At 40.7% G+C, this 283967-nt stretch overlaps 21 protein-coding genes and 1 pseudogene across 36 annotated transcripts; 13 read left to right on the top strand and 9 right to left on the bottom strand.

Moving 5' to 3' along the window:
• The first annotated feature begins 9049 nt into the window (after positions 1-9049).
• Positions 9050-11439, top strand: LOC146382447 (uncharacterized). Its single transcript, XM_084933097.1, has one exon. The coding sequence runs from the start codon at positions 9629-9631 to the stop codon at positions 11117-11119; it is 1491 nt and encodes a 496-aa protein (XP_084789223.1). The 5' UTR covers positions 9050-9628; the 3' UTR covers positions 11120-11439.
• A 2014-nt stretch (positions 11440-13453) lies between these two features.
• Positions 13454-15757, top strand: LOC146382446 (uncharacterized). The gene has a single exon (XM_084933096.1). It carries the CDS (start codon positions 14033-14035, stop codon positions 15554-15556), a length of 1524 nt encoding a protein of 507 aa, XP_084789222.1. The 5' UTR covers positions 13454-14032; the 3' UTR covers positions 15557-15757.
• A 2121-nt stretch (positions 15758-17878) lies between these two features.
• Positions 17879-20869, top strand: LOC146382445 (uncharacterized). Its single transcript, XM_084933095.1, has one exon. The coding sequence runs from the start codon at positions 18479-18481 to the stop codon at positions 19925-19927; it is 1449 nt and encodes a 482-aa protein (XP_084789221.1). The 5' UTR covers positions 17879-18478; the 3' UTR covers positions 19928-20869.
• Positions 20870-22256: 1387 nt separating this feature from the next.
• On the top strand, positions 22257-25630 carry LOC146382444 (uncharacterized). The gene has a single exon (XM_084932505.1). It carries the CDS (start codon positions 22858-22860, stop codon positions 24379-24381), a length of 1524 nt encoding a protein of 507 aa, XP_084788631.1. The 5' UTR covers positions 22257-22857; the 3' UTR covers positions 24382-25630.
• Positions 25631-27011: 1381 nt separating this feature from the next.
• LOC146382443 (uncharacterized) lies at positions 27012-29446 on the top strand. Its single transcript, XM_084933093.1, has one exon. It carries the CDS (start codon positions 27327-27329, stop codon positions 28743-28745), a length of 1419 nt encoding a protein of 472 aa, XP_084789219.1. The 5' UTR covers positions 27012-27326; the 3' UTR covers positions 28746-29446.
• Positions 29447-31130: 1684 nt separating this feature from the next.
• Positions 31131-33377, bottom strand: LOC146382442 (uncharacterized; annotated as a pseudogene).
• Positions 33378-33843: 466 nt separating this feature from the next.
• On the top strand, positions 33844-37896 carry LOC146382441 (uncharacterized). The gene is made up of 3 exons (XM_084936744.1): positions 33844-34065; positions 34486-35196; positions 37831-37896. Exons 1-3 carry the CDS (start codon positions 33844-33846, stop codon positions 37894-37896), a joined length of 999 nt encoding a protein of 332 aa, XP_084792870.1.
• A 1534-nt stretch (positions 37897-39430) lies between these two features.
• Positions 39431-43903, bottom strand: endouc (endonuclease, polyU-specific C). The gene is made up of 8 exons (XM_084933092.1): positions 43792-43903; positions 43609-43665; positions 43411-43510; positions 43217-43328; positions 43005-43126; positions 40249-40361; positions 39954-40104; positions 39431-39876 (listed from the first exon to the last, which is right to left on the bottom strand). Exons 1-8 carry the CDS (start codon positions 43800-43802, stop codon positions 39601-39603), a joined length of 942 nt encoding a protein of 313 aa, XP_084789218.1. The 5' UTR covers positions 43803-43903; the 3' UTR covers positions 39431-39600.
• A 1267-nt stretch (positions 43904-45170) lies between these two features.
• ppfibp1b (PPFIA binding protein 1b) lies at positions 45171-69888 on the bottom strand. Of its 9 annotated transcripts, none has more exons than XM_084933083.1 (28): positions 69679-69888; positions 63883-63964; positions 62095-62300; positions 60792-60881; positions 59760-59873; positions 59289-59420; positions 58474-58566; positions 55862-55954; positions 55077-55194; positions 54934-54978; positions 53477-53538; positions 53289-53373; positions 52874-53013; positions 52340-52437; positions 51450-51510; positions 51044-51218; positions 50586-50618; positions 49886-50027; positions 49676-49807; positions 49329-49479; positions 49089-49200; positions 48880-48968; positions 47628-47750; positions 47396-47521; positions 47121-47309; positions 46374-46538; positions 46200-46265; positions 45171-46116 (listed from the first exon to the last, which is right to left on the bottom strand). In XM_084933083.1, the coding sequence occupies exons 2-28, from the start codon at positions 63944-63946 to the stop codon at positions 46033-46035; spliced, it is 2988 nt and encodes a 995-aa protein (XP_084789209.1). In that variant the 5' UTR covers positions 63947-63964; positions 69679-69888; the 3' UTR covers positions 45171-46032. The 9 variants fall into 9 exon arrangements, with proteins under 9 accessions (XP_084789209.1, XP_084789210.1, XP_084789211.1 ...); XM_084933084.1 differs by having other exon boundaries at positions 51044-51215; XM_084933085.1 differs by having other exon boundaries at positions 51450-51507.
• Positions 69889-70509: 621 nt separating this feature from the next.
• On the bottom strand, positions 70510-75290 carry LOC146382438 (guanylyl cyclase inhibitory protein). Its single transcript, XM_084933082.1, has 4 exons — positions 75061-75290; positions 73757-73889; positions 71650-71992; positions 70510-71122 (listed from the first exon to the last, which is right to left on the bottom strand). The coding sequence occupies exons 1-4, from the start codon at positions 75129-75131 to the stop codon at positions 70980-70982; spliced, it is 690 nt and encodes a 229-aa protein (XP_084789208.1). The 5' UTR covers positions 75132-75290; the 3' UTR covers positions 70510-70979.
• A 1404-nt stretch (positions 75291-76694) lies between these two features.
• Positions 76695-94394, bottom strand: bmal2 (basic helix-loop-helix ARNT like 2). The gene is made up of 17 exons (XM_084933080.1): positions 94066-94394; positions 85942-86071; positions 85794-85847; positions 84918-84959; positions 84593-84750; positions 84197-84276; positions 83694-83786; positions 82302-82419; positions 82081-82230; positions 81729-81972; positions 81200-81306; positions 80014-80164; positions 79836-79906; positions 79618-79729; positions 79399-79489; positions 78806-78905; positions 76695-78683 (listed from the first exon to the last, which is right to left on the bottom strand). Exons 1-17 carry the CDS (start codon positions 94121-94123, stop codon positions 78526-78528), a joined length of 1917 nt encoding a protein of 638 aa, XP_084789206.1. The 5' UTR covers positions 94124-94394; the 3' UTR covers positions 76695-78525.
• A 4837-nt stretch (positions 94395-99231) lies between these two features.
• Positions 99232-110615, top strand: slc17a8 (solute carrier family 17 member 8). Its single transcript, XM_084933079.1, has 12 exons — positions 99232-99752; positions 101568-101823; positions 102213-102331; positions 103782-103896; positions 104879-104966; positions 105625-105711; positions 106755-106897; positions 107123-107272; positions 107371-107503; positions 108302-108412; positions 108841-108968; positions 109326-110615. Exons 1-12 carry the CDS (start codon positions 99655-99657, stop codon positions 109653-109655), a joined length of 1758 nt encoding a protein of 585 aa, XP_084789205.1. The 5' UTR covers positions 99232-99654; the 3' UTR covers positions 109656-110615.
• Positions 110616-112996: 2381 nt separating this feature from the next.
• On the top strand, positions 112997-125205 carry nr1h4 (nuclear receptor subfamily 1, group H, member 4). Its single transcript, XM_084933078.1, has 10 exons — positions 112997-113203; positions 113905-114085; positions 116624-117001; positions 120304-120444; positions 121360-121502; positions 121613-121711; positions 121962-122061; positions 122213-122359; positions 124036-124149; positions 124278-125205. The coding sequence occupies exons 2-10, from the start codon at positions 113989-113991 to the stop codon at positions 124514-124516; spliced, it is 1458 nt and encodes a 485-aa protein (XP_084789204.1). The 5' UTR covers positions 112997-113203; positions 113905-113988; the 3' UTR covers positions 124517-125205.
• Positions 125206-125829: 624 nt separating this feature from the next.
• On the bottom strand, positions 125830-128503 carry c1qtnf13 (C1q and TNF related 13). Its single transcript, XM_084936743.1, has 2 exons — positions 128473-128503; positions 125830-127343 (listed from the first exon to the last, which is right to left on the bottom strand). Exons 1-2 carry the CDS (start codon positions 128501-128503, stop codon positions 126238-126240), a joined length of 1137 nt encoding a protein of 378 aa, XP_084792869.1. The 3' UTR covers positions 125830-126237.
• Positions 128504-131552: 3049 nt separating this feature from the next.
• ube2na (ubiquitin-conjugating enzyme E2Na) lies at positions 131553-138377 on the top strand. The gene is made up of 4 exons (XM_084933077.1): positions 131553-131686; positions 135978-136224; positions 136424-136564; positions 137113-138377. Exons 1-4 carry the CDS (start codon positions 131657-131659, stop codon positions 137157-137159), a joined length of 465 nt encoding a protein of 154 aa, XP_084789203.1. The 5' UTR covers positions 131553-131656; the 3' UTR covers positions 137160-138377.
• Positions 138378-140967: 2590 nt separating this feature from the next.
• nudt4a (nudix (nucleoside diphosphate linked moiety X)-type motif 4a) lies at positions 140968-155936 on the top strand. Its single transcript, XM_084933075.1, has 5 exons — positions 140968-141535; positions 146358-146468; positions 148380-148424; positions 148680-148767; positions 154169-155936. Exons 1-5 carry the CDS (start codon positions 141437-141439, stop codon positions 154393-154395), a joined length of 570 nt encoding a protein of 189 aa, XP_084789201.1. The 5' UTR covers positions 140968-141436; the 3' UTR covers positions 154396-155936.
• A 96-nt stretch (positions 155937-156032) lies between these two features.
• Positions 156033-173815, top strand: eea1 (early endosome antigen 1). 2 transcript variants are annotated; one of them, XM_084933069.1, is made up of 30 exons: positions 156033-156192; positions 159134-159211; positions 159335-159447; positions 159539-159593; positions 159680-159745; positions 159857-159887; positions 159962-160066; positions 160254-160375; positions 161808-161963; positions 162616-162630; positions 162880-162996; positions 164161-164499; positions 164912-165061; positions 165414-165533; positions 165812-166015; positions 166199-166399; positions 166541-166654; positions 166869-167024; positions 167140-167279; positions 167381-167711; positions 167785-167886; positions 167974-168168; positions 168330-168512; positions 168653-168838; positions 168913-169044; positions 169279-169464; positions 169551-169789; positions 170849-170969; positions 171086-171184; positions 171274-173815. In XM_084933069.1, exons 1-30 carry the CDS (start codon positions 156169-156171, stop codon positions 171394-171396), a joined length of 4203 nt encoding a protein of 1400 aa, XP_084789195.1. In that variant the 5' UTR covers positions 156033-156168; the 3' UTR covers positions 171397-173815. The 2 variants fall into 2 exon arrangements, with proteins under 2 accessions (XP_084789195.1, XP_084789196.1); XM_084933070.1 differs by lacking the exon at positions 162616-162630.
• plekhg7 (pleckstrin homology domain containing, family G (with RhoGef domain) member 7) lies at positions 173116-190760 on the bottom strand. 3 transcript variants are annotated; one of them, XM_084933074.1, is made up of 17 exons: positions 190493-190760; positions 189147-189931; positions 188437-188459; positions 186076-186194; positions 184853-184893; positions 184388-184489; positions 182273-182422; positions 181915-182010; positions 181500-181598; positions 180093-180206; positions 179511-179685; positions 178410-178525; positions 176652-176739; positions 176478-176557; positions 176213-176357; positions 175907-176004; positions 173116-175440 (listed from the first exon to the last, which is right to left on the bottom strand). In XM_084933074.1, the coding sequence occupies exons 2-17, from the start codon at positions 189816-189818 to the stop codon at positions 175330-175332; spliced, it is 2229 nt and encodes a 742-aa protein (XP_084789200.1). In that variant the 5' UTR covers positions 189819-189931; positions 190493-190760; the 3' UTR covers positions 173116-175329. The 3 variants fall into 3 exon arrangements, with proteins under 3 accessions (XP_084789200.1, XP_084789199.1, XP_084789198.1); XM_084933073.1 differs by having other exon boundaries at positions 189147-189934; positions 190502-190760; XM_084933072.1 differs by having other exon boundaries at positions 190502-190760.
• Positions 190761-193194: 2434 nt separating this feature from the next.
• On the top strand, positions 193195-254945 carry itpr2 (inositol 1,4,5-trisphosphate receptor, type 2). Of its 3 annotated transcripts, none has more exons than XM_084933066.1 (57): positions 193195-193571; positions 197972-198042; positions 198273-198391; positions 199359-199445; positions 200473-200631; positions 201394-201492; positions 201635-201718; positions 201882-202028; positions 202876-202971; positions 203267-203320; positions 206232-206383; positions 206887-206986; positions 207062-207222; positions 207314-207455; positions 207610-207768; positions 208399-208571; positions 208786-208905; positions 209149-209334; positions 209418-209669; positions 209752-209899; positions 210012-210162; positions 213771-213958; positions 214057-214180; positions 214297-214354; positions 214515-214692; positions 214964-215131; positions 215574-215660; positions 215755-215880; positions 216004-216126; positions 216285-216485; positions 216839-217090; positions 217256-217381; positions 217496-217624; positions 217867-217987; positions 218612-218793; positions 219097-219239; positions 219748-219856; positions 230876-230996; positions 231406-231593; positions 231678-231864; positions 232580-232833; positions 232924-233124; positions 233702-233812; positions 234129-234224; positions 234308-234427; positions 236819-236953; positions 237051-237243; positions 237460-237585; positions 239365-239540; positions 239629-239793; positions 239873-240056; positions 241783-241869; positions 242699-242820; positions 242935-243100; positions 243193-243353; positions 252205-252366; positions 254000-254945. In XM_084933066.1, exons 1-57 carry the CDS (start codon positions 193480-193482, stop codon positions 254078-254080), a joined length of 8103 nt encoding a protein of 2700 aa, XP_084789192.1. In that variant the 5' UTR covers positions 193195-193479; the 3' UTR covers positions 254081-254945. The 3 variants fall into 3 exon arrangements, with proteins under 3 accessions (XP_084789192.1, XP_084789193.1, XP_084789194.1); XM_084933067.1 differs by having other exon boundaries at positions 193196-193571; positions 231678-231858; XM_084933068.1 differs by lacking the exons at positions 193195-193571; positions 197972-198042; positions 198273-198391 and adding an exon at positions 200777-200792.
• Positions 254946-259547: 4602 nt separating this feature from the next.
• sspn (sarcospan (Kras oncogene-associated gene)) lies at positions 259548-265926 on the bottom strand. Its single transcript, XM_084933061.1, has 3 exons — positions 265031-265926; positions 263463-263549; positions 259548-260418 (listed from the first exon to the last, which is right to left on the bottom strand). Exons 1-3 carry the CDS (start codon positions 265256-265258, stop codon positions 260059-260061), a joined length of 675 nt encoding a protein of 224 aa, XP_084789187.1. The 5' UTR covers positions 265259-265926; the 3' UTR covers positions 259548-260058.
• Positions 265927-266378: 452 nt separating this feature from the next.
• Positions 266379-270593, top strand: bhlhe41 (basic helix-loop-helix family, member e41). Of its 2 annotated transcripts, none has more exons than XM_084933060.1 (5): positions 266379-266965; positions 267060-267126; positions 267273-267380; positions 267485-267596; positions 267934-270593. In XM_084933060.1, exons 1-5 carry the CDS (start codon positions 266904-266906, stop codon positions 268875-268877), a joined length of 1293 nt encoding a protein of 430 aa, XP_084789186.1. In that variant the 5' UTR covers positions 266379-266903; the 3' UTR covers positions 268878-270593. The 2 variants fall into 2 exon arrangements, with proteins under 2 accessions (XP_084789186.1, XP_084789185.1); XM_084933059.1 differs by having other exon boundaries at positions 267270-267380.
• A 927-nt stretch (positions 270594-271520) lies between these two features.
• On the bottom strand, positions 271521-283625 carry rassf8a (Ras association domain family member 8a). Of its 2 annotated transcripts, none has more exons than XM_084933057.1 (6): positions 283244-283625; positions 278273-278472; positions 276095-276894; positions 275722-275919; positions 275200-275344; positions 271521-273379 (listed from the first exon to the last, which is right to left on the bottom strand). In XM_084933057.1, exons 2-6 carry the CDS (start codon positions 278373-278375, stop codon positions 273258-273260), a joined length of 1368 nt encoding a protein of 455 aa, XP_084789183.1. In that variant the 5' UTR covers positions 278376-278472; positions 283244-283625; the 3' UTR covers positions 271521-273257. The 2 variants fall into 2 exon arrangements, with proteins under 2 accessions (XP_084789183.1, XP_084789184.1); XM_084933058.1 differs by having other exon boundaries at positions 283429-283625.
• Positions 283626-283967: the final 342 nt, after the last annotated feature.

Genomic DNA, 283967 nt, shown 5'->3' with positions numbered 1-283967 from the left:
TGTTTGTGCAGGACATCTGAAGCTACAGCCAGTGTTTGGCTGGCTTATCGTAGCACAGAGGAGGCCTCTACGTGCTAGTAGTAATCCCCTCAAACCCTCTGCCTGTTGTTTGATACAAGCTGGTTTTTCTAAATAAGCTCCCTGCCTTCATATTTACAGATGTGACAAATTTAAATCACCCCCCAAAAATAAACTGGTGTTCAAAATGACACCTTTTCATACACATGTAGACTGGACGTTAACTTTCTCACTGTTTATTACAGGGAGTGCAGAATTATTAGGCAAATGAGTATTTTGTCCACATCATCCTCTTCATGCATGTTGTCTTACTCCAAGCTGTATAGGCTCGAAAGCCTACTACCAATTAAGCATATTAGGTGATGTGCATCTCTGTAATGAGAAGGGGTGTGGTCTAATGACATCAACACCCTATATCAGGTGTGCATAATTATTAGGCAACGTCCTTTCCTTTGGCAAAATGGGTCAAAAGAAGGACTTGACAGGCTCAGGAAAGTCAAAAATAGTGAGATATCTTGTAGAGGGATGCAGCAGTCTCAAAATTGCAAAGCTTCTGAAGCGTGATCATCGAACAATCAAGCGTTTCATTCAAAATAGTCAACAGGGTCGCAAGAAGCGTGTGGAAAAACCAAGGCGCAAAATAACTGCCCATGAACTGAGAAAAGTCAAGCGTGCAGCTGCCAAGATGCCACTTGCCACCAGTTTGGCCATATTTCAGAGCTGCAACATCACTGGAGTGCCCAAAAGCACAAGGTGTGCAATACTCAGAGACATGGCCAAGGTAAGAAAGGCTGAAAGACGACCACCACTGAACAAGACACACAAGCTGAAACGTCAAGACTGGGCCAAGAAATATCTCAAGACTGATTTTTCTAAGGTTTTATGGACTGATGAAATGAGAGTGAGTCTTGATGGGCCAGATGGATGGGCCCGTGGCTGGATTGGTAAAGGGCAGAGAGCTCCAGTCCGACTCAGACGCCAGCAAGGTGGAGGTGGAGTACTGGTTTGGGCTGGTATCATCAAAGATGAGCTTGTGGGGCCTTTTCGGGTTGAGGATGGAGTCAAGCTCAACTCCCAGTCCTACTGCCAGTTTCTGGAAGACACCTTCTTCAAGCAGTGGTACAGGAAGAAGTCTGCATCCTTCAAGAAAAACATGATTTTCATGCAGGACAATGCTCCATCACACGCGTCCAAGTACTCCACAGCGTGGCTGGCAAGAAAGGGTATAAAAGAAGAAAAACTAATGACATGGCCACCTTGTTCACCTGATCTGAACTCCATTGAGAACCTGTGGTCCATCATCAAATGTGAGATTTACAAGGAGGGAAAACAGTACACCTCTCTGAACAGTGTCTGGGAGGCTGTGGTTGCTGCTGCACGCAACGTTGATGGTGAACAGATCAAAACACTGACAGAATCCATGGATGGCAGGCTTTTGAGTGTCCTTGCAAAGAAAGGTGGCTATATTGGTCGCTGATTTGTTTTTGTTTTGTTTTTGAATGTCAGAAATGTATATTTGTGAATGTGGAGATGTTATATTGGTTTTACTGGTAAAAATAAATAATTGAAATGGGTATATATTTGTTTTTTGTTGAGTTGCCTAATAATTATGCACAGTAATAGTCACCTGCACACACAGATATCCACCTAAAATAGCTAAAACTAAAAACAAACTAAAAACTACTTCCAAAAACATTCAGCTTTGATATTAATGAGTTTTTTGGGTTCATTGAGAACATGGTTGTTGTTCAATAATAAAATTATTCCTCAAAAATACAACTTGCCTAATAATTCTGCACTCCCTGTAAACAGAAATGTTCATCATGCTTAAGTAAATAAAGCTGTGATTCACAAAACTGTTAAAAAAAAACAATAATTTTTGGGAAAGAGGACTTTTCAGTCTGTTGTCAGCCTGTTTCAGTCTAAGTGAAATCCTAATCCTAAAATGTGGATCGTGTTTTGGGTCTGCCACTTGAGGATACACAGAAATAAGCCATGCTGAACAGATTTCCACATCTTTTCATCTCATCACAAATACCTCCAAGATACCTGAAAAGCTTCTGTTTCATTTTATATGGAGAAATAAAAGCTAATATTTAAAAACAGTATTTTGTTTAATTCTAAAAGAATCTGGTGGTTTGGAAGTTTAAAGTTTGAGACGTTAAAGTTACAAGGTTAACCACTGTAAGGAACAAAAAGACACTGTTAGAAACTCTTTCTCCAAACATATCCTTCATTTGATACATTAAATGATGCATGAATTCTACTAATTCTATTCTACTACATCAGTCATGCGTGATAAGCACTGTTGATGATTCACCAGCAGGATCGTTTTACGCTGAAATCATGTTGAAGTCAGGACGGTGTGTGGCCACAAAATAAATGATTCATATCAAATGTGTTAAACCTAAAGTAAGAAGCTCATTTTGGAAATGTGAGGGGGGAGAAAGTGGAGACGTTTGACTCTATGAGTACAGTAATGGAGTATTTTTACTTTGTTACATCATTGATTAACATCATTCAGCCTTTTAATATCATTTATTTAAAAAGACGTTTGTCTGTCTGTGTGCGTGATGCTCTGCGAGGCGTCCTGCATTAGAAACAATGGAAAACTATCCACATCTCTCATTTTCAGCGTCTTGTTTGATTTCTGATGCAGTACGCTCATTTGGCCACACAGCGGCGCTGCTGACTTGTTAAATAGCTCAGCAGAAACATTTCAAATGATTTCATTCAGCATTCGTTTCGTGTCTCACTATGAAAACGCCTCATGCGTGATCTCATCAGAAGCTCAAATGCCATTACAGCAGCCATAAGTGACGCCCATGTCAGGAGCGACAAGTTTCTGGTCACCTTCTGGTGTGCTGTATACAAAAGCCAGCCGGCCCTCATAGATCCAGTTAAAAATTTTATTTTATCTTAAAATATCTGAAAAGCTGGAGCTGCTTTTATTTGAACTCATTTATCACAAAAGAGAAAACACATTAATAGAGGAAAGGGGAGGACGAGTCACAGATATCCTCGGTCCTGCTATGTTTTCTGAAGCGTCTCATTCTGTGGCTTGGAGCCACTGCTGGATGAAACACAAGTCGCCTTTTCAGGAATGGAAGAGAACCTGCTTTAATTTTGCAGCTGTAACTTGGAGTGTTTTACAACAATTTGTAAGCAGCTCCACAGCGACAGTCCGGCTCCCTGGCTGCATAAAAGTCACTTTTTTTTTTTGGCTTTTTTAGGTTGTAATTTGTACTCACACTGCTGCTTGGCTAAAGTAGCAGCTAACAGAAAAGACACACACACACATTTTGTTGCTGTTTCTCCCTCTCATGTTAACTTTGCCAGAAAAAACAGGCTGTGTGGTCAATCAAATTTAACTTTCAGTTGATCTCCAGTGATTAACAAGGCAAAAAAAACTTGAGATAAAATGATCATAATGCAACATTTTGCTTTATTATACTGTTAGTGGTTTGTCTTTCAGTGCACCGCTTCCTAGCTGCACTTCCTGCTGGGCTGTAGAAGGTTTGCTATAGAAACTAATAGTGTCAGTTGAATTATGATTATGGTACAAAAATTCCCTTGTCAGAGGAAACTTTCAATAAATCTGACTTTTGTCCAACAAATTACTATTTTTCATCTGCCTCCATCTCACCCTATCTCTAGCATCCTCCCACATCACACCAACCCTCTGTCCTTCTTCATTCGCAAAACTCCTCTGAGGTTGTCTTCTTTTACTCCTGCCTGGCAGCTCCATCTTCAACATCCTCTGCACATGTACAAACAAGCTCAACTTTGCCTCTCTAACTTTGTCTCCAAACCGCTCAACCTGAGCTGTCTATTTACTTGTACTTGCAACCTCCAGCTCCTTGTTGTCAGTGCTTTACAAAATCTGTTAGTTAACAGTTTGCCATCTCAATATTGATCGAAAAAATTGTGCAGCCCTGATTAGGAAGCATCCCATTAATCTGTCATGAAACCACTGACTTCCCTTGTGTGCCGTAAACCATGAAGTTTGCATGTTTGGTGAGAAACATTGCCTCCATATTGGTTTTTGTTCCTTGTTGTTATTTAATAATGTGAACGAATAAAATGAAGAAAATAGTATGGCATAAAGGTATTGAACTGAAGAAGCTTCTCGGATGAGAGGTGAAACGTCTTCAAGTAACTTAAAGAAGTCCAGACGCTTTTCTTTGCAAGCTCCTTTGACTACGATGACCTGGATGACTGAGAACCTTCACAGACATAAAGGTATTTGTTCCTATAAATAAGTGTGTAGTGTTGAAAGGAAAAAAATCACAAAATAACAGCCTTCAATAAATTCAGCACAGCATAGTGCAAGACAGAGTTATGTGTACCCTTCACACACACACACACACACACACACACACACACACACACACACACACACACACACACACAAAGAGGTTATTCATACTTTCATAAGGTGAGAGGAAGAGTACACGCTGGACAGGTCATCAGTCTGTCCGCTGTGAGGCGGCACAAAATCTGAATGCTGCTGAGTTTAGACGTGTGAACTGCTGTGGCTCTAAATGACAGAACACTCATTAAACTTATGAGATGTGTTCTGCACAAGAGTCCTGGTTCAGTGGTGAGGTACACCCACCTCTGACCTCTGTACTGGTGATATATATCACGCCACTACAGTGTAACCTACTATAATAATGCTGTTGACACGTGGTCACTCTACAGGACATGCTCACATAGTTAACAAATATGCATGCTCCTGCTCAGAGGTAAACCAGGGCAGCTACATTCCTGGGCAGAGTGAGACCATTAACCTTTTTCCAAAGAACTAAATTTAATCTAGGCCGTTAACTTTTAATTTTAGCATGTTGGTGAATTTTAAAGCACAGAGGCTTTCATTTCTGAGAAAACATTTTCTGCTGTTTGACAGCAGCTGTTTGAAAGCTCAGTACGCTCCCTTGTGTTCAGGGCATAGACCCCTGCCTTTCCCTAGATTTACATTTCACCTTACTTTTGCACAGCCTACTTTATCTACTCAATGAATATAGTGTCTACCCTTCTCTTATCCCCCTTTACACTGAAACAATACATGAGAAACATTTCACTGAGACTCTGGATGGGACCTGATATTAAATTGTATCAAGTATGTGTTGGTTTATAAGCTAAGTTGCATGAAAAATAAAAATTAAAACCACCTGAAGCTGCATCGCTGTATCACTTTAGTAAAAGTTCATGCAAAACCATAGAGAGAGGCTGTGCCCTGAAATGAGGCGCCATCTGGTGGTTAAAAGTGGGTCTCAGGCTCAGAAAGTCCCCTGCAAGATTCTGGATGGAGGCTGGACCTTTAGACAGACAGGCTGTTTGTGAGTCCTCTGCTGCAGTCCAGGCTGAAACAGTGGACACTTTCATTTGGCGTCATGTCTGCGAGGTTTGTATTTTTATTTACTGACTGAAAATTAGTTTGTTTACTCCAACGCTTCACTGGCTGATGAGCTGAACAGGTTTTATGCTCGCTTCCACGCTGCAGCAATTAAAACAATTAAAACAACAAACAGCTGCACGTGCTCGGAGTGCACCAGTGAATGCTCTGTGATTCATCATCACAGAGCATGCCGTGAGGAACACCTTCAGGAGGGTGAACACCAGGAAGGCAGCAGGACCAGATGCAATCCCTAACCGGGTCCTGAGAGCCTGCGCTGACCAGCTAGCACCGGTGTTCACTGAGATCTTCAACCTTTCCCTGGCCCAAGCAGTGGTTCCCATGTGCTTCAAACACTCCATCATTGTCCCGGTTCCAAAGAAACAACAGCCCGCTTGCCACAATGACTACCGTCCAGTAGCACTGACTGACCCAATCAGTGAGGGTGGGAAAACAAGTCTCCATCTCACTCAGCACTGGAGTGCCTCAGGGATGTATTTTAAGCCCCCTGCTGTACTCACTGTACACTTATGACTGTGTAGCCACATCAGACACCACCTCCATTGTCAAGTTTGCTGACGAAACTGTTGTTGTGGGCCTGATCTCCGACAGCATCGAAACGGCCTACCTGGAGGAGATTAGGAACCTGGAGACCTGGTGCCAGGAGAATAACCTCCTCCTAAACGTCAGCAAGACTAAGGAGCTGATCGTGGACTTCACTACAAAGCAGCCGAGGAATTACAAGCCCCTCATCATCAGTGGCACGCCAGTGGAGAGAGTGGACAGTTTCCGATACCTGGGTGTCCACATCACTCAGGACCTGTCATGGTCCTGTCACATCAACACCCTGGTTAAGAAAGCCCGTCAACATCTCTTCTTCCTCAGAAGATTTAGAGACTTCCATCTGTCACTGAAGGTGCTCAAGAACTTTTACTCCTGCACCATCGAGAGCGTCCTGAAGGGAAACATCTGCACCTGGTTTGGGAACAGCACCAAGCAGGACAGACGAGATCTGCAAAGAGTGGTGCGCTCGGCCGAACGCATCATTCAATCAGAGCTCCCTGACCTGCTGTCCATCTACACCAAGCGGTGCAAGGCCAAAGCTAGGAAGATTATGATGGACCTCTCCCATCCCAACAATGGACTCTTCTCACTGTTGAGGTCTGGGAAGCGCTTCTGCTTCCTTAAGGCCAAAACAGAGAGAATGAGGAGGAGCTTCTTCCCCCACGCTATTCGGGCCCTGAACCAGGTGTTGGGCTGGACTCTCCCACACACATCACATCACTATAAGACTGGACTCTCACACACATCACATCACCACACGCACTCTGGATTTTCTTGATGCACACTTCCTATAATTTATAATCTCTTTCTGCTATTTGCACATTTTTACTGTAAATTTCTAAGTTAAATCTGTAAATTTTGTAATAACCTGTAAATTGTAAATACTGTAAAACCACAGTCATTTAATGGTCGGGCATTGCGCAGCTACAAGCATTTCACCTCATGTCATACTGTGTATGGTTGTGTGTGTGTGTGTGACAAATAAAATTTGAATTTGAATTTGATGCACGGGCAGCTGAATACAGGTCAGAACATTGCTGCTTTTCCCATGTATAGAAACTGTTTTCACATCGGTTATATGCAGGTTGTTCTGTGGATTTCTGCTCCTTGCAGTGTTCCTCAGTGGACTGAATGGATCAAGGTACAGTGGTATAAACCAAACTCTGCTGATGTTTCCTCCATTTGCGTGTGCATGCGTCAGATGTTTGCATAGCCTCTGTCTGACACTTTCTATAACAGACCAGCTGTAAAGCAGGAGCTGTCAGCTATTCTCAATGAGCTGTGGAGTTTATGTGTAAATCACATGACACCTGGGATAGAATCCACACAATCTCTGTTCAGGTGACAAATCTTTTCTAGTTTATTTAGCGCCTGCTGTGTCTTGTGCTTGTACAAAGACGTGTTCTGTGTTTGAACTGCCTAGGGTAGAGCAAGCTTTGTAAGTCAGGGCAGTGCAGGATCACGCCTTGCAGCCGCTCTTCTCCAATGTTAATGAGAGCAAACTGAGAAATGTAACCACTTTCTTTAGTTTGTACTTTCAAACACTCTGAGCTTAAACATTCAGATCGTGTTTGCAGTCATCTTTGTAATAAATAGGATTTGTGGGCTCGCAGGTTACATGACAATCCTGGACAACTATGAGCGGTCTACATTAGCAATAATTAACAGTATCAATGAATTTTATGCATCTTTGTTGTTGTGCAGTGACAGAAAAACAAAAAAACTCCCTCTCAGCTTGTTCGTGGCCAAAATAACCACCTCCTGTTTACGTACACAAAATGCTATCAAATTAGTATATATTAAATCATTTTCCTACTTTCATTGACTTGATTTTTTAAATTAGCAACGGTGCTAGTTATGAAAACCAATATATAATTCAAATTCAGAAATTATACCCTTTGAATACCAGTCAGATTACATATTATTACTACATTTTGGTGGGGGAAATAGCAATAAAGTTCACATTTTTTCATGATGAAACATGTTAGGCTTGTCTAAGTACAAACCTTGCTGGAACAATTGAGGCAACCTACTGAAACTAGCAAAAGCAAGATGCAAGGCACCAGAGCTCTTTGTGTGATCTCGTGCACGAGGGAGATGACCGGACCAAGCGCTGTTCCTGCCACTTCCCCAGTCACTCTCGGTCAGCTCCCCTGTAGCACTGCCTTTTATTGTGGTTACATGAATATGCATAGTTTCATTAACATTTGGCATCTTAAACAAGCATATGTGTGAACAAATTTTGGAGAAAAGAGCCAGCAGCTAGTTTTCCTTCAACAACTCGAGGTGCTAACATCCTCTCTAGGTTATCCAAGCTGTATTTGTGCCTATTGTAGTCCAGGATTGCTTCTTGCTTCCAGGCTTCCTCTATTGCCCATCACTGACTGCTGGTTCCCTGTGTGTTGTGCTCAAATGAAGCACATTCCTCCGTTGCTTTGGCATGTGGGAAATTGCCATAGTAGTGCTCCTGAACCTGAGGAGCTTGTTTCTCCAGTCTCAGAACCATCTACTGATGTGGTCCCGACACAGGAGAATCTTGGTCCTCAACCTGAAGAGCTTGATTCTCCTGTCTCAGAACCGCTAGTACTCATCATCAGCGGTGATGCAGTCAGCCTCTCTGACCAGATCATATAGACCAGGGGTAGGCAACGCCAGGCCTCAAGTGCCGGTGTCCTGCAGGTTTTAGATGTGTCCTTGAACCAACACAGCTGATTCAAATGGCTAAATTACCTCCTCAACATGTCTTGAAGTTCTCCAGGGGGCTGGTAATGAACTAATCATTTGATTCAGGTGTGTTGACCCAGGGTGAGCTGTCTGCACCTGTAAACTCCAGGACACGTTTACAAATAATTTTCGTTGTTATTTGCGCTGCAGCTGCAGGTTAGGGTGGAGTTACTGTGTGTGTGTTTACAAGTAGTTTTAAACCTTGTGATCCACAAAACAGCATAACAGCAAAAGAAGAATTGACTGCGTTACAGTCAGTGCGGGAGCGGCGGCTTTGCTCGTGCGCGATTCATTTGCAGTTTGGACGCACGTGAACATCTCCTGCCCTGATAGCGGCTGGAGGAGGACTATCCTCCGCCTGTGAGCGCTTTGGCACGAGCGAGGTGCCCACGGCAGCACCCGCTGCTTGTTGAGAGTAAGAGCAACAAGCGCTTTCACGTCAAAAGTCGTCATAAATAAGCCTCCAATAACACCAGAAAAAGTCGCCAGATTTGTCGCTAGTCGCTTTTTAGAAAAAAAAAAACGACGGTAAGGGGGGTTTGAAAACTCCCTAAATACAGCGACAAAATCGCTAAGTTGGCAACACTGTTTTCAGGGTATTTAAAAAAATTCAAAACAAAACAAAACCGTGCATCACAATGGGTATTCTCTGAGCATGCGCAGAATTACGCACAGCTGTCATGTGACCCTTTGATCGAACAAAGGATCAAAGGCTCAAAGAGCGCTGACGTCAAATTCGAAGCCACGAAAGTCCTTAAATACCCCCTCTTCACCTTTGCAAGCACAGTTTTACTTGGAACGTTTTCAGAAACAGCGAGTTGTGTTTAGCAAACCAGAAACCTTTCAGAAAGGGACTATTTTTAAACTTAAACAATTAAGCAAACATTTTTTCTTGTCGACACTTTGCATTAAGAGTTTAAAGAAATGTCAAACGAAGCATTTAATAATTCACAGTCTGACGGAGAGATTCGAGAGGAATCACAAAGACTGTATGGGTTGATGGAGAGAGAAATACCTGACCCTATGGAGCTTCAAATGAAAATTCAACAACTCCAGTTGGAGTTGAGCACCCTAAAGCGCAAAAAGAATTATTATAAAGATCATTTCCATCAGTCAAGAGATAAGCTTAAACACATGAAGGCTCAGGCTGAAAAAAATCAGACACAGGTGGCATCTCTGGAGGCTAAACTCCAGGAACAGGAAAAGAACGTTCAGACAATGCACCATGACTTTTTGGAAAAGACGGAATCTCTCATTGAGCAGAACAGCAGCATTGCTGCGGAGTTGTCTCAGATAGAAAGTGAGAGAAACGAGCAAAAAAAAGAGAACGCAGATCTCAAGGACTCTTTAGAGAGACTTGAGCAGCAAGTGGGAGAAGCTCACCATAAAACAATGAAAAAAGAAGAGATAATAGAAAAACAATATAGGGAAATATTTCACAAGACAGAACTCACAGTTGAGCTGAAAAGAGAAATTTGTACTCTTCAGCGCCGGGTGAGACAGACACTGGATGAAAAGCAGTGGCAGGTGGAATCTCTGGAGGCTAAAATGCAGGAGCAGGTTAGCACCATTCAGAGGATGTGCCGTGACTTTCACGAAAAAGAAGAATATCTCCTTAAGGAGAACAGCAGCATTGCTGCTGAGATAAACAAATTAAAAACAGCGAACACAAATCTCAAGAAACGTTTACAAAATCTTGAGTATCAAGAAAAGACAACAGAAAGTCTGACACTGAAAATATTTTGGCTGGAAGAAAAAGTCAAAAAGCAAAATTTCAAGATTGTTCATAACGAAGATCTCATAGATGAACTTTATGAACATCTTAAAATGAAAACAGAAATAATTAATAATCTTAAGGATGAGCTGAGAAGGGAGGAGGAAGAAGAAATATTAGCTGCTGTTCACAACATCACTGGTGAACCTCTGCAGCTGGAGAATCTTGCTCCTGAACCCGAGGAGCTTGTTTCTCCTGTCTCAGAACCATCTCCTGATGTGGTCCCGACACAGGAGAATCTTGCTCCTGAACCTGAGGAGCTTTTTTTTCCTGCCTTGGAACCACCTTCTGATGTGGTCCCGACACAGGAGAATCTTGCTCCTGAACCTGAGGAGCTTTTTTTTCCTGCCTTGGAACCACCTTCTGATGTGGTCCCGACACAGGACAATCTTGGTCCTCAACCCGAAGAGCTTGATTTTCCTGTCTCAGAACCATCTCCTGACGTGGTTCCGACTAGTGGTTCATGGCGTCATGGTGCTAAACGCCTACTTAAAATAGGTTTAGGTGTTGCCGCAGTAGGCCTTATTATACCTGCAGCTTACTGGGGCTTTTCAATGCTTGACAGTTATTGCCTATTTAACTCTGTCTATGGCCTCCTTGAGCCATATTGCTACCTTGGTGATGGATTAGTTCCCTTTTAAAGACTAGTAATGATGGACTGCTTTTCATCCACAGTCCAGAAAACCATACGTTGTTCATGTTAGCTAAATGCTGCTCATGTTGTCTAACTTGTGCTCTCATTTTTCTTTTCTTTTGCCTCTCACCCCCCAACCAGTCGTGACAGATGGCTGCCCCTTCCTGAGCCTGGTTCTGTCAAAGGTTTCTTCCTGTTTAAAGGGAGTTTTTCCTTTCCACTGTGCCTAGTGCTTGCTCACAGGGGATCATTTGATTGTTGGGGTTTAATTTGTTAAAAAAAAACATAACAAATTAGGTGAGGGGTTCACATAATAGAGAGCACAACAAAAACTACAAATTTTTTTTTAAATTTGTAGTTTTTGTTGTGCTCTCTATTATTTTAAAAAAATTTGTTAGTTGCAAATCAAAATAAAGACAACAGTTTCTGAAAAACATCTCTTACGGCTCTGTTTATTTGCTTAAATGAACACTTGTATTTTTTGTCATAGAAGAATATACATTGGCCTAAGTATTTAATAATTTTAAATTTAGCCCTGCGCTGCATGAGATAAACTGAGATGAGATAAACTGTAGCACAGACGGCTGTCGGCCTGGCGAGGGAAAGTTCCTCTTCAACCTCCAAACTGAACCCAGTTTGTTACTCGCAGCATCGCAAAATTAGACACAGCAATTTCTTAGAGTCTGGTTTAAGTCCTGAAATGACATCTCCTCACCTGTCACGGTTCTGGGTCAGTTTGACCCAGTATTTTGAGTTGTTATGTTTTGGTGTGTTTTTGCATTATGGATTGTTTTCTTATTCTCTTGTGGTGCTTTTGTTGGTTATGATGATGATGGATCTATGTTTTAGTTATTCTTGTTTAGGGATTAGTTCTTAGGTTTTGTGTTCTCATGTTTTTTGCTGGTTTAGTTCAGTGTCTAGTCTGTCTCTCTCTGTCCAGTCCGTGTCTTAGTTTAGTGTGTATTGTTTCCTGTTTTATTTTGAAGGATTGTGTCTTATGTCAGTGTGTCCAGCTTCGATCCCCTGACTCGTTAGCCCCAATCTCTCCCAGCTGTGTCTCCCTCCTGTTTTCCATTCCCTGATTACTTCCCTGTGTATATTAGCCCTGTGTTTGCCCTTGTTCAGTGCTGCATCGTACCATCGGATTATGCCTGTGTGTTTTATACTGTGTTCAGTATTTTCGTTTTCACTGTCCTTGTTCTGTTCATGTTTTAATTTCTCCAGCAATAAAGCTGAGGTTTTGAGTTACAATTCTGTGTTCGAGTCCTGCATTTGGATCCTCATCTCCGCCTGCTCGCAGACAAAGCCCTGACGTTTCCAGCATAGAAGCATTCACAGTCATTACACTGTATGTACACTATATATGAAAAAAAGAAGAAAAACAGAAAGCCAAATAAGAAATACTTCTAAGCAGTAGAAGGTTGTTGACAGTAGCAAGCTACAGGTCTCTCAGTATCTTTCAGTATTGCTCTCCCTGAGAACCCTGTGCACAGCTAGGTTTAAGGTATTCTCAGGTATTAGAATTTAACACATTTAAGTATACTGACATAAGTAAGTTGGTGGACGTTTCAGGTGACCTCCTGCAGCTTGCTGGAATTCTTGTCTGGATTGCCTAAGCAAACACTTGCTTAGTTGGCAACAAGATATCAAGTTAGTGGGGCACCTGAGACACACTTTGTCTAATTAATTGCAGTGTTTTGCCATTCTCAGTGAGAGATGAGAGGCCTTATAAGATGGTTTTGATAACAATGTCCCGGGGGTACAAGCTGCAGTTTCGTCATCGATCTCACCCTTTTCAGAGAAAGTGACTGCAGGTTTTAGATGTGTCCTTGAACCAACACAGCTGATTCAAATGGCTAAATTACCTCCTCAACATGTCTTGAAGTTCTCCAGGGGGCTGGTAATGAACTAATCATTTGATTCAGGTGTGTTGACCCAGGGTGAGATCTAAAACCTGCAGGACACCGGCCCTCGAGGCCTGGCGTTGCCTACCCCTGATATAGACAGTGCTTGAAGCAGTTATTACCTTCTTGCCATATTGGCAGAATAAATGACCTGGAAGCTGTTGCGCTGTCTGCACCTGTAAACTCCAGGACACGTTTACAAATAATTTTCGTTGTTATTTGCGCTGCAGCTGCAGGTTAGGGTGGAGTTACTGTGTGTGTGTGTGTGTGTGTGTTTACAAGTAGTTTTAAACCTTGTGATCCACAAAATAGCATAACAGCAAAAGAAGAATTGACTGCGTTACAGTCAGTGCGGGAGCGGCGGCTTTGCTCGTGCGCGATTCATTTGCAGTTTGGACGCACGTGAACATCTCCTGCCCTGATAGCGGCTGGAGGAGGACTATCCTCCGCCTGTGAGCGCTTTGGCACGAGCGAGGTGCCCACGGCAGCACCCGCTGCTTGTTGAGAGTAAGAGCAACAAGCGCTTTCACGTCAAAAGTCGTCATAAATAAGCCTCCAATAACACCAGAAAAAGTCGCCAGATTTGTCGCTAGTCGCTTTTTAGAAAAAAAAAACGACGGTAAGGGGGGTTTGAAAACTCCCTAAATATAGCGACAAAATCGCTAAGTTGGCAACACTGTTTTCAGGGTATTTAAAAAAATTCAAAACAAAACAAAACCGTGCATCACAATGGGTATTCTCTGAGCATGCGCAGAATTACGCACAGCTGTCATGTGACCCTTTGATCGAACAAAGGATCAAAGGCTCAAAGAGCGCTGACGTCAAATTCGAAGCCACGAAAGTCCTTAAATACCCCCTCTTCACCTTTGCAAGCACAGTTTTACTTGGAACGTTTTCAGAAACAGCGAGTTGTGTTTAGCAAACCAGAAACCTTTCAGAAAGGGACTATTTTTAAACTTAAACAATTAAGCAAACTTTTTTTTCTTGTCGACACTTTGCATTAAGAGTTTAAAGAAATGTCAAACGAAGCATTTAATAATTCACAGTCTGACGGAGAGATTCGAGAGGAATCACAAAGACTGTATGGGTTGATGGAGAGAGAAATACCTGACCCTATGGAGCTTCAAATGAAAATTCAACAACTCCAGTTGGAGTTGAGCACCCTAAAGTGCAAAAAGAATTATTATAAAGATCATTTCCATCAGTCAAGAGATAAGCTTAAACACATGAAGGCTCAGGCTGAAAAAAATCAGACACAGGTGGCATCTCTGGAGGCTAAACTCCAGGAACAGGAAAAGAACGTTCAGACAATGCACCATGACTTTTTGGAAAAGACGGAATCTCTCATTGAGCAGAACAGCAGCATTGCTGCGGAGTTGTCTCAGATAGAAAGTGAGAGAAACGAGCAAAAAAAAGAGAACGCAGATCTCAAGGACTCTTTAGAGAGACTTGAGCAGCAAGTGGGAGAAGCTCACCATAAAACAATGAAAAAAGAAGAGATAATAGAAAAACAATATAGGGAAATATTTCGTAAGACAGAACTCACAGTTGAGCTGAAAAGAGAAATTTGTACTCTTCAGCGCCAGGTGAGACAGACACTGGATGAAAAGCAGTCGCAGGTGGAATCTCTGGAGGCTAAAATGCAGGAGCAGGTTTCTCTGGAGGCTAAAATGCAGGAGCAGGTTAGCACCATTCAGAGGATGTGCCGTGACTTTCACGAAAAAGAAGAATATCTCCTTAAGGAGAACAGCAGCATTGCTGCTGAGATAAACAAATTAAAAACAGCGAACACAAATCTCAAGAAACGTTTACAAAATCTTGAGTATCAAGAAAAGACAACAGAAAGTCTGACACTGAAAATATTTTGGCTGGAAGAAAAAGTCAAAAAGCAAAATTTCAAGATTGTTCATAATGAAGATCTCATAGATGAACTTTATGAACATCTTAAAATGAAAAGAGAAATAATTAATAATCTTAAGGATGAGCTGAGAAGGGAGGAGGAAGAAGAAATATTAGCTGCTGTTCACAACATCACTGGTGAACCTCTGCAGCTGGAGAATCTTGCTCCTGAACCCGAGGAGCTTGTTTCTCCTGTCTCGGAACCATCTCCTGATGTGGTGCCGACACAGGAGAATCTTGCTCCTGAACCCGAGGAGCTTGTTTCTCCTGTCTCGGAACCATCTCCTGATGTGGTGCCGACACAGGAGAATCTTGCTCCTGAACCCGAGGAGCTTGTTTCTCCTGTCTCGGAACCATCTCCTGATGTGGTGCCGACACAGGACAATCTTGCTCCTGAACCCGAAGAGCTTGATTCTCCTGTCTCAGAACCATCTCCTGACGTGGTTCCGACTAGTAGAGGTTCATGGCGTCATGGTGCCAAACACCTACTTAAAATAGGTTTAGGTGTTGCCGCAGTAGGCCTTATTATACCTGCAGCTTACTGGGGCTTTTCAAAGCTTGACAGTTATTGCCTATTTAACTCTGTCTCTGGCCTCCTTGAGCCATATTGCTACCTTGATGATCGATTAGTCCCTTTTTAAAGACTAGTAATGATGGACTGCTTTTCATTCACAGTCCAGAAAACCATACGTTGTTCATGTTAGACAACATGAGCAACATTTAGCTAACTTGTGCTCTCATTTTTCTTTTCTTTTGCCTCTCACCCCCCAACCAGTCGTGACAGATGGCTGCCCCTTCCTGAGCCTGGTTCTGTCAAAGGTTTCTTCCTGTTTAAAGGGAGTTTTTCCTTTCCACTGTGCCTAGTGCTTGCTCACAGGGGATCATTTGATTGTTGGGGTTTAAGTTGTTAAAAAAAAAACATAACAAATTAGGTGAGGGGTTCACATAATAGAGAGCACAACAAAAACTACAAATTTAAAAAAAAAATTGTAGTTTTTGTTGTGCTCTCTATTATTTTAAAAAAATTTGTTAGTTGCAAATCAAAATAAAGACAACAGTTTCTGAAAAACATCTCTTACGGCTCTGTTTATTTGCTTAAATGAACACTTGTATTTTTTGTCATAGAAGAATATACATTGGCCTAAGTATTTAATAATTTTAAATTTAGCCCTGCGCTGCATGAGATAAACTGAGATGAGATAAACTGTGGCACAGACGGCTGTCGGCCTGGCGAGGGAAAGTTCCTCTTCAACCTCCAAACTGAACCCAGTTTGTTACTCGCAGCATCGCAAAATTAGACACAGCAATTTCTTAGAGTCTGGTTTAAGTCCTGAAATGACATCTCCTCACCTGTCACGGTTCTGGGTCAGTTTGACCCAGTATTTTGAGTTGTTATGTTTTGGTGTGTTTTGGCATTATGGATTGTTTTCTTATTCTCTTGTGGTGCTTTTGTTAGTTATGATGATGATGATGGTGATTATTAATCTATGTTTTAGTTATTCTTGTTTAGGGATTAGTTCTTAGGTTTTGTGTTCTCATGTTTTTTGCTGGTTTAGTTCAGTGTCTAGTCTGTCTCTCTCTGTCCAGTCCGTGTCTTAGTTTAGTGTGTATTGTTTCCTGTTTTATTTTGAAGGATTGTGTCTTATGTCAGTGTGTCCAGCTTCGATCCCCTGACTCGTTAGCCCCAATCTCTCCCAGCTGTGTCTCCCTCCTGTTTTCCATTCCCTGATTACTTCCCTGTGTATATTAGCCCTGTGTTTGCCCTTGCTCAGTGCTGCATCGTGCCATCGGATTATGCCTGTGTGTTTTATACTGTGTTCAGTATTTTCGTTTTCACTATCCTTGTTCTGTTCATGTTTTAATTTCTCCAGCAATAAAGCTGAGGTTTTGAGTTACAATTCTGTGTTCGAGTCCTGCATTTGGATCCTCATCTCCGCCTGCTCGCAGACAAAGCCCTGACGTTTCCAGCATAGAAGCATTCACAGTCATTACACTGTATGTACACTATATATGAAAAAAAGAAGAAAAACAGAAAGCCAAATAAGAAATACTTCTAAGCAGTAGAAGGTTGTTGACAGTAGCAAGCTACAGGTCTCTCAGTATCTTTCAGTATTGCTCTCCCTGAGAACCCTGTGCACAGCTAGGTTTAAGGTATTCTCAGGTATTAGAATTTAACACATTTAAGTATACTGACATAAGTAAGTTGGTGGACGTTTCAGGTGACCTCCTGCAGCTTGCTGGAATTCTTGTCTGGATTGCCTAAGCAAACACTTGCTTAGTTGGCAACAAGATATCAAGTTAGTGGGGCACCTGAGACACACTTTGTCTAATTAATTGCAGTGTTTTGCCATTCTCAGTGAGAGATGAGAGGCCTTATAAGATGGTTTTGATAACAATGTCCCGGGGGTACAAGCTGCAGTTTCGTCATCGATCTCACCCTTTTCAGAGAAAGTGACTGCAGGTTTTAGATGTGTCCTTGAACCAACACAGCTGATTCAAATGGCTAAATTACCTCCTCAACATGTCTTGAAGTTCTCCAGGGGGCTGGTAATGAACTAATCATTTGATTCAGGTGTGTTGACCCAGGGTGAGATCTAAAACCTGCAGGACACCGGCCCTCGAGGCCTGGCGTTGCCTACCCCTAATATAGACAGTGCTTGAAGCAGTTATTACCTTCTTGCCATATTGGCAGAATAAATGACCTGGAAGCTGTTGCGCTGTCTGCACCTGTAAACTCCAGGACACGTTTACAAATAATTTTCGTTGTTATTTGCGCTGCAGCTGCAGGTTAGGGTGGAGTTACTGTGTGTGTGTGTGTGTGTTTACAAGTAGTTTTAAACCTTGTGATCCACAAAACAGCATAACAGTAAAAGAAGAATTGACTGCGTTACAGTCAGTGCGGGAGCGGCGGCTTTGCTCGTGCGCGATTCATTTGCAGTTTGGACGCACGTGAACATCTCCTGCCCTGATAGCGGCTGGAGGAGGACTATCCTCCGCCTGTGAGCGCTTTGGCACGAGCGAGGTGCCCACGGCAGCACCCGCTGCTTGTTGAGAGTAAGAGCAACAAGCGCTTTCACGTCAAAAGTCGTCATAAATAAGCCTCCAATAACACCAGAAAAAGTCGCCAGATTTGTCGCTAGTCGCTTTTTAGAAAAAAAAAACGACGGTAAGGGGGGTTTGAAAACTCCCTAAATATAGCGACAAAATCGCTAAGTTGGCAACACTGTTTTCAGGGTATTTAAAAAAATTCAAAACAAAACAAAACCGTGCATCACAATGGGTATTCTCTGAGCATGCGCAGAATTACGCACAGCTGTCATGTGACCCTTTGATCGAACAAAGGATCAAAGGCTCAAAGAGCGCTGACGTCAAATTCGAAGCCACGAAAGTCCTTAAATACCCCCTCTTCACCTTTGCAAGCACAGTTTTACTTGGAACGTTTTCAGAAACAGCGAGTTGTGTTTAGCAAACCAGAAACCTTTCAGAAAGGGACTATTTTTAAACTTAAACAATTAAGCAAACTTTTTTTTCTTGTCGACACTTTGCATTAAGAGTTTAAAGAAATGTCAAACGAAGCATTTAATAATTCACAGTCTGACGGAGAGATTCGAGAGGAATCACAAAGACTGTATGGGTTGATGGAGAGAGAAATACCTGACCCTATGGAGCTTCAAATGAAAATTCAACAACTCCAGTTGGAGTTGAGCACCCTAAAGTGCAAAAAGAATTATTATAAAGATCATTTCCATCAGTCAAGAGATAAGCTTAAACACATGAAGGCTCAGGCTGAAAAAAATCAGACACAGGTGGCATCTCTGGAGGCTAAACTCCAGGAACAGGAAAAGAACGTTCAGACAATGCACCATGACTTTTTGGAAAAGACGGAATCTCTCATTGAGCAGAACAGCAGCATTGCTGCGGAGTTGTCTCAGATAGAAAGTGAGAGAAACGAGCAAAAAAAAGAGAACGCAGATCTCAAGGACTCTTTAGAGAGACTTGAGCAGCAAGTGGGAGAAGCTCACCATAAAACAATGAAAAAAGAAGAGATAATAGAAAAACAATATAGGGAAATATTTCGTAAGACAGAACTCACAGTTGAGCTGAAAAGAGAAATTTGTACTCTTCAGCGCCAGGTGAGACAGACACTGGATGAAAAGCAGTCGCAGGTGGAATCTCTGGAGGCTAAAATGCAGGAGCAGGTTTCTCTGGAGGCTAAAATGCAGGAGCAGGTTAGCACCATTCAGAGGATGTGCCGTGACTTTCACGAAAAAGAAGAATATCTCCTTAAGGAGAACAGCAGCATTGCTGCTGAGATAAACAAATTAAAAACAGCGAACACAAATCTCAAGAAACGTTTACAAAATCTTGAGTATCAAGAAAAGACAACAGAAAGTCTGACACTGAAAATATTTTGGCTGGAAGAAAAAGTCAAAAAGCAAAATTTCAAGATTGTTCATAATGAAGATCTCATAGATGAACTTTATGAACATCTTAAAATGAAAAGAGAAATAATTAATAATCTTAAGGATGAGCTGAGAAGGGAGGAGGAAGAAGAAATATTAGCTGCTGTTCACAACATCACTGGTGAACCTCTGCAGCTGGAGAATCTTGCTCCTGAACCCGAGGAGCTTGTTTCTCCTGTCTCGGAACCATCTCCTGATGTGGTGCCGACACAGGAGAATCTTGCTCCTGAACCCGAGGAGCTTGTTTCTCCTGTCTCGGAACCATCTCCTGATGTGGTGCCGACACAGGACAATCTTGCTCCTGAACCCGAAGAGCTTGATTCTCCTGTCTCAGAACCATCTCCTGACGTGGTTCCGACTAGTAGAGGTTCATGGCGTCATGGTGCCAAACACCTACTTAAAATAGGTTTAGGTGTTGCCGCAGTAGGCCTTATTATACCTGCAGCTTACTGGGGCTTTTCAAAGCTTGACAGTTATTGCCTATTTAACTCTGTCTCTGGCCTCCTTGAGCCATATTGCTACCTTGATGATCGATTAGTCCCTTTTTAAAGACTAGTAATGATGGACTGCTTTTCATTCACAGTCCAGAAAACCATACGTTGTTCATGTTAGACAACATGAGCAACATTTAGCTAACTTGTGCTCTCATTTTTCTTTTCTTTTGCCTCTCACCCCCCAACCAGTCGTGACAGATGGCTGCCCCTTCCTGAGCCTGGTTCTGTCAAAGGTTTCTTCCTGTTTAAAGGGAGTTTTTCCTTTCCACTGTGCCTAGTGCTTGCTCACAGGGGATCATTTGATTGTTGGGGTTTAATTTGTTAAAAAAAAACATAACAAATTAGGTGAGGGGTTCACATAATAGAGAGCACAACAAAAACTACAAATTTAAAAAAAAAATTGTAGTTTTTGTTGTGCTCTCTATTATTTTAAAAAAATTTGTTAGTTGCAAATCAAAATAAAGACAACAGTTTCTGAAAAACATCTCTTACGGCTCTGTTTATTTGCTTAAATGAACACTTGTATTTTTTGTCATAGAAGAATATACATTGGCCTAAGTATTTAATAATTTTAAATTTAGCCCTGCGCTGCATGAGATAAACTGAGATGAGATAAACTGTGGCACAGACGGCTGTCGGCCTGGCGAGGGAAAGTTCCTCTTCAACCTCCAAACTGAACCCAGTTTGTTACTCGCAGCATCGCAAAATTAGACACAGCAATTTCTTAGAGTCTGGTTTAAGTCCTGAAATGACATCTCCTCACCTGTCACGGTTCTGGGTCAGTTTGACCCAGTATTTTGAGTTGTTATGTTTTGGTGTGTTTTGGCATTATGGATTGTTTTCTTATTCTCTTGTGGTGCTTTTGTTAGTTATGATGATGATGATGATGATGGTGATTATTAATCTATGTTTTAGTTATTCTTGTTTAGGGATTAGTTCTTAGGTTTTGTGTTCTCATGTTTCTTGCTGGTTTAGTTCAGTGTCTAGTCTGTCTCTCTCTGTCCAGTCTGTGTCTTAGTTTAGTGTGTATTGTTTCCTGTTTTATTTTGAAGGATTGTGTCTTATGTCAGTGTGTCCAGCTTCGATCCCCTGACTCGTTAGCCCCAATCTCTCCCAGCTGTGTCTCCCTCCTGTTTTCCATTCCCTGATTACTTCCCTGTGTATATTAGCCCTGTGTTTGCCCTTGCTCAGTGCTGCATCGTGCCATCGGATTATGCCTGTGTGTTTTATACTGTGTTCAGTATTTTCGTTTTCACTATCCTTGTTCTGTTCATGTTTTAATTTCTCCAGCAATAAAGCTGAGGTTTTGAGTTACAATTCTGTGTTCGAGTCCTGCATTTGGATCCTCATCTCCGCCTGCTCGCAGACAAAGCCCTGACGTTTCCAGCATAGAAGCATTCACAGTCATTACACTGTATGTACACTATATATGAAAAAAAGAAGAAAAACAGAAAGCCAAATAAGAAATACTTCTAAGCAGTAGAAGGTTGTTGACAGTAGCAAGCTACAGGTCTCTCAGTATCTTTCAGTATTGCTCTCCCTGAGAACCCTGTGCACAGCTAGGTTTAAGGTATTCTCAGGTATTAGAATTTAACACATTTAAGTATACTGACATAAGTAAGTTGGTGGACGTTTCAGGTGACCTCCTGCAGCTTGCTGGAATTCTTGTCTGGATTGCCTAAGCAAACACTTGCTTAGTTGGCAACAAGATATCAAGTTAGAGGGGCACCTGAGACACACTTTGTCTAATTAATTGCAGTGTTTTGCCATTCTCAGTGAGAGATGAGAGGCCTTATAAGATGGTTTTGATAACAATGTCCTGGGGGTACAAGCTGCAGTTTCGTCATCGATCTCACCCTTTTCAGAGAAAGTGACTGCAGGTTTTAGATGTGTCCTTGAACCAACACAGCTGATTCAAATGGCTAAATTACCTCCTCAACATGTCTTGAAGTTCTCCAGGGGGCTGGTAATGAACTAATCATTTGATTCAGGTGTGTTGACCCAGGGTGAGATCTAAAACCTGCAGGACACCGGCCCTCGAGGCCTGGCGTTGCCTACCCCTGATATAGACAGTGCTTGAAGCAGTTATTACCTTCTTGCCATATTGGCAGAATAAATGACCTGGAAGCTGTTGCACTGTCTGCACCTGTAAACTCCAGGACACGTTTACAAATAATTTTCGTTGTTATTTGCGCTGCAGCTGCAGGTTAGGGTGGAGTTACTGTGTGTGTGTGTGTGTGTGTTTACAAGTAGTTTTAAACCTTGTGATCCACAAAACAGCATAACAGTAAAAGAAGAATTGACTGCGTTACAGTCAGTGCGGGAGCGGCGGCTTTGCTCGTGCGCGATTCATTTGCAGTTTGGACGCACGTGAACATCTCCTGCCCTGATAGCGGCTGGAGGAGGACTATCCTCCGCCTGTGAGCGCTTTGGCACGAGCGAGGTGCCCACGGCAGCACCCGCTGCTTGTTGAGAGTAAGAGCAACAAGCGCTTTCACGTCAAAAGTCGTCATAAATAAGCCTCCAATAACACCAGAAAAAGTCGCCAGATTTGTCGCTAGTCGCTTTTTAGAAAAAAAAAACGACGGTAAGGGGGGTTTGAAAACTCCCTAAATACAGCGACAAAATCGCTAAGTTGGCAACACTGTTTTCAGGGTATTTAAAAAAATTCAAAACAAAACAAAACCGTGCATCACAATGGGTATTCTCTGAGCATGCGCAGAATTACGCACAGCTGTCATGTGACCCTTTGATCGAACAAAGGATCAAAGGCTCAAAGAGCGCTGACGTCAAATTCGAAGCCACGAAAGTCCTTAAATACCCCCTCTTCACCTTTGCAAGCACAGTTTTACTTGGAACGTTTTCAGAAACAGCGAGTTGTGTTTAGCAAACCAGAAACCTTTCAGAAAGGGACTATTTTTTAAACTCAAACAATTAAGCAAACATTTTTTTCTTGTCGACACTTTGCATTAAGAGTTTAAAGAAATGTCAAACGAAGCATTTAATAATTCACAGTCTGACGGAGAGATTCGAGAGGAATCACAAAGACTGTATGGGTTGATGGAGAGAGAAATACCTGACCCTATGGAGCTTCAAATGAAAATTCAACAACTCCAGTTGGAGTTGAGCACCCTAAAGTGCAAAAAGAATTATTATAAAGATCATTTCCATCAGTCAAGAGATAAGCTTAAACACATGAAGGCTCAGGCTGAAAAAAATCAGACACAGGTGGCATCTCTGGAGGCTAAACTCCAGGAACAGGAAAAGAACGTTCAGACAATGCACCATGACTTTTTGGAAAAGACGGAATCTCTCATTGAGCAGAACAGCAGCATTGCTGCGGAGTTGTCTCAGATAGAAAGTGAGAGAAACGAGCAAAAAAAAGAGAACGCAGATCTCAAGGACTCTTTAGAGAGACTTGAGCAGCAAGTGGGAGAAGCTCACCATAAAACAATGAAAAAAGAAGAGATAATAGAAAAACAATATAGGGAAATATTTCGTAAGACAGAACTCACAGTTGAGCTGAAAAGAGAAATTTGTACTCTTCAGCGCCAGGTGAGACAGACACTGGATGAAAAGCAGTCGCAGGTGGAATCTCTGGAGGCTAAAATGCAGGAGCAGGTTTCTCTGGAGGCTAAAATGCAGGAGCAGGTTAGCACCATTCAGAGGATGTGCCGTGACTTTCACCAGAAAGAAGAATATCTCCTTAAGGAGAACAGCAGCATTGCTGCTGAGATAAACAAATTAAAAACAGCGAACACAAATCTCAAGAAACGTTTACAAAATCTTGAGTATCAAGAAAAGACAACAGAAAGTCTGACACTGAAAATATTTTGGCTGGAAGAAAAAGTCAAAAAGCAAAATTTCAAGATTGTTCATAATGAAGATCTCATAGATGAACTTTATGAACATCTTAAAATGAAAAGAGAAATAATTAATAATCTTAAGGATGAGCTGAGAAGGGAGGAGGAAGAAGAAATATTAGCTGCTGTTCACAACATCACTGGTGAACCTCTGCAGCTGGAGAATCTTGCTCCTGAACCCGAGGAGCTTGTTTCTCCTGTCTCGGAACCATCTCCTGATGTGGTGCCGAGACAGGAGAATCTTGCTCCTGAACCCGAGGAGCTTGTTTCTCCTGTCTCAGAACCATCTCCTGATGTGGTGCCGACACAGGAGAATCTTGCTCCTGAACCCGAGGAGCTTGTTTCTCCAGTCTCGGAACCACCTCCTGATTTGGTCCCGACACAGGACAATCTTGCTCCTGAACCCGAAGAGCTTGATTCTCCTGTCTCAGAACCATCTCCTGACGTGGTTCCGACTAGTAGAGGTTCATGGCGTCATGGTGCCAAACACCTACTTAAAATAGGTTTAGGTGTTGCCGCAGTAGGCCTTATTATACCTGCAGCTTACTGGGGCTTTTCAAAGCTTGACAGTTATTGCCTATTTAACTCTGTCTCTGGCCTCCTTGAGCCATATTGCTACCTTGATGATCGATTAGTCCCTTTTTAAAGACTAGTAATGATGGACTGCTTTTCATTCACAGTCCAGAAAACCATACGTTGTTCATGTTAGACAACATGAGCAACATTTAGCTAACTTGTGCTCTCATTTTTCTTTTCTTTTGCCTCTCACCCCCCAACCAGTCGTGACAGATGGCTGCCCCTTCCTGAGCCTGGTTCTGTCAAAGGTTTCTTCCTGTTTAAAGGGAGTTTTTCCTTTCCACTGTGCCTAGTGCTTGCTCACAGGGGATCATTTGATTGTTGGGGTTTAAGTTGTTAAAAAAAAACATAACAAATTAGGTGAGGGGTTCACATAATAGAGAGCACAACAAAAACTACAAATTTAAAAAAAAAATTGTAGTTTTTGTTGTGCTCTCTATTATTTTAAAAAAATTTGTTAGTTGCAAATCAAAATAAAGACAACAGTTTCTGAAAAACATCTCTTACGGCTCTGTTTATTTGCTTAAATGAACACTTGTATTTTTTGTCATAGAAGAATATACATTGGCCTAAGTATTTAATAATTTTAAATTTAGCCCTGCGCTGCATGAGATAAACTGAGATGAGATAAACTGTGGCACAGACGGCTGTCGGCCTGGCGAGGGAAAGTTCCTCTTCAACCTCCAAACTGAACCCAGTTTGTTACTCGCAGCATCGCAAAATTAGACACAGCAATTTCTTAGAGTCTGGTTTAAGTCCTGAAATGACATCTCCTCACCTGTCACGGTTCTGGGTCAGTTTGACCCAGTATTTTGAGTTGTTATGTTTTGGTGTGTTTTGGCATTATGGATTGTTTTCTTATTCTCTTGTGGTGCTTTTGTTAGTTATGATGATGATGATGATGATGGTGATTATTAATCTATGTTTTAGTTATTCTTGTTTAGGGATTAGTTCTTAGGTTTTGTGTTCTCATGTTTCTTGCTGGTTTAGTTCAGTGTCTAGTCTGTCTCTCTCTGTCCAGTCCGTGTCTTAGTTTAGTGTGTATTGTTTCCTGTTTTATTTTGAAGGATTGTGTCTTATGTCAGTGTGTCCAGCTTCGATCCCCTGACTCGTTAGCCCCAATCTCTCCCAGCTGTGTCTCCCTCCTGTTTTCCATTCCCTGATTACTTCCCTGTGTATATTAGCCCTGTGTTTGCCCTTGCTCAGTGCTGCATCGTGCCATCGGATTATGCCTGTGTGTTTTATACTGTGTTCAGTATTTTCGTTTTCACTATCCTTGTTCTGTTCATGTTTTAATTTCTCCAGCAATAAAGCTGAGGTTTTGAGTTATAATTCTGTGTTCGAGTCCTGCATTTGGATCCTCATCTCCGCCTGCTCGCAGACAAAGCCCTGACGTTTCCAGCATAGAAGCATTCACAGTCATTACACTGTATGTACACTATATATGAAAAAAAGAAGAAAAACAGAAAGCCAAATAAGAAATACTTCTAAGCAGTAGAAGGTTGTTGACAGTAGCAAGCTACAGGTCTCTCAGTATCTTTCAGTATTGCTCTCCCTGAGAACCCTGTGCACAGCTAGGTTTAAGGTATTCTCAGGTATTAGAATTTAACACATTTAAGTATACTGACATAAGTAAGTTGGTGGACGTTTCAGGTGACCTCCTGCAGCTTGCTGGAATTCTTGTCTGGATTGCCTAAGCAAACACTTGCTTAGTTGGCAACAAGATATCAAGTTAGTGGGGCACCTGAGACACACTTTGTCTAATTAATTGCAGTGTTTTGCCATTCTCAGTGAGAGATGAGAGGCCTTATAAGATGGTTTTGATAACAATGTCCTGGGGGTACAAGCTGCAGTTTCGTCATCGATCTCACCCTTTTCAGAGAAAGTGACTGCAGGTTTTAGATGTGTCCTTGAACCAACACAGCTGATTCAAATGGCTAAATTACCTCCTCAACATGTCTTGAAGTTCTCCAGGGGGCTGGTAATGAACTAATCATTTGATTCAGGTGTGTTGACCCAGGGTGAGATCTAAAACCTGCAGGACACCGGCCCTCGAGGCCTGGCGTTGCCTACCCCTGATATAGACAGTGCTTGAAGCAGTTATTACCTTCTTGCCATATTGGCAGAATAAATGACCTGGAAGCTGTTGCACTGTCTGCACCTGTAAACTCCAGGACACGTTTACAAATAATTTTCGTTGTTATTTGCGCTGCAGCTGCAGGTTAGGGTGGAGTTACTGTGTGTGTGTGTGTGTGTGTGTGTGTGTGTGTGTTTACAAGTAGTTTTAAACCTTGTGATCCACAAAACAGCATAACAGCAAAAGAAGAATTGACTGCGTTACAGTCAGTGCGGGAGCGGCGGCTTTGCTCGTGCGCGATTCATTTGCAGTTTGGACGCACGTGAACATCTCCTGCCCTGATAGCGGCTGGAGGAGGACTATCCTCCGCCTGTGAGCGCTTTGGCACGAGCGAGGTGCCCACGGCAGCACCCGCTGCTTGTTGAGAGTAAGAGCAACAAGCGCTTTCACGTCAAAAGTCGTCATAAATAAGCCTCCAATAACACCAGAAAAAGTCGCCAGATTTGTCGCTAGTCGCTTTTTAGAAAAAAAAAACGACGGTAAGGGGGGTTTGAAAACTCCCTAAATACAGCGACAAAATCGCTAAGTTGGCAACACTGTTTTCAGGGTATTTAAAAAAAATTCAAAACAAAACAAAACCGTGCATCACAATGGGTATTCTCTGAGCATGCGCAGAATTACGCACAGCTGTCATGTGACCCTTTGATCGAACAAAGGATCAAAGGCTCAAAGAGCGCTGACGTCAAATTCGAAGCCACGAAAGTCCTTAAATACCCCCTCTTCACCTTTGCAAGCACAGTTTTACTTGGAACGTTTTCAGAAACAGCGAGTTGTGTTTAGCAAACCAGAAACCTTTCAGAAAGGGACTATTTTTTAAACTCAAACAATTAAGCAAACATTTTTTTCTTGTCGACACTTTGCATTAAGAGTTTAAAGAAATGTCAAACGAAGCATTTAATAATTCACAGTCTGACGGAGAGATTCGAGAGGAATCACAAAGACTGTATGGGTTGATGGAGAGAGAAATACCTGACCCTATGGAGCTTCAAATGAAAATTCAACAACTCCAGTTGGAGTTGAGCACCCTAAAGTGCAAAAAGAATTATTATAAAGATCATTTCCATCAGTCAAGAGATAAGCTTAAACACATGAAGGCTCAGGCTGAAAAAAATCAGACACAGGTGGCATCTCTGGAGGCTAAACTCCAGGAACAGGAAAAGAACGTTCAGACAATGCACCATGACTTTTTGGAAAAGACGGAATCTCTCATTGAGCAGAACAGCAGCATTGCTGCGGAGTTGTCTCAGATAGAAAGTGAGAGAAACGAGCAAAAAAAAGAGAACGTAGATCTCAAGGACTCTTTAGAGAGACTTGAGCAGCAAGTGGGAGAAGCTCACCATAAAACAATGAAAAAAGAAGAGATAATAGAAAAACAATATAGGGAAATATTTCGTAAGACAGAACTCACAGTTGAGCTGAAAAGAGAAATTTGTACTCTTCAGCGCCAGGTGAGACAGACACTGGATGAAAAGCAGTCGCAGGTGGAATCTCTGGAGGCTAAAATGCAGGAGCAGGTTAGCACCATTCAGAGGATGTGCCGTGACTTTCACCAGAAAGAAGAATATCTCCTTAAGGAGAACAGCAGCATTGCTGCTGAGATAAACAAATTAAAAACAGCGAACACAAATCTCAAGAAACGTTTACAAAATCTTGAGTATCAAGAAAAGACAACAGAAAGTCTGACACTGAAAATATTTTGGCTGGAAGAAAAAGTCAAAAAGCAAAATTTCAAGATTGTTCATAATGAAGATCTCATAGATGAACTTTATGAACATCTTAAAATGAAAAGAGAAATAATTAATAATCTTAAGGATGAGCTGAGAAGGGAGGAGGAAGAAGAAATATTAGCTGCTGTTCACAACATCACTGGTGAACCTCTGCAGCTGGAGAATCTTGCTCCTGAACCCGAGGAGCTTGTTTCTCCTGTCTCGGAACCATCTCCTGATGTGGTGCCGACACAGGAGAATCTTGCTCCTGAACCCGAGGAGCTTGTTTCTCCAGTCTCGGAACCACCTCCTGATTTGGTCCCGACACAGGACAATCTTGCTCCTGAACCCAAAGAGCTTGATTCTCCTGTCTCAGAACCATCTCCTGACGTGGTTCCGACTAGTAGAGGTTCATGGCGTCATGGTGCCAAACACCTACTTAAAATAGGTTTAGGTGTTGCCGCAGTAGGCCTTATTATACCTGCAGCTTACTGGGGCTTTTCAAAGCTTGACAGTTATTGCCTATTTAACTCTGTCTCTGGCCTCCTTGAGCCATATTGCTACCTTGATGATCGATTAGTCCCTTTTTAAAGACTAGTAATGATGGACTGCTTTTCATTCACAGTCCAGAAAACCATACGTTGTTCATGTTAGACAACATGAGCAACATTTAGCTAACTTGTGCTCTCATTTTTCTTTTCTTTTGCCTCTCACCCCCCAACCAGTCGTGACAGATGGCTGCCCCTTCCTGAGCCTGGTTCTGTCAAAGGTTTCTTCCTGTTTAAAGGGAGTTTTTCCTTTCCACTGTGCCTAGTGCTTGCTCACAGGGGATCATTTGATTGTTGGGGTTTAAGTTGTTAAAAAAAAACATAACAAATTAGGTGAGGGGTTCACATAATAGAGAGCACAACAAAAACTACAAATTTAAAAAAAAAAATTGTAGTTTTTGTTGTGCTCTCTATTATTTTAAAAAAATTTGTTAGTTGCAAATCAAAATAAAGACAACAGTTTCTGAAAAACATCTCTTACGGCTCTGTTTATTTGCTTAAATGAACACTTGTATTTTTTGTCATAGAAGAATATACATTGGCCTAAGTATTTAATAATTTTAAATTTAGCCCTGCGCTGCATGAGATAAACTGAGATGAGATAAACTGTGGCACAGACGGCTGTCGGCCTGGCGAGGGAAAGTTCCTCTTCAACCTCCAAACTGAACCCAGTTTGTTACTCGCAGCATCGCAAAATTAGACACAGCAATTTCTTAGAGTCTGGTTTAAGTCCTGAAATGACATCTCCTCACCTGTCATGGTTCTGGGTCAGTTTGACCCAGTATTTTGAGTTGTTATGTTTTGGTGTGTTTTGGCATTATGGATTGTTTTCTTATTCTCTTGTGGTGCTTTTGTTAGTTATGATGATGATGATGATGATGATGATGATGGTGATTATTAATCTATGTTTTAGTTATTCTTGTTTAGGGATTAGTTCTTAGGTTTTGTGTTCTCATGTTTCTTGCTGGTTTAGTTCAGTGTCTAGTCTGTCTCTCTCTGTCCAGTCCGTGTCTTAGTTTAGTGTGTATTGTTTCCTGTTTTATTTTGAAGGATTGTGTCTTATGTCAGTGTGTCCAGCTTCGATCCCCTGACTCGTTAGCCCCAATCTCTCCCAGCTGTGTCTCCCTCCTGTTTTCCATTCCCTGATTACTTCCCTGTGTATATTAGCCCTGTGTTTGCCCTTGCTCAGTGCTGCATCGTGCCATCGGATTATGCCTGTGTGTTTTATACTGTGTTCAGTATTTTCGTTTTCACTATCCTTGTTCTGTTCATATTTTAATTTCTCCAGCAATAAAGCTGAGGTTTTGAGTTACAATTCTGTGTTCGAGTCCTGCATTTGGATCCTCATCTCCGCCTGCTCGCGCACAAAGCCCTGTATTTAAAATCCAACTCTTACCTGAACTCTCCTGCCTTTCTGTCTCTCTCGCTGCCTTGTAACGCACCATCCCCCTTTTGACATTAGATAATGGTAAATCAAATCTGCACTGCAGAGAGGTTGGCATGACAGGAAGTCGAGATGATAACGATAGACCAGCCTTCAAACTAAGACGCGTGATGTATAAAAGTCTTTCTACTGAGTAAAGGACAGTTTGATTTCCACATCTTTTCCCCTCATCACAAATGCCTCCAAGATAACTGAAACGCTTCTATTTGATTTTATATGGAGAAATAAAAGCTAATATTTAAAAACAGTATTTTGTTTAATGTTAAAAGAATCTGGTGGTTTGGAAGTTTAAAGTTTGAGACGTTAAAGTTACACGGTTAACTACTGTAAGGAACAAAAAGACACTGTTAGAAACTCTTTCTCCAAACATATCCTTCATTTGATACATTAAATGATGCATGAATTCTACTAATTCTAGTCTACTACATCAGTCATGCGTGATAAGCACTGTTGATGATTCACCAGCAGGATCGTTTTACGCTGAAATCATGTTGAAGTCAGGACGGTGTGTGGCCACAAAAGAAATGATTCATATCAAATGTGTTAAACCTAAAGTAAGAAGCTCATTTTGGAAATGTGAGGGGGGAGAAAGTGGAGACGTTTGACTTCAGATGTTTGGTGTAAAACCAAAGCTCTCAGGAGAATTCTCGAATACTGTAACTCTACATGAGTACAGTAATGGAGTATTTTTTACTTTGTTGCATCATTGATTAACATAATTCAACGTTTTAACATAATTTATTTAAAAAGAATTTTGTCTGTGTGCGTGATGCTCTGCGAAGCGTCCTGCATTAGAAACAATGGAAAACTATCCACATCTCTCATTTTCAGCGTCTCGTTTGATTTAATATGCAGTACGCCCATTGGACCACACAGCGGCGCTGCTGACTTGTTAAATAGCTCAGCAGAAACATTTCAAATTTTATTCAGCATTCGTTTCGTGTCTTATTATGAAAACGCCTCATGCGTGATCTCATCAGAAGCTCAAATGCTATTACGGCAGCCATAAGTGACGCCCATATCAGGAGCGACCAGTTTCTGGTCAGGCTCTGGTGTGCTGGATTCAAAAGCCAGCCAGCCCTCATAGAACCCTGTGTTAAAAAGTTCAGTTTCTCAGCATCAAGCTAAAGTAAGGGTTTTGTTCTGAATCAACATTAACGTTTAAGAGATGGATGGACTAAAGAATATGGACCATGGAAGAAAATTGAGAACAGTTAAAAAATTTATTTTATCTTAAAATATCTGAATAACTGGAGCTGCTTTTATTTGAACTCATTTATCAAAAAAGAGGAAACACATTAACAGAGGAAAAGTCATTTTCAAAGCATTTTAAACAATAAAAAGTCCTTGTGAAATCTGAGGTAACATACAACTAAACCATCAGAAAATTAAATTGATGACTGCTCACTGTACGGCTGAATGTATCAAATGCTTCAATGATAAATAAAAAAAAAAGACAGAATTTATGAACTCAAGGATAATCATACATATAACAATTACAGCTGTAACCATTAGTACACACATCAAGTTCAAATGATGTCCATTTCAAAGTAATTGCTGGAAAGGACATTGTCGAACCTGGTACAAAATTCAGGATAAGAACTGTAAGTAAATGGCACTTCAAGGGTAGCGCCACAGGTATGAGCAACAGGCCTTCTGTTGAGCCCAGTTTCAGCATTAAAGCACACACAAATTTTGTCAACACAGATCACAGAAGATCCTGTGCAGAAGTGCAGGATTTTTTCAGCTTTGTTTCATCAGTGTTTTTGACATAACGCTGAAGATGGTTAAAGGTTGTCTGTTCTCCCTGAGACAGTATCAATTTTGTTGTTTCAAATAGCTGCACTACTCTTTTGCCTGTGGCCTTCTTTGTCTCATACAGAGACAACACACTTTCCTTGTCTGACAGTTTCAGCTGCAGACGTGCCATGGGTGTGGAGAAGCAATCCATTATATACTTTGGCTCTTGGAGAATGGCCTTATGAGCCATTGTTTCAATGGCAGGATGCATGTTGTTCTTAGGTGATGGGAAGTGGGAACCCATCCTTGTAAAAAAGGTGACGCAGGTCCTCTTCATCATTTTCATCCAATGTGCCTTTCAGAGCTTTCTCAACAGCTGATCTCTCAACAGGAGGGAGATAGTTGAGAAATGATGTACGGTAATCAGAATGTCTACATCAACTGATGCCTTTGACAGCCTCACAGGAAAGACACCATGATCTAGTAAGCCTTTCACCCATATCTGCCCAACTGCTTGCCTTTTAGCCTCACAAAAGTCTGGCCTCAGCCTTGGAACTCGTTCAGTTTCACCTTCACACTGTTCCAAAAATTGCTCCCAAAATGCAGTGTAAACCTCCCTTGACACCCCAGCATCATCAACAGCATTTTCATTTACAAAGTTCAACTTTAAAGTCACATTCATTATGCTACTGTCCATAAATACAGCCAAAAGATCATCAACAACCTTTATCCTGTGAATTGATACACGTAGGGGGCTCTGTGGATCTCCTGAATTTGATGGGGAAAGTTGGTTGCTTGAATCTAAAGGCAAACCTTGTGCAATGATATTCAGTCCATGGTCCTGGGTACAAGAAAAAACATGCACTTTCCATAAGAAATGTAAATGAATTATACAGATTCTAAAATATCAATGTTCTGAATATGTCTGAAATTTATTTGTGCAAGTACTGCAATAATTGACAGCAGACACATTAACCCTTCAAGTTTATGAGCCTCTTCTTCAATCTTTTACCTTCGCCTATTAAAAATCATGAATGTTCTTAAAAAGTCTACAAAATATGTCAATAGATTTTAAGACATTGAAAAAAGATACGCCTCTTTATTTTCAGCCTACATGTCTCACTTACAAGAGTAAAAGGATGTATTACAGTGGCGTCCACGTTACCATGGTAACGGCACAGCCAGATAACATTATGAAATTTCAAAACATATGTGCACTTAACCAGTTATGTTAATTAACCTGAACATATTTACAAGAGTTAACATTAAAGGCTTGCATATACAACAAGTGTTTTTCAACAAGTTACTCGCCTTCTCAACCCCGGTGTTTTATGCTGTCTTGTTCTTTGACTTACGGAATTTTATACGTACTTTGTCTTGGTGCATGTGTATGATGTCCTCTTGTGGGACCTCTCTTGACCGCAGGAAATGTTCTAAATCCTCCTCCATTTCTGCTCCGTACCGTACCGCACCCTTCAACAGAACCGCCATCAAAAAGTAGCGGGATCTTTTGCGGACGCTCGCAAAACTTTTGTGAGATCCCGTGTTACTTTTGCGAGCGCTCGCAAAAGTTCATCTCATTTTTTTCTCCCATGTCCCTTGCGGGGCTCCGTACTGTCCCAATCAGCCAGAGTTTCGGGTAAAACTCTGGCTGATTGGGACCCACACCCAGTTTCACACCTTGGCTCAGGCGATTAGAGGATCATCAGGGGGTCCTTTTGTCCCTCTGTGGGGGGATACTCCCACTAGGTTTATATCTGAGACTCTCCACCATTTGACCTTAGAACTGAAGAAGCTTCTCGGATGAGAGGTGAAACGTCTTCAAGTAACTTAAAGAAGTCCAGACGCTTTTCTTTGCAAGCTCCTTTGACAACCTTTCAGAAAGGAAATATTTTAAAGTTAAATAATTAAGCACACGTATTTTTCTTTCGACACGTTGCATTAAGCTTTTAAAGAAATGTCACGAGAAATAGTCAATAATTCACAGTCTGACAGAGCGATTCCAGCGGAATCACACGAACTATATGGGTTAGTGGAGAGAGAAATATCGGAGCCTAGGGACCTTCAAATGAAAATACAAGAACTCCAGTTGGAGTTAAGCACCCTAAAGCGCAAAAAGAATTATTACAAAAAAAATTACTATCGCTTTAAAAATGAGCGTGAACAAATTAGTACAGATGTGCATGACAGGAATATCCGTTTTAGGGAAGGCATGGTTGAGCTTGAAGAAGTGACTCAACAGTCAGATGACATCGAAGCTCTAATTGTTGCAGAGAATAAAAATTTGCAAGCAGAGGTTAGAACCTTTCGGATGATGCTTCATGAATTTCAGGAAAAGGAAGCATCTCTGCTTGAGCAGAACAGCAGCATTGCTGCTCAGCTGTCACTGATTGAAAGTGAGAGAAACGAACAAAAAAAAGAGAATGCAAAACTCAAGAAAACTTTAGAGACTCTTGAGTACCAAGTGGAAAAAGCTCATGTTGAAACAACAACAAAAAATGAGATAATAGAAAAACAGAATGGGGAAATAGTGCAAAACCAGAAACTGATAGTTGAGCAGATACAAGAAATATGCGATCTCCAATGTCAGGTGAGACAGGCTCAGGTCGAAAAACAGTCACAGGTGGAATCTCTGGAGGCCAAATTGCAGGAACAGGTTAAAACCATTCAGACGATGCACTATGATTTTCTGAGAATGGAAGAATCTCTCCTTGAGCAGAACAGCAGCATTGTTGCTGAGTTGTCTCAGATAGAAAGTGAGAGAAATGAACAAAAGAAAGAGAACGCAGATCTCAAGGAAGCGTTAGAGAGACTTGAGCACCAAGTGGGAGAAGCTCACCATAAAATAACAAAAAAAGAAGAGATAATAGAAAAACAGAATAGAGAAATAGATCACAAGACAGAACTCACAGTTGAGCTGAAAAAGGAAATATGTATTCTTCAGTGTAGGGTGAGACAGGCTCTGGATGAAAAACAGTCACAGGTGGAATCTCTGGAGGCCAAATTGCAGGAACAGGTTAACACCATTCAGACGATGCACCGTGACTTTCTGGGAATGGAAGAATCTCTCCTTGAGCAGAACAGCCGCATTGCTGCTCAGTTGTCTCAGATTGAAAGTGAGAGAAATGAACAAAAGAAAGAGAACGCAGATCTCAAGGAAGCATTAGAGAGACTTGAGCACCAAGTGGGAGAAGCTCACCATAAAATAACAAAAAAAGAAGAGATAATAGAAAAACAGAATAGAGAAATAGATCAAAAGACAGAACAGATAGTTGAGCTGAAAAAAGAAATATGTATTCTTCAGCGTCGGGTGAGAAAGGCTCAGGACGAAAAACAGTCACAGGTGGAATCTCTGGAGGCTCTGCAGCTGGAGAATCTTGCTCCTGAACCTGAGGAGCTTTTTTTTCCTGCCTTGGAACCACCTCCTGATGTGGTCCCGACACAGGAGAATCTTGGTCTTCAACCTGAAGAGCTTGATTCTCCTGTCTCAGAACCATCTCCTGACGTGGTTCCGACTAGTGGTTCATGGCGTCATGGTGCTAAACGCCTACTTAAAATAGGTTTAGGTGTTGCCGCAGTAGGCCTTATTATACCTGCAGCTTACTGGGGCTTTTCAATGCTTGACAGTTATTGCCTATTTAACTCTGTCTATGGCCTCCTTGAGCCATATTGCTACCTTGGTGATGGATTAGTTCCCTTTTAAAGACTAGTAATGATGGACTGCTTTTCATCCACAGTCCAGAAAACCATACGTTGTTCATGTTAGACAACATGAGCAACATTTAGCTAACTTGTGCTCTCATTTTTCTTTTCTTTTGCCTCTCACCCCCCAACCAGTCGTGACAGATGGCTGCCCCTTCCTGAGCCTGGTTCTGTCAAAGGTTTCTTCCTGTTTAAAGGGAGTTTTTCCTTTCCACTGTGCCTAGTGCTTGCTCACAGGGGATCATTTGATTGTTGGGGTTTAATTTGTTAAAAAACATAACAAATTAGGTGAGGGGTTCACATAATAGAGAGCACAACAAAAACTACAAATTTTAAAAAAATTTGTTAGTTGCAAATCAAAATAAAGACAACAATTTCTGAAAAACATCTCTTACGGCTCTGTTTATTTGCTTAAATGAACACTTGTATTTTTTGTCATTGAAGAATATACATTGTCTAAAGTATTTGATCATTTTAAAATTAACACTGCGCTGCGTGAGATAAACTGTGGCACGGACGGCTGTCGGCCCGGTGAGGGAAAGTTCCTCTTCAACCTCCAAACAGAACCCAGTTTGTTAATCGCAGCATCGCAAAATTAGACACAGCAATTCCTTAGAGCATAGGTGTCAAACTCTGGGCCAAATTTGGCCCGCAGCCTAATTACATTTGGCCCGCGAAGCCATACCAAATTACTATTAGAGCTGGCCTACTGGTATTATACAGCTAATTTATATATTGTTTATTATTAAGCTTTGCTTGTTCCATATTCAGTTTTCCAGCAAAACTTATTTGAGTCCATAAGAAAAGATTCATTCTTATATCTGGAGGAAGATTGTTTTTTTCAATAAATATTAATGTTAGCCCGCGACTTTGTTCCAGTTTTGAATTTTGGCCCACTGTGTATTTGAGTTTGACACCCCTGCCTTAGAGTCTGGTTTAAGTCCTGAAATGTAATCTCCTTACCAGCATAGGAGCATCCCACCAAGCATTCACAGTCATTACACTGTATGTACACTATATGTGGAAAAAAAGAAGAAAAACAGAAAGCTAAATAAGAAATGCTGCTACGCAGTAGAAGGTTGTTGACAGTAGCAAGCTACAGGTCTCTCAGTATTGCTCTCCCTGAGAACCCTGTGCAGTCCACAGCTAGGTTTAAGGTATTCCCAGGTATTAGAATTCTACATATTTAAGTATAGTGACATAGGTAAGTTGATTAGGGTGACCAACCGTCCTCTTTTCCCCAGACATGTCCACTTTTCACGTTCCGTCCGGAGTGTCTGGGGGGATTTTCGAGAATGTTAAAAATGTCCGGGTTTTCCTATCCGGTCTTTAAGTCTGACGTCATTGCCCATGTCTGGGCCCAAACTCCGCTGCAAGTCCCTAAGTCAAATGATCACTGCAGCATTATTGAGAGTTAAAAACTGTCTAAATTCTCTCATCTGTAATAAAATGATCAGTGTGGCTGCTCTACCAGGTGTAACAATTAAGTTTAACATCCAGACATCCATGAAAACACAATTTATGATATTTAACGGAGTTAGAAGTTAGCAGGGCGTTAGCTCGCTAGCGCCCATCTAAATATAATATACCATGTTCTGACTGAGCAATTTATGAAACAAATTAAAACGTACAGCTCTGCTATCACTTCCAACATAAATGAAGACAGAAAACTAAACAGCAGCGACGTTTGTAGGGCTACTGAGGTTGGGCTAGCTGGTATATAATGATGTGCTACGTTATCGCTAGCGCGACAAAGCTATGTTAACATAACATAAACAGTAAAGCTGGAGGAGGAACACTAACGAATGGAAACCTTTTTTTCCACTCGATAAAGGTTAATGTGAGGGTTCCCAATGATTAGGGGCAAATGCAATCCCATGGCAGGATGCTGTAAATGGACCAAACAGGAGAACCACTGAGATAATCCATCCACAATACGAGGTTAGTCATTAATATACTGCTGCATGGGCTGGGCTGTAGTTACATCTTAAGGGTTTAAAAACTGAGCTTTAAAATGATTAGTAGTAATAAAAACTGAGAGAAGCCAACAGTGATCACTGACTGTTTTAGAGGCTTGTTGAGATTAAATAGAACAAGATAGAAAGCATTAAAACATGATAAAAACACATCAGCTTTATTAAATGCAGACCACTTTGGGCCCAGAAACAGGATTCATCACGTCATCACTCAAAGACTGGATAGTCCGACAGCAATTGCATTTATCTGCATCCCCTCATTTCAGTACACAGAAAAGGCAACAGCCGATGTACTAGACCACCTTGTGGCCTTGGGAATGTTGATCAGTTGAGAGAAGAGCTTCTTACATCCAGCGTAGCAGGCCAAGTACAACCCTCCAAAGCCAAAGGTTGTAATTTGTCACTATATAAATAATACAGAATTGAAAATTTCATCACAGCAGTTCATTAAAGAAAACAGGAGAGCGATAGAGAGAGAGAGTAAATATGAAGTTAGGTGAAATAAGATCTGGATCAGGCAGCTGGTTCAGAAATAACTCCAATAAGGAAGAAAGAAAACATTGTAAAGGCGTGCAGGCTGTTCGCTCACAGAGAGTTGCAGAGTGAAGGGGAACGTGCTGTGTCCCAGTTTGTCATTTCTGACATATTGTTTTTTCTAGTGTTCAATTTGGAGACCGTGCATAAACATGCACCCAGTGCGAATAGTTTTCCATGATTTATGAATAAAATAGAAACAAATAGACTTGCTGTTTATTTGTTTGTTTTCCCTTTTTAACTGGAAAAATGGAAGTTGTTACCTTCCTGAAGGTAACAGAACACACTAGCCCTTACACACTTTTATAAATTTTAATGCTTCTTGATTAAAATGTGTTTCAAGTATGGGAGAAACTAATGGGTATACAGTAACAGTGTGCTGAACTCACTGTCATCTTTAACCCTAGAACACTGTCGCTATAAAGAGTAACACCATCACTAACATCAAAAAATGGCATTTTTGAGTGGGTGAAAATGATCAATTGACTAAAATATTTTCTTCACCCTATGAATTCCCCTGGTAATCACCACTTTGTGATATTTATCCATAAGCACTGCCCTAAATAAGGATAACATGCAAATTCTAGGACCACTCTTACTTACCCATTCCTTACATGCTGTCAGTACACGCAGGGTAATAATGGCATGGACACACTTCCTGTCCAAGCCTGCGGGGCAGTCAGCACACCTCACTAAGGGAATACTACTTTCTTCTACTGCTGGTCCTGCCTTACCTGCAAGAGTGACAAGGGTAGGGATGTCGAGCATGCTACAGATCAGGACTGTGAGTTGACGTGTCAGATTTGAAGAGGGGAGCCTCTGCTCTGCCAATGGTTTGATAAGTGCCGGTGCCAAAGCCTGCATATAATGCCTCCTCTGCATTTGGTTGTCACCTCTCTTCACTGCATTCTTATTGTGAATGCTCCACGAGTTCACACCAACAATGATCATGCCATAGAAGACGCAAAGGGGCCATTTCTTGGTTTTTCTTCCACAGCCATGTGAGTGCACATCTGGTCAAAAGTATCAACACCACCTTTGCTTGGTTTTAAAATCCAATCATTTCAGGTTTTCAGTGGGTCCTATGCTTGGTTGTATGTGCATGGATGACAGGAGCAGGACAACCTTCTTTTTTGAAGCCTCATCAGGGAGGAAGGACACATGATTTTCTTTACTTTTCATCACTTGCGGGATCTCGCTTTTGTTCGCTTTTACTGTCCCCACAAGGGTCATGCCACAGTTCTATGTTCTGTATATATTACATTGAATAAATGTAAATGCCTAGAAAGACTTGTTTTCTAAAAAAAAAAAAACCTGTGCAAAATAAAAATGTTGAACTCCAAAATAACATTTTATTTAAAGCTACTGAGGTCACAGTGATCTTGAAATACATGTAAATGTCCTTTGCAGTACATTAGGCAGGTCAGTTCCTTATCAATGAGGCCACGTATTGCTGAACAAAGATTAGTTTTCATCAGAAGTGAATAAAATGATGGATCACATCAGTGTGCGTGCTGCCTGACATGTCTGCCGTTGCTGCTGAGCAGTTTGGGGTACGCCGTCCCGAGTGAGCGCCCGTGTCTGATCACCACCAGCTCCATCTGACACTGGTCAATGTTGACCACAACTGTGGTGCTTCTCTCCGTGTTCATGAGGAAGACGATGGTGAAGACGGCCATCTCAAACTCGGGGCTGGTGCCGATGAAGGCACTGCCAACGGGCTTCACCACGCCGTGCCAGCTGAACTGGAGGTTGAGAACGTGGTCATCTTGATCAGGCTGTGACAAAAGCATGAATGTTTATGTTACCAGCGAAGGAAATGAATCTCTTCTGTCTGGTGAACTGTTATTCTTACCAAATCATGCTCCCTGGCTTTATATCCTTTGTAGTCCAAGTGTTGGTTTTTCTCTTGCAGGTAGAACTGGACCCAGTTGTGAAAACCAATGATTTCTGTTCCTGATTTTGTCTCGCCAACAAACACATGTTCAAATCCACTGGAGTCCAGGCTGGTGATGATCAATTTAAGAACAGAAACACACATACTTCTTACCAAAGAAATGCATATTAAATTATAGTGTAGCAGAATCTCATGGATGAATTTAACAACTGGACACAGTTAAAGCGGGATGGTTGGCAGGAGGAGATCTCACCCTGTGTTTCTCTGCCTGTGGTAGAGGTGGAACCAGATCAAGTTGAGCTGTTTCTTGAAAAGCCTCAAGTCAGAGCTGGATTGACCTTTTCTCACCAGGTACTGATGAGCCCGCTGTGGAGAAACATCATTGATGATATTTATGAATCCAAACTTGACTTGCCATAATAATAATAATAATAATATTGTGATAATAACATGAACAGATGTATTTATGTCATTATTTTGAGCTTTTACACCTAAAATAATTATAAAAACGTAAAAGGTGTTAAAACCCTGATGCTATCTTGGAAATAAAGCACTTTTGTTCATGTAATTACAACATTTAACTCTTTAAAAAAACAAATCATACCTCTAGATGTTATGTCAACACTATATTTAATCTACTTTATAAGAGTGTCTTTTGGATGAATATGTCTTTAATTGTTAAATTAACTTATTAAATATTTAATTTAACTAAGCCCTAAAGATGGAGTCATGAGACTTTTTGTCCAAATGTAACCTGCAGTCATCTGGTTCATCCAGTGGTGCAAGTTTCATGTGTTTAAGAACAGGGTGCAGGGAGGGTGGAGTTGAGTGTCAGGGTGATTTGTGACAGCAGCAAGAGAGAAAGGGAAGGTTTACAAGATGGCAGCGAGACCTGCTGTGATGTGTGATTTGGAGATGGTGGCACTGCCACCATGGATGGAGAAGATTACAAATGAGTACATCAGGGGGACAACTCAGGTTGAGCAGGTTGAGATGATTTGGACATGTCCAGAGGAGGAATACTGGATATGTTGGAAAAACTGATGCTGAAGATTTAAAGAAGAAGAAGGCAGAAAAAGTTCACTGATGTAGTGAAGGAGGACATGCAGAGGGTTGGTGTGACAGAAGAAGATTTTAGAGATTGGGTGAGATGGAAGCGGCCCTTAAAGTGAGCAAGATTCGATTCAAATACATTTTTATAGCACTAAATCACAACACCAGTCACCTGAAGAGGTTGAATATTGTAAGGTAAAGACCCTGTCTTGGTTGACATGCCTCTACCATGTTGCGTGGAGGTCAGGGACAGTACCCCTGGATTGGCAGACCGGAGTAGTGGTTCCCATCTTTAAGAAATTGGCTAAGAGGGTGTGTTCCAACTATAGGGGAATCACCCTCGCATAGACCTTCCCAGGAAGGAGGTCTATGCGAGGGTGCTGGAAAGGAGAGGCCGTCCATTAGTTGAACCACGGATACAGGAGGAACAATGCGGTTTTTGTCCTGGTTGTGGAACACTGGATCAACTCTTTATCCTCTCGAGGACACTCGAGGGTGCATGGGAGTTGGCCCAACCAGTCTGCATGTGTTTTGTGGACTTGGAGCAGGCATTCGACCGTGTCCCTCGGGGTGTCCTTTTGGGGTGCTCTGGGAGTATGGGGTGTCTGGCCCATTTTACGGGCCATTCAATCCTTATACAACCGTTAGAAGAGCTTGGTCCGCATACCCAGCAATAAGTCGGACTCGCTCCTGGTGGGTGATGGGCTCCGCCAGGGCTGCCCTTTGTCACCAATTCTGTTAATAATTTCTATGGACAGAATTTCTAGGCGTAGTAAAGTGGTGGAAGGATTTCACTTGGGTGGTCTCAGAATCTCATCGCTGCTCAGAGTAGAGCCACTGCTCCTTCACATTGAAAGTAGCCAGTTTAGGTGGTTCGGGCATCTGACAAGGATGCCTGGGCGCCTCCTGGGTGAGGCGTTCCGGGCATGTCCCACTGGGAGGAGGCCCCATGGCAGACCCAGGACACGCTGGAGAGATTATATCTCTCAGCTGGCCTGGGAACACCTTGATGTTCCCCCGAACAAGCCGGAGGAGGTGGCTGGGAAGAGGGAGGTCTGCTTGGACTTGACTCTGCTTGGGCTGCTGCCCCCATGACCCAGCCCTGGATAAGCGAAAGAAGATGGATGGCTGGAAAGACCCTACAGCACAATACCACTGTAAGCAATCACTTGGCTACAGTTGGAAGGGCAAAAAGCCCTTTAAGTGGGAAGAAACCTCCCAAGGAACCAGGCTCTGGGAGGGGAAGCCACAACTGGCTGGGGATGATAATAAACTTTGTGCACCTCACCTATCTGTGTTCTGTTCTGCGATGATTCTGTGAATCATATTGTCTTTAGCTGTGTTATTAAAGATTCTTTTTTTTGATTTCTCATTTAAACTTTGTGAAAAGAAATCCTTTAATATCTGATATCCTCCTCCATTTTCTTTCTGGCTTCTTCATGGTTGCAAACCTGAGTGTGCCCAGAGTCAGAGGAGAGGAGGAGATGCTGTGCTATTTCTGAAGAGAAAAGACCCGGCGCTGTTGGAGGGGTTATTGTGAGGAATTTGTCTCATGTGTCCCCGCTGAGATCACTGAAAAGCGTGGGGTTTCTTCCACCTACAAAAAGTACATCATGTCCACATTCCTGCAGTGATCCCCTTCTGGGAGACCGCTGAGGCCAGAGCGACATTCCACAGCTGCACACAGATGTTATTTTGCCTCTGTAATGTCTTGAAGTAATGTGTGCAGAGCAGCAGTGCAACAGGAAGAACATAAAACTCCCTCTAGAGTTCAGCTGCAGCCTCAAAACCATGAACTGTAGGAAACAATAGAAAGTTGTGCAATACCAAAAACAATTCTCTTGTTGCTGTGAGGAGACATTCAGACTGAAACTACCAGGTTTCTCCAACAGAATGGAGTAACTGAAGTGCTCAAATGTAAACTTTCTGCTCGACAGAGCTTGTTGTGACGCATACCTTCATGACTTTTGTCTCTAAGACGGCGTCCAAGAAGAGATCCATCTCTGTGAGCTCCTCTATGGTGACTTGTTCCGTCACGCCAGTAGACCGCTCATAGTTGTCCAGCAGTGTCATAAAGCCTGCGAGCCCAGAAATCCCATTTATTACAGTGATGACTGCAAACACGATCTGAATGTTTAAGCTCAGAGTGCTCACAACTACACACTTACTAGAGAAAGTGGTTATATTTCTCAGTTTGCTCTCATTAACGTTGGAGAAGAGCGGCTGCGAGGCGTGATCCTGCACCGTGTGGCTGCCCTGACTTACAAAGCTTGCTCTACCCTAGGCAATTCAAACACAGAACACGTCTTTGTACAAACACAAGACATAGCAGGCGCTAAATAAACTAGAAAAGATTTGTCACCTGAACAGAGATCGTGTAGTCTATCCCAGGTGTCATGCGATTCACATCCAAACTCCACAGCTCATTGAAAATAGTGGAGAGCTCCTGCTTTACAGCTGGTCTGTTATAGAAAGTGTCAGACAGAGGCTATGCAAACATCTGGCAGATGCACACGCAAATAGAGGAAACATCAGCAGAGTTTGCTTTATACCACTGTACCTTGATCCATTCAGTCCACTGAGGAACACTGCAAGGAGCAGAAATCCACAGAACAACCTGCACATAACAGATGTGAAAACATTTTTTATACATGGGAAAAGCAGCAAAGTTCTGACCTGTATTCAGCTGCCTGTGCAACAACGTAAACAAACGAATCTTCAGTCAGTAAATAAAAATACAAACCTCGCAGACATGACGCCAAATGAAAGTGTCCACTGTTTCAGCCTGGACTGCAGCAGAGGACTCACACACAGCCTGTCTGTCTAAAGGTCCAGCCTCCACCCAGAATCTTGCAGGGGCCTTTCTGAGCCTGAGACCCACTTTTAACCACCAGATGGCGCCTCGTTTCAGGGCACAGCCTCTCTCTATTGTTTTGCATGAACTTTTACTAAAGAAGTGATACAGCGATGCAGCTTCAGGTGGTTTTAATTTTTTTTTTTTATGCAACTTAGCTTATAAACCATCACACACATGATGCAATTTCACAAAAGTCCTATCCAGAGTCTCAGTGAAAGTTTTTTCATGTATTGTTTCAGTGTAAAGGGGGATAAGAGAAGGGTAGACTCATTATTCAATGAGTAGGTAAAGTAGGCTGTGCAAATCTAAGGTGAAATGTAAATCTGGGGAAAGGCAGTGGTCTGTGACTTGAACACAAGGGGGGTGTACTGAGCTGTCAAACAGCAGAAAATGTTTTCTCAGAAATGAAAGCCTCTGTGCTTTAAAATTCACCAAGATGCTAACATTAAAAGTTAACGGCCTAGAATAAATTTAGCTTTATGGAAAAATATAGCTGCCCTGGTTTACCTCTGAGCAGGAGCACACATATTTGTTAACTATGTGAGCATGTCCTGTAGAGTGACCACATGTCAACAACATTATTATAGTAGGTTACATTGTAGTGGTGTGATGTATATCACCAGTACAGAGGTTTCAGCAGGGGCCGGTGGGTGCATTTCACCACTGAACACAGACTTTTGTGCAGAACTGTAGAAAGGCTTTACTGTGCATGTATGAACGTGTGGAGACATGACAAGAAGAAATGAGAGGAGAGCCAGACAGACTAGACAAAAGAAATAAATCTGAGAAAGACTGAAAAAAAGAAGCAGAAATAAAAGAGACTTCGAGCTCTTAATTACACACAGAAAACGCATCTCATAAGTTTAGTGAGTGTTCTGTCATTTAGCGCCACAGCAGTTCACACATCTAAACTCAGCAGCATTCAGATTTTGTGCCACCTCACAGCGGTAAACAATTAATGTCAGGCCTGGATGCTGTAAAGGGTAAACTCCAGAACCGAGTGCTAAAGGGTAACAACCATTCTCCGTCTCTTTGTGACAATAAAATTGAGGCTCTATAAATAAAAGTCTTTGTGGAGGATTTAATTGTTGAACAAAACACCGAAATCCTGATTACAGAGCAGTTGTGTAGAGCAGGTTTTGTCATCTCCAATTATCTGTCAACATTACCAACCAACATTAGAGAGTTCTTGCGTCCCCGACGCTTGAAAAAAATCTGACATTGTGACAGGTGTAGATTTAATTTCTTCAAAGAAAACAAACGTATTTAAATTACTTTCTTGATTTATTAATTGCATAAGTGTACAAAAAAGACATCTTTTCAGGGAAGGTGGAGAGCTGCAGAGGGCATTATCGCTTTGAGAAAACCAGACGTTTCCTTGCAGCACAACATTTCCCCAGAATTAACTGCAGGTTTCCATTAAAAATCCTTTTTTGGTAAAAACAATGATGAGTTCTTATATGACTGTGTTGAAGTTTCAAAACATGCAGCGAGATTCTTGCTTTATACTGTATATGCACATTTGTAAATGTATAAGTGACAGAATAATATTTAAAGACTGTTCTCATTTCTTTAGCAGGGTTCAGTTGTGTAGAAAACATAGCAGCTGTTTGAGGGTTTTTTCTTTATAACTTCAAAATGGAAACAGTCTTAACACATCACTTCTAGTCCAACTCTTTCTTCTAGCATTGCCACAGTCAAAAGGCAATTTAAAAGTCATATATTAAATCTATATAGGCATTTTCTAGATGTTTTTTTTATTTATTTTTGCTGGTTTTCACTTCAGTTAAAACAGGAAGGTACCCGAATAGAACACAGTAATAATATCTCCAGAAACCAGCTGGCAGGCAAACAGTGGTGTTATCCTACATGTTCCCTCTGACATCAGTCGGGAGTAATGAAGACTAAGTTCAGGAGTGAAAGTGGCCTCTGGACCGAAGGCTTCAACATTTAAAAATCAACTAGAAAGACACGACACTAATACTTTTGGCTCTTCTTTGAATGTAACACTAAAAATGAGGAAAATGTGGGAGTATTCTTGTTTTTTTGTTGAGACGTGTGTGTGCAAGTGGAGAGGGTTGGCACAGAGTTTCATTCACAGCAGGATCAGGTCTGATGCTGACAGCCTCACGCGTTGGAGTCGTCGTCGGTTACGCTGGGGTTTGGAGAATTGGAGATCTCTTTGAAGAGTTCGTCGTCTTTCAGCATGCTCTGGTAAACGAGAGAAAAGCATTAAGTTTACTACCAGAAGCCGTGGAAACAATAATCAGTGAGTAATTGTTCCTGGTTCTCACCGTCAGATTCTGAATGCCCTCAGAGAAAGCACCAATCTGTCTCACGGTTCCCTCAGAGTCCTCCATCTGTGAACAGAAAGCAATAGAGCACAAATTTAATATGACTTTTTTTTTTTTTTTTTTTTTTTTTTTAAATTAAGCAAACCATTAATGAATGCTGAAGAATATGCTCACCTGCTCTAGCCGGTCGAGGTCATCTTCATAGATCTGGAGCTCGAAGCCTTTTTGGAAGCTCCGACCCTTTGGCATCTCCACGTCCATCGGACACACATACTCCTCGTTCTCTTCCTGCTTTTTCTTCCTCAGACTGCCAAAATTACCGAATGATAGTTTCTTTGGCTGGTGTGAACCGGAGAGAGAGGACAGGTAAGTACTACATACATTCGCACAGGAACGCACACATACCAACCTCTGATTTAGAAAAAACACAAAAAGGTCATCATATTTGATCAGTGAGTTTTTGAGACCTCTGCATCATCAGTGTCATTTTTCCTCCTGGAATAAATTGCACAATAAAATTTTAAGTAATATGTTGCACAAAAATGCCAGATGGAGCAAAAAGGATACGAACTAAAACTCATATGCAAACTGATATAAACTGATATCACAAGATTTAAACAAAACAAACAAACAAAAACTTAAAATGTTGAATTTTCTGGCAATGATTTTATGGTTACAGGGTTGATGCCAGTTTTAGTGACTTAAAATTCCTTTAAATTAATGTGTAGGCACATTTAATTTCCATGAGAAACTAAACTTTAATATCACTTTGTCAAATCAAATCTCTCCACTTGTTACCCATTTAAAGAGAATACGTAGGAAAAAGCATTTCCAACATATTTTCCATGTAAGTACTCTGAGAAGTAATTGTAGTACTTGTAGTAAGAGAGGACGGTCTGTCTGTGGGAACTCGTGCTTTACCTTGACCTTAGTGGTGGCAGTAAGCAAAGTGTAGTCTGGGTTTTCGAGACACTCCTGTTTGAGCTGCTGGGCCTCTGAACCAATGAGCAGGTTGAAATGTGTGGCAAGGTGGCGCCGCAGCAGAGTCTTGTTGGGGGGGATGTTCAGCAGCAAAGCCATCGTCTCCACATTGAACCGTGGCTCCAGAACCTGAGCGGGAATTTGGTGTATTAGGAGCGGACACAACCCAGGACAGCGTCTGCTCTTCCAGGGAAATTAACAACTAACTCTCTCACCATCAGGCCCCCATGGACACCGCTGCCTCTCAGGTTGGGAGCATATTCAGCGAGATCCACAGACCTCAGCCACTCCATCACCCTGTGGTTGGTCCACTGGGAAATCTCTGCCGGTGAAATGTTGTTCTACAGACACAAAGTACAAACCACAAGCACAGTGTGTTCACACATAGCTAGGAGTATGTAAAGTCAGTGGGCCGAGCAGCAGAACAGGCTGTTAAAGCGAACGCACCTCGTCTGACGGCCGGCGACGGAGGCAGTTAGGCTCATAGTTGTTGAGTCGGAGGACTTGAATAGCTCTCTTGATGCTGAGGTGATGCAGAACGCTGCCCACCTTCAGGGAAAGCAGGTCATCCTGTTGGACAAAAAAAGATATCAGTGATTTGCTCTAAGATTGACTAAACTGTGATTGTTATCCTTAAAAACACAAGACATCAGAGCTTAAAGAGGATCAGAGAGCCAGTGCTGAAATACAAATACCTGAGGGTGAATCTGGGATTAGAGAGGAAACTTTATTTTTATCATGCCAGGTCACTTCTGACTGATACATCAGAGCTAACTCATGCTGCACATCTTACCTGTTCCTGTGAAACATTGTTTGAAATAACGGATCAGAGCTTTCTAAGAGCAGAGCATACCAACCAATCAGTTCTCTGGGAGAATAATTAAAATAGATGCCATGAAGTTCAGTTAACACACTGTAAAGGGGGTCTTACTGCCTTTCCCAGAGCACTGAGGCGCTATTTGCTGTAAATGTTCTTTACTTAAGGCCAAGGTTATGGAAGCTCCTCAAACTTCTGAGAAAATAACTGAAAATTGAGAAACTAACTTGAAATTTGAAGGTGTTAACTTGAATTTTTGACTTACCAATGGCAAAGATTACGCTTTTTTCAACACCAGGATTAAAGAGTGAGACTAAAAATGTGCCATAAGAAGAGGGTACATTTAAGAATGAGTATTAAAGCTTACTTACCTTGAGGGAGTACCATGAGGGCCAAGTGAGAAAATGCACAAAGCAAACATTTTTACTTTGCGTCTGCACTGTTCTTTTCAGAAGTTGACTACATTTTGTATTGACATTTTTCCTTTTCAAGCTTTTAATTATTTGGCTGTTAAATGTTGTGAAACGAGCTGTTGTTTGTGAACGTAAGGAGGGTTTAGTCCGCTGTGAGGCAAAACAGAAGAGTTGGAAGAGAAATTCTCTTGGTCTTTTTTTCCATAACGTGATGTGAAAAGAAATGTCTGTTGCTATTGACCTCTCCATCCACTGGTGTAAGTGCTCAGAGTCTATGTAAAATAAATTAGACTTCTTTAATCCTCCTAATAAAAACATATTCCTGGTTTATTAAACTTGCTTTGTAGTGAGGCTTCCATCACCACTGGAGCTCTGTGCAGTAACACTAACATGAGGTGACACTAGAGTCATCAGCCCAGCTTATCCACAGGGTCTGTGAGGGGAGTGAATGTCTCCTATCGGCACTCACCACAGTCATGTAGTGCAGCATGCGACCGTCCACTCTTCCCTCATCAAACTGGGTCTTATACTGAGGTAGGCCGATGTCATCCAGCCATCCTGAGAAGAGGCAGAGAGAATTACATGAATTATTAACTCGAGTAGAACATCAAGTAAAACATCACAAACATAAAAAACAGACCAGCTGACTCATATCTTCGACTAGCAGCTGGTACTTACTTGTCACCCAGTTGTAGTCCAGCTTTCCCTTATTGTCCTCCTCTTCTGAGCCGAGGGCCTGAAGAGCCAGCTGGAGCTTCTTTCTGTGCAGCGGGTGTTTGATGCCCAGCTCCTAAACATCCACAAGTTTGGATTAAACACACAACATTCCCCAGTTACTACACAGGAAGTTCAGGGCAGGAATACTTTGCTTTTCTTCCAGTGTTGGTAAACTTATTAAATTCTTCTGCTTCATCGCACCCTCTCCAGGTCCAGCTGCGAGGCCTGTAGCAGCGTCTGTCCAGAGGAGATCCACACGCGAGCCATGTTTACATAAAGACCAAGACCCTGCTCCTGCAGCCAGTCGCACACCTGATCCTTCGGCCAGCGTGCAAAGGGAGCGTCTACGTCACTAAACAAGAAAAGAGAAGAGTCAACAATGAAATAGGCATGCAGACACGCCCCTGTGGACGTAGATCACTTGTAGTACATGCACTTGTTACATCTTTATTATTCAAACAAACAGTACATTTCACTGTACAACACAGATTCAAAACAAGGAAACCACATTGTGACTTTCATTATTCATGCTGAATGCACTGACTCACTTGTTGACTCTTTGAAGGTCACGAGACCAACCCAGTCTGGGTCCTGCTGTGGCACGCACTCCTCCTCGCTTGAACTCACCCTCTGGTAGATTGTCATCCAAGTTAAATGTGGTAGACTGGCTCCTTTTTAACCTGAACAATAAGACATTAAAGTTAAATACTTAAAAAAAGAACCGTCAGAGGGAGGATGTTTACAGGTTTTCTACTCACTTCCCAAAGAGCTTTTTTATTCCTTTGGATTTTTTTCTGCTTTCTGGAGTAGTGGGGAGCGTGTGTGTGCTGTCGCTGTTATTCGACCTCTGTGGCAGCCCTGCCAGATCGAGATGGTCCGTACCCTGTCGTTCTGTTTCAGCTGTGCAAACAAATGACAGCAGATCAGCATCAGCATCATGAGGATAAGGCAGACAGAGCTGCTGCACAGGGTCAGTGCAAAGAGCCAGAATACACTGAGACAGGCACATGACGACTCCTGAGAGGTCACTGTGAGCAAAGCGATACGCTCTCTAGAATGGCATGCATGCAGACACTGTTCACTGCCTGAGAAAAGGATTGTTACTTTGTTTTAGATTTAGCTGGAAGGTCTTAGAGAGCCATTTAAATTATTTTATCGAATAATCTGGATCTCAGCACAGCTTTGTGCTCGGGGAAAGCTTTAAGAGAAACAAAGGAGTGTAGGCAAAAACATGCAGGAACATGGCAAAATCTACGTACACTACAGCACACTCAACATACACAGGTACAGAAGTTTGTGCAACAAAGAACAGAGACAAAGTACTGCAGCTATTAAACTAAAAGAAGATGTCAGCGAAGTGAATGGATGAGATCAGAAATTGCAGACAGAAATATTCAGCAGTTTGCTTTCTCTGGACAACTAGTGCAACTCTACCGTGACTTGTGATCTATACTGTACCTAGCATAGGCGCACTCGCACTCCTGCTGCGGTCTTCATGTGTTACAAAGAGCACAACACACAGGACAGGGTCCAACAGAAAAGAACAAGAGGCCAGAAATTATGAGTGAAATAATAACGGGATTGGGGAGATGGGATGCAGATATACAAGTGTACAACACACACACACACACACACACACACACACACACACACACACACACACACACACACAATATAAAAAGCACATAGACAGGACGAAGGACAAACACCAGCCCAGAAACACAGTTCCATAATTAAACTGGGACCACAGCCTGTGGGCTGTAAATTATGGTCTTGGTCCATAGTGTACTCCATGGGTGTGTCTTGGAGGGGGAGAAAAAAAATGTGAAGAAACTCTCACCATGTAGTGGGTTAAAAGCTGAACAAAGCCCATTTCCACTAACTCCATGATCTCAAATCATGCCGTTTGCACTCACCAAGGCTTGGGCTACTGGTCGTCTTCTTGCCTCCGCGGATCTTGAAGAAACCTTTTCCAAAAGACGACCGAGCCTTTCTCGAGCCAAAGGGATCGTCCTCTACGGTGGCAGGTAAGGTGGCTGAAGGATTTATGGGTGGCTTTTCACTGATGCTACCGATCTCCTCACTTGTCTTCTGAGAGTACAAAAACATTGCTTGTATACAGATTCTGTACTTCCATATACTAAATGCCAGAAAAACTAAAATGAAAGACAATTCAAATGTGAAAGAAACAAACGGGCAAGGCTGGAAAAAGCAGTGTGAGGTAAATTAGTGGGGGGAGAAAAGAAAAAAAAAAAAAAAAAAAAAATCACAATAGACAAAAATCAGTCTTCAGTTTTTAGCCAACGTCATTTCTGCCCATACCTGCTCAGTTTTGCGCCCATCCCGATGATCCTGAGTCACAGTCTTTGTGTTCTCTTGACTGCTGAAAGCACAACGCAAATCACTTTAAACATTATACTTTACTTAGCAGTGCGAGTCTACGGCACATTATTAACCACACGTAGATACTTCCCGACACACCATCTGCAGGAAATGGACAAAACATGTGTCAGGACTACAGCAGCATCTGTCAAGTGAATGGTTTAGTCGATCCTAATATGTTACGTCTTTATACTTCTGTACTAACAAGCATGCAAACATGCATTCACAATAAAATAAAATAAATAATACTAAGGAGATGACCAATGCTTAACAATAATCACACTCCTTTCTCCTTCCTTGAATGCACAATAACATGTCTTATACTCATTAAGTGCTCCATTGTGTTCACTTTGCAGTGGAATGTGACAGGAAATTAGATGAGAACAAGCACTCAGTGACATGTCAAACACGTGGTGCAACGCCACATGGACTGCCCCGGATAATTTAAATATATACGTGCATTAAACAGCATGCTTCACTGCTCTTACCACAATTTACAGTGTAAATTTACACTTTATTTATAGCGTAAATTGCAGTGACAGCTTCCAATACTCTGAGATTTTAATGTGAAAATATGTAATTCCTGGCAAGTTACAGCATTGTAATATAAATACAAGACACATGCAGGCAGAATGAGCACCATTTCACTGTGTTTGTCAGTGAAGAATATGAAAGAGATTCCACTAGGATTGGTGGTTTGCCATGTTTGGATTTGCTGTTTGTTTGGTTCTTTGGCGCCTAGTGTTCTCCGGTTATTTGTTTTTTAATTTGTAAATTAAAAATATTGTTAAAAGAAAAACAAAGTCATGTATAACACATAAAATCTTTACCTTTCTGCATCTGCCGGTTCAGATTCTGACATTCTCTCTGGATCAGACGGGCTGGGTGAAGGCGAGGGCTCTTCACTTAGTCCACTGGGGCTTTCCATCTGAGTCGGGGTCAGAAAGACAAAAGAAGATTTAAATGCAATAAAACTGTGACTTAAAAATTCTACAGAGTCCCTGAGAACAGTCTAAATCTGCATACAGAGATCTGACAAAAGATGTTATTCAACTAATTGGTTGTCCAGCTCTTCAACACTCATTTCCAAAGGAGTGAAATTAATGTGAAGTTTTTGTGAGAGTGAGTGTTTTACTGAGCACTTTAGAGTTTAATGATATGTGAAGTCGCTCCAGGGGAGGAAAAAGAGTAAAAGTAAAATTAAAAATATCTCATGTTCTCTGCTATTTAAATAGTGATACCATGGGTGCCAGTTTAGCTTAGTGGGTGAACAGGCAACCGCATGCCACATGACTGAGACGCACCGACCAAGTTTGAGACCGACCCGTGGCCCTTTGCTGCATCTCCTCTCCCTCTCCACAAACCTCATCTGGGCTTTTCCCTCTCAGTTGTTCAGCATCCGTGCCTTCTTGTTTTTCTGACTCCACAGACGGAGGGCTAGCTGGGACTGTGGCGCATCCATCACCAGAACTCTCAATGTGCTCATTATCATTTGTCTTTGTTTCTGTAATGGACCAAAATATAATATCAAATTATTTAACACATGATCCTGTTTACAAGATGTAGGAAGTAGCTCAAAAGTTTTCACACACAAAACTATACAAACAACAAGGGGAAAAGGCAAGCAACCCAGGGATAGATGAAGGGTCTGTGTGGCAGCTAAAGCTTAAAATTCATTATTTTAGCACATCATTAATGTCAGTTTTTAAATGCTGTGAATCAAATATTATGTAAATTTGTCTAAATACTTAAATTTTAGATTGTAAGTCTGAGTCTAACCTTTCTTTCCCTGCACGGACATCACCATGTCTTGAACTTTCTTGTACCGCAGCAGTGACTGTTTCAGTTCTTCAATTTTACGATCCTGCAAAGGAAAAGGAAAAAATGAGGTCAGTTTTTTCCCCCCCTGGAGCAGCTTTGGGTAGCTGGGATGTGATACAAGGTGAATCCTAGCTGGTCAGATGTACCTTTTCTTCATTTGCTGCCATCAAAGACTCCACTGCCTTCTTCATCCTCTGGACTTCCACATCTAGAGAGGAGAGAAAAAGATTACGGAAAGAGTTCCTGGTGTGAAGTCTACGGGTGTTAAAATGTGAGGATATGTAAAATTTAACATACAGGATGCAACATTACAGGCTGTCAGTCCAGCAACATCACGGCCACACTGCTTTTTAGAAACCAAACGTACACACAGTGTTGGTGTGAGCGGGTGTTTTACATGTTAACCTTTGCTCAAACATTTCCACTTTTCAACACACTGACACACACTCTGTTAGCGGTCCCTTTCAGTACTTGTGTATTTTGGCATACCTCAGCCTTTTCTACCAGTTTCCCTTCTTTCTTCACAGCCACCCTTTCACCTAGAACATTTCTGATACTTCAGAAAACAGATGGATGAACAGAACTTTTTTTGTCCTCCACTTGTTCAGTTTCCTCATTTTTCTTTTAAAGTTCACACTGCAAATTATGCTTATATCTCTCAAACTCTTATTGTTGGCAGTGAAACAAAAGGCCAAAACTTTGAAATAAATCTACTCAAGGATGACTACAAAGAAAATCCTTCTTCTGGAGTGAACCTGATAGAAAAGCTGCAGAATGACCTCAAGAAACTCATTCATACTGAAACATTTTGAGAATCTGGCTGAGCAGAAGCAGTCCTAAGGATAAACTGTCAAAAAACCCCATGCCTGTTAAACATTACACTGGTCTGGTCTACAGCTACAAATGTTTATTCAAGGTTACTTCTACCCAAGAAAAGTTTGACTAGTTATTAAACTCGGGGGCCTCGCTTATTTTTCCTCACCTGCACTGTAAATGTTTAAAAGGTATGCTCAAGACATGAAGGAAGCTTGTGTTTTTGCTTTAGTCAATAGGATTCTTAAAATGGACACTTGTAATTTGTACTTCAATATAGAGAATCATGGAGAGTGCGTGTGCTGTGCATGAAAAATGAAACTGTTCTATACAGATGAATGTAGAGTATAGTATATATAACTGATGGGAAAGTGGACATTTATTAAGACAGCTGTACATGAAAGATACTGAAAAGCACAACAGCAGGACAGGTTAGCAGGGTGCGCACACACGCACACACAGGTTGCTGGTGAAGAGAGGTAGGTGATTAACGTTGGAAGACATGAGTCAGAAGGTGGAGTAAGCAGTCTGAATGGTCACAACAAACAGTTCATTCTTCATTCCTGCTAAAAACACAAGGCAAACTGTTCTTGTTGCTGTTGTAGCCGGGCATTAAAAACTCAGTGACAAGATTCGTGCCAAAGTTGAGATGTGGCGCGCTGTGGTCGGGTACTAGCACTGGAACTGGTTATAATGGACAAGCAGAGTTCAGATGGCTCATGCTCGTTCATGCAAATAGGGGTGGAGGTGAGTGCAATAATAAAATCACAGACATAAAAACCCCCCTTACGTTTTTCTTTCAGCCTCTTTCTAAGAGTTTCATCTGGATGAGAGACTAAACAGGACAAGAAATTATAAAGTAAAAACTTGCTCCAAATAAACATCAGGAATGCTGATCTTCAGCGAGGCGTGTGATCTGTCTGGTTTCCCCACCTCTGTCTGTGGGCTCTGCACCGTTCAAGCCGATGGCCTTGAAGCCCGTCTCGTCCTGCAGTCTCCTCATCTCTCCGTCTTTGCCCTCCAGCTGCCGCCTCAGTATGGCTAGCTCCTCCTGTTCACCAACGGACAACAGTGAGAAGATTTTACCACCTCCCCCACTCCCAGTCCAAACAAACCACAATACAGGGGTTCACAGAGGATGACATGGCACACAGGCTGCAGGAGGGTAACGAGTATGAGGAGGGTGATAAGCACTGATCTCTGGAAGTGTTTGGATATTATTAAATATGCAAGCCATTTCCAAAAAGAAAACACCAACATGTTTAAATGACCAAAGCAGGAGTCAAGCACAGAGACATATCTTGTACATGTTATAATAGAGTGGATTAAAAAAAAAAGAAAAAGGAAATGAGTGGGACAATTGTAGAGAGGGACAGGAAAGAAGAACTCTGCCAACTCTCAACAAAAGCCCAGAATTAAAGCATACTTGTGGTTTAAAAATTAGCATTTGCTAAAATTGGTGCCTAGTAAATGCAGACTTAAGGAAGTGGTGTTTCTGATTGCACTTGACTTAACCATGCATTATAGCAAAATGCAGTGATGCGTGGTTAAGTAAATTATTTGCAAAAATACATACATTTTTGAGCGTGAAAACAGAATCTAACCAGATTTAATTGTTTTATGCCTCAAAAATTAAAAAGAAGAAGAGGTGCCAAAGGGAAAGGTCAAAAAACCATAATCATACAGCAAGCACAACAGTCATCCTTGGAAAAGCCGACCTTCATCGCCTGGAGTTTGTGCTCTTTCCTCTGTTTCTCATACTGCATCTGGCCCATTTTGATTTTCAGGCTAGAAAGCTTGGCCATTAGTGACTAGCAGTAAAGAGACAAGCCACGGAAAGAAGAAGAAAACAGAAATGGGAAGGAGAGAAGATAAAAAGAGATCAAGAAATGCTGAATATCTAAATTTCCAGGAAAATGACCACTAAAGCAGATTAAAAGTAGGCACCGCAACAAACAACAAAACCCCCAAACAACACGCAGTTACTACATGCAGTTCAAGAAGCATAAGATAGAAAACATCCAAAGCAATCATCTGGAAAATTCTAGTAAGCAGAGTCACTCCTTCATCTTTTCTAACTTCAGCATATAAAAGGGTGGTGGCAGTCTGATAGTCAGCTGGCCTTCACCTAGTTTAGTTTTTTGTGTTCTTGGTTAACTTCTCTTTTCAAACTGTAAAACAAACAATTTTCTTGTCTGTGTTGTAACAATTAAGGGTCCATTTGATATTTGAACTCGTTTCATTTTGCAACCAAAACCTAAATTCACAGCATTCAAACAGCCACGAGAATCTCTGAATGAGAAGGAAAAAAATCCTAAAAAACATGAAGAAATCTCAGATGTTGTTAATGGAATTGGATTAAGAGGCAAAAGGGTGACAAACTCTTTGTGACCAGGAGGGAGGAAAAAAAACATGGTGGTTAGTAACCCCCCAGCCTCTGACTGACCACCTTCAAAGCAATTGCATCAGTTACCTGGCAGAAGGCAATTTGACTCAAAATAACTGCAGTCCTTCTCAGACAATTTGGTAAAGGTTTGTCAATATGTCATCTAATTCATAACACCCCATTACACTGCAATCAGACTCACTGTTCCAGTGAGTGCAAATCATCTACGATGAGCCTTTTTGCAATAGAGGACTCAAGTCAGTGGTTGCATTGTGGTTATATCCCACATAAAAAGGAAGGCTGCTGAGCACCAGTGTCATTTTGAAGAAGCTGAATCACCATCCTGCAGCAGTGTGGCACCATTTGTGGAGGAACTTTGAAATTTCTGTTTCAAATTTATGATGTTCTGGCTGGACCCTGAATATAAATACATTTTTTGATGTAAAATTCCGTGTACGTAGACAGCAACAGATTGGCCACATATGTCAACAGATTTGCAATTTTTGCAGATTACTCACAAACACATTGCAAGTACAAAACAATTCCAAAAAGTCAGAACTCCAATGGACTTTCTGTCCATAGGAGGTGTAGAAGTGGCAGAAGCTTTTCGCTTCAGTGGTCTCAGAATCTCCTCTCTGCTTTTCAAAGATGATGTGATTAAGCTGGCTTTATCAGATGATGGCCTCCAGCTCACACTAGAGCAGTTTGGAGCAGAATGTGAAGCAGTGGGAATGAGAATCAGCACTTCCAAATCTGAGGCCATTGTCCTCAGGCGGAAAAGGGTGGAATGCCCACTCCGGGTCAGGGATGAATTCCTGCCCCAAATGGAGGAGTTTAAGTATCTCGGGGTCTTGTTCACGAGGAAGGAGAGAATTGAGTGGGAGATCGACAGATAGATTGGTGCTCTGGGTGCAGTGACGCGGATGCTGTGCAGGTCCATTGTGGTGAAGAGAGAGCTGAGCGTGAATGTAAAGCTCTCAATTTACCTATGGTCACGAGCTTTGGGTAGTGACTGAAAGAACGAGATCGCAGATACAAGGGGCATAAAAATTAGCTTTTACTGAGTGGCTGGCCTCTTCTTAGAGATAAGGTGAGGAGTTCAGCCATCCGGGAGACACTTAGATTAGAGCCGCTGCTCCTCCATGTTGAAAGGAGCCAGTTGAGGTGGCTTGGGCATCTGACTAGGATCTCTCCTGGGCGCCTCCTGGGTGAGACATCCGCCACCTGGAGGAGGTCCCAGGGCAGATGCAGGACATGCTGGAGACATATCTCTCAGCTGGCCTGGGAACACCTTGGTATTTCCCTGAAAAGGCTGGAGGAGTTAGCCAGGGAGAGGGAGGTCTGGGCTTCTCTGCTTAGGCTGCTGCTCCAATAGTGTAACAGAGCCCCGGATAAATGAAAGAAAACATATAGATGGATGAATAGATTGCATTCAGTTTCCCCCCTCCCCTTCAGATTTTACACAGCATCTGAACTTTTTAGGAATTAGGGTTGTAAATGCCAACTCAACCCCATTTCAATTTAAAACCGACACTGTATTATCACCATTTTGATCCATCAAAGCCACTCTGCAAATGCCAACTAACTGTGACTGATCACAGTCCTCGTCCACATCTGCAAAGGAACCATTTCCAAGGCAACAAGATCCCAAGCTCATTGCATAGTTGCAAAAATTCTGGCTGTGCTGTGGCCTCAAACCACTGTTTTCCCTACTGTGACTACAGCATAATACTATACAAATAGCAGCTGAAATGGTTGCATGAATAACTTTATCCAGGTAACAAGAGATGTACAGATATTACATTTTTTTAAAGGGCATAAAAGAACATTTCAGCTGTTAAGTATTGACTTTAAACAGAATGGTGGATTTTAGCTGTTTAAAAAAGGGTAAAACTAGTCTTTAAGATACATAAACAGCCAGTAAAGTGCTCTGGGATGACTCACCTTAGTGGATTTAAGTTTCTTTTCATACTGTAGTTTTTCAGTCTCCAGTTCAGTCAGTCTGTACCGCAGCTCATTAATTTCAAGAATCAAATCCTGACAAAAGAAAAAAAGAACAGGTCACACCTTAAATACTGAAGGATAATTTTTGTCCTCTAGATAAAATTTTAACTCTAAGATTCCAAAATGAAATTTAAGTGAATAATTTTAACATCTCATTAACTGCTCCCATCTTGCAAATGTGACTTGTATCAGCAAAAAGTTCTATAAAGTGACTACAAATGCATTTGAAAGCAGCAAATCAGTGCTTCCAGGCAGCAGCAGTGATAAAATGAGGGGAAGCTGCTTGTAGAAAAGAAGTGATTTATGTGCTGTGAGGCGGAACACGGACAGCAGCTTTTTGTTCCAGCGGGGTGGAAGAGATGGCCGCGCTGCTACAACAAGACCATGACGTGTTTGAAAGCTTTCCAGACATTCTGCTCAGTCTATCTGGGAAGCAGAGATCTTCCCATCTCTAGTAAACAAATGACTGACAACATCTTTATAAAAATCTTGTCTAATAAAGTAACAAAAAAAAATCCAATTAATATTACAATAATGTGGGTATACCGTCAATGGCTAGTTTAGCAAATACTAACAACAAGAAATAAAAATGACTTTGAGACTGATAATAAGACGGAATCCTCTCTCCCCGAGGTTTAAGACAAAATAAATGAGTGTTTCATTATTGTTGAGCCTGTGTGTGTCTGTGTGTGTGTGTCTGTGTGCGTTAAGTGAGATAGAAAAGAAACATTCAGAAACAAAGAAGATTAGTTCACCTCACTGTCCCTAAATCCATCATCAAAGTCAAGCCTCTCTTTTTTCATACTGTTGAGTTTCAGCTTAAGGTTGGACACTTCAGACATAAGCTCAAGCTTCTGAGTCTCCAGAGCAGTTCTACACAGAAGCTCCTGTAACAGCAAACAAACAATCTGTGTAAACAACACTGGTAGTACAGGCATTATTGTGTAGAAGTGGAGACACAAAAAGTCATCTGCAAAACCTCAATGATTAACAGTTTTAACAAGACGCCCCCGTTACACCCACTTATAAACTTAGCACAGCAGTGCACACAGTAGATGTTTACTTGACAGGAGGGCGTGAACTCAGCTCTTCCAGTTGAGAGTCAGCACCACCCAAACACATCTGCACCATATGTCCATTTGCAACTTTCACTACTGGGGGGCTTTGGTTTGGGAATAGCCTTCCCGTCCTCAGAGTGTAAGACAAACACACAAACACACACAGACCTGTTGCAGCATCTCCTCTGTTGCGTTGAGCTTCTCCCTGTGCTCATCCAAACACAAGTCCAGATCCCGAATCTTCTCCCCCTGAGCCTCAACCTGGTCTGTCAGTACACTCACCTGCATGAACACAAGGTAACACATTTTAGAAAGGACAGCAAAGCCTGATATTAAACAAACCAAGGGCCAAGTTATTATAGAACATGATGAGCCAAAGTTATCCGTTCCACTCTTTGTACTATTATAGAGTTTTAAGAGTTTTAAGTCAGAAGAGAAATCTCTCTTAGTGCGCCAGGGGTGGCGGCAGCTGTAGAATCATGCAATCAACATATACAGATACCCTGCTCCTAAAAACAGTGAGGGAGAGAACTAAACAAATCTGATCACAGTTCAAGTGCAATAAATCTTTTGCATGTGGGGCAGAAACACAAGCAAGCTTTGAAACCTCCAGTTAGGTTTTACAATGTTTCAGTTCCTTTCCAGATCCTGGAGAGTCCACCTGTAGCTGGATAAATTATACAAACACTGACTAATAATTACATTAGTAACCATTTGCCACCCCAGGGAAATTCATTAAAAATCAACAAACAAAAATGAATTCAATAATAAAACATTATGTGAACTATTATTCAGAAATTCGCAGTTTCTTGAAGTTTTCAGAGCTGCAGCAGATTTATTGAGTTTATTAAGGACGTCAAGCTGTGCTCCATTTTCACCTTTTAACTCTGTGTTGGTTTAAGTACTAGGAGTATTTTCTTAAGTAAAACAATATTTATCAGTAAGCGTTTTTTGTGTGTCAAACCCCTGACCTAATTTTTACAGCTTCAAGCATTCTTTCAATGCTTGATGTTGCTAGGTTACAAAAATGGTTTTCTCCCCCGCCATTGTTTACAGTGTTGATAACACAAGTCCTGCCCCTTCTTGTTTTTGACTGGTCGATGAGAGGGAGAAGTAACATTGATGAGCTTCACAGGAGTTTTACAGAAAATAGACAGTGGAGGAGATGGTAAAATTATGGAATTACTGCTAGGCAGGTACCTGAAGCACAAGAGACTCCTTATCACTCTCTAGTCGTGAAAGCCTCTCCTGGTAGTGGTCACCTCCACCCAATGAAATGTGTCCGTTAGACTGGGGAGAGAAAAATAAATTATTAGAAGAACTCTACTGAGCCATTTGCAAGGGTATGATAATGTATTCCTCCGCTTTTTTTTTTTTTTTTTTTTTTCTTAATTTTTCTTTATTTTTTTTTCTTATTTTTTTTGACAACTTTATTTATAATTTTCCAATATGACAAAAGTACAGAAAAATATAACTCGAATTGCGATTACAAACACTGCCATTGTGAAACTGGTTACGCCACGCAGTGGCAAACCAGTTGGATGCAGGAAAATGTGTAATCTATGGGCACATACAAAAAAAAGTACTATCACGTGAACAAGGCAAAAACAAACAAACAAACAAACAAACAAACAAACGAACAGAAAAAAAACCAAAAATAGAATAAAATAAATACATAAATAAAAGGGGGGGCTGCATTGTGCGGTATTCCTCCGCTTTAAAGACAAAACCTCAAGTCTTTAATGTCTACTAATGTTCTCAGCTGAAATTCTTCACATCAAAGTGCCTGAGCAGCTACACCACTTCACCCTGCACAAATAAAACCTTACATGGTTGAAATGGAGAGCTCACATTCAGACTGCTGTACACAGAGTGGGTTACAGCATTACACAAAAACTCTCACTGGCCTGCAGCCAGTCACTGCTCTGATTCCCAAGAAGTCTGTGCGTTTCTTGCTGCACATCAACTGTGACACCAACACAGCTAATCCATCTTGGATTCCATGGGAACCCAGCAGAACAGGACAATTGTTCTGCGTTTTCGCTTAGCAAACAAGCCATTTGTGGACTTGGATACAAGACTGTTTGCCCACACTGTTCTGTATTAATACAGCTTTAATTTGGCACATGCAACAATCAGAATCAAACCAGCTGTGCTACAGTTTGTTTGAAGGACTTCATGCCCAGCCATCACAGGAGAAATTCCTTCCATGATTTTTTTTTTTATTATTAGTCCTTTATTTATCCAGGTAAAAAAAAAAAATCTCATTGAGATTAAAAAATCTCATTTCCAAGAGAGATCTGGCAAGATTACACAACTTGCACCGATTTCAAAAACAGAAAACACGAGCACTACAACGGTTTACCCTGAGGCTACACTTTTCTGGATGGCAGAAGAGCAAAAAGTGGTCTGTTTGCTTTAATTTCTAAAGACCTGCTAATAAACTTTATTTCTTTCCATGAATCCAACTGATATTTCTAACATCCACAAGTAAGGGTCTTACCATGTGACCGTGGAGCCACTCAACAAGGCTGTCAGCTGTGGAGTCGGGGATCTGGCATCGTAGACTCTCCCTTTCCTCCGAGTCCATCAACTCTAGGACACTTCTTAGGTCTTCCAAAAGGTGAAGCGCTCGCAAACTACCCATAAAAGGTGACGTAGGCGACTGGCAGTCAAACAAACCATTGGAGTAGTCTATAGCTTTGGAACCTGAGACAAAAGAATCACAACAGGAATAAATATGAGGATAAAATTAGTCCAGAGACAGACTGCAGTGTCATCTTATGCTGCATGTGATGTTTGTTGACAAGCTTTAGTGAGTAAAAGTTCTCATCTGCTAGATTACAGAGGACATCAATCATTTTGTGGCTCAGGCACTAACAGTAATTGAAGAACACAATATAATTTTCCAAAATATTGGGATGCTGTGTAAAATGTAATCCCATTATTTAAAGCCAACACTGAATACACAATTTATAAAAATGCTGAAACTGAATAACTGTCAAAGTGTATGTTTAAAAAAAAAGTGTATTTCATAAAGGTTGGAACAGGCATGTTTACCACTGTGTTGCATTACCTCTTTTTCTAGCAACATTTTAAGCCTTCTGATGAGGACACAAAAGGCTGGCAAAGTCACAAATGTTCCATCCTTACAACAGGTTGGGCTCTCTCTGCCAGATTTTCTGGACCCTCCTTATAGACCTTTGCTACTTTAATTAAAGTAGAATCTGGTTTGGCATAATCTTGCTAACATAATCAAAGATCTTAAAGACATTGTCTGGATGGCAGAATACATTACAATTAAGCTGCAGCATCAATAGCACCTTTACAGATTTGCATGTTACCCATGCCACAAGCACTAATACACCCCATCACATCAATACTGATTGATCAGACTAAAGAAATTTTTTTTCCTCTCTACTTTTCACCAGTTCATGTCAAATGATGTCATGCCAAGTCATTTGTGTTAAATTAGTGATAACATGAATGACTTCCTGAGATTTGTTTTTATTCAGAATTTAGACAGTGACACCACCTTTTGGAAATACAGTTGTGCACACTATAGGTATCACATTTCTAAAAAATTATAACACCGCACTATAGAAAAAAAACAAAAAAACAGAAGGTCAAATATATATATATATATATATATATATATATATATATATATATATATATATATATATATATATATATATATATATATATATATATATATATACATATACACACACACACATACACACAAATACCAGCATTGTAACATTACTCTGAACAGGTGAACAGACATCTGGGCATAGACCCACTGCGGGGGGGGGGAGGGATATGGAGAGAAATGTAATGCATATAGGTGACTGGATGAGATTTATATAGGTAAAAAAAAAAAAAAAAAAAAAAAAAGGAGGACCCCCTCCCCCCCCAAAAAAGTTTAATGATGCTATTAGATTGACCTTTTTCACTTGGATTCTTTTATTGTTAAAGACTGACAAATACATGGGGTGGGGCATTAACTTTTCCCAGCTTTTAAAAGGGGTAGAAAAAGTTTAAGAACCACTGGTTTAGAGTTACACAGACTCAAAGTGCAAAGAATAAAGGCTAGATAGAGCACAAGATATCACATGACAGCTTGAATGTCAGCTGTGCAACAAGCCATAACAAGACACCAGATAAGGGTTTATCAATGTTGACTCAACCTGGAAGACCTGCAGAGACTTTGTTGCTTTAGGCTTTCACAAGTACTAAAAGTCATGGTAAAATATTGCGCTGATGCTTTTTAATGGGAGAGGTTTACCTGCTATAATTCCATCCATCTGCTCAAGAGCAGCAGCCAACATGTCGCTGGCATCAGACATCATCTTCAGTCACTGACAAACCTATAAAGACCAATAAAACCAGTTTAAAGGGTTAGCCCCAAAACACAGTAAATGTTTTAAAACTATTTTTTAAACTACAGTTCAGTTCACATTTCAACTTACAGGTTACAGATTTTTTATTTTTTCCAAACATGCCTGCTCATGAACATAAAAGAAACTGTTATTGTTATGTATTTCCAGTTCACTGTTGAACAGGATGATTTTTTAATGTTACAGCTTTGACCAGGCATACATTTTTAAAAACTTGTTTAAGCCACAAAAAACAAAATGAAACAAAATAAAATTTCCTGATTAGCAGAGGCAAATCAAAATTGTGAGATACCCAGTTGGGATAATGATTACAAATTTTGACTTATGGATGGCAGCAAAGTGGCAGAAACCTAGCACACCGTGGTGCTGGAAGATAAAAATTGTGTTTTGCTAAGAATTTTGATCTGATGTTATGCATATTTTGATATGCCAGTTGTTTCTGTCACAGCTAACCACATTCATTTTTCACAACTTAAAAAAAAAAAGAAAAACAACTGCAGCCAAATCACTTTTACACATGTGTTGTGTTATGAGGAGGCGGCTAAATCTGATAACACACTGCCTGCTTGGATCAAGGCCTTCTCTGCTTTTTTTAAGAAGTAATTTTGTGTATCATTAAACATTAATTCAGCTGCAATACTGTTGGGTTTCTTTGAGCCATGAGTTTCGAGTCTTTAACAGCTGGTAAAACAACATAATTCTGAGTAGGGTTTGACTGTATAAAAATAAGTCAGTTTTTGCATGGTTATATGATAGCAAGGCATCTCTGGCAGCTTAAAAAACAAAACAAAAAACAAACAAAATCAGGTGCTTTGTTGAGTTCCTTTAACTTCCTGTTGTTTAACTCTGTGCTGAAGAGTTCTCATGTATATTTTCTAAAACTAATGAATGCCACACATAATATTAAATTAAACCAATATCTAAAACACTGGTGTTCCGAATGTCCTATCAAGAGGACAGTGGGAACTTTGTTTGGATTGAAATAAAGATGCATTTTCGTGTCCCAGTCTTGGAGATTTGCCCAAATAACACAGCAGTCCCTTTCTCTTCTGATGTTCGAAAGACCCTGCTGTATATTTGTACATGTTTAAGCATGCAAATAGAGATGTTCATGTGCACACAAACATCCACTGACACCTCTTCCTTTATTCAGCTACCTTCAATCCTGGGAGTGCCCAGCACTGGGACGTTCCACCAGTTTCAGACTTTATGGAAACCACCCACAGACTGAGCACTGTTATTTAAGCATTTCTGTGGTCACAGTTTCCATTATGTGTAAAAGAAGCATGTACTAAAACACAAGACTCGACACAACACACAGCAGACTGAGAGGAGATGAGCACCCAGCATGCCACTGGTCCACAGTAAAGTGCTGGGTGGTTTCCAACAGTAAAATCCTGAATGTGTGTAAAAATGCTTCTCTCAGTAACAACAGTAGCTGCTTACTACACATTTTGCAAAAGACCTGACATTTAGAAAAGGCAGGGCAGAATTCAAGCATTTTACAATGTTTCCATGGAAGGACGAGGGCTGGTATACAAATATTTCTGCACATATATCCATAAATATTTCATGCCTGTGTGTGTAGACACCCCGAAAAAACAATTGCAACCCCTTTAGGAACCCTGCAAGGGATGACCTTTGAATGGTTGTCAGCTAAAATCTAAACTAAACTGACTAATTGATTAATTATACAAATCATGCTAGTTTATATAAGAATTTGGTTTGCTAATAAGCAGCACAAATTCAAAAGTCAATATAATTTAGAAGCTAGAACTAAGAAACAGTTGCCATAATATCAGCTACAGTAGTGTGCAGGGGTACTAATGTACATTTTTTACGTTTTTATTTTAATTACACTCTCTTGTTAACACAATTATAACATCAGAGCCATCTTTGGATCCTTGGTTAACATCCTTGCAAGCTTTGTTTTGGCTGCTGTTCACAGTATACAGCTCAGTGCATGGTTAAGCTGCTCAATTAACACTTTGACAAAGTTGGATTTAACTCACTTTGCTTTTGCAGGCAGAAAAGCAGTTTAGAAATTAGTAAATTAGAACAGCTTTTCAATATTTTAGTCATTAAAAACAGAAAAGTAAAATCTCAGATGTTAAGAGTCTGCTGATAATGTGAATGGTGTTAGCATCATGATGTGAAACCGGAAACAATGGGACAGCATCTGCCCATATCTACTGCCAGTGCTGAGTGCTCCCTTAACAGTTTCTGACGTTTGAATCCTCATCTCAGGGATATGATAACCAACAAAGGACTGAGTGGACTGATGAACATCTATCATTCAGCTGATGCCAGTTTACAAAGAGTTCTGCAAAGAGCCAATAAAAATTACCTGCAAACTGGTGGTAAAAAAATGAATTAAAAAATTAAAAAAATAAAGTTATTGTCTAATCTGACTGTTTGTGTACTGCAGCAGCTTGGTTCGCTCTTTGAGCTTGTTTTTATGAAGTTCTCTGGGCTAAAGCAAATATAGATGAAATTATTTTATGATACGGAAATGTTTACCTGGCTGCTGGTCTGCTGTTTGATTCCAGGCTCGTTACAGTTTTATGGGCATGTGTGCTATTGGTGAGGTTTGTGCAACTTGAGAAAAGAAAAAGGACATCCTGCCAGCACTGCTTGAAATGCATAAACTACAAACAGATTGAGGGAAGGCTTTTATTGTGGCGATATCTCAGCATTTCACAGCAGCCAGCACAGAGTTTGGATCATGATGAGACAAAACTGGAATCCAGACCTGCAGGGCATCCCCTTCAAAAGCCTGAGTCAGCTTTTCTATCACAGCAGAAAAGCAAATATGGGTTACCACATGGCCTTTAGCAAACATACTTCAAACAGCAGCTCAAGACCAGACATGCTGCTCTGAAACCTGCTAATAAGTGCAAACAGCCTTCTGAGCACTTCCACAGCTTCATCCTGGATGTAGGATGGACACAGCAAAAAGAATTCCTAATTACAGGGACATGCACGCTTTCCTCAAGTCCCAGGAAGCCTCCATGTTGCTTTAGTTATGTGTAAACATAAGATGGTTGTCTAGAAAGCAGCCAAGGTAACAGTCTGTGCCGTTTTTTTTTTTTTTTTAAAGGTCTGGGACAAGTGATTGTTTTGAATTACAAAATAAGTGTTCATTAAATGTCCTAATTTTCCACATTTGAAAGAGACAGGTACATATTATATATGACAAACAGCACTTTTACTTTATGATGCATGTAAAGCATCTGTCCAAGACTGCCATCAAAGGAGACATCTCAAAATTCCCAATGAGCAAGCATCGCTCTCAAACAGAGTCCCTCTGTCTGCCTGTCTATAAGCACCACTTACACCAGCCATAAGACAAAACAGAGAGCTCTATTGTTCATCATAGTGGTTTGTTTTGACTGAGCTGCATAAGCACACAAAGGCTGGGAGGGGAAAAAACGGCATTGCAATGCTACAGTTGACACCTGCCTGCATATTCTTTTCAGACTAAAAAGAGCCTCAAAAGTAAACTGAAAGAACATGCAAAAGCAGCTTTGCCCCTTGGTGAAATCAGCCATGTAATTCACAGAAACATGCAGAGAACAATGAATACAGGAGGGAGAGTGGACCACTATAATTGCTTTTCAAATCCTGCAGCTCAGGTCCCTTTAGGCAACATAACCCTACTTCACTGGGTGCTCCCCTAAGAGCTCCGGTACTCGTGGTATAGAAAGAAAATAAAGAATATCTTAATTCCTGAGTTACACGTGACCAGCGAACTATGCTTCAGCACATGCAGCAGCAGCACACAACAAAACAGAAGCCTCTGGCTCATTTTCTTTCACAGATAGTTGCATGTGCCTGTAAAAACTGATAGCAGTCTGTACTGAGATGAATAGCTGTCATGTTAGAAAAGACTAGAAAAGACAAACCAGGCCAAAATCACACCACAGTTTGTTTTACTTAGTCTGTTTTTATCCAAGTTACGTGGCAATTTCCGTGGACATGACAGCGTAGGCCCACATAATAACACTTTATATGTTTTGACTCATGCAGGCCTGGACTCATTCTTCACCTTTACACAGTTTTTCTATGACAAAAGCCAAACTCCTTTTCTACCACAGACAGAAAACAGTATATTTAGCACAAAATAAGGAATCAACTCACTGCTTTTAATTTAGAAATCAGAAGAGTACCTAAGATATTTATCATACACAAGAGGCAAAAAAAAAAAAATGCCCAATGTTTTTCCTGAATAAAAGTGGGCTTTTATTGAGGTTGCTTTACTTAGCCATAGGCAGTAAACTCCTGTGCCTGCAGGGATTTGGTGTATGTGTGGACACATTTAGAGTATTCATCAGCTACCTGCAGGAATAACCTGCAGCTATTTTCAACATGGCTGAATAACTGGATGCCTATCTTTACTTTTATACCTCCCGGCAAGAGGTTTGAAAAGTGGACAGGGAATTTTCCTCCATCTTTAGACTGGCTGGAAATAAAATCATGAAAAACCTTAATGGTATTCAAGCAATTAGTGATGTAGCAATGTAAACACAGCTTCCAAAAGGTGGAAATGTAGTTTTTAAGATAAAGTGTTTCATGTGAGAAGGGCTTCCAAGAGCTTTTCCTGCCTGCATGTATGTGCACAGTCGTGGCAGAAGTTCATTTGTGTTGGATGGAATCACACATTCTTTTCATATTACTCACAAATGCACAACTTGTGTCTTAACTTGACTAAGAAGTCCTTCATCTTCATGCACATGCAATGAAATGCAACACTGAATAATATACATGCCATACAGAAGATTGGTTATGCTGCTGCGAACAACAGTAGGCTTGTTTTTTGGGGAATTTTCCTTAATATAAACTCCTTGCATTTCCTTTTTTGGCTGCAATGCGGTGAAGACAGGAAGATGCTGAAAAGTGACCCCTGGGAGTGTGTGAATAACAAAGAGCGAAGACCTAAACTGCTTTCAATTAGCATTAAAAAGGAATTAAGTTAGTAAATCAATGAATTCAAGGAAAAGCACCCAAAATTACTGTTGGCAACATCTGGTTTCCAGACAAGTGTGCTGCTTTCAAGAGCTTTTTTTAAGAAACAAAAAAGGCCAAACTATAACACAACTGATTAAGTTTCACGTCTCTTAGAGGAACTCCAGAAAGTGTACTTCACATTCGGGGGCAGTTCACGATCACTACTAAAGCTAAATCCCACTAATTCAGCACCTAGGGCAAGGCAAATGAAGCCAAATGAATGTTACTTTAGAAACAGATAAAAACACAGAGGGGGAAAGAGGGTAAGAGCAGCCTCAGGCGATGGAAAACAATGGCACAGTGCAGAGATTAGATATGTGGCAGGTCATAAACAGACTTCTTCCAGTTAGCTTCTGTTACATATTTAACGTAAAGCTGAAACATTAACGTTTTGTCTACAGTCGGGTATTTAGGACACTTTGCGTCATTCGTTTCTTACAGTGTTAACGAGTCAGATTTCACTAATACGAGTCAGATTCCACTAACCAGACAAAACCTAACAGCTCAGGGACCTGCTGGTTATAAAAAGTTAGAAAAGTGACCATAAAACGGTAGCTTTGTGAGACGTGCGCGCGCATCTGCGCGAGCCTCAACGGCGGCAGCTTGTTCGGACTAAACGGTAACTTTAGCAGACTACAACAATAAATCACAGCTGTAGCCTCAAGAAGGACGCGTACCCAAACTCTTCTCGAAGAATTTCAGCGCTTCCGTAGTTTCGTCTTCTCGTTTTTTCTGAGAAAAATCCACAAAAGTTGTGTTCTGAACTTCTCCGTGCCCACCAGTACGACCCTGCCGTCCGTGCACATCACTACGCCATGATGTCGAAGTGACAGGGTCGCTGGAAAACTTTGCATGTCATGGCTGAAAAATCCCACCCCTGCTACAGGCTTGGATTGGCCTGGAATTTAAATGGGAGTCCTGGTGCGTTCACTGTAACGTGCCTAACATAGGAGCTGTGAGTTTTCTGCGGGAGATTCAGTCATCTCCGGTACGGGAAATGATTCAGAGAAACCAGAAACTTTTTGAAAAAAAACAAAACAAACATTTTTATTGTCATCTTGATGTAGGAATAGTCATAACCAACAGCGGCTTTCACACACAGCGGTCCGTCGAGCTAAGTAACGTAAAAGTGAAATTTCCCATGTTTTCCTGGATCGGGGAAGAGACGTATTCCTTAAATTCTTGGAAGCCTTACTTTTGTGGCTAGTGAGCTTTAAAGAAATACAGGCGACACCAAGTGGTGTAAAAGCGTCAGTGACGAAATAAATAAATAAATAAATAAATAAATACATACATACATAAATAAAATAGAATAAAATAAAATAATAATAGCATGATTCTCCGAGCGTAAATTTTAAGAAATAGATGTGTAAAAATTACATTTTTTAAAAATCACATTGGTCATTGACTGTCCTGTAATTTCAAAAATACATGTTTAAAAATGATGTTTTTTTTTCCACAGAAAATGTTTAAACACTATATATCTACTGTAATAAATAAATAAATAATGTAGTAGCCTTTTCTTTAATTTTATTAGTCTATTACCCAATTACTTTGATGTAGCATGAATACCCATTGATGAGGCCTCATTAGTGGAGATGTCATTCTTATGTTATTAGGGTCCATTACTTTGTGCAAGTTAATCTGGCCACAAGTGCAGAATTTAATAATAACAGTTCTTTTTTTTTCTTTTTTCACTCACATGTGTCATGTGTACATTATGGATTTACATATGTAAATTCATACTTTTTCTAAAATCTGGTATGTTTGAGGAACATTAATAACCCAGAACAGAGCAATACATAAAAACACAAACACAGCATTTCATTTTGTGGAAGCTTGATAAAATAAGCTCCAAATGTTACAGCACTCTAAAGCAGCTACGACAAAGTTATCCAATAGATGAAGATAGAATTTAATTCCTTGAATTTTTAGCCCAAACACAGGCTGGTCCAGTGTGCCTAAATAGTGAACCACTTCAAATTAACCGTGGGTTTTCCAAAGCGGTGTCCCTCTTCAGCGGCCTCCCCACCTTCACGGTGCTCGGGTCACATTCCAGCATCTCTCTGATCCAATTGTCATCCAGTGCTCCCTCTATGAACTCTTCCAGACTGATGATTGCTGCAAGGACGGGCACCGATTAGACAAACACCACTGGACTGACTGTTAATAATCTGTCTGTGAGGGTTGATACTAGTGAATGGAAAGTTTTGGGGCTAAATTTCAGGAACCACCGTCAGTAAAATATGCCTCTGTATATTATCCAGAGTATTGGTTGTCTTTAATTATATCAAAATGGAAAAGAGCAAATCATATCTTTTAGATTAACATTTTTGCCTCTTACTTATTTTGTGGGTTGAGCAACCCATTTGCATTTTGTTATTTTTAATCAGCATCAAACATGCTACAGTTTTGTCTTCAATTAGATGCCTTATTAGGCTTCAAGGATGTTTTTATTGTTTAAAGTTGTTACTAAAGATACTTTTAAAAACAAACCACATTTTAGTGGTGGATTTATTTTTTTTTTTTTAAATTGGATTATTTACCTTTTCTATAGAAACATATATAATCAACTTTGATACACATAGAAATAACATTGCAGTATGATTACATGCAAAAAGGAGGGAAAAGTCGCCACCTTTCCTCACCGTTATTGTCTTTATCTAATCTCACAAATATCCTGCTGGTGCATTCTTCAGCTGTAAGTGGGTTCGGTTTGGTTAAACCAGCAGCCACGTTCATCTTATAAACAGCCTGTCCGAACAAAGAAATGCACATCAGTCGAACTGCAACATCTGGCACATCTTCTGTTTTATAGACCACGACACAGAGCCTGCACACCTGCATAATCTCCAGCATTTCCTCCTTTGTGATGGCTCCGTCTCGGTCTTTGTCATAGAGCTTGAATGACCAGCGCAGTTTCTCAACAGCTGAACCTTCAATAAGCATGCTGATGGCCATGACATACTCTCTGAAGTCAACCACCCCATCCTGAAAAAAAAAAAAAAAGCACCACACAGTTAATGTTTTGTTTCAGTTTTGTGATGCATGACTATGAAAGCATGTCCTTTCTTTTAGTTGTCTTCAATATGCCTGGAGAACTATTTCTGAAGGACATTCAAAGATTTTTGGATGTTTGCTGGCTTTTGTTCAGTTCTGTCAAGATGATCTCACAGATACGCCTTTAATTCACTGGCAGTGTGTTTGAGATCACCATCATGCTGAGAAACGAAGCTGTTGCTAATTAGTTTCTTTCCAGATGGTATTGTATGATGGATCAAAATTTGATTGTACTTTTTGCACTCTTAATTTAATCAATTTTGACAAGATCCCCACCACCACTGGCCGCCCCCTACAGAGCCTCCATTGCGTTTTAGAAAATGGCTCTACACACTCACTGTTGTAACAATCCCCTGACATGACCCCTACATTCTGACAATCATTTAAACATTTCACATTTGGATTCATCTCGCTACCAGACCTGTTTTAGCTGATTTTCAGTCCAGATCTTGTGTAATTTTCATTCCTCAGCCTTTTCTTCCCGTTTCCATTCTATATGAATGGTTTCTTCACAGACACCCTTCCACCGAGACCATTTCTCTTTAACCTCCAAAGACCTGAACTCTTCCACGGCATGTGTTTTTATTTTCTCTTTGATATTTGGGCTGATTGGGACCTGACGAATGTAAAAACAAAGAATTACCAGATTTGTTTATTTTTTTTACCTAATTTTTGTTTCTAAGAAAAATGAGAGCCACATATGAGGATATTCGTTTCGATAGAACAGTAGCAGTATAATGTCCTCGTAAGTGGATATCAGGCCCTTGTAGAGTAAAATTGAGTATTTATGTCTAAATAACCCAAAATGTGATGTCCACATTTGTGGACACCAGGCCCTAGGAGGTTAAGCTTCAGCATGATAATCTGATAGATGGATCAACTGAAGGCCCAGATGCATCTCTGAGCAAAACTACCACTAATTTATGCCTGTCAAAATATCTAATTTTTGGCACTTTTCATAGATTAAATGACAATAAACGCTTTGAATCTTGAATCTCTTTGAATCTAAAGATATTGGAACAAATTAAGTACTCTTGAGACTGGCTCCCAGGCTTCCTACAGATACAATTTTAAACAGGCTATTCGCTAAACTTATGTGAAGACAACACTGGTTCATCCCTTGAATTAGGTGCCCTTTTATTGCCTGAATGATTCAGTGTTAAGTGAAAAAAATAATTCCTCTAAAATATTTCAGGCACAAAGAGTGGAAAAAAAGTGTGTTTTTCTATGAATACTTTTTTGGAAGACCTGGATAATTATTACTCAGGTTTACTTTAACCTCCTAGGACCTGACGTCCACATATGTGGATATCACATTTTGGGTTGTTTTAGACCAGAATACTACATTTTGCTCTACAAGGGCCTGATATCCACTTACAAGGACATTATACTGCCACTGTTCTATTGAAATTTAAAGCCAATGTCCTCATACGTGGATCTGATTTTTCTTAGAAACAAAAATTAGGTTAAAAATAAATAAATAAATAAATCACGTAATTCACTGTTTTTACATTCATCAGGTCCCAATCAGCCCAAATAGCAAAGAGAAATTAAAAATGCATGCCATGAAAGAGTTAAGGTCTTAGGAGGTTAAAACTTTGCAATTCTGGATTTCATATAAAGAAGTGAGTGGTGACTCAATACTTTTTCAAGACTCCTGTACTCTATAGACCTACTCTATAGAGTCATGCTTACCCCATTGCTGTCGAGTGTGCGGAAAATCTGTTCTGCATACTCTGCTGACTCACTGCCCACAGTTGCATCACAGAAATGCCTTTGAAACTCGTGAAGAGCGATTAGCCCACTTGGACACTCGATAACAAACTTTCTGCCACAGATAAAAACAACAGTTTGTGTTTTAATACACGAAAGGAGTTGGGAAACAAGGGTAGTTTGAGAGAGGGGTCTGATTTGAGAGAAAATGTGTCTTAAATTGAGAATCAGTGGAATTAAGGTCAACCCATCCCCAACCTGTGTGGATTACATGTGTTTGAAAGCTTATTTACAGAGTGCGGCACAAGTGCCAAGATAATTAGGCCAAATGACATCATGGCAGAGTGAAGCTGATCAGTCCACAGGAGATAATACTTTACTTTGTTGCTGATGCTGTTAGTTTTGCAGATTTGCCTGCAAAAACAACAAATTCTAATCTGGCTAAATACACTGGCAATTCCTACAATGCTAAAATCAATAAGAGTAAAAATAAATGTATTGATCCCAAATTCAAGTACACTCTCGCGCTGACGGATGCTTATTTTAAATATGCTCAAACATTATTTAACAATGAAATTAGCATATGTGCAAGTAATTACAATGAGCGCCAGATTGCTCTAAAAACTACATTTCAGATTTTTGTAATACTCTTGTCTCTGGATGATGTCAGTGAGAGCAGATTTCCTAATGTGGTCAAAAGCTCCCATTCAGCTGCTGTTTATACCTGTTGTTTGGAGGGGCAGCCAATCAAAGCAAAGTTGGCTCAGGAGGCAAAACTGCTTGTTTCAGTCAGAGAATGAATTGAAGTCCAGGATAATAGATGTGCAAGGATTGTTTTGAACAAAAAATCTCTTTAAGTTGTTCTATAAATTTCATTCATTTTCACCCCTGTGTTGAGCAGCTGGATAAAACATGGACAGGTCGCCCAGTCTAACTCAGGGCAACGCAGAGGCAATCACTCAGCTTATATTTACGCCCATGGTCAATCTGGTTTCAGGACTTCACCTAACAAGGACATCTTGGGACTGTGAGAGAAAGCTGGATTACCTAAAAAGAACCCACGCAGGAACAGGGAAACCATGCAACCTCCACACAGAAAGGCTCCACCCAGCTGGCAGGTTCAAACAAAGAACCAACTTGCTTTGAGTCTTCAGTACTAACCACTGCACCACCATGCCATGTCTGTTCCGTTCTGGGCATGAACGTAATAATCAATTTAAGGCTAAAGAAAATCTGCATCCATTTTCAACTTCCTGTAAAAATTTAAGACAAATTCAAAAGCTTACCTGAACCATTCATACAGCTCTGTAACATATGACTTGCTTCTTCCACAAGTCCGGACAGCGGCTTGGCCCATACTGTAAAGACAAAGCAGCTCCACACTCACCACTGACTTGACTTTGCAGAAATCCCAGCTTACGCTATGCTTTCTTAGTTGCTCCAAGCACTGCCTTATCACATCTGACAAATTACTCTGAGCTAATCTCCTCACATGAGGGGGGTGTTGGGGACAAAGAGAACAATGTAATTAATCAAGACAGTGCACATCACCAAGGGCCATGCAACTGCAGACTGAAGGGTGTTTCTATCAGAGCCAAGAAATCATTTAAAAATAAATAATCAACCAAAGTTCCAGCTGAAGTTTCAGTAAACTAATATTTATTCACAACCTGGGAAGACGGCCCAGACATGTTGATAATAGCAGCAATAATCCACCAGACAACATCGTCTGGAGCCCGAATATCGAACATGACTAAACTTGTGGCAGAAACCAGTATGGACTGCGGCAGTAGCAAACTGGCAAATAGCCTGGAAAATATAACCCCAAGAGTTCAGGTCCTGCCTCTGGTGGAGCAACTGGCGCTCAAGTCTCGACTTTCCGTTTCAAATAATGCAATTGTTTTTAAAAATTAAATCTGTAAAACCAAAGCAACATGCAGCTACACACAGACACGGACATGAAATAAAACATTCCCTAACTTACAAAAACTATTTTATTCTGAACAGACAGAAGCAAAACATACACCTCTTTAAAAAGGTTCATCACTAATAAACCACATAAGCTGATGTGAGCCGATTTCTTAGTTTTCTGGGAAAGTGGCGGTCACAAGAATGCAATGACATCTACAATACACAGGATGAAAAAAAAATACTGACTTTTTGCCTTTCAAAAGGACCAGTCTGCATCTATGGCACAGCTTCATAGCTCTACATGTTCGGTTACAAAGAGAGCACTGATGCAACTACGTGCAGCTCCAGTTTTATCTCTGATGTGCACAGCATGCCACGTTTCATCAAGTTTATTCAGTGATACGTTTCAGCCCTCCTTTTAAAGTCTGCAGAGGCGCCACGTCGGAGACTGTTTCCAAAAAGCAGTGGAGGTTCATTTTGTGTCCAAAGGCACTTCAGACCGGACACAAGTAAGGAGGGGTCCTCTTGAGAGTTCAGCTGCTCCATCAACCGGCTCCTTAAAAATTCAAGCATTAGATATAACAGACAATTTTTTTGCATGATCCACAACAAGCTTTTCCAGCCTCGAAATACGAGTTCTTGTTGAAAAATCTTGACGTGGCCTTCAAGAAATGAAGGGGAAAAAAGTATTCCCAAGAAGCAAACAGGAACTTTTTTTTAAGACTGCACCGTTTCATTATAACGATTATGTGAAGATAACACAGACTTGCAGCCTTTTTGACCCCAAAAGCTCAGTGGACAACACTGGTATATGTGGACAACTGGTGCACACACACACACACACACACACACACACACACACACACACACACACACACACACACAGGGTATAAAAATCCATGTGCCACAAACCAAATGATTTTGCTGGATTTCAGTAGTTCATGTTTTAATTTAAAAAAAATCTCCTTAAAGTTAAAGATTTCAGTTAAAAGAATATGTAATCACTAAATGTTTAGACATAGAGGATTTATTTTTAAGTAACTTATAACAGGGGATGTATATACTCAAGTTGTTAAATTTCTTATAAAAACAAAGAACAAAAAACAAAACAAAACAAAAAAAAAAAACAGCCAAATGCAATAACTTTATTATAATGGACCTATAAAGTAAATTTCTACATTATCTGGTCTCACCAGGATCTCAAGCCGACACCCTTTAATTTAGCATACGACAACACTTTGGTAACTCCATAACTAAGAGCCACTCATGGCCACGCTCAGCAGTGGATCACTAACAAATAGATCATCAAATCATGGCTATCAGAGGTTTTATTACTTTAGTAAAAAGCTAGAATGTGCAACTGAAAGCATGGCCAATCCTAAACTCTACATGAGGTAAATGGCAATGGGATCCATACTGCTCCGTGGACCATTCAAGTTCTCACAAATGTCACACCACAGCTCTGCAAATGTTCTACACTCAGGAGTCATGCACGTGGCTATTACACAAGAGGAAATAAAGGGGAGGGGGAAAAAAGTTTGGAATGACACTTCTGCATAGCACAATCCCTTAACAAACATATCCATTTCAACCCTGTGTGCCACATAACAAGCACATAAACATGTTCTCAGACTGTCAGTGCATAAAAAGAAGAAACGGTAGAAGGTATGGCTTACCTGCACGACTATAGAGACAACAATAAGAACAAAGATTCAGAGGTGAACAAGTACTGATACTACTTGTACAGTATGCAGGGAAGTCTGTAAAATCTTAAAAGTGGATAACTCCCTGACTCGCATCAGTCTCAAACACGTACTGAGAAAGTGTCACAGATGTGAAATGGGTTCGCTCTTCAGCCATCGCTACCAACCCTTAATATCAGCACTTCTAAAGCGCCGTTCTGATTTGCATGAAGTTGTACTGTAGTGCTCATAAATGACTAGCCATCAAAACTGGCAGCTCATCAACTAAAATTTTTTGAAGGTGGAACTAGTAAATTCTGATTCTTTTTATGCAACCTATCCCTTTAAGACACATGTGGCCTGAAGACATGGTGTTTGCAATCATATCGACCCCACATATATACAGCGACATATGTTAGCATACAAGAGAAGAGGTTACTACACCGTTTGTGAGAAAAATGTTCAGATACTGACAAGAGAAAATCTCAGAGTGCCACGTCTTTAGGTGACTCTCAAAGAGAGTAGAGGTTATGGAAGTGTGGTCTGCCGCGGTAAGCTTTAAACCCACGGTTTTGGATCCTGAGGGAAGGGTTGCAAAGCTTGGCCAGTTTTTTAGGGTGTCCTCTTGCATTTTAGTCAAGCATACAGTACCTAATGAAATTACAACTTTAAAAAAAAAGAAAAAAGAAATCAATTCAGTGCAATTGTTTTTTGCATCACCACTCCCAACCTTTGTTTAAATGTAGGTGGAGAGAAATAGAAGCAAGGATCCAGAGCCATCATGATGTACATCATATCACTCTTCTGTGCGTTCACGGCTTCTTCAACCTTTCTGAGGCTGACGGCAGATTTAAGAAAGCAGGGAGGAGAGGAACAGCGTTTCAAGGTGAGTGGGCGGGCAGCTGCAACGTTTAAGAGGCACATCCTCTTTCTGAAGAGGGAAAGCAGGTGTCCCTTAATGTCGCCGATTCTGCTCCTGTTTGAGCAGCCACCCAAATACTAGACAGCTTACGTGGAGAAGAGTAACTAATATATTAAATTTTAACAAAACAAAAACAGAATGCTGCTCCTTTGAGTAAGCATCAAGCAGTTTCTGCCATCATCAAAATGAGGATCCGGGTGTTTTCCAGCGTGCAGTTTCACACTGTAATGCAGATTCTATAAGGACCAGTGCATCTCTTCAAAGTCCACAGCTTCTCCCAAGTTTGTGTCCGTCTCCAAAAGGCTCCAGATCACTGCCATAGCTGCTTCATCACTGCTGAGGCTATTCAGGCCTGGTCCAACCACGCTCTCCAAATCCAACTGGGAATTTTCTCCTGGGGTAAGGTGGAGTGAAAACAAAAAGGAAAAGTGACCAGGTTGCAATAGGGAAGAAATAAATACAGCAAGTGACTCAGTTTATTATAACAAAGTTTATAGACAGGATGAGTGGAAGTACCCATAAGAGTCTCTCCTCCTGAGAATGCAGCTCCTTGAGGCTCACTCTCCGAGCTGGACTTTCCTGGTATTTCCATGTCTGATGTTTCTCCATTTGGGACCTGAAGACCAAAAGGGAGCACACTATAACCCTCACATCACATCTTAGACATAGTTCAGCTTCTAAAAATGTTTTATGTGAGCCAGAATAGAATAGAATAATCCTTTAATTGTCCCACAAGGGGAAATCTGGGTGTAACGGCAGCAAGAAAGACACATATACAAACCAACAGTACACAAGACACAGAACTGAAACATACACAATTTTTACATATTTACATCAAGGACAATGGTTACCAAAAACAGAGTACTGCACCATTATTAAATTAAATAAAATTAAATACAGATAAGAGGCAAACCCTGAATATAGTGTGAATCGGTTGATAAAATAGTGCAAGTTACAGCGCTGATGTAAACCTCTATGTTTGTTGGGAGCAGTTTTGATTGTACAGTCTTACAGCTGCAGGGAGGAAGGACCTGTGGAAATGCTCCTTCATACATCAAGGATGCATGAAGTTGATTGGATTGATTGGATAAACAGCCGGCATGACTCACGCTGTTGCTGATTTGATTGTGAATTTGTGGGGACTTGTCCTGTGGCAGACTGAAGGGACTGACGTTACCACTGGAAGGTGATGAGTTCGTCCTAAAGGAAACCCACACAGAACAACTTAAAACAGCAGTATCCTTCATCTACAATAACACCAAGTAACCAGAGCATAGATGCCGATGCTGGACTTGTGTGTTTTTCAAGTAATTATATCCAGTACATACCTGTTGAAATCCAGCAGCTCATTGGCAATCTGGGTTCCTATGCTTCCGGCATATATCATAGTCCCAGGTGTGCTGGAAATGCCAGGTATAATAGGAGGGGACTTTTTACAGTCTGACAGGGAAAAATAAGACAGAGCAGAAGAGTTAAATAAGTGAAAGGGGGGGGAAAAGGCCCCCTACAACCAAATAATGTGTTGATAGAATAATTTTATAAAGACCTTCAGAAGCCTTGGGATTGCTCGACTGTTCAGATTTATTTCCTGACCGACCTGCTCGACTGGGATCATATCTGGTCATAGGATGAGCAAAGAGAAAAATTCAAACTAACACACATATATACAGACGCACTCACAGATACATAAGCAAATGTACAAATCCACTGAACCATATACTCACGAGATGACTGTGTTAGTTGACACTATATATTCTAGTTCTTTGGTCCACGGATTTACAAAACTAAACCACTGACTTTGCAGAGTGACAAAAGAGCCGTATTTTGTTTTGAATTTGTAGCAGTTTGTCTCTATTTTTTCTTTACTCCGCAGCACTGTGGAAGAAAAACAGCAAGAGGACAAGTCAGAGAAACACTAGAAAACAGAATCTTTAGATAACGCTGTAACCTAAAAGTACATCAGTGATCACAAAATACAGACATTTAACACTAGAACCGCCAACAGGGACATATTGATCCCCTTGCTTTTAAAATCATATAACTTAAACCAGTGGTGTCCAAAATCAGGCCTCAAGGGCCAGTGTCCTGCAGGTTTTAGATGTGTCCTTGATCCATCACAGCTCATTTTAAATGGCTAAATTACCTCTTCAACATGTCTTGAACTTCTCCAGAGGCCCGGTAATGAACAAATCATCTGATTCAGGTGTGTAGACCCAGGGTGAGATCTAAAACCTGCAGGGCACCGGCCCTCGAGGCCTAAAGTTGGTCAAGCCTGACTAAAACCATCAGCTCATTTCATGGCCTTTTGTAAAATGGATTTATATATAGTTACATAAAGGATTGATGCTTTCTGCATCAATGCAATGTAATACTGGGGTACAACAGGTCGGAGTGAACACATGGACAACAGAGTAAAAACTAGAGTAGAAATTCAGAGCAGAGCTGCCATGTCAAATAGGTTTCATGCTTGAGGAGATGAAGCGCTGCAGCCTGAGGTGGAGCAGTGTGGATGGTGTGCTAAACTGTCAGTTTTACTTTTACAGTAATTAATTTAATATAATGTGTTTGACTCCCCACCCCTCCCCCCATAACCATGAATTGGATAAGTGGAGGAGAATGGATGAATGGAGATATACTACTTAGTATTTGTTTGTTAATTAATTGTAATAATTTTGATTTAAAATCATTTCTAAATTAAAAAAACTTAAAAATTTACTGCAGTTTCTGCAGGATGGAGTTAAAAATAAAACAAACAAACAAAACACCCACATTCCTGGCAGTTCTGTGTTAATTAGGTATTTATCTGACCTATATTAAACCTAAGAATGAAACCATTTGTTAAACATGGAAATGGCTTTAAACATATCCAAAATAGAGAAAAAAAACCCCATACATAAATAAAAACTGCACCTTTTCGATGTCTGTCTGCTAAATGGGGTAAGTCATCTTGATGGAAGTATTCGTAGCACGATGTCCCGAGCAATTCTTGGGGAAGATAACCTAGAATGGTCGTCGCTCTGTCAAAGAAAATTGAAATATAATTAAGAGAGATCCAGATATCCTATTACATTAACTAAGATTTCCTTTAAAATGGAAAAATTCATACAACACAATCATTTCAGACAGAGCAAGAACAGAAACATTTTTAATCTGTTAACTGAATGTTTTACCTACCACTTTTGTTATGTTGCTATAGATACACAAGCTAGTTGTTGATGAGCACTATTATTTATGACATGAACTACAAACGAGGAAAAAAAACCAAAAACCAATAAGCTAACCAATTAGCTTTATAACAAATGCTAACCAGTTGTACATTAATAATGTGCGCTGGACTCTCTGGGACTTTTAAACATTAGGCCAGATTGAAAATCAATAGTTATTTTAAAAGTAAAAATCACCACAACTGCCACACTTTGACAATAAACCCCAGTTTTACCTTTGATCAACAAAGGTGAACTTGCCATCCATGGCATAGCGCGTGATGAACTCTGTGGGTTTAACTCGGACTTCTCCATTAACCTGGGGAGATGAGTGGTTGTGGACGCGTCCCACCGCCACTAGACAGCTGAAGTGGGAGCTTTCCTGCTTGTCCACTTCACCCTCCCCTTCTGCTCCCAGCTGACTGGTCGGCCAGCTGCGCATGTAGCCTGTACAGTGGACTGTGCAGTACTTCTGCGACTCTAAAAGCAGATGCAGACACAAATCAAAAGCAGAACACAATTAACATACTCATTAAAAAGCTTTTTTTGAATTTAGACCTAATAAAACCTGCTGTGTAACATCTCCACCTTTCTTTTTGGAGACATTTCCCTGGGATTCCTTCTCTTCCACTTTGATAGAAATTTTGTTATACTTCATGCGACAGAAGAATGAACGACGAGCACCCGAACACAACCGTGCTGCACCGATTGGAAGGTCAGCCTGAACCTGCAGACCGGCTAAAGACACAAGAGAAACGTTAACCGTAATCTCTTACACACAAAAACAGAGACAAGAATATTTGCTTTACTTTTAGCATCTATTAGCCGTTCACGAGGATATAATTCAGAAGCGGACAGCTGCTCCTTCACTTTTCCCATGTCCTTTGGGTGTATGTAATCAAACAGGCTCTGCCCAATCAGCTCCGCCTAGAGGAAAACAAACAGCTCATCAAACTGACCTAAGCAAGGCTCCTATGGCGTATATATATATAAAAAAAAAAAGTCAAAGCCACTCTAAGACCTAAGGCAATTACTCCTTATGATGAAACCCCCTCCCAAAAAACCCCAAAACACTGATGATTAACTGTGACCCTTGGAGCACACCAGACACTGTGTGGAGCACAGATGGCTTAAATGACAGCTTAGGACTATAGTGTTATTTTGATCATTATTTTATAGTCTATCAACAAGCACACGAATACACTCAAAAGCCACTTTGTTAAGTACAACTGTTCAATTGGTCATTAAAAACTCATCACCTAATCAATCAGCAGCAACTTGATGCATTTAGGAATGGTCAAGAAAGCACGCTGAAGTTCAAACTGAGCATCACAATGGAAGAAAGGGTGATTTAAGAAACTGAATGTTGGAAGGTTGTTGGTGCCAGATGGGCTCACCAGAAACTGCCATTTCTATGGTTTACAAAGCTATGGTCCGAAAGAGAGAAAATATCCAGTGCTCTGAGGAGTGTATTTCTCCTGCAACATTTAGATGGTAGGATTAGAAACTGGCATAAACAACGTGAAAACATGGATCCATCCTGCGTTGTGTCAACAGTTGAGGCTGCAGCTGGTGGTGTAATGGTGTGAGGGACATTTTCTTGGATACATGAGAAAACACTGTGTCACAAATCTCAAATCATGACAATAATTTCACTCAGTGGCCTCAACAATCACCAGATCTCAATCCAATAAGAGCACCACTGGGATGTGGTCGAACGGGGGATTAGCATCATGGATATGCAGCCAGTAAAGCTGCAAAAACTGTGTGCTTATGTTGTATCAATATGGATCAAAACCTCTGAGGAATGTTTCCAGCACCTTGTTGAATCAGTGCCATATAGAATTAAGTCAGTTGTAAATGCACAAAGAGATCCATCTGAGGTACTAGCATGGTGTACCCAATGAAGTGGCTGGTGAGTGTATGGCATCTTTCCAGTAATCACTTGTCCTGCAACAGACTATTGTGCACTAACTATTAGGACCAACATAACGATAGATTTAGATGACATTTCCATTTCTATTGAGTACTACAATACATAACAAATGCTGTGCACTCAAACATCTCACTACAGAGTCACCTGATGGTTGTGGATTCAAATCTATTTACATTAGTTACAAGATAACAAAAGCCATCTGGTGTGTCCCAGGTTTTCATAACAAAAGACACTGCAGAAACAGTAACAAATGTAAAAGTTTTACCCGGCTATAATTTAATATCTTCGTGACAGACTCTGAGACAAAAACTATTTTCCCACGATCACAGCCCACTACAAACAGGAACCCATCTGCAGCCTGCACGATAAGGAAACAAAGGGGAGAAAAGGGGAGCCAAAGTGATGAAATGTTCTAGAAAAAAATAGCAAGAGTTTGTTATTAAAAAAATTTTTTTTTACAGTAGTAATGTAGTTTATTGGCAACATTTTAACTACTTTGTTACACTGTTGTGTGTCTGCAAAGACAAAAACTTCAAGCCATGTTCAGACTTTTCTTTATAATAAAATTACATGAATAAAAAAACAAACAAAAAGATGAGAAGCTTGGCATTGTTATTTGAAAAAATAACAAAATAATAATCTGCAGCATATGTGGACTCTACAGAGTGTTGTTCTGCTTTTTAAGGAAAGGTTAAAACATCCCCAAAGGGACTTGCAGGTTACACTTCATATCAGAGAAACCGTTAGATTTGTCACTTCTGCATTTACCTTGAGAACAAGGTGTTTGAGCTCCTCATCAGGAAGGAATGACGGTTTATAGTTGGCTTCAGAAAAAGAACTTGCTGAACCTGAAAATATACAGATATTACACAAAGTTACACAAATAAAAAATAATGATAATTAAAAAGAATACTGGCGACTGCCAGTGCTGCTCAGCTTCCTAGTCGATGCACCTATGGTATGAATTTGAAAATCCTTGACAACATCCTTCTTCAGTTATTGTGTTGACAATCCCCCATCAGCCTTTCACAGCTCAGGGATATAAGTAACACTCCAGCACAATGCCAATAATCTAAATAACTGGCAGTTACCACCAGTAACAACAGAGTCAGAGTAGATTAATTGAACAAATTAAAAAAAAACAAAAAAACATTGAGTTGGTACCTTTGAGAGACTTGAGGTGCTGTACTGCCATTCGAAGCACAGTGAGTTTGTCCAGCTTACGAGACATGGGGTTACAGGTGGGGATCATGGCTGAGAGCTTGTCAATCAGATTGTTCATTTTGTCCCGTCTCCTCTTCTCAATTTGGCTATGTGGCTCCCTGCAGACACATGAATTCAGAAATAATGCCACAAAAATAGAAACAACTTTTCTGCTTTGCCTTTACAGACTTGCAGTATATTGCAAAACTTAACCAATTGGCATTTTAAGATTCCCATGATCTTGTAACATTTCTGGTAAAGTTTTATCAGTTAAGTCATACTCTACCTGAAGCATTTAACTTTGACATGTTGGTCCTCTCCATCTGACCTGCAAGTAAAACAAATCTGAAATGGTTTAATGCTGATTAAAAGCATACAAAAAAGGTATAAAGAGGTGTTAGCACCTGAAGAAAATCCTTTAGGACTTCAGAAAATTTCTTCTCAACAAATTCCATGAAAAGCAATACACCAGCAAGTAACATACTAAGGCCTCAGTTACACAGGCTTAGAAACCAGCCAGTGACCCCCAGGCAACCTCTGATCACTAGCAGATTGCTGCAGAGTATTTCCTAACCAGGTGGCGAGTGGCTGCTTGAGTCTGTTGGTCAGTGAAGAGTGAAAACAGTTGCAAAGAAGATGGCAACTACTTTGTTAACTGCAAATGCTCACTACCCAACCACCCATCTGTACTGAAACTTTGAAGGCAAACTATCTCCATTTCCAGTTTGGATTTTCACACTTTCAGTACTGTATTGAGTAGTGAGTAGTCAGCAAGTGTTTGCAGACAAGTCAGCGTCTTCCATGCAAAGTCCTGGTGACTGCAGCAATTTGCAAGCGATCAAAGCAATCACAAGGAGGTCCTTGGTACAGAATGGTATACCTCTTTGAGACCAATTTCTTCTAGCGACAGCCAACCACTTGCCATCCAGCTGGGGAATACACACTTTCCCCAAAGCGACCTGTGGTTACCAGAGGTCACTGACCAGGGCTCATCAACACAATTTCATAGCGACTGCCAACAAATGCTCACAACTAGTTGGGGAATGCTAATTTTCTAGGCTTGAAACTGAGGTTTAAATACTACCGTCTCTAAAAAGTAGGTCTAAAGCTTCATGTAGCATTCCTCTGCATCATATTGTGTCATTTATCAGTTAAACTGTACCTGTTTTGGTCATCTTCCATATCTACATCAGGGACTGAAACACATTTTGAATCCCTAGGAAGAAAAACAGCGGTGCCTGTATTAACAACAAATATTAGTGTGGGTCTTAAGATTTAGATTTTCCTGAAGCAAGCACTCCCATACGTACTGGTTGTCCACGCTGCCCTTGCGCTTTCGGGTTAACTCCACGCTCAGGGACATACCAGCAGCTGAGGGTGGGGTCATCAGGCTGGGCAGAGACACAGAAGTACTTTGTTCTTCCTCAACCAGCACATCATCTGAAATGCAACACACGGAGAAGTGTACCTGGTCATAAAACATGAGGAATTGATATAATTTTCAAATACAATATAAGAGACCATGCACTACTGCAACAGATTGCTCCACCTGTTTATGCTGAGCTAATATATAATAAAGATGCCAAATATATGCATATGCAATGGCGCTGGCACGGCTGGCAGCCTTAACTCAATTTCCCTCGGGATGAATAAAGTATGATCAATCAATCAATCAATACTACCTTCTGGCTTTAAAAACAATTTTAAATACTTGATACAGAAGTTACACATACAGATACATTGTGTGATTTAACAGGGACATAATAACTGGTTCTCAAACTGTCAGGTGGGCCCAGTGCTATGGAAGTGGGTTAGTGGACAACCAGGGGCAAAATATAAAGGCAGTTTAAAAGAATGTGTGAATGAATGATACTTTACATTACTATTGAATACAATGCAAATAACAATTCTATGTCATGTCGCAACTGAAGGATGCACTTAGCCAGGTGCCCCCACAACAATGGACAACACCACAGAAAAAGGGTTGTTCAAGTGTAGCTGCTCTAACTTGACTTGTGGTAATCTTTGTTATCTCGAACATAAGAAGTTGCATTTTTATTGGAGAGGATTTATTTTTAGAGCCACTTTTATTAAGCCAAAAGCTCGTGTTTCAGACTATGCAAAACACTCAATTGCAGCCATGTTCCCTCCTACTGATGGCTTTAAATGATGCCAGTAAAAGCAGATATTCAAAAAAATAAAAGAGCCAGACCCACCCACCTGCTGTTCAAAAGTTACATTTACAAGAGGCAGAGAATCAGCAGAAGGTTGTCTTTAAAGTAGAATAATGGAGCTAAAAAAACTAGCTTCAGATGGTCACTGAATCAAATGTCTGAGAATAATTTTGAACTGTGAATCACGCAAAGCTATTCTAGTGAAGTGCAGGAATACAAATACGGAGCTGGAAATTAGCACAAGCACCTTGAACATTAGCTCAAAATAACAAAAATGAAGCTTTAAAAAAAAAAAAAAAGCGCCTCACAGTTTTCAAATTACTGGATCCTATTGGTAAGGTCATCTCCCTAAAGGTGAAGTGGGTTTCCAATAATATTTGCCAGTGAACCTTCAGATGTTAATGAATCCAGCTCATTATGTTCCTACATCTCAAAGACTTGGCCATTAACCAGCCTTCAGAGAGAAAACAGCATGCTGTTAATGCCTGATCATAGCTCCCACAGGGATGTATTTGAACTGAGGCCAGTGTGTGCTAACAGAGACTTATAATGCACAAACTGCTTTAGTAGAGCTGTTCAGACACCACTAACTAATAGCTCTACACCTCTACACTGTATAATCTATTGTGGTATAACATGAGCTGCCATGACTGATGTACACATGACCTCAGAGGCACTCAAGTTTGTACGCGTGTGAGAAATTGATACAATGGCAAGAAATAACCAAAATGTGGCTGATATCCATGGCACCTAGTTTTACCAGTTTCACACTGTCTGTGACCCAAAGAGTTGTTAACAGATTGACTGAAGCTTAACTTTTAATCCCGCTCTCCTCATCAGATTTTGTTGGATTACAGAGAAGGCGAGTACTTGAATGGACATCAGGCCATACAAACATCCCCCTGTCAACTCCCACAATCCCTCTCTTAAGGTCACGTGCCCATTAATTTGCTCATTCACTCAACACCTGAATGAGCATCTGCTGCACCCAACTCACCCCACACCCTGTGCTCACACAATGGCAACAACATGAGAAATGACTTGTTTCTCATTAACTTTAAGTTATACTTTCAACAATGTTGCAACAGCTGCCACTGAACATTAAATGGTGAGTGTTTTCATTTATAGAACAACAACAAAAACACAGAAATGGGAACAGATGTGCAAGAGTGGAACATAAAGGCAAACAGTCTGATCAAAATAGGTCCACCCTGCTCACACATACACCCCGGGCCTGCCCAGTAAGTTTGCATTCTTCAGTCATTACCAGCTCAACAGCTTAAATGATAAGGCCCAACTTCTGGTCAAACATTTATAAGGCACGCAGTTAACTGCATGATGACTGTGCAAAGGAAAGCATAGATATACATGTTACATAGAGAAGAAACTTATAAAACAATGAAGTGATATTTATTTCAATATAGGATTATTGGATTTTGCTTTATTTGCCCAGCAGATAAAGTTTAGTTAGTAAACTGTGGCATTTTGAGCTACTCCCAATAACAGCACAGAAACTGTGAATCATAACAGAGTAACAACTTGAGATGTGTCCCTGTTTGTATCATTTATACAGACTAGAGATGGCACAATACCACTTTTTTATGTCCGATACCGATATCATAAATTTGGATATCTGCCGATACCGACATGAATCCGATATAGTGTGTTTTTTAAATAATAAAACTGTTTTTTTAATATCTTGCTGCATTTTGTATAAGTTCATACTCAAGTTTAACTAAACAACAACACTAAAGCTATTCTGTTATACCTGTATGTAAAAAATACACTGCACCCAAAATATGTCATAGTTCAGCAACACTGATCAACCTAATAAACTTAAACCTACTCCATCCTCCCTATTCTGGTATTTTAAAGAGTACTTAGCAGAAATATTAAGCAACCTAACTAATAGGGTTGCAAACTCCCAGCAAAAAAACAATAGGGAACCCCCCACCCTCCACCTCATGATTCTTAATTGATGTAATCAACTTTAATTTGATGCAGTGTGAAAAAATGCACAGAAATAAATTATTTTTCAAGAATAATTAAATAGAGTCAACATCTTTCTTCAACAGAATTGCAGACTGCACAGATGGTACCTTCCCAAAGGAAAAAGTACTATAGCTTACTAGGGTATATTAGACTTAACAGTTACTATATACAGTAATGGACTTCTATACATTTTACATCAGATTAAAACTTTGGGTGTAAGATTCAGATAATTATTTATTAAAAGCTAGACATTTTAAATGAGAATAAGAAAGCTGATCATTAATCAGTTTCATGACTGAAGTAGCAAGAGGAGAGGGAGGGAGAAGAGGCAGTCGCTCCATATATCGGTTGTTAAGCTTAACGCTGGAATGCTTTACAAACATTCAGAGATGAACTTACACATTTGCTTTACTTCTCTCTGGGATAACTTCCTCGGAGATGAAATGCCAGTTTGGTAGCGAGGCTACAAATACACACAGCCGCTCTATCACGTGAGCACACTGCTCCGAGGTGCTACGGTTATGGGCCGAGTTACGCCGTGTCGCAAGTTTTGTGAGGTGCTTTTTTGATATTTAATGGATCGGATTACATTTTTTATTTCTCTCCGATATCTGATCCAGTAATTTACGTCAGTATCGGACCGATACCGATACGTAATATCGGATCGGTCCATCTCTAATACAGATCCTAGCGACCTTGTAGGATTAAATAAAAGCACCAGTCACACAGACCTAGAGAGTGGCTGTCAGAAGCCTCCAGGGACCACTTCCCTACCAACCACTAACTCAGTCACATCCAACATGGTGGCCAACTCTTGATGCAGAAGCTGATCTCCAATATTTGATTATTTTTAATATAAAATATTGTATGGAATTTAACATTTTCTTTTACATGTTGGTTTGATGGGTTGTCCCAAAAGACAGGAGCAGACGTAATGGCATTGTTAAAAGCTGCACCAAGATTGGTGAGTCCAGACCTGATTTTAATTCTGAAGAAACACATGGTTAAGAAAGTAAATGGTATGAGCATGTTTTCTTCAGCCAATTTATTTTACTGTTCTCAGGTCAGCGCTATATTGCACTTAATAAAAAATAAATTGCTACTCATATTCCTTCATGCCTTCTTTTATTAAGATGCTAAATGTAGACTAGTAAACGTTCTTATTTACACTTGCTTATATGCAATGCTGTGATAAAAGTATTTTCCCTATTCTTAATTTTTGTTTTTGCATATATGCCACAAACAAATTTAATGCTACATAAAAATACCCAGAGTCAAAATGCAGTTTTTAAATGATGATTTTACTTATTAAAATGGAAAAAGAGTTATCCAAACTTACCTCGCCCTGTGTAAATTGCTCCCTAAACCAAAAAACTGGTTGTGCCACCTTTGGCAGCAATAACTGCATTCAAGCAACTGTGATGACTGACAATGAGACATTTGACAATCAGGAATTTTGGGCCATTCTTTCTTGCAGAACCGTTTTAATTCAGCCAGATTGCTCATGCTAGGAAAATCCTCCACACTGTTTAAAGACATGCCAAAGCATGACACGGCTACTCCAAAACCTTCACTTTGCTTGTTTGAGCGATTAAGAGGCGGACTGGCAGGTTTGTTTTTGTTCACTGTCTCGCCCAGCCCCTTTTTTATTGTTGAATTGTGAACGCTGACCTTAACTGAGATGAGTGAGTTATGCAGTTCTTTAGGTGCTACTCTGGATGAGTTGTCGATTTGCTCTTGGGAGTAATTTTCGTAGGCCAGCCACTTCTGGAACGGTTCACCAATGTTCCAAATTACAAAATGAATAAACTGTTGTTGGACTCCCAAAGTCTTGCAAAACTGCTTGATGTCAGTAACTTTGCTTCTCAGACATTTCTTTAGATTCCGGCATGATTTGTTGCTTTTGAGATCTTTTAGCCTACTTCACTTTGTTAGACAGGTTCTGTTCAAGGTTCTGTTCTGTTTTTTGACCTTTCTACTATGTTGAATATTAAAAATGCAATCAGCCTAAGAAATCAGGAAGTAGGCACACACTTTTTCACAGCACTTTATAAGTCCTAATGTTTCATGTTGAATGTTAGACTGGCTATAGTTGAGGCGGTAGACCAGGTCTACTAATCGGAAGGCTAGTAGCTAGATCCCTGCATAACAAAGTATCCTTGGGCAAGATACTGAACTGCAAGTGGCTCTCCAGTGCATTCACCAGAGTGTGTAGAAATGTTTCACTTATAAAGAAAAAGCATAGAAATAAAGTGCTTGTATGAAAGATTGTGAATTGGTGAATGAGTCCTGTTGTGTAAAGTGCTTTGAGTGCTCAAGCTGAGTAAAAAGTGCTATATAAGAACTAGTCGATTTACATTTATAAGATTACTTTGAAGGTGTTCTTCTAATTAGACTGCCAAACAGAATTACAATTGCATGGCAGGATACTGTAAACGGACAAAGCTTCAATCAGGAGAACAACTGAGATAACACAAGTCTGCAACCAAAAAACTGCATACGATTTTTTTGATTGTGTCTTATAGATTTTTACTCACTGAAACCAAGAAAAATATTTTAAAAACTCCATCTTGTCAGGTTTTCTTGCAAAACTCACATTTTTAGTTGAATTAAGCATACAATTTCCCTTTTTAAACTGAAATCTGGTATTCTATACTTGAGTGAAAAAAACACGTTTTCAACCCCCCCTCCCCCCCCCCCAAAACAAACAAACAAACAAACAAACAAAAAACTGTACGTGATGGAGGGAAATGGAGATCATTTTTGCAGACCTGTGTAATCCATCCACAATACAAGGTTAGTCATTAATATACTGCTGCATGGGCTGGGCAGTAGTTACATCATAAGGTTTTAAAAACTGAGCTTTAAAACGTGCTTATAGTGGCAATAAAAACCAAGGGAGGTCGGCAATGATCACTGACTTTTTTTTTTTTTTTTTTTTGGGGACGACACCTTGTTCAGATTAAATATAGCAAGGTACAAAGCATTAAAACATGTTTAAAACACAACAGCCTTAATAAATGCAGATTATTAAGGTTCTATGACATCCCATTCCATTCAATGCTCAACTGAACTGTTAAATGTAAAAATATATACAATTGTGGGATTTGTATACGCACTATAGATTATGGCACTCACGGTGACCTAGGTAATGTTGATCTAAAGCTTTATCAACATTGGTCCACTTGTCCAGAAGAAGATGATAGGTAACATACATACATACACACACACACACAAGCTACAATCATTCTAGTATGATAATGAGTGTCAAATATTTGCAAACGGCACATGTAAATAAATGTAACTGCTGCGTTTCAGGCCACCTTTTGCAAAGTATTTACAGTAAAAAAACAAAAACAAAAAACACATTGGCTCAATATTATTTTGTATATGTATTACTACAACCTGAACACCAGCACAGTTTACATCCTAAAAGCTGTCTCGAATTGAGCAGTGTGAACAAAAATTGAACCTAGGCCAGTAGCAACAAGTTCAGTTTGAGCTCACTCACTCTTGCTGGATAAGGGCCCCATGGGCAGTTTTCAATTCGATATTATGCCTTTACTGGACAGTTAACTGTTTATATTGCGCATGTGATGGATTCAAAATGGCAGTAGCTATGTGGCAAGCAGTACTCAGTTACTGGGAGCTTTCAATACAGCAGAGCAGAGGAGGATATCTTCTCTTTTATTACATGCGCGCACACACACACACACACACACACACACTTTCTTCCACTATATAATCAATAGCTTTAGTTTCAGAGTATGAATCTTTGAATATGAGACCCTCACTTAATGGAAAATGAATTTGAAAGAATGTTATTTATAGTAAAAAGGTGTCCAATTCCTAAATCAACTCGAGCAACTTTCTTTTATGGTTCCAGCTGCTTTATTAACTACTCATTTCCTATTCCTATTCCTTACTTTACCATAACATTAAATATTGTGTGTTTAAGTGTATTCGTTAATGCAAGATTTTTATCCCAATGAAGCATATTTGAGGGAATATAACAATAAGCAATAGCTGAAGTTGATCATGCTATTTGACCTTGATTACGCTCACATGACATGTTGCACATACATATATATACACACATGTATGTGTGTACATACATATATATACACGTATGTACCGAATTTCCCGGAGGAACCCACCCGAGGGATTAATAAAGTTTCATCTAATCTATATATATATGTATATATATATATATATATATATATATATATATATATATATATATATATATGTAAGTACATATATAGTACATATATATATATATATATATGTACATATATATATATGTACTTACATATACATACATATATATATATATATGTATGTACATACATGTGTATATATATATATGTACACACACACATATACATATATATATATATATATATATATATGACTTCAGTTCTTATTATAGGAATTTATAAACTACCATTTACGAACTCTGAATTTGAGCAAAGATATTCTTTACAAATGTTGGCTTTGACTCACCAAATTACACTATATACAGTTATGTTTATTTATATGGGCACTGGTCTTTAGTTTGTACTAAAATCAACTAACTAAAGGGTTCCGAGTATATTTTACACTGTGTAAAGAGACCGCGGAGCTTTAAAATGAACTTACAGAAATGTCTGCTTCATCCAAGCTAATGTAAGACAAATGGCCGAGCTGAGTCAACGGATAGAGGCACCGACCTTAGTTGGGCCTAAATAGCAGCAAGCACTGACGCTGATTAAACACTACTTTCATCAGAAAACAGAACATAAGCGTCAGAAATATCCGCAAGAACGATCTGTCCTTGGCTATGACAGCACCTCCTCTAACAGACTCATCTTAGCCGAGTGTGTAGCCCCGGCCTCGCCTCGGTGCCGCTGCTAAGCTAACATTTACGTGGTTTAATCTTTCGAGGTAGCATTAACAGGCATAAAACACACAATTTACATATAAAAACCCTTATCCTTAACTGATAAACACGCAAGGCGGATATTTAGCGCAATTCGCAGAGTGGTATCGCTTAACAGCGTCGTGTTGTCTTACATAAATGGCATAGCGTTAGAGGGAGAGCTTGGTCTACTGATCTACTGACCTAGTTTTTGGAATAGCGCAAAGTTACAGTCAACGAGTAACAAAAGAACTGCCGGAAAAACATCGCTTCTCTTTTCTATTCGTCCTAAATGTCAGTGCCGCGGAGACATTTGAATTTCACCCCTATTATTCAAAGTGATAATAGCTTTAACATGTTTGAATTACCTGCCGGTTCGCCTACCGCTCTGTCACCGCCGGTAGCCGTTGCATTCCTGGCCGACATGGCTGGAGCCGGAGCCGGTACGCTGGGGCCCGGGACTCCAATGCATGGATGAAGCAGTCGACTCCTACCAGATAGTGTTTGTTAGTGAAGACGCTGCGAGAGGGGGGCACAAAACTAGCAAAAATATTCTAAAACCCGCTTGTTTATCGCTAATGAAGATTTAAAAGCAGAGGGAGGGCATCGAAACGTGCACAAAGGTACTAGAGCGAAGTGCAATTAGGACATAGCAGGGAAACACGGAAGACAGAGCACAGTCTCCTCCTACCGGTTCACAACCAGAATCACCGCTGTAGCTTCACCGACCTCCCGTCAAAATGGCTGATTGGTTATCCCAATAACCATATAATAATAAAATAATAATAAAAATAATAATTAAAAGCACTTATTTATCCTGACAAATCCTGGGACAGTTAATTAGTTAAAATTCCAAGTTTAAGAGAGGGGGTTCGGAAGAGAAATCTTAATAGCAAATGAGCATAAAGAAAAGCTTATTAATAAAGTGTCTGATCGAGCCCCCAAAAGAGATCAAAAGTCTCAAAGCAGCCGTGCATGCCTGTCAGAGTGACACAGAAAAACAAAAGGAAAAGGTTTTTGAGACAATACTCGAGGATCCTAGCAATATCAAAATCTCAAACTTTTCTCAAAGTTGGTTTTAAAGTATGTTTAGTTACCTAATTTAATGAGATAATGAGATTTCGCCATTACCCCGATAGTTCCTCTTATTAATAATACTTTTTAATATTTATTATTACAATAATTATTAATATTGCATTCAAAGTGCTTTAAACAACATGCCACATTTACCCATTCACACAAGCACTTTCTTCTATGCTTTAAGTGCTTTCTATCTTTCTATCTAGGCATTCACACTCATATTGGTGCATCGGAGATCAATGTGGGGTTAGTATCTTGCACAAGGATACCTGGCATGCAGACTGGGATAGCCAGGGACCAACCTTCTGATTAGTGAGTGACCTGCTCTACCTCCTGCACTACATCCACCACATCCTTTCCTCTGTCTTTACATTAGTTCAGAAAACAATTAACAAATAAAATAAAATATAACATACTTGGATCAATTGATCAATACTCTTGTTATTTATTGGACCCATTCTGGCTGTAAACATAGACATAAGACTTTATTACTCCCACATCAGGGAAATTCATTTGTTACATCAGCACATGGGACAGGAAAAGAAAGTGAATTAGAGATAAACATTGGGAAAAAATAGTGTATAAATCGTCCAAAATACTATACTGTGTACAAATGATTACTATATACAGTAAGACACACATAGATTTTTTTTTTTATGTGTCCATAAATTGCAGTGGGAGCGATGATGCATAAACCAGTGGTTTTACAGAAAGGCAAGCAGAGACAGTTTCCGCACCCCCAATTAAATATACAAAAAACATTTTCCTCCACAATTTACATTAATATAGATTGGAGCAGATTATGAAATACCAGAGAATTTCGCTTCAATCGTTATCAGAAACAGCCAGCTATTATGTCAGTTATGTCTGTAACTTAGGTTCCCTGAAGAAAAGAAACAAGGTACAACACGTATAGCATGGTATATTACACCCTATGTGTCTTGGCTGAAGACCCTTGGTGCTATATGCCAGTGAGTAAGCTTCTATAATCCAGTGAGACAGCAGGTGTTTAGACAAAGGTCTACCTCTGGTTGGATTAGCAAAGCAATCAAAGAACTGTTCACACGATGCCCGGGGCTGCATTGTGGTTGATTTTGGAGAAGAACAGGAGATAAACAGTCACTGCTCATTTTGGTATCAATCCGATACCAAATAAATACAGGGCCAGTATTGCTGATACCAAGTATAGCATAGCAGATAGCAATACTTCTTCGCTAGGGGCTTGGGAGAGCCAATTCAGCCACTTGCAGCCTCCACACCAGCTTCTGAGACCAAGCCAGTGGGTCCAGTTTCCCCTGAAACTGAGGGACATCCATTCTCTGAGCCTGCTGTGAGACCTCTGCAGCCCCAGCTAGTCACATCTCAGCCACAGGTCTGCGCACCATCAGGACCTGCTTAGCACGAGCTGGAGGTTGTCGCTCCTGCATGTCCTGCACAGCCACTGCATAGATACAGTTGGGTGTCATCTACTTAGCAGTGAAAATGTATGCTATACCTTCTAATGATACTGTCTAAGGGAAGCAAACAGAATTGGTCCTAGCACAGAACCCTATGGAACTGCATAATGAGACTTAATGTTTGAGGAGGACTCTCCATTTACATAAACATGTCTGGCGTGTAAGTCTACAACTCTGCTTCCGGGTAGTCTGGATATCTGGGGGTGCTCGCCCGCTGCTGTTGCGGCAACGTGGACATGCTGGAGGACATTAGTCCAGTTCCTGGGCCTGCAGCGCCTCCTTTATCTCTGGTCATGATTTTAAGAAATGACTGCTGCGTCATCTAAAGTGGGATGGATGCTGTGTCTCTTAACAAGACCAGGTTTCCTCCAGAAAGTTTCCCAATTATCTATAAAGCCCACATCATTTTATTGGACACCACTCAGACAGCAATTTAAGGAGAATATGCGGCTAAACATGTCACTCCTGGTCAGTTTGGGGAGGGGACCAGAGAAAACTACAGAGTCTGACATTGTTTTTGGCAAAGTTACACACCGATTTAATTAATTTTAGTGACCTCTGGGTATCATTGCTGCCAATGTGAATTATTATTTTACAGAAATTATGTTTATCCTTGGCCAGCAGTTTTACATTTCCCTCTATGTCACCTGCACTGGCCTCTGAAGACATTTCAATATGGTTGCTGGTGTCTCTAGCGTCACATTTGTCAAAACATTTAAAATCCATAAAAACAAGATTGAGGTAGAAGCTTACTTATTATTCTTTGAAATGATGATGACATGGCAAAAGATTTCCAAGCATATTGACAGGTGATCCAGGTGTGGAGGAGTCATCAGTAAATGAGATGTCACATCTAGACTCAGGTGTTTCTCTCACTTAACTGTAAACCATCCTGAACCACATCCTGTCCATTGGCCTTATGTTGGTTCATGGCAAAAAACAATTCACAACTGAAATAAAATTTGAGATTAAAGACTTGGATTAGATAGTGGTGAAGTAATACAATTATGACACTCCATTGTCAATCTTCTTGTTCTTCTTGTTACTTATTGGCACTGTGCTGGCTGTAGACATAAACTTTATTACTCCCTCAGTGGGAATTCACTTGTTGGAGCAGCACAAGGGACAGGGAGAAAAGTCAATTAGAGATATATTTGAAATTAAAAAACAAAAAAACAATACAAATAGTTTACTTCCAAAACACTATACTTGGTCATTCAGTGATGACCCTCCTGTTCTCCACATTGTTACCCTGAGATACAAATCCAACAATGGCTGTATCATCGAACTTTAGGTGGACTTATACATACATGGTCCAGTGTAAAGAGCGTAAAGAGGAAGGAAGAGAGCACCATCACCCAAGGACCTCCCGTGCTACATACCACCACTTCAGACACACAATTCTGAAGCCTCACTTACTGTGGTCTCTTGATGATGTATAGTCAATTGCTCATGCAGTAACATCAACATCAACTCCTGCTCCTTCCAGCTTGTCCCTCAGCAGTGCCAGCTGAATTTTGCTGAAGAAATTGAAAAAGTCAAAAAATACCACCTTTACAGTGCTTCCAGGATTCTGGAATCTGTACAGGAGGTAAATGAATGCATCATCCTTCCTAATTTCAGGACAGTAAGTGAACTGCAGGAGGTCCAGCTGCATGCCTGCAAGAGGTCAGATGTGACAGAGGATGCTGATTTTAAATAACTTCCTTCACAAATGGAATTTAATCATCAGCCACTGACTAGTAGTTTGTTTCTGACAAGTAATGGACTTGTCAGATTTACAACTTTGGACTAAAATCAGTTGCAAGCTTCCAGGAATCTGCGATGTTTTTCAGTGTTGCAGGGACAGGACTAAAAAGGTTTATTTTCCTTATATGTGAACATAAGCATATTGGGATGTAAATTCAGCAATCCCTGAAGAAAATTACGTATAACATTGATCTCACATTCAACTCATCGGTGTAAACATATACGTTACTTTTGTCTCACGTCAGTTCCCCATTCTGGCCACTAGGTGGCAGGAATTACTTGTTTAGAAATGAAGAGAAGCCTTCATATTCAGAAATTTCTTTCTTACTTCCAAGATGAATCTACAGTATCCAGTTTAATCTGAGAGTTTAGATATTTTTACAGATATTATGTTTGGAATATTCTGTTGTAGTCACCCCATCTATTATGCATATCTTGTTTCTTTATTATTATTATTTCTTTAGATCGAGTTGTAACAAAAAAATGTAGTGAGACTAATAAAGATTATTATATCATCAATCAACCTAAAATTGCATCATAAAATGTTAATAAAAACATAAAAAATCTGAAACTAGGAGCTGCGACATTTCTAGTAAAAGGAACATTATTTGTTGAAAGAATTTCACTGGGGGCTGAGCTCTTACTCTGTGTATGCAGTAAATAAATGGCATGAGTGCCAGAATTACCCTGTTCAGTCACTTTTCAAGAGTTATGACAGACTCTCTGGGTTCAGGCCAACACCCACCAGTCTGCTGTTTAAATTTTAAAATCTCAATGTATTTGTTTTTAAAATGCTGCATATTTAATGACGGGCAAAGAAGAAAATTCACTCTCACACTCACACAGTAAGTATTTCACAGAAATGCCCATTAGTGTCCAATGGGTTAGAAATATGGTACTGTTGCTGGCACCAGCATTGTTGCAGCAGTTCTTATTTCCTTTCCTTTCCTTTCCTACTAAATTTAGGCACAAAACCGGCAGAGAACAGGATATAAAACCCGATCCTCGATGGCTCTGTCTTAGGTTTCAGCTGCTCCCACTTTACACCACACACGTCCAGTTACTCCTGTCTCTCCTCAGTGCAACATGTCAAGCTCATTCATATTTAATAGTTTGTCCACTGGCCTACTATCAGATGAACCCAAGTAGCTTCAAGGGGTGGCGCAGGGAGGTGATGTTGAAGATGATGATGTGTAAAAGCGAGGGGCTGGGTTTTGAAAACCAGTTGCACCTGCCCCTCCTCATCAGGAATGGATAGGTTATGAGATGGAGAGGAGATCTAAGCAGCTCATTTAGTTCAGCTGCAGACAAAAAGGAGACCACAATGCCTAGAAACTAAAAACTGGATTCTACCCTTTCATTTGCTTCCTGCCTCTCTAGTCAGTCCTGGATGGATCTCTCAGAGATGAAACAAGTTCCAGATGCTCTGACCAAACAGTGCTTTGGTAACTGATGAGTACTTTAGTATCCCATACCAAAACTCCTTCTTACCTCTGAGGGACTCCTGGTACCACTGAAAGGTGGAGCCAATCCTCAGTGCCACAAACTCAAGGAATGAGGAACAGCTTTTAGTGGATTTTTGTGTCCCTGCTCAGAACAAAGGGTACCTCTTGAGGTATCAAGACTCTATTTTGGGATAAAAGGTGAGGAGAAAACCCCCGGAGAACAACAATGCCTTTTGGTTTAGCAGGGTTGAAGGAGCAGGTGTTTAAACCAGGGAAGGAAGAGGTGAAGAACACAGTGGGAGACTCTCTGGGAAAACTGCAAAGGTGAGTGGAGTTTGAATGGCGAGTGGTGGGAAGAAGGCATGAAGTGTCTGTGCATGCTTTATAAGCTGAAATCTGCACTGCATGCATAAAGAAACCGTGGAGACTTTGTGAAAATGCTCAAATAAGAAGAATAAAGCATCTGCAGTAAAAGGGATGCAACACTGTGAGCGAGCACATTAAGCCCGGCATGTTCTCCCGAGATTCTGACGATAAATAAATATTTTATTCTTTTGCTTCTCAAGCGATGTTGATGATGTAATCACAGATTTTATTTTAAGATATTAATGCATATTTCATATCTGATACATATTTCACAGAGGACTCTGTGTGTCTGTGTATGATGAAGGAATCTTCATGAATAAGGAAGATTAAAGGCATTTTAGGAAAATTTAAATACATTTCCTTTAAAGTCTTTTTTTTTTCTTGTGTCAAAGTGACAGATATTATGAACTTGTGGAAAAGGGAAATTCTTCACTTTTTAAAAAAAAGATTCTAAATTTCTAGACAATACACACAACAATACACAGAATTATCTAAGTCTGTGACAATGAGATAAACATCTGAATTAGTTTCAGTAATGTCTTAATTAAAAAAAAACAAGCAAAAAACCACAAAAGATATACATGACAGGCTCCACACAATTTAAAAAAGTGGAAGTCCATATATGGCAGTAACGTTTGGTTAACGACGCCATTTGGAGAGTAATATTAAACATATTAATCCATATTATAAAACAGATAATAAGAATTAGTTTTAGTTGGTCATATAATTGAGCTCCACCCAAAACCACCTGCAACACCAAAATTCAGTTTTGAAATAAATGCATGGTTACAATAATGTGCTCATATAATATTTATAAGTAGAATGAGTCAGGGGGACATTTTTTGAGTACTTTCATGTTTTCCTGACAATGACTTCCTTTTGCTTTTGCAACATTTTCATTTCAGGACTTCAAATGCAATTTTGCAGTGTCGCAAACAACACATCTAATTCATTATATTTCAATATGGCAAAACTTAGAACACTTTAAAAAATGTTATTCCTTGAAATATTCCTCAGTGACTGTACACACCAGCTGTCATCACTGTAGCTCCTCAATCACAAACACAGACAGCAGATTGTATCTATTTCAATTTATTAATAAATAATAGTCATTTATTATCAATGGTCTCAACGGACTTCTCTAAATCTCTAAATACCCAAATGGCATATTCCTTATATTCAGTTACTCAGCAGTCTCTATTAGTGCATGTTGTAGTTCTGTTAGGTCTAAATTAATATTGTCATTGTTATTTGTGATAAATTTATATAATCCTTTAAGATTTTTGTTTAATGTATCTTAGAGCATTGCGCGAGTGGTGAAATAGGCCTATAGTTTGTGAGTACATGTAGATCTCCAGCCTCATACATTCGTACAATCTTGGTTGTTTCTCGCTGGAGGAGAACTGCACTAAATAATAAATCTTCTGCAGGCAGATGAGAGGAGGGGGCGCTGAAACGGTGGATCCTGGGTGGTGGAACAAGCAGAGGGGATGCATTTGAAAAAAGCAGTTTGCTGGCTTTCTTCTCCTTTTTCCTCTGCAGGATGTGGCTTTGTTACTGATCTACTTTTGTCATCACATGAGTTACCGAGAAAGTCCACACACAAAGCCGCATTCTGTGTAATCTCGTCTCAAACAAATTAAACTTTAAAAGATTCCCATCGTGTCGAGTCCACGAGACACTAAAATTATAAGAAGACTGTGGAGATAAAGAAATATATTTTTGAAGACGATATTTTGAACACACAACTTCTGACTGATTTTTGCTCTGCAGGAAAATAGATGGCAGTAATGTGGAAGAAGAGGGGAATATTGAGCTGACAGAGGATGGGAGACCGGTGGCATCAACGCCACGCCCCGCGCCGCTGCTGGACTGCAGCTGTGGCGGCCTGCCTAAGCGTTATATCATCGCCATCCTCAGCGGCCTGGGCTTCTGCATCTCCTTCGGCATTCGATGCAATCTTGGTGTGGCCATCGTGGAGATGGTTAACAACAACACCGTCTATATAAATGGGACCCCGGTGCTTCAGGTAGAAGATCTCCGTATCTCTTCATTCCACCCCTAACAACATTGACAAAACTGCTGTTTACCAATTTGAATCATGCCTTTATGGGCTTGTCTGTGATATTGCCAGTGTCTCGAGACACTGCAAGATCACAGACAAGCCCTAATTAGGGTTAGGGTTAGATCTTGCTTCAGATCTGAAGCAATAATAATTGAAAAAACTCCAAAGCACCAAACTGAAACATATCAACACGTCTGAAAATTGATCAAGACCGCAGAAAAACCCTTTATCTCTTGAATGGAGTACGGGTGCATTATTGTTCACCACTGAATTTTAAGAAAATTATAGTGATGCGTCTTTCATAAAAAGATTAATTTATAAAACCTCCCTGTTGCATTTTCCCCTCTTTGCAGAAAGCTCAGTTTAACTGGGACCCAGAGACGGTGGGGCTGATCCACGGCTCCTTCTTCTGGGGCTACATCGTCACTCAAATCCCCGGTGGTTTCATCTCCAACAAGCTGTCTGCCAACAGGTCGAATACACTTCATGACTAGCCTCTGGTTTCACAGTAACATTGCAGTCCCTGCTTCACATCATTACTCGATTTTACACTTTTGGTCATTTTAGAGAACGAGCAGTTTCATTATACTACTTTGGAGCACTTGTGAATTAAAGAGTACCAAAAATAACTTTGGGTTGTTGACCACAGTGCATTATGGGGAAAAACTATGCTGTTAATAATGAAGATGAACTTGCTGCAGCCCTAATTATTTATGTTAAAGGTATTTATTATACCTTTATTGTGTATAGAAGAAATCATTTTGAATGAAAAACTACTTAGACTGCTCTAAATGCTCCTTTTCAGGTTGTTTTTTCTATTGTTTGGCACTGTGATGTCAGGGACAGAGGATGTGCCTAATACAGTCCTCTCAGGTGCACTGCTGTTTATGAAGGACAGCCAATCAGAAGAAATGTGGCTTTAAGTGACGAGTAAGCAAAATAAAACAGCTTATTTAATAGACTGGATGCACTTAGGAACTGCCCCAGGCCGATAAAGTAAATACGTATTATTGTAAACAATCACAAATCATACAAAATTATGCTAGAAGAGTCCAAGAATAAAAATATAGAATTCCAAGTGAGCATAACAGGTCCCCTTTAAGACAGGATCACAAAGAAAAAATCCAGTATTTTTATTCAGGATCCTCCTCAGTCCGTGTGGTTAAAGGGTTAACGCTGTACGGTGTGGTGAGTGGTGTTGATGGAGCAGATAGCAGTCCTGTAATAAAAGCTTCACAGGAAAAGAGGACACGCCACTGACAGAGTTAATAATGAAAGATCCTGCCTCTGATTTCTTTCTGAAACACCAGCTGCTGGAATATTACAAGTGTCACTTACACACTGTTTTGGAAACAGAGAAGGGGGGGCAAAGGAGAAAAGAGAGGGGGAGCTATAAGCGGCACTGTGGCGATAAAGCAGAAACTTGTGGATTGAATGGGATGTCTTTATCTGAGGCAGTGAAAGACAGAGGTGCGAGATATGTCTCATTATAAGGCCGACTGAGATGCTTTGACCGCCAGTTAGTGTGGAGACATACTGCCTGCCAATATCAGGCATCTGCAGCAGCTTTGCAAACACTGGGTTGCAAGTCTTTGTTTTGTTTTTATGCTTCACAGACCTTGTGGACCTTAATTGGATCCACGGTTTTCTCTTATATATTAAAAACAGACTGTGTGAAAATACAGGGTTAAAGTTTGGAAACTTGTCTGTGAAATGTATTTCTCATTTTAAACTGATTTTCCAAGCAACCTGGCTCATTCTCTGCTTCACATCTTTATTCTAAACTTATCCAAAGCCTTGCTGGTTGTATCGAAAAAGTACAATTCCTGGAAAGTGTGTTTGATTATTATGAAGATTAAGTTATCCAGATTTACTCCTTTTCACCAATAGTACAAAATGATGACATTCCAGTTTTTCTGCAGGGTGTTCGGAGCTGCCATTTTCCTGACATCACTGCTCAATATGTTCATCCCATCCGCAGCCAGAGCGCACTACGGCTGCGTCATGTTTGTTCGCATCCTTCAGGGCTTAGTGGAGGTAAGAAGAGGGGGGGACCAAATGTGAGGGAAAACAATGAGTAGTCTGACAAAAATAGTTTGACATTTGTAAAAATCTGAATATTTGTTTTGTCGCAGCTTGCCTGTTTCGGTATGGAGAAAACAAAATGTACCAGATGTTTATGTGAGGTGCAAACTCTTTGCGTTTTTACTCGTCAGCATTGAGGCTGAACTATCTCGCGTTGCTGGCACTAGAAGTAGGCATGTTTAAATTGGGGTGGGGTGGAAGGCCAAGTCATAAGCAACCACTAGCAAGATAGGGTAGCATTGGTCTAGCCATAGGCTCTAATGGGTATATCACATAGATATATTGTGCTCAGTAAAATTACATTAAATGCTGGCTATGTTAGCAAAATGTACTCCAGATGTTAAATTACAGCATTTTAATGTACTGTGACTCAGTTAGAAATGCTCCAACTGGCACCAACACAAAAATAGAATTGAGAGGTCCAGTTAAACGACTAAATGACAACTGTGAGCTTTACATATGTGAGTGTGTGGGTAGAGTTTTCTACCTTGGGTTTATTTTCAACTGTGGAGCTTTCTGTTCTATACAGAAGAAGATTTGAGCCAATGGGGTAAAAAAAAGAAAAATAACTTAGGACTTTTTTTTGCGAAAAACATCAGAAATCTGACTTTTATCATAGTTATCGGACAAAAGTAAGAATTCTGAGAAAAAAATAACCCCAAAATATTACTTCAACGACCCTAATACTCTTGGTTTTTGCACTAACCCAAGTTAAAATCTATCATCTGTCATCTTTAGAGGAATTACACTAAGCATTTAACCAGTTTCTGGCTTTTTATTTACCGTACATATTTAAAGAAGATTATCAATGAAATGATCAAACTCACTGCAAGAAAACAGAGAATGTTACCCAAAATGTCAAACTATTGCTCTGAAGCATTTCCACCTTATCAGTCTTTGATCTTTCCCAACTCCCACGCCATGTCCCTGCTAGGGTGTTACCTACCCAGCATGTCATGGGATGTGGTCCAAATGGGCGCCTCCTCTTGAACGAAGTCGACTGGCAACAACTTCATTCTGTGGTGGGTGATGCCTGTGATTCTTCTTGTGAAAATTGTCTGCGGATTCTATTTGTGCTACACGTGTCACACAATCGGCCAGCAAATGGACGTGAGAGAGCTCATTTTTTTTGTTTCGCAGATCCGGTCCCCTTGTTGTGTCTGCTGAAATTAAATCACCATGTTGCACTTTAAATTGGTACCATGACAACCCATGCATCAAAACACTCTTGACATTGTCTGCAAATGAGCACAGCTCATCTGCGTAATCTGAAGGAGCTTCTCCCTCTATTCACCTAAATGAAGTGTCACCTTGCTCACTGTCCAAAAGCACTCTCACGCTCCCGGCTCTATTCAAAACAACAGCGTTCATGAATCTGTCAGATAATAGAAAATGCACTAAAACACCCTCTCTGTAATGGCAGTGTTAATGACTGATTTTGACAGCATTTATTCAATGAAACTAATGTGTTTCTTTGATGTTTTTGTTGACACATCTTCACTGTGCAGGGTAGTTTTGTTGTGTTAGAGTCATTGCAGCAACATAACGATTTAGGTTAGGCCTTGTTTAAGATTGTGTAAGGGAAAAAATGTGCAAGAAGCAACATCAAACATCATATTTGAATATCACAGCTGGAATGATAATACACTGGCAATGACATCTGACATCCATTGTTCCCAGGATCCTATGCAGGAGCAGTGATCGCCATGCCTTTAGCCGGAGTGCTCGTTCAGTACGTCGGCTGGTCTTCGGTCTTCTATGTTTATGGTAAGGCTGATGTTTGATCAATGTAAGAGTAAGTAAAAAATAAGAAATGCTTCAGAAATGCTTGAAGAAAAAGAAAGTACCTCCTCTGTCAGTTTTAAGGTTTAAGGTTTTTACACATAAAAAACCCCATCATGTAGCACTACAGAAACAGTGTGTGAAAAACAAAAAACTAATCAGTGGGTAAGTAGCTGCCAGCGCTCGATTAACTGATGCTTTGGCACTGTGCTGGTCTGGAGCATTCAGGTGTGTGTTTTCACACAACGCCAAGGAGGAAAGCAATCAGCAGTGATCTGAGAGAACTGCTCACCTTTCTAAAAGTTGTAAAAATCAGACTTTGGAGCTGCCAGATTGTTACTTTATATCAAACAGAATCTAAAATCTAAAAATCTATTAATTAATGTTAATGTATGAACATGATTCACTGCAAACTCAAATGAAAATTAGAAAGTCTTCATTATTAAATGGTTACCAATATTCATAGGTAGATTATTAGAGCAGATGAAAGGTGTGACAATAGTAATATGCTGTTAGTTAGACATTATTAGGTCTATATGAATTAAATGAATGGCTGGATAGACTGTAAATGAAATGTTGAAAGCACAACTTAATGTCACGAAAAGTGGCTTTAATCATCCTCGACTGTCACGCTGTTCTCTGGCGTTTTTATGCTTTGCACAATAAGCCTTATCTGCTCTGCTTTTGAGTTTGATTGGAATGATTAGCACTCACATTAAATTCACACTTTGGCAAACGTGTTTTAATAAAAGAGCTACTCTGGTTCTGATGTGATACCATCTCATGATTTATTGATGTAAATTAACATTTTCCTGTCTGGGCTGTATGTCTCACACTTGTTTCATTTTTTAATAATGAGAAATTCATGTGGTCCAAATGAGGTCTGGACTTGGAGTAATTAATCTGTCCTGCCCTCAAGCTACTCTTTCATACTTTACAAAGTCTTTGACTGCCAAGATAAGCTTCTCTAAGGGTACATGTGTACGAATGCGTGAATTCACCTGTTGCCACTGTTGTTTTGTGAAAAGGTGTTTTTGGGATATTATGGTACACGCTGTGGCTCCTGCTAGCTTATGGAAGTCCTGCTGACCATCCTACAATCACAGACGAAGAGAGGACGTACATAGAGTCCACCATCGGTGAAACAATGCACAAACTGAGTGTAACCGAGGTGTGTCTACTGCATCTATACTGACACACACATCCACACACAACAGAATGGCTGAACCCTATTAATTAAAGCTGAAACTCTGAATTTTGATCACATCTTGTTTGATTTAAAATCCAACGTGGTGGTGCACAGAGGAGAAACTACAAAAGCTGTATCAGTGTCCAAAAATTTAGTGAGCTAACCGTCCATAATCAGTACACACTGACTCCTCTTCTCCGGTTATAGAAATTCAAAACTCCGTGGCGTCGCTTTTTCACCTCCATGCCTGTCTATGCGATCATTGTGGCCAACTTCTGCCGGAGCTGGACCTTCTACCTGCTTCTCATCAGCCAGCCAGCGTATTTTGAGGAAGTATTTGGATTCCCCATCAGCAAGGTTGGCCTCACAATAACAGCCACAGTTACAGAAAATGTCCACAAAGACCCATTCAATATTTCTTAGGTTCAAAATATTCTAACCTTAATTACGTACAGGTGGGGATCCTGTCTGCTGTCCCCCACATGGTGATGACAATTGTTGTTCCTATTGGAGGACAGCTGGCTGACTTCTTACGCAGCAACAAAATCATGTCTACCACTAACGTGAGGAAACTCATGAACTGTGGAGGTACATCAGTGTAAACACATCGTTTTTCTGTTAATCCCAACGATCTGACTTTGGCATTTTGTACTAAACACAAAAATAACATAGAAGAAAGTCATTTTCTGTAATGATTTACTGTTTGGTCATTCCTACATTTTTGAACCTTGTAAAGCCTGAAATATTTTTTTGAAAATGCCAGAAAATTCACTTTAAAAAAAAAGAAAAAGAAAAAAAGTGAATTTAAACAAATATTTAAACATATTTGTTTAAAAAAGTAATTTTCATACATGACTTTTAATTTGCACCATATTTGCTGGCATTTAAAAACAAAACAAAACATTGCTTAAAAATGTATTATTGTTTAGGTTTTTTTCAGGGGCAAAAAAGCCAACACGTATAAAACACGTATGGTGGTCTTGTTAAGCACTGTGAATAATATTAATATAAAATAATTATATTACAAATAAAACATTGTGCACGCTAGATCCAGGACTGATCCAACTTTTAAAATTGTTAGCCTATAACACTGCAACAATGTGAGTAAATTACTGGAAAAAAAATAGTATGAAAAAGCATTTAATTACTAGTTCCTTTCATTTTGATTTAAGAAAGCAACTAACATACCCTTTAGACCACCGTATGCCGAACATGTTTCTATATTTTCCAGTATATCTACTTGAATGGTGTCACTGGCATTCCCTCTAGCATTCCCATTTTTTCCATTAGGTCGGTAGGTTGGGAAGCTGGGGATACATTTCTTACAAAGACCTGGTGTTGTCTAGTACATAATGTGATTAATTAATAAAGAACTTTTTCTCACAGGGTTCGGTATGGAGGCTACGCTACTGTTGGTGGTCGGGTTTTCTCACACTCGAGGTGTCGCCATCTCCTTCCTTGTGTTGGCTGTAGGCTTTAGTGGATTTGCCATCTCAGGTATTTGACGTTCAGTGTTTTGCTTTTAATTTAAGACTTTGAGCTTGACTGCATAAATGATAAAGGATGTTGCAGATCTTTATTTGTCTTGTGTTTTATATTGCTTTTTCTAGATTCTGAAAGACCTTTCAAAAAGTTATTACATCTTTACCAGCCACAGCAGGAAAGCTGGTATTGTTTTTACCTTGTGATCATATCTGTTAACAGATATGGTCAATTTAATAGCAGTAAAACAAAACAAGCATGCACGATAAAGTTGGAAAACCTTAGAGATTTATGGCTGGGGTCAAAATAAAGCTTTAAAGATTTGTGTTTTTTGACCAATAATGTGAGTCTGAAGGAGGTTTAGGCACACAAAGTATTCAAATGCCGTAAAAATGAAAATTTGTGTTATAAGTATGTTTACACTGTGTGCACTGTCTTGTCAGGTTTCAATGTCAATCATCTGGATATTGCTCCTCGCTACGCCAGCATCCTGATGGGTATTTCCAATGGGGTGGGAACGCTGTCTGGAATGGTGTGCCCGCTAATTGTTGGCGCTATGACTAAACACAAGGTATTTTTCCCTCCTATAACAATATAGTTTTTGTTTTTCTTTGTCTCCTATTCTAAAATATATACACAGAACATTACAAGACGCACTGACATGTTTCTTCCCATTTCGTATATAAATGATATGAGGAATGAGTGTTTTGTGGCTCATTGAATTGCTGTATGTAATCTTGCACCTATCAAAGGATACTGTTAAAAATTTATGGCAATGTTAAATTTATTATACACATTGCAACTGTAGGACTTTCAGTGCCATGAGTAAGGGAGCTGATTTACAGCATTACCTCAGTGGTACATCAGTGAAATATCAGTAATTCTTCCTCTGACAGAAAATTCATTGACTCTCTTCATCTCCCTACAGACTCGTCTGGAGTGGCAGAATGTCTTTGTTATTGCAGCCATGGTGCATTACTCAGGGGTCATCTTTTACGCTATCTTCGCTTCAGGAGAGCAGCAGGAATGGGCCAACCCTGAGAGCACAAGTGAGGATAAATGTGGCATTATTGATGAGGACGAGCTGGCTGAGGAGTCAGAGCTCACTTGCGAGAACATGGTGGCTCCCAAAAAGACTTACGGAACAACAGACAATTCGTCCGGTCGAAAACAGGGCTGGAAAAAGAAGAGAGGAGTTACCATGCAAGAGGAGGAGGAGCATTATGAGAACGGGGACTACCAGGAGCGGTACCAGTGAGACAGCACGAGGGACAAAGGACTTAAATTTTACAAAACTGATCTGTGTCAGAAGCAGCATCATCATATGTACCTCAAGACACCATCCTCTTTTTTTCATCCTTGGTCAGCACATCCATTCAACTGTAATATATGAAGATTCATTTAAAAAGAAATTTGCAAACTGCTAAACTAAAACTTTTTAAAATCTCAAACCAGCTGATACAAAATGAACCATCAATAAATATCTGCTGATAAAGTGACTCTGTCATGACATGTATTATAAAGTAATAAGCTTAGTAAACCATAGAAACCACAGATCAAAACCAATGGCTCAACTAGTGCTGTGTTAAAGGAACATTAAATACACATATCAGCTTCTACCCCTCCTGCACCCTGTCCCGATCCTTTCCTTGCAAATCCATCTGTGCAAACCATGACTCAGCTTATGTAGCTTACTTTGATATGTGAAGGGTTTTGTGTCAGCTATGCAATGTGAAAAGAGGCGCACTGCCAGAATGTATCGATGGGTTTGACAGAAGATCATAGTTAATGTACCGAGTCTCACTGTTTTTGTTGCTTGTATGTATTTGCTGTTGCTGAATGACTGCACCCTCTCACCGCTTTACTCGCTCTCTTTGTCTGAACCAGTCTTAGTTCACCATCTGTTTGTGATGCACTAATATATCAGCTTCATTATTTATGGAGCTCTGAGCTCATAATGGGACAAAATAGGTGGTGAGTTCAGTTTCGTGACATTGTTCTTCTGATGTTTTGGCTTTTTGTTTCTAACAATGTGCAGTAAGAATTCACTTTAATCCTAAAACTATATGGAAAATTTGCACTTGCTGTTCATCATTATTACTCCTAAAAGAAAAAAAAACAAACCCTGTTTTGTATAGTAAATGATTATCTTATTGTTTGAGAGAATACACGTCATTCACACACAAACAGACCTGACATGCAATAAACTACATTTCTATTCAGTGTTGAGATTACTGTATATGCAAAAATAGCATGAATTTCTTTAACATTTCATGATACTTGCATACATTCATGCTAAACATAAAAATGTTGAACAACCTAGCCAACATACTGGTAATGATTAGCCAAGCTAGCTAAATGTTGACAGTACATTGTATATATAAAAAGAAATGGGCATAGCTAATATGAGATTACCCATTGGCTTGTAGACAACTTTTCAAACCTTTAGCTTGGCTGTGACAAAACAAGAAGTATGTGTTTACACAAAAGGGTGGAGAGATAAGTTAACAGTTAATGCTACTTAGCTGTAGTGGTACCTGCTAATTACTACAAGCTAACCTTTCCTACACGCTGGAAGCTGGCAGTCATTCCAGATTCCCTAGGTAACTCTCTAATTTATTTACTATGAGGTGAATTTAATTCAGTTAAATTTAGTCCAATTTATATAGTGTCAACTCACAACAACAGACATTCCAAGGTGCTAAATATAGTAGGTAAATCAACAATATTCATCATTATGATAAGATAGTTATAAGAATGAAGGCAGTTTCAATTGCTTGCCTGGAAATGCCAGCAGTTTTTCTACCCTTAGTCACTTGATGTCATGGAAACTCTTCCCCTTTCTCAGATAATTGCATTAAAACACAATAACACTGCAAACACAGACAAGGAATCAAATTTAGCTACTTGAATTTGCTGAAGTTTAGTTTCAGATTAAATTAAAACAAAACAAACATACTATCAGTATGTTTGTTTTTAATAAATCTAGGCATTTTAACATTGTTTGTTTGTTTGTTTTTTCTTTTTTTTTTAAAAAAAACCTAAAACACTTTAAAAATGTAATGAATCACAAATTAACCAGAGAGGGACTTGAAACTAACTTGAAATTTTAATCACAACACAACTGGTAGTGGCACTCGAGGGAAAGTGATGTAATCACCAAAGTCAACAGACTACTTGGAAGTGCTGATAGTAGATAATACCCAAACATATTTTTGCCTCTTTTAACTTCATGTTAACTCTATATCATTAGGTTTAGTTCAATTTGTGTCTACCCAGCTCCTTGACTAATTATTCTTTAATTATTATCATTAGCAAAGTGTGCTGTCTCTGTATTTTGATTCTCATTTTTTGACAGAATATGGTGCTCGCTTATGTCAGCTTGCTCAAATGAGACATTTTTGAGTATCCCTAAGATGGGTCTGCGTTCCATCTCACTGTAAACATCCTTTGTCTTATCTCTCCGCCTGCTTTATTTACACCCCCAAACATAATTGCTGGACAGGATGTTCATTGCCAGCATGTTAGCCTCTCTTGTACGAGCTATTCCCTCTTTTATAACACTTAATTAATGCTATGTGTGATTTGCCTTCAAAAAGTCCAATGATTATTACCTTTCACATGGTGATAAGACATTTCAAGGACTGTGGACTTTGTTGCTGGTCAGCTGTACAGGGATCCAAAGCGCTGGTGAATATGCGGCCTGTTATGTCACGTATGACACCAAGGTGTGCCTCTGTTACATTAGGAAATGACAAAGCCTAATATCTGTTGGAGATTGGCATATTATAAACTCTAATCATTTTAAAGTAACATTGCCCATACTTATAAGAGCTCTGAATATTACAGACATATGCAACTTATGTTTAGTGGAGTTATTTCCATCCATTTACAGTCATAGCTGCTGGCTCATTCTTCACATGCTCTTAAACACAGAGCAGATAGTCCACAAACAGTCAGCAGCCAATGGCAAAGGTTCTGTTTATTTCAAAGAGACTGTCTGTTGACTCAGAAGGGCCTCTTTGGATGGAGCAACAACCCATCAATGATTAAACTTGTTTTGGGGAAAACTAAGAATTATAAAGAGAAGAAAATTTTCCAGTGTGCATGCTCGTCTTAGAATGTACACAGACAATAGGGCAGGTACCCTGGGGTCTGCGGAGTGCCAAAACAAACAAATCTGGTGTAGACTGGTACTGCATACTCCAATGACATGATAAAATGGGTAGAATCAGTTCAAGGACAGATAGGAGCTATTGCCACACATTTGCTTTCAGAAGCTTTCCATTATACCTCAATTTTTTTTGCACTCATGAAAATATTGTAAAGGAAAACAAACATATCCCTCAAAATCCACAGCTCTCCCCAGCTTTCATTATTACAAGTAAACTGTTAGATGATATTAACAGACATGGCTTATACTCGGCCGGCTCCCACTCATACCAGTTTTTGTGTCATGCTAATGACTGGATATGGCTCCGTGTGTGATGTTTGTGTATGTGGGTGGGAATTCATGCGGTAGCCTGTTGTCTTATTCAGATAAAGAGGGATTTGGCTTGGATAGGGAGGAGGGTTAATTAATAACCACCATCCATTTCTCCCTGACCCCAACTTAGTCACACATGGTCTCACTGATGTCCAGGCACCAGCAGCTTAATGTTCATTAGAAAGTATTGATGGAGTTGTAGCTCACAGCGTGGATATTCCCCCCTCCCAAACAAAAAAAAAAAAAGAAAAAGAAAAGAAAAAGTCACAGGAAGGAAAAATTCAGCAAGAAGGAACTCAACCTCAGCTGCCAAAGAGAAGGTAAGAATTGTGAGATTGAGAACGAACATATTTCTAATTTACTGGTGACTTATTATTAAGGCTGTGGTGTGGCATTGTTTGAAGATTTGGTTGAAGTGTGGGCAGTGGGTTTCTGAATTCTTGTGGGTAGCTTTAGACTCAAGGGAAATTACACCTAGTTAATTAAAAATGTGGCTGCTGAGGTCTATAAAAGTCATGTCTCACATGGGAACATATTTTGTCCCTAGCAGCAGAAAGGCCTCTGACACATTTGAGAACTGGTATTAAGATATTGTATGCGATGCTTTCAATCTCCTCAGCTGTCCAGATTTTAATATAAGATTTAATAAGCAGTGCTGTTTGCTAACAGGTGAGGCCTCCATATGATATGTTCAGTGAAATCAAATTAACAGAGACAATGATCTTGTCATACTAATGACACAGTCTTACATGAATCTGTAACGGGACAGGCAATAACAGAAAGAAAGAACAGACCTCTTTCCATGACTTGGTCTTCCTGTGGCAGTCTGCTCATCTGACCTTCATCCTCCACCTCTCTGTAGGGAAGTACCGAACATCTCTTCCCAGCGTGGGAGAGACCTGTCAGGTGCAATGATGTGGAGACTCCCAAGATGATTTTTAATTCCAGTGGGGCACAGACGTCTAAGGGACTTGCGTTGCTTCATCGCGGTTGACAAATCACTTTTTCATGCTTGTTACAGAGCTCCCCAAATTCAAAGCGTGTGACTGCTTTCCAGCCCGGTCCAACCTGTGTTTTCTGAGGCAGTGACAGACAACGCTCCTGAATGAATGAGTGGATGGGCCCCGACATCAATTTGGTGGGACCACTGCAGCTCCCACCCAACGATGAATTCTCCATCTTAGAGAGTTCCCACTTTTATGGTAAGTTTACAGAAAGACAAAATCAAAACTGAGCAAGTGACAACATTCGCATACTAATTTCTTTGCAATTATAATCAGTACAAGCATGGGGAAATCATCTCTGCATTTAACTTGTACTAGTGTTTAGAACAATAAAACAAGAAACCATATATAAAAGATGGCTGTAGCCACCCTGGCATCACCCATGCATGGGTCTGTGAACTATTTTGAAGCTTGAAATTGTTGCAGGTTTGATTTTAGGAGCTACAAGTGATCAAGTTTGTATGAGAGGAGGGCAGTGCTGAATTCCAGTTCTAACAGTAGAAAGGTTAATTGGCAGGCTACATTGACAGACTCATTGAGTGCAGTTTAAAGACGGGGATCCCTGCTAATTAGTGCTAAGTAACAAGAGAAATAGTAGGATATCACTCAAGCTAAGTTGTAGTAAAGACAACGTTGGAGTAAATACACATTAATAGATGAGTCATGCATGCACCATAAAAACCCAGTCTTAGCCTTAACCTTCGCCCTACTCTTTAGCACATTTTTAGAACAGAAGTTTCTGTACAGGTTTTTACGTACAGATGAAGGAGCCATGAGCGCAGACAGTACAAACACAACCATGAATATCAGTGAACTGATTTAACCAAAGTGAAGCTCTCAGCCACTAGTCAGGGTTTCAGCAAGAACTGAATATTAGACCTTTTGCAAAGATATAATTTATTGATTATTTATTACTAATTCACAGTGACCTGTAAACAAACAGATACATTTAATAGTTTGAGGCTACTTTGTGACATTTTTCTGTCACAATAGTCAGTTATCTGCCAGTGACTAAGGATCTGTAACAACTCTGAGTGAGTGGCAACAGAACGCCAATCTTCCACTAACAAGCTGAACAAAATTATTTTTTAAGGTAAAAAGTACACTCTGCACACCTGCTATCATCACCTACTTTAGAAATCAGATCTTAATTTTGAATGAAAATATCAACTAACAATAGGTGACTCTCATCCAGCACCTGTAAAGCATTTATGGATGCTCAAATTCCTCCGAACAATTGCATGAGCCGGATCTGACCTGTCCACAAATTCAAGCTCACTGAACAGTAGCAGTCAGCTTGTACCTGTGTCCACATCTGGAAATGACTTCTGATATCAGCTGGCTACTTGCAGTGTGAAGAAATGTGACTACGTGGTTAATAAGTAGCTGTGACAACCTTTGCTCTTTCTGGGATTACTCAAGCAAGTGCCAAGTTGCTACAGTAGGTACTGTACTCAGATCTTTTGGGAAAAGCACGCCGATCGAAAGGAAGAAATTGAAGATGACTGTTTTGGTTAATAAAAGGAAAGATAGACTTGAACAACAGAGCACAGCTGGACAGTGTGGATCAGAGAGCAAAGTTTCAAAATAATCTGTGTGTTTGGGCTCACAGAAATGGCCATGGTCCAGACTAAGTCTTCAAGAGGTCAGTGTTACATTATACTATACTGATATTCTGTTAGTATTAGGTGGTCTGATGGCTTTAAAAGCAAAATTGAACATTTCACAGTCACTTTAGTCAAGAGATGATTGCATTGTGTTGTCTTGTCAATAGTCATCCCTGATAAGTTGTATATGAAGGTTATAAAACTCATCAGTATGTAATAATGAACCAAAAGTACAATCCTGTTAACATTCTTCGACTGGATATCACTTGCAAATGTGTAATTTTGTTCGTTGTGCTGTTAAATCTAATTCTAAAGGCCACAATGTCCTCTGTGTAAGCAGGTTGTTAATCATTTATGGGTTTATAGTATATGTTATAAGAAAGTAGTTAAACCTTCAACTTTGTTTAACCGTCACGGTTTACAATTCTTGGAAGCAGAGTTTTGATTTTTGGATTTCTATACGACGGTTTATTTGATATTCTTTTCTTGGATTTTAGCTTGTAGCTTTATCTTGATGTATATACTTTTGTATTTTGAGCCTTCAGTTCTTCATCCGCTCCCTAACTTATTTAGTTACGTTGTTGCCTCAGTATTTTCTGTTTACTCTCCCGTGCCAGTTCCTCTGTGTCAAATTTATTTATGCGTCTGTGTTTCTCTCCTTAGGTGTTGTTCCTCCTTCCTGTTTTATTTTTTTTATTTTTTTTACAATAGTTGCCTCTTGTATCATGTGTCTGCTTCTACTTCCCTCTCCTGGCTGATTATCTCAGTCTGTTCACGTCCCCTGATTGTCCTCCGTGTCTGTGTTTATCTTTTGTCATGTAATCTGTTGGTCGTCCCGGTGTTACTGTCATGTAAGAGTCTACTAATTCTCTATGGTTGGAATTTTTCTTTTACCATTGTGGTGATTGTATGTTTTGGATTTACCTTGCCTTTAGTAAAGCTAGTTTAAAGGCAAGAGTCAACCGTTGCAAAACTTTTCTTTTAATATTTTAACACTTTGACACTTTAGCTTTTAAAGGAACTTTATTATTCAAGTCACTTGTTCATATTAAAACTGCAACAACTGTACTGCGTCTCTGATTACATTTGACTAAGATGAAGCCACATATCATTTCTCTTCTTCTCTTAGATATCCTCACAGATCAAGGCAGCCCTCTCCTGCAGGATCCCGACATCTTACCCTTCACCAGCTATCCCAGCATGCAGTATCAATTCATGGAGCCAACAGTGTCTTCCACTCCATACTATTCCACTCAGAACTACTACCCACAGTATAATGGAGACGAATGGTACTCACACACAGGGATATATGAACTGAGGAAAGGACCCCTCGAGGGCAGCTATGAGGCGGAGATGGAGGAGGGCTCCTCTGTTGTGCCGGCTGTGTGCAAGAGAAGCCGGCACCTGTCACAAGCTGGAAGGGTTAAAGGGGAGGAACTGTGTGTTGTATGTGGAGACAAGGCCTCTGGATACCACTATAATGCTCTCACTTGTGAGGGATGTAAAGGTGAGACGTAGAACAGGAAACAGCAGTGTAATCCTTAACTGTAACTGTTACTCTAAATAGCCTGTCTTCTTTACAGTGTAATGATAAGAGCAGTTGGTGGAGCTGAAAGACACTAGCAATTTAGGGATTTTCTAAATGTGGTGACTTATCAAGGATGACATGGGTGGGCCTCATGGGAAATGAAAAACTTTGATCGAATAAAAATAGGGTTGAATACAGTGGAGAATAAAGCAATAAAATCCTTTACTTTAGTGAAAGCACAGATATCCTAAAAAATAATACGTAACCAGGGTGACATCATCCGTTGGTAAATGGTAAAAATGGTAAATGGCCTGTATTTGTATAGCGCTTTACTAGTCCCTAAGGACCCCAAAGCGCTTTACACATCCAGTCATCCACACACACATTCACACACTGGTGATGGCAAGCTACATTGTAGCCACAGCCACCCTGGGGCGCACTGACAGAGGCGTTGGTCCGCGATGTCCTGTTACAAAGGCCCAAGCAGAGCAATTTCAATGTCATGGCCTCGGTGACTCAAACCGGATGTCATGAGTAAGGGGTGGGAACTGATGGAATCTGCATACTCATATGGGAGCGACCTGGTAATGAAAAGGTTGGCTTATTCTAAAGCATATTGTGGTTGATTAATCTTCTATTGAAATTGAGACCATAAACTAATGATAAAATTACCAGCTTTTCAATACAGTCATATTTCTTATTGTACCTGGAGGAGTTGCCCCTGCTAGCCATTAGAAAGAAGTAAATGTACTTCTGCAGTGGCTTCACAATGCTTTAGTGCAGGGGTGTCAAACATAAGAACAGCAACACGAACAAGAATATCTCCACTTTAGAAAAATCTTTTACAATGTTTTCATCTAAGACTGACTGTGTGTCTAGTGTGCAACTGCATAATAACGAGCTGAATGACATTTGCCCCAAATTCCAACATCACGTTATTGTGTTTAGCTGTTGACTTTAAGGGGTCTAACCATGATGACGATGTGTTTAAATCTACAGTTCAAACAAATGGAGAAGAGAAAACCTGTGCTTTTACAATCTTGTTAATTCCAGACGTCTTCAACAGTTTGAAATGCCTGTGTAAGCGGCTCCAATGCTGGACATGATACCTTACTCAGTTCCTGTAAAAACTGTTTTTTTAATCTGTTATCCTTTACAGCTGCTGTACACTGAGAACAAAATACCATTTATTTCGTATTTAATAACCCTTACTTAATAACCCCAGGAGGTTAACTATGCAATCATACACTGAAGGGTTTGAAGCTGATTTTAAGGTAACAAAAAACAATAAAATTAGGCAATCTTACAGTAAGAGCAAGGACTTTACAACTCTTTTTGTCCCTTTTACAAATCATTAACTTGGGGATGAACTGCTGAAGGCCACCACTCTGCTGTCACCATGTCTTTATGACGCTGTTGATTTGGTGTGGATCCTGCCAAACAACAGGGTGAAACGATATAAGTGTAATTCCACACTGTGAAGTGGGACAATGCCAGGAGTGTGGCTGCTGACCTGTCCTGCCATTTGACTGAGAATAGGCTCAGGTCTACCTGGTACTGCCACCAGATTGGGTTCCTTCTCAGCTTTCGGCTGTACAATGCACGAGCAACCTGAGCTCAGTTACTCTACTGCATGCCATTGTGCTTAATGATGTCAGAATGTCTGCTAACTGTTCCACGGTTATTCTGAGCGTGTGTGTGAGTGTGTGTGAGTGCATGTCAGTACTCCAGGTATAACTTATTAGTGTGGTGTTTGGATTAAACCCAGTTGGGTTCAATATACAACTAAATTAGAACAGTTAGTGAAGCAGTAACTCGAGTTTTTTCCGAGTATAGTAACACTATCATTTATAGAAAGCTGGAATCTGGAGCTGATCCTTTATTTACTTTCTAAGTACCAATACCACAAAAAAACAAAACAAAAGTATTCAGCATAAGCAAAAGTAATGACACACATATTATGGCACTGATAACTTCATATCTTATATTAGCAGAAATTAGCTTTTTTTGCCACTATAAGAATATATGTGTCACTCAAATATTAAAGAAAAAACTCAAATATTGCAGTGCAGAAATTCTTGAGTTGTATTTAACAGGGTTATTTTTCCACATATAAAATGTGCCACTTATTATCTGTAATGAGTTCTTTTTTTTAAATAACATAACTTATGTCACGACCTGATACAGAAGCTGTAACATAACTTTTATTTTTTTCATTTTTGCCAGTCAGAGTAACAAACGCCACAGTATTCGTCTCTCCATTCACTTCAGTTCATCTCAGTTCAGTTGCGTTCTACTTGTATAGCGCCAAATCACTACAACAACAAAGTGCTTTAAATTGCAATACAGAGAAAACTCTGACAATCAGAAGACCTCCTCTGAGCAAGAGCTTGGTGACAGTGGGAAGGAAAATTTTCCTTTTAACAGTAAGAAACTTCCGGGAGAACCAAGCTCAGCGAGGGACAGCCATCTGACAAGACTGGTTGGGGATAAGGGGAGGGAGACAGGACAAAAGGTGCACTGTGGAAGAGAGCCAGTGATTAATAACTCACACAACTTATCGATGCAGATTATGGAAGCTTTGTTTCTGCCAGTGGGAAAAAAAATGCCGGTCAGAACTAAGTTGAACTTTTGGGTTAATCAAGATTTTGAGTTAGGTATGTCAAAATTCTGAACAAACTCTAAGTTATGAGATAATTACCTGAAATTTTCAGTCATGGATGATTTTTTCCCCAGTAATTTAAACGAGCTTCCAAGATTTTTAATAGCCTCTCCTTTCTTTCTGTCAGTTGCTAAATGTTCACAGTCTAAATGACACTGTAAAGGATTAAGATAACACAAAAGGAATGATCATTGTTTAATCAGCTCTTTTTTGGGCTTATGTAGTATAAAGGTAGATTCTGAACATTCAGTTCAAATGATATAGTGCAAATTTACAACATCCATCACCTTAAGGAGCTTTATATTACAATGATGATAACGATATAAAAAAAAAACAAAAAACCAACAATTACATGACTCCCTATGAGCAAGCACTTGGTGACAGTGGGAAGGAAAAACTTCCTTTTTAACAGGAAAAAAAAAGCTCTCCAGCACAACCAGGCTTAGAGAGGTGTATTGATCCACTACGACCTTTCAGGGTGAGGTTGGGGGTTTAGGAACGTTGTGTCAAATTCCCTAAAAATCCAGTAATTAACTGGCAAACACTCATGTGCGCATTAAAGATCATAACATATCGGCGTCCCTTGTTGTTAATACATTTTTATTTTTACCACGTTCAGGTTTCTTCAGACGGAGCATCACAAAAAACGCTGTGTACAAATGCAAGAGTGGCGGAAACTGTGAGATGGACATGTACATGCGCCGGAAATGCCAGGAGTGCCGGCTGAGAAAGTGCAAGGAGATGGGCATGCTGGCAGAATGTGAGTATCGCTGCATTCGAGGATGCCGAAACAGGGATTTTTTTTTTTTTTTAAAGAGCGTTAACGTGTTCCCACAGTAACATCTACTTATTATGATTAAGAGAGACTGCTAAATATAAGTGTACATTTTCCATTCTGACATGGGCTGTTGGATTTTAATGGGGGATTACGTGTCAGTATATATCACACAGTACAAACATCTGTTTATCTATTTAAGCTGCATTTAAAAAAATAAGAACATGACACATTTGCTAAAGTGATTTTTGCCTTAAGTTGATGTTTCTCAGTTGTCTCTATAGTTTCAAATGCTGAGCTTACCTCAAACTGAACGCAAAATCTGTAAATAGGAGCACCCACTTTTCTGAAACTGTGTATTGGAGGATTATTGGGGTCTATTATAGAGCTGTCAGCTGAAAAGAGAAGAATGAGAGGCTGGACTCCTGTTGCTCATAAATAGTACAGAGAAGATGTGATGAATAATGCAGGGTGAAAGGCATTCACGACTCTCTCTATCTGCTGCCTCAACAAGAGACTAGTGAGTTAGATTTTTGATCAAAATGTGAGAAGACAGATGGTAACTGAGAACGCTTCTCTTCTCAGCACTATCTTAAGTGTAAACTTATTATGCAATTGATCAGAGAAATCTAAAGTAGAGGCAGTTGCAGTGTTTTGGGGAAGGAATAAGGTAGAAAAGGAATCACGTTTAGTAGAGAGCAGTTCACATATATGCATTATGATGTGATGTTAAAATAGTAAACAGCAAGAGTTGCAGTAATCTGCCTGCTTGTTGCACATAGATTGTAATTAGTTTGACCAAAGCCATCATAGATGAAAATAAACATTCAGCACTGCCGCTGCATTAAAAACCTGCAAGGTATTTAACACGCAAAGTGAATCCTTCGTCGCTACTGACAGGCCTGCTGACAGAGATCCAGTGTAAATCTAAAAGGCTGCGGAAGAACACCAAGGCCTCCCCAGGACAGTCGACTGGGGATGAGACGGAGGGGCCAGAGAATGTCGAAAACAAGCAGGTCACCTCCACCACCAGACTGTCAAAGGTAACCTGAACATCTGCAGATGTCCTCAGAGCTCGCTGATGCTCTCAAACAGGCACAGAAGACGTCACCGCTTAATGATGGGCTGTTTTTGATTTTCTCTTTAAATCCAGGAAAAGGTTGAACTCACCAAAGAGCAGCAGGCACTCATGAAACTCATCGTGGATGCTTACGACAAACATCAGATTCCTCAAGATTTTGCTAAAAAGCTGGTACGAAACAGAAATATTGATATTAAATAACCAGGCGAACACTGCTGATGAAAACTGGCTGCGGGGAATGCAGCTAAGAAAATAAAACCTGTATGCACAGACATCAGACAAGCAGCACCAGCTTGTTGGGTGGAATAATGTTTGCATGACTACATGCCGCCGAGACTGTTTTATTAGTTTGCTTTGTGGAGTTTTTGCTGTTTGCTCCCTCTTCCCTCTGATCTGTTTTTCCCGCTGTTTTTTCCTCAAGCTACAAGAACATTACAGCGCAGATGAAAACTTTCTCCTACTGACAGAAGTGGCAACAAGTCAAGTTCAAGTTTTGGTGGAGTTTACAAAAAGTATTCCAGGTAATTCTTTTTTCTTTTTACCAATCCTGTGGAGCACACTGCAGTGTTATCTTAAGGTCATGGACAGAGGCATGACAGATGCTGGGAGAGTACGTAAAGTAAAAACACAGTATCTTGCCTGTTGTAATGACAAGTGTTATGTCTGTCATAGGGTTTCTGTCTCTGGATCACGAAGATCAGATTGCTCTGCTGAAGGGTTCAGCTGTGGAAGCCACATATCTGCGCTCAGCTCAGGTTTTCAGCAAAAAGATGCCCACTGGATACGCGCAACTTTTAGAGGAGAGGATACAGAAGAGTGGTGAGTCTACAGCAGCACCTATAAATGTGTCGGTGCTGATATTCAGCAGTTATAGCAGATGCAGGTTTTTATGTGTGCAGCTCTTGCTTCATGACCTTCAGCAGTCTTGGTCTTCTGCAGCCAAGCAGCTAAGTCTTTCAGGTCCTTGATTAATATTTGATCTGTGTCGGTTACGTGTGCTGACCTGTTGATCTCTGGCTGGGTATAGATTACGCATGAGCACACACCTTCACTGGCTATTGTTTCACTCCGTTCGGCGCTACATGTGCATCCATGCTTGCAGATTAAAGGAGAGTGGCTTTTCTGGGATTAATTTATTACAGCGCATGAGTTTCTTCTGCTGTTTTAATCCAAACCTATAGATTTTTGCTCACGTCCCCCGTGTTGTCTCCTTTAAAAGAAAAAATCATTTATATTAATGTGGGGTGTCATTATGTCAACCAGGTTGGACAGTTAGACAGACAGCAGCGGTGATGGCAGGCGTGTGTGCGCGTCACTGGGTCCCTCAGTGCTGCTGTGGTGTGAATAGTGCCTATAAGAGATATTCACAGTAAAGGCCAGTCTGGGAGAATAAGTGGTCAAAGCTGTCTGAGGAGGCCATTGTTTCTTATCAAAACATCAGAAGTGCTATTGTCCACTTCTGTCCCTCTGAGCCCCGCTGGCATTTCTGAAAGCTCGATAATGTGCCCGAGCAGACAGGCACCCTCTGCTAGCTGAAGAGCTTTAATATCAGGAAGTGCTGCCAACGTGCAAGAGCATACTAAACAAAAACTTTTAAATAATATAGAGAGTAGTTATATGTTATAGTAAATATGTATATGAAATATGTTTATTATTTAATCGCTGCTTATGGAGCCTATCCCAGCTACCATAGGGCAAGAGGCGGGGCACACTGTGGACAGGTCACCAATCTGACGCAGGGCTAGGATAAGGATAAGATCTATGATTAACTGCAAATAATTGTGTCGTAATTTCTGATGGCTTCACATACTTCATACTTCACACTCATAAAAACTCTTTCTTCGCTCTCTCCTTTGCCTCGCTTCTCTCACACCTTCATCCACCTCCTCCCCACTCTTCTCACCACAATGCAGCAGAGCACATCGACCTCAGACCCTGTATATGTGTTTTTGATTTAACTTTGAGAGACTCCAGTCTTTGATCATATTAGCTGTAAAAGCTTAAACTGAATGTATTTTACATGAAAAACTTTACAGCATCTTTTAAATAAATAAAATGAATAGTATAATACAACATTATAGATTATCCTGGTCAAAGTACAGGCTGTTACATAAAACAGGCTGTCTCTGTGCATCTTAAAACTATAAAACCTCGCCAGCTTTCAGCAGCATCGACAATCCTTTATTATCCATCAAGTTAGTGCACAGAGTAACATTGTCTGCGTAGAGCTGCAGATCAAAGACTTTTTATTATTAATTTGGGAAGGTCAGTTTACTGTGTTTAGAGCACTTCCAGTCAGCGTAAACATGTTTATTGGCTCTTCCACAACATGAACAACAACAACAGAAATTGAATTACTCTACTTTAAGTAATTAAACCAAAGCTTAAGAGATGGCTTCTTACTTTGAGGACTTGTTTATTTACTATTCACTGACTTTATATATAAAACTTTCTATTTTATTAGAAAAAAAATATGTTGCTTTCTTTTTCTGCAGGTATATCACAAGACTTCATTACACCCATGTTCAACTTTTACAAAAGCATCAGTGAACTCCACATGGCACAGGAGGAACAGGCTCTCCTTACTGCCGTAACCATCCTGACACCAGGTGAGCCTCCCAAAAATAGCGTTAACGGCATTGATTTGGATGTATTTTGTTGTTTCCTAAAGTAATATTTGATTCAAATTTTGATTTCTTTGAAGATGATAATCACTATCCACTCTATTCCTCTCCAGATCGGCCTTATGTCAAAGATCAGCAGGCTGTTGAGAGACTTCAGGAGCCCATGCTGGATGTGCTGAGGAAGCTGTGCGCCCTGCAGCATCCGCAGGAGCCGCAGTACTTCGCTCGTCTCCTGGGCCGTCTGACAGAGCTGAGAACACTCAACCACTTCCACGCGGAGATGCTCACATCCTGGAGAACGAACGACCACAAATTTACCCCGCTGCTCTGTGAGATCTGGGATGTGCAGTGACGGGCCAGGACGAGAGAAGAAGGCGGTAACACAGGGGTGATAATGTGGACATTAACTTACACGACAACATCATAGCTCAAACTTACAGTCCTTTCCCAGCCTCTGTTGTGAAGCCGTGACATTGGCATTAGTCATGTAGTGATTGGTTTAGAGTGCTGCTTGTGCCTTTCTCATGGATTACTCTATTATTTTTAACCATTCACAGACAAAGAGGCTCCTGTTCAAATATTGTGATTTGGCCAACCTTTTTTTTTTTACTGTGTATATCATGCAAAACATTGATTAGTCAAACAAGTACAAACACTGGAAAGCCACGGTGGTGCTCCTAAGAAGTGGAAGGCTTAGATTAAGTGTGATAATGGGTGAATCCTACGATCTGCCTGAATAAATATTTTCAAGAAAAAAAGGGTTTACCTGGAAATAGTTTTCATAATAGATAGTCACAACATCTGGGATGCAGTTATTCAATAAAGAGTAAGCAAAACCAAAAAAACCAAAAAAAACATTGTCACCTTTTCTGCTTGATCATATTTGTATAATCTTTCATTTTTACATCTTCCAGAAACATTGACTTTTTATTCCTTATTTATGCCTGTAGGTAGCCATCTGGCCAAACAAAGGCGTCTCAATTAGAGGGCCGTGACTGAGGGATTTTTTTTTTTTTTTTGCATGTTTTAACCAATTTTCTAATAGCCAATAAAGATTATTTAAGATAAATGTTTGGCTCTTTTTCTCTTTCTGGTGGTAATGGCGCTGTGAATCAGAAGCTTTAAGAGCTTAAGTAGAAATGGCAACATTTAGGGATTCATGTTTGGAAAGAAATTTATCAGATGTTGAGTCCCGTGTTATAATATGTTATAAAAATCCTTAATTAAATGGTAAATGGCCTGTATTTGTATAGGGCTTAATCCCTAAGGACCCAAAAGCACTATACACTACATTCAGTCATCCACACACTGGTAATGACAAGCTACATTGTAGCCACAGCTGCCCTGGGGCACAATGACAGAGGCGAGGCTGCCGGACACTGGTGCCACCGGGCCCTCTGACCACCACCACAAGTGTCTTGGTGAAGGACACGACGACCGAAACTGTCGGAGCCGGGACTCGAACCGGCAACCTTCCGATTACAAGACGAACTGCCAACTCTTGAGCCAATATCGCCCCGTGTCTAATCTTTAGGTTTATTTTCATCCACAAACCAGCATTTGTTTGATTTAGAAGAAAAAAAGAACATATGTAAAACTCATTTAAGGAAATTTATTTATCATTTTCCCAAAATGCACACAAATCATTTAATCAGATCTTTCTACAAATAAAAGTTAAATAACTTTAACATGGTGCAACTCTAAGTCTACATTTTGTAGTACATAAATTTGAATAAACTTTACATCATTTACAACGTTTTTTTTGTCATGCAATGTTCACTTTTTTAAAATGAAAATTCTCAGATAGTTGTATCTGTGCACCTAAACCCAAACTGTATCACAGATTTTCTAAGAGAACATTGCACTTAGCTGTATCATAGCACCATCTGGTGGCAACAAATGTTACCTTTTGGAATAACACTGTTTAATAAAAACAAACAAAATGTTACAAAAAGAAAGAGAGAGAGGAATCTGTTAAACTATGCTGACCACAGTTTAAAAATTCTACCTGACTCATTGACGTGGAGATAAACTGCAGGCTGGGAAGAAATAACAGCTACAACCTTAAGACATTTATAGGTGACCTCTGTCCTCCTGGCTGGTGGCAGGTGTTTCTGTATCTGGATAAACCAGGAAGCCTGAGAACGTGGTGTACCTGCCCTGGTTGCTGTAAACAGCAAAGCGCTCATCCTGTTGACTGTACAGCCACACGCTGTCGCCCCTGCTTAGAGACAGCAACAAACTCTGACTCTGCATTTCCCTTCTCTTTGATGTGTCATCATCAAACACCATCGCCTGCACCTCGCCCTTCCCAGTCATCAGCTTCACTGAAACAGCCCTACGAGGGTGTTTCCCCACAGTGAAGGCGAAGAAGTACACCCCTGGGAAGTGGCAGGTGAAGCGGCCAGAGGTTTTGTTGAAATGGCCCCCTATGTTGACATATTCTACATCAAAGGTGATTGGTGGCTTTTCTTGTGTCCAGCTGCTGTGACCCATGAGGGTTGATGTCCGTGCTACTGAGAAGGCAGACCGTGGCTGCTCTCTCTGGCCTCTGACCTGAGGTGGACAGTTTGGGTAGGGTAGAGCAGGTGTAGACAAGTGGTTGCTGATGTAGCTGGTTGCCATGGCATCAGGATACACCAGGTAACCTGAGAAGGTGATGTAAGGCCCAGCGTTGCTGTACAAAGCATACTGGGGGCTAGGCTGCAAGCGCAACCACACTATGTCCATTTTCTTCAAACCGATCATAAGACTTTGGCTCTGAACTTTTCTCCCTTTCTTGCGGAAGTCGTCATAAGCTATAGCCTGCACCTCCTCTCCGTTCTTCACCAGGATGACAGAAAGCATTTTTTTGGGAAATTTCCCCACAGAGAAGGAGAAATAGTATGCCCCGGGGATGCGACAGCGGAAGTGGCCAGTGTCTGGATTGAAATCCCCTCCAATGTTGACCACGAGCCTGTTGAAGGTCACTGCCTTCTGCTTGCCTCCCACCACGCTACTGGTTTGCGTGGCAGAGAAAGCAGAGAGGAGACCTGTTGGCGCGGGAGGAGCATAAAGGGGAGAAGCTGCTCCAAAGCAGTTGATGAGGAGGAACAAACATAGCACGTAGCAGTGTGTGCTCCACTGATCTGAAAACAAGACAGAAATACCTGTGAAATTACATAATGAGATATCAGTCACTCAAAGCACAGGTACGTATATACCTGTGGTGTATATATTGTTTCTGTTGGAGGGAACCAACGATTTTCACCTTTAAGATATCATGCTAACTAAGTTATAGCTTCATATTGCATATTATTATAAATTTTGGTTACATTTTAAATCCAAATCACTTTCTTTAAGTCTTTTAAGGGCTCTATGAGTGCTTCTCTAAGATACCTAGACTAAAAATCAGTGTTTACCTGAACTGCTCACAGCACATATCTATATCCATCAGGTAAAGCTTTAAAGGTCACTTAAAACCAAAAGGCTGGCAGCAAAGTGAAGTACACTTCATTTAGGCCTGGGAAGTATGGCTGCTCTCTGTTAACATAAATCTTTCTACTTGAATTAAGCCCTCGGTGTGAGCAGCAGCCCCTGTAATATGGCTGGTATTGTCTGTTCTCTCTGTGCACTGACGGAAGGGCTGCATTAGGTGCTGGTTCATCTGTTCCTCTGTGTGTTGAACAATGGAAAATTTCAAATGGCTGTGGAGGTGAAGCAGAACAAAATGCTAAACGATATGAGAGCAAAACAATTTAGGAAACATCATTTTATAAGTGCACAGGTTGACATAAATCAGCTATTATTATTACCATATTATCATGAATATAAAAAAAATGTTTTTTACAAGCATAACTTATTAAATTTTACCGTCACACACATTTGTGAGCACAAACCTACACAGACAGAAATTTATGATCCTAAAATTTCAAATCCTTCACAAAATGTAATACTGTGTACGTACATGCATAAAAAATACATTTTAAATACTACAAGGTCAGATCTGTCTGATGATAGTTAAATATGTAACTCTGAGCACGAGCTGTCTTAACCAAATCCATAAACTCTTGCTATCTAGTTGAAATTAACCTTTTCAAAACCTAATTTTAACCTTTTAAAACAATCTTGCATTTGTTGCATTCTTTAAAGTAAGTACTTACATTTATATAGCAGTAACACAGAGTGTAAATACACACAAAATACATAAACTAAGTCACAGAAATACATTTATGACAAACGGCATAATAAAAAAAAAACCCTCACACTCATTCAAACACAGTGCTTGCATTAAAACATAATCTATCCGTAAGAGACATAAAAACGCACCTGTGGCGCTACAATGGAGCAGAAACCGCATGGTGAAAGTTGTTGCACTGCTAATGTCCACATTATAGGCCTGACACCCAAAGGGGAAAAGCTTTTGTCCATTCGGATATGAGAGGAGGAGGAGGAGCTCCAAACCCCCTCCAATATATTCTTCCTATTCATCCATGAGACAAAAAATATCCCAAAATTCAACAGGACTCTGCAGGTTTATTGGACCTTGGAGATGTTCAGTCTAAGAAATGCGCTGAGTTGTCTAACACTGGGAAAGATAACATCAGGCACTGTGGTAACCTCTGAACAACTTCTGCTTCAGGAACAAGCACAGCTGGGAAGCACATGTAGAAAAAAAGGTGTTGCCAAATGACAAAAAAACGGCCATGTTGATGTTAATAGCAACTATTCTACTACAGCTTCTGCAGTGCAAAAAATACTGATGCTGCCAGTGCTACCCCTCAGCCTCCTAGTAGATGCACATGGTATACATTTGAAAATCCAGGTGACTTCCTTCTTGAGACACACACACTAATCTGCTTCTGTCCCCTCCCATATGAACACGCATGCTGACTTTTGAACTGTGGTGCTGATAACAAGGCAGTTGGTCACCGCTCACTTTATTACATGATGATTATTATTTATGAGTTTAATAAAGTAATTTTTATTTCTCATTTTTATTAGCCCGAACTGATTTCTGGGTCAAAGTAAGATGTCAACCGTCCAAAGACATGCAGCTTGTGGGGATAGGTTAATTGGATAATCCAAATTGCCACTAGGTGTGAATGTGCGAGTGAATGTGAGTGCGAATGGTTGTCTGTCCCTGTGTGTTGGCCCTGCGACAGACTGGCGACCTGTCCAGGGTGTACCCCGCCTCTCGCTCTATGACAGCTGGGATAGGCTCCAGCGCCCCCTGCGACCCTGAAAAGGATAAGCAGAAGTGAATGAATTTATGAATTTATGATATACTTTTATATATATTAACAGCTTTAATCTCTACTCCTCTTATGAAATGAAGTTGATGCTATACTATTGCACTGTATGTTAGGTGTACAAAGTAGAAAACATATGCATACAAGCGCAGTGATACTGGGTTAAATGCCATGATAACAGGGTTCTTGCTGATCGGAGCTGGCTTGGCCCTGGCTTATCGAAGAATTAAGGAAGCGGAACCGGCTGTTCAAACCCCCACAAGGCTGCCCGCTGGGATTGAAATGATGGGACGAGGCGTGAGTTTTTAAAAATGGGCTTATTGAGTGCAGCACGGATAAGATCTTGGAGAACGCACGGCTGCCGTGAATACTCAGAACAAGACCTCTGAGTGAAAAACTGGATTACATCTGGAGGGGCTAACTCGAATAACACCTTTGAGCGCAAATTGGATCACATCTTGGGAAGTGCACTGTGATCGTGAGTTCTCAGAACCTGCTCTTTGAGCAAAAAGAATGACAACATCACGGAACGTAAGTTTGGATAACATCATAGAAAGCTCACGGCTCTCCAACGGGAGATTGAGAGACCAGTGTTGGACTGTTAGAACAGCTTTGAAATTCATATGAGTTGTTCGCACTAAAGTAAAAACCACCATCACTTCATGTGGAGACCCCTTCGGCGCCAGCTGCGGTCTCAAGGCTGGAGCTGAACAAAACACCCTGATAACGACTGTGTTTAGACTGTTCCCCCCATTCCATGCAAGGCCACCTGGGTTGGCTGGAAGACTGTTTACTTAGCCTGGCGGAGCGAAGGACACTGTCTCAGCTGAACTCTGGACACACACACACACACATACACTGATATGCACACACTGATCCCCCCTCCCTTTCCAAACAGCTTCGATGCTTGTGCCCTACCGGGGAAGATGGCAGTCGACTGGACCAGCGCAGACATGCTGCAGGACCGGATGCGCTGTCTACACCGGCTCTCTCTTACCCTTTACCCGCCCCTGTTGCTTGTCTTGTGTTTCTATGGTGTATTGATAGTCATGTGCTTTTTGTGCTGAGGTGTTTTTTCTGTTATCAAACTGTTCTCCCACTAGGAGCTCAGTCTGAGTGGAGTTTTTTTTCTCCTCCTCTTACCTCATGTTATGTATTTTCGTTGTTTTTTTCCTATCAGCCTACCTTTCTGACATGTCTCCCCAATGTGATGTTTGTGTAAAGTTGGTCAGAAGGTTCCTTTGTAAGTGCGCATGCGCCATTAGCGTGCTGCCTGCTGTAACCCTAATTTCCTTCGGGATTAATAAAGTATTCTGATTCTGATAAATGTTGGTGCAACATTTACTGGATGAAACTGGATAAATATCTGAACACTCTTCTTGGCAGAATTGGTAGAGTTCATTTAAATTGGTTGGTTTTCTTGAATGGACACAGCTTTTAAATGCAGCCCACAAATTTTTAAGTAGGATTAAGTTTGGGGATTTGGGATGGCCATTTGAGAAGTTTAATGTTAGTATGCGTTATCCATTCCAAAACCGCTTTTGATGTGGATTTCAGATCACTGTCAAGAATCACTGAAGAATTTGAAGTTAATCCCCCCTTTTTATTATTACATCTATTTTGTGCAATGTAACAGAACTAATGACAGCGGAACAGCCTTAGGAAATGGTGCTACCACCACTATGCTAGATAGTTAGTACAGTCTCCTTCAGCTTAAAGGCATTACCTTGTGTCATTGTGGCCAAATAGCTAATTGTTTATTTTGTCTGAACAAAACTTTTCTCTGGAAGCCATTTGGCTTGTCCATATGAGCCGCTGCAGATATTGGTCAAGCTCAATTTTGGATGCATATATATATATCACTATAAATATCACTCATGTCACATAAATCTCATAAATCTGTTTTTTCTTAGTTGAATTTTTTTTAACTTGCCTGTAACTGTTCGCTTCTTCTTCTTTTTTTCATGTTATGCTATTAAAAATTAAACGTACAGGCCAGTCCATGTTACCCATATTTATCGTTTTCCATTAGGGCTTACCTTAAGAAGACGTTACCTTTACTTGGAATAATATTTTTTAACCATTCGAGAAACATGTTTGCATCGTGAGTGTGTTAGACAAGCAGCTGCTGTGTAAGTCACGTTCACGTCCCTCCATTCACTATCACCGTGACGCAGAGAACCCGGAAGACGTGTGTTTGCTGTCAATGCCAACGACAGAAAGAAGGCACTGAGAGCTAAAAAGCCCGCATTTAAGACAAGATGGCAGGACTGCCCCGCAGGATCATTAAGGTAAAAAGAAAAAAAAATCACGCCTCAAACAACAGCATGCCTTTTGTAGTAACGGCAAAAATGCCACAATCACAGCCACAAACTCCTAAACGCTCTGGTGGTGCGCCCGGCGAGCAGTTTTGTGTGCTAACATTAGCATCTCGCTGGCTAACGGGTTGTTTGTTAAAGTAACTTCCGCTTCGTTTCTGCACCCACATACGCCGAGACACGGCGGGTTAAAAATACACCACCGTGCTGTAACGATGGCGGATAAAAGTCCTTACCTTTTCTAAATATACTTGTCTAAATATATTTTTCTGGTGTTCTCAAGTTGCTTGTAGTGCTGTCAGAAAGGCTGGCTAGCTAAAAATGCTAACGCCGGCTAGTTGTTTAGCATTGCTTGTATTTTAATAAAGCCCGACACTGCAAGCCTCGTGCCTTTACTGTATACTGCAATGACTTAAAATCACACACCCGTTTTATTTTTTTCGTTATTTATTTTTATTTTTGGCAACCATTGGGAGTTAAAGGTTAGTAAGGTAATTAAAACGTGTTTTAAAAACTGCACAAAAAATTGGATGAATGAAATCGCTCCCACTGTGGGTTACTTCAACAAGGCCGATGTCTTTCTGTTAATGATAACATTATGACTTGCTAATTTACTTAACGAGCTTAATGATTTGTAAAACTGTTGTTAAGTTGACATATTTAAGGCCTTTAGAGTTTCCTTTTCTGTACGCAAGCCCAAATCAAAAATCCACACCTGCGTTACACTCAACCTGACGATTTTTCTTTTGGGCGAGGGGGGGTCCATGTTTTTAGAGCGAGTGTGACTGCTTGTTGTATTTGTTATGTTACGTTTAGGGTCACAGTTCAATGATTAAAATACATTTTCACTCGTTTGCCTTCTTAGCAGGGTAATGTGTTATTTTCCCATTTTCTGTGTTTTCCTGAGTGTGCATTTTCTCAACCAAGCTTTCCAAATGTAGTTGATTCCTCACTTTTGTTTCCTTCTAGATCTGTCGTTGCAGACACAAGCTTTTTATTAGCACACACATCAATAAAAAGGGGACCTTTTGTGGTTGACTATCCATGTTCGTTACCTTATTATACAGAAATGTGTGCAAAAATAATTGAGTGAATGTTAAAACAAATACAGTACAACTGATTTGGTGGGTTCCAGCTTTTATCTATGCAGGAAAAACCTTTGTTTAAAAACATGTGTAGTGTCCAGGTGTGTGAGGAAGCAGGCCACAGCCCAGACTTGGTGGGAAAAGGTGGAAGGGCTGGGAACAGTACTTGATGGGACGAGCCCTGAGAGCGTGTGACTGGGACTGGGAGCCCCTCTACTGTCTGTGTTTTCACTGCATGGTTTTGTCTGTGGGTTATCTGAAACATTTCAGGAATCTCACTCCCAGTTGCATGGAGGAAACGAGTGTCAAAAACGAGTGTGGTGGTTGTTGGAACATTTATTCAATTATATTTTGAATACTGTAAAGTTTGTTTTGTTGGAGTCAGTTGTGCATTTCAAACAGCAAAAGAAGAGACTATCATTTTTAAAACTGAGAAAATAACGAAACAGTTTTGTTCAACTTATTCAACAGTAAATACTTGAGTCCTGTGAAAAACAAGTTCATCCTTACTGCTTCATTGGGAATCAAGAACGAAGATAGCAGCCAGGTGCTGCTAATCAAATGCACATGATTAATTGATTGGCAGGTTTTGCCACTTTGGGGCATTTAGGCACAATCTCCCAGAAGTGGGCATCCCAGCAAATTTCCCTCAAGCTCGGATTGTGCAATGCTCAAAGAAACTGCAAAAAACCCCAAGAGCTAAATCTCCAACTCTGCAGGCCGCTGTTGGAATTTTAAAGTTCTTTAAAACACAGTTAGAAAGAGATTGAACTAGTATGTGTTGTTTGAAAGTGTTTCCAGGAGAAAGTCTCCTCCTAAAAAGAACAAGGCAGCGCCACTTAGGTTTGCAAAGTTGCATGTAAGCCAAACCTTTAAAGATAAATCATGATAACTCAAGGAAATATGTATTTATTATATCATGATATCTCAAGGAAATTGAGATGTATTTTGTGCTGAGCTTGCTAACCAGCTGCTTAAAAACGTGCCTTTGTATTATGCAATCAGATCGCAAATTTGCATTTGCGCTTCCTGTCATATTGAGTGCTTCAGGAGTGTTTGGTTGTGTCATTTAAGTAGGGGTCACACATCACCAGCTGCTGGTATCTTATCTTTTGTAGCCTGTTTACACCTTCTGTAAGAACAGTTTTCTTGCACATTTTGCAGAGTACTTTGTTAGGAGCTGTTAAATCCCCCCCCCCTTTTTTTTTTTTTGACTAAGACTTGTGGGTTGGGGAGTCCTTTGGACAGAGGAGACCTAAGTGAACACAACATATCAGCACAAACACCTCATGCCAAATGTCAAGCACAGTGGTGGTAGGGTGATGATTTTGCCTTGTTTTGAAGCCACAGGACTTGGGTACCTTGCTGTCATTGAGTGGACCATGCACTCCTCTGTATATCAATGTATTCTAGAGTCAAATATGAGGCCATCTGTCCAAAAGTAAAAGCTTGGTGAAAATTAGGTCATGCAACAGGACAATGATCACAGCAGCAAATCTACAGCAGAATGTTTGAGGAAAAAAACATAAAGTCAAAGTCCAGACCTTAGCCTGACTGAAATGCTGTGGTGGGATTTTAAGAGAGCTGTGGATAAGTGAAAGTCTGGAAACCCCAATGAACTGAAGCAATGTATTAAAGAAGAGTGGGCCAGAATTCCTCTAAAATAATGTGAGAGACTGATGAATGAAGTCATACAGAAAAGAACGTTAAATTACTTTAAGTAATAGCTAAAGGGTCCCCCTCCAAAAAGTTGATTCTGTTCACCTGGACGTAGTGTTTTGTGGGAGAAACGTTTCATCACTCATCCAAGTGACTTCTTCTGTCTCAGCTGACTGCAGGTTTCGCCAATCTTATAAACAGTACATTTGCATAATGACTGAAACCAGCCCACTGAAGGAACAATGGGCTGGGAGGTCAGTTCCTTAATCTTAATTATGCAAATTCTCATGATCATTGATCAACAACCACTGACCACTGATCAAATTCCACTGATGAATGGCCATGTGCCAACCAAGGAAAACCCATTGTAAACTGCGTTTCATTGTCACAAGTTTTGTTTTCACTTGGTGAAGCAGAAAATGCGTGAATGTTTTGATACTTATTTCTAACCTGTGGCCAAGTTTGTTTTACACTGCTGTAAATAGAACACAGATTAGAAATTTGAGCAGGACTTGATTGGTCAGTTTTATATGGAAGAAAAATGAAATAATGTGCCAGACAACATCTTTTATGTAAGTATGCATAGACTAAAGCAGTCTGACCTAACACAGAAAGTTGAACACCACTGCTGTGATAGTCATTATCTCTGATGGAGATTTAGGCTCTCTGATGTTTAAGGACCCTGATTGCGATCACCATGAAACGCTTTAACTCAAGTGCATAAAACACACAGCGCCCATTGTTGCACTGTTTCTCACACGTCTGGGTTTTTTGTGAAGATCTTTGGAAAGATTTCATGCTTTAAGGATATCTGTTGCCTTCAACCTTCTTTTGGATGTGTTTAGAAACTGCAGGGCTGCGTATGGTGCAACTCTGCACCCACAGTGGATAACAGGAGAGGACAGGGGGATTTATTTCTCACTGCAACAATTAAACACATCCTGATTTATGATCTATGAATATCAGCAAAACTTTTTAAAAATTACTATTCTTTTGCTAATTAGATGCATTTATTGGTGTAGCTCTACGAGATATCACCTGAAACGCCGTTAATGACCCAGAATCAATATATCAGCTGATATGAAAAGATAAATTATTAGTGTCACTTATTCTTAAGAATATTGAAATATATATTACTATTATCGACTTCCAGTGATGTATTTTATAAACTACTTTGCACCTGTATATGAAGACTGCACATTGCCTTTATTCAGCTACAAATGCTGCAGACTGTAGAAGCATAATAAATGGACTTACAGTCACTCTACTGGCCAGACCATGTAAGGAATGTGTAACGTCTTATTTTATGTTATATTTAGGTTTTTAAAAAATTTCCTGTTGGCACAAATCTGGAACCATATTATCTGAAACCATCATACCTGTGATTGCCCAGTATTATCAGATGTCTCTAATACAACATTCAAAAGCAGTTCCCCAAAACGACCTGATTTATGGACTTGGTATTCTAATTTATCTAATTCCTTCTCCTTCCTTTGTTTCCGCTTTCTTTATTTTTCCAGGAAACTCAGCGCTTGCTTGCAGAGCCTGTCCCAGGCATCAAGGCAGAGCCAGATGAAGCCAATGCCCGCTACTTTCACGTGGTCATCGCTGGACCTCAGGACTCACCTTTCGAAGGAGGCACATTTAGACTTGAACTCTTTTTACCAGAGGAATATCCCATGGCAGCTCCTAAAGTACGTTTCATGACCAAAATTTATCATCCAAACGTTGACAAGTTGGGAAGAATATGTCTTGACATTTTGAAAGGTAAGCCAGTATTGTAGCTTAAAAATCTATGAGAATATTAATCATGTCTTTCACCATCATATCAGAGACAAAGAATATATTGTCTCTTATTAAAAGTCTCTTCCTAAACAGGATCATTGGTCACTTTTCATGTGTTTTGCCTGTATGCATTTTTATTTGACTACACTTGTCTTTATTTATTTATTTATTTTTTTAATAGATAAATGGTCACCAGCTCTGCAGATTCGTACAGTGCTGCTCTCAATCCAGGCTTTACTAAGTGCACCCAACCCTGACGATCCTCTAGCAAATGATGTTGCAGAGAAGTGGAAGACCAGTGAAGCTGAAGCCATAGAAACCGGTGAGAGCCATGATCTGGCGTGGTGTAAAGACGAGATTTACCACATTATTCATGATGTTGTTAGCCAGTTTGATGCTCCTACGTTGTTATGATAATCTTGGTCCACAATCAACATTGCAGTTATGAAGAAGTTAGCAAATGCTTTTAAAAACTATCACAGGCAAACCACCATGACTAACCAAATTTAGGTAACAGCAATACTGATTTGATAAAGTTATTATAGTCTCGAAATTATTAAAGAGAACACTTGAAATGCTTACCATTCGTTATCAAAGAGAGTTTTATATAAGCTGTGACCTTTTTTTTCTTTCCCCCTCCCCACATTGCAATGTTATGACATCACAACAATGTAATTGGGCAGTTGTGATGTTGATCCTTGACTAAAATTATGGCATGATGATGATAATGCAGGAGCATTACCCATAGTCGTGCTACTTCATCTCTGTATATAAACAAGTCACTTATATCACACACAATTAATATGGAATATTTTTCTTTTAAGTTATGGTTTCCTTTAAAATTGATGTATTTTTTATTTTACTTTGCAGCCAAGACATGGACCAGGCTTTATGCTGGAAACAAAAACGAAGTGTAAAGCAGCCTCTTGGAGACAGAAGTGGAAGCAAATTGTATGAACACAACTCATGTGCTGCCAAGACCACCTCCTGCTTTATTTGCATTTAAAGGACACCATCTTTTAGTGTATATACATGTCAGATTTTCTTATATATGTATACACACTAAAAGTACACACACAAAATATATATATACTGCTGACATTTGGTGATTTAAATGCACACTAGAAATTACGAGCTGTCTTTGTCCTGACTCACTACTATTCAAATGCATGGGCAGAGGTTTTAGATCTACTCATCTAGCTTTCTTTGTCCACTGAGGGGAAAAGGTGTCTTGCATCACACGTTTTTTTTTTTCAGGGGGGAGGGGGCACAATTTTGGAGCAGGGGAATAAGCTGAGTTAGAGACTGGCTTAGATGTGGATAACATGATATGCTTTTTATGTTTCTTTTAACTTTGTTTTATCGTGTTGCTGTTCATTAAAAGCAGCTAACTCTACTAGCCCACTGTTTTTGTAGGCGCTCGCCTGGAGAAGGTTTAGTCCTGTGTAGGTTTGCCCAGTAGGACGCATAAACAATCATCGCTGTGCTGCTTCTTCGAGTCAATCTGGATTTGTTAAATATAAACTGAGATGACTGAGAACCAAACTGAGCCTGCCACTGTCACATTAACTTTTCCAGCCACTCTCAGTGTGGAATTGGATGTACAGTACTTTTGTGGATGGCATGAGAGTGTGTGTGGTGGGTTCAGTGGACATTGTGGACCTTTCTTTAGTTTTAGCACATACAGTATGTGTTGTTACCATATCTTGTCTTTTACATGTGAATCTTTTCTTGCTGTTAGCATACTAACTACTCTTGCTTTTCGGCCCCTTACGTCATCAGTTTAATTCTGCGAAACTCTGTGGTTTACCTGCTCTCACTGGCATTTATTTCAAAAAGCAGTGCGGTTACATTTGAACAGTCAGTTGATGAAAGCGGGAACTGGGGTGTTGTGATTGGTGTGTGAGAAGAGATGCTGCATTGTGGAGGAGATCACACTCCCAAAAGTACAATGAAAGCTTTGACTCTTGACTGTTGTGACTGGGCTTTGGCTGTAAAGTCTGTATTCATTTCACTTTGTGTAAATTCATTCTTTGTTAATCTGAAGGTGAAATGTTTTCCTGCTCTCAGAATGATATGAAACAGTCCAACTACAAACTTTTATGTTCTGTAAATAAATTCTGTTGATTAATAAATACCTGACTGTGATTCTTAATAGGACATGTGGTACATTGTGTACAAGTTGGTTTGTAATTTGTACACACACAGTTACAGACAGTTCACCGTTCAAGGGGGACGGGGGTGGAGTCTAACCCTATATATCTATCATAAGGCGAAAAGCCATTACAGGGCAAACAGGGAGAGACAGATTATAGACCCAACTTCCTCTTTACATTTTAGGAAAATGGGAAAACAATGCAGTGATTTATAGAAATGTGCAAACACAAATGGAGGCAGGCATACCAGCAATGTGCTGACTAACACAAAGACAGTAACTGCTTTATATATCTGCAAAATGCAGCCTTTCATTATCTTTAGCGGCATGTTGCGTACTGCTTAGGTCAACAAAAACAATCCAGGGTGTTTTTGTACTTTTCTTCTTCCAATCTGTAATAAAAGGACTGGAACCATAATAACACTTTGGGATGTTAAGTATTTATACGACGAAAAAAGTAACTGGAATCCAAGTGAAATGAAAAACTGCAAACTTAAGAGCGAGTTTTATCAGCCACGACTTTTTTGTTTTTTTTGAGCTGGTATTAGATATTTGTCACTAGAATGGCATTCATACTTACCAGATAATACTTAGTATTGGAACTGCTTTCAATGCATGACGGCAATCTTTTTTTCAGTACTCTACAGTACTGGGCAAATGTCTTGGGCCTTCTCTCATTTCTTTTTAGTTTGCTAGGAAAGTGGGAAATTTATTGAATAATGCAAACGTACATGTAAATACAGTACATAAGGCAAAAACTGAGTTTGTACAATTCTAAAAAGCTCGACTGAACATTTGATCTGACCACCTTTATTCTTCAACACAGCCTGAACTCTCTCAGGAACCTTTCTTGAATTTTCTTTAAGTAGTCTTCAGGAATAGTTCTCCAGGCTTCTTAAAGGACACGCAGAGCTTTTCTTTGGATGCTGGCTGTTTTTTGTTCTTGTCTCTGTTAAGATGATTCCACACAGTAATGTTGAAGTCTGGCAAACCAAACCATGACTGAAGATGTTCAATGTAGGTTGTTTTTTGTCATGTATGCTTTTAATGTATTGGCAGTATGTTTTGGACCATTGTCATGGCAAAAATGAAGCTGCTGACAACCATGGCAGATCTTTCCAGATGGTATTGCATGGATAAAAATCTGCATTCACGATTCCATCATTTTGACAAGATCCTGAACACCACTAAACTGAAATGGAGCCCCAAACCATGACAGAACCTCTGTCGTGTTTTGCAGAAAGCTGTAAGCACTGTTGTACCTCTCTCATCACCACCTCTGAAGACAGTTTGAACCCAAAATTTCACATTAGGATTCATCCCTCCGTCAAACCTGTTGCCACTGATTTACGGTCCTGTGTAATTTGGGATGCCTCAGCCTTTTCTCCCTCTTTCTCTTCCTTAAAGATTTGTTGACAGCCACCTTTCCACTAAGACTATTTCAGTGAACATTAATGGATCAACGAAAAGTCAAATTGGATCTGTCCAGTTCTATTTCAGGTCTTTGCTGGATTTTTTTTCTAAATCTTAAAATGCTTGAATAATGATCGCTTAGTGTTATGTGGCTCAAGAAACAAAAACATTCTTCTGAAAGTGGCCAGGTACAAGAACTGGACTGAAAAGGAGTTACATAGCAGCCAATGTCCATACAAAATCAGAAAAAATTATATTGCACAAAAAGACCTTAAAATGCATTATTATTGATTTTTAAAACCATGCAGAAACCCTGCTACTCAAGTTCACTACAAGAAGATCTTAATATTAACATTTATTTGCTAGTTTAGTCCACACAAAATCAAATTCATGACGTTCTTATAGCTGTGACTGGCATTATTCAGAATTCCAGTCAGGGTTAAAAGCAGTAATTTCAAACTACAGAAAATCATGGTGCCTAAAATCTTCAGTGATTGCCACTTGCCACATGGATGTAGCTTGGATCTCTGTCTTGCGAGTTGTTTCCTCTGACCTGGAAAACTTCAGCTGGCACACTGTACTCCTGATATTTTAATACCTTTGTTTGCAAAACATGGTTCAGTTCTTGACTTTTCACAAACCCTTTTAATCCTTGTGTGAGTCAGTGCAACTTTGGATGTATGTTAGGCTCATTCATAATAATCAAGACTATTTGTTTAGCTTAAGCGCTTTCAAACAGAAACGGCTGCCAGTTATCATTGGTTCTGATTTGGACAGTCACTAATAATACAAACACACCAACCTTTTTTTTTTCTCTTTTTTTTTTAAACACATTGCTTCCACAAGTGAATACAGGTAAATAAGGACTGCCTACTTCCACTAGAGGGCACCCCAAGCTTTGAAAGTTTTACGCAAGCCTGCATTTTTTAGTTTTGTTCGTTTAAAGGGAAAATTTGACTATCTCAAGAATCAAGACGCAACAGGTAAGCGTTTTACTCACGTGCTCGTGCAATAAATAAATAAATCACAATGAATAAAATCATCTGTGTGCCATTTCGCCTTTAAAAAATAATTTACCTTTTCTGTGTTATTTGTGACATGAAATGTTTAGATCTGTTCTGTTTTCTGCATTAAAAATAAGTCAGTGCACTTATTATCGTGGGCATTAACACGCTCTTCAAGTCCATCCTGGCTGGATTTGGAGAGTTTTAACAGCAACTCCATCTCGCAGCTCAGTCACCTTTTCTCTTCCATAAAGGAGACTCGTTTCTGTTCAGCCTGTGCGTCGCAGTGATAAACACGGATGTAAGGTGGGGACTGACGGGCTTGTTGCTGCGCAGCTCTCAGGTCAGCTGGTCGCAGCTCAGCCACCACAGCGTGATGTGAGCCAGTCTGCGTGTTGACAGCGGTACTAAAGCAGCAGAGCAGGTACAGCACAACACCAGATGCAGCCTGACGCGCGCTCGGAGCGCAGGAATGAATGGACCAGCTGCCTGGTTTGTCTGGAAGTGTCTGAAGAAGCCAAGCTGCAATATTATTGGATATTACTGAAAGCACTTTAATCAGCGACTGGTTGAAGCCCGATTTCCCAACACTTCCCTGCCTCCGGAAAAAAAAGGCCTCTATATGATGAAGTTTAAGCCCAACCAGACCAGGACGTACGACGTCGAAGGGTTCAAGAGGAGAGCGGCGTGTCTGTGTTTCAAAAACGAAACAGAGGACGAGGTAAGCTGTGAAGTTAAACCATTTGTAGGAGGAGAGGGCTTTTATTAACACGCTCTATTTTTGACACAGTCCCAAATTAACCGCTGTGCCTGACAGTACAGCAGCCTGCTTTATCGCGCGTCTGGCTGACTTTCAGTGTGTGGGGAGCGCGTTCACGTGGCTCGTCTTTAATTGAGGTGCTGGGCAGAGGTGAAGGTTGGAGAGGGGGCAAATATTTGACCTGTTACAGGGTGTGTGGCTGCAGCTGGCACTCAACAGGAGATCATCGTTTTTCACGTTCTTGCCAAGAAGGACATCCAGATTACTCATAAAATCATCCCGTTATCTCTAACGCAGAGCAGTCTCTGCATATATTTCACAGCTATGGGCCTATAAACACCTCCTGTCATAAATAAAGTAGTGCAGAGTTTGTTTTCCAACACATCAGCTGATGCGGTTTTACTAAATCTACTTTTGCTGAGATACCTGCTACTCCTGAGGCCAGTTGGTTCTACTTTTTGATTCAAATGATGATGCAACCATAAAGCAAATGTTCTCAGCCATTTTACTCACGTGAAAGAAATGTTTGTCTTTAAATTAGAGAGCTGAATATGAGGTTTTAGCTTGTTACATGTAATCAGTCGCCTATCATTTTGTCATTCGTGGAAATGTCTAAGTATACAGCACATGTATGTAGGTTCTGATGTATGTCATATAACAAGCACAGACATTGACTGAAACACAAATTATTATTCAGAGATGCGCCAGTTTGGATAAGAAACTTTTAAGTTTGATAATATTACCGTTGTTTTGTGCTGGGTCTAAATGTGTCTGCCTAGTGACGCAGACTAACTCTGGGCCACATGTGATAGGATGAGTAGGGGGCTGAGTGGCTGTTACAGTGTGCTAAACTCCAAGTGACCCATGAGTTGCAATTTATAGAAACAAGGTACAGCCACTTGCTATTCCCTGACAGATTTCCTTTCCTGCTCCTTGTGCCTGGGCCCCTACTAGGGGCGCCTCCAGAATTTTTTCATAGGGGTAGCCGTATGGAGGTCACCAAAAATATTGGGGTGGCACACTACAGAATTTCCAGTTTTATTTTGCCATTTTCAAATATAGGTTACTTGAAAAATATGGCTGGCAAAGAGAGAAAGAAAAGAATTATATGCCTAGTTAGTTTCCTGCTTTTATAGTTGAGATCACTGAAAATGGGTACATATAAAAACCAAACAAGAGTTGGAAATCCATAATAATCTGTTTTAAGTGACTGACTTAAAGCCCCAACCATCGCTTTAGTGAAACAGCAGAGCTGAGCAGAAGCAGCTTATCACTTATCAGAATGGAGTTGACTTTTAAATTGAAATTTGTATATACATTTTTATTGGATAGAGGTACAGTGGAGAGAAAAGGGGAGATGCACCAGTTATCTGTCCGGGGACATCCCCCCACCCCCACTCAGTGGCACCTGATGTATGGTTTCACAACATATTGATACGTTATATATTTATTCATTTATTTATTTTTAAATGTCCACAGCTATGTAACCACACATTTCTGTGGAAAAGTCTTGATCCGTAACTGATTTCCTTATATTATATTCCACAAAGCCTGCCTTGTCTTGAGAAAAAGTTCTCCAGGCTTTCTGAAGGTCTGTCAAAGTTTTTATTTTGACCTGTTGCATCTGGTATTGATTATTGTAATTGTATCCACACAGACTTCCCTCTAGAGTTCAGCTGGTCCAAAATACTGCTCCTCTTGTCATTACCTGAACCCTTTCCACAGAACATATCACTCCTGTCTTTCAACAGTTTCACTGGTTTCCCTTTAAATCACATTCATTTTAAGTTTCTGCTTCCTACTTGAAAAGGTGCTTATAGATAAAATTTATTCTTCTTATTATTTGCTGATAAATTGTTATTTTTAGACACCAATGTAAGTATTTTACAAGCAGTAAATCCTTAATTAAGGCATTTACTGAGACAAAGGTTACACATCGTTCAGCCCGTAGAGTTTGGCTGGACTGGGATCAGACTGTAAAGATGTCGGGGTTCTGCCCACTCCAAACGCTTCCTCACTTTCCCCCGATCGTGTTTGGTGCCTGTCGGGGTCATTAACCTCCTCTCCTAAGCTCTTTGTTTTGATACAGAGAGGTAACTGCTGATCTGGTGGTTTTTGGAAAGCCTGTTGTCTGTGTGCGAGTAGCTGTGTCTGTACAAGTGCCTACGTGCTTCACATGCCGTTTGTGTGAAATTGCGCATGCATGTGTACGTTGTGTGGATTCGTGTCACTGAGGCAACTTGCGGTGTTTCTACAGTCCCCTGGACCCTGCGTGGATTAGTTTAAGATGAGATGTGTCACTTGGAATACAAAACCAGCTAAAATAATTGGCCTTCCTCTTTGTGGCTTAATGTGAGTAGCCATAGAAAGCAGAAGCCATGATGTGGAGTAAACACATACATTTGATTTTAACTAAGATTTTGGCAATGCCATGGCTAAATAAATTAGCTCACTGAGCAGAGTAAATGCGTAGAGAGATGTGTCTACTGTGGAAGAGTATGAACTCGGACATTGAAGTGACGTTTACCTTAATAACTTAGTATTTTATTCACTCATAGATATGGACAGAGTTGCACTGTTAAAAATAAATCACATGGTTTCTAGAGAGTTTGTAAATAAAGGAGCAGAGTGAGAAAGTGTTACACTCATATACACTGGGTATATATCACCCATATATATTGGGTGATAAATGACATTAAGCATTTATTACCCAAAGAGATCAGCTTTGATGGTATGAAGATGTTATCATTAGGCGCTTCAGAAAGTTGCTTCCATTTTGGAGCGTGAGCAGAAAGATCTTACCGGTGGGGAAACCTCTGCTGTGACAGCTGTGTTTAATGCGGAAAGGGTTCATTCGACTGGCATTTTTAACACACGTGAGTGTTAGCCTGACTGGAGAGTGAGTTGGTTGCCCAGTGTTAAGGTTTCAGAAGGCAGTCCTACATGAACTCAATGTGGGTCAGTGATGCCGGATTGGGTTTAAGGTCAAGTAACTTCGTCATCAAAACACCAAACTGCATTGGCTGGACGGCAGTTAAAAATAGTGTGCAGCTTTAGGATATTTCTTTGGGTTAGAACGTTGATTTGTCCCTGTCCCCAAGAAACCTAGGATCACTGGACTAAATGACTACAGACCCGTGGCTCTGACATCTGTGGTCATGAAGTCATTTGAGCGCCTGGTTCTCTCCTATCTCAAGACCCTCACGGCCCCCCTCCTGGACCCCCTGCAGTTTGCATACAGAGCCAACAGGTCTGTAGATGACGCCATCAACATGGCCCTACACTTCATCCTGCAGCATCTGGACTCCCCAGGAACCTACGCCAGGATCCTGTTTGTGGACTTCAGCTCTGCCTTCAACACCATCCTTCCAGACCATCTCCAAGGCAAGCTTTCCCAGATGAATGTGCCTGATCCCATCTGCCGGTGGATCACTGACTTCCTGACGGACAGGAAGCAGCATGTGAGGCTAGGAAAGAATGTCTTGGACTCCCGGACCATCAGCACCGGCTCCCCTCAGGGCTGTGTTCTTTCTCCTCTGCTCTTCTCCCTGTATACCAACTGCTGCACCTCCACCCACCAGTCTGTCAAGCTAATCAAGTTTGCAGATGACACCACCGTTATTGGACTCATCTCGGACGGGGATGAGTCTGCCTACAGGAGGGAGGTTGAACGTCTGGTGTCCTGGTGCAGCCACAACAACCTGGTGCTGAATGCCCAGAAGACAGTGGAGATTATTGTGGACTTCAGGAAGCACACAGCTCCACTTCCCCCCCATCATCCTGACTGACACCCCCATCACCTCTGTGGACTCATTCCGCTTCCTGGGTACCACCATCACCCAGGACCTGAAGTGGGAGCCCACCATCACCTCCGTCATTAAGAAAGCCCAGCAGAGGATGTACTTCCTGAGGCAGCTGAAGAAATTCAACCTGCCAACACGGACGATGATGCAATTCTACACTGCAATCATCGAGTCCATCCTCACCTCCTCCATCACCGTGTGGTACGCTGGAGCCACTATCAGGGACAAACAGAGACTGCAGCGTGTTGTGCGCTCTGCTGAGAAGGTGATTGGCTGCAGACTCCCATCTCTGCAGGACCTGTACACCTCCAGGACACTGGGGCGTGCAGCTCGGATCACAGCTGACCCTTCTCACCCTGGACACAGTCTGTTTGACCTGCTCCCCTCAGGCAGGAGGCTCCGGTCCATTCGCACCAGAACCTCTCGCCATAAGAACAGTTTCTTCCCCTCTGCTGTTGGACACATGAACAATAACCGTATGACTGTTCCCACCACTAACACATGACCCTACGCTGTGTTCACTGCATCATTCCATGTTTGGCACTGATCACCACCTGCACTCATGTATATATCATGTATATATCTATCTACTTAGCACTTTTAATTCTTATTCTTATTTTTATTTTCATGTCTATTTAAGCGTAATTTATGACAGTATGTTTGCACTGAAGCACCGCAGCAATTTCCTAATGTTGTAAACCTGCTCAACATTTGGCAATAAAACCCTTTCTGATTCTGATTCTGATTGTACTTCTTCAAACGCAGTGGGATTAAATATAACATTTGATGTTGGTACTACTCAAAACGCTAAAGCTGGCCGTACTGTAAATAGACTCCAGATTATGAATTATCTTTCATTAAAAGCACTGACAACAAAAACAGGCCGATACATGAATCATTACATTAGTTGTTCTCATTCGTCTTTTTGCACCCCAACCTCAGTAGCAGAGGCCTGACGGAGGGCTCTCTCTCCTTGGCAGGTGCTGTTGGTGAGCAGCAGTCGCCATCCAGACCAGTGGATCGTGCCAGGAGGGGGAATGGAGCCTGATGAGGAGCCCTGTGGAGCTGCTGTCAGGGAGGTGTATGAAGAGGTGAATTGATTGTTCATTAATTAAACCCATAAAGACGTTTCTATTGTTTGCATGCATTGTTGGTTAAAGCCTAGGATCTATACAGTACTGCGCAAAGTGATGAACGACACCCCATTTCTTTATATTTTGCAATGAAAATAGGAAATAGGTGCAGTGAGTTATTGAAACGTACGTGGGAATATGTGTTTTTGTTGAAGGACATTTAAAGCTCATCTTGGATGTTGACTGCCGTTTATACCGTTCTCTGTCAAGATGATCTTACACTGCTTTAATAATGTTGAAGTCCGGGCTCTGAGGGGGCAAATCCATGACTGATGGTATTTCATTGTTTGTTTTCATATCCAGGTATGATTTTACTGCACTGGCAGTGTGTTTGGGTTCATTTTCATGTCATGTATTACATGGTGAATCTACCATGTTAAACAGATTGCCACTAACTGCTGTAGATACATTTTTTAGGTGTAAACCTGTCCAGTTTTCTCTATTTATTAGTGTAAAAAGGCTGTTTTGTATTTTTCAAGCTGTGCTATCATTTTTCATAAACTAAAGAAATGCGTACAAATGATTTTGTTTTTGCGAAAGGACACGAAGTGGCTAAAGATACAATTAAAAATGCGATCTTTGATAAGTTGCCTGCTATTTGCCTTTTCTATGCTTGAATTATTCACAGGTTTGCCTTAACAAACCAAAAACTTTCATATGAAAATTATGAGGTACAAGAAGCTGACTTAAAATGAGTGAAAAAGCAACTAATGTCCAAACAAACAAACAAAAAATCCTTTGAATAAAGCCTGCAGAACTATTGGTCAAAACCACTTTTTAGTACTTGGGAATCAAAATGTAAAGAAATGAGAGGTGGCTCCAGACTTTTGCATAATCACCTCTCACGGAGACAGTGTTATTTTTCATGCAGAGCACAATATAAAAAGCAGCATTCCGAAGTTTCCTTGAGATTAGTAACCATTTTATTGGAAGTGACACAAAGTTACCATAGTGTTAAAAAATAATAAGGATAGGGAATTTTATCAGTTGTCAGCTGATAATGTTTATTGGTTTTCCAAGGAATTATCTCATTATTTAAGTGGAAGATAAAAAAAAAAATCATGACATTTCATGACTTTGAATACTGGGGGCCTAATTTCCATCTCAGTATCATATATTCTGATTGCAATGTATGCATCATGGGCTCAAAGGACAGACACATTAAACTGAAAGTGAAATCAGTAAATCTTTGTCAGAAGTGTCATCGCTGTTCACAGTACAAGTCGCTCATGTTGTTCTACCAGCCAAAAATCCAGAACAGAAGTAGAAATATGTGGCAAGGATGCATGGATAGCCAGCTTATCATGCTGTGGTTTAAGAAAGGAGGCTGCTGGTGGCTGGCCAGATTGTTCACAGCAAAGTGAGCTGTGAGCTTCTGACATGGATAGCAGTGTGCTGACAGCTTTGAAGTATGGCAGTGACATTTAGGAAGGGGTTCCAGTTGCCCACATCCTGCGCCTCACGGAGCTGACGCAGATCAGGATAAAGGCGATTCAAAGCGGATTGAGCCTCATTTGTTAATTTTTATTTGTGCATAAATTTGTAAAGCCTTGTAGGCCGTTGTGTGCATTTTAGTGTGCTTTTTTTTTAAAAGAAGTCTGGAAGACATTACAGCAATGACCGGGATGTCTGTTATGGTTTGATACTGTAAATGATAGCTGTGTCCTAACTGTGTACTATACTTGAGCTAAGCCCCCTGTCTCGTGTTTCTGACATTTAGACTATGTTTATGTCTACCTGGGATCATATATGACGCGAATCCAAGTGATCTCGCTGCACAGTGTGTTGAAAGGACAGTTTCATCTGAATATTTTAGATTATGACTTGTGGACAATCACTTTTAATAATGACTCTGATTTATGTGTGCAGGCTGGTGTAAAGGGAAAGCTCGGCAGACTACTTGGGATATTCGAGGTATGTTATGAAAAATTGTAATTTGTAATCATGTCGCGATACATAGTGCTGTATAAAATCATCCTACTGCCGCACCTAGCGTTTTTGTATGTCTGTGGTCAGACAATCAACTTGTTTAGTTCATGGAGTTTCTATAAAAGAAATGGTACGGCTAATCACAGTTTTTGCCTTTTTTAATGAAGGCTTTGCACGCACTGCGTTGGTGGTTTGTCAGAAAAACATAAATTCATTTTCTCTTCATGTAAACCTTTGCAGCACAATCAAGACAGAAAGCACAGGACTTATGTCTACACCCTCGTGGTGACGGAGATGCTGGAAGACTGGGAAGACTCTGTGAACATTGGTATGCCTCTGTGTCCCTCTTTGTCTTATTATAGTATCTTATTCTAGCAGCCAAGGGTCACAAAACTAAGTTACAAAGGGAAAAGAGTGAAAAATATTCCTGTGGTAACAAGATTTTTGAGGGTTTTTATGTGTTTTCCTTTTTACGGGCATCCCTCATATGCATGTTTTTTGAGATCCTGTGATTTATTAAAAAAAAACCTAAAACAAAAGCAAGCAAAAGGTTTTAGCAACTTTTTGCATTACAAGTTCTGTTTCAGGGTTGAGTTTCGGGGCTTTCAGTCTCTTAGTTCAAGATCTTGGCTTAGGATCATACATTGGCAAGTTTTTTTTTTTTTTTTTTTACTGGAATCACTTGCTCACATTAAACATGCCTCAACTAAGTGCTTGGGTTACAAATTTTGATTCGCATAAATGTGAAAGGGATTATAAACTCATATATAGCATTAGTCTTCAGATAATCTACTGCCTTTGAAGGTGGCACACATAAGATGACTCCATAAGCAGAATGAAGAGGAACAAAACACAACGAGGAATGTGTAACAGCTCCACTGATTCATTTGATCTAAATCAGGGATGGCAAACTCATTTTACACCGAGGGCCACATACAGCTTTGATCTTGAATGGGGCGGAAGACTGAAACCCCCACTTCCAATCCACTTAAGGAAGTTTAACTACACATTAAATCCCTCAGATGTCTTAATACTAAAAAAGAAGTGCAATTTCAAAAGTTTGTCATTTAGAAAGAACTGAGATGAAGAAATGTTTCTGTTACTGTGGACCCATTGTAAAAAAAAACCCAAAACAAAACAGAAATTTCTATTGTAGATAAAAACAGGAACTTTTCGATTAATTATCTTTTACTTTGGTGGCATGAATGAATGGCATGGGAGCAGGTCTTTTTCAGGAGGAAATAAAGTAAAACAGATAATAGTCCACAGTTTAAGCCATCCTTCACATTTTCCAAAACCATCAAGTGGGCTGGATTGAAATCCTTACCCGGCCGATTCTGGCTCCCGGGCATTAGGTTTGACACCCCTGATCTAAAATTCTTAACAGAACAATTGGACAATTGAACATGTCTGCCCATGTGTCTGTTTTATGGAAAACATGAATAACAGATTCATGAACTGAGTAGCAGTTTCCCAGATTATGTCTTTCACAATGGCTGTATTGTCTTTTTGCCTCTTCCTCCATCCTGTGTTGGCTGACTGTCAAAATAAAATGACATGCAACTGTGCTCATAACTTTCCGCAGGGCAGTTCAACACTTCATTTAGCTGTAGATTTTATTTTTATTTTTTCACAAATTCAGCCTAAATTGTAAATAAACTGGTTTAAATTGATTTATATTAGCATACCTGTTCAACTGCTCATGAATGCTCATCTAATCAACCAATCAGATGGCAGCAACCAAGTGCATTTAGGCACGTGGGCATGGTCAGGATGACCTGCTGAAGTTCAAACCGAGCATCAGAATAGGGAGCTAACGTGATTTTTTTCTTTCTTTTTCTTTTTTTTTTTTTAAGTGATTTGAATGTATCGTGGTTGTTGGTGTCAGGTGGATCTGAGTATTTCAGAAGCTGCTGATCTGCTGGGATTGTTCCACACAGCCGTCTCTAGACTTTACAGCTAAAAAGTGGCACTCAGCCAGTCAGCTAAGAACAGAAAAGGCTACAATTCACTCAGGTTCACCAAAAGTAGACAACATGAGATTGGAAAAACATCTGGTCTGATGAGTCTTAATTTCTGCGGGTAGCAGGGTCAAAATTTGACATGAATGCCATGAAAGCACTGATCCATTCTACCTTGTGTCAGCAGTTCAGGCTGCTGCTGGTGGTGTAAATGTGTGGGAGATATTTCCTCATCACGTTTACCCCTTGATACCAACTGAGCGTCGTTTGAATCAATGCCACAAAGGGTTTAGGCAGTTCTGAAGACAAAGGGGGTCCAGCCTGGTACTAGCCTGGTGTGACTGATAAAGTTGCTGGTGGAGGTATGTTGTGATTACATGTAGGTCAGACATTACGTATGCTCGAATGGAGATCTCTAATATAGCAAGCGGTTTGTTACACGTCGCCAAAATCTATGTTGACTTTAAGTTAACATAGAATGTTTTTCTAAACTGTAGCGCATATAAGGTGGATGTACATGCTTAGATATGTTTTCATGGATGTTTTCACTGTCTGATATTTTAAATGGAATACTTTTCCCGGGATTGAGTAACTTGTAAACTATTTCTAACTGGACTGGAAAATGTGGTTGTGGCCGTTTACTCCCTTCACCCACAGAAGTAAGAGTTCAGCCTGTTCATAAGGGGGAGGAGTGTTTGCTGTGCCCAGCTGTTTTCCAGTTATCATCACTCACCACAGCAGCCCCCCTTAATTGTCCTCTTTTGCCCTACACGAGGGTTGCGACTGAACAGAAAGGGTTTACTACTACAGGTTGAATTGACTCCCTCGCCTCCTTAAATGCTGGTAGTGGTGGCACTCTTCAGGGTGCCAACATGAAGTGAAGGCATCCTCCTCATTATCACACCAGGCTCCAGTTATCACAGAGCATGGCAAATCCCTTTAGCAAAGTGCTGGAATTGAATGGGAGGAGATGAGTTTGAATAAAGTATAAATAACTTCCAGCTGTCGCTTTGCTGGACAGATCATTTTTATGGAAGATACTTTTTTTAGGGTTTAGGGCTGTCTGAAGTATGCCCATGTCCACACCGACACCCACTGGTGCCATGACATGCACAGTTTATTTTTGTGTGTGGTGAATAAAATGATCCTTTAGTCATCCTTTCATTCAGCAGTCTCACTCAGCACTTATTCAGGCTCTCTGTGACAAATTATACAATGTTTGCTTAATGGTGGCATGCCCTTTGGAGCATTTTAAATACAATTAACACACAGTGTGGTTTGCTTTGTGGATATTAGTATCCAAAATTTGTTCAAGAAGTCTTTGCTAAGTTTAAAAATAGTATTATATTTCTATGTTTGCACCTATGGACTGGGTCCAGTCTGAGTCTCCTCCATTTTCAATCTCGTGCATTTTGAGCACTACCTGACCCTAATCATCTAAACACTGAGTCTTTGCAGTACGCACACTCCTTTCCTTAATCTTTGCCACAGCTAGTTCCTGCTAACTCTGCCTTGTTTGTATTTTGGATACTTTGCCCTTTCCTGTTTTCTGCCTTGTGCCTTTTTTGGATTTGTTTGTTACGCTTATTTCCTGTGTACGACCCATAGTGCTCAAATCAAGAGCTTCATTATGGGCCTTTTATCTTTTTTTTCTTTCTGATTTGCACCTCATCTTCTCCACTGTGCAAGTTATTTTCACTGTATTGCCCTAAGAAATGTTTTAGTTGCTTAAATGCATTTGAAGGACACGGAAGAGAGGAGGTTTGTCTGAGGAGCAATTATCTAGGATTCACCGGTGTATCATTGTGTATCTTTCTCTGAAGAGTTTTTACCTGCTACCAGTTAAACTTCTGGGGTATTGATCTGGTCAGTTAAGTAAATGGATTCTTCAAAGCGCTCTATACAACATGCCACATTCACCCATACATTCTCACAAGCACTTTCTCTATACTTAGTGCTTTCTAACTACATTCACACACATTCATACTCTGATGGATGCATCGGAGAGCAACTTGAGGTTAGTATCTTGCCCAAGGATACTTGGCATGCAGACTTGGAGGAGCCAGGGATCGAACCACCAACCTTCCGATCAGTAGGTGCTCTACCTCCTGAGCTACAGCCACTCTGCTGCTTTGGTGTTATTGAAATTAATAACTAGAGGTAAACTAGAGGGGCAACAATGAGACAACTAACAAAACAGGAATGATCCACATTGTTTCCCTCCATTGGCTAGGGTCAGTGTCACTACCGGCAGCATGCGGTGATGCCTGGAGTCGGACTCTACAGAGATTTCCCATGTAGTCCAAATCTCCTAGAGGGAGATCCCATCAGCAGGACCAGTATCTGTTCCTTTATGAACAGGATGGAGCTTTACCTGACTTCCAGCAGGTGACTGGTGTGAATACCTTTGACCAAACAATCAGAAACAGACTTCAACATTGTCTAGTAGACCCTGCGCTCACTGCCTGCCATTGTGGAGCCCAACTGGCATTTACCAGAATTGGCTGGTCCACCAGTGAGCATGTGTGACAGATTTTAAGAGGTCTGCAGAAGCTGTGGAGAGCGTTATGCTGCCTGTAACATTGTTTAACATGATTGATTTAGTGGTGGGTTAGTGAAAGTGTGGAGAGGCTTATCCATGGAGGGACACACAGAGCTCTATGGGGTAGGCAACGGCACCCTGACCATTAGATATCGGGATTATATTCATTGTCAGACCCAATGCTGGTGCAGCGGGTCAGGGTTCCTCATGGTGCAATAGTAAGAGTATGCAGGCAGTTCCTGGTGGACGAAGGAACTGATACATGTTACTGGGCCCCATGCTTTTCTGACCTAAATCCACTCGAACACTTCTGGGACATTATGTTTCGGTCCATCCGATGCTGCCAGGTTGCATCTCAGACTGTGCAGGAGCTCAGTGATGTGCTGGTCCAACTTGTGAGAAGATCCCCCAGGACACCATCTGTTGTGCACACATTGTCAGGCATGCATACAAGCATGTGGGGGCCATACAAATTATGGAGTTCTATTTTGAGTTGCTGCAGTGACATTTCGGGAAAATAGAATAGCATGCTGTAGAATCTTTTCACTTTGATGTGGGGGTGTCTTGAATTGAGCCCTCTGTACGTTGATAATTTTCATTTCCATCAAACGATATGGCATGCTTTCGTTCCTAACACATTACCCAGTCCATATCAGTATAGATGTGCGGCATGATTTTTTTTTCTCTGATGTGTTTTCAGAGTGTTCTTTAATATTTTTTAAAAGTATATAGCTCACCAAGATCATAACATGATATCAACTGCCTTAAAATGACAGTTGTGAAACAAAGATGTGTAATTTTGCTAACAGCCTGTTGCCTCATCTCTCTCCTCATCTTTCTTCCTCTCCTCCTGTGATCACATTTCTGGTGGGAGGGACCAAGATGCAAGGAGATGAGGAAAGGAATCGAGGATGTGCCAACTGAGAAATGAGCAGAAGGGATGGACGAGCTTATGGTTTCCTGTGACCTAATATCTGAAATGTTGCAATCATATGCTGAGAAATGTTTTGTTTCTTGTTCCTTGTTTAGATTACCTTAATCAAGACCTTATTGTGATCTTTTAAGAATATTTATCAATATCATATTAGCAGTTATGCATCTATCAGGATGGACGTGTTACGGACTTAAAACAATTTCCCACACATTGTATTGAAGTGTCATTAAGCACAACACTGATTGTGTGAGCCACATGCAAACAATTCAACTTTACTTGAATCTCTTCACAGGAAGGAAGAGGAAGTGGTTCAAGGTCGATGAAGCCATAAGGGTGCTGCAGAGCCACAAGCCTGTCCATGCAGAGTACCTACACAGACTTAAGGGCACCTGTAATCCCACCTGCACTCCCATGTGTGGCCCAGCTAACGGCAATGGCCTGAGCTCCCACATGACAGATGATGACGCACCCCACTATGTTGTTTGCTCCACACACTGCTCAGACCTAGTCAGCAGATAGGAGCCATAATGGCAGAGAGCAGGTCTTCTGAGAGGAAATGAATTTTCAGCTGAACTTCTTGAGACTGATTTGAAGTGACACTGAAAATGTTTTTCAAATGTATTTAAGACTTTTTTTTAATGTATTATTTTTTTTAAATTCCTGTAAAGCATTTCCTTTTCAACTTTAGGCAGACTGCAGTGCACTGATTATGCAATATAAAGGCCTGTTTAGTCTTAGATGTTGTATATTTGACTGGCGGCACACACTGTGTGCTGGTGATTTCCTGGAGGCGGTATGGGGAAGTGTTGGCTCCTGGAGGAAGCCTTATTCCCACAGTGACTCAGTGCCAAACAATGTGCAAGATGTTTGAAAAAGAGTAGCTGCAAGTCTATGGATGGACTTTACAAACTGCTACCTTGGGAAGTTTGTGAGGAATTCTGCTAAAAGAGATGAGGTAAAGTCTGCAGCAAGTGTGGACAGCATTGTTATTACTTCCTCAGTGCACACAGTATCATCTCTAAGCACTAGTGACACTGAACAAGCCTTAAATCATGTGTGTATATATTTGAATGCTGTCAATGTGAGTGAAAACTGAGTAAATTAGAGAAAAACTTCTATATAGTGAACTGAATCAAACATGAAATGGCACATATCCTCAGAAAAACTATAATCTAGTGCATTATAGCAAATGTTTTATATAGTGTATCTGCAGAGATGCCTTAGAAGAGTCTAACAAATGCTGCACAAAGTCTCCCATTAAGTGCCTTCATAAACACAAAGTAAATGAACAGAACAAATCAAGCCTTATACATGCTGTCAAAACAACCCAGTTTTTGGAAGCTGGGCTCCATAGGACATTAAGAAAAATGTGGGTTTGTTTTTACGACAGAGGGTGCACAGTGACTGAATTTATGTTCCGCTGGGAAACATGGACCGAAAAGTATGACAGGAATTATGGTCGCCTGATTCTATTTGATGCTTTGCTTTAAACTTTAATCCAGTTTCTTCACAAGTTAATATTATTGTTTTTATTTATTGCTTTTTAATTGTCCACATTTAGGCTTTTGCTTCAGAACATAATCATATATTTATATATATATTTTAAAAGTAAGTTTTCATCTTTTTTCTCCCTGTGATTAGTTTGGGCTTAGTGTTTGGACTATACCATTAATACCAGGCTGTAGACTACTCCCCCTGGTGGCAATGGTACAGTCCAACCACAAGCACAAAGCATAGAAATGGAAAATTAAGTATGCAAAGAAGGAAAAAAACTGAAGCAAACCCCAAACGAGAGTCGTTTATTTTTGGAGAAATAAACTGTGGATCGTGGAAATCCGTTTCTTTATGTGATTATTTTTGATGGTGCTTACTTCAAAGCGTTGTATTGTGCGTGGAAGTCCTTTAACACCTAGGGGAAAAAAAGCTCAAATATGGTCATAATTTAACTTCCTAGGCTACCATTGGCAGGAAAGCCCATCTAACATCTTTCCTCATTGTCCATGTGTGACTGGGATATTCTATTGTTGCAAAATATTTAAATAAACACCGTTTAAAGATAATTACTATTGTGACAGATTTTTATTGAGTGCTCCAGAGCATGACAGCTCTTGTATGTAATCCTGAATATCACCAGGTTGTGTATCCTCCTGGTGCTGAGCCATCCTCTCCATGACCCGCCCATCCGTCGCTGCTGTTCCCTGAGTCCGGTCAGGTGTTCGCCGTTCACAGACGTAAACTTGGCATTTTGAAAACTGTCAGGATTTCTTGACGGGACAAAACACAATCGAGGCTATGCTCAGACGGATACTGCAAATGGTAAGCTATCCGGGGGACAAAGCAATCATCGGGATCGATTTTTGTTTAGGCAACTGGAGACGTTTTCCTCAGAAGACACAGGCCTGTCTATGTCTGGTTTCGTGGTGGAGACGAATGTTTTGATACAAAACGTATCGCTGATGGGCGGGCTTACGTTTAAGAGAGTGAGAACTGGTAGGCTGAAAAAGTTCCTGCAGGTCGGAGTGAATACATCGAGCGCTCCTTGCGTTGGGCTGACACAGCTAACCATTAAATGCTAACTTGGATAAAACGAGCATGCTAAAGTGGACAGGAATGAAACTAGTCTGTGGATTATAATATATTAAAATTTTATACCTCTCAAGGGTTATTCCATTATGGGAGAGCTTTAAAAGCTGATATATTTAGTCATTGACACAGTTTCTATTCGTACTTTCCGTTAGCTAGCTGTGTTACAGGAGTAGGTAGGTTAATTCATCGTCTTCTCGTCACATGCTAACAGTGACGTTAGCTACCTACTAGTGTTGGGAAGTGTTGTCATCTGGCTCACCACAACGTAGAAACACGTGTTTTAACCAAGTAAACACCCAAACTGTTAATGCTGGCAGGGTTAATTAAACTGGCTGCTTGTCTTTAAAGTTAATTGTGAGAGTAAAGAGCAGAGGTCAGCTACTTGGCTAGCTTCTTAGAAGACTACATTTACCACAAGGCATCGCTCCTCGCGTTAGTTTGTATACATTAGTTAGATCACGATTTAATAAGAAAAATCTTTACCCATTCCGTCTTTATTTAGGTCGGTCCATTTCAAAGCACTTAGTACTGTGTTGTTCTGTGTTTTTACACATTATCTGTAGCCTTGTAATTATTAACAGCGAAGCTGCAAGGACGGGAAATTGTGAAGGCAGAAGAGGTTAAACATACCTGGAGATCGTGAACGGAGAGGTGGAGATAAGTGTCAGGGCTGATTTGGGACAGAAGCATGGCAGGAAGACTGAAAAGTCCTATTATAAGATGGTAATAAGAGACAGTGGGACTGACAAAAAGGCCAGGTTGAGTGGTTTGGAGACAAAGTTAGAGAGGAAAGGCTGATATAGTTTGGATATGTTGAGTACATGCAGAGGGTTGGTGCAACAGAGGGGGATAGTATGGATAGGGTAAGATGAAGGTAGATGATCCCCCATGGCAAGTCCTAAAGGGAGCAGCCAAAATAAGAAGTAGCAGCTTTGTAACCGTCACCACCTTGTGGCTATTATTATGGGTTAATAGGACTAAAGGGAGACATACTCTGTTTAGAGAAGACAGTTCACATCACACCCCTTTTTATATAAGAGAAGTTGCTTTTGAGCCACCTTATTTACAGAGTGATTAGACACTCAGGTAATTTTATAGGTTCAAATACTTATCAGGCTACAAGATACTGATTGCAGTTCATTTTATAACTTTGCCATGTCACAGTTGCATAACCACCCTTGACCTTAAAGAGATTTCAACAGGTTTTAACAGCAGTTTAAAAGATGACAAATATTGTATTTCCAGTCCATTTCAAAACAATGTACAATAATAATCCCACTGGTAATGCAGTTGCTATTAGGCCTGTAGTATAATACAGTTTTGTATATTTTTTAATGTATGTATATTTATTTTTGAGGCTAGTAATATTACATAATACACACACACACACACACACACACACACACACTATTTGTTGAACTAGGGTCAAAGGTTGCTCCGTAATGCAACCCAACCCTTAAGTGTTTTCTCAGCCTTTAAACAAACTTAGGTCAGTCTTTGCTGAATGCCCAACTTGCACAAACACTAATTTTGACCTCTTTCATTCATGTAACCCGCACCAATAAATCCTTTTTGTGAATGGAAAACCTGCGGAACACCTAGCTAATGTGTTTGTTTTTCAGGCCAGTGGGCTAAAGCCTTGCACATTTCATGAAGTCACAGAAAATTTGTAAACACATATGTCAAATAGTTATTGATATGCAATAACACAGGAAAGGCAGATAGTCTAGGTAAATCATTGCTGCTTTTAAAACCAAATCTGTGACTGAAGCATAGCCACACCAGCACCACAGCGTCATACATGTGAAATGCTGGAAGCACTGATAGGGACTGTACAAGGAAAATCAGTCTTGGGGAAATTTTAAAAATATTTCCTAGCCAGATTACAAAGTGTGCTCCTGACATGACACTTAGCATTGAGATCAAATAGTTCCTGCTTGGTTAGTGGATGTTGTTTCTCACAGTCGAGGTCCTTTCTTTTCGTAACTCCAGGCAGCTTTCATGTGTCTCTTGCTAGAAAGGCTTCTGCCTTGCCTCTTTATCATGAAGCCCAGGTGCCCGATAGCTTAGCTTGGCCTTAGCAGTTAGGGCTAGAATGACTCTTGGCGTTCTAAAAATCTTCCCTTGAAGAAGTGTCGAAGCTCCAGATCTGTGCCTTAACACAATCCTAGATCCAGGCTCTGTAGGGTGTTTTAGTTCCACGTGGTCAGGTTATGCACTGGTAAGCACTGTTACACAGTAAGAAAATTCAGGGTTTGAATCTCCTGGTTGGCTGGGACCTTTCTATGTGGAGTTTGCATGTTCCTCCTACACTCAAAAGACATGAATGTTAGCTTGGCTGTGGAAGTGATGAAGATAATTCGCTTAGAAGTGCGTAGAAGAACTTACTGAATGAATGTATGGGTAAATGTGACTTTAGGATCTTTAATATGTCAGACTTTACATAGACAGATATGTGCCTTTGCCAGAGATTATTAACTACTATAAATATTACAGATGAAGAGAAACACGAGTCATCTCAGTTATATTTTAAATCTTAAAACAAATGGTGTTGTTAATGCTTATAACAGTGTGATTTCAATAGATCACAATGTTATAAGTTATGGACTTTTAATTTTGTCGCGTTGAGGTATTGAGCTTCAACATAAAAGTCTTATTTTCTGTTCACCAGACTCCCGGGAAGGGAGGGTCCCAGAATGCAGAGTCAGAGCAGCCCAGCACCGACCTTAACCACGATCAGACATCTGAGGTAATGTGGATGCACTTTGCTTTTAACTGAGAACTTCTACTTTTGTTTTGTTTTTTTAGTTTTTGCTGTTTTATGTTTTTTTAACTGAAGCAGTTTTCAATGATGGCATGCTTCTGTGTGCAGGGCTTCATCTGTCCTCAGTGCATGAAGTCTCACAACTCTGCAGAGGAGCTGTTCAAGCACTATGAGCTGTTCCATGATACCGGAGACCTCCCTGCTCACGTGGCCCCCACTAGGTGAGATTAGCGTTTCTGATCAAAGCATAGAGACTGACCTCAGTACGTTTGTGGCAGTGTTTAATTTAGTGTTTGTTTTTTTCTCTTTTAGGGAAGACCTCACAATGCTGCGGCAGGAGGTCCAGGACCTGCACGCTTCTCTCAAGGTATAGCTGCATTTAAACTGTACCTGTTAACGAGCGGTGTAAATGATTCTGCAAACTTGATTTATGAGTGTGTTTTTCATGGTTAGGAGGAAAGATGGTTCTCTGGTGAGCTAAAAAAGGAGTTAGACAAAGTCCAAGGACACCTGAAGCAGGTAAATGCTTCAAGATTTTTAAAAAAAAAACATGTTTTAATGAAGAGGTGACTTTGTGAATGTAAAACAGGATGCTAATGCAGTGTTTCTCTCATTCGCTCACATCCGCAGAACGATGGGCAGATGAGCGCAGATGATTCAGGTAGGGGACCCTTAAAGTGCACGTGTAACTACACAGCAGATCATCAGTCGCTAATATGTCATGCTGTTTTTCAGTACTTGAAAGGAAGCTGAATGAAGCTGAGACAGAGAAGTTCAACATCAAACAGATGAAAGACCTGTTTGAGCAGAAGGCTGCCCAGCTGGCCACAGAGATAGTAGGTTAGTGTTCGGCCGGACAACTGGGAGGCCTGTGTCTGTGGGTCTGCATCATCATTTATTTATTTTTCTTTTACAAATCCATTTGTCCTTATTCAGAATTTTTTCGTTTTTCAACCCAGCCTCAAGGAATGAGTATTTTCCGGGATAAATCTGATTACATTTTTTTTTCCATCACTGAATCCAACAGATTTGAAGTCCCGTTACGATGAGGAGAAAAGCCTCAGGGAGGCTGCTGACCAGAGATTAGCCAAGTTGAACGAACAACTGCAGGAAGCGAAGGAGGAGAACGAGCGACTCCAAACAGAGCTGGTACAACAACACGCTCCAAGTATCTTTTGTTATTTATTCTGTTCTCTCGAGTAAATGTTTTCTTTAGAGTTTGACCTCCACGGTGATTTCAGTTTGACTCTGAGCTGTGTTCCTGAAGGATCAACACAGGCCCTATCCACACATTTTTTCAAAGACATGTTGAGAAAAAAAAGGTTTTATCACCCAAAAAAGTGAACTGGCCTCAGCAATGGAGTCTTGTGGTTCAAACGTACAATTATGCTCATATTCCTGTGCCGTCTGGCCTGAACGGGTGTTAACTGTTCCAACTGGTTTATGGAAGCTTCACCCAAAAATGCAGCTAGGTCCTTTTTTTGTGTCTCTACATCATTTCGGTGGATTTTAAATCAAACTATCAAGATGTGATATAAGTGAGACTTACAGCTTTAATTTAAAGGGCTTAATGAAAAATTTGCATTACCTGTTTAGAAATGACGGCCATTTTTATTCATATTCCCCCATTTTCATAAGATCAAAACAATTGGAAAATTGATTGATAACCAGCTTCATGGTTCTCTGATTATTCCACGACAAACTAAGCAAGTAAAGAGTCTCGAGTTGATTTCAGGCATTGATCTTAGCTTTGATAGCTTTTCATTCGAACTCTCAATATCAGGTCCATAGAGATTTTGGCGCAAGTGAGGGAGGCTATAATTAGGTTTAAAAACCCAGATAAAAACATTAGAGCGAGAGTAAAACTTTTAAAAGTGACCAAATCAACAATCTGGTACATTCTTAAGAAGAAAAGAAGAAACACACTAGCCAGCTCAAAGTGCCTGAAAGACCACAGAAGATAGCTAAAGCTGATGATCGCAAATTCATTCTTAGTTTAAAAAAACAAAAACTTGGCAACATCTAACCAAGTCAAAACATTCTCCAGGAGGTAGGAGTATCATTGTCACAGTCTACAATCAAGTGATGCCTTCATGAGTGTAAACGCAGAATGTTTACAACAAGGTGCAAACCACTGGTTACGCTCAGGACCAGGAAGACCGGAGTAGACTGCTCTTAAAAAAATCCAAACAAATCTTCGGCCTGATGAAAACTGAATGATGGGAAGAGAAAAGTTTGGAGATGGGCGATACAGGTCACGATGTGAAGTAAACATTTGCTCTCAAACATGGTGGGCACAGTGGTATGGCATGTGCATGTATGGCTGCACTTCAGTCACATATTGACAATTTAAAATCAGCTATCCACTAATGGAACTAACAGTAAATTTAATCCTAAAACCACTGAACTGTAGACTCTTGGATTTACTGAAGTCAGAACATCGTACTGGTGCTGTTCAAAAGCATTTTAAAGTGTGCACGCCTGGTCAATTTCATATAGCTTTTGTCTCTTGCTGGACTTGTTGTGACCCAGTCCTTTTTTCTTTTTTTAAAACATAGTGTTTTTTTTCTCTGCCCCCTAGCTGCAGCGACCGGGCGTTGAGGATGTCGAGGTTCTGCAGAAGGAGCTGGTCCAGGTGCAAACGCTGATGGACAACATGACCCGTGAGAGGGAGGAAGAGTCAGAGCGCCTCAAAAACCATTATGAGCAACTGCAGGCTAATTACACTACCTCAGAGGTTAGAAAGCCGAAACACCTGTTGTGTTTGACACTCTCGACTGTCACAATCACATAAAAACGATTGTTGTCATTGTCTGTGTAAATATTTGAAAAAGTTTAATTTGACTTACTTTTCACAGTTCACCAAAGACAAGAAACTGTTTTGTAATAAGTTATGAAAAAGTTCAGATGTTCTTTGGGCTTTGTGCCTAATTCAGCCTTTAATTAATGCATGGTGAATAATTCAGCCCTATTTCCTGCATTTTTCTCCCAGAAGGAGACGACTATTTTTAGAGCTCTATCAGGCAGCCGCGGGCCCTGAACCTCTCCTTCTGCAAATGATCTTAAAGACCTACTCATATTTTTTACACACTGAAAAAAGCAGATTTTGAGAATATTTAGAGGTCTGGGTTTTAATTATATAATAGCTGTCAGATATAGTTGACGAGGAGCGCTGTTAGGAATTTGCCAGCTGTCTCCAACTCGCTGTCGTTTTAGTATATTAAACACATGTTTGTGTGAAATATTCAGATTTTTATTCTCTCAGCTCAGCAGCTCTGTGCTGCTGCTTGCTGTTGTTTCGTGACTCACTTTTGTCCCTCTGTCTTTTTCCCTTTCTTCCTTCTGCTTCTCACACACTGCACCCCTCCGCAACACTCACAATACTCAAGATTCGTAAACTGGAGGTAAACAAGTTGGCCCCCACATTTAGTTTCATTTCTTTGGAGCTTTGTTTCATTTTTGTCTGAGGTTTCTTTACTTTTATTAGTCTGTGAATTTATTTTATTTACTTATTAGCTTTTGTGGAAGTGAAGCCTGTTCATTACTAGTCTGTGTTTTATTTTATGCCAGTCCTTTACAGTGCTGCTTCTGTTTCTTCAATATACATTTGTTTTTGAGAAAGAGTCTAATGTGTCTTTTTTACTGGACTGCAGATGACCATATCCCAACTGAAGGCAGAGCTGGAGAAGGGTCCTCAGGAAGCAGCCGTCTACACGCAACAGATCCATGAGTTGCAGAGCAATTTGAATAACTTGCAGCAGCAAAGTCAGGTAACACACACTCACCACACCAGAACCAAACAGCTACAGCTGTTGTAGCTATTCTGGTGCAGGTGCAAACGTGTCTACCTTTACATCTGTTGCACTGCAAGAATGTGTAGGATTTACTTTTTCCCACAGTAACATTACTCAGTCTCAGCAGCTGCTGTAAACCTTCCTCTGTTGCTCAGCGTCAGGTCTCATCACAATACCCTGCTGTCACCAACTGTCTTTGACAACCCAGATATGTTGGCAAAACTTACACGCGGCACTATAATTAAACCAGCGCTGCACTGCAGGCTCTATCACTAGGGGTGAAATGCAGTCACAGGTAACAGCACTGTTGCAACGGGAACTGGGGAAACGTAGCCAGAGATTAAATTCTCAACAGCAGTCCTCCAGCCTTCTGGTAAGAAGGGGATTAGAGAAGTGGATCTCCAGCACGTTGCCACTGCCCTGTGCTTCTCCTAACAACAGGACACCCGAGACCTGATACAGATATTTATCTCATGAGAATAAAAAGGGGCAAAAAAAAGGTTGAGCAGATGGTGAGAGACAGGAGGAGGTGAGCGAGAGGAGAAAAGCAAAAACACGGAGAAGGAAGGAAATGCATAAATGCAGAGTGGGGGTCAAAAATCTAACGAGGGTTCTTGGATGTCTGTGAAATCCAGATCCCCTGTCACTCTTCCTAGTTAGCGGCATGCTTCACTATTAACAACATTATTTTCTTTGTCGCCCTGTTGCCAAGTTTGCAGCCGGAGCAAGTGCTGTGCAGCTCTGTGTTGTAAACCATCCTCTAGAAATGGCATACCTCACTTTATTCTTGACTCTTGACAGGCCACTGTTCTTTTCCATTGCTCGTATCACATGAGGTTGTGCGGGGCGGGGTGTGTTCATGACGTGGTGCAACTCCTATCACGCTAACGGTTTTAATTTAGAAAAGACAAATGGTTCATGTTCCGCTGTGACTTAATTAGCGGCTGTAACATTATCAGTCTTTTTCAATAAGACCCTGCTCACTGCCAAGAAGTAACACAAGGCAGTCATTTTTGCTTGCTATTGTTTTGTCATTCACAAGTTTTGTTCAATTTATGGAAAAACTTCACCACCATAAAGGCCAAATATCTTGGCATAGATCGCATAACTGATTGAGGTTGTCTTCTGTTATACTTGCAGAGCCTGTCTGAAAAGCTTGCACGCAAGGAGAAGGAGTATCAAGATCTGGAGGAGCATCTAGGGGCCGAGAAAGCTTCCAAGAAGGAAGTCCAAGAAAGCCTGAGGGAAAGGGAATTAGAAGTGCAAGAGCTGCAGGCTCGGGCCACAGGGGCTGAGGCGTCCCTGCACAAAGCCCAGATGGAGGTCTCAGAGAGGGCTGAGGAGGTGGCAAAGTTGAAGAGTGAGATTACAGAGCTAGAGGTGAAGCATGCAGAGTTAAAGGTTGAGAGGAAACAGCTGGAACAGCAGCGGGAAGAAAAGGAAAGCCAAGGTGCTCAGCAGCAGACTGAGATCAGTCAGGTGAGTCAGGCAGGCAAAGAAGTCACAAATGCTTCTGTTGTTAGAAAGAGTTGGAGAACAAAACATCAGAGGCTCTTGAAAATGTGCTTTTGCATATATTGTCTAAAACGTCTCTTCAAAACATGAAGTGCTTTTAGATGAACGTTGTTGCAAATTAGTATAAAAAATACACTGAATATAATTTACTACTTACATTTTAGTTACACACATAATATCGTGTCAAATATTTTGGCTGGGAGGGTGAAAAAAACAGACTTAAACCATAATATTGGTTTAAAGTGCAGCAAAAAACATGAATAAAAAAACGAACACAGTAGAGTTGATTTTCCACATCTAAATATCTGGTATTTCTTGCTCTTGGACTTTGTCATCCTTTGTTATCTACTTTACTGTCGTCTCTGCGCTTTTCTAGCTGCATGCCAAACTGTTGGAGGCAGAGAGGCAGCTGGGTGAGGTGCAAGGTCGATTGAAAGAACAGAGGCAGCTGTCGGGGGAGAAACTCAAGGACCGCGAGCAACAAGCAGCCGACCTGCAGCTCAAACTCTCCCGTGCAGAGGAACAGGTGGGCATCTGCTGGAGCTTTAATGATTCTTGCAGGGAAATTGGGAATTGGAAAGAGCGAACATCAGAATATCTGTAGATAGATTTTTGTGCACTGAAAAATAGTCAAATATACTTTGTTTATTTGACTAAAATTCAGGAAGGAATCAGTGATGGACAGGACAAAATACCCCCCTAAAAACAAAAGAAAAAAGCCCACACACAAATCTTGATGAAAGAGTTAGAAAGGTGGTGTATAATCTAGAGGATTGGTTAACAAATGGTTAACAAATTTACCTGATGTTAGGTGTATAGGCAAAAAACAGTGTGAAAGCAATAAAATTAGTAATGATGCTCATTTGTTTTTGCCTCAGTTGAAGGAGAGTGCCAGTAAGAGCACAGACCTGCAGCACCAGCTGGAGAAAGCCAAGCAGCAGCACCAGGAGCTGCAGGCACTGCAGCAAAACACCAACGGCAAACTCCGCGAGGCGCAGGTAAGGCTCCTCTGTAAACTCTCACCTCAGACATTTATTATATCGTCAGTAAGCACAAAGCATAAAAAGACAGCTGTGTTTAAGATTTATTAATTTGAGTATTTAACTGAAATCACATTTAATTTCATCATGATGGAATAAGATTTTATTTACAGAAAGATTCGGCTCAAGTCAACATTTTTCCATGTGTATCACATCACAACCCCAATGAGATAAAGGATTTACAGTTTTAAAAAAATGAACAAAATACCAAAAGTCTTGTTTGTCTTGTCATTTAGAATGACCTGGAGCAGGTGTTGCGTCAAATCGGAGATAAAGACCAGAAGATACAGAACCTGGAAGCTCTGCTTCAGAAGAGTAAAGACACAGTGAGCCAGCTGGAAGCTGAGAGAGAGGACCTGTGTGCCAAAATCCAGGCCGGGGAAGGAGAGACAGCTGTCCTTAACCAGCTTAAAGAGAAAAACCATGCACTACAAGAACAAGTGGGCACACACACACACACACACACACACACACACACACACACACTCTTCTAGATTGCCTCACCTCATGTCCGTTACTGTTGTATAGAAGGAAAAAAAACATAGCATCATATAGAAAGACCAGCATTGAGCTCTTAGTCATTCCCCGAGTTTATAACTTTTTTTCATGTGTGGGATTTAAAGGTAACACAGTTGACAGACAAGCTCAAGAACCAATCAGAGAGCAACAAGCAAGCACAAGATAATCTACACAAGCAGGTCCAGGAGCAGAAGACTCTGCTCCGCTCGGCCCAGGACCGAGCTCATACCCTGGAGACTTCAGTCACTGAACTCACCACCCAGCTCACGGAGAGCAAGGAGAAAGTGGCCCAGTTGGATACTCAGGTAAGCCTCTGATAAACGTGTCTGACTGTAATGTGTTGATATTGATATAGGTGTGTTGCACACGTGCAGCTTAACTGATCCAAGCACACTATGTTGTGTCTTTAGTTTAAATAGTGAGAATAACAGATTGTTTTTCTGCAGCTGAAGGCAAAGACAGAGCTGTTGCTCTCTGCAGAGGCAGCTAAGGCTGCACAGAAAGCAAACCTTGAGAACAGCCTGGAGTCTGCCCAACATGCACTACAGGACAAGCAGCAGGTTAGCTTCCTCTCTGTAGAACTGGTGTTAAAATTTGGCTAAAGCGCCCCACTGCTTCCTTTGTAATGTGTCATACTTCTTTCCTTTGAAGACCGAAACAGTGAAACACAGTTTTCACAGTTTCATTTGACTTTGTGCTTTTTTTTCGTCTGTTCCACCTCTGCTCACCTTTTTATGGCTGCTGTCCTTCACTCTGCCTTGCTGTCCCTTTTAGGAGCTGAATAAGGTTCAGAAGAACCTGGAGGATCATGGCCAAAGGCTCAAAGAGAGACAAGAGCAGTGCACACAACTAGAAAGCAGTCTGAAGGAATGCAAAGACAAGCTACTGGCCTCAGAGCAGCGGATAGAGCAGCTGGAGGGACTCGGCAAGGTCTGCGTTGAGTTCTCGGTTTAAGAGATTTATTTTTGATCTGAATGATGTAACACCTAGAAAGTACATCCATGTATTTCTTTTATAAGTTAACGTGGTTTTTTTATTCTAATAGAAATTGGAGTCACAGGTAGGGGAGATGCAGGCTGCACGGGATCAGGCGCAGCAGGAACTGCAGCAGCTGCAGAAGGAAAGTTCGGAAGTTAAAAAGAAAGCCAAGGAGCTACAACGCTCGCTGGAGACTGAGAAAGCAGGGTGAGAGATTGTGCTTTTTAGTTTTCAGAGTAACTGTATTTTACTGATTTTTCTGTGTTTCTGTGTTTTATTGAATAACCTCATGTCTTTCCTCTACCAAGTGCTACAAGTCTGCAGGAGGAATTAAAGAAAAAGGCAGGTACCTTGAGTGATGTCCAACAGAAGCTAGCACAATCCGAGCAGGGGATTGCTACTTTGAAGGCAAACCTGGAAAAGGTGACCCAGGAGGGAAAGTCTCAGCATGCAGAGCTGGATAAAAAAGCTCAGAGTCTGGCAGCAGAGTTACAAAAGGCCCAAGAGGAAAAAAAGGCTCAACAAAAGGAGCTTGCAGCTACTCAGGAGAGTCTCGGAAAGGCTAACAAGGCACTGAAAGAGAGTCAGAGTCAACTGGACACTGAGAGGAAGAACCATAAATCAGCTATAGCGGAGAAGGTAGGTTTGGTTAATCTGCAGCCTGTGAGAAATTCTAGGAAACAATTACTCACATGAATCCATCTCTCCCCAGGATAAGTCTAATGAAAAAGCAAGACAGGAGCTTCTGAAAAATAATGAGTCCATCACAAAGGCAATGAAGGAATCCAAAGAACAGCTGGAGCAGATGAGAGAGGTAAGCGTCTAAAAAGAAAATGCAATATCAAATGTTATAGACTTTAAAATCCAACACATAAACATCTGTTGTTTCTGAAACTGTCAGTCAGAGAAACAGCTGAAAGTGCAGCTGACCTCATTAGAACAGCAGCACACAAAGACTCAGGAGACACTGAGGGAAAAGGAGAACGAGCTGGAAAAACTGCGGACGCAACTGAAGATGACCCAGGGATCTTTGGAAGAAGAGATTAAGAAACTGAATGGCCAAGTGACAGAGCTAAAGGAAGCTGGTGTCAGGAAAGTAAGTACTGTCTTTAAACTAAGAAAAGAGACAAGCGTTGTACATCTCCTCATTAACATTGTGGTCAGTGTTTCTATACTGAAACAAGTCATTCTCAATGAGTAGAGCTTTGTAACAGTGGACAATCCATCACAGTCTGTTACTTTAACTGTTATCTCCAGGGACAAGAAGAAAATAAGCTGAGGGCACAGGTGTCAGGGCTCGGCCAGGAGCTGACCTCCGAGAAGAGCCGGACAGCAGAGCTGCAGAAGGCCTTGGAGCAAAGCAAGGAGAACATCAGTAAGCTTCAATCTAACGTGTACGGAAAAGACTCTGAGGTTTCTGCCCTCCGTCAGGATCTCAAGGTACATTAATGCAAGCGAGACGAGGCTGTTATAGTGCAGCTTCAGGTGATTCTCAGTCTCAGATTGAAATGTATTAAATTATACTTACGGATTTTGCAGTGAGTGATTCTAAGTGACTTTCAAACTTCTTCTGTGTGCAGGCGTCAGAGCAGAAACTGAGCATGGCTCAGGAGGAGCTGGCTGCTAATCAAACCCATCAGTCAGGCTTAGAGTCCCAGATCCAGGACTTGAAATCAGCCCGTAGCTCGCTGGAGCAGGAGCTTGCCAAACGGGACGAGAAGCTCCAACAGAAGGAGCAAACCCTGAAGGAGTTGCAGAAGCAAAAGGTCTGGGAAACTATTAACACCTAAATGTTCACAGTTATCAATTCATTTAATCTAAACCGTGCCAACTGATTCAGGGTCAAGTTAAGGAGGAGCTGGACAAGGAGAAGAGCAATGTGGAGGAGCTGAACAAAGCAAAGAGTGTCCTGCAGAAGAACAACATAAGGCTGACTTCAGAGTTAAAGACACTAACAGAGAAGAGCGAGAAGGTCAGTCACGCTGCTTAACAAGCAGCAGTGTTTGTCTTAAGATTTAAGATATTAGATATTGATATATCTCATACTGATATTTCTCATGTTGGTGTGTCAGGGATGCAGCAAGGCTGCATTCTAGCCAGCAATTTGACATCATAGCTGTGAAGAGATCACAGATGAGTTATTGCTTCTTTTGTCACAGAAACTTGACCAATTTGTCTATCGATGCCCATAACTGTGTCTTCTCAGGAGCTCGGTGAATTGCAGGAAGCCAAACAGCTGTTGATCCAGCAGAAACTTGAGCTGCAGGCTCAGGTGGAGGCTGCACAAGGTGCTCTCAAGCAGGAGCAGAAGGAGCACCAGACCACCAAGGATGGCAGGAGTGAGAGGGAGGAGCAGCTCCTAGCCCAAATCAGGGACGCTCAGGATCAGCTGGTAGGCTCCCAAATCCCAAGAAATACAGTATTAGGCGCTTCCCTTCTTATTCCTTTCTCTGACACGGTCAATTCTTCCATCAAAAGGCAGCAGAGAAGAAGAGATGGCAAGAGCAGGTGAAACGTGGGGAGGAGGCAGAAGCTAAGATGGGTTTGCAGGTGACAGCCCTGAATGAAAACGTGGCCACGTTGAAGAGGGAATGGCAGGGCAGCCAGCGGAGAGTCGGCGAACTCGAGAAACAGACGGATGAGCTGAGAGGAGAAATCGCTGTGCTGGAGGCCACCGTGCAGAACAACCAGGACGAGCGACGGGCTCTTTTGGAAAGGTGAATTGATATTACTTCTCTTTGACCTTTGACACTTTGCTTAGCAGAGATGCTATAAACCCTGAAAAGGTATGAAATATCCTTGAACGCCTTGAAAATTCACTGCTTTTAGAACTATTCACAGTATTTTATTGGTCATATATTCAGTTCCAAGAAAAAAGAAATAATACTGTATATGTTACCATCCTCAGTGCTTTATAAACTCTTTGTCCACAAGTTTAAATTGGCTCAATGTTTTTTACAGCAAATCAAAAATAAGTGGGAAATTCTCTAAAAGGAAAAAAATAATGAACAAAATAAATATCAGCCAGCAGGTGCAGGTCGAAATATATCCACTTTCTATAATGTTTTTTTTTTTTTTAATAAACCGAGAGCTTGTCTTTGTTAAATTGCTTACAGATCAGTTTCAGGGTGAAAATGCAGTTATAACAACAGAAAGATTGTTGAGCTGGACTGAATAAAACTCCACACTATGAAAAGCTGATACGCCTCATTTCCAAGTAAAACTCAGTAGCTGTCAGGAGCCAAACAACCAAGGATGTACAGGCACAGGCACACTTTCTAAAATGCAGGTTTTATTATGCCCCCAAAAAGATGCAGATAATATCCAAGAAACATAACCATGAAAATAGGCTATTTTAAGAAATAAGTGTAAATTAAAAAAACAATCCTTCTCATGGCGTCACAGCAGATGGTTAATTCGATTTGGTTGGCCTCTGCACTTAAACCATTTCCACTCCCAAGCCACCCACAGGCTGGAGCAGCAGACAGGTAGCAGATCAGCTGCGTGGCTGTGGATGTGACCATCACGAGCTTCACTGATGCCTTACAAATGAAAACATGTAATTGGGCCCATCAGGAACTGAATGCTAAACTTAGTTTATAGTAGAAACCTTTAAATGATGTTTAAAAGCGTTTTATATTCATGTGATGATGTAGTTATAAAAAACTGTCACACCTCCTAACAAATGAAATCATCTTACCCATTTAGGAAATGCATTTTGAAGCTTAAACCATTAAATAAGATGACGTCGCTGGGGCTCTACGGTTGTGTTTCAGGTGCGTGAAGGGTGAAGGTGAGATCGAGAAGCTCCAGGCCAAAGTGGTGGAGCTAAGGAGGAAACTGGATGACACGACGGCTGCCATGCAGGAGCTCGGCAGAGAGAACCAGTCGCTTCAGGTCAGCGCCAAAACTCAGAAATTCTAAAATAATGAGATGATGAAAAAGGAGGCTCTTTATCATAGCGATAAAGTTAGACGTTGTCTGATTGTGCCAGCTTCTGTTGATCCCTTTAGATCAAGCAGTCACAGAGTCTGACCAGAAAGTGGGCTGAGGATCACGAAGTGCAGAACTGCATGGCCTGTGGGAAAGGCTTCACCGTCACAGTCAGGAAGGTGGGTATGATTTTTGTTTTTAACCCATAAGAGAGCACGTTTGAGTCGTTCCTTACCCTGAGCCTCTCTTCTTCTCTCTGAATGTCCAGCACCACTGCAGACATTGTGGAAACATCTTCTGTGCCGAGTGTTCGTCAAGGAACGCCCTCACTCCATCCTCTAAAAAGCCAGTACGCGTGTGTGAGACGTGCTTCGAGGAGCTCCAAGGCTGATTTTCTTTTGTTTTCCCCCCTCTCATTTCTTTAACCCTACTTACCCGCCCACTCCTACCTCCCCCCATCCCTCCCCTACCCTTCCCTTCATCCCTACCCTACCCTTTCTATTCCAATGGGCAGAAGAAGGCATGTCTTTGTCATTTTTAATGTGCACTATAAAGGACAGACGCTGTGCAAAGACTCCCACCTGAATGTGACCTCTGACTCTGGTGTGGAGGGAAACGAGGAAAGGATTTTCGCTGAGGAAACACCGGAGCCGTGCGATGGGTTGGGGTAGGACTGGTTGGGATTGTCTGTATCTGTTTTTGTGCCTTTGCTACTCCTGTGGACTGCCAGAGAGCGGAGACAGTGAAAATCAAAACACCTACCATTTCTTTTAAGTTCGTATCCCACTAGTAGTTATAAGGCATACGTTGTGAAATGTTTGGCATCATATTTGTTAAGACACTGCAAAAGTGAGTATTGTAAAAGTGATGTTGTAATCTGCCCTGCAAAGGTAAATGCAGTTAACTAGTATTTGCTTTTTATCGCTACAAAGCTCTGCAGCAGGCCCATCACAAAGATATGTGAGTTCTAATTTTTGTTGCAAGAAAACTCTTAAAAACTTAAGCGATCTTGCATTTTTTTATACGTCACCTCTCAAAGTGTAAAAACAGACACGCACACACTTAGTTGCTGGCAAAACGAGGCTGTGAAACCCTGTCGGGTTCAGGATTTCAGCAATCTATAAAAAAAGTTGTCTGCAACACTGTGCAGTGGAAATGATTAAACATCCTTCTAGGGATTTTTAATCTTAAAAAACAGAAAAACCCTCCGTCAAAAGACTCGTGCACCAGCGTGTTTCTGTACAGACCTTCGGATCAGTTACTGCGTGTTTCCTTTGTGCGGCAGAGCGTTTGTGAGTCCGTTGGATTTAATGTATTCATGACCAAAGAATGTGTGCAGCAGGAATACAACCGAGGTCTAAGCCCTGACTTTGTTTCATTTATCAGTATTTTTCGACGTGTCGTCATTTTTAAGTCACGGGGTTGCATATTTTTATCTTGAAAACGGCATATGTGGCAATCTGAGAGGCTTTTTTTTTTATGTGAAGTCGTGTTTTTGTTTTGTTGTGTCCTGTGCCACATTACTCTTAACGTGTTATTTTCTTCAAATCGTGGTGCTTTCTGCAGACTTACAGGTGCCTGCATGTTAATTTTTTTTGTTCCTTGCTGCTTGTCTCCACTCAGCAGCACTGACCTACTGGCTGGAGTTGTGTGTTTTTGTATGCGTGTTCTGCTTTCAAGCAATAACTGTGGAGGCGTGTGTGTGTGAAGTTGCTGTAACAGAGTGTGTATTTTAGTGTTAGGCCTGCTGTGTATGCTGAAATGCACTGTATGAATGTCGGCTGCTCAGAATCTCAGCTTCTCTCTGGCATGTTGCTCTTGGGGGCTTCGGTGCTGCTTTCAGGAGCAGCGATTGCTGACGGCTCTCTGTCCAACGTGTCTGCTGCTGAGAACAATGTCAAAGTTGATTCCTGCTTTGTTTAATTTATAATTGTTGATCGCTCCTGGTAAGATCTCTTGTGCAGTTGTCAGTAGACTGGAGAAGGTCACGATGTAACAAGCAGCTTGCTTCAGACTTACTACGTTAGCTCTTATGCTTGTATGCTCATTACAAAAGAATGTCTGTCTCAGTTGCCATCTTTCAAAAACACCAGTCTTTTTGCTTCAGTGGTTTTGTTATGTCTACCTCAGATTGGCCCAGGAAAAGCACTATTTCTAAATGATAGACATCACAAATGTTGTATCTCTGCCTGCATTCGATGAGGGATTTTGTGACTGATCTATTATAGTGTACAGACCCGAAACTCTACAGAGATGATTTGCACCTTATCGTATTCTGGGCTTGTCCGTATGAGAGCTCAGCTACAAACGTAGGACCACCGACTTTATACAGGCTTCGGCATTTCTAGCACCGCTGTACTCAACTGCTCATTAATACTAAGGCTGTCATCTTTGTAAATGTTTGTAATGAAAGAGAAAAATAAAATCTATATAACACTCGTGGGTGTAGAAACATGATAACGGTGAAACTGTGTGTGGATTCATCGGTGTCTTACTCATTTTTACCAAACGGCACCACAGACGTGAAGACACTGAATTGTGGCTTGCTTTGTGTTGCTCTCACTTATCATGCATGATGACTTTACTGGCCTGTGGCTCACATGTTTCTCCATTGTTTAGTCATCATATTTGGCGGTTGTGAAAGTGTGTTTTCACGCAAACATCCTGCACGTCACCGCTCGCCTTGAGCAGCGTCGACGTGACTTTGGCTCACTGAAGCTGGATGAGGGAAGTGATTTATGTTCACATGCACCAGATGATTTTTCTAATTGTCATGGCAAACGTAAAATAAAACCTGCAGTATGTTTGTATCTTACCGTGTCATGTTTTTGTCGCTTTGCAGGAATGATTCTCGAAGCCTCTAAAAGCGCTGAAGTTTGAGAAATGCACACAGTACCAACAAACAGCAAATGACTGAAAGAGCAAATCACATCTGAACCCGATGTTCATTCAGTGAACATTTCCCACTACACTGATTAATCAAGTAGTTTTTTAAATGAATTCTGGATGTTCTTCCATGCTGTCTCAAATATCGAATCCATGCAGTGATAAAATACAGAAAGTCTGAAACCACCCCTCATTTCTTTATATTTTGCTAATATAATTAATATTCTTCCTCTTCCAGACTTTCTGAAGGTCTTTCAAAGTTTTCCTTTGGATACAGGTTGCTTTTTCACTAATTTTCAGTCCTGTCCTTGAAACTGACAATTCAATTTTTTTTTTTGTTAAGCAACTTAAGAGTGTGCTATGAATCATTCAACCATAAAAAGGGCTGAACCAGTGTAGTATCTACAGCTAGCAGACTACTTGGAACTTGGCATATCTTGGATGCTGTGCAGTATGTCCTTAAAAAGATGAGTGGATGACAAAAGAAGAACAGATGGAAAATCCAGCAAATACTGGATCTGGCACTGGTCTCAGGTGAAGTGTGGCTGTCAAGAAGCCATTATTAAGGAAGGCAAACAGATAGAAAATGAGTGGTAACGGGTCTTGAATCCAAATTTTCTTTTAGTTTATACGTATTGATGACAATTTGAAAGGAGGTCAGGAGAGAGGAGCGGCAGTGAAGGTCCACAGCCATCTGTAAACCACGGTGTAGGCTGCATTTCAGCCAGTGGTGTCTGAGATCTTGTCAGAATTAATTGTAAATGTATTATAAATGCAGGAAAATACCATCACCACCATCTGCTATGCAATAACACCTGGAAAGCATCTAATTGGCAACGGCTTCATTTTTCAGCATGACAATGATACATACTGTCAGTGCAGTAAAACCATACCTGGATATAAAAACAAACCTGGACCTCAACATTACTAAAGCAGTGTGGGATCGTCTGCACAGAAAATGAAACAAAAGTGAGAAACATCAAAAGAAGAGCCTTGAATGTCTTTCAAGAAGCCTGGAGAACTGTTCCTGAAGGTCTGTAAGAAGTTACAAAAAGCGTGCCTAAGAGATCAAGCTGCAGTGGTCATACTAAACTTTCAAGCTCTTTAGAATGCACCTATATCCTATTTTTAAAATATTAAATAATTAGGGGTGGCTGAAGACTTTTGCACAGTACTGTATGAAGCACTACATCAGAAGTGATCAATAGCTCACAGACAAGTTATAAACTGCATGAAATGATGTGTGGAACGCTAAACCCAACGTTTTACTACATGATGAGATGTTTATTTTACACTACTGTAGCAGCTGCCTTCACAGGCAAACCGTTTACAAAATCATCCTAGTGCTAGTGCAGTCATTTACAAGACATCAGGGGGCAGTGAAGTGCACATTAACAGTAGAAACTTTTTCACATGGCTTCTAGTTCTGCTTGATGGGTCATATCTGTGAAGACTCCAGCCACAGCGAGGAGCTCTTTACTCGTGCCTGCTGAGAGTCCTGCTTCAGCAGCGCCGCCACTGCGCCCTCTATCTTTGACATCCATACTCTCTGGTGGGGAAAAATGTTTAGAAAGAGAAATATCAGATTTACCAGTTTGAATAACTGATAATATTATAAATTGTATAGCTTATTATTTCTTTGTTGCTGTAAGCTGTCCTAAACAGCTTCACACAAGTAAGATTAAACAATACAGCAATTTATTTTTATTTTCCTATACATTGTTCATCGAAACCAAAATAACAGAAACCTTTAAAAAGATTAAATGCATAGCTATGAATTTTTACTACAAATAAATCTGAACAGACATGCATGAAAACTGAATTTAGAAATCATTTAAAATATTTTAGCTTCACTTTCAGGGCTCTGTAGAGTTCACATCTTGCACTGATGTTTTGCACAAGGCAGAAATGTTTGGATAAACTTATGACACATTGTTCTTCTGAACATAATGTGATCTGTGTCCTGCATGCTCTCTTTGGAAACATTACAGGTATTCACAGTTGAATTGATCTACCTTGACAGCCTCTGACGCAGCTTGCAGGATGAATGCACCAATACACTGTTGGTAGCGGTTCTGGTGCATTACTATGAAAGAATGAGGCAACCCCGATGCTGTCAAGAAAGTACAAATGCTTTCATTTAATAACACCAATGCACCACATGGCATGCAAACATAAACAGAGAGACGTGACCCAGAAGGATATTTTGATTCTGTTGACTGCTTTGCTACGATGTGCTACAAACACTATTGTTGTGTTCTATTAAAAATGGGTTTAGAGCTAGAAAACTTAATTAGTTGAATCTTAAAAATTTTACTTACAGGAGGCATTAAGTTGATCGATGTTTCTAAGTTGGAGTCGATCCAGAGAGATTGGCTGGTCGAGAACCGTGAAGGTGCATCCCTCCTTCAGCATCTGATCCAGCTCCAGGTTTTTCAGAGGATTCTGCTCTGGACCTACGGACCTCTGCACAGGATGTCAGGACATTTATATGAAGTTATGAGGGATATGTAGTTAAGGCATCCTTGCACTAAACATCTATCACTAGCCTAGGTTAGAGTGAGCAAAGGTTAAAGAGTGACCCACCTTCTTGTTTCTCTTCATCTTTGTAATCAGCAAGAATTCATCAAAGAGGAACATATAGACGTCTATGAGCTTTGCGTTCTCTGGGAATTAACCACAGAAAGATGACGTAAAGTTTTTAGTCGATTCGAAGCAGGAAGCGTGTGAAATGTGTTGGATTTATGCCAGCGGACACACCTGTGAGGACGAGTTTCCCTTCATGCAGCAGACTCCTGTGAGAAATCAGATTATCCAGTGTGACAGCCTTCAGAAGATGTTTCAGATTCTGAAAGAAAGCAGTGAGTCACTTTAGAAAACATTTTCACCTTTTAGCGCTTTTCAGACACATTGGTCTTTCCATTAATCTGACAGCAACTCAGCATGTTGGCTTCTGAATGAGCGCCCTGGCCCTCTACTAGTAACATGTACATATCACTTTAAGCATAGCACGTCTTAACTGCATACTATTGGATTAATAAATAGGTATGCGCATGATAGCGAAAGAGCAAGTCACTCGTGTCTAATTTAAGATGCATCTTTGGTATTTCAAATCCAGATGAGCTGCCTGTGTGAGGTAGCTGCTGCAAACAGGTAGCACACAAAAACAAACACGTTCACATAAACAGATGACAATGGCGGAAAGAACTAAATGTTCAAAAATGTGGTCACATTTAACTACGGTTACATGCTGGCACTACCAGTACCACGGGTGCAAATAAGTATTGTCAGCACTGATGATAGTTAAATGGTCACAATACTTATATGCAACAAGTCATTTACATGTATGACTTACACATCACAGCTCTCTACCACTGCTATCTGTGTTCACTTCAGTTCAGGTTTGTTTATATAGGACCATATCACAATAGTCCTCCTCAAGGCAATTTATACTTTACTATATAACTTGCAATGTAAAAGCAAAGACTACAACAATTATACAGTCCCCCTATGAGCAGGCACTTAGGAAAAGTTTTTTAAACAAGAAGAAACCTCCGGATCAGAACAAGGCTCACTGAGGGGCAGCTATCAAGGAACTGGTTCATGGTGAGGAGAAAGAGAAGAGAAAAAACTGACAGGACAAAACACAAATTTCGGAAGAGAACGCGTGTCACAGTGTATGACAGGAAATCTCCCAGAAGCCTGTAGCAGCAAAACTAAAAGGTGTTTCAGGGTCACCTGATCGAGCAGCAACTATAAGTTTTATTGAAAAGGAATGTTTTAATCAGTTTAGAAGGTATCTGTCTTCCAAATACAAACTGGGAGGTGGTTTCACAATAGAAGCTCTTTCCCCATACAACTGTTGGGTGGACTGGTCCCATTAAAACAAAAGGGAAAAAAATAAGTGCATTTACACACATGCAAGTTTCTCTCCTCTGGTGTCTGAGTCTTTCTGTTTCCCAGCGTGCTCTGCACCTGGATGACAGACTTATTACCTTAGTATAAGTGCTATGAAATCAAGCTATTCATTAACTGTCTTCTTTTCACTGCTCTCACTTACACCAAGTGTTTGCTACTCTTTCTATTTCGCTCTGTATGCAAAGCCCATTCCCTTGCCACATGTACAGCAGAGAGGAGAGAAAGTGAAGATAAAATAACTACAGATGAAGAGAATTCAAACAGAAGTGTTAATCCACCTACAATGACAGGGAAGAAAGACTCTCTTGGAAAAAAGAAGAAGAAGAAGAATAGTGCTGCTGTCATCCTCCCATTCAAATTGAAGCTAATATTTAAAGATGTGAAACTGAACTATTAGCAAATGACACTGTAAAACTCTAAATACTGCTATTCATTGCTTTCAGATCTGATTTTCTGATAATTTGATCAGTTTATCTGATGATCATCAGGCATTGGAGGATAAAGTGTTGGCACATCTGTGTGACACTTTGCTCTTTCAACACAGTTCCTGAAGACACAAACACACCCAAATAGCAATATATACACAAACACAGGACAGACCTCAGGGATGAAAGCACGCTTGTCCCTCTCCCATACAGGCAGCCAAACCAGGGCATCTCTCAACTGTTTCACTTTCTGGTAGTTATCCAGCCATTTGACCTTTCCTTCTAAATCACCTGTAAACAGAGAGGACAGGAGACTGAATGTCATTAAGGACAAAAACGGGTCCTCAGACTCAAATTGATCACCGACAACTTCATTCGTGTCTGACACGTCACACAAAACTCCTGCTACATTTCCTGTGCCTTTTATTTTACGTAACATATACCTATGTAAAATATGCATTTTATAATGTACCAAAGTGCATAATGATTACATTCATTTACAATGCTATACAGTGATGCCATACATGGGCGTGACCATATCGTGAGAGATTTCAGCTGTCTCTGCTTTTACAGTAAATATCCCCCACACCCACAGAGGACTTTGGTCTACACATCCTAGCTGTGATTACAATACTCATTGTCACCAACGCTTTACACAATCATAACCTTTTAAAAGGTGTGGTAAAACACAACTTTTAATGGTTATGGGACAGGGTTTAATTAAAGATTTCTGAACCCCGAGCTGTTTCGTTTGGTACGGTTATTTGTTCAACACGGCAACATGACATTGAGTTGAACGGCTGTAGAACATTTCCCACAGCCTGTCCTTCCAGTTATATAATAAACCGCCAAAACAGGTCTGCAAGCAGAGGCTTGCAGTGAAAAATAAATGGTCAAGGCCTCCTGGCTGATATCCAAAGCATGCAACCTGTGTGCTGACAGGCACTGATACTAGCTGACCTGTTTATGTTGACAGACTTACGTCCACTTAAAAAGCCCTTTTATCTAGATATGTTTGTAAACCACCAGGAGGCAAACACGTCTAGAGGCGTGCTGAAGAAACACGTGAGTCATGATCAGCTGATTAACATTACTCAGACGCCTGACTCAAAACATTCATTTTGCAAGGTGACAAGACCTGTGCAGAGCGCTTTAATTTAGCAGGACTGAAACAGTAAAAGCTTATTTAGCCAAGCAGAGTCTCCTAATGAGGTCAGCCGAAATCAAAAGGAGAGCATTTTGATAACAGAAGGGAATTTTCGAATTCAGTGCTCACATATCGATTTGTCCACTTGTTCTGCTATAAGTTCCAGCCCTCGGGTTTCGTCCTCCTTCTGACATCTCTTTGCGATATTCCGCAACAGCAGCGGGTATCGAGTTAGCCTCTGCAGCGGTGCCACCAGCAGGTCACGCAGGTGAAGCCGTCGGCACTGCTTGCTCCTCTCACACCACTGAGGAGAAAAAAGGAGGGACAAAGAATGGGTACAGTGACAGAACGAGTGAGGTCAAATGTTTGAAAGGACTTGACTTTGTAGGGAAGGAGGGAGAGGATGGGCAGTGAAATGCCTGTGAGAAGAAATTATATGTAAGACCAAACACAATGACAGTTCCAGCAAACACGCCAGCATGATGACAGGGAAAGTTACACAAGGTACAAACGGTGACATTCCTCCCATTGGCAGGCTGCTGTGACACTGAACTGATTGTTTGCTATTTGGGCACCAATGCTCCTGTGAGTCCTCTCTCACATTGGCACACAACACCTGCTGCATTGTCATGGTACACAGCGTCCTTCCCACTGTGCTGACTGGCACGCTCACATACACACAGACACACACCAGTAAGACCTCTCCTGTACCTTCACGTAAGTCCCAAAGTCCTCTCTGGGCTTCAGACTGTCCAGATACAGAAGAGCCGTGGAGTAGTTGAGGCAATACGTCTGCAGGCAGTGGCATATGCTCTCCTGGAAAGCCTGCCAGCAGACAGTAGTGTTAGACAAACACTGGGATACAGGCTGCTGGGTCGCATCAGCTGTTAAGCTGCAGATAAACATATCGTAAAAAAGCACAAAGAGGATGCCGCATGCACACATGCACGCACAAAAATGTCCAGTGTGTGTTTGTAATGGCATACATGCGTCTAAGATTGTCCTGTGATGTTTCTGTTAAACTTTTAATAATTTTATGTAATTGTAACTAGAGTTAGGTAACCTTTTCCCTTCTCAGCGAGCTTTGAAGATGCCATATTTTCAACACGCTCTTGTCATGAGAGAAAGGAAGATGGAACAGATAATAACAAAGCACATACTTAGATTTCAAAGTACAGTTTAAATGCAAGCGTGCTAAATTTGGTCAGTGAGAGCATGGTGATGGCCGTCCTCTTTTCTAAAGAAAGTAAATTCAGCTGTGTATTTGTGTTCTCATAAAAACATCTGCATTAAGGGGACACTTTCCTGGGCAATAGTTATCACACTTGATTATTGGACTATAAGACTGTGTGGAATGTGTTTTGTCCATGTGGGGAGCTAGAAATCTAGTCAAGCTTGAAGGTGTCGATTTTAGAGCAGGAGCTTCTCTCAGTCCATGGTGATGTAAAACGCTTGTGCAGTTACCAGTTCATAGCAGGCTGGAGCCTTGGTGGTTCCTAAGTTGTTCTTGAACATCCTAAACAAATTCCTCTCATGTGGCTATGCTTAAAGGCCAGGTATGTGCCAACAAACCAAGCAATGTAAATGAACTTCCAAATTCCACCCTGACGAGCGATTAAATATCTGTATGTGCATTTTTAATCCTGTGTGGATTAGAGAAAATCCAAAATAAAGTCCAACTTGTGTACCCAGTTCTTGTTTTTTGAAGTCATTAAAAATATATGCTATACAATCAGCCTACCCTGGAAAATGAACAGTCCAAAGAAATCATAAAAAATTACCAAAAAATGATCAGTGTACTTAAATGTTTGACCTCAACTGTACGAGAATATTACATTTTGGCTTTTCTGCACATTATATCAAGTCCAGCTGATCCTTAATAGCTAGAAGAAAATAAGAATGCTTCCCAAATAAGAGCTTAAGGTTAATAAATTCAAACTATGCAGCTATTTTTCAAGTCTTTGAAAAAAAAAAGCTGTTTATGAAAATACTTAAAGGATTATATAATAATTAATCCAGATGAGCATATCATTCATACTTTTTCTATCTATTTTGATTGTCTTATCAGCGAACTAGTGAACACTGCTGTCACAGAGTCCAAATGTGAATCAAACTTGCCTTCCCCAGCAGATCCAGCAGGGTGGGACTGCCACCCTCAGTAATCTCCAACATGTTCTTGATAACGCGGAGGAGGCTGTTTAGGAAACCTGAGCTCACCTGGAGCAGAAAACAGTGTCAAATGTCACCACAGGGCCATGTGACATTTTTATAATATCACCGAGGTATTATGTTAAGATAATTGTTAACAAAGGTTTTTTACACCACATTATTTTTTTGCTGACCTTTAAATAAGCTTTAAATAAAAAGCTAGCATTTTAAAATAATACAGCTGTAACGACTCATCATTAGCTCTTTCATAGTAACCTTATGTTGATGTGACACCAAACCATGTTGTTTTAAGGATATGAAAGCAACTGTTGTTAAAAATTATTTACACAAACTCCTCATGCAAATGATTTGCATCATTTCTCACCAGGCAAAGCTCATTGAGATTCGCAAACAGCCTCCATGAGTCGATATCAGTCAGGCAGTTGGTCACCTGCAGGTTTGTGAGCGTAGCCGAAAACACCTGAGAGGCACAAAGAAAGCAGAAAGAGAATAGGTTCAAGGTCTCTCTCATGCCAGCATTAAATTTCAAATCCACTGGTGGAAAGACGGGAAAATCCAAAGAGACTTTTACACGAACTCCAAAGGCGGGAATTCAGTGAGAAGAATACAAAGAAGCAGGTGTTCAGTTGCATTTGGGTTTGGTCTATTTATTTGTGATCCTGTGTGTGTTTTTGTGATTGTGTGTATGTGTGCATTGTGAGGCTCTGTAGGGAAAGAGTCACCTCTTTGAGAACCATGAGTTGATCCATGAAGTAAACACACTCGCTGGTGAAGAGCTCCCAGATGGTCTCTTGTCTCTTGAAGCCCTGAGGGTCAGAGGAAGCACTGACCTGGGAAGACTGGTCTTGCAGGAACTCAGCCAGAGAGTAGTCCTGCTCACAGATACACAAAAAGACAAGAAGCTACAGGGAGTGCAGAATTATTAGGCAAGTTGTATTTTTGAGGAATAATTTTATTATTGAACAACAACCATGTTCTCAATGAACCCAAAAAACTCATTAATATCAAAGCTGAATGTTTTTGGAAGTAGTTTTTAGTTTGTTTTTAGTTTTAGCTATTTTAGGGGGATATCTGTGTGTGCAGGTGACTATTACTGTGCATAATTATTAGGCAACTTAACAAAAAACAAATATATACCCATTTCAATTATTTATTTTTACCAGTGAAACCAATATAACATCTCCACATTCACAAATATACATTTCTGACATTCAAAAACAAAACAAAAACAAATCAGCGACCAATATAGCCACCTTTCTTTGCAAGGACACTCAAAAGCCTGCCATCCATGGATTCTGTCAGTGTTTTGATCTGTTCACCATCAACATTGCGTGCAGCAGCAACCACAGCCTCCCAGACACTGTTCAGAGAGGTGTACTGTTTTCCCTCCTTGTAAATCTCACATTTGATGATGGACCACAGGTTCTCAATGGGGTTCAGATCAGGTGAACAAGGAGGCCATGTCATTAGTTTTTCTTCTTTTATACCCTTTCTTGCCAGCCACGCTGTGGAGTACTTGGACGCGTGTGATGGAGCATTGTCCTGCATGAAAATCATGTTTTTCTTGAAGGATGCAGACTTCTTCCTGTACCACTGCTTGAAGAAGGTGTCTTCCAGAAACTGGCAGTAGGACTGGGAGTTGAGCTTGACTCCATCCTCAACCCGAAAAGGCCCCACAAGCTCATCTTTGATGATACCAGCCCAAACCAGTACTCCACCTCCACCTTGCTGGCATCTGAGTCGGACTGGAGCTCTCTGCCCTTTACCAATCCAGCCACGGGCCCATCCATCTGGCCCATCAAGACTCACTCTCATTTCATCAGTCCATAAAACCTTAGAAAAATCAGTCTTGAGATATTTCTTGGCCCAGTCTTGACATTTCAGCTTGTGTGTCTTGTTCAGTGGTGGTCGTCTTTCAGCCTTTCTTACCTTGGCCATGTCTCTGAGTATTGCACACCTTGTGCTTTTGGGCACTCCAGTGATGTTGCAGCTCTGAAATATGGCCAAACTGGTGGCAAGTGGCATCTTGGCAGCTGCACGCTTGACTTTTCTCAGTTCATGGGCAGTTATTTTGCGCCTTGGTTTTTCCACACGCTTCTTGCGACCCTGTTGACTATTTTGAATGAAACGCTTGATTGTTCGATGATCATGCTTCAGAAGCTTTGCAATTTTGAGACTGCTGCATCCCTCTGCAAGATATCTCACTATTTTTGACTTTTCTGAGCCTGTCAAGTCCTTCTTTTGACCCATTTTGCCAAAGGAAAGGAAGTTGCCTAATAATTATGCACACCTGATATAGGGTGTTGATGTCATTAGACCACACCCCTTCTCATTACAGAGATGCACATCACCTAATATGCTTAATTGGTAGTAGGCTTTCAAGCCTATACAGCTTGGAGTAAGACAACATGCATGAAGAGGATGATGTGGACAAAATACTCATTTGCCTAATAATTCTGCACTCCCTGTATAACTCAAAGTAAAGGCTGCATCCTCCACAGAAATCTCAGCAAACATGTTTATTTTATGGCTGTAAATTTCCATCTGCCACTATTATAGATTCAGGAGTACATCAGTGTTTGTTTGTGTACATATACAGGTTGACTTGTGTAGTCACTGCCTAGAAATTCTGGTTCTTACACAGTCTGTGTCATTCAAACATTGTAGGAGCTTCCATGTAACTGTCATCTTCTTATTTCTGAGTCATCTGGCAAACACTGAGTTGTATTTGACTTGGGAATCTGGATGGCTAAGCCTGGATCACAAAGTCAGTGAACGTACAGAACCAACACGATGATTTACAAAACAAACAGCAGCTAATAGCGCTCATTTCTTGCCTTATATCTCTGAAGCTCCGAGTTTCTCCAGTCTTGAATCTGCGCAGTTGAGAGATATTTCTCAATATCTGACACCGTGCATGTCTGCGGCTTGCCTTTACTCTGAAAGGAAAAAAAAATTAGGCAACACATTAGGCAGATTTTTAGGGCTGTGCACTAGCCAAGAAAAAAGGGTGTGTGCCTAATTGTTGTTAATATCTGTTCACATAACAACCCAGCAGTTTCAAAACTAAATTAACAAGTTTGGCTCAAGTTCTGCATTTCAAGTGTTGACCAATTACAAAAAGCTGTGTGGGCCAAAAGGGATAAGAGGAAACACACTAATCTGCTTTGGGAAGTGGGTCAGAGAACAATGTCCAAACCAACTGCTCACTCCTAAAACAAAGTACATCAAAACAAATTACAAGCATGCCACTGGCACCAGTCACACACATCGATGACTAGCAGAAATACAAATGCACTTACCGTACTACGCCTCGAAAAAGGCCACTTTGACTTCTTGGTATCTGTAAAAGTTGTGACAGTGAAAAGAAGCGTGAGCATTTTAAGTTATACGCACATGACAGTGCCAATCACAGCTTACTGAAAATGTCAAAAAAATCTTTTGTTTTTTGTAAAGTGACCACCACAAGTTCTGTCCTTTTGCTTTTTTAAATTCTAGAAATACAAATAATGCTCCCTTTATGACACAACAACACTAGACTGATGTCTACTCATAACTCTATATAGCACTTTCTACAGATTATCTCTAGTCTGTCTGTTTTATAGGTGTGTAGATAAAGTTATAAACCGCACTTTTAGTAAAGATGTAATAATAAAATAAGATGTAACTTACAATAATCTTGGCTTTGAATAAATTTAACGCTATAAAACCATTACCTTCATTATAAAAAGTAATTATAGTCATTAATGAACTTAGTTTGAGGTTTGAAATTCAGCTAAAAAAGCAAACTTTTATTAAAGTACTAAATTAAACATTTAGTCAAAGTAGCTTTCAAGTATTTCAGTAATCAATAATGGTGGGGGAAAAACATTTTGCAGTATTTTTGTAGTATTTTTACTTGCATCTAAACAGGAATACCAAATAAATATAATTTAGTCATAAATTTAAATAGTCTGAGAATACTATAAACAGGAAGGCTCATCTCATGCACCATCATCTGACATAACGTTAGCCGAGCAAACTTAATTGATATCAAAGTGATTAGCAGATTGACTCGGCATTAGGGTAACATTTATGGGAGGTTTTATTGATGGTGTTGGTATGGTTAGCAACCTCATTTTGCAGCCAAAAAACATAAGTGAAGTGAGATAACTTTATCTTTGTGTTACTGGATAAAACAGGTACGGATGTAATTAGCAGATACTCAGGATATCGCATGCCTAAAAATTGCGATGATATTGTATGGCGCCGTGCCTGGTGAGTCCCACGTCTAAAAATAAAAATTTCATGGAAATTCATAAAGTAAACCGGAAAAAAAAATCTAACTGTTGTGCACACATTTGAGTCGATCACCATAACAACAAGAAAGGACACGATACAACCAAGCAGGAAGCAGGAAGTTCATTTTGCTGTGAAGCATTACAACAATAGACATATTGACTCAATAACAGACACACACTAGTTCATGAGCAAGCATCACCTAAACAGAGGGGAGACTGCAATCTGCTGGGACTGACAGAGGTACCTGCGAAGTTTGAGTCATTTAGTAAGTCAGCTGCTCCATTGGACACGAAAAGATCTCCTGGAGAAACATCCAAGCCGGGCAAACTCACGACGACGGAGCTCCGTCTCCTCTGATAAAGCCTGAGGACACAAAAGCGGATAGGTGGACAATTTAAGATGGAAAAAAATCCAAATACGCAAACAAAGAAAACACAAAACAACCAAAAAAAAACCAAAACTAGTTCTTCATACTAAGAAGAAAAGCTCATCAGACATCAGAAATATACAGTTCAATGATTATTACTCCATTGTAAGTGTATTATATTCTAAAAGAATGGAAATCATACAAGCAACAGGAAATTACAGAATTCCTATTTGTGGTTTTACATTGTTGGGATACCACTGAAATACCATCCGCATTGTGCAGCAACCCGGCGATTAACATAGGATAAGTGTTATGTGTCTGATTATCCGTGGATAGATGCTTGTTAATGGATCGCCCTATTTGTGTGGAAGGAGGCAAGCTGTCAGTGTGTGCCAGTTATAATCCGCTTGGTCTGCTTTTCATAGTTAGTAACTGAGGCATGGCTGTGGCTGGAAAAACACAGGCCTGCCTCTCAGCCTCAGGCAGGGCTTAAACGGCCACTGTTCTCAAGTGTTTTGACTTATCCTCTGCTGCTGCTGCACTTCTGGGATTACTGCTGAAAGCAAAAATGGACGTTCACATGTTAAAATTAAAAATGAAAAGCCCAGTGATAAATCTTCATAAGCAATGGAAGCTGACCCTGGAATATGCAGGCTAAATATCCAGAAAGGGCACGGCCATGGAAATGTTTTCATTTGTTGTAAAAGCCCAAAAGGAAGAACTTGATTGGTGACAGCATGACATTAAACCGTCCCAATGCTAAATAGACAACTGCAGTCGTTAAACATGACTGCATACACCCATAAAAAAGGACGCAAAGTAGCCAGACGAGCTGGTTCTGCTAAAGCTAAGGCTCACTTTGAACACGCTGACACTGATCGACAAGCAGTCAGTGACCCACGTCAACACTCTGCGGTTTGGCTTTTAAATATTTTAGTGCCTTTGACTTCAAAAAGGAGAATTTAAGCAGGAATCAGTAGTGATGAAAGTAACAGATTAAGGGCAGATAACAGCAACACACAATGTGGCTAAAAACCATAAGGAAGTGTGACTGACAGATGAGGGCTAATGCCCCTGTTTAGATTGACAATACAATACAGTGGAGCAGAAGTAAAAGCAAGGGGAAGAAAATGCAGGAACAATTTATGTAAAACTTCTTCATTAGATTGAAGGAGGAAGTGTTCTTCCCCTCACGGCGCAACACATCCCTTCACACAGGACCTGCATTCTTGCTGCTGTGGCTGCACAGTTGCAAAAGTACCCTACGAGACTAATTCGAGTGCACATGTAGGCCACATGGCTGCAGGGCCAACTCGTACACTTGGAGGATAGGTCAGTCTACAACTGAGCGGGGGTAACCTGGTACGTTTTTCCTCTAGGACACTTTTGTTCAACTGTGAAAGCACCAACTGTTCTTCGCTCTCACTGGATGGGCCGTTTTCTTCCTGGTAAACTGATACGACACCCACGTCCAGATCAATGTAAAGATGCTGAACAGAGAGACAGATAACAGTCGGCAGTAGCACCTGAGCAATGTAGGGGACATGTGGCACGAAAGGTACGATTACCTCTTCATACCAGGCCAGTGTCGCCTTGCAGTTCATTCCACAGCATCCTCACAATGACATCCTGTTGGTTTGTGGCAGCTCAGAAAGCTTTCTCTTTGTCCGCCTCTCTGCTACAGAGAGCACTTGTAAAAATGGCCGCTTTGTTCATGCATAACAAGAGAAATAATGATGCTCCCAAACAAGACTGTCCCAACCAAGGCTCGCAAAGGCCCGGTCACTGTAAGAGGCACAGTGCCAGGGTGTAATTACAGGGACAATAGCTGCCTAATTATCCGGTGAGGGGAAGAGCCTGGACGCCTATTAGGAGGGGTGTGGGCGGCAGTAAGGGAAAACAGCCTTAATGAGCCCATACATAACCATAGGACTCTCAAAACTTAACCCACCAAGCTTATGAAGCATTAACAAAGACACGAGTGACAATGAGTGCACAACAGGGATCCTCAAAGCAAAGGTCCAATCATCCTCGCTTGCTCTCAGGCACCAAGAGAGCACACAACTCAGAGGCACTCTGATGTGTTGTAGCTCGGATTTTGGGTTGTTTTTGTGAGCGGGTGAAACAGAAGGACAAAAATAAAAAAAGAAACCATATGTGACAGCTGTATCCGTTCCAGGAAGAGTTTTACGACAGGGTAACACAGACAACATGCAAAACAGTCCAAGGTACACTTACCTATCATGGCAGGGTTCCTTCTCCTGTAAGAAAAAAGAACTTTGTTAGTGACCTCATCTTTCCAAATCAGCAGTTACACTACACGCCACATCGGCACTGTCTCGCTCCACAGTCAGGACCAAGCAGAGGGTTCACAGACCTCCTGCCGCTAACAACACCACTATATCACTTTCAAAGACATTCAAATTTGAATCAGTATTTTAAGTGGTCGCTTGCATTCAAAAGCCTCTGATATTGGAGGAGAATGCCGGTGCTCTATTGAGGATCGGCTCGCTTGAATACCGTGAGCTGATGAATAGATCTCCCCATTATCTTTTTCCATCGCTCACTGACCCCTCCATTATTAGGTGACTGCTGACTGCGGTGAATAGGGGCCCGAGGAGAGCACTTCCCAGGGCTCTCCAGGCAGTGGGCTTGGTCAGAGCTGTCAGTGCATGTAACTGCTGATTCATTTGCTGTCAAAAGCTTGCATTGTGAGTGACCACTGCGGGAGGCAAGGCCGATTGAGGGAATGAAGGTTTTCCTCAAGGAAGGAATGTGCAACCATTTAATTTTTAGACTTTGCCAAAAAAGAAAAAAAATCTGCATTAGATTACAGGAAATTTATGTGTGGTGATGGGGAAGAGGTTGGTGTGAAGGTTATGAAAAATCGTCTTTTTCCTGAGTAAATATGCAAACACTAAATTTACAAATACGTGGTAAAAGCTCACCTGAACTTCATCCTCAGGAAATCCATTGTCTTTAATAAGAAAAGGATGAGCACTGTGACATTCTTGTTCCACAGAAGTGATACTGTTGTCAAAAGTCTTTGATCTATGCGATCTGCTTCGCTGTTGGCCTGAGGATGACACTGGCTGATGATCGGCCTCCCCGTCAGAGAGTGGGCTCACTGCAAGAGGTGAATCTACTCGGTGTCCTGGTGACAGGGGACTTATGGGGGATCCCGTGCTTGCAGATGATTGCTCTTCCTGAGTGCTCCCCATCCTGTGAGGCTCTCTAAAATCTATCTGAGGACGTCGGGTGCTCCTCATCCTCCTCAAGGTGGGAGATGTGGAGATACGTCCAGGAGCCTGGCGGTCAAACTGAAAGAAAGGTGGAGCCGAGTTGTCTGGGTTTACCAAAGACAAATGTCTCATTTTGGAGTGTGTCCGTTTGAGATCTATGTGCATTATGACTGGGTTACTGGTCTGGCTCTCTTTGTGCTCAAAAGATGGCGAGTCCGTTTGCGTCTCAGCATCTGCCACACCTGTTGTGACAACTTCATTTTCAGCCCATTCAATGTAGCTCCAGTCCAGCTTCTTTTCATTGTCCGTGTCCTTATCCTGCAGAATAACGTGCTTTAGAGAAGACATTGTAACCTCAAAGGCATTGTAGGGCTGCATAGATCAGGAAATGTGTAATCTTATAGTCTGATTTTTTTTTTCTCCTTCCACTCGAGCTCAGATGATAATCCTGCATTCCAGTCACTGTTCACATCGCTTTACTTCTCCTGATTCTGCTGGGAAAAGATGAGAGTTAGTCATCAGAAAAAAGCAAATGAAACCAGGCACAAGCCTATATCCAAAAAATGAGTTTTAAAAGGTCAGCTGGCACTAAAGAAGCCCTGAAAATACATCGTGTGTTTATATAGTTTACGATACAGATGGAGTAGCTCACATATCCAACAGCAGAGTCACAGCACAGTGTGGCAGTAGAGGTCTTGGCAATGTGGCGCTAAAGAGGCCATGCACCTTGCACTACCTCTACTGACTCAGGTTACCATCTGCTCCTGCTTTTGCATATTGATGTAGCCTTTCTCCTTTTTACTATTCCGTTGTCCTAATGTACTACAACACTGCCTTTCACTGTTTACTCAAAGCCGAAAGAGCAGTTAACTCGGCACATCCACGAGCGGACAAAGGTTAAGGGAATAAAGACAAAAAAAAGTATCGATTTAACCACATCAACGATTTATCTTATAAATATATATATAATATATATATATAATATATAATAAACGCGTTAACGTGAAGAGTGAGACCACACATGCGCCGAAAGAGGGAAAAAATTAACAAGCCTGGTTTACTTTCATCCTCCGGTGCCTCGCGACCACTCGGACCGACAGCTCGCGGTGAAGGCTGACCGAGGAGAGTCCTGCTGGATGTCTGGATACAAGGCCGAATATTAAGTTATTTCTTATTTGTTCCTCCAGAGTGGAGCTCCTACTGCTGGTCCGTGTAGAGAGAAGTGAAGGAAGGAGTGGAGCGTTTCATTGTTCAGCGCTGTGAAAGGTGCGACTGCTCTGCTCTGCTCTCTCTCTCTCTCTCTCTCTCTCCAGCCCAGTGTGTCACACACAAGTTACACGAAGCCACCCGGTCAGTGTTTGCCTCACTAGTACACCTCATGTTAAATTATTGCCACCTACCTCTGTAACATGCGCAGTTCATTCCGATGCCTCAACTTTTTGGTAAGTGTAAGGATATAGACCACAACTGTGGATGTATTATTGTGAGCAAGCATCAGAAATTAATATCATATTAATTTCCATTAGAGACACTAGTTTTAGGTCTATGTATATTTAAAATAGTGTAATATTTAAAATATAATTTAGTTTGTTTTTTATGATGCTACATTTTTAAAACCACTGCTTTTGATAAAAACAAGTCCAGGATTTTTTTTCCCCAGTCGGTGGAATAAAAATTTGTCAGCATAAAGTGCTGCTCCCAATTATGTTTATTCAGTTTAGGGGTTAGGGTTAGCCTGTCACTGTCTGTGTGCCAGCATCAAATTACGAAGAGCCTAACATTATGCAACCCACTCATTTCTTCTAGTTTCAGAAATAATCTTCATATTTTTTTTGTGTTATTACTATTATTATTTTAGTTATTAGTTAGCTTTGTATTGCACTGAAACACCATGAGGAACCAGTTATCGAAACCAGTATGAAACAGCAGTCGGTGGTGTTTATATTTAACACAGAGAAAGTGGAACAGTTGAATCACCTGTTGGTTCAATGAAGTGAACACTACGGGGCGATGCAGGGCGAATCATCTGAGCTGCATGAGTGACGTTTCCGGAGGAACTCTTTAAGATTGGGTCTTGCGCGCCCCCTGGTGTAAAAGAATGGGTAGTACATGAAAGCGCCACAACTTTTCTTCCTCGTGAGCTCCTGCCACTCTTCCACTGCAGCTGATTTCCTGCTGCTGATTTAACTTTCCCAATAAAATGGGCAATTGATTAAATTTAATTTAACACTATGGTCATAATAATTTTAGTCATTGTAAGAAGTTACTCTCAATAAAATAAAAGCACGGATTATTTCTAACTCTAACTCTAGGACAGCTGGATGGATCGAGTGTAATGTATCCTTTTTGAGTTGTGAATGACATAATTGTGTATGTTATTACGTTATTAGTACTGATACATAACCATGTTTTAACAGCACCATGGTGGTTTAGTTCAGTGGTTCTTAACCAAATGTAAATAGTTATGGCATAAGAAAGGGAGAACAAAAAGGAACAACAAGCACAAGTTTATATGATTTTTAAAAATATATATTTGTCTTTTTTGGTTAAATATTTTGTAATTTTACATTTTTATCCTCAAAGTTTGGAGGAGAAACATCTAATCAATGGAACTGATAACAAGTAAAAAGACACAAGCCAGAAAGTGTTTTTTAAAATTTGGGAACAACTGCTTTAAAAGTGTACTTTACCCCATAATTACATGCCTATATCTTCTCTCATCTACAGTGCAGTTGATCCATCTAAATCAGTTTAGTGACAGTTGGGTTGTTTTAGAGAGAACAGCTGCAGAAATGTCTGAAATCTTCTGAATGTGATCTTTTAGATGGCTCTGACCTTGTGAAGCTCGCAGTCACAATGAAGAAACAAATGAGCAAGTTTCATACCAGGTTTTCAAAATATCTGCAGACCTTTTTTTCCTTTCTTCTGTTTTAGTGAACATAAAAGCTCAATTAGGATAAATTACTATTTTTTTTTTTTTTTTTTTTTACCATCTGTCACTCTGGAGGGTTTTTCTGCTGACTGATACCAGTGTAGCTCGATAGAAAAAAAAAATAGCTCACAGTAGCATTTTTTGGAGTAGCTGGGTCGTAATTTTTACTCCCCCACTCTTTTTATAAATGCAGTTTTTGCTGCTTTTACCACCAAAAGTTATACGCAACAATTTTGTTGTACGTGTACAATGACAATAAAGGACATTGTCGTTTGGCTTTTATAAGCTAATTTGAAAAAAAAAGTGTAAAAACAAGAAGCTGCTGAAGATGCGAGTCTTTATGAGTGAAGGAGCAGATACTTCAACACAAATGAGTCAAACTGTGAAGTTTTGTGAAATCACACAAAAATTTTATAGGTTACAAAAGAGTGCAGTACCATGTTTGTCCATTACAGTGCTGAGCAGTCAGAAGTTTGCCAATATGAATATGACCAATATGAATATTTACACGGAAATGAATAGTTTTGATCAAGATAACAGAGATGACGGGTAGATCCGACAGTCTTATAGTTTGTGATTTATAATGTGGGATCTTTGTCCAGCTGCACAAACATACTAATGGCTTGTGCCCAGTTTATAATTTTAATATATTTGAATTACTTTCCCCCGTGTCTGCTATGATACATGTTTACAGGTGTCTTTCCGCACACTTATGCAAGTGCATTTCCTTGTAAAACGCCATTTAATGACTTGTGTTTTCAGTGCGCCTGCTCTGAGCAAAAACCAAAAAACTTGTCATTGAACGGAATTTGCTCACAGCCGTGACAGCGGCAGTCTCCTCCCCCTGAAGAGTGGATGTGAAGACTGCGGGTCTCTCTGACATACAGGAAGAAGTTGATTAAGTGCAAAAACACAGCGCTTTTCTCAAACTAGCCTGCTTGTTTTTCCTCTTGCGCTTTCACCTTACTCGATCGACTTTGCCGAGTGGCAGATCTGGAAGAATGACGGCGAATCTGATGGCTGATGCCAAACTGGAGGCGCTGTAACGTGTGGATTTGTTCATAAATGGAAAAGCAAGAACGAGTGTGAAACATATCTTCGGTGAAAATGCCAGAGCACAGATCCAGTTTTCTTCACATTGGAGACATTGTGTCTCTGTACGCGGAAGGCTCGGTGAATGGCTTCATCAGTACTTTGGGGTACGTTCCTCCTTTCTATCTCACTTTCTAATCACCCAAGAGTCCATGGCTTAACCCTCCCGTATGCACGCTTAAAAACTGCTTTCACTTTACATCTGGCATGAACTTCTTCAAATGTATGTTTTATGCAAATCCAACAAGTGAAAACCTAAAGTGCGACCTGCGGTCAAGGCCCATCGGCGCGTAAACCGCTCCTTCTCAGGAAATTCTTCACGTTTACGCAAATCTAACAGGAATGCAAACCAGCGTGTTGCCCAGGTACGCTTCGCGAGAGGCTGCGAGCGGATTCTTGTGTGGTCACCAACATATGGTTCAGGGGCCCAGAGAGAGGCACGAGGAGGTGTCAGGGTGACCAGATTGAGGGAAGAGTAGTTGTTCATTCATTTGACGTTAAGATAAGAAATGTCCAGTGACCCTGAATGCCACTCCTCCTGTTAAATAGACCACGTCTAACAAAATAAATTGACACCGAGTGAAGCTCTAGGCTACCTCTTATTTGGATGATGTTCAAATATTTATAGTGTTCACTTAAATAAAGGACTAGACTCTTCCTGTTTAGGTGAAGGAATAAGTGTGCTCTATATGTTGCACATGCTTTGAAGTCATCTCTTTGCAGTCCATATACAGACTGAAAACGAATCTGGTGGATTGCAAGATAAACATGAGAGGCTGCAAGGTGAATGTGGGGGCTAAAAAGAAGAAAAACGTTCTAAAGTCATATTGGATATTTAAAACCTTTTCACTGATCCCCGTTTGCTCTTGTCATTTATTGTTAATTCAGTGAAATGATCTGTGAAGTTTGTGGAGGTGCTCATATATGGTGTTTACTGTGTCATTTTAATGATATTCAGGAATTATTTTTTTTAAATGAGGAAACCATTGGTTTTGACTCCTTCCTATGTTGTAGCACTTGCACTCAGTAGATTACTTATCAGTTTTACTTGGTGAAAATAAAACAGCTTTTCTTTGCAAAGCAGTGCAGAAAAAGAAGAAGCTGCACACACAGTTTATTTGGTTGTCGCCCCTCATGAGCTGAGAGCTTCAATGCAAGGTGAAATGCCTCGATGGTTCCGGGTTACACTCTGGCCTCTGAGCTTGCTGAACGAGTGTGGAAACACTGATTGGCCCTGAGGAATTGCTCTGCCCCACCCATGTTCTCTCCTTTTCCCCCACTCTTGTCCTCTCTCCTTTGTCCTGCTTTAAGTCGTTCCTGCCAACAGGTACCTCACATCAGATGCTCAGATAATCCGTAGAGTTTTGGAGCAAATAGAAGCCGAACTGTGTGTAACCCTTGAATGCAATGCTGTTTCCTGACTTATCATCTGCTGGTGTGAACTAAGCTGCGATATTTTACTTTTAAATGAAAAGCTCCCATAACTGTTAAGGCGTGTGGTAATGCAAATCAAAGCGACGGCACCCTACATGGTACACAGAGGCTGTAAATTTCAAAAAAGCAAAAGTGCACAGCAGCAATTGTTCATGCCTGCTATTGTTGCAAAGGGAAAATAATTAAATTCTTATCAGCCTTTCAATAGCTCACGTAGTTTGACTGGTGCCCTGAGAATTTTATCAAGGACGCTGCTGTGCCAGAGCTCACTCAGGCCCAGAGAGAAGCAGCAAGTAAAGCAAAGAGTTTCAAGATCCTCCCAGAGCTGCAACCCCTGTCAATGCAATTAAACCTGATCTACCCAACCGTGTCCATGTTTGCATAAAATAACATCAAATCTGTTAGTTCCACACCTATCATTGCAAACTCTCAAAAGCTGGCTAACCTCCAAGTGACATCACTAACCTGACCTTTTAAGTCTTGCAGTTTAACTGGCAGATTTCCCATATTTTAATGTGTCGTAACAATCAGTCAAGTTTGTTGCAACTAACAGTAGAAACTGATGCATAGATGCAACGCAAAAAAACCCAAACATTTTCACATTCATACCTTTTTACCAAAAGTGAATTCATTGGAAGAGTCTGTTTAATCAGTATGTGTGTGACTCATTTAGATTACCGTGGTATCAGCAAGTTGAAACATGCATTCGTGTTGAAATTGTTCACATGCATCCACTTTTCTTGCAGATGAGTCATTGTTCTGTTGCCCATCGCTGTTCTTTAAAACATTTAACAGCAGTTACATAGACTTGCTGCTTTGCATTACATGCTCTCTATTTCTTTTTTTTGTCTGTGTTATTTTCTCAGTCGACTAAACACAGGCAATAGCTATAATTAGCTCCCCTGTGTCCAGCCTGCTAGATTTATTTTTGGTTCATGTTTAACTTGGTTACAGAGTGTCAGGCACTGTCAGAGTCTTTCTGTTTGTACTAACGCCCAGCTCTCTGCGGCCCTCCTTATTTATGAGCTTTCCCAGAGAGCCCTTCTCTTTAGCCAGTTAGGCTTGTGATAATTCTTCCTGTTGGGCTCTATTGTTTCTCATTTAGATTTAACTTTGATACAGTGTTGAAGGAAGCAATACACAGCCTGTAGATTGACTAATTGACTACCGTGACTTAAAAAGGGAAATGGCTCAGCTCTCTTAAGCAGAGCTGCCAGCTTTGTATGAATTGGAGGAATTGTGCATTGCATTATGTTTCTCCCCACCGGACGGAATGAATGGATGCACTTGTGCAACTCAAAATGTGGTGCAGAGGAGATAAATGGAATGGGATGATTATGGAGTCTTTAGAAATTCATTAGCTGGTGTCATTGCCTGCAGAAAAAATGGTAGCATTTCTCTTCAGGGAAAGTGAAAGCTGTATGCATGCTACAAATACTGCAAGAAAACCATCTTTGGTAGTGTGATAATTTCCCTTACAGGCTTACTTTACATGAATTCTTCTTGCCTCAAAAGGGCCTTTTTCTCCACATGTCTCAGTTTTGCTTCTGCAGAATGTTCTGGTGCCTTTGCCCAGCAAGAAATGGAATTTCACTTTATAGTTTTAAGGCACTATAAATAAAAACAAACAATGGGCAGGATACGGCTTTAGATAAAGTAACTAGTTCAATAGTTTGGTAAGATCAGATATCAGAGTCTTCTTCCTTAGTCTCTTAGATGGCGCGGCCACGTCCAGACACCTTCCTGACTGCTTGAACCTTGAACCTTCCTTATGTACACAACAAGAGGCAAAGAAATTCACAGCTGGAACTTAAAGTTGCATTTTAGTCATAAAAGAAAAACCTGTAACTCCACAATCACTGAAATGTTATAAGCCTTCATTATTTAATGATGCTCTTTTTCTGTCGCTGCTTGCTTTTTTCCCACCGATTCCATAATGGGCTCTTAGCCATTAAGGTTTTTACAAGCACCTTCAGTCTCAGCTCTCTCTGTGCTGGCTGCTAACAAAGGTTGCCCAAATTTCACAGTTTAAAGACGATGTGTGCAGAAGGACACTTTTAATAAAAGGGATCACTGCTTTTGCCTGCCAAAGATCTGCTTCTGGACCAATTTAAACCAGTTTAGGACACCATAGTACATAATGAATACACTTCATGGCATCAGATAGCTTTAAATGGCTGTTGATGAATGTGCATTCTTATAATTGTTCTTTCCTTAATACTTTTTTTTCCAACCTGAACTGGGTTCTGTTTCCTTAGTTATCAGCCATCATCAACTTCATAGCTTTAACTCTGTGCTCGTCAGATGTGTCAGAAAGGCGAGTTTTGCTGACCTGCTGTGTCCCTTAACCCTTTCAGTGAAACATGTCTAGTGTGTGGCAAATAAAAGGCGAGGATATGGGGGAACAAGACAGTTAACTGGATGACACCTATTGAAAGCCCCCTCATCCACTCTGAACAGAAACCACACGGTTTCCGCAGGTGGAGGTGGCTCAGTGTGCACTTTATGAGCTACAAAAGACTTCACAGGGAGGCCTGATCTTCCGTGACCAATTCAATGTGCAGTCTCACAGCTTTATTTTAAATTATCCTGACACTATTTATTTTACAGTTTTAATCGGACCCATGTAAAAGTCATAGAAACGTTGACGTCAGTTTATTCTAGTTCTTTTATCTCAGCACAACACCACATTACCTATGTTGGTCAGGAAAGCAGAGATCAAAGCACTGCCAACGTGGATGAACCCCACCCAGAAACACATCCAGATACTGGGACTGCCTTGGATTAAATGGATGTGATGAAGAAGAGAGACAGTAAAGCTTTTCTTCCCATGGAGTGCTATAAACTGTCTCTTCAAATCATGGTATTATTTGTAGTTTGAGATTCTGCCTTATGTATTTGTATGTGAGTGTGATATACCATAAGGCGACAGTTCATGCTGTGCAAATCTCTATTTGCAAGGATGTGTGAGTGGTTTACTGCTTAATAAAACGCTCCCAAAGGAGTTTAAGTCTGTAATAACACACCTACAGTAATCATGTTGATGCAATTTCATGTTTGTCCTTCTCCACAGGCTTGTCGATGATAGGTGTGTTGTCCAGCCTGAAGCTGGAGACCTGAACAACCCACCCAAAAAGTTCAGAGGTGTGTAGGATTTTACTGGTCACACTGGTTTCTGGTCATACACACACACATGCGCACACACACACGTGAACTTGGACTTTTCTGAGACTGCATTATGGGTTACAAATAAGCTTTGATGTGTTGAAATGACTTCAAGGCTTCAAGCTCTACATGTAGAGGCTTGACTGTCATTTTATCTGGCTCAGGTGAGTCCTGTGAGCCTCACTGCTTTTTTTTTTTCTCTTCTGCAGATTGCCTCTTCAAGGTATGTCCCATGAACAGATACTCAGCCCAGAAACAGTTCTGGAAGGCAAAACAAGGGAAACAAGGAAACAACAACACACAAGGAGAACTCTTTAAAAAGTTACAGGTATGAGGATTTTTAACTTTATGAGCATTTCAAAGCCTTAAAAGTTCTACAGAACTTTTTAACTTGTATGCAGTTGTTTTCTTTCTGTTTGTAATGGGGCTATTAGCAGAGAACAGACAGAAGAAACATGGCCACAGATGTAATGATATGATTACAAAACCTGACCAGAGTGTGACCTAGGATGTCCTTGTACCAAGTGCACTTATAAACCCCGTTATTCTTGAACATGGAGTTTGCTGTGGACAGACTGTTTATAGCAGAAAACACTAATTGGGTTTATAGTGGACAGGCCGCCCCTCCCAGTCACAGCCCTCTAGGTCACACTGTTGTTGCCCATGTAAGCAATGAAGTCCCTCAGCAGGGGTACCTTCAAGAACTCAAACCAGGGACGCCGAGAAGACCGGGTACTCTGAACCGTCGTTGGGCACATGAGCTCAAATGACAATCAGGAAGCAATTATGCATGAATTTATGCCTAATTACAGTTTAAATCAGGGATGCACCAATCCAGTTTTTCCATCTAGTACAGATATCTGGACTCCGAGTGTTAAATTATTAAGCTTTATTTGTCAACGTGAGGATAAGACGCAATGTGTTTTGAGTAAGCCAACATCATTATTGAGTTTAACATCACTTTACTAATTTAACTGTAAAATACAATTTTTCTTTAGACCTCAGCGTGAGAGCCTCTACTGTGTTTTGCTGTCAGTTGAACTATTTTCTTTCCGTTGCTCTCTGATTCACCGCGGGGGTCTCCTCTGCTTGACCAGTGACACACGAAGCAGAGCAGAGAGGTTAAGAGAGCATACTTCAGTTTATTATGACCATCCAGCATATTTTTAAAAAATGGTAGCGTAGGGTTGGTCGTTGATCTTGTGTGGACAACCTTTCCGTTTGTAAACAAAATGTGGAATGAGGAAGGATGTGTATGTAATACCTTTTTAACAGTCGTCTGCTTCGTTACGCAGCATGCAGCAGAACTGGAGCAGAAGCAGAACGATTCAGAGAACAAGAAACTTCTTGGAGAAGTTGTCAAGTACAGCAGTGTTATCCAGGTAGAGATAATCTCTTAAACTATGGTGTTACACTCTGTTGTGTGCTGAGCCTACCTTTTGTTTTATTTGTGTTGTGTTACTGTCATCTAACCCCTGACACCTCAGGCAGGTTTCTAAAAAACAATGCTGGTATTTGATTTCACTCATTGCTGAACTCTTGCCTGCGTGGTTGGATTGGGAAACCACACATTTAACTGCTGTTGTGAAAGGTACCGGCCATTGTTCCCTTACCTAGTTAACTCGCCTTATGGATAACCAATTTGTCTGTATTGACTCAAAGCACAGGCTAATTTAGAACCTCGTTTGTTCAGTGAATTCAGGAAATGTCTCCAAATGAAGTCAAATTAAATAACATAGTGGAGTAGCTCGTGTGTTCTACAAATGAGCGGATGGCTCATTCAGTCCAGTCCTTGTACCTGAGCATTTTCAGAGGAATGTTTTTGCTTATTGTTAACACACAGAGACCTATGAAGGCACCTTGTTACTTGCAGGCTCTCAAAAACACATCATTTGTCCACTTTTCTTTAGTTGAATCTAATATCAGCGTGGTGTGCAGGGTGGAGGACAAAAAGACGTGATGGCAGACCTAAAGCAGCACTGTTCTCTGAAGCATCATCAGAAATTGCACCTGCAGTATACACATTTTGCCAGATGATTATTCAGATTATAACTTAGATTTGTTGAGCAAAAATGTTAAATATTTCATGGTTTTATCATTTTATCGTTTTTTTTTTTTTCTTCTGAATCATATGAATAATTTTTACATACATTTTTTATGTTGTGTTTATGTTGTTTTAGTCACCTGCTGGTTGAACATAAGAAGCATTTTCTCTGTGTAACTATGATGCAAACCTTGAGACCATTTCACTGCATATCCCTGCCTACGTTTACTTGGGAACATTTTCAAAGCAGGACTTTTTTCTTCACACTCATTTCCCCCCCCCCTAACAATGATAGATAAATGGTCTGAATACATCCTCCTCCACTGCTCTGCCAGTGTCTAAACTGCCCAATTTTTCTGTCTCAGCTCCTGCACATAAAGAGTAATAAGTACCTGACGGTGAATAAGCGACTCCCTGCTTTGCTTGAGAAGAATGCCATGCGGGTTTCTTTGGACCCGGCTGGAAATGAGGGCTCCTGGTTCTATATTCAGCCCTTCTGGAAGCTCCGCAGCGAAGGAGACAATGTAGGTTTCTCTCTCCTTGGCATCAGCTCGTTGTAGACATGAAGTACTGTACAAAAACTTGACATTCCCTCTGTCTAGACTGTCAGTTCGTTGTTTGTCCTGTTCAAGTAACATTTCTGATTTTGTCCTTCTCCTTTGGCTTTAGCATCCTATGGTTAAAGGTATTGCTTCTGATTGTGCATGATGTGTGTACGTGTGTTAGGTCTGACACAAAATACTGTGGAAAAGCATGGATGCAACACCATTTCGAATGCATGTAGACTGTCAGGTGGAGATTAAAAATCTAGTCAGCTGGTTTGCTTTTTATCTACTGTTTGCCACTGCTGAAATATTGTCGAATACTCCAGAACAGCACAGGCCACCTGTTTCTGATACCACAGTGTGCTTGTGTGTGGATGCTTAAGAGGAGAAACAGTTGACCGTGTAGAGTCTGTTACAGCTTTCTATTTTATGGACTAGAAAGCATGTGTTAAGTAAGCAAAAGGAAGTGCACTTTTAAGTCCTCATGTCTTTTGAATGCTGCATTCACATCCTCTGGCCATGGTATAAATAAATCTGTTTGCTGTGAATGGCTCGACCACTCTCTCAAGTGAAGCCCAGCCTGTTTTGCTGCTGCACCCTTGACCAGAAAAAAAAATGGGGATGTTTGAAAAACCCTTTGCATGGATGCATTCTTACTTTCCTGTTAAGCTCTTGGAAAACTGCAAGAAATTGACCAAACAGGGTCTCTTTTTGTAATTTGACTGTTCTATTGGTTTCAAGGTGGTGGTTGGAGACAAAGTGGTGCTGATGCCAGTGAACGCCGGACAGCCGCTTCACGCCAGTAACATTGAGCTTTTGGATAACCTTGGCTGCAAAGAGGTGAGACTAGTGCACTTGGATTGTTTTTCATCAGCACCGGGGTATTAAAAGGAGGATGTCACATTATTACTATATCATCATAGTGATTTCGGCAGATGACTCTTATTTATCCGATTGTCTTCTACTTGTGTGCATGCCATAGGTCAATGCTGTTAACTGCAACACCAGCTGGAAAGTCACCTTGTTCATGAAGTTTAGTGACTACAGGGACGATGTCCTAAAAGGAGTATGCTTCTTTTTTTTCCTCCCCCCGTCTCCTCCCCTCTTTCTTTATATTCTTGTTAGCCATTATTTTTAATGGAACCACATTCATTATTTGTGTCTTAAAATGTGTAACATGCAGTTTTCTTTATGTAGCACTCATGTTTTTGTTTGCTGTCCTCTGTCAGGGAGACGTTGTGAGGTTGTTTCATGCTGAGCAGGAGAAGTTTCTAACCTGTGATAAGTACAAGGATCATCAGTACGTTTTTCTCAGGACCACACTGCGGCAGTCTGCCACCTCTGCTACCAGCTCCAAGGCTCTGTGGGAGATTGAGGTAAAGCATAGAACAGACTGAAGATGTGACCGTAGTATGTTTGGTGAATTCAGCCCCGGGGTAACTTGGCGGTCAGGGCGCAGTTTTTGGATAAAATGTGAATCTCCTTCTAAGTATCTGCCAGGCACGGCTTTAACAGAGTAAAATCCTGACTTGTAAACTGTGCTCAGCACAATTTGGATAAGCAGATATTAAAATTGCCATGAAAAAAGATCATTTAATCATGACTTTATGACATTATTTCCCCTTTATGTAAGATATGTGCTCGTCTTTAGTTCTGTATAAACCCGTCTGTTGTGCTGCATGTTCCTCTTTATCAGCTTGCAGTTAGTTGAAGTTCCTGTTGTCCCTCTGTTTGTGCCAGGATGTACTTCTCTTACTGTATCAGTGTCTGACATGTTGTTGCAACAGTCTGTGGAAAACAGAATATTCTTGTGTTCTTGCCAGTGTGTAAGAGATGACGCTGACTCTGACTCATTCTGATACTGCGGTGCAAAATGATGTTGGCGTACCAAAAGCTTTAAAATCAAGGCATTTATGCCAGTGTGACTTTTAGTTCATAATCTTCCAGGTCATGTAACTGCACGGTGTTACATTCAGTGAATTAATCTCAATGCTTTTACACCAGCTGTCTTTTTTTTTTTCTTTTTTAAATGTGCAGATATATGTCTAAATATATGTGCAGTACTCTAATTCACATACAAGCTGTGAGCAAGATAATTAAAGCTCCTCTCAACTGCTGGACACTGAAATACATTCTTTGGAGTGATACTGTTGAAAACATGCTAATCTCTGATTAAAAAAAAACAAAAAAACTAAAGCTTCTTATTTTGTGTCCTTATGTCAGGTTGTGCACTATGACCCCTGTCGGAGCGGAGCTGGACAGTGGAACAGTCTCTTCCGCTTCAAACACCTGGCGACTGGAAATTACCTGGCAGCTGAGGTTTTTTTTTTTTTTTTTTTTGGTTACCTGCTTTTAAAAATCAGCTGACATTAATAATCATATGGTGTTTATTGTTCAAGCTGACTGCACCTGCTTTTCAGTTTTGAGTGAGCACAGCTGAAGAGGATTTTAGATGATGTGCTGTAGGTGGCAGTGTTCCCATTGTTATGCCCACTATCACCCGTGCGTTGCTGTTAGAAAACAATAGATTGTTTTAGGTGTTGATGATGATAATGACTCTGTCATCAGAGCTTTCTAGATCTGAGGCCACTGACGGGTCATCTTCTCTCTGCAGGTAAACCCTGAATTCATACCCAAAACTGTGGAGACCAAAGGAGATATGAATCAGGTAAACAAGCTGATTTACATGTATTATCACACCCCCTTGACATCAGACTGTGGGTTACTTTGAGTTTGCTTATATATTCTTAATACTAAGGCACTGTCAGTATTAATGAATTTTAGAGCACGTTTAATTCTTGTTCTTTTTTCTAAATTCAACTGAAATAAGACGAGTTAATTAACACGAGAGAAACTTCAAACTGTGTTTTTAAGGTAAATGCATTGTAACTTCAAACTTCTCTGTCTCCCCATTATTTGGTTATGCAATCCCACCAGTTCCTTTCTCTCTTTCTCTCTCGCACACACACAAACTCTGCCAAACTCCAAATCTATATCTAGACATTTCTTTCAGCTCTTAGCGAGCTTGCACATTTGTATTCTGGCAATGCAAGGAGCATGCACACCAACTCTCTCAGTCTCGCACACTTTCTCATGCACATGCTGAATTTCAGACACACAGGGGGCTCCTTACATAACGTCTGGGTGTGTGGGGGTGCCCTGCGAGAGGGGATGGAGGGGAGGCAGACGTGCTGTCTGCTCTGCTCCACTCGGCTCTGCTAAGCTGGTGGGGTGAGTCACTAGCAGAGCGGAGGGGGAGGTGGAGGAGGGGAGGAGGAGAGTGGGAGGATGGAGAAGCTGAGGCATGGAGGCAGCTCCGGGGAGCTTCCCATTGACATGCAGAGAACAGTGGGAGAAATTAACCCTCACCATTATCTGCAGTATCTGCGCTCTTTAGGAGCCTAAGTACTGCAGTGTCTGACACAACACATGGAGAAGTCCTGGCTCTTTGTGTTTTCGGTGTAATTTGTACTCAATTAATCAACATTAGGTCGTATTTAGGTGTATGCAGGGAAAACACAACAACTTGACACTAGGTATGTCAGTGCAGAGCCAATACTTTCCATATTTACAATTTTATTTCAGCGTGGCTGAATATTTACTGTGCAGCCGGATGTACTGGATCTTTTTTCCATTGGGTATGAGAGTACAATTTGAATTATTGCCTTGGGATGTTGCTAGATTTGCTAGATTGCACATGAGGAGAACAACAAAAAGTTTTTTACTGCCTTCAGTGCTAAACTGTTTATCAGATCAATCAAAAGTGTTTACATGGGTGGAAAAATTGTAGAGTCAACAAAACGCTTGAATCAAACATTCTGTTTAATCTTGTAATCCGAAGTTTTTTGAGTGCAGCTACAGAAAAAACAAGTTTTTTTTAATTGAAATAATCTGAATTACTGTCATTGATTTGTTTTTTCTCATCGCTATTTTCACAAAACCAGACTACCTTTTTGCACTCGCACTTTAGGTTTTCGTTTAGTTTAAGTTCCCAGTGAACTATGTTTGCAGAGGACGTGAGCTGCAGTCGGAATAGGAAGCAGGTGGAGGTATGCCCTGGAGAGAAGAGGAATGAAACACATGGGTGCGAATGAGATGGGGGAAGATAAGGGAATGATAAAGATTTGAGGAGTGGAAGTAGTGAAGGTGGATTAGTTTAAATTCCTGGAATTACAGTGAACACGAGAGGGGAAGAAGAGGGTGCGGAGGAGGGTGAAAAGGTGGAAATAAGTGTACAGGGAGATTTGTGACAGAAGGATAGCAGCAAGAGTGAAAGGGAAGGTTTACAACATATAGTGAGACCTGCTATGATGTATGACTTAGAGATGTGACACTAACAAAGAGACAGGAGGCTGAGCATGAGGTAGTAGACTTAAAAATGCTAAGATTTTTTCTCTGGTGATGAACAGGAGTAAGAGGATTAGAAATTAGTATTTTGGAGGAACGGGTCTGGTTACAGAGGTGACGCTGAGATGAATATGGAGCTGCCAGGCAAGAGGAAAAGAGGAGGTTCATGGATGTAGTGAAGGAGGACATGCAGAGGGTTGGTGTAACAGAGGAGGATGCTAGAGATGTTGTGATATGGAGGCAAATGATCCACTGTGGCGACCCCTAAAAAAGGAGCAACTGAAAGAAGTGGTAGTAAAAGATAATGACTTTGAATGGTAGTGAAGTGTAGAAAAAATAGGAAAATGAAGGAAAGCAAGATAAAAATAACATCGTGATTTGATGCATGCTCAATCATCCAGGTATGTAAATCTCCAAAAGTTGATTTTGTTCATCTGGACGTAGCGTTTTGTGGGAGAAACGTTTCGTCACTCATCCAAGTGACTTCTTCAGATTAAGGAACTGACCTCCCAGCCCATTGTTCCTTCAGTGGGCTGGTTTCAGTCATTATGCAAATGTACTGTTTATAAGACTGGGGAAACCTGCAGTCAGCTGAGACTGAAGAAGTCACTTGGATGAGTGACGAAATGTTTCTCCCACAAAACGCTACGTCCAGATGAACAAAATCAACTTTTGGAGAACATCGTGATTTACATACATGAAGTCACTCAATACACTTGAGAGTTACCAGTCCCATCCAGAGCCTGTTAGCCTGTTAATTACTTTGTGTATAATGTCATAAAAAAACTGTTTTTCTTTCCTGTGCAACTCCACTGTATGTATGCAATATTACATGCTGTATTTAAAAGCAATCATGAATCTACTTGAGTAGCTGGAACTAGCATTAACCCAAAAAACAAGCAAACCAAAAAAACGTGAACAATTTGAGTCACTAAAAGTTTAGCTTTTCAGTCAGTTTTCTTTTGACTTTTAGACGTTTGAGCAACAAAAATAAGCATTTTGATGCAATGGTTCAGGAGGATAATTTGCACAATAACCCCGTTAACCTGTGTATTAATGAGTTGCACTCAGCAGCATCGGCTCTGCGCTTGCTGTGCTGTGTTGAGTCTAATAGTTGAAACAGACTCTGACTGACGAGTAACTTGCCTGTGCCAGATAAGCTTTTAAACTGCACACACAAATGTTTACTTCCTTTGTTTTTGTGTGTGTGTATGTGCGTGTGTACGCTTCAGAATGAGACCGATATTGTGTACTCGAAGAAGAAGAATCAAGCAGCAGAGAGGATTGCTTTCACCTTGGTTTCTGTTCCTCATGGGAATGACATTTCATCTCTGTTTGAGCTGGATGCCACCACTCTGCAGCGTGCCGACTGTCTCGTGCCCAGGTCAGTTATTCCCACGCGAGGCAACGCTAAAGAAAATAGGTCACAGCTTTAACTTTGTCCACAGGAGGCTCACAGTAGTTCATGTCAGAAAATCTTCCGTTTCTAATTCTAACTTCTGACCATTTTTCTTGAGATTACTTAAATTTTGTTGTTAGTAATAATTATAGTGACTCATGGGGGATGGAGTAAAACAGCGTTATTAAAGGTTATTCCAGTTCACAATAAGTGGAACACATTCTAGGTTAATGTCTGTAACTTGTAAAAAAAAAATCAATCACCAACCATTGAAGTAAAAGTTGGAATAGCTGTCAAAAAACAGAAATTTTAGCTTCGTAATGGGAATTTGTGACTTTCAGTATCCTAAAGTCTTGCTGCTGCTAAAAATAACAATTTAAGAATGGATGTAGGGTAATTGACCTTACTGGATGGATCATTTTTAATTATTTTACCACAGATAAATAATTAACTGACATTCATGCTGTGAATAAATTGTCCTCCCTCAGAAACTCCTATGTAAGACTTAGACACCTGTGCACCAACACCTGGGTGACCAGCACCAACGTCCCCATTGATGCAGATGAGGAGCGTCCAGTTATGCTCAAGGTCTGAATATGGCCACACTCACACACTCGCACTAACCCTGGATAGATTACTTAACATGTTTTTTTGGCACAATAGATTGGCACCTGTTCTACTAAAGAGGACAAAGAAGCGTTCGCCATTGTGTCTGTTCCCCTGTCAGAGGTCAGAGACTTGGACTTTGCTAACGATGCAAACAAAGTCTTGGAGTCCACTGTGAAGAAGTGTCTCAACGCCAGTATTACTCAAAATGAGAGGAGGTATAGAAAAGCAATCACCGCGACACACGTAACACCAGATGATGTGCGTACTTCATGTTCTGATGTAATATTTCATTCATGCATATTTCAGGTTTGTGACTAAGCTTTTGGAGGACCTGGTTTACTTTGTGTGTGTGGTTCCCAACAACGGAGAGGACGTTCTGTCTGTGGTCACATCCACGCCCAACCGGGAGCGGCAGAAACTCATGCGGGAACAAAACATCCTTGCCCAGGTCAGGAATATGTAAACACAGGTGCTGATTGGTACTAAGTATTAAAAAAGGCCCCGGTGCAAATGTCTACTGCAACGAATGATACAGCTAAATTACAATAAAAACATTTTATGTTCAGTTCTTTATCAGTGCATTGTGGTTTTTGCTTGTCTAGATATTTGGCATCCTGAAGGCTCCATTTACAGATAGTGGCGACGGGCCAATGCTAAGGTTGGAGGAACTGGGAGACCAGCGCTATGCTCACTACAAGTATATGTTCAGCCTGTGCTACAGGATCCTACGCCACTCCCAACAGGACTATCGCAAGAACCAGGTATGTTGTCATGCTGTATATAAGTTGCTGTTATTGGGTTTGATCAGCTAACCAGTGCGGGGAAAATAATAAAATCATAAAATCATTCAGCAACAAAGTCTCTGGCACTTTGTTGATTTATTTATTTATTTTCAGGCCAGGAAAGTTGTTCCCTGGCCTCCATACAAGCTGATATTGAGTTTTCATTGAGTTGTCATCAGGGTCATTAACAGTGTCAATAAGATGTGAGGTAGCTAAGGATAGAGGTGGCTTTTGACTGAAACCAGTATAGATTCTGCCAGATGGTCTGAAAAAAATCTATTGGGGACCCCAACTGATGTGTTAATGGTCCCAATCGAGGTAGTAGGTCTCAAAAAGAAAAATCGCAAATGCATGGCAACATTCGGTCAACAATTGTGCTATGATGATCAAAACAGCAAAATGTAACTTTCCCTTCTTTAATTTTATTGCAAATCCAGTTTTTTATTTATTATTATTTATTTTAATAAAACAATAGTCTGTAGACGACCTAACAAAACCCCCAATCCTTTGGTGAGTCACACACACACACACACACACACACACACACACACACACACACACACACACTTTTATTCCACCACCTAAACGCATGTTTGTTTCCTCATGCAGGAATATATAGCCAAAAAATTCACAATCATGCAGTCTCAGATTGGGTATGAGATTCTGGCTGAAGACACGATCACTGCACTGGTGCACAACAACCGCAAGCTGCTGGAAAAACACATTACAGCCAGAGAGATTGAGACCTTTGTCAACCTGCTGAGGCGCAACAGAGAACCCAGGTCAGTCAAGCAGACCTCCCAAATATTAGACAACCCCAGGGAACAATTACATGGAGGGAAAAAATTAGTTCAAATCTATCTTCCAGCTGCTGCTTACTTACTTGATATCTCGAGTCTCGATATTTCTTCTATTTTTATATATACTGCTTAATCTTAAATGTAAATATATATTTGAACAAACCTCGGCATTTCATGTCTGCTCTGCTTTGCACAGATTTCTGGACTATTTGTCTGATCTTTGTGTGTCCAACAAGACGGCCATCCCCATCACACAAGAGCTTATCTGTAAATTCATGCTGAATCCTTCCAATGCAGATATCCTCATCCAGACCAAGTGAGTCACACCTGGTGATTGTTATATTTTAAAATGTCCCGAACCATTAAAAAAAAAAAAAAAAAAAAAAAAATTTCCAATATGTGATGCCTTTGCACAGCGTGCGAGACTGCCGTTTCCTCCAGAGCATCTACCTCTTGTGAAATGTATATTTTCAGCAGCAGCAGCTCTACGTCAGTGTTTCAAGTGAGCAGTTTTTCTAGCTACTACTTAATGTCTCACTCGCTCCTTTATCCTTTCAAGACTAATCTCAAACATAGAGACCAGCAACCTGGAGTCCTCTCTGATACAAGAAGAGGGGGAGGATGAGGAGGTTTGGCTCTATTGGATCGACAGCAACAAGGAGCCTCATGGCAAATCCATCCGCCACATGGCCCAGGATGCTAAGGCCAGCCACAAGTGTGATGCCGAGATCATTACCTACTACAGGTCTCTTTAACATCCAGTTCCACAAATGCGTGCACAGAAACCATTTTCCCCTTTTTCTGACAATTTCTTCTTCTACTCCACAGATACCAGTTAAACCTGTTTGCTAAAATGTGTCTGGACCGACAGTACCTAGCCATCAACCAGATCTCCAGTCAGCTATCTGTGGATCTGCTCCTGCGGTGCATGTATGACGACTGCCTGCCCTACAACCTCAGAGCCTCCTTTTGCCGCCTCATGTTGCATATGCATGTGGATCGTGACCCACAGGAGTCCGTGGTTCCTGTGCGCTATGCCCGCCTCTGGACCGAGATCCCCTCCAAGATCAACATTAACGAGTGAGCATCTACATGTTGGGTTATATGTGTTTACAAGTATAATTTGTGAGTGACTACATGTAGATTTTAATGGCTTCAACAGGTTTGAGTATGAGTCAACTGACAGCTCGACGGAGGAAATGAAGAAGAAGTTTGCTCCAACTATGGAGTTTGTGGAAGAATATCTTAAGGATGTGCTAAACCAGGCTCATCCTTTTGAGGAAAAAGCTAAGAATGAACTCACATTGGAGGTAGGATAAACAAAACTTCAGACATAACTTTGGCATGTTTTTTTTTTTTTTTTTCATTTACTGGTTTTATTGGGTTGTTTTAATGATGGATCATGTTTGATTTCTCTTTCAGGTGGTGAACCTGGCTCGAAATCTGGTTTACTTTGGTTTTTATAGCTTTAGTGAGTTGCTGCGCCTCACGCGCACTCTGCTGTCCATCTTGGATTTTGTCCAGTACCCGGCCAGCCACTTGAACAAGCTCAGCAAAGGCCCAGAGGCTGGCGGTTAGTGCAGTTATGTGTTTAAATTACTGTATGTGTGTCTTTGATTTTTTTTTTTTATCTAAATTTAAAAAATCAACTATAATATTGATAAATTAAATGATTTGTCCTCTGAAATGCCAGACAAGAGCTAAGCATCAGTCAAGTTTCTAAATGTAAAATGTTCTTGCCATAGTTAAGAGCATGCAGGAGTAAGGCTGTGAATGAAAACATGAGGTTTGAAGTCAACTGTTAAAGTAGACGGAGAAAGCAGAGGAACAAAATTCATCATTAATTTTGCTTAGTTTATTTTTTAGAGGTTTTTAGGGAAATAAAAATGAGATCAATGAAACCAAGATATGAACTTATAACTAATGAGACGTGGAGATGGTTAATGAGGATTTTCTGCAGAGAACAGACCGAAAATGACAGATCTGCTCATGCAATGCAGATAGAATTTAAACAAAAATTAAAACTTTTAAGATGGTGAACGAACTGGTAGATACAAATGGTGTTTGAGGTTTAATGACAAGAAAACACTAACTATATATTAACTTTTCTTCAGCTGGAGAAACATCTGGGTCATCTACGATGCTGTGAAAAAGTTTTTGCCCCTTTCCTTTTTTCATAGGTTTTCAGAATATCTGTCACCCCTTATATTTTAAACAACTTGTAAAATCACACAAAGATAACCAGTTTAAATAGAAAATGCAGTTTTTAAATTATGATTTTAATTAACTGAGGGGAGAAAAAGATATCCAAACCTACCTGCCCTGTGTGAAAAAGCAATTGCCACCTAAGCCTAATAACTGGTTTTGCCACTCTTTGCAACAAGAGCTGCAATCAAGTTCAATTCAATTCAATTTTATTTATATAGCGCCAAATCACAACAAAAGTCGCCTCAAGGCGCTTCATAGATACAGAGAAAAACCCAACAATCATATGACCCCCTATGAGCAAGCACTTTGGCGACAGTGGGAAGGAAAAACTCCCTTTTAACAGGAAGAAACCTCCGGCAGAACCAGGCTTAGGGAGGGGCGGCCATCTGCTGCGACCGGTTGGGGTGAGAGAAGGAAGACAGGATAAAAGACATGCTGTGGAAGAGAGACAGAGGTTAATAACAGATATGATTCAATGCAGAGAGGTCTATTAATACATAGTGAGTGAGAAAGGTGACTGGAAAGGAAAAACTCAATGCATCATGGGAATCCCCCGGCAGCCTACGTCTATTGCAGCATAACTAAGGGAGGATTCAGGGTCACCTGGTCCAGCCCTAACTATATGCTTTAGCAAAAAGGAAAGTTTGAAGCCTAATCTTAAAAGTAGAGATAGTGTCTGTCTCCCGAATCCAAACTGGAAGCTAGTTCCACAGAAGAGGGGCCTGAAAACTGAAGGCTCTGCCTCCCATTCTGCTTTTAAATACTCTAGGAACAACAAGTAGGCCTGCAGAGCGAGAGCGAAGTGCTCTAATAGGGTGATATGGTACTACAAGGTCATTAAGATAAGATGGGGCCTGATTATTTAAGACCTTGTATGTGAGGAGCAGGATTTTGAATTCAATTCTGGATTTAACAGGAAGCCAATGAAGGGAAGCCAAAACAGGAGAAATATGCTCTCTCCTTCTAGTCCCTGTCAGTACTCTTGCTGCAGCATTTTGGATTAGCTGAAGGCTTTTCAGTGAGTTTTTTGGACATCCTGATAATAATGAATTACAGTAGTCCAGCCTGGAAGTAATAAATGCATGAACTAGTTTTTCAGCGTCACTCTGAGACAGGATATTTCTAATTTTAGAGATGTTGTGCAAATGGAAGAAAGCAGTCTTACATATTTGTTTAATATGTGCGTTGAAGGACATGTCCTGGTCAAAAATGACTCCAAGGTTCCTCACAGCGTTACTGGAGGCCAAGGTAATGCCATCCAGAGTATGAATCTGGTTAGATACCATATTTCTAAGATTTTCAGGGCCGAGTACAATAACCTCAGTTTTATCTGAATTAAGAAGCAGAAAGTTAGCGGCCATCCAGGTCTTTATGTCTTTAAGACATTCCTGCAGTTTAACTAATTGGTGTGTGTTATCTGGCTTCATGGACAGATAGAGCTGGGTGTCATCTGCATAGCAGTGAAAATGTATGCTATGTCTTCTAATGATGCTGCCTAAGGGAAGCATGTATAATGTAAACAGAATTGGTCCTAGCACTGAACCCTGTGGAACTCCATAATTAACCTCAGTGTGTGAAGAGGACTCTCCATTTACATGCACAAATTGGAGTCTATTAGATAGATATGATACAAACCACTGCAGTGCAGTACCTGTAATACCTACAGCATGTTCTAATCGCTCTAATAGGATATTATGGTCGACAGTATCGAACGCTGCACTGAGGTCTAGCAGGACAAGCACAGAGATGAGTCCACTGTCAGAGGCCATAAGAAGATCATTTGTAACCTTCACTAAAGCTGTTTCTGTGCTGTGATGAGCTCTGAAACCTGACTGAAACTCTTCAAATAAACCATTCCTCTGCAGATGATCTGTTAGCTGTTTGACAACTACTCTTTCAAGGATTTTTGATATGAAAGGAAGATTGGAGATTGGCCTATAATTAGCTAAGACTGCTGGGTCTAGAGATGGCTTTTTGAGTAAAGGTTTAACCACAGCCAGCTTGAAGGCCTGTGGTACATAGCCGACCATTAGAGATAGGTTGATCATATTTAAGATCGAAGAATTAATCAATGGCAGGACTTCTTTGAGCAGTTTTGTAGGAATGGGGTCTAAAAGACACGTTGATGGTTTGGAGGAAGTAATTATTGAAGTTAACTCAGAAAGATCAATTGGAGAAAAAGAGTCTAACTTAACATCAATGGTACTAAGAGTAGCTGTAGATAATATTACATCTGTGGGATGATTACTGGTAATTTTTTCTCTAATGATAAAAATTTTATTTGTGAAGAAGTTCATGAAGTCATTACTAGTTAACGTTAAAGGGATGGTTGGCTCAACAGAGCTCTGACTCTTTGTCAGCCTGGCTACAGTGCTGAAGAGAAACCTGGGGTTGTTCTTATTTTCTTCAATCAGTGATGAATAGTAAGATGTTCTGGCTTTGCGGAGGGCTTTCTTATAAAGCAGCAAACTATTTCTCCAGGCTAAATGATGATCCTCTAAATTTGTGACACGCCATTTCCTCTCCAGATTACGAGTCATCTGCTTTAGGGTACGTGTTTGAGAATTATACCACGGAGTCAGGTACTTCTGATTAGAGACCTTAGTTTTCACTGGAGCTACAGTGTTTGCGATACCTGCCAAAAAAAAAAAAAAAGTGGTTTATCACAGTTAATTCATGATTCATGATTTGTCACTAATGTGACTATATGTGAAAAAGTAATTCATTTATCATTCATTACTTTTTCTCATGGGGCAGGTAGGTTTGGATAGCTTAAAAAAAGTTTTATGATGTGAAATGTGACAAATATGCAAAAAACACTAAGAAATCAAGAAGAGGGCAAATACTTTTTCATAGCTGTGTAGCATTTTGTTTCTCTTGACTTTCCTAGCTTTTAATGAACGTAGTCTAACTTCAATAGGCTTGACACACACAAACACATAATGAGACATGTATAAATCTTATTTTCTTTAGGCAACAATGTCCTGCGAACGATCCACGGTGTTGGTGAAATGATGACTCAGATGGTGATGAGTCGAGGTGTGCCACACATCCTCCCTGACTCTCCTCCTTCTCTACGCTATGGGAAGGTGCTCTTCCTGCCTGAAAATGAGGATTTGATGGTGATGGACACAAAACTAAAGATCATCGAGATCCTGCAAGTCAGTGGCACTTCTGGATGCTCTGCTTACCATCACTGCTGCATTTTCTTTTTCCAGTGCTTGACACTTTTTTTGTGAACTTTGTTTTTTTCTGACAGTTCATCTTGAGTGTGAGGTTGGATTACAGGATCACATACTTACTGTCGATCTACAAGAAAGCGTTTGGGGACAGGGCCTTAACTGACAGCTCGATGTCTTTGGCCGATGTGCCTCCAATAACACGTGAGACTTTCCTCTCTTACCGTGCAAATGCAGAAAAGTTATTTTATTACATTATCCTGTGTTAATTACTGCAGTCTGCTCACGCCACTTTTTCTTTCATTTTATTTTGTCTTCAGCTTGTGAACCTGACATAGATGAGATTGTACAAAAAGCAGAGAGCATGTTTGTAGAAAGGTAGGTGAACATGTGCCTATTTATTGACGCCGCGTGATTTGTTGGGGCATTTATGCCTTTATTAGATTGACAGTAGAGACGGACAGGAAATGTATGCCAGTGTTTTTTAATATGCTTTCAAACATTCAGATAAAGCAAATTAAAATTTAAATATGCACAGCTCTGACTTCAGCTCTGAGTGGAGCGCGGTGGAGCTGGACGGTGAGGATGGACGGACATTTTTGAGGGTTCTGATCTATCTCATCATGCAAGATTACCCCCCACTGGTATCTGGGTCTCTGCAGCTCCTCTTTAAACACTTCAGTCAGAGATCTGAGGTGCTGGAGGCCTTCAAACAGGTAACAACAAAGCAGTTGCATTTTCTGAGTTAAGTGATTATTTTTTTCAGTACTGGTTGATGTAATCAGTTTGGAGGAGGAGTGTTCTCTAAAGAGCCAACAGCTCTAAAATGCATCACTAAGAGATTCCTCAGATGGAAAAACTGCCTCAGAGCCAGTTTGACTCCAAAGTGGTGCACAGAGACTTATTAGAAGATAGAAATTTCTTTTGGTTATACATATTTTTGGAATATCCCTGACTGACTCTTCATTGTGCACGTGTGTGTCTTAGGTCCAGCTGCTCGTGTCAGAGCAGGATGTAGAGAACTACAAGCAGATCAAGTCGGATCTGGACCAGCTGCGTCTGACTGTTGAGAAGTCAGAGCTGTGGGTGGAGAAGAGTGTAGTCTACACCGGTGAAGAACTTGCTGCCAAGATGGCCAAAGAGCCAAACACTGAGGTGCTGTGCTCGTATTTAAAAGTAAAGCATCTAGAAGCAACATCTAAAAGTAACGTTTTACATTTTAGAGTTGGATATGACATTTTCAGCTCTCTCAGAAATTACTGTTTGTGTTAAATGGGCCATCAGTAATTCTTCTGCACTGTAAATGGTTTCGATGATTGTTGTTTTTTCTTCACAGCTAATGAAAAAGTCCAACTGTTCTGTTAGCTTAATTAGTAAAAAAATGTCTGACTTCACAGGGAACTGCATTTAGGCACTTGTGTGTCACAAATTTTTATTTTTATTGTTATTTTTAGAGCATCTCCGTGAGTGCTGGAAGTCTTTGAACACACTTTAATAACTCACTGAGATGGGATAAGATTTTTTCATATTAAAAACAGACCTGTTTTAAAGTGGACATTGAGCACAACTGTTTTCACATGTCTCATGTCTCTCTCAGGAGGCTGTTCTGAGCCCAGTGCAGGATGGGGAAAGTAAACCTCAGATTGACGGTAACAAGGCAAACAACTATAACATAGTAAAAGAGGTGCGCTGCACATCCTTATCTCAAGTGTGTTCTTGTAAAATGTCTGTTGGGCTCTTGTGCATCTGAGAAAAAAATTTGTGCGTCTCATCTATAGATCCTGCTGCGGCTCAGTAAGCTGTGTTACGGCAACAAGAAGAGTCGCGTGCAGCAGCAGAGGCTGCTGAAGAACATGGGAGCTCATACAGTGGTGCTGGACCTGCTGCAGATCCCTTATGAGAAGGTAAGCCGTGTACACAACAGCCAGTTCAATGATTTTCTGCTTCAGTCTGTGTGCAACATAGTTACTGGATGTCTTCCTGATTCTCTAATCATCTTTTATTTCCCCGGTGCCATGTTCTCACAGAGTGATGACAAGATGAATGACATCATGACCCTGGCACATACATTTCTCCAAAACTTTTGCAAAGGAAACCATCAGAATCAAGTTCTCCTACATAAACAGCTGAACCTCTTCCTCACTCCAGGGGTGTGTAGACATGACTATGCTCCACTTTTTCTCATGCTGGCATGCCTTTGGGTGTCCTCTTTCTAGTAGTGCGACAGCCGTATGGTTTCTTTTGATGAATGATTCAGTGTGCCGTTTAAGTGAACGTTATCATCTTCACAACTCCTGCTTTTCTCCAGCTGCTGGAAGCTGAGACGATGCGCCACATCTTTATGAACAACTACCAGCTGTGCAATGAGATCAGTGAGCGGGTGGTCCATCATTTTGTCCACTGCATCGAAACGCACGGAAGACATGTTCAGTACCTCAAGTTTTTGCAAACCATTGTGAAGGCTGATACAAAATATGTAAAGAAATGTCAGGACAAAGTCATGACAGAGGTTTGTTTTTATTGTTTGTTTTTTGTGTGAAAAATGGAAAACAATTATCTTATGAACAGGAAACACTCATGTGGAAGTTCTCCAAATCAGTTATCATGTATTTTTCTTAATAACTGCAGCCACTCATCTAACTAGTTATTTAAGAATTTAACATGTGACAGATTGTTATTACTAATCATAACATTTCATGTTTGGTTTTCACTGAACTTGAGAAGATGAATACTTGCGCACTACACAAAGAATCAATTATAAATTGAAAGGCTTTTTTTTATGCTTACTTTTAAATGAATGCTGGTGTGCGAGACTCTTCCTTAAACCTTTCTTTTTCTTGGGTTCTCTGTTTGCGTGTCCAGCTGGTGAACGCTGGTGAGGACGTGCTGGTGTTCTACAACGACCGCTCGTCTTTCCAGGTGTTGTTGCAAATGATGGGCTCTGAGCGGGAGCGGGCCGATGAGTATGGAGCTCTGGCGTATCATAACACACTCGTGGAGCTGCTGGCTGCCTGTACCGAGGGAAAGAACGTCTACACTGAGCTGAAATGCAATTCCCTGCTGCCGCTGGATGACATTGTTAAAGTTGTCACTGATGTGAATTGCATACCAGAGGTAGTGACCAGATAGTTTTACGACACAATAAGAATACACATTGAGGTGTAGGGTAAAGACAAATAATATCGCCATCCTTCTGTAAAGACATTTTTGGTTATATTTCAGTGCTGTGTGCCTTCAAAAACTAATTGGGCATTGTTTTTTCTAATTTCTTGCTCTAAGGTCAAAACTGCTTATGTGAACTTTGTGAATCACTGCTATGTGGACACAGAGGTCGAAATGAAGGAGATCTACACCTCCTCCCATATCTGGAAGCTCTTTGATAACTTCCTGGTGGACATGGCCAGTGTAAGTCAGGTTCATTCACCTCTTTTTCTTTCCTTATGAGCCCGTGTATGTGTCAAGACTATTGCATAGGAAATGATAATAGACATATTCCTCTACATGATTTTTGTAATTTAGGTGTGCAACACTACAACGGAGCGTAGCCATGCAGATCTAGCCCTGGAGAAGTATGTGACGGAGACGGTGATGGCCATTGTCAAGGGTTTCTTCAGCTCTCAGTTCTCTGTTAATCACTCTAACCTACAGGTATCTCTTCACCCCTGACAAGCATGCAAATGTCATGGATTTGGATAACTTTATGGTGAACATATTTAATAAAGATTGAGTTATTTTTTAGCAGTAATGCAGTAATGACCTCAGAGACATTCAATTTTCAAGTCATGCCATCTGATTGTTCCTCTGTATTTCTCTGTGGTTATGCCTTTTTAAGTTAAAGCATCCTGCTATTTCTTCTTCTTCTTCTTCTTCTTCTTTTATTTAACATATAGACAAACCAGTCTATCTTCATCAAGCTCCTCCAGTCAGCCTTCCGGATTTACAACTGCACATGGCTCAGCTCAGCTCAGAAGGCTAATATTGAGAGTTGTATCAAAACACTGTCCGATGTGGGTGAGTGATGCAACTTTGCTCTTCAGCCTCGATAGGAGATGGTTTCATTACTTCACATTCACTGTATATTTAAAACGTTTTAATCCATATCTTGCAGTGCATATGCTGATCTGAATTTTTACCAATATTTATTGCTGTAATGTTGCTTTTCAATTGTCCTTTATTTTACTTATTATATGACATAATCGTGTGCCGCACAGTTCCATTGTCCTTTGCTGGATCAGCCAAAGTTAGGCTTTGGTTGCATTTGAGGTTGAAACATATTTGAAAAAGAGATCTTTCACAACACCTCCATGCAGTCCTATAAAAAACTAAGTACACCCTGTGACTCAGTAGCTTGAGGAACCGCTTTTAGCAGCTATACCTTGAAGTAACTAGTTTCTGTATGACTTTAACAATCTCTGACATCATTGTGGAAGAATTTTGCCCCGCTCTTTTTTTTACAGTGTTGCTTCACTCCATTGACGTTTGCAAGCAGTACTTGGTGTGTGCTTAGTTTTCCATAGGGCTGCATAGAGTCCTGTGAAAGCCTCCCTTTTCACTGTGAAAGCCTCCCTTTTCGCATGACTGTAAAGTTCAGCTCACAATGACATCTCCTACATGTTCTACGTGTTCTTCCTTCAGCTAAGGCACGGTCCATAGCCATCCCTGTTGATCTGGACAGCCAGGTCAACACTTTGTCTCTCAAGTTCCATAGTAATATGGTGCAGCGGGCAGCTAAAGATTGGAGGATCTCTGCACGTACAAGACCTCGCAAGGAGCCACTGGGTGGGCCTGACTATAAGAACATCATAGAGAAGCTGCAGGTGAACCTTTATTCTAACACTGGGAGTCTATGCTAGCAGCTCTGACACTGCAGTGCTTTGAGTCTGTGATAATGTGCAACATGCTCAAGAAGGAATATTAGGCAAATGAACAGTTTGATCTGACGACTGTGCTAAGCTGTTAGAATTTATCCTCTGGGTATATAGAAAGTTTCAATAGTCACAGTAGTGGCCTGACAAACTGACATTGCCATCCCTTGAAATTACGTAATGTATGAACATGCATGCTCATCAGCACTACAGTCTCTGCTGCAGCATTTTTAATGCATCTGTTGTGTTGTGCAGGGGGTTGTGTCCCATCTGGAGGAGCAGTTCAGTCCAAAGGTTCAGGCAGAGTTTTCTGTGCTGGTGGATGTTCTGCACAGCCCGGAACTGCTGTTTCCAGAGCCTGCTCGTTTACGCTGTGAGGGTGGAGCTTTTATGTCCAAGTAAGCAGCTCTCTATAAACTGTCCTTAGAACAAAGACAGCCCGCAGGCCACATTTTAAAGTGTTTGTCTGACCATTGGGAAAACTAGCAGCATGACTAAGTTAGTATTTGGAGTTATGTGCAGTTTTTGACAATGTTTTTTTCACCTTTATATCAGCTGTGTAGACGCTGGAAAAGTAAAAAAAGAATAAACTTGCAAAATACACTCTAAATGATAAATGAACGACATTGCATAGAGCCACATTCAGCTTTAAATGAAACGAATGAGAGCATGGTAGCAAAAAAGTCAGTATTTGTGGCAGTGGCCTGCATGAATTGACAAATACGTTTTGTAAAAAATACTCAGACACATCATCAAACCTCTGAGGGTGCTCTCACTATTTCTTCTCTATCACACCCTCTGGGAACAGAGAGGGAGATTTCACCTGCAGTGTGGCCTTGTTTTGTGAGCAAGCGAGTGCATTAACCAGAAACCAAAATGACGCAGCAACTCTTATCGCTCTTCCAGACTAATCAAACACACCAAGAAGCTGATGGACAAAGAGGATAAATTGTGTCTGAAGATCCTGGAGACGCTCAGAGAGATGCTGGAAAAGAAGGAAAGCTTTGAGCAATCTGTGAGTACATGACACTTTAGGTGACTTTGACAAGTTCACCAAGTGAATGGTTTTAGGGTGTCACATTCACCTTTGCATACAAATTACATTACGTGAGTGAGAACATCCAAAAGTTTCCTTTTGATTTACCCTCAACTTCATGTGTTGGCAATGCTATGCTCCTATAGCAGTGCAGCGTAGTGCTTGTTTTCTCTCAGGTCTGTCAGCCCAGAGCCCAGACTCCCCTTCATCAGTATGCTGTGGGCCTTTCTGTGTTACATAAGGCAGGGAGGCACTTGAGGACACACTCACACTGAGAGGGAGAAAAGGAAGGAGGAAGTAAAGGAAGGAGGAGGTGGTGGTGGGGGCACGCACTGAACAAACAAATCAATACTGCAGCGAGTTGGGGGTACAGGAGCCCCTGTCCTGCTGCACCTCCCTCTCAGCCAGAGGCCCGGGAAGTGAATGACTAGAGTTGGTAGGATGACACGCAAATTTGTGTAGAGGAGACTCAAAGAGGTGGCTACGTGTGCGAGAGCGCGCATGTTTGTTCACATTGACAGGGGTGGAAGGTGAGGGCCTAAGTACAAAAACATCAAGCCTGTAATTACTTCTTGCTCCAGCTGTGTGGCGAGAGAAGGTGCCAGTGTGAAGTTCACACAGGATGCGCCGTTCCTGTAAAGACCTTTTATCAGTTCGCACAAAAACATGACATGGCCTGTTTTAATCGTCCACTGCTTTGCTCAGTTTGCAGCTCCATTTGTCTTGTTTTAAAGAAAAGTGGTAGGAAAGCACGTTTGCATGTTTCATGCATGCATGTGATTATTATTAGTCCACTTAAGGCACAGCTTATTAAAGCAGAACAAATGTATGTTCTTTTACCTTCTATTTCAGTATAATGGTATTACTAATACTGTCAGGACTACGTTGCTCAATATAGTACACGGCAACTTGTTTGACTTCCAGCTGCTTGAGGAGTCAGAGTTTTGCTTTTCCCTATTTGTGTTTGTATTATGTGTCAGTCAGCCAAGCTATGTGTTTTTGTTTTTTTTTTTTGGTGCGCTTTTTTTTTTTTATATTTGAAAGGCAAATGATTCAACAGTTGTGTGGAACAAGATAAGAGGAATTCAAAGTGGAAAAACAGTCACTTTTTTAAAAAGCGGCTTCGAGAAGCCAGACAGTGCGGTAACGATATGTGAAATGTCAGTTTGTGTAGGTGTGCATGAGTGTGCTCGAGCATGTATTTGCGGCCTCTCTTTGTCATATCCGCGTAGCCCTGAGTGTGGAGCTGCAGCCTTACTGCACGAGAGAGAGAGAGAGAAAAACGATTGATGGAAATAATGAGAGAGAGAGAGAGAGGGAGAGAGAGAGGGAGAGGGAGAGGGAGGCAGGCAAGCAGACAGACAAAAACAGAAGGAGAGAGACAGAGTGACAGCAAAGGCAGTAGAGGTTGGTGGCTCCCCTGGGGTGCAATGAGTGGGTGGAGGAGAGTGAGTGAAAGAGATGGAGGGAGAGTCATTGAGGGAGCGAGGGAAGCAGCCATGTGAGGAGCCATGTGAGTGAAAGAGAAAAAAAAGTGGGCAGCGGCTGCAGGGATAGGGATTGGAGAGAAGCAGAGTCTGCTCAGTCCATGAGGAGACAGGGCAGGGGGTGCGCTTACGTAACAGCCTGCAGTGGCTGAGCCAGCGTCACGTGTACCACCACGTTCTCCCTCCCTCCCTGCTTACTCTCACTCTCCTGTCCGCTTGCTGCCTCTGTCTTCCTCCTTTGCTCCCTCTACGCTTTATCTTAGTCTGTGGCAGTCTGTCTGCCCGCCCGAGTATTATAATTTTATTTTTTTTGTCTCGCTCACGCCTGCTCCCATCCAGGCCCTGCTCAGGTGTTTGCCTTGATCAGAGAGGGCAAGATCTGCAGTAACTGCACAGAGATGTGTTGGCTCTGACTGCTGCATGTCACTTGTTTTGGCTGTCAGTAAAAGGCCACTTTAAATGTTTGTGCTCTCACTTGCCCTCAGGAAGTCTGGGTTGTATTGTTCGGGGTAAAAAGTTTAGTGATTTATTTAGCTTTCTTTCCTTTTCTAAGGTGGATATCAGTCAGGACTACTTATAAAAATAAACAAATAAATAAATAGAAAACCTAATGATCTGCGCTTTTCTTTCCTTTAATGAAGTGAAGCAATTGTCCAAAACAGCTGAGCACTGTAGATTTTAATGGCACACATTTGATGCCAGCCAGTATTTACAACGCAAGGAAACGCGCATGTGTTTTTTAATAGTTTTTTTTCACCAACAATGGGAGGCTGTTGAAAGAGAAGGATGTAAACGCCTTTGGCTACACAGAGAATACTTCATAATAGGATCAGCTGGTTGCTGGTTTCAGGGATTTGTTAGCAATGAGATATTATTTTAAATCCTTGCAGTTACAAATATCAGCAGCCTGTGATTAAACTTTTACTAGCCTGTATTTAAGATATTTTTTAAATTGATATAGACATATGCATAAGTATGTAAACAAGTGACATAGGAATAAAAAAACCAGCTAATTATGTAATCTAAACCACTCTCACGTGGTTTCTTTTTCCTCTCTCTATCACACTCATCTGTCATTCACACGATGTCTGTCTGTCTCTCATTCTGTCTTGCTTGCCAAGTTTCACACCACCTGCCCAAGGCAAAGCAGATTTACAGATTACCACCCTCTCGATGCTAAGCGCATCACACACAAACACACACGTAGATGCAAGGACTCAGACTCACACACACTCCCAGGCATGCAGTGTCATGCTGGCTTGCCCTGCGTGAGCTCATACTGCAGGCCTTTCTTTGTTTGTCTGTCTGATGGGAATCATGATGGACCATGCCTTTAGGTTTTCTAGGTGGAGAGGGTCAGGCAGGCAGAGAGCTGCGTGAGCTCATGCGTACATTGTAAAGGTTGACCTTTGGCTGGACTCTGGCTGAGACAGCATGCTGAGTTGAGTCAGAAAGTTGGAGATTGCAGAGGTCTAACCAAAATAGTTTTGATTTGTGAAGTTTAACTTATCTAATACAAAAAAAGTGTTTGTTTTGCTGCGTGAACTTGTGCTGAGGAGGTTCTTCTCAGTTTCTCTTGCCCTTGCTTCCCTCGATCCATCAGCCAGGTGTCTGTTAGGGGAGCATTATGCTTTGGTTTCCATGGCGATGAGGGATTAGAACACGTTGTTTTGTCTAGTCTGGCCGTGACTGGGCGCTGGAGGTCTGTGTACACCATGTAGAGATGCCTCCAGAACTGGAGCACGATGCCTGCTGAACTCTTTTAGTTCCAAGCAGAGAGAGACAGAGAGAAAGTTTCACTTGTACTGCAAGAAGATATCCTACTAGAATATAAAACACTGAATTATACTTATTTGAACTTAGAAATAATCTTCCTGTGGGTTGAGCAAAAATATTTCAGTTGCTCCAGTTGTTCTTATAAAACCTTGAACATGGGTGGATAATTATTTTTAACCCTGTGTAGCTTTATAAAATCTGCAAGTTGAAGATGCTTGAAACTAGACCATCACGTTCATTTGTCGGACTCCTTTCTTGTTTAGTTCTGGCTGAAAAATTACTTTCAAATCACTGATTTACCTTGAGCAAAATAACAAATGTATTATGTGTGCAATGAGATTATTTACCTTTGAGATTTTCTAAAAAGAGATTGTCTTTATTTTTAGCATGCAGGAATTTTGAGGTTTTGAGTTACCTACGTATGGTATCTAAGTGTTTCTATGAATCTTAATGGTTTTCAGTGTAAACAGAGTTTCACAAGTTCATAGTGTGTTGTTAGGTCACTTGTAGTCTGAGAGGCACACATGACAAGAAAAGAGCCGCAATGACATGAATTTGAAATTGTGTTTGCGTTTATTGCTCATAGCTGGTGGACAACACGACACAAACCATCCAGTGATGATATAATACTCAAGACAAACAAGAGTCTGGTGAAGAACACTGTTGTGTTTCAGTCAGCGTTCAGTATCTGCTTCAGTTTTTGATTCATTTCTTATGTCATGGTATCTCACATGTGCTCACACCTCTGTTAAAGCCTTTTATTACAGGGTGGACAAAAAAATCAAAGTCTCACTAAGCTTTATTACCATTTATCCTTAGAAGGATCTGAGCACCTGAACCGTATTTGATTGGAATAAATGCAATATTCCTTACTCTGTCTCTCAAAAATGAACGTCAGCGTCTCGAGGGTGTGTCATCAGTAACCAGCAGCTTAGAATAAGGGAAAAGTTTGATCCGCTGCAATTGCTAGACTCAAAGTCCGTGGATCACAAAAATCAGATGGCCCCATGCTCTCTGAGAACCATGAGTGATTCTGCCAAATGTAATCTTATTTTTATGTTTCATTTTTAATTTTTTGCTGATGTAATTTTTCAGAAGCCACATGGCTGAAACATAAGCTCTCAAAAATTATTATGTTTTCCCCATGCTTGCCTTTTTATGTCGACTAAATTGCCCGAGTTCCAGTGAGGCAGGCAAAACAGACGAACCTTGTTTGCCAGTCAGCTTATCTTCACCATCATAGTCTCCTTAATAAACTCAATCAGTACATAATGATATTAGTGAATAACACATAACACTTCCACCGTAAACCCGCTGGTTAAAAGTCAGGCCTTCCCTAAAGCAGACCTGTTACTGAATGCTTGTTTACTTGTTTATGCTTGTATTTCCCTGAATCGTTCTCACCAATTGCTCTCACATGTGGGCTTAATTTGTTTTGCTGATGTGCTTGTTTGTTGGGTAAAAGCATTTCATGTGCTGTGGAACTGCAGCTTGAAAACATAAATGGCACCACTTGATGCGCGTGTGTCTTGCAGGATTCCAGATTTCAGATACCATTTGTAACCTCTTGGCCTTGCACACAGCGCTCCACAGCTACTTCTGAACATGTCATATTCAGCAGCAGGTAAAAGAGTTGGGATGAAATGCAAATATGCAGACATGGTTCACCCTAATGGACTTGACTAATGGCAAAAGTTTTAGGTAATCCTGAGCTCATCCAGCCACAATTTCACCAAAGAATGATGAACCCAGTGATCTCAGTTATGGGTGGCAGTTGCACACCAGCCTATGTTCCCTCGTGTTTTGTTTTTCATCTGGGCTCCTGTTGTGTTTGTGGTAGAACAGCAGAAAAATGTGAAAGAATGAAATACATTTTAATTTATTTTCTTTTAAAAAAAGAATAAATATCTTGGAGAAAACACTTTATAAAACATATTGATATGTATTTTATTATGACAGGTTCCCACTTTAAGCTTTTCATTTCTCCTTCAGCTCCAAGCTCGCCTTAGAGACAACAGAAATTTTTATTAGATTACATTCAGCGCGTGCTTTTAAACTGTACATGATAAGATCGAATTTCCCTTTGAGTTTTTGTACAACAGAAGGTAGATTTTCAGTTTGACACTGTACTGATCAGTGTATTGACTGAAGTAACATAAGCTTTGTGATGGTGAAGTTGTTGGTATCTCATAGCCTGTGGGGAAACTGTGCTATGCCACTGTGTGCTTGAGTCATTCTGTTCATAAAAGACAGACTCGGATTCCTCTGTGGAGGAAAAAGCAATGCAGAAAAGTAAGACTGTTAGTCTTCCACCCCTCTCATCTCAACCTTGTTTGGGGAACATTGTCCTCCTGCACTGCCTGACACGATGCTGCAGTTGACCTTATCAGAGCTCAGCAGCTCTAACTTCTCCATCCAGGCAGTGTATGTCCTGGTTTACAGCTGCTACTGCCCTCTGATGCCTGCACGAGTTTTCAGACCACCTAAAGAAGCACAGAACAGGCTGTGTCTTTTTATCCATGCTTCTCACCGGAGTTACAGGAATCTATAGACAGCAGAGCTGCGAGAGGTCTGGAGGGTGGTGGGGGGGAGTGAAGCCGGAGGTGGGGATCGGCAGCTCATCCTCAGCTTGGACACCAGAGCCGCAGTGTGGCGTGCCGGTGCACATTTTAAAACACCACGACTGTCTGCTCATTGCTAGGTTTTGTTTGTTCCTCTCCTCCTCCTCCTGCCACCCTCCTCTTACTTATGTCAGTTCTTCTCTCTCTCTCTCTCTCTCTCTCTCTCTCTCTCTCTCTCTCTCTCTCTCTCTCTCTCCCCCCCCCCCTTCTCTCTCGGCTCTTACATCACCTGACTAGAGTTTTTCTTGTCAATGCAGCAACAAGCAGATGAGTCAGGCAGGGCTGACTCTTCTCTACTGCTACTGCCATCCTCTATCCTCTCCTTTCTCTCTGCAGACCTAGCCAGCACACTGCATCACCCAGAAGGGAGACAAAAAAATCCCCCCAAAAACCTGTCACCACCCCCACCTTTCAACTTCTCCCTGCAAGAGGGAAAAGGGGAAAGTCAAACATGTTTAGTTTGCAAGGGAGCATGCACTGGGATGCATTGCCTTATAGAGTGTAGTGCTGAGGTTGGAGATGCACTGGGATTGTGTCTGTGTAGTGGTGTGTGGAAATGAGAGACACTGACTCAATGGATCCTCACCTTCAGTTCAAGAAGTGTGTGCGTGCACGTGTGTATGCGTGCGTACGTGCGTGTGTGTGTCTATGTGGGTGTGTGTCTGTGTTTCTGTGAGACATCTCAGCCAGACAGTGCAGGCAGACAAGTGTCTCTGCTGACTGCAGATGAGATAGAGTGTTTACTGACACAGGGAGCATCAGCTACACGTGCTCATCCACATCTTTGCTCTTCGGTACACTTAGTTTGAGGATGCTTAGCTGAACTGTATCTGGCCAGCCTCTGTGATGAGACATAGAGGTACCTCATTTGCCTGATGCCTTGCTATCGTATAATTAGACCTTTTCTTTTTTAAGGTCGCAGTTTGGAGCTTTTTTTTTTTTTTTTTTTTTTTTTTTTTAAATCCCGTTATTTCTGCTTGATAATTCAGTTTCATTTTGGATGAACCACACTACATTTGACACATCCAAATGCACCCACAATTTATTATAAGAAGCAACTACTTACAACTTACAATGGCAGCTATACAAATGAGTCATATACATCTGAATACTAATTAGCTGTATGTGTCAGCTTTAAAGGAGGTGTGACAATCACAGCAGGGAAACTTGCAAAGGAACAAAGAGACCAGATAATTGCTGAACTGCTGGTGCATCAGTCACAAACTGCAAAATTCTGAAATGTATAATAAAGGAAATGTATTTATTTTCATGCAAGTATTAGGACAAATGGAATGGGGAAAATTTCCATTAAATGTCTATAGGGTTGTAGGTCAGGTGAGGTGACTCGTCTAACCAACAATGCCAGTCAATGAATAAATCAATCCTTCTTTGTATAGGACCTTTCATGAAGGTTGACGCAGTTCAAAGTGCTTCATAGATGATTCAACATGTTATAAAAGCTACATAAAAAGAATTAAAAGTACCAAATATAAAACAAGATTTACAATATAAGTAAACTAAAAGGACAGTTAAAGAAAGAAATTGATTGTTACTAATCGTTCAAACAGAGCACGCACCAAATATTCACATTATTGAAGCAGGAGTCAGAACTTTTACTTAAACTTTGAATTAATTAATGTTAACACCTAATGAACAATTTCAGCTTTTAGTTATTTTATAGCCTAAAGGTTGCATAATTACAGCCTAAAAATTATCACATATATTCAAAACTATTAGGTACACCTGTTCAGCTGCTTGGTAATGCAAACATCTCATCAGCCAGTCATGTGGCAGCGACCTGATGGCAACCTGCCCGATGTTCAATCTTACGTCCTTCTGACTTTCCTTCTGAGTCTTTGGAAGTCTTTGCACTTCCACCGGATCTCTGGACTACAAACTCTCTCTCTACTTTTAAATTGTGTCTTAAAACCCATCCATTCAGAATTGCATATTCTTCACCATGACTCCGTCTTAGTCTATTTTTACCTTACTTAGCTTTTATACTTACATACTTTATCTTATGTTTTTATTTTGTTGTACTAATGTAAGGTGACCTTGAGGGTCTTCAACAGGCGCCTATAAATAAGATGTATTATCATTATTATTATAAACTGAGCATCAGAATGGAGAGAAATGGCGATATAGGTGACTTTTTCTGCACAACCACCCAGAGTGGTTACAGAGACTGTTCTGCTGATGCCAGAGGTCAGAGGAGAATGGTCAGACTGCTTCAAGTTGATAGGAAGGCAACAAATACTGATTCATTACAATCAAGTAGGGCTGTGCGATTATTGTCAAAAGTAACTGACAAAAAACTGACAGACAGAGCAAAAAAAAATTTTCTCTGTCACTTAAACATAACACTGTTTTCGCATCCAAGTTGTGCTACATTCCTGTTCATTTACAAATCTTTGCATCAAAAGAAAATGTATCTTCATTTGCGTAAATTCGGTGCATCGCTTGGAAGAAAACTAAATTTGTTGGACCTGCATGAGTGATGTAGCATACTAATTTACTGTTGTGAGATCTATCTCTTTTTCTCCTGCAACATTTTGCAGGTTTTTCCATCTTGAAAAACCCCCAAATGCATTCCTGAAGCTTTCAATAGTAAAAATGTTTAGTGAACGCTTTGTGTTAGTCATTTCAGTACATCTTTGTTAGCAAAGTGGTGTGCCATACAGCCTCACTTTTATGAATGTCTGTGTTGATGTTGAGCAATTCATGTTAGCAACCATTGCATTGCTTCTCTTGTCCTTCATGCATTAATTATACTAATTATTTGGTGGTACGTTTTCAGGCCGCTGGTTATGTTAATTGTGTTGCTTTGTGGCACAGAGACAACTCTACAACACTCTTTGTATATAATCTCTTCTTGGTCAATGTCACTAACCCTAAATCCGCTTTGAGTGATAAGCTCTTCACCTTCTACTGTGTCAGTCATTCGATTTTTTTTTTTAATATATCTGTCTTTTTACATTGTGTTATCGGTCTAGACTAGTCCAGGAAGCTTCAGGCTTCATAATGCAGTGAGCAGTTGTGATTGGATGTGGTTCAGCGCTGATTTAGTCAGGTGGGGCAGTGCCTCATTTGTTTTTGCTTTGCGTTCGATTTAAATAACACATTTTCAAGACTGTCTGTGTTTAAATGTGGGAAGCCAAAATTGTGTACCTACAACCAACCTATACACAACGCAAAACACATCAAGCACATCGAAGCAGTTGGGCTACAGCCACAGAAGACCACACTGGGTGCCACTCCTGTCAGCTAAAAACAGGAAACTGAGGCTACAATTTGCACAGGTTAACTAAAATCTGACGATAGAAGATTGGCTAAACATTGTATGCCTTTTTTTGACATCAGGGTCAGAATTTGGCATAAACAACATGAAAGCATGGGTCCATCTTGCCTCGTATCAGCAGTTAAGGCTTGTGGTGGTGGTCTAGTAGTATAGGATATTTTCTTTGCACACTCTAGGCTCTAGGAACAATTTGTTTAACACCACAGCCTACCCGAGTACTGTTTCTAGCCATGTCTATCCCTTAATGACCACAGTGCACCAATCTTCTGATGGCTTCTCACAGCAGAATAATGTGGCATGCCACAGAGCTCGGATCATCTCAGACTGGTTTCTTGAACATGACAATTAGTTCACTGTACACAAATAGTCTCCAAAGTCACCGGATCTCAATCACATGGAGCACCTTTGGGACTTGGAGGAACGGGAGAGTTGCATCATGATGACAATGTTTCCAGCACCCTGCTGAATCTATAGCATGAAAAATTAGGAGTTCTGATGGCAAAAGGGGGGTCTAACCTGGCACAAGCAAAGTGTAACACATCAAGTGTATTCAGTTGTTATTTTGACAGGCACCTGCCTTTCTGCTAGCCTGCTAACACGTTTCCATGGAAACCATACATGGCTGGTTTTAACTCCACCCCTTACCCATCTCTTCTTGAAGTCTTTTGATCAATACCAGTGGTAAGGTGTCATCAAACAAGGCCTTGATGTGTTGTTGGATTACCATAGAAACAGGTGCTGACCACATGTAGTGTTCATACATACTTTGTCTTCCCTTCTTATTTCCTTCTTTTCATCTATCCATCGCTCTCCCTGTTGTTCTTTAAAAATAGGTGGTGAAATGTACAATGCAAGTCATCCACCTGCCAATCACACACTTTGATTACACAACCACTGAAGGGCGATTGTCGGCGTGAATCTTTTAATCTCATTTCTGCTCATCTGCGTCAAATGTCGCAGACACGGAGAGATGTTTATTCGAAAGAAAATAAATGCAGTTATTAAATAAATGAGCTGCTAGAGGCAAGCTGGTGTTGTGCAATGCATTACTTTATACATATGCATCAGTAATCCTTGCACGCAAATGACCACATTCTGTATAACCTTTTTCCACTTGTTTTCACTTGCATGCTTATGTGCACACGTTGTGTGTGTGTGCGTGTGTGTGTAAGAAGTACAGTGTGGTCCTATTTTGCACAATAAGAGAGGGAAAACTAGCCTCATCCCAAATAGTTTGGGGTAAGATCAGCGGTTCATCATGTCAGTTTAAAAATTGAACTGTTTGGAGACTTTCATTGCCAACTAATATTAACTAAAAATAAAAATAACATCTCTCATCATTTAAGGTTGCTTTTCTCTAAACACACCCTGGCTGCTGTCTCGGAATCTCTCATAAATGCTCAGATAGGATCAAGATATTGGACAACATTATAACCGTCATGCTCTCTCAAGCTCCAATTTCTTTGTTGATAAGAGCATTGTCATCCTGCAAACCACTGCTTCCATCAAGGCAGAAATGTGTCATGGGATGATGGCGATGATTCCTATTAGGTGAAATGAGATGAAATCTGCTCAGCCCTCTGAGAGATGATCGGATGGATTTCATGCCAATGAATGCACCTTACTACAAATGTTCCCTTCTTAAGATTTGTCCTTCATTTTGATCATTTTTATAGTTATTCCTCTTTCCCTTTCTGTAAAAGGGAAAAAAAAAGCTTTATCAAAATCTGTTAAATATGTGTGAATTTCCTAGTTTAATGCTCATACTCAGTCAGACTTTTAAATGGATTTAACATTATGATTTCTGTCTCCACAGGGAAATGACTTGAGAAAGATTCTCCTCACACGCTACTTTGGAAATCAAAAGCTTCTCTCCAAGTCAGAGCTCGGGAGTGGAAACAGCTCATCTGGTGGCTTTGTCAAGCAGTCACCTGGAGGTACCGAGAACCCCAAATAAACCGAGTAGATGCTGCAATAACTACTCACAGCGGAGGAAACAACAGGAACTAAAATGACAGTGCTCTGTTTCTTAGGCAGTATGCTGTTTGACAATTGTTGGCAGACATAAGAGGTTTATAATGCATCCCATAAATATTCGGTCCAGGCAGGTGTGGAATATAGTAGATGAGCATAACAAATAATCTAACATTTGTAAAGTTTTTCCTGTTCAATTTCTCAAAAAGAGATTATTTCTATCTACAATTATTTATATATGGTATGTGCATGCATGGAAAGCCAGAGGCAGGGAGAGCAGCAGCACAAAAATAACCAGGCAACATACATGAGACTAACTCAGAAAGAGCATGAGAAGCAGAAGCTGGAATTTAAATTTCTACATCATTGCAGGAGGTTCTCCCATGGTAGACGCTGACAAGCCAGCCACCAGTGTTTCGGATATTCAGTGTCTTTTGGACAATGTTGGGGCAACAGAGATGGTAATTGAACTCATCGTCAACACCAAGAATGATCGACTGTTTAAGGAGAGCATCGAGCTGGGCATTGCCCTTCTCAGGGGTGGAAACACACAGATACAGGTTGGCTTCACAGATACACGAATCCTGTACTTCTCCTCCACATGTTTTAGAAGTATACTCATGGCCATTTTTGCTCCCAACTAGAACTCATTCTACAGCCAACTGAACAAGCAGAAAAAGTCCGAGAGGTTCTTCAAGGTTTTCTACGACCGCATGCGTTTGGCCCAGCAGGAGATTCGAGCCACCGTGTCAGTCAACATGTTTGAAGTCAGCTGCAGAAAAAGGGACGATGACAGTGATGTCAGTAGTATCAGGGTTAAAAAAGGTAAAGGTAAAAAAAAAAGGTTAAAATTTTTTTTATTTTTTTTACATTATTGACTTATTAGAGCAAAAACACCACATAATGTCCAGATAACGTTTGTGAGCTCAAAATGCAGCTAACCACTGTGTCAAAATGTCAAAGGGAGGCTGAAAGTAAGTAAGCAAAGTTCATTAGAAGTGAATCACCTCTGTTATAATGTCAGAGGTACCTAGCGATGAGGATTTAAAAGTGCAATACTGAGTCATGAGGCTCACGTCCTCAGCACATCCAGGCATTTCCATAGAAAGAGCGAATTAAAAAGCCACAGACTGGAAAAAAGTAATGCTTTTACAGTGTTTGAGGTCTACAAGTTTAGTTTAGTTTAAAACAGTTGTAGTGGATAAATCCACAATGATTGTTGTAGCTCTGCTGACTTCTGTTGAAACTGTTGTTCCCAGTTCAAGCAGTCACATGTCTGAAGCATGTGACAGCCCACATTGCAATCCTATCAAAAGGCCATTGTATCAAGTTTGGGTGTTTTTATGCTACAGAAACCCACTAAATTGTTGCCTGCTTGTCAGTGAACGTCTGTAAATATATATATATATATACACATATATCAATTTCTCTTGAATACAATTGCCACACTTATGAATGGAAGCAATTTGCTCCTGCCCTGCAGTTAAACAGTGAATCGTGTTGTGTGTCTGTTTTTTTTTTTTCTCAATAAATCCTTTCTTTGTAGGGAAAGATTCTGGGCTTCACATGAGGGATGACATGCGAGGGCAGCTAAAAGAAGCCTCCTCAGTGACCTCAAAGGCCTTCTCAGCCTTCAGAAAAGAGCTGGATCCTGACCTTGAAGGCCTCGGCCAAAACAGTGAAATAATCGGTACTGAGGAGGCATCGGAAGACACTCAGATGAGCCCGGCTGTATCTATCATGAAACCAATCCTGCGTTACCTACAGCTGCTCTGTGAGAACCACAATTCAAAGCTGCAGGTACTGATGCTCTGTGAATTTTGCCCTTTGAAGTCCAGTCATTAAAATGACCGCTGATTGACTTTTTTTTTTTTCCTGCTCTGAATCCAGAACTTTCTGCGCAGTCAGAACAACAAGACTAACTACAATCTGGTGTGTGAGACTCTTCAGTTCTTGGACTGCATTTGTGGGAGCACCACTGGAGGCCTAGGGCTGCTGGGACTTTATATAAATGAGTTTAATGTGGATCTGATTCTCCAAACGTTGGAAACCATTACAGAGTATTGCCAGGGGCCCTGCCATGAAAACCAGGTAGGAGGAGGGTGACTGGTTAGTTGAGAGAAAATGCTCGATTTATTGGATAGTCAAGTTGTCAACATATTTATTTAATAGAGCCTAATACTGTGAATATATTTGAAAAATTGTTCATCTTTTCCTAAATGTAAAGCATCATACAGTATCGTTAAACCTGTAGCGAAAAGCTTTTGTTATTTCATGTGTTCAAGTCCAGTCAAGTTGAGAGTACAGGAAACAGGAAATTTCTGGTTTCGAACCAGCTGAGCAGCTGGGGCCTTTCTGTATGGAGTTTGGATGTTACGCCTGTGTCTGTGTTGGTTTCCAATTAGAAGGAGGAGGAAATCTGGTGATTCTAAATCTACTGTTGGTGTGAATATGAGCATAAATGTCTGTCTACAGTGGACCTGGTCACTTTGTGATCACACCGCTGTTTTAATCATGAGCTGTGGTGTAGTAAGCCGTCTTAAACTATCTTTTATTTGGATTTAACCTGTAAAGCACCGACACTTTCTTCTGATGAATTATATTAATGATTTTTTTTTTGTAATGTAGCCAACACTGACTACAGCATGTCCATTTTTTTCTTTTCCAGAGCTGTATAGCTAAACATGAGTCAAATGGTATTGATATTATTATAGCACTGATTGTCAACGCCATCAACCCCCTGGGTAAGGATCGCCTGGACCTGGTGCTGCAACTCAAGGTGAGCAGTAGATGTATGAGAGGTCTGGGAGGCGACACAATTCCATTACCCTATTATATACTTACATTGCTGCATAGTATTAATTAAATATAGATAACAATTGTGCAATGATGAAAAAGGCAATGGGGCAAATAAAGCCCATGTTTACTGGCTGTCTGACTGCAGATGTCTTTAGTAGTACAACCCTTTAGTCGAATCACAGCACTCTGAAAAAACTGCATCTGACCAGTATTGTTGTTTTTTTTCCTTTCAATTATTCAGCTTTGTGTAACTGATCAAAATATAAAAGCTGATTATTTTGAAACGTGTATCATAGAACAATGCCTCCAAGCTCCTGCTAGCTATCATGGAGAGCTGCCATGACAGTGAGAACGCAGAGAAGATTCTCTACAAGATGAGACCCACTGAATTGGTGAGTGTGGTCATGCATGCACACAAACTACATCTGACATGTGTGGTACAAAAATTGTGACTTCTAAAACACTTTTGCTTCAGGTGGATGTCATGAAGGACGCCTACAAACAGGGTTTGCAGAGTGAAGATGACGATGACGGCATGGGAGACGAGATCAAACCTAAAGATGTCGGACACAACATTTACATCCTGGCCCACCAGGTAAAAGAAAAGATTAAACTTGAGTTAGTCTAAAGTGGTCAGACAAACAGAGGAAATGCAGTGATGCTTTAGTCTAATGACCACTGGGCCAGTGCAGTGCAGGAGTGCTAAGTGATGGAAGAGTGCTTCTCTCAATGAACTGCTCTGACAGTTTTCTGAAATGAGTTTTTGTGTTGTGACATTGGCTCTACTGACAGATAGGCTTTAGGCGTTTTCACTGAGGCAGGTAGTCCCTGCACAACTAAATACACATGGTTTGCTTTGTCCAGGGATCAGGAACGAGGGAATGAGGCAGGAGTACTGTACCCCTGAGAAATGTGTTTTTGTTCTAAATGTGTGTGTCCATCTGACGTGTCTCAGTCTTTGTCTATGCTGTTTGTAAGTTGTTGAGAGCAAGCCAAGTCTTGTGGGTTTTCACTTCTGTCTCTTTAGAGCAAAGTGTCAGACAGGATATTTTGGTCTGCAGAGCAGACGAGTTTCATCATGACAAGGAAGTGTGCATGTTTATTTTTTTACATTTTTTTTTTTTATGTTTGACTTTTTAAAAAATAACCTTTCAGCTTAAAACAGGAATGCACAAATGTGTGCATCAGCTTTGAAATATATTTTCTGATTATCTAAATAAACAAATAAAATTGATAAAATAAAATAAACAATAGATAGAATGCACAAACTAAATGGTTCTTAATTTCTCTACAATTGCCTATTTTAAAGGAGTAAAATAGATGTTTAAAATATAATAAATAAAAAAAAACCTCAGCAAGTATTCAGAACTCAGAATGTTTTCCACAATATTTTTCTCTTACAAACCATGTTAAATTTTCCTCCCCTAAAAAGAGAAGCAGAAAAAAATAAGGAAATCTAATTTGTTGACTGAACCTAGATTTCTAGTTGACCTCAGTGTACACAAAACAGGTAAACAACACAGGAAAGGAAAAAGGCCAGAACCTGTTTCATACTCATCTATTAATTCTTGTGCCACAGGTGTCCTTTTCAATGTCTTTTTATCAGCAAGGATACATAAAAACTACCTCTGCAGAGTGTGGGGAAAGAAAGAAACTGTTGCTGGTTTCTGGTTTGGATCTGGATCACTTTAAAACTGTGAAATAATCCAATTCCTTTAATGGGAGATGGCAGCTTTAGCTCTATTACAAAAAACAAGGCCATAAAGCTTGAATTTGAACGGTATATAGACATTACTTACAGTTGTTGTGGGCTCATCATGGGTATGAATTTCACAACAATTTAGGGCTTTTTCCAGGGTGGAATCATTGTATACTTGTATACTATATATTGTTACATCTTTAATGGCTTTAGAAAACAAGAATTGGGTGCACAAGATTGCATTTATTTTGGACTTTCAAAAATATATAAACAGTGATCAAATGTATGTATACACTCACACCAATATTTGATTAAATATCTCTTAATAAGTTGCATCTCGACCACACACACCTTTTGATAGTGATCAACAATTTTCTGGCATAATTCTGCTTAGATATTTGGTCACTCTTCTTGGCAGAATTTATTTAAATTGGTTGTCACACACCTGGGTTTTAGACCTGCTCCAAAATCCTCCAATAGAGGTGAGTTCATGGAGTTGGGAAGGCCATTCCAGAAGCTTAATGTGGGCGATCGTGGCTCAAGAGTTGGGAGTTCGCCTTGTAATCGGAAGGTTGCCGGTTCGAGCCCCGGCTTGGACAGTCTCGGTCGTTGTGTCCTTGGGCAAGACACTTCACCCGTTGCCTACTGGTGGTGGTCAGAGGGCCCGGTGGCGCCAGTGTCCGGCAGCCTCGCCTCTGTCAGTGCGCCCCAGGGTGGCTGTGGCTACAGCCTGGTCTGTCCATCCCAAAACCAGTTTTGATGTGTGTTTGGGATCATTGCTCTGATGGAAAACCCAATTTTTCCAAATTTTCAACCATTTAGATGTTAATTTAATATGGGTGAAAGAACTTCCTTCATTATTCCATCCACTTTGTGCGGTGTACCAGTACCACTGACAGCAAAACTTCCCAGAGCACAATGCTATCACCACCATGCTTGGCAGTTGAGTGTTAGTGTGAAAGCCTCACCTTTACTCCGCGAAACATACCTCTTGTCATCATGGCACTACCTTTGTCTCCACTGACCATAAAACTTTTCTCCAGAAGGAATATTTCTTGTCCATATGGGCTATTTCAAATTTCAATCAAGGTTAAAGCAGCACCCAGTTCTTGTTTTCCAAAGTCACAGTCATGTCTTGTAAAATCCATAAAAATGACCATGACATTAACGCTCATGAGGAGATTTTGTAAACCATATTTGTTTAGTTTTGGTTCACTACTGGTCACAGTATCCAGTGTAGTGCAGCAAAATCATATCTTCATATTAATCATATTTCTTCATTCCTAGTTGGCCAGGCACAACAAAATCTTGCAGCAGAGCCTCACCCCTGGGTCAGGGTTAGGTCTGGGGTCAGGCATGGACCACGATAAAGAAAAGGATGATGCCCTCCGTTACTATGCGAAGCACACAGCTCAGATAGAGGTAACCCGCATCATCAATTTGGAATTTATCCTAAAATCTCTTAAATTGTTCGTCAAACTATAAAACTGTAAGCCAAACCTTTAATCTTTGTTATCAGATTGTGCGTAATGACCGCAGCATGGAGCAGATAGTGTTTCCAGTTCCTAACATCTGTGAGTACCTAACTGAGGAGTCAAAGATGCGTGTGTTCACCACCACTGAGAGAGATGACCAAGGCAGCAAGGTTAATGACTTCTTCCACCAGTTTGACAACCTCTACAATGAGATGAGGTGGCAGAAGAAGATCCGCAGTAAGTCTTCCTTACATTCGGCATCCAGTTCTTGGAAAATAATAATGATTGTGGTGGTGGTGGTGGCAGCAGGAACAGGCTTCAGGACGACAAATCACGATTCCCATCCAGCAAGTCTGGTTATGTTATTTTCACAGTAAACTGAAGGGCCTGCAGTGATGTGGTGTGTGCTGAATTCGTGTGCCTGTACTTATGCTCCCTGTTGTGTTTGCACAGAAAACAAGGCTCTGTTCTGGTTCTCACGTCACATCTCTCTTTGGGGGAGCATCTCCTTCTACCTGGCCCTCCTCCTCAACATTGCTGTGGCTGTATTCTACCCTTTTGGTGACGATGAAGATGAGGGTAAGAATTTCTGCATATTTCTCAAATTGTAATTTGTAATTTTAAGCCATTTTTTTAAAACCTTTTGCTAAGCAAACCAATGTTTTAAGGCAGTGGTCTTCAAATGGCTCCTACTGGACATGGATTAACTATTTAATGTGCAATACATCTGCCAATATTAAAGTAGAGATGAACTTACCATATGAGGCAGACAGAATTATTGTGTGCATTGTGTAAAATTTGTATAGGGCATAGTTTGGACAGCTCCTGGTGCTGAAATAACATCTCATAAATGTACTAGAGAAAATGTATGTGAAGAATAAAAGCCCTTAATATCAGCTAAATTATGCCGTATCTCTTTAATTCAAATGCAGACAGACTCATTAGTATTATCCAACTAAAATAATGAGGGAGTCAAGCATGCAAAATAAAGAGGCGTACACACAGAGAGTTAAAGAGACTAGTGGCTATGTGATGAAAAGAAAGAAAGAAATGTGGTAAATTTTAAAGCAACTGTTGGCAAAGGGCCATTTATTTAAACTAATTTCAGTTTTGAGACGGGCAAATGAGGTGAATACAGCATGAGACATGTGACATGAGGAAAACCTGTGCAACCACTGCCTGGAGTGTCAACCACCAACCATCAGCTACAACGCAATGAGCAACAGGCAGATCTTTTAAAAAGAAATTAGGCCAAGAGCCCACTTCACTGTCTATTCTTCTCCAAAGTGACTGTTTTCACTAGGCGTAATTTCTTACAGATTTTGAGGAAAGGTTGATGTTTTTTGAAAATCAGGAGGCCTTTAGCCCAGCTTAGCAGCAGACATAATGTTAAAGAAATAATTGACTTTTTATGCATCTGTCTGATTTTAAGCGCAGGTATACTGCATCATCTATTTACAGCTGTTTTATCAAGCAGTTTTAATCATTTTTAAAACCTATGGAAGAACACTTTGAATGTATTAATTTTCAAGTAAAGTAAGTCTATAACAATTCTCTTTTTTTGGAATGTTAATTATTAATGATTATTGCTTTATTTTTATGACTGAATGCGTGTTCTGTGACACGTGATGCTGCATTTATTTAAACACCTTGGTCACTCAGAGTTTCATGAACGCTGGTGATTTATCTAACATATAGTATCTAATTGGATAAGAAGCAGTAGGTGTGTACAAAATGTGCTTAAAGGAAATCCTTCACACGTCATCATGATATCGTTTTGAGGTGGGACAACTTGGACTTTAATCTTTTTTATCGATATGTTGATACGACTTCATGTCATTGCCCTCAGCCTGGCGTCAGCCTGAGACCTAATTAATCAGATGAAGTTAAATCACCCAATAATCATCCTATTTTACTCTTTAAAATTAATTTCTTTACGTGCATCGTTAGATTACCTGATTTTAGGTTTTGCGAAATGTTACTAGAACTTGCTGTATTTGCTGGTTTGCCTTGGTGTAATTCGCTGAAATGTAAACCTACTGTACACGTGGTTCCTGTGGCGTACAGAAGTGTTAAAGATGGCTTTCTGATAAATACTTCCTCAATGAATTGTCAGCACTTTGCAGTTTCCAAAAGACCCATGAGCATCACTCTGCTGATTTACTCAGTGAGCTGAAGAAGAGTTGGTTGTTTTGACTGATGCTGTCCCCATGGATGGCTGTTTGACATTTTAAAGTGTTTCCTTTGACTCTTTGCTAAGTTAAGCTCTTAGCTCAGATAAATAATTCATTAGAGGGATGTTGTGCTTTAAAGCATTGATGTTTTGTGCCTTGTTCGATTGTTTATTCTTCCACACAGGCACATTATCCCCATTCTGGAATATCTTACTGTGGGTGGCATTGGGAGTCTTCACCGCACTGCTTCCCGTCTTACCTAAACCAATAGGCATCGGGTTCTTCCTGGTCTCCCTTATTCTGCGTGCTATCTACACAATGGGCCTCGGCCCTGCGCTGCTTTTGCTCGGTGCTGTCAATGTAAGTGAACAAAGGCTTGTTTTTGAAGAATGTGTCTGTTCTTGCCTCTTCACACGTACGAGTTTTTTTGTTTTTATTCCATTTTCAGCTTTTCAACAAGTTGGTGTTTCTTGTAAGTTTTGTGGGGAACCAGGGGACGTTCACTCGAGGCTACAAAGCAGTCGTGATGGACATGCTCTTTATCTACCATTTGTGGTATGCCATCATCTGCGTCCTGGGCCTCTTTGTTCATGAGTTCTTCTACAGCTTTTTGGTAAGAGAGCTCGTTTGATTTGTGACAGTGTTCTCCGAATGTTTGCTGATGGCTCACAGATGACGATCTCATTTTGCAGCTGTTCGACCTGGTGATCCGAGAGGAGACGCTGCTCAATGTGATAAAGAGTGTGACGAGAAATGGCCGCTCCATTTTTTTGACAGCGGTTCTGGCCGTTTTTCTCGTTTACTTTTTCTCCATCATCGGCTTCCTCTTCCTCAAAGACGACTTCCGCATGGAGGTGGACCGCCTTCCTTCACCAGGTCAGAAACTTTAACTTTTAAAGTACACTAAGTCATTACTGTGGTCTTCTCCCTGTCGTAAATCCCTTGGGCTTTAAGCTATCCTTTGATATTGCCATTTGAAAATAATGCTTCAAAAATGCTGCTTATGTTTATCATAGTGTGGTATTTAAAACAAACTACACCAAATAGTGACAGTTTCACTACCACTTCCACTTTTATGAGGAAAGCAGAAAAAACACCGAGTGAGACATGGGTGGTGTTCAACGTCTTCAGATGTAGCTGCAAGAAATGTGATGCAACAGAAATCAGTCGCAAGAATGCCACATCTATTTTAGTCATAGTACTTATACCTGACCTTTCCAATGAATGTGTCATACTTAAAAACCTTTAAAAATGCACTGATGGATCCAGTTTGGCAATGTTTAAACAATTAAATAAATAATCATTTCTACAATGTAAAAAAAGATCAAATCTTCTAGTAGTATGTGCAGTAATTGCATATCTGGTGATATGTATTATCTCTCTTAACTTCATTTCAAGTCTATACTGTGTAAGGAGGAAAAGGAAAGTTTTGTTCATTCTCCAGACTGGATTGTAGTTGTGCTTTGCGCTCTCTCTCAGTATATTTTCCTGTTATCTTTCGTGAAAGTTATCCTTAGTTGACCTGAAACAAGTTGGCTCTTCTTTTTTAATCTTTTCCAGCCATGAACATCTGTGATTTGTTAGTGAGCTGTGTTTTCATTTTCTGAATTTGTGTAAATCATAGAACGTAATGTACAAAGTTGTTCACATTTTGGAGTTGCTGGATGCTAGTTGATCCAGCGAGTTCATTTTTTCCCTTCACTTTTGATCTGATCTATAATTTCTTAATTACAATGATCAAATCAGCATTTTCTTGTGTATAATCTCCCCATAGAAATTGTCGACCGTCTAGAGTAAGCCATATATATATATATATATATACCCAGACACATGTTTTGAAAACACTGTGGAGAGTGTGGGTAGTGTTAATGAGCTCCAGCACCCACGGTCAGGAAGACATCCTGCTAGCACATGTGCACCTGTTGCATAACCTGGTGGCCGCGCCATCCTGTGTTTTACTGAATAGAGCACAGCAGACACAGCCGAGCAGTGGTGGGTTATGTAACCAGCTGGGCTCACGCCTCTCTGTATGTTAGCTGAAGGCTGAGTGGAGATACGGCGTGAGGGAGCTTCATCAGAACTGGGGAGCACCCTTTACACTCTCCTGCCAACTTAGAGCTGTGACCCCTGCACCCCTCCTCAACCCCCCCCCCCCCCTCCCCCCGTGCTCCCCTGTCCCGGCAAGTTGTCGTCTTCTTCTCCTTCCTAAACCTCCTGTCACCTGCCCTCAGTTCTCCAGACTATCATTGTAAAAAGCTCTTTTGGTGACACTCTGGTCCAGATGCACAGCTCTTTCTTCTGCCTGTCTGCCCAAGCAGATCACGCTCAGGCGGTGCGGCTCCGCTGCTGCTCGGGGCTTTGCCGATGTGCAAATGATTTGCTCAGGTTTTTTCAGCAACACTTCACCGCCCACCCAGCAGCTGCTGCCTCAGTTTACATAATGTCTGACTATATCTTTCTTGCTGATTTCTACCAGCGCTGATGAGAATTAGTGGGAAGAAGGTTTAATGCAGGAGCATAAATTAATCGTCACCTTTCATATGGAAATTTTTAGTGCTGTTGTCACTGACGCAAATTTCCCATGTTTTTGTTGTTCTTGTAGGAAAAAGGGATTTGTTGAGCAACAGCGAGGTTGCAGGCTCATGTTTGAATGAGAGATGCCCTGCTTCTACACCCACATCTGTTCCTGGTAGGTTTTGGGGTAAAATTAAACTGAATATGTCCTACCCATGGTGGAAGTCACTGAGTGGATAAGTTTTAAGATTTTGTGTTTTGACTGGGGTGGTGGGTGTGTATGTGACCTTTCCAGCAGTAATCACTTCCTGAAAGGTTACTAACACACATACTGAGACATAAGCACGCACGCATGCACACACACTGAGTTTGTGCACACAAAGAAACTTGATGAGGCAGGGGGGTGACTCCTACTCCTGTTTGTTCTCCTTCGTCTCCACGGATCACCTGCGCCGTAAGGGCACACACGTGATCTCAGCCACATCCTTCACCTCTTTTTTCTCCTCAGCAGTCATGCTGTGCGTGGCTTTATTCATTTACAGTAGGAGTTGGAGGTGTTTTATTATCAGTCACTTGTCAGCGTCAGCTGAGTCACACTTTTATCTGAATTAGGGCAAATTGTTTTTGAATGTTGTTTTCATTTCATGAACTAAAATCTTCTTCAACTCTTCTAGCTCAGTTAAATAAAATTAAGACTAATATAAAAATAAATATTCTTACTGTGAGATTAATAAAAACAATCTATCAAATGAGCAGAATGTAATAATGGAAAAGGGAAGCACCTTTTAAGAAGAACCTTTAAAGAACAACAGTATTGCGTGTCAGTCCAATCTTGTGTAATTTCATACCAGATGTAACACAAATTTAAAGGATTAGACACCAAAGGTCCTCTTGATAAAATCTCCCTTTTTATAGGTTTTCTATCTCTCTCTCTCTCTCTCTCTCTGTCTCTCTCTCTCTCCATTTCTTCCATCACATGTTTTTCTGTGTTTTCATCTTGTTAGGTGAAGATGATGGGACCGAGCGGGTGTGCGACACTCTGCTCATGTGTATAATCACTGTATTGAACCAGGGCCTGCGTAATGGAGGTGGTGTGGGAGATATTCTCAGGAGACCCTCCAAAGAGGTAGGACAAGCCTAAAACGAATACAGGGATTACAGAAAAATGGCATTTTCTCATTGTGTGTTCTGTCTGAAGAAAAACCTGAAATAAAATTCTGCGTTTCTTCCATATTTCCAGGAGCCACTATTTGCAGCTCGAGTGGTTTACGACCTTTTGTTTTTCTTTGTTGTCATCATCATCGTTCTCAACCTCATCTTTGGTGTTATCATTGACACCTTTGCAGACCTGAGGAGTGAGAAACAGGGGAAGGAGGAAATCCTCAAAACCAGTTGTTTCATCTGTGGTGTGTACAGACAGCTACGTGGTATAGCTAGCACCCCTATGATAGACAAAATGGTCTAAGGTAGAATTCATAACAGAGCTAATGTCTTGCAGGGTTGGAAAGAGACAAATTTGATAACAAAACGGTGTCCTTTGAGGAGCATATCAAGTCTGAACACAACATGTGGCACTACCTTTACTTCATGGTTCTGGTGAGAGTGAAGGATCCAACCGAGTACACTGGCCCTGAGAGCTACGTAAACAAAATGATTGCAGTAAGTAGGCTAAATATATACACACTATACACACAGGAAATTGTTACAGTGTATCTTTGTAATGCAGATTTATGTTCTTTAAATGTGACCCATTATGCTCATTTACACATCCAAATTTTTATTCTCAGAATCTACTAAAACAGTTATTATTCTTATTTATATTATGCTGGGCTTTGGTGCAGTGTGTCAGTTCACCCACTTTGTAAAACAAACTTTTTAAGTGTGCTTAAAAAGCTTGACTGAAAGCTTCTCGTAAAAAAAAGATTTGAGCAGCAAGCGGTTGGGGCTGCTGTGCTCACAGCCGGCACTCTGTGTCTGAGATGACGATGCTAAGCGGACACACTCTTTCTGATCTTTTACAGTGACGAGTAGAAAAAACAGAGCAGCTCAGAGGGATCATTTCTACTTCTCCTCATATGCTGACCTTATCTGAAACTTTGGCCAGCTTTAATATGAACACGCACAATTAATTACACTTTGCTAGTACTGTGTTGGACCCTCTATTGCCTTCAGAACTGCCTTGATTCTTCATTGCATAAATTCAAAAGGATGCTGGAGACATTGCTTAGAGATTTTGGTCCATATTGACATCATAGCACCACATATTTACTGCGGATTTGTTGGCCATACATTCATGATGAGAATCTGCCGTTCCACCACATCCCAGATGTGCTCTATTGATTTGAAATCTGGTGACTGTGGAGGCTGTCTGAGTACAGTGTCATGTGCAAGAAACCAGTTTGAGATGATTTAAGCTTTAACATGTCGAGTTATCCTGCTGGAAGCGGCCATCAGAAGGTGGGCAGACTGTGCTCATAAAGGGATGGTCATGGTCAACAACTGTACTCGGTTAGGCTTTGGTGTTTAGGGTTACGTTAGTGTTTAAACCATTCTTAGTTGGTACTAAACGGTTCAAAGTGTGCCAAGAAAACATCCTCACACCATTACACCACCACCGGAAGCCTGAATGGATGATATAAGGCAGGATGGATCCATGTTTTTTTTTCTGTGTGTGAGTGTGAGCAGATTTCTCTAAAATACTCAGACCAATCTGTATGGCACCAATAACCATGCCATGCTCAGTCACTTATATCAGCTTTCTTCCTCTTTCTGATATTCAGTTTGAACGTGTTGTCTTGAACACATCTACATGCTTGAATGTACTGAATTGCTGCCATGTCATTGGCTGCTTGTTAATCAGCCATTTTTCGGATGTACCTAACAAAGTGGTCACTTAGTGTATACACGCACACACACGATAAGTCAAAGATGTACTTTAACAGGTACATCTCACAAGCTGTTGTCTGATCAAAATAGCTTAACTCTCTTTATACAGATCACGTTTAAGAGACATACAGCAGTGTAAAGATTTAGGAATTTGAGACTGCACATTTTTAAGGTGGTACATAAACACACCCAAGCCTCCTTATTATTCCAGGAACATATGGACAAACAAACACATTCATTTCACCCCCTAATTCATATTTTGTTGGCAAGCTGCACCAAGCAGATGAGCATACAGATGTCTTCGTGTTAGAGCCTTAAAGATGCACAGCCTCTTTAGTTAGCAGACTTGCACAGTGTGCTATAGAAGCGTGATCCTCTACAGCAGACGAGTGATCAAAAAATGAGACTGAGCCTCTAGGACTGTGCCAGGCATCCCAATTTATTCTCCTTTCCCCTCGCTGCTGGAGAGAGATGGGGTTCTATACTCAGGTAGTCCTCACCATACTGAGCTCCTAACCTGCAGGGACACAGTGTGGTTAAATAGTAATTAAACCCAGTCCAGGCCTATTATCATCAATGTACCAACTTGCCGCACTGACACACAGACAAGAAGTTGAAGGATGTAAGGGCAACTAAAGGTGTTGCTGTTAGGTTAATGGATTCAAATGAAGCCTTGGAGCACAATGGCACATTTTGTGATTAACATTCAGCCGTGATGGGCATAAGAATGGTGGCATTATAATGAACAATTTGCATAACAAACAGGTGATAGACGTTGAATTAATATGCATCAGCAGGTCTTCCAACAGGTCGGTTCTCTGATGCCAGGCCAAAGTATTGCTGGGTGATGATGCAATGATGAGTCAGGAATTTACAAACCCAATTTTTTTTTAAAAAGTGAGGACAATGTGTAAATTGTACTTAAAAACAAAAAATCTCAGAAACCTTTAATTTATTGTCAACAGAAAATGGAAAACATATCAAATGTTTAGGCTAAGAAAATGCACCATTTGAAGAAACACGAGCCAATTTTGAATTTGCACACACACAGCAACCTTTTTCTTTTAACAAGAGCCTGTGAAGATTTAGGAACTGAGGAGACTGGGTGCTGGAATTTTTGGAGAGGAACGCTGTCCCATTCCTGTCTGATACTGGATTCTAACGGCTCAACAGTCCTGGGCCGTCTGTCGTATTTTTCTTTTCACGACACACCAAATGTTTTCAAGGCAGGCAGGCCAGCCCAGCACCTGGCTCTTCTACTATGAAGCCATGCTGTTTCAATAGCTACAGTATGTTTTCTTGCTGAAATATGCAAAAATATGTAAGGCTTTTTCTGACAACAACATCATCTGCATTTGTTCCTCTTAAATCTGTATGCTGTATGCCTTTCAGTATTGGTGGTGCCTTTGCAGATGTGCAAGCTGCCAATTCCATAGGTACTAATGCACCCCCGTACCATCAGATGGTCCTGCTCTCTTTAAAAAGAATGTCAAATATCGATCTGTCCGATCACAGAGCACAGTTTTCCACTTTACGTCAGACAATTTTAAATGAGCTTTGGCCCAGAGAAGGCAACAGAATTTCTGGATCATGTTTGCATTTGGCTTCTTCTTTTTTCTTTAACCTGCATTTGTGGATGACACCATGAACTAAAGTATTTCTGAGGCTGTACAGTGATTTCCTTGACAGAGTTTAGGCCTCTTTTCAGTGCACTGACACCAGAGGGCCTAAAGATCACAGGAATCCAGACGTTTACACAGAGATTATGAAAAAACCTTTGATTGTAGGTCATGAGGTGTTCAAAATCTTTACAATTTTACATTCAGGAACATTATTCTGAAAGTGTTCCACAGTTTTTAGATGCAGTTTTTTGCACATTGGTGAACCTTTACCGATCTTTACTTCTGAGAAGTTCAGCTGCATGTTCTTCCACCTCTTTCTACTTAGTACCACTTTCTATTCCAGCATCTTGTTGCCCCTATCCGAACTTTGAGACATGTTGCTGCCATAAAATTCAGAATTCAGAATGAGCTAATATTAATATTATTGTGAATAAATTGATCTGTAAAGAATCACCTTTTTTTTTTTTTAAATGAACTTCTAACTTCTTTTGGGTTTTACATATTAACACCTCTTAAGTGTTGCAGAACCCACACAGTCACATGCGCACGCACGTGGATAACTAAACAAACAGCCTGTTGCGTACAGTTTGTTTGTGCAGCGCTTGTGTGCTTTACTGCAATCTTTCATATAAAATCCTACCACCATGTCAGAATAAATATAAAGAGGTTGTGCTGTACTCAGAGTGCAGTTGGTGCAGGTTTCACCTACGTGCAGGTTGCACAGGGAACTGAAAGCATCGTTTTACATTTTTAAAATCTCCAGAAATAGTTTTTCTGTCTGATGCATTCAGCTTCTGACATTCATTAAGTTTAAGTTTGGTATATGTTTAGGGTATTAGTTGTTTGCTTACTTTACCTTAACTTCAGCTTTTTAACTCATCTTATTTTGGATTTATTTTTTTTGAACAGAAGATGCACAAGTTGTGTAAGCATTTACCAGACAGTAAGGATCTAATCAAAAAATGCAATAAACTGCTCTGCTAGGCCATAATGGGACTCATGTTTCAGACTGTACTGCCTTGATTAGGATTCCTATTTTGGTTTTTTTTCGTTGTTGCTTTTTTGTTTTTTAAAAAAGTCTCTCTTCGCTGCCCCGTCATCTTAAAATGTTGTATTAAATTGCTCACTTGCTCACACACAGTAACTTAGTCTTGATAAGAGAAAGCGTCGGTGTTTTGACGTAAGCTGTAAAAGAGCAGCTGAATTGGAGAGAAGTGCTAGTCCATGATGCAGATGTCTGCAGCAGCTTGCACCGTTTGTGTTCTCCACATCCCAACACAGAGTTGTGCTTGATGTGATGTTCAGGTAGAAATAATGCTGGTGCCAGTTCACTGATTGGATCTTTTTGTTTTTTTTTAACTCTATTCTCCGCTACTTCACTACAGTTTTAGGGTAACACTGGCAGCAGCTGCTGTATGAACTAAACTGCCCTCCCAGTGATGGAACAGAGCTGTAACCTGATGACCTCAAACACACATGCATGCAGGCACACACAAACAGCTCCTGACTAATGATTTCATCTGGTAGGATAAAGTGATGTGGTGCAAAGCAAAAAAGAAAGAAAGAAAAAAAGTAGGATCTTGTTACACTGTGACTGTTCTGACGGTGTTGTGCATGTGGATGTGAGTCAGTGTGCGGGTGTTTGTGTGTAAAATTATGACAGCGACTACAGGCCCAGCAAGTACTGCAGCAGCCACAGCGTTACATAACCCATCTCAAGTGGCCTGCTAATAGCTCAGCCCTGCCTGGCACGTGCTCCCCTGTCCCTTTCTTTTTTTCTCTCTCTCTGTCTCCCTCTCTCTCTCACACACACACGTACACACGCACACATGTACACAGTCACTGTCACATCATGAACCCTTTATTTCTGATATAACACACATGCAACGTATTGCCTTTAATAAAAGAAGCAAACGAAGGGCCGGCATTTGTGATGTAAACTGAGGACAGAGGTTAGAATTTGCTTAATGAGATGAAAGTACTGCTGTGGTTTTTTGTTAAATGTCCCAGTCAAGAACGTGTGTGTGTGTGTGCGTGTGTGTGTGTGTGTGTGTGTCAGATACTTGTGATATGTGTATGCTTGTCTGGTGCACTGTTGTATGCTGTGTCATTGTATACTTTCACACTCTTCTGTGGCTGCTGATCACAAGGACGTGTTGTGCAGCTACGTCATTCAGGCTGAACTCCATTATTTTAACCTCACGGAGCTTGACTAACCTCAAAGTCAAGCATGTAGGGTAGAGGATCCATGGAGTTGTGACACATAATACAAAAAACATATTTCATAGCACTTTAATAATTATGTGCTGCATACTTAACTGATAATTAAAGTAAAGCAAGTAAAATCATTACTGCACAGATACTTTAAATTAAAAATAAATTTTGAGAAAGATGGTTTTAGCTAACCAGCGACTCTCAACTACTAATTTTACCCAGTAGGCTGCACTGTTTTAATGGATATGTCCTTTTATTGTACTGTATGTATATAAATGTCTGTTTCCATGCTTACAGCATGTCTAATACCTTCAGATATGTCAGGAAGTTTAATGAATCCTGTAGAATTACATGGATAGCATTATTGTTCATGATTAAAACCTATGATTGAAGCCTGGGTTTTTAAAAAGAAAACAACAACAACAACGACACAGTGGTTGGAACCTTTTAGCGTTGATGATATTTGATTATACAGTGTTTGTCTTTGGTGACATCTAAGGTTGTTCCCACACTTTTATATCAGTAGCCTGACTTTTCTGGAGTATATTACAGATTGTATGTACAGTATGTACCCGTACGGGATGAAATAAACGCACACTGGTCTGGTGACGACAGCAGAGTGAGAAGCACATGAATGTCTGTAAATTCACGCTCAGTTATGTGTTTAAATTGATCATGAAGCGACACTAAAGCCTGACTCATTGAGACAGTGCAGCATAGCCCACAGTGGATTACTGTACAGTCTAATAAAGAGCAACAAGACATTGGTGGGATTTAGATTCTATACAGTCACTGTTTAACTTTAACTCTTTAATTAAACAATGCTTCAGGCAACATGAGGGACTTCACATACAAAATGATATTATGTTCACATTTTTGAGGTTTTTTTAATCTGGCTGTTAAGAGTGAGCTTTAGATGTCCTCAGATGTTGGAGCTTTGTCTCTGAGCTCTCACAGCCTTTGCTGTGTGTTTTTTCCTTTTTTAATTTTATGTCCCCTGTGATGCCAGAAGCCTAAATTAGAAAAGATCTTCAGTCAAGCTCTTATAGAATGACTTAATTCATACTTTACAGCATTGAGTAGTGAACAGACTGTTCTGGTTAAAAGAAAAAATAGGAATAGAAAACAAAGTACAGTAAAGGAGTGAAAGGACCCTTTTATTTACAGAGTGATCTGACTCAGATATCTGCAAAATGGCCAATGGAGCAAACTGTAACCTGACAACTTAAACTGACCTGCTAACAATGATTCAGATAAGTGATGTTACTTAAAGTGGCTGTCGCCTCTCATTTAAAATAAAAGCTGACATTCTGCGAAGAGGGTCTGCTTATGTGATAACACAACTAAATGGCACCTAATCATAAATCTACTTCAGTGAAAGAGACTAAACCTTGTTTTAAACTCAGTTTTAGTAATATGTGTACTTGATCATATTTCTCCAGTTCCATTCTTCACCAGGCCCCTTTTCTCTGTTTCTAACCCTCAGATGAGGCGTTTTGATTTTATATAATAACACCAGTTAAATGTGATAATTTTAATACTTCATGTTGGCATCAGCTAAAGCCTAGCAAAATGCTGAAAATGCAAAGTTTATAACATCACTGGCCACTTCATTAGGTACAATTGTTCTGATCTGTATAATGTAAGTTAAGCTATTTCCTTTAGAAAACGGCTTGTTTGATGCATCTCTTAAAGTGGATATATTATGCTTTTACTTACTGTGTGTGTGTGTGTGTGTGTGTGTGTGTGTGTGTACACACTCAGTGGCCACTTTGTTAGCTACACCTTTTCAGCTGCTTGCTAAATATCCAGTGAGCAATTAGACATGCAGACATGGTCAAGACAACCTGCTGAAGTTCAAACTGAGCATCGGAATGAGGAAGAAAGGTGATTTTAGTGACTTTGAACATGGAATTATTTTTGGTGCCAAACAGGCTGGTCTGAGTATTTCACAAAATAATGATCTATTGGGATTTTCCCACAAAACCAAAACCAAAGTAATATGCTAAGATTGGTTGTTCTTTAGTTGAAAATGCCTTATTATTGCCAGAGATTAGAGGAGAATGGTAGATTGCTTTGAGCTGATAGGAAGGTACCGGTAACTCAAATAACCCATCAACAAAACCAATGTATGCAGAAGAGCATCTCTGAGCCTGAACCTTGAAGCAGAAAGGCTACGACAGCTGAAGACCACACCGGGTGCCACTCCTGTCAGAATTGGAAAAAAAAATTGGGGCCAAAGTTCACAAAAGCTTTGGTTTCTTCATCATGACAATTAGTCTGCTGCACCTGGATGGCTTTCACAGTTGCCAGATCTGAATCCAATAGAGCACCTTTTGGGATGTGGTAAAATTCTCATCATGGATGAGTGGCCAACAAATCTGCACCAACTGTGTGATGCTGTCATACCAATATGCTAGCAAGGTAAAACTAATAGTCTCTGGTGAGTGCATGTGCATGCTAAACTGAAATTACTTTGAAGGTTCACTTATGATTTGGGTAACAAAGTAACTAAGAGTTTCTCATGTATTCCCTGTGCTATTATTATGATTTCAGTCTATATAGTAGAAATTTGTATTTTGTGTACAACTGTCAAATTCACAACAGTTTTTTAGAGTTTGAATGTTAAAAATCTGACACTGCGAGCATATATAAAACTGATATGAACAGTTTCTGAGAGTTTCCATTTGTATTGTTGATGAGGAATGGACAAAGCAGTAAGCTCACGATATGAATGTTTCACCTAGCAGAGTGGTTAAACCGATCACATGAGGAAATGCAAACAAATAACCGACACGCTCCACATCCCTGTCCACCCTCAGACGGCATGCCCTCTTCTTTGTCCTCAGCGTCTCGCACTCTGATCGGTCTTTCTATCCCTGCGGTTTATTCTTATATAAGAGAAGGTGGGAGAGTACCTCACTCCTCCTACCGGACTTAACGTGGTGCCAGTCAAATCCCACTCTCAGCACCTTTTAAGTAATTTTTATCAGAAGAACTGCCTAAAGAATATTACATAAGATAAGCCAATGGCAGTCTGTCACTGTGAAACCTATCTCACTTTCAGCGTTGCACAAGAGCCACGCGTGTTGTAAAACACACACGCTCGCTCACACCTTTCTGTGTACATATCCATGCAGTAGCAAATGAACAGCACACACACCCACACAGAGACAAACACAGTCACGCTTTACATAATTCTATAGGTTTGCATGCGCCTTGTTTTCTTATACCGTTGCTGCAGAGTGTTTGCTCTGCTGCTGCTGCGCTGTTAGAAAAACAGAAAATAAACATCCGCGTTTTGCATGTGACCACACACGCGCGCGCGAGCGCATAAGTAACACTACACTCCCAGTTGTGTTCTTGATAGACGACAGTGACTCATCTCCTGTGTGCATCAACAGTGTGCTTATGGAGTGGGTGAGAATTGAAATGCCAGTTACTGTTCATTTAGTGTATTATTGCTATCTGCTGTATCCAAGAGACAGCAATGGTGCTTAAAAAATTTACACTGTCAGGTGCAAAACGGAGAGCATTCTGTTGAAATGATTAATATTAAACCTCCACGCCTGTCTTCACTTACCACTACCTCTGTGTTTACTCTCCTCCTGCAGTCTGGCTTCAGCACTGTAATGCTCCTGACGTGTCTATGCAAATCTTGCGTGTGTGCCAACATACTGTTGCTTCCATCTCTCTGACCTATTGAGTCAGCTTTATTTCAGGCGTTTATTCTTTTCACCTTTCTCTCAGTTTCTCATACATACCATCTCTCTCCCCCTTTCCTCCAGGAGAAGAACTTGGACTGGTTCCCTCGTATGAGAGCCATGTCTCTGGTGAGCAGCGAGGGAGACAACGAGCAAAATGAGATGCGGTCTCTGCAGGAGAAACTGGAGAACACTGCCAATCTGGTGGCTCAGCTCTCAGGCCAGCTGGCTGAGCTCAAAGAACAGGTAGAATGCTACTCCAGGCATTTTTCATGCTCTTGTGGAAAAGGTCTCTTCTGAGCATTGTGCTATTTGTAACTGCTTAATAGCACAAAGTAAAACTGCGTCTTGTTCGGTAGCTGACTGCCACGCATGTGCTGTGAAGTCCACGTCACATGACTCCTCGTAACACCAACAGGGGAGGAGGTCACATAAAAGATATAGCTTTAGCAGAGTCCCTATGCTCTCAGTTTATTCATGCAGATAGATTCTGCTACTGAACGCAGCACGACAGGTGACTATCACGTCAGCAGTCGGCACAACTGAGAGCCGCCAGTGAGCCTCTGGCTGTTTGGATGACTAGCACCGCTGCTGCAGTGTGACTGATCACTCTCATCACCTGCCTCCTCTGCATGTGATTCCAGTCACAGGCCTGTCCTTGTTCCTCTTCTGCCTAATGTGTGAAAACAGCTCCTACTGGGGCAGAATAACACTTCACTAAAAAAAACAACAAAAAAAAGAGAACAGCTACTGTCGACCTCTGCAAGCAGTAAAGTTGGTAACATCTCCCTGCGAGCTGGGATCTCTCATGTAACCCCCAGTAACAGCTCAATATGTCTTTTATTACAGTGCGGTTGAACAAAGATGGCAAGGTATTATCTTTGAATCTGTTTTGCGTCAGTTGCAGGAGGACCTATTCTAATCTAAGTTTGCCGGTTCTATTCTGACTAATAAGGAATCATAGGGTTAGCATGAATACTACTCCACCTATATGGTAAACAGAAAGTGTAGTTTACGCCACAGGAGGTGAGTGTGTTTATGGAGGGTTAGGTGAGGCCCAACCACAGCTCTGCAGTCACAAGGGAGGTCTGCAGGTCTCACACCAGATATGAACTCAAGACTGTTTCTCACTGGGAGGAAAGTTCTCCTGCAGCTCCTCCTTCATTACAACCTTTTGCTGACCTCTGCACACTATCACAGCTGAGACTCTGTGTAGGTTTATGTGTGTCGCTACTTAGCAGTGTGGCTTTCTGCACAGCCTGCTTTTTTTTTTTCGCCCCCTTTATTTTGCATATACAGTTTACGGCTCACAGAACCCATGGACCCCATTTGTGACGTCAACACTGGAAACCACTGTAAATGTGAACCAGCATTTCTGATTCATTTACACACACGCACTTACTCTTATACATCCACTGTGCAGGTCACAGTTCTGCACACTCCCACACATGACTGTGTCCTCTAATGAAGTTTCCAAGGGACATTTTAGTTTCCAGTCATAACGGCAGTGTTGAACAAGGTTATTTTCATGCAGCTGTGCAGAAGATTACATCTCAGGCGATTTAAAATTGATAGAAGAATGTTGTAGAATAACTGTGTAACTTCTGAAATGACAAATTCAATGATTTTTGTCTAAACTAAAACAGTTTGTTCACTCTTGGAGGAGAAATCTACATGTACTGCAAGTTTATTCATATATATATACATATATATATATATATATATATATATATATATATATATATATATATATATATATATATATATATATATAACTGTACTACTACATTAATGGCAAGAAACCAAGTTTCTGTGTGTGCTACATACAGAATATACAAACCTTACAGCTTTTTTTTTCTCCTCCCCTTCTCCTCAACAGATGACAGAACAGAGGAAGAACAAACAGAGGCTCGGATTCCTGGGTCCTCCTCAGCCCAATCATCACATTCCAACTCACTGAGCGCTGCTATTGGCTCACTATAAAGCCAGAGAGAAACGCAGACACATGAACTGCAGCCTTTAGAACAACATTTGTACTCAAATGTACACCTACAATTACTGATGTCAAAATTTGCAAGGGACCAGCAAGTGTTGATGCTTAATTTTAGACATAGTGCCTTTTCTGTGACACAAAGTGACACAAACACGGCCTTATTTGGAGACAGTGTGCCTTTTGTGCCCACTCAGCCATAAGGGCCCTTGTGTACAGAAAAACTGGTCTATCAATGATTGACCAGGCACAGCACACACCTTCCAATGTAGTGATAGCGTGCCAGACAGAAGCTGAGGGAAATGTTAAGGTAGGTTAATGGTTAAGTGCTGTCAGGCCTGTGGACAGCTGTCTTGGCCTCTGCTCCACCACTGTCATAGTGCTGATCAGCCAGCCCCACAGAGGTTAGTGTTTGGCTCGCAGGCTTCCAGAGGAAGAGTGTGCACACTAAGATCAAGAATTTTACCTTTTTAGATTTTTGTTGGTATTTATGAGAAAATTGTTGGTTCATAACTGGAGGAGTATTTTTGCATTTTGGGAAAAAAAAGACTCATGCTGCCTTACTCGTTGACTTTTATAAATGGAACATTGCAATTGCTGAAAGTGCACTTTTTAAAAAAAAAAAAAAAAAAAAGGGTAAAAACCTTTAACTGCAAACAGTAACAGGTTGGTTTGAGGTATTATTATTATTATTATTATTATTATTATTATTATTATTTGAATGCTTTGTGTTCTGTTTAAATACGCATTCAACGCACCACTTCAGTTGCCTTTTACAGATTTCTATGTCATATATATATAAATGTGAATAAACTTATTTCCTGTGCAAAACTTTCTTGATGGTCTTAAATCATATATTGATACATCTTGACTGAAGATGGTAAGCTCACAGGTTTTTGTTACGTTATGAACATCCTTGTGTTTATAGAGATGTAAGCTAATACTGTAATTTACTGTATCTGCTCTAACATCCATCTCCTACTGTTTTATAAAGTGTCTTTTAGTGTAAATAATTTTCACTAGTCCCTCGTGAAGTGCAGTTGAGAAGTCTGCAGTTATTTTAAAGTTGCACAGATGAACACCAGACTGTGGCGTACTCCATCACTCAATGTCCTGAGACACTGTTAGCTGAAAGGCAGTGTGTAGAAAAATGTTTCAACTCTCTAGTAAAGTTCAGTTCAAATCTTCTTGTTGGAAATGGATGAGTACTCACCGTGAGCCCCTCTACACCAGTCTTAACTTACTTGTGCTCGTCCATGAGGGGGACGCAAGATGTCACGTCTTCTTTTAGATGAGCTCATATTTCGGCTCAGTTTCATGACTGTTATGACAAATTTACTTCTTCCAGCTTTGCTACACCCCTTGTATTTAAAGGGGACTAATTATGTACACTTCAAGCCCAGTATTTTTATTCTTGTACTGTACTTGAGTAGCTATGCGTGATTCAAATTACAAAATAATCTTTATTAATTTTGCTTATATCTAAGTATAGTGCGGCCCCTTGCTTCATCGTCTGTCTGTAACAAGCTGTTTTACTTGCTTTGCCTTTAAGTTAACTTTCCACTGACTGTCTGTGCCTGGTAAAGATGTTGTCTACATTAAATGAAACTTTGACTATGTATAATATAAGTATCCATGAATAAATATGATGGAAAATGGCAAAAAAAAAAAAAAGCATAAGGCCTCCTTTCATTCAATACAGAATCATCATCAGATTTTTATCAAGTAGTTTATTAAGTCTGCAGCTCTTCATGTGTGAGATGAATGGCTGCCTGACCTTTATAAAGTTTGCAACCATTTCCCTGAAAAGTGGATTTAAGTGTCTATAGTTTCAAAATGTGCAATAGCTGAATTAAATGGGTGGGCGGTGTTGAATCTGTACGCTTAGCTGTCTAGCAATCGGAGATACCAAATGTTTAATTAGATAGCCTTGTCATTTCAATCCATCATATCGGTTAATGAATAGTTTCAAATAATCACATCCATCTAATTAGATTTATTTAAGTTTAATTCAGTACTTAAAAAAAGAGTTTTTAAACTACAAAAATAAAAGATTGTACAGGATTTCTAGAGCAGTAATTAACTATCAGTGAAAGTGTGGTGGGAAAGCAAAATAGGTGCAATTATTCATTAGTTTTCACAACAAATTAAGCTGTAACACCTGAGATTGGATATGTAAAAATAGTTAAAAGTAATGTAAAAAATGTTGGTGTAAAAACTAACCCCGCCAAAAGCTGAACGGTGATGGTTTTAAGAAGAAAAATATTAACGGCATTAATGAACTGAAGCATTAGCTACATTGAGCTTTGTTTCCACACATGGAAATCCCCACTGGTAATTCCACAGTCATCACTTGAGGAGGTGGTGAACTCAAACCCATCTCTGCGTCTGTCTGTGCGTCTGTATGAAATTTGAAATGATTAACAAGTCTCAGAAAGTAAACTGGTCTCTTATCCTGTCTTGCCACTGCAGAGAAGCCCATCCTTCTTGGCTTCAGTTCAGTGTTTACGCTGGCAGGCCTGCATTTGCTCCTGCTGCCTGTGACAGCCATTAAAATTAGTTCACGCAGTGCCATAATGGCGAGCAGCTGTCACTGTGCAGACAAGAAGGGTTAAGTGCAGCTTCACTGGAATGTGTTGCACTCAGAAATGGAAAGGAGGGAGAGGCTAATATCAGGACCATCACTGCTGTCTGGCAAAATTCTTAATGCTATATTGTAACACCACGGCTTCACCTTGCATCACTTCCTAAATTTGATCAGCTAATATTTATGCTGTGACCCTGGAGAGAAACCATTTAACTTTGATGTCCATTTACTATTAATGGCTAATAGCCTAGACTACAGTCTGCTTAACTTCATCCTTGGTGATTACCAAAGCCCTTTTAATGCACATGATAAGTGTTTTGTTTACTTTATGAACACAACCTCAGACTCATTTGGATCATCTTCAAGTCACATGCTTAGCTTTTGTGTATTCACTAGAGCAAGTAGGAAAACACCCAGATCAGTAAATATAAGGCAACATCTGAGACACCTCTGTGCCTGGAAGGCATTTTGACACCAATGCACAGAATTAATCAAGCCATATTTAGCTGGATATAAAGAGCATCTGCATGTAAAATGATCAAAAACACTTGATGTTGTTCAGTCTATTTTAGAGATGCAGTGTGCATCGTTTTCCTTCGTGTCAATACACATATTGATCTTCTGTCTTCTGCAGTTTTCTCTAAAGACTCACAGCAGCATCAGTGGCCACCAGAGTCAGATATCGGACGATGCTTTTTTGTTGTTGTTTTGCCTGGAAAGACAAACTGACCACACAGAAAGCTGTTACCTTCCAAAGAGGTGGGTGGAAGGTCCCTCATCACACTCATTTTTATAAATAACCATGCCCTCATGACGACTGCCACGTGACTTCCTTTGTATGGCAGTGAAGTTGAGTTGTTTCTGGTCACATGATGCATTGACATCATATCACAGAAAACAAGCACATGGAGAATATTGTTTGCCGTCTCACACACACACACACACACACACACACACACACACACACACACACACACAGTTGTGAATCGTGCAATATGTGTGAATAAATCATTAAACAGAATGAATAAATCATTCCTACAATAAATGACACACTGAGTTAATATTTTTTAAGTTATGCCATAGTCTTTGAGGAAAGCCACACGTGAGCAGTCACATGTAAATTATGATCAAAGCTTATTGTAACCAAACCTTAACAGAAACATTTTTGTCTTCACTATGGTCACATACAGTTTGATATTATTTGTGCATTTGCAGTCCATCTTTACTTTGAGAACTACATATTTTGTTAACGAACAACAAGTTTCAATGCCTGCTTTTACGTTTTACATTATCGTGATAGGCTGCCCTTCTGCCTGGATATGCTGTGGCTTGTGAATGGATGTATAGATTGGCATAACTTGCAGGTAGCATAGGTAAAGCTTACTCTACTCTGTTTTCAGCAATAATAATACATGTTTTAATGTAAAGACCAAGTAATTATTCTGAATGCAATGTTCAGTCTCCATTTGATATCTATATACACTCACTAGACACTATTAGGTTCACTGTGCAAGTACTAGATTAGACCCCTTTTGCCTTCAGAATTACCTTAAATGTTCATGGCATAGCTTCAACAAAGTGCTAGGAACATGACTCAGAGTTACTGGTCCATATTGACATGATAGCATTACACAGCTGCAGATTTGTCAACTGTACATCCCAAAGGTGCTCTAATGGATTGAGATCTAGTGACTGTGGAAGCCATTTGAGTACAGTGAATTCATTGTCATGTTCAAGAAACCAGTTTGAGATGACGATATGGTGACATGGTGCATTATCTTGCTAGAAGCAGTCATTAGCAGATGGGCACATTGTGGTCATAAAGGGATGGACATAGGCAGCAACAATACTCAGGTAAGCTGCAGCATTTTAATGATGCTCAGCTGGTACTAAGCAAATCAAAGTGTGCCAAAAATTTCCCCCCACACCATTACACCAACACCGGTGGAACTGCTGCCATGTGATTGGCTGATTAGACCTTTGTGTTAATAGGCAGCTCAACACTTTACCTAAAGTGCCTGGTACCTGTGTATGTAATTACAAAAAAAAGAAAACTGCAACTGCATACAGCTGACAAAAAGGTTTCTATTTGTGCCCAAATATGTTAAGACAGTCTTGAAAGAGTAACTACTGGCATTTTTTTATCCACATGAAATTAATTCATAAAATTTAAGACTTCAGTTAGTTAACCTTTTACCACTGACAAAACAATGTAGGGTGTATTTGATTCAGCACTAGTTACACTCTTCCTCTGGGTATACATTTCATTCATATGGAAACTGACTCATGCTTACGTTTCCTGCTTAGCATGTTGAGATTGCAGGTAAATGTTGCTAGAGTAGTAATAAATAACACAGAAACGTATTTCATTTAAAAATAAAAACCACCATTTATTTTTCCCCCCGCTTCCTAACACAGCTCAAACACTGTGAAATGATTCACCATAGGTCACTTCAGTCCAGCTGCCGGTCTGAGTCCCCCCTTTCCTCACCCCGTCTCACCCCTCCTCTCTTTGTGGCTGCAGCAGTTCCACTCCTACAGGCTGTTTGACTCATGCTGGCTGCTGGCCACCTTCCACCACAGCCCAGTTCAGTCTGAAACCAGTCTTATGAAGTGTAGCCTGCTCAGGTTATGCTACTGCACTCAGAACTGTGTGGCGTTTACTTGTACCAGCTGAAAAGGACTTTGATAACGTTTTTTTTTTTATCAGGGGAGTGAAGTCTGTATTTAGCGAGCTGCATATGTTTAGTGGCAAAATTAATAAACTAAATGATTTTCATCAAAAAAGATTTTTTTAAATTTTTAAAACCTGAAAACGAACCTCAAAATGCACATAATATAAAACAAGGCTTTAATAAAAGGGGATTTTATGATGTTACAGTAATCAATAAATAAAGCATTCATTTTAAGGTTTAAGATTCATCTTACTAATATTTGCTAATGTGTGAACAATGCTTTTTTAATTCTTGAGGCAGTTTCATTCTGGTGTACAAGAACACCGCGATTCGATGTGTTTTAGGTGTCGTGGTTATGAAATTTCTGTGAATGAGATGAAAACATAACTAACAAAAATATGAAACACAATAAGCTGCTTTTGACTTTACAACTTCTTTTCAAGGACTAAAAATTGGAAACTGAAAGTAGAACTTTACTTATATAAAATACAAAAAGCTGTTACAAAGCTGGTACAACTTCCAGCATAAATACATTGAGCTGCTGCCACGTGATTGGCTGACAGAAATGCTGACAGAAAACAAGCCAAGGCACACAAAAAGGCAAATATTCCAGTCCGCCAGAGTTAAGTCAACCTCCCTCTTGAGCTGACTGACCAGAGGCACCTCGTGAGCTTTGCCATCTTCAATTAAACTTTCTGCCACTGCTGGGTTGAGGGAGAGCCAATCTGAAGACCAGCAAAGAAGACCTGATAGCGGTGCTTCCACATGATGAAGGCACCAACGGCACAGATGAGCGCTTGGGCCAGATTGAGGAAGATCTGGATCAGGAAGTAAAGTGTGAGTGTACCGGTGATCACCTCGCAGTCACTGACTCCCTCGTAAGTGAAGGTGCGAGCTAGTAGATCTTCTTCATCGAGTATGCAGACGCAGGCTTCTACATCTTGCTCACAGATGAAGCTGCTGGTTTGCTCGTAATGGTGGGCAGCAAACGCCATGACCAGCACAGAGATGACCAGGCCAATCATGCACAGGACAAAATACAGGAGCTGTAGGGGCAGAAAGCTAGCGTGAGACCAGACACTATGAAAGCTTTCATCAGAAAACATTTTCTATCTTTTATTCAATGTGTTTTTATATTCTAATCCGGCTCCCGCTTTAGCCTGTTGTCTCATGATTACCCCACAGTGCCAAAACTGTAGCTTAGAAACAGACGTGCTGGCTCAGTGCCTATGGCAAATTAAGTTCAAAGAGATTACCCAGAATACTCCGACCCTAAGAGTACTGGTCCAGCTCTTAGCACGAAGGGGAGATATCACATATATTCCAGTGACCTGCAGCTACAGCCACCTCCAACCTTTAGTGGATGTCCTGTGTGAGAATACTTGCAGAGAGCGTCTAAAAATACAGTTTCAAAATGTGACAGAGGCTTTGTGCTGTTTATGCAACTGCACGATTGCAATAACACTAAACCTTCATCTTAATCCACCACTTATATAAAAGGAGCCCTCATTCGCTGGTGTATTTTGCTTTCAGTTACATGCTGCTTATAGAGTTATGCAAGTGATGAGTGGTGCTTGATTTGAAACTGCATTTATGTTAATTTTGGAACAGCTGTGAGATGGAGAGTATGGATGATTACAGGGGAGATGCATGTAAAGCAAGTGCATCAACAAGCACTCTGCTGAACAGTGTGGGCTTCACTAAACAGGTGATCGGAAAGCCCAAAGTTGAAAGTAAGGATGCTGTTGTCGTCATCGTTGTTAAGAGTCTATGTGCTGTCCACTTTTGCAGAGCACTTCAAAACTCATAGTCACGAGTGTCTTTACACAGTTAATGAGAAATAAAGTGGTCATATGAGTCCCTATCTAACAACACAGTAACACTTAATGTGAGAACGGCTCCCTCTCCCTTTGCTCTCTCTTTGAACCAAGGGCAACTGGAATTAATAAACAAGCTCACTGCAAGGCCACAGATTCTTCAGAAAGAGAGACAGTGTAGTCGCGTATTCACTGACAAAGTAAATTAACAAATTAAAACACATTTGTTTTGGTTTGAGGGCTGTTTGAAGGCCAGACAAGGAGGTTCTGCAGATTAAATGTAGTTTTTTCTGCTACATAAAACTTTTGGCTAAAAAAAACTACAAGAAATGACACCTGACATAAGGACATACTGTGCTGTGAAAAAATATTTGCCCATTTCCTGATCTCTTTTTTTATGTAACTGTCACACTTACATGTTTCAGATAATCAAGCAGATTTTAATATCAGACAAAGATAACCTGAGTAAACAAAAACAAAGTTTTTAAATGATTGCTTATCTTATTAAAGGGAAAAAAGCTATCCAAACCTACCTGCTGCTGTTTGAAAAAGTAATTGCCCCCATTGTAAAATCTTGAATTAACTATGATTAATGAATTATGTTCATCAGCCCCACCCAGGCCTGATTACAACAGACTTTTGAATCAATCAAGAAGCACAAACAGAACCTGACTCACAAAGTTTAGTAAGTTTAAAGATATCAAAAAACACATGATCTAAAGAAACAGCTGAGAAACAAAGTCATTGACATCTATCACTCTGGAAAGGTTTACAAAACCATTTCCCAGGCTTTGGGAGTCCAGTGAACCACAATGAGAGCCATTATCATCCGAGACCAACACAACTTTTCCAGAAGGCCAAAAAAGAACCCAAGACCTGCAGGCCTCACGTGTCTCAGTTAAAGTCAGTGTTCATGATTCAACACTAAGAAAGAGACTGGGCAAAAATGGCATCCATGTGAGAGTTCAAGCTGACCAAAAAGAACACAGGGACTCGTCTCACATTTGCCAAAAAAAACATGTTAATAATCCCCAAGACCTTTGGGAAAATATTCTGTGGACTGGCGAGACAAAAGTTGAACTTTCTGGAAGGTTTATGTCACGATACATCAGGCGTAAAACTAACACAGCAATTCAGAAAAAGAACATCATAACCAATGGTGGGTTAATGGTCTGGGGCTATTTGCTGCTTTATGAACTGAGTAACTTGCTGTAATTGATGGAATCAAAAAAAAATTCTCTCCAGCAGAAATTTTTAAATGTTCATCAATTTGTGCTCTGAAGCTCGAGAACGCTTGAGTTGGGCAGCAGGACGATGACCCAAAACACACCAACAAGTCCACCTCTGAATGTCTCAAAACAAAAGGAAGGTTTTGAAGTGCCCTAGTCAAAGTCTGGACTCAAATCCAATTGAGATGTTTTGGCATGACCTTAAAAAGACTATTCATGAACGAAAACCTTTCAAGGTGGCTGAATTAAAACAATTCTACAAAGAAGAGTGGACCAAAATTCCTCCACAGCGATGTGAAAGACTCATTGTATCAAGAGGCCAAACACTTTTTCACAGCACTATACTTTGCTGCTATGCAAGACAAATGGATAAATGAACAATGCAGTCAAATTTCAACAAGTTCAATACTGTCTCATTTAGGGATCGGCTAATATCACTAGTTTGTGAACTTGAAAATGCAAATGATCAGAATCTGTGTCTTTCTGGTGACTGAGGTACATCGATGACATTTAAAGCTACACAAAATAGACATGCTAGCATTGTTTTGTTTTTTAACAAGCCTTTCTGCAAATTAGCTGCATTTCCTAATACAAAATACTGCTGAAGTATGCTGTCTTTACATCATTTACATATTTGAACCTGGTATGCACAGAAGACCCAGACAAAAAAAAAGGATGCCCCTTCCCAGGAAACAATGATCGGCTGATTTTAATTGCTTTGAAATTCCAGCTGCATACATTGTGTGGCTAATTAAGCTGTACAATCAAGTCGCATTAATGAAAGCACTCCTCTGCTCACACGGATTCCTGCAGAGCACTTTTAAACAGGAATGCTGTTAAATGCTTTTCTCTCTATGCTTCTGACAGTTGCAGTTCCCCGCAACCAGCTTTGTACTTTAACAGGGAGTAAAATAATGTTTTCTGCAGAGGTTTTCTGTCTGAACACTAAGCCTGGTCATATTTTTGACTGATTCTACAAATCGTTGGACAATTTTCGCATTAATAAGCAAACGTTTTGAGTCATCAGGCTTTCGCTAAGCTCACCTTGACAATGAATTGCTTCGATGTTCTCTCATCAGGGACATAGGTGATACAGTACAGGACAAAGCCCAGGATGGAAACTAAACACAGCTTAAACATAACAGAAAAAAAGGGTTTAGTATTATTTGGATAGACTCAGTCATCAAGGCATTAAAAACATCTACATGATTTGTGACAACATGATTTTTAAGCGCCACAAAGATCCATTTCATCCATATATATAGCATATATGAATGACTTGTAGATCATACATTTACATACAGTTTAGACCATGAATAAGAAAAAGAAATACTTTCCCCCAGGTTTTCAGAGGTGTTTCCTGTTATTACATGATTCAGCAGTAAGCTGCCATCTGATTACTTTACTCTGTCTTTCCCTTTCACTCCCCTTCTCTCTCTTTCTTGCACACAAACACACTCACACTCTATCTCTGTGTCTTCAGTGCAATTGGAGTCTTGTGACTAACGTGAGGCATCTTATTTAAATGTTTTTCTCAGGTTCTTAAGCACTCAGGATTCTCTGGAAAGTTCTTGATGACCTCAGTGTTTTTCACTTGGCTGAATCTCGTGAGGATCTAACTCGGGATGTTGATGTCCAGGGATGTTTTCGAAGGCAGATGGCATCTGTGATAGGCTGGGGTAGAGCCCAGACACAAAAAACACATTTTTTAAAACATATATCACTGAAAGGTGACCTGAAGTCTTAGCCCAAACTATAATAATAAGTAAATTTGCCTTCCCCCCTTTTTTATTACACATTTCACAAAGATGAACACTTTGTGCCTCATTGGTTATACAAGTTAAAGTGCGTGCATTTGTAACACTTCAACTTACAGTTTATCCACTTTTTACGTGTTACTCTTAACAAAGTTCACCTTTGTGAGCTGAAACCTCAAAGGTTTACAGTTTAACTGATGCTCCCAATCAGTTACACTTCAACATTAACCTACTTTCAGTGCTTTTGTGACCTTTTTGTTAATTTCTCTTGAAATTCCACTTCTAGTCTTAACCTAAATGAAACACGCAACTTATCGTTCATTTGTTGTTTGCATCGTAAAAGTTTACTTTTGTGTGAAACTATATGTGATGTGTGCGTGTATATGTGGGAGAGACCGGATGGCAAGGATGCAGAGGTACTCAAAAAGATGTACATCATATTTGCAAATAATAATGAGGTCTTCTGACACTGTGTGGGTGTTCGCGGGTTAGTTTGGAATGCGGCATGCTGTTATTGGATGACTCATCTCATCTGTCCAGATGTTTAAGATTTCTTGGACATGCAGTGTGAACAACAGAAGGTGCAAGCTGATGCATGTGACTGAGAAATAATGGAAATGCAGGTGTATGCATTCAGGTGAATATGACAGATGGAGATTTGTTACCACATGACAATATTAGTGATTTCCCATGGCCAGAGACAGCCTGGTGGGGGCCGGTGTTGACATACAGTGTGCTAAAGATGTACAACACAGGTGTGTTGCTGAGGCTCATGCAGAAGTATCAGAAACCGGAGGTTCCATGCAAACAAATGAGTGTAGTGGCTGATGATAGAGCGTAAAGTATGCAGCTTACAATGATCCCAGCCCAGTGTGGAGTCTCCCTGGCCAAAAGTGAGGGACTGATAGCCAACATAAGGAAGGCCACGGCTGTGACAGCCACCCCCAACAGCAGCTGGAGCAGAGCGATGAGCAGAGGGAAACGACAGACTCTGCACTTATGGCCATCGTCTGGTGTTGGGCTCTCGTCTCTCTTCTTCTTGCCCTCCTTCTTGTCTGAGGAATCTTTCTGTGTCTGTCTCATTTCTCTTTCTGCCTTCACTTTCTTTTCCTGTGTCTCTACACGACTTTTACTCTTTGGGGTGTATGAGCCCGCCTGCGGTCTCCCTCTCTTCCCTTCCCCTCCCTGCCCTCTCTCACCATAAACACAGCTATGGCTGCTATTTGGAATCAGAGACTCTGAACTAATATGGAAAACATTTGGACTGGAATCCTAACGCGGCTCCAGTGCCACATATAGAGCAGGCAGCATAGTGAGGAGGGAAGGAAGAGGAGGGATGGGAGGCAGGAAGACACAAAGGGGGATTCCAACTTACGACAATAAGATGATTTCTCGTGTACTCACATTAAAAACAAGAAAGGGAAAGTACAGAGAGGGATCAGCAGGTATGAGTTAATGAACAGCCAGCACAGAGGAGGTGACACTTCATTAAAGAGCCAAGTGACTGTTTCATTCTTTGTCAGCAGTTACACAAGACAACCATATGCTGCCAGCCAGAACGTGTCACATGACTTACAGGAACGAGTAATGTGATCACAAGGCATGTGAGGGTATTACAGTGGCGCAGATTTTAGTGTTTTTGGATCATTTTAACGTTCGCAAGGGAGGAGCAGGTGTCAGTAACAGATGAACTTTATGTGGTTAAACTATAAATATGCAGTAACACATTTATATATAAAAGGTTTTTTTTTTCTTTTTATCTTCACGCTTCACGTGTTTATCGCGGTCAATACAGAAAACTAACGGGCTTACGAGAAACCGAGGTGTTTGAAGGGGACTGTGATCACTCATCATTTTCAGCACGTCGGACTAACAAGTCACAAAACTTTATCCCGAGACTAATAAAAGAACTGCGACGCACGTGTTTCAGCACACAGCTGGGCCGGTGCCATGGTTACTGACAACGCAGCTTTGGGGAATTGATGTACAACTAAGGTTATCCTGTCGCACAACAACGTACATAGAGCGTGCAGGGTGCATGAAAACGCATGAGCGCACACATTTTGTGGACTTTAAAAAGCTCACACCCCCATGTTTACGCTCCGTGTTTACGCCACAATAACCTGTCTGCTGTTCAGGCTCGGTCACGTTACGTGACCAGTTCTTGTTTTTATCTCGCGGAGGCTTCTTTCCCGAAGTGCGACTGTTCGTGATCAGTTTAGAAGTCTGTGTCTCGCTTCGGCAGCTCAGCGCTTGCACAGCAAACACGAGCTGTGAAGTTTTGTAGCCCATAAAACTAGATGCAAAACCGCTGCTTCTGAGGATCATTATTCTGCCTCGCTCCACGCGCCTGCGTCTGCTCCTTTGCATTTTGCGCACGAATCACGTTTCAGCAGCCTGGTCAAAATGGCCTGGACTAAGTCGCCATAGAAGCAGCGTCGATAGCTGCAATATTACAGACAAGGTCTAATTACCGGACTTTGTGCTGGTGCAGCCTACACGTGAGTCGGAAGCTGTTCCCAACCGGAGGCGCGCGTGCGCTCTAACCACAGAGCCGACGGCTTTGCAAAGTGGCAGCTCAGGGAACTATAGACATCAGTCTGACACGCAGCTCCACTGGAGGACACGCACTGTGCATTATCTGCCTCAGCCGTCCGCGCGTGGGTCGTTGGAATAACAAACATTCCCAAAAGAAGCTCAGAAGAAGCAAAGAACCAGCAGAGGAGAGATGGATGAACGAATACCGCATTTACAGGACAGGCAGTTCATGGAGCACGCGGATTTCTTGGGGTGAGTATCGCTTTTGGCAAACTCTGTCAAAGTATGCCTAATAAACTGTCATGACGACCTGGTAAATAATCTGACACTTTCCCCGTGTCCGTAGGGTGGATTACCCCTCACTCTACATGTGTAAATCCAAAAGAGGAATAAAGCGAGAGGATGGTGGGAAGGTGCGTGCGTTTTTTTTTTTTTAATATTATTATTCTAATATGTAGCTTGTTTTCACAGTTGTTCCTTAAAAATACTATAACTAGTGTTATAGTGTTACTAGCGTGTTCCTGTTCTGATTAATTAAACACGCGTATTTTGTCAGCAGGACGCATACAAGTTACCACACCGGTTGATAGAGAAGAAGCGGAGAGACAGAATCAACGAATGTATAGGGCAGCTGAAGGATTTGTTACCCGAACATCTCAAGCTGTCGGTGAGATCACGAAATCATGAAAAGTTTTATACGTGCTCAGGACATGGCTTTACATGACAGAGACCTCGTAAATAGCCAAACACAACCTCTGATTTTCTCCACAGACGCTCGGGCACTTGGAGAAGGCAGTCGTCCTGGAGTTAACGCTGAAACACTTAAACGCGCTGACTGCTGTCACTGAGCAGCAGCACCAGAAGATTATTGCTTTGCAGAATGGTAAGATGAAAGAACTCAATCCTCATATACATAAAGTTTTGTAAAGAAACTGCACTTCTTGACAATAATTAAATGGATATGGGTTTTTATCATTTAACTGACCGGATTTGGGGAAACTTTATTAATCTCCGTTTTTAAAATAGCAGAACGAGCAGAATTGAAGAAAGAGGAGCTAGAGTAGACTCAGCTTGGATGCTTTATTGTGTATTTCAAGATTCTTCCTATTAATACCGCATCTGTTCACTTTGTCTGAGTCGCTAGCCTCGTCTCGTCACTAGTTATGATGAGCATCTTACAGAATAATGATCTGTTACTCTTCAAACTCCTTGCTTCGCAGGAGACCGGTCGATGAAATCTTCCATTCACGCTGATCTGGATGCGTTCCACTCCGGATTCCAGGCCTGTGCCAAAGAGGTCCTGCAATACCTGAGTCAGTTTGAGAACTGGACAGCACGGGAGCAGAGGTGCGCGCAGCTGATCAACCACCTTCACAAGGTGCTGGCGCAGTTCCAGCCCGGCGCGCAGCCACTACAACACCAGCTGCCCGCCGGGGACGCACAGGATGGTCAGAAATCTGACAGCCAAGCCAACTGTGTCCCCGTCATCCAGAGGACCCAGGGTGGAGAGCTCAACGAGAATGACACAGACACGGACAGTGGATACGGGGGCGAGGCAGAAAAGAGCGACGGCAAAGATAAAGAATGTGAGCGCAATAAGGCGCAGGGACCAAAGGCAGTGAAAATCAAGCAAGAGTTCGGAGATGAGCGGGCTGCCAAAAAACCAAAGATGAGCTGGCCTGGGAACGGGGCAGGGGGCGCAGACCTCACCAGGCCCGACGTGGCGTTTATGAACTCTCTGATGGGAATAAGCAGTGTGGGACAGCAGACACCGATTTGCATGCCTTTCTACTTCATTAACCCCTCAGCCGCTGCTTCTTACATGCCTTTTTTCGACAAGAATAACATTGAAAAGTACATGTACCCTGCGGCGGCCGCCCTTGCTTCCCCTTTCCCTTGGCTATATCCCGCTCACGCCTCAGCGGCGGCGGCGGCGGCCGCTGCTGCCGCCTTCCCCGGCCTGTCTGCGCACTTTGGAGCCGCTTCTCAGTCCAAGGACTCACCCTCTCTAGACACCGACGGGTTACTAGAGGCTGACGAGTGCTCACCTGAGGAGCACGAGGAGAGTCCCGCTAGTGACGACGGAGAGGGTGACGTAGGCGACACGTCCCAGGAGAGCAAGAGTAGCGCACACGACCAGTTTTCTGGGTGTCAGAGGAGCTAATTAGTCCGTGTTACCTCTCTGCGCATTCTCGAGGAGTTTATGTATCTTCATTTTTTAATAATTAGGCTAGTTTTAAACGGGGTTTCACAGGAGAGTTGCTCGTGTACAATATCTTGGCGAAAGAGAGGACAGTTGTGACGGCGCGTGCCTTTTGCACTTATGCTAGATTAAACAATCTGAATGATTATCGACAATGATTGACACTACACGGCCGTGTTGTGCTGGAGTTAGTTTTTTTATCCTCTTTGATAAACTATTTTGACATGGCAGCATTGGTGCCAAAACTTTGAGTACTGCAGCAGTGCGCAATATTCCAGTCAATGAGTCTCTTTGGATGTATGAAGTTGCAACTGACCTCTGCCAAGATTATTAATAACTTGGCTGACTCTGACTGTAAATATTATTACCTGAAAGATTCATTACCATGTAAATGTGTACTAAATGGGGCCTATAAAATGGGTGGTCCTGGAAGTGCATCTATCCCCAACTTTGCATGGGTAAGCTGGGAGGCACATTACTGTACCTCCTGAGAACTGAAACGCATCCCCCTTTCAGAACATACACAGACAGCATCTCCATCATACACAACACATATAAAAGTCTCATGTTTTAATAAAACATTTGTAATACATTCACGGGAGAGGTGTTATGCATAAATTCCTTCATTTCACTCCCACTAAAGTTACTCTGGTTTCTGTTGCTTTCTGTATCCTTGTGGCAAAAAAGAAATAAAAAGAAGAAAGAAACAGATGTAATAAAACCATTAATGGAGAGACAAAGCCTTCATTCATAAGGATTTGCTTGACCAGCATATTGTACATCCCCTGACTGAAGCATTTCTGCACAGAGATGCAGTGACCTTCTGTACCTCCAGGAAACATTGTAGGATAGCACCTTAAAGATCTTTGATATTGAATGTACCTGTATTTTCCCAGCTGTTAAAGTTTGTATGTAGAATGGCATTGCTCTTTGAGTTACTCTTTTAAGTGCACTTTTTCTGCTTTTACCCACTCCACCCTGAAAAGTCACCTCATCATTAAAGTAAATCATTATAGTTCTCTTTGAACCTTTCTATTGTGTTGTCTTGAAATTAAAAAAAAAAAGATTTTGTTCCATCAATGAAAAGAGATATTGGATATTTTGTGATGATTCCATGCAGTAAAGTGGGAGTTAACCAAGTTGCCAGATTTTACAAAAAACTGATTTCTAGCTCTTTCAGGGGTTAAAATCACAATCAAGTTTGAAAACCCTGAACCCAACTACACATCAGGTCATCATCTGGGATACTGTGCTATCATCATGTAAAACCATAGTTTTTTTTTAAATGGTCTAAAACTGGGAAAGAAAGTCTGGTCATTTTAAGAACTTTATCCTGGCCTCTTTTTTTTATAAATAATTCCCACTAAGTATAGTGCTGTTCTGCTTTTTCAGATTTCTCATTGTATTTCGCCTACATGACATTGCTTTTGTAGTTTTCCTCAGCTGGGTTTTTGCCTCAGATCTGTTATCAGCTGTTCTATAAAGTGGCATGTGTGTTTGTAAATAGGTTTTTGTGAATATATCAAGAAGTATACATGTCTTTGTCAATGTTGTAGAAGTCTATGGATTTTTTTTAAAGACTTAACTGAGCAACTGTTGCACATTTCGTTAATGCTTTACACATATGCTGTTCTAAATTATTGCTGATGAGTTGTAAAATAAATATCAAAATCTGAACATTGCAGATTACTTCTTATTCTACGCCAGTTTTTCATGTCTTCACAGTCTTACGTGCAATAAAATCCAGCTTCGGTCATTGTCTATTAATAAGCGACAAGTACCTACACGTGTAACATATAGGTCACGAGAAACAATACAAAATATTGGACAGCATTAGTATAATGGGATTAATGAATAATAAAAATATTAGAAGTTCAATGGGTGGAATGTAATGCTACACATCAGCTGACAGGTCACAGCAGAGGAATGTACAGTAAGCCAAGGCTTTAAATAAAAGTCATGTGATAAAAGGGGTGATGAAGTGAGATTATAGTCTGTCTGTACAGGCTGAAGAAAAACAGGGGGCCCTCATTCCAACCTGTCAAAAGCTTTAAACAAGGTTAAAACCAGTCTTTGTTGTTGCCGTTAATTGGCTTGTCGCAATATAATTTTAATATTAACATGGTATTCCAGTTTCTCACCCTTTTTTTTTGTTAAAGCAATCTAACGGTATAAACAAGTTCATTATGCACGTTTCATTATTGATGGAATAAGACCCACACTACAAATCCAACAACAACAAAATTCAAAAAAAGTCTTAATTATGGTACAAAAAAGAAAAACCCTTGAAAGTTTAGATTCAAAGTTTAGATCGTTTTTGGTGAAATGAAGTTTCACCAAAAACATACTTTTTACTTTTTTTTTTTTTTTTTTTTAAAAACAGCTCATTTTCATATTCTAACATTATTCTTTTTCCTCACTGCATTCTTTTTGCATGTAAACATACCCAACTCCTGAGCATTTCCCACCATGTTTGCCTCAATTACAAAGTAAATGTCTCCCCCTACTGGTGAAAAGCGGAAACACTATAGAACGTAGTACAGAATCCTTTTCATTTACACCCATGGGCTGTTTTTAACACTTACATCAAGCACCAGCGACACATTTAATTTTGTCAGATGGTTTATTGAACCATGCAATCCATGTCATATCAGCAGCCTGTTACAGCCATACATCTGTCAACACTTTGCAGTATATTAAGGCAGAGAAGAAGAAGAAAAAACAACAACAAAAAACAGGTTATGTACAGTCGACATCTTACGCTTTTCTAGAAGATATGCAGCTGTAAACAACGACCATAACTATGAGACAGTACTGATCCAAACTACAGTATAAATGTGCTGCATGACAAGTAATAAATCTAAACTAATGTTTACTTCATTTTACAGCACTACTGTTATGGTGACAATAATACACCAAGGGGAAAAAAAAAAAAAAAAAAGCATGAAAACTAATGTACTTTCCTTCCACAGGGACACAAAAAAACAAAACAAACAAAAACAAAACAAAAAAACAACAACTATAGAAAAAAATACTATATACTCTTTGCTGCTGTGCCGTTTTAGCTTCTCTCACTAATATCTACTCACATTTGGTCTAAACTGGCTATGCTCATTCCTTAAATGGCCCCACTAAAGATTTACTGTACATTATTTGAATACACCCACTGTGGAATTGATATAAGGCACTTTGATGTAATTAGCAGCTGGACTACAACCCAAGGAGTTCACACGTTTGTGTTCGCGTGCGCGCACACACACACACACACACACACACACACACACACGATTTACTACTTAATAAGGGCTTCATACCTTGGCTATTTTGATGCGCATAGTTACAAACAAACTCTAATAGACACACTAGCTTAGCTGGAACTATCCACCCTATTACTACATGCCTCCATTTTCAGATATAACTAACAGATTAAATGGAGTGTGGTTGCTGTGCACATTCATATATGGACAACATAATCATGCATCAAGACCTGCCTATCTTTGGCCATATGATAATCAAGAAAAACAAGCATAACACATTTGGCAAAAATATAGTGTGAGGACACAAAATGAAGAAAAAACAAACAAAAAACAAAATCAGTGTAAAAGGATTAATAACACCATTTCAGTGTGCAGATATTACTGCAGGAATGAGGAACAGCATTGGTATGACGGTAAATGCACCGCTTGGTAATAAAATATACTAATCCACTAAATAAAGATGAAAAGTAAGAAAACATATTTACAATAAGCCATCATTTTGGTGCATACAGAATGCAACATTCTACAGTAAGGAAAGCATTTGTGCATAGTTTTAATTTGAACAAAGATCGCAGGAATAGATTCTGATACGCAAAATGATGGATTGTTCACAATTTTACTCTAAGTAGATCCTTCACTTATTTAAGAATCAGCTGATTTTAAAGACATAAGGTTCATAGGTTCACATACCCAAAATTCCAAAGGCAATAGTTTTGATTCACCATGCTATGCAGAAAACAATAAACATCATTCAGCAGGTACTGAAGTGAGAGTACATCAGGTGGATATGTTTATAACAAAAGGCCAGATGTTTACATGGTAATTTATTGGTTCTGTTATCATTTTTTTTTCATGCCATAGCTGCTAACCATCTCTCATTCCTACCAAGTGCTCCATGCCTTTTAGTCAAAGATTACATCTTCAAAGTAAAGGTTGCCTTAATTGAGAAAAAAAAACAAAAACAGTGCATAGTAGTGTGCTACGGAGGCATTCTGTACTAAAATATCAACTTACAAAACTGTTCTGGGGTGAAACTGGCTGTTGGCACGGGGGCAAGATGTGTTGCTTCCACAGCAGAACCGTCTCACACATAGATCCCTTCTGGGTTCAGACCAGAGCTGAGAGGACTGTGAAGGGCCCGGAGATGATTGGGCATCGGGTGGGTCGACACAGGGCGCTTTAACGAGCCAGACAGGGGCACTAAATCTGACAACAAATATAAAAACATCACCAAAATGAGAAACAATACTCTAATTATCAAGTGCATTTCAAAATTTTAATAATAAAAGCATTGGACTGTGGCAAGCGGCATCAAAGACTAACATTTAGCATTTTTTTAAATTTAAAACTTGATTTATGATCAACTAATGCCTCAAAGCTTATGAATAAATGCAAATTTTAATGGTGAGATTTCCAAATGACAACCATTAGTTAAAAACATACACATGCTGATGATGTAATGCAGTGTAATTTTGCTAAACGGGCACCAGGGGGCAGGACTGGGCCATGCAAAGAATCAGCCAGTGCAGTTAATTTTAATGGCCAGGAACTAAAGCCTTGGTTGATTTACACTCTGCACTGAAGGTTACAAGAAGATCATCATCAACCCTCTATTATTACTTTGAGAAACTATTACCATGAAGTGCATCTCAGAGATCCAATGGTGTAAACAGTTCAATTCAATTAGCACAAATCCAATGTGGCATACATTATTACACCATCAGTATAACCAAACTATATAACCAGCTTCACTATATGCACAGTAAATGGAATTCATTCAGATGAATGACTTCATTTAAATAAAGCGATTCAATATTCAGTATTAATAAACGGAAATCCAGGTTTTTATTTACTTAAAAATAAATGCTCAGTTTTTAAGGTGTGAATGTGGAGTACCAAAATCATTCCTATGCATGAGAATAAAGGCTTAATTATTATCATATTTATGCCTTTGCATTTATACATTTGGTTCTGAGGTTGTTTTTTTAATGTTTTTACAAAGGCTGAATTGCAAAACTTAAGAGTTATATCCAACTGTGGGTTGGTATCGTAAAGTTTTTAACAACTAGCTGGATGATGGTTCATTTCCTTTGTTGCATTACTTTCTCACTGAGTGCTCTTAACTTATGTGTCTGACGGTTTCTTGTAGGATGAGATAGCTTTGGTCCAATGACCCACCACAGAAACTTCTGAAGATGTGAAGGAGTCAAGAATAAATAAACGTAGCAAACAACTGCTACTAGGTCTCCCTTTATCCAGACTGATGCGGAGATTAAAACTGCCACTGAAGGGGGTAATAAACTGGGTCTGAGCCCTTTACCTACCACAGTTTTCAGCAGGATAATCTCTCTCTCTTTCTCTCACACAAGCATACACTTAAGCTTTTATCCTACATAATAAAGAACTCTCACTCTTGCTCCCTATGAACATACATGGGCATACTGAGCTCCCTAGCAACCTTGCCTTGAGCCTTTGCCTTCCCAGTTTAACGAGTCAGTTGATGGGACAAGGTGAGGGAGAGCCATCGAGATACTAATTTGAATCCCTAAAACCAAGTCTTGGCCCTCAGCAGTTAGTCTCTACCTGCTGGTCCAAGGTGAATACAATCCCTACAGTTTACAATGAGATTAAGCTCAAAGAAAACAAACACTTAAACACACAGCAGAGTCATTTTCACTCAGCATGCTGATAAGACACGAGGCAGCAGAATAATGAGCACCTCGATGGAACAGACTGACTGTATTAATACACAGGCAAACTCAATCTCAGCTTTCTTACTTCATTAAAAAATAAAAAAAAAAAGATCACGTTAAGCATGTGAAAAACCACCAAAGGCACGCTGCACTATGACATACCATTAGTTCAAAGCGCTTGCTTATGAAACCACTGTTACAGACTCCACACTTTGGCTACAAAAGCATCCACATTGCAATACGGAGTTGTAGTTACATATTTTACTCCAAAGAAAACTCCTCCGAAGACCCGAAACAGCTACTTATTCAATGTTTGGAAGAAAATTTCATTACCTATACCGGGGCTGTTGTGGGTACTTCCTTCCTCAGCAGGTTCAGCTGGCAGTACAGTGACCTTGGTGCCAGTCTGCTTGATGAACTGCTGCAGGTTAACCTGCCTCAGCTCCTTGGTCAGCTGCTCCAGGTCATGCTGCATGTCCTTCAATAAAAAAAACGCAGCAGTGGGAGAAATTATTTTTCAGAAGACCGCAAAGCATTACCAGCAGCTTCAGACAGCTTCTTTTTCCATGAAAAGTTCAGACAAATGCTCAAAATGTTTGACTAATTAAAAAACAACAACAACAAAAAAACCATCACATAGAACAACAGCACTTGTTTGTTATCAGTGGTTTGTTATCAGTGTTTCCTATTGATTCTAAATTGAGTGAGTAATACTCAGCACTCCTCTATCACTGTTCCTCACAGATTAGAGGAACAGTGCTAAAGAAGAGCTTGCTGATAGAGTTGTGTTACAATTACATCATTCTGCAGCAGTGTTTTCATAGAAAGTTTGCACACTGCATTCAAATCAGTCACCTGCAATTTCTTGCTACTCTGTCCAAGCGACCTGTCCACAGCTTTGCAACTGCTCTCCAGCTGGACAGCCTGTCTTTCTTGGGCCTTCAATTCTGATTTGATCCTAAGGACCTGAGCCCGAGCCTCAGCCTCACTGACCCACTGCGTCTCCTGCCGCTCTCTCTGCAGTTTCTCTTCTTCCAGGCCTGCCTCTACACCCTGAAGGTGGAAGAAAAAAAACAAAGAAACTAAACTACTCAGGAAAAGGAAGGAACCACATGCTACAATACACAAAAGATGAATAGAAAGTCTGTAAAACCTTTGAAACAATGATAAACACTTATTTCCCCCCACAAATCCAATCTAACAAAAAAAGCTCCCACATACAACACACCTGCACCATTGCCAGTTTCTCCTCAATCTCCAGTTCACAGCTCTGCAGACGCCCACGAAGCTCCTGCAGCCTTTCCTCCAGCTGTCTCTCACTTTCGAGCTCAATTTGTAGCTCAGTGGCCCAAAACTCCTCTTCCTCCATCTCCACCTCATTCTTCCTCAGGTACTTCTCCAACCTCAGGATCTCCTCTATTAACCCTCCACCTACACCTGGGTTCCCAGCGCACCCTTCACCTCGCCCCCCTCGTCCTTCAGCCCAGACTTGAAGTTCAGCTTCATAGGCCTCAAGCTTTTTTTCCAACACGTTGAGAGTCTCTCTCTGCAGACCGACCAGCCTGACCAGATCTTCCATGCGGCAGGCCCAAAGGCTGGGGGACGTGGTCCCGATAGTGGGTCCAGCATGGTGAAGACTTCCTCCGTTTCCTAGAAGAAGCCTTCGTTTGGCTTCAGCTTCACCAATCCGGCCTCCGCTCAGTATCTCCCTAAGGCTTCTGGGTGCACCAGTGAATGTAAGAGACTTGCGGCGGGGTTCACGACGGCGAAGGGAGCGATCATTGGGATGACGAAGCTTTGCAAGCGGAGGGAGGCTTTGTCGATGCAGACCGCGTTCTGGCCCCCTGAGAGGGGGCCCTTCTGAGGGGGGTCTTTCAGTCAGTGAAGGACCTGTGCGGTGCAGGATCAGCTGGACATCACCAGCATACTGGCCCCAAGTGTTCAGGGAAGCCACGGGGCTTTCGTGAGGGGCTAAGTGACGCTCAGTGTCGCGCCATTTTTCTACAAGAGTGTATCTTCCAGTGCGACCTGAAAACAACACAGTATAGCACATTTACATTTACGTGACACCTGCTGCTAGAAAAAATCTCTAAAACAAAGTCATAGAAATGCAGTCGTGATGTGATCAACATACACCAAACATTAACTAAGAAAACTTGGGTCCTAATATTCAACTGGATGTTGAGACGACAAAGTCTGAAAGATGTGCGTCTAGCATTCAAACTCCAGAGATCCCATTCCGATCAGGTATCTGTGGGAAATGCTGGAAAAACTACATTATGAACCTAAAGACCTGCCACCAGCAAACCAGTGCCAAGAGTCCCACTTTAACACCATATTCTGGCAGGACAACCAAATATTATGCAAGTGGTTTTAATTGATTGGTGTTTACAATCTTTCCAACCTTTAAACCATTAGCACACACAGATTAGAATGATGACCTCATTGGAATGAATTTTCTGGCTGCATAAACAATACCAGTTTACAATTTCACCCAGCTTATTTACATGGTTTCTGAAACACCTTATAGCTGCACAGATCTGCGTTGTTGGGGTGTTATTAAGCGATTTCAGCTCAATGAGCAATCCTTATACAGTACATTTCATTCAATGATTATAACAAAGAAACTGCTTTCTGCTGTTTAGGGAAAACGTAGACACAACACTTAGTAGTAGAGTGCAGACAGAAAAGGTTTAAGTACCAGATCAATACTGATGTCTGATCACTTAACATGGCGTTAAAAAGCAAAGGAGGGGGCTCAGAAGTGCTGCTTTCTCAGTTTGGCAGGAGACTGAGGGATGAGTCAGACTTTCCTTCCTCCTCCCCCTCCTCCTCCTACCCTGGGCTTTGTGGAAAGTGATGTCAATACAGTATGCTCAAGTGCCCCTATTCTTGCAGGAGCCATATGGAAAGAGAGAGTAGGGTGTTGAGATCTAAGGAAGTACCAATGAAGCCTATGACCCACTACATCTCTGCAGGGACTTAGCATGTAGGCAGGAGAGTCTGTTTTTTCACTTCATTAGGACTTACTTGGCATTTAGGGGATTTAAACCAAGATTAAAGCTTTGTGGGTTGGCTAACGCATAAAAATACACTTGATGAAAGTTAATGTCTGTTCAGTGTTTGTGGTATTAAAAAAAATTATTGTAAACTATTCAACCATTGGGCCAACATGTATAAGAAAAATAATTTATTATTATTAGCCAATTATCAGTGTCTTTTTACAGCAGGTGTAGCCTTTCATGTTTTCATGACATTTTTGTGCAGAAATCAGTTACTTACTGATGCATGACAATACTAATACATTCACACTACTTGAATCAAGAGATGCAAGACAGTTCTTGAATTTTGAATGACCTTCTTTAGGTGTGCTTATTGTAGCTTTCATAAAATAGGGATTATTTACCTATGGCCTGTGCCAGAGCAATCACCACTTCCTGGCAGGTGGTTGCCTCAGTGACCCCACAGACAACCCTCTGGACTCCATCCACCCATACCTTGAGCTCCATGCTGGGTCAGAAGCAAGGGGGCCGGGTGCTGCGTGCTGGCCCCAACATTACTGAAGGTGGCAATGGCAGGGCAGCGGAAGCCCCTCTGATTAATTCGCTGTGGAGAGAACAAGGGGAAACAGGAAGTCTTTAGTCTGCATGTACTCAAGGCCAAAGGTGTATACTTCCTACTTGTTAACAAGAACCCAGTTGAGAAGGGAAAAATAATAATGTGGAGGTAGAGTGGCGCTATTTTCGGACTAGGTTAAGGTAAGAAATAATCCAGTGAGAGTGACTCAAAGAGGCTGGCATGCCAGGGCCAGCTGGCCATAACGCTGTTGTTTTGTTCTTCTCTATGAATAGGTACATGTCTGTTGGGGGTGCAGGAAGAGAGTGCCAGGAGACATTCCCAAGGCCAGTTCCTGCTTTTGTACAGCTGCGACGAAAGAAAGATTAACTCAGTTATGCAGGGTGGACAGAAACAGAGAAGGAATGTAAATGTAATTTAAAACAAAGGAAAGAAAGAATCACAACACAGGGGAGTAGAGATTCGTTTTGGATGTGTGCTCACGGTTCTGTAAAATGGCCGTGGCATGTATATCGCATTGATAGAATCCCGTATTCTCCACTGTGGAACAATACAGCAAAATACAAGAAAAGCTGTATCCTCGTGAAGTTTGTTTAATATTAACATTGACTGATTTATACCAACAGCTATGTGGCTATGCCTATGAAAGCTGGTTACTTACACAAAGATGTAAATAACCAGTGACAAAACACCGTACATGAAACAAGAATCTACACGGAGGCATCCGTCGACATGCACTTCAAGGACAGCAACCGAATGAATGCATACTTTCTCTGCAGACCTGTATCACTCTCCATGAATCTAACCTTCAATGCACCTACACTACTGTGTCAAAAGGTTCTTTTGTTCACCCCCCGCCCCCACCGTTAAACCTCCTGTACGCCCCACATATCCTCTGTCCACAACCACAAATTCACCATCGCCAATTGTTTTTCTAAATATGGTCAAGACGTTGTGCAGTGCTACAAGGTATGGTATGCAAGAATAGAGAAACAGAAGTAGACTTCTTAATAATATTTACTGTTTTAAAAGATGGTCCACAAAGCCTATCAGAAATTTAAGTTGATATTTTTAAAATGATTGTTTTTAGAAATTTAAAAACAGCCAAAGTGTTGGATTAAAAAATAAATAAATAAAAATTTAATCCTCCAATTTTCATAATACTGACTGAAGAATTTTGTACCCATCTGCAATACAAAAAGCAGAAAAGCAAAAACCCTAGGTAGTTTCAATGCAGTGTGTGTCATGTATGCATGTGGACTAGTGTCATCTAGTTTCAGTCTATTCTTGGCACATTATGCTTGTAAAGTGCTATTATCCTTCTTTTAAAACAGAACCTAAATTGCATTACATGCTTGAAGGACGAAGAGGAACATGAATAACGGCCAACACATGCAGACGCTTAGATTTTTCTGCCATCACCCAAAAGACCTTTTTCCAGGGGGGCGTAGAAACAGTAACAGGCACTGATTAGGTCTTGATGCAAAGCAGTCATAGTGGAGCAGCCAGAGGTGATCAGCCATTCTGATTGGAAGAAAAAAAGAAAAAAACTATAGCAACACTTCCAGACTAATGGCATCTGGCTGAAAAGGATTTTAAAAAGACCACTGCATGGAACACTTTGTATTTCACTGGCATTAGAAATATCTGCTGGCTGATTCAGGGCTTCTTCTTTGCAAAAGCTCTATAAGACTCAGAGGGGAATTTACAAATGTCACTCGGTTTAGTCCAGGCTTGCAACATTTGTATTCATTACCATTAACCCAGAAAACCCAACTGATGATACAGGCACAGCGGTGCGGGGCAGAGTGCCATCCTGAGCCCTGCAAGCTCCATTCCTCTGGCCAGTCAAAGCCACAGCCTGGGGAGATGCCCGCCTGCTGATTTGGGCAGCTTGTGTTTTGCCAGAGAAGCATTTCATAAGACAGAGAAACACTCCAATTTCTGCAAATTCTACTTAAGCGCATTTGAGCCATGATCAGCTGCATAAAAAACATCAACCCCAAATGACTTTAGTGACTGCTCACATTTGTTTCGGTCTGGTATTGGTTAAGTACCACTGACTGATGACGAAATCTTCTTTGAGTAGTGAGGTGTACGAGCAGAAATGAGCAGCCTGCCTGGCCTGCTGCTGATGACACTTCTCCAGACCTACAGGAGCACACCAAGCTGGCAGGGAAAAGGCTTCTACTGGCTGCTGCTGTAAACAAGCTACCATATGCTCCTGTGGGTGTTTCAGCACAACCAACACATTTTCAGTAACAAACAGTATACAGAAATACTGTAGGAGTTTCAATGTTAGAGCTTAAATACGGAACTGCGTCTTGGATTTACAGTCTGTCAGCCATCGCGATCTGGCAGGTGTATTGTGCATTTTATCAGTATGCTGAACAAGGGGACATCAAAGCCAGTGTGCTTCACCAAGGAAAAGGCCTGTAAAGCAGCAAAAACAAAACAAAACACAAGACTATAAAATAAAATGTTTCTTATAAAATTCCAGTTCCTGTCTATATTCGCTAACCATTGTTCAACAAGGTGGTAAACAACGCTACTAGCAGAGGTTCAGGCATTATTGGAATTTGTATTCAGCATCTTTATTAATAAAGATTTATAGCAGAAGCCTTCTGAGATTTAAAACTCCCCCACACTGCTGTTAACTAAATACAATAGGATCCTTCTTACAGACTGGAGCAACAAAAGTCTTCTCTAAACCTTCCAGCCTATTACTTACCAAACTTTAATTCAAATTGCACACCCTGCAGGGTAGCATGTAATTAGTAGCAATTTATACTCTGCTGTAATTGGTAACAGACCTGTTGTGAAATAGATCTCTGTGAGCAGCCAGAGACAGATGATGGTTTTATTGTGGAGGCGACTGGGTTGGAACAAACTGGAGTAATCTACTGCTTCCCTTTTAGTCAAGCGCTACATCTACATAAACAAGTATAATCCCTGGCCTTAAATCACTTGTGTGAGGCAAAAGTTTTTAATTAATGTAAGACACGCTGACATCATGGAACAATTGTGGCTAAAAGTTATCCATCTTGCACTGATGACCAGATAAAGAAGTTCCTGATCACAGATATGCCAGCCTAGAGTGTGTACAATGTCCTGTGCAACTGTAAACATCACAGAGCATGGTAAGGACCAGAGAAAAGCCTTGATCCTGGAGAGTGGAAACTGATAACATACAGGGTATGCATTCCTGGGCTGTGAGAATCCAATAGGCCGTGACTAAGAGATAAGAAAGCTATGGGGTCCTTTGCATAGTGATACTGGTGACTATGGAAAATACAACAGTAGGTAATGGCACCTAAATAACATGAACCTACAATAATAATAATTACAAGGTCAGAAAAATTGCGTTTGCAAGGCTCAAACTGAGGATTCCCAATTGATGGTTGTTGTCCATTTATTGCACCAATACTAAATCCGCTGAAAACGTAGCAGAAGATAATGGATTGCATTCAACATACTTATTACATGTGAAGCTTTTTAAATGTGTGTGCCTTAAGTAAATGCCCCAAGCCACCAAAGTAACCCCAAAAATAAGGACAAAAATGTTTCCAGCACTTCCTCGGAATTTGTGTTTTCGCTCTGAAGATAGGAGAGTTTGGGATTAAACCCCCATCCAGTTAGGCTACACCCAGCACCCACAGCTCTTGGGATGTCTCCAGTGGCCCCTTGCCCTGGAGCTACTCCTCTCTCTTTTTTTCTGTCTGGTTGATATTAAACTATTAAGCGCTGAAGCAACCTCCCCCATTTGGGAGGTCAGTGCTGGCAGAATCTGGAACATCTGGACAGCACGTTCAGCCAGCAATAATGCCGCCTTTGTTCCCTTGCCATATTCTCTGCTCACTAGCCAGCTTTAAAGAGCCAGAGGGCCAAGCAGAAGGCTCCTGCAGCAGGGCAGCACAGCGGCGGCTCAGCGGGGCAACCAGAGGCCTTTGGCCAATTTCTTTTACATGTTACTGTGGTTTGCAAAGCTGCAGCTGTGCGTCAAACTGTTGCGTATGCGTTTATAGAACTCAAATGGTTTTTACAGGAGCAACTGAAGTGGCAGCCACGAAAAAATGTGCCAATTATATATATTTTTTCCAGTCTGTAGGTGGTTGTTTTCAGCCTGGTCTTCATGGTTCTTTACAGAATGCAGAAAAGACCACCAAATGACTCGATTCCGCTACCAAACCCAAGTAATGCTCCAAGGCTGCAGAGAATAAGACATTGTGCAAGTGCAACAACTCTACAGGTTGGTTCTGCTGCACTTGGTGTGTGTGTGTGTGTGTGTGTGTGTGTGTGTGTGTCAAAGTGGTTAAAGCACTGGAGCTTTAGACACAATAAACCAAGTGGCTCTATATGCAGATTATTAAATTATTAAACATGCATACATACTTTTGAGACCATACGAGCCTGACATATTTGCAGAAGAAGCTGCAGCTTACCCGATATTGTGGAAAAACCCGGGGCAAGCCAACACAACAGGGGCAAACATAGACTGAGAGCACGTCACATGATTGTAACTGACAATATTTCTAAAATTCACATGAAAGAACGCAAGGAGCATTGTGAGCTGAAACACCTCAAAAACAAGCACCTTCTAGCTGCTTGTGTAGCTCGAGCAGTAGTTGGTGTTGAGTGGGAGGAAGCCGGAGAAATGGCGATAGTGGGCTGTAGTGGGTCCTGAGCAGCCCAACTAAATTCTACTACAGAAATGTTTCCGTTATCTCCGCCTTACACGCAACTACAGCGGGCTCAGCTGCGGCGCAATCTGCGAATAATCAACGTTGCGTAACGGTTTTACCTTTGCTGGATTAAAGTTAGTCCTTCCTGTCCGGACTGAAGTTTAGAGGGAAAACACAGGTAGAGGAGAGAATTCCGCAAAATTCGTCCTCCTTTTTCAGCATTGCCCAGTAAATCACTACCAACGAACTGCGACAAAGTCACGTTTCGAAAACAGAAAAAAAAACAGAGGCTAAGGAAACCCACCGAAAACAGATGAACTGACGCTTCAATCCGCGGTCCGAAAGTTTGTGTCAGTCCTCTCTAGGCACACAGTCTTTTGCGGTCTCACCAATAAGCTGCGGAAAAAGCCCCTCTCCCCCGTTTCATTACTCCTGCTGGTAAATACATCGCATTGGAACTGGGACGCACCGCAAGGCATTGTGGACTGTTTTAAAGCTGCAATACACTGTGAGGGGGAGGATGACTTCCAGCCAACTTTTACAGATCCGCAGACTTTTTAAAAGAAGAAGAAAGATACCATGCAGGGTTTTCTTACATAAGGAAATACTGGGATACGGGGGGATGTCGCGTAGGCTGTGACTGAAAATCTGCCCGTGAGAGAGCGAAAAAGCTTTGAACTACAGTTAGACTGCACCAAAAGAGTGAAAAATAGACATTTAAACACCATCGTGTTTCACTTCCAGTTCTGTTGAGACGCCATAAAGGCAAGCTCACATAAAGAGCTGATAAATCAACATTGTATCATCTAACTGAAAAAAGGTCAAATTGGTGCTCTGAACACT

This window comes from Perissodus microlepis, chromosome 7 (assembly GCF_051167445.1).
Source record: "Perissodus microlepis isolate ML-2025 ecotype Zambia chromosome 7, ASM5116744v1, whole genome shotgun sequence".
NCBI lineage: Eukaryota > Metazoa > Chordata > Actinopteri > Cichliformes > Cichlidae > Perissodus > Perissodus microlepis.
This window is presented reverse-complemented; position numbering and strand designations above follow the sequence as displayed.

Coding starts and splice junctions, on each gene's coding strand:
- eea1 (XM_084933069.1), top strand. CDS start 156,169: ATGCTCAGACGGATACTGCAAATG. Junction 168,513..168,652: donor CCCTCCGTCAGGATCTCAAG/GTACATTAATGC, acceptor TTCTGTGTGCAG/GCGTCAGAGCAGAAACTGAG. Junction 171,185..171,273: donor TCACCGTCACAGTCAGGAAG/GTGGGTATGATT, acceptor CTGAATGTCCAG/CACCACTGCAGACATTGTGG.
- LOC146382438 (XM_084933082.1), bottom strand. CDS start 75,131: ATGGGCCAAGCCGCTGTCCGGACTTGTGGAAGAAGCAAGTCATATGTT. Junction 71,993..73,756: donor GCACACTCGACAGCAATGGG/GTAAGCATGACT, acceptor TTTTTTTTTCAG/GATGGGGTGGTTGACTTCAG. Junction 71,123..71,649: donor ATTAGATAAAGACAATAACG/GTGAGGAAAGGT, acceptor CCGTCCTTGCAG/CAATCATCAGTCTGGAAGAG.
- LOC146382443 (XM_084933093.1), top strand. CDS start 27,327: ATGTCAAACGAAGCATTTAATAATTCACAGTCTGACGGAGAGATTCGA.
- c1qtnf13 (XM_084936743.1), bottom strand. CDS start 128,503: ATGCGGTTTCTGCTCCATTGTAGCGCCACAG. Junction 127,344..128,472: donor GCTCCATTGTAGCGCCACAG/GTGCGTTTTTAT, acceptor CTGTGCTTTGAG/TGACTGATATCTCATTATGT.
- nr1h4 (XM_084933078.1), top strand. CDS start 113,989: ATGAATGAGTGGATGGGCCCCGACATCAATTTGGTGGGACCACTGCAG. Junction 121,503..121,612: donor CCACCACCAGACTGTCAAAG/GTAACCTGAACA, acceptor CTTTAAATCCAG/GAAAAGGTTGAACTCACCAA. Junction 121,712..121,961: donor AAGATTTTGCTAAAAAGCTG/GTACGAAACAGA, acceptor TTTTTCCTCAAG/CTACAAGAACATTACAGCGC.
- LOC146382445 (XM_084933095.1), top strand. CDS start 18,479: ATGTCAAACGAAGCATTTAATAATTCACAGTCTGACGGAGAGATTCGA.
- bhlhe41 (XM_084933059.1), top strand. CDS start 266,904: ATGGATGAACGAATACCGCATTTACAGGACAGGCAGTTCATGGAGCAC. Junction 267,127..267,269: donor AGCGAGAGGATGGTGGGAAG/GTGCGTGCGTTT, acceptor GTATTTTGTCAG/CAGGACGCATACAAGTTACC. Junction 267,381..267,484: donor CCGAACATCTCAAGCTGTCG/GTGAGATCACGA, acceptor TTTTCTCCACAG/ACGCTCGGGCACTTGGAGAA.
- nudt4a (XM_084933075.1), top strand. CDS start 141,437: ATGATGAAGTTTAAGCCCAACCAGACCAGGACGTACGACGTCGAAGGG. Junction 146,469..148,379: donor TCAGGGAGGTGTATGAAGAG/GTGAATTGATTG, acceptor TTATGTGTGCAG/GCTGGTGTAAAGGGAAAGCT. Junction 148,425..148,679: donor GACTACTTGGGATATTCGAG/GTATGTTATGAA, acceptor AAACCTTTGCAG/CACAATCAAGACAGAAAGCA.
- ube2na (XM_084933077.1), top strand. CDS start 131,657: ATGGCAGGACTGCCCCGCAGGATCATTAAG. Junction 131,687..135,977: donor TGCCCCGCAGGATCATTAAG/GTAAAAAGAAAA, acceptor TTATTTTTCCAG/GAAACTCAGCGCTTGCTTGC. Junction 136,225..136,423: donor ATGTCTTGACATTTTGAAAG/GTAAGCCAGTAT, acceptor TTTTTTTAATAG/ATAAATGGTCACCAGCTCTG.
- LOC146382447 (XM_084933097.1), top strand. CDS start 9,629: ATGTCAAACGAAGCATTTAATAATTCACAGTCTGACGGAGAGATTCGA.
- LOC146382444 (XM_084932505.1), top strand. CDS start 22,858: ATGTCAAACGAAGCATTTAATAATTCACAGTCTGACGGAGAGATTCGA.
- sspn (XM_084933061.1), bottom strand. CDS start 265,258: ATGAGACAGACACAGAAAGATTCCTCAGACAAGAAGGAGGGCAAGAAG. Junction 263,550..265,030: donor CACACTGGGCTGGGATCATT/GTAAGCTGCATA, acceptor GTTATGTTTAAG/CTGTGTTTAGTTTCCATCCT. Junction 260,419..263,462: donor CGAAGCAATTCATTGTCAAG/GTGAGCTTAGCG, acceptor CTGCCCCTACAG/CTCCTGTATTTTGTCCTGTG.
- itpr2 (XM_084933066.1), top strand. CDS start 193,480: ATGCCAGAGCACAGATCCAGTTTTCTTCACATTGGAGACATTGTGTCT. Junction 214,693..214,963: donor TGCTGGAGGCCTTCAAACAG/GTAACAACAAAG, acceptor TGTGTGTCTTAG/GTCCAGCTGCTCGTGTCAGA. Junction 239,794..239,872: donor AGTTCTTCTACAGCTTTTTG/GTAAGAGAGCTC, acceptor CTCATTTTGCAG/CTGTTCGACCTGGTGATCCG.
- plekhg7 (XM_084933074.1), bottom strand. CDS start 189,818: ATGCAGCCCTACAATGCCTTTGAGGTTACAATGTCTTCTCTAAAGCAC. Junction 184,894..186,075: donor AAATGACTCAAACTTCGCAG/GTACCTCTGTCA, acceptor CAACTTTTACAG/ATACCAAGAAGTCAAAGTGG. Junction 176,740..178,409: donor AGCGTGCTTTCATCCCTGAG/GTCTGTCCTGTG, acceptor GCTTTCTTTCAG/AATCTGAAACATCTTCTGAA.
- endouc (XM_084933092.1), bottom strand. Junction 43,511..43,608: donor AGTGGACTGAATGGATCAAG/GTACAGTGGTAT, acceptor TTTCTATAACAG/ACCAGCTGTAAAGCAGGAGC. Junction 39,877..39,953: donor AAGCCAGGGAGCATGATTTG/GTAAGAATAACA, acceptor CTTTTGTCACAG/CCTGATCAAGATGACCACGT.
- slc17a8 (XM_084933079.1), top strand. CDS start 99,655: ATGCCTTTTGGTTTAGCAGGGTTGAAGGAGCAGGTGTTTAAACCAGGG. Junction 102,332..103,781: donor AACAAGCTGTCTGCCAACAG/GTCGAATACACT, acceptor GTTTTTCTGCAG/GGTGTTCGGAGCTGCCATTT. Junction 107,273..107,370: donor TTGGATTCCCCATCAGCAAG/GTTGGCCTCACA, acceptor AATTACGTACAG/GTGGGGATCCTGTCTGCTGT.
- rassf8a (XM_084933057.1), bottom strand. CDS start 278,375: ATGGAGCTCAAGGTATGGGTGGATGGAGTCCAGAGGGTTGTCTGTGGG. Junction 276,895..278,272: donor TGCTCTGGCACAGGCCATAG/GTAAATAATCCC, acceptor TGTTGTTTTCAG/GTCGCACTGGAAGATACACT. Junction 273,380..275,199: donor CCACAACAGCCCCGGTATAG/GTAATGAAATTT, acceptor ATTTGTTGTCAG/ATTTAGTGCCCCTGTCTGGC.
- LOC146382446 (XM_084933096.1), top strand. CDS start 14,033: ATGTCAAACGAAGCATTTAATAATTCACAGTCTGACGGAGAGATTCGA.
- LOC146382441 (XM_084936744.1), top strand. CDS start 33,844: ATGTCACGAGAAATAGTCAATAATTCACAGTCTGACAGAGCGATTCCA. Junction 34,066..34,485: donor GTGAACAAATTAGTACAGAT/GTGCATGACAGG, acceptor CAGGTGAGACAG/GCTCAGGTCGAAAAACAGTC. Junction 35,197..37,830: donor TATGTATTCTTCAGCGTCGG/GTGAGAAAGGCT, acceptor CCCTCATTTCAG/TACACAGAAAAGGCAACAGC.
- bmal2 (XM_084933080.1), bottom strand. CDS start 94,123: ATGTCGGCCAGGAATGCAACGGCTACCGGCGGTGACAGAGCGGTAGGC. Junction 84,960..85,793: donor ATGGAAGATGACCAAAACAG/GTACAGTTTAAC, acceptor TTTTACTTGCAG/GTCAGATGGAGAGGACCAAC. Junction 80,165..81,199: donor AGCAGACAGACATCGAAAAG/GTGCAGTTTTTA, acceptor TTTCTTCCACAG/TGCTGCGGAGTAAAGAAAAA.
- ppfibp1b (XM_084933083.1), bottom strand. CDS start 63,946: ATGATGTCTGATGCCAGCGACATGTTGGCTGCTGCTCTTGAGCAGATG. Junction 59,874..60,791: donor AGGAGTCTCTTGTGCTTCAG/GTACCTGCCTAG, acceptor GTGTTCATGCAG/GTGAGTGTACTGACAGACCA. Junction 46,539..47,120: donor CTGCCACCACTAAGGTCAAG/GTAAAGCACGAG, acceptor GGTTCACACCAG/CCAAAGAAACTATCATTCGG.